The sequence below is a fragment of the Sturnira hondurensis genome, unplaced genomic scaffold (genome assembly GCF_014824575.4).
Source record: "Sturnira hondurensis isolate 20B ecotype Veracruz unplaced genomic scaffold, ASM1482457v3 Scaffold0024152, whole genome shotgun sequence".
Lineage (NCBI taxonomy): Eukaryota > Metazoa > Chordata > Mammalia > Chiroptera > Phyllostomidae > Sturnira > Sturnira hondurensis.
Genome location: NW_028096783.1, coordinates 1091103 through 1378555, shown reverse-complemented (window position 1 = coordinate 1378555; position 287453 = coordinate 1091103). Strand labels below are relative to the sequence as shown.

Sequence of the window (287453 nt, the reverse complement as noted above, 5' to 3'; positions counted from 1 at the left end):
GCACACCAGGAGGGCCAGGTGGCTCCCAGGCGCAGCACTGTGGCTTTGGTATTCTAAACCAGCCCTCTCTCAAATCTCTGGACTTCCCCAGAGGCCCTTCAGCTCAACATCCCCCTGCACTCCTACTGTGCGTGGCAGCACCCGCACCAGCCCCAGACAGAGAAGTGGGGGAAGTTCGTGCCTGTGTCTTAGGCACAAAGGACAACTTCAGGGCAGGACTAGTGTCTCTTATCCGAGCAGCTGAACCTCAACAAGGGATGAAGGCAGCACCCAGCAGTGGGAGGGAAACCAGAAGAAAGCCCCGAGCCATTTTATTAATAAAGTACCACCCACTTTTTCGAGCAAATCTGGGCCCAGAGCCCTCAGATTTCCGCTTCAGGGCTCGGCCCGTTCCTGCTCTCTCACTGCACCTGAGCAGGCACTGACGTTCTGTGGACGGCTGAGGCAGAGAGACGTCTAACTCAGACCGGCAGTGAGGGTGACCACACACCCCCAGGAGAGGGCCTTCACCCCCAGCGGGGTCTTCCCTCCTCCCTGCCCCAGGGAGCTGGGGGCCAGGAGCAGGGCTCCACTGCTCAGATCAGACCTTGTGTCAAAGAATTATAGTTTTTACTTTTAGGGCATTTTAGGCCTTTCTAAGAGCTATCATTCACACATCACTTCTCTCTTCTTTTTTTAGAAGAGTTTTATTTTTTGTCAATTTTGTTGAGATATAGTTGACACATAACATCGTGTACGTCAAATCATCATGTTGTACCCCTTGAATGTGTCACCTCTTGTCCCTCACAAACCCTGTGAGCAACCAGAGCCTGGGTCAGGGTCACACGGAGGAGCCACACTGTGGTCTGGACTCTGTTTGCTCCTCCTCCTGGGATGTTTTACTTTGCTTATAAATGCCATCAGCAAATGCGGCCTTCCAGGCTGTGAGGTGGCCAAGGCAAACCAGGGCAGTGTCACAGGCACCGATGACCTGAGATGTGGTCTGGATGTGTGACCCCCAACAGCCCCACGTTAGCCCCCCAGCCCAGCCTGAAGCCAGAGGAAGCACATCACAGGACAGACCGCACCTGCAGACCTGCGGGCAGGAGCTCGGCAGTCCCTCAACACCTGCGCTCCCTCCGACATGTACCAAAACGTAACAGGTGTCAGCTCTTTTGAAGATGTATTTTCTAGAGTTTTCCCATGTTAAAGAAACTCTCAGCAGCATTCGTCACTTCCTGGTAAATGAGAGCAGGGGAAGTCCGTACAGACATGCCCATGTTGAGAGTGGAAGAAAACATGGTGTTTCCCACAGAGTCCATCCCCCCGGACATAGCTCTAAAGGGGAGACGAATGTGAAGAATCAAGGCCCTAGTCAATTCCTGGGGCCTTCTTTGAATCATTGCGTCAGAACCATTCATTTTTTCTTCGATTACAGTTTACATTCAATATTATTTTGTGTTCCTTTCAGGTGTACAGCATAGTGGTAGACAATCACAAACTTTACAAGGTGTCCCCTGAAATTTTCAGTACCCACCCGGCACCACACAGTTATTAGAATAGTATTGACAACACCCCTTATGCTGTACTTTCCATCTCCATGACTATCTTGTGACCACCAATCAGTACTTCTCAATCCCTTCACCTCTCCACCCAGTCCCCCACACACCCTCCCCCTGCAACTGCCAGCCTGTTCTCTGCACCTATGAGTCTGTTTCTGGTTTGTTTGTTCATTTATTTTATTCTTTAGATCCCACATATCAGTGGAATCATATGGTATTTCTTGTTCTCTAACTGACTTATTTCACTTAGCATAATAGCCTCTGGTCTATCCATGCCGTGGCAAATGGTAAGAGTTCATTTTTTTAATGACCAAGCAGCTTTTCATCGTATATCTGTATCACCGCTATTTTATCTACTCGTATATTGATGGGCACTTGAGTTGCTTCCATCGCTTGGCTGCAATAAACATATGGGAGCACATGTGAGGTCTGTCTGGGAACAGTCCAGCCATTGTTAATATAACAAGAATCATCTGCGTGACATCAGTGTAATCTGGTAGCCAAGGAGAGCAGACTGGAATCACATGCGTGAACAATGACGACTTCACTTTACTAATCAGTGGGGTCAGTAGACACCATTGAGCGAGCATGTGTACCGTGTAGCTGTCCTATTCAAAATGACTAAGTGAGTAGAGCAACAAATCTGCATCAAATTTTTTATTAAGCTTGAGCATTCCTCCTCGGAAACTATTCAGATGATACAGAAGGCCACAGCTATGGGTACCTGGTGATTGGCAGTTTCATCAGGACAATGCGCCCACTCACATATCACATCTTGTGCAGAGTTTTTTGCTGAAACATCAAATCACCCAGGATACTCAACCCTGCTACAGCCCAGATTTTACACCCTGTGGCTTCTGGCTTTTCCAAAAATTAAAATAACCTTTGAAAGGAAAAAGGTATCAGACTGTCAATGAGATTCAGGAAAAAATGATGGGCCAGCTGAGGATGATTCCAATAAAGGATTTTGCAGAGTGGTTTGAACAGTGGAAGAGATGCTGGGGGAACTCTGTGAGGTCCCAAGGTGCCTACTTTGAAGGGGACTGAGGCATCATTGTTCTATGTACAATATTTCTTATATCTTGTATCTTCTTCAACAAATGTATCTATTTTTTCTATTACATGGCTGGATACTTTCTGGACAGACCTTGTATCTTTTCAAATAACTATTGTGAGTAGCTTTGGATATATTTCCAGAAGTGAAATCACTGGGTCATAAGACAGTTCCATTTTTAATTTTTTAAGAGTTTATTTATTTATCTTTAGAGGGGAAGGGAAGGAGAGAGGGAGAGAATATCAATGTATGGTTGCCTCTCGTGGGTCCCCTGCTGAGAACTGGCCTGCAGCCCAGGCATGTGCCCTGACTGGGAATCGAACTGCAGTTGTTTGGTTCACAGGCCCACGCTCAATCCACTGAGCTACACCAGCCAGGCCTCCATTTCTTTATTTTTCTCTTTTGTTTCCCTTTCCCCAAAGAGCTATACTGGGGGGGGGGGGGGGGNGGGGGGGGGGGGGGGGGGGGAGTTGTTGAGAGAAATGTCAGAGAGTTTACTGCCTATGTTTTCTTCTGGAGTTTTATGATTTTAAGCCTTACATTTATCTTAAATCCATTTTGAGTTTATTCTTCTATGTCGTGTAAGAAGGTGGTCTAGTTTTATTTTTTCATGTATTTGTCCAGTTTTTCTAACAGATTTTATTGAATAGACTGTCTTTCCCCTGTTTTACATTTTTGCCTCCTATGTCAAATATTAATTGACCACATGGGCATGGATTTACTGCTGAATTCTCTATTCTGTTCCAGTGACCTATGTATCTGTTTTTATGCCATCACCACACTGTTTTGAATACTACAGCCTTGTAGCAAAGTCTGATATCAGGTAGTGTACTTTCAACCTTGTATACTTTCTTATTTTTCAAGATTGCTGTGGCTTTTCAAGGTCTTTTGTGGTTCCATATAAGTTTTTGAAGTATTTGTTTTAATTCTGTGAAATACACCATTGGTATTTTTCAGAGGAATTGCTTGAATCTATAGATTGCTTTGGGTAGTAAGGACATGTAAAAAATGTTAATTCTTTCTATTCATGAGCACAGTATATGCTTCCACTCGCATGTATCTTCTTTGCCGTTTTTCTCCAGTGTCCTATAATCTTCTCAAGACAGGGATTTTACCTCCATAGTTAAATTTATTTCTAGGTATTTTTGATGCAATTGTAAATGGGATGTTTTCTTAGTTTCTCTTTCTGAAGGCTCATTATTGGTGTATAAAAATGCAACCAATTTCTGAAAATTAATTTTGTATTCTGCTACTTTACTAAGTACATTTATGAGTTCTAGTAGTTTTTTTGGTGGAATCTTTAGGGTTCTCTACATACAGTATCATGTCATCTGCAAGTAATGACAGTTTTACTTCTTCCTTTCCACTTGGATGCCTTATTTTTCTTCTTCTTATCTGACTGCTCTGGAGAAGACTTCCGGTACTATGTTGAATAACAATGGTGAGAGTAGATATCCCTGTCTTGTTCCTGTTCTTAAAGGAAAGCTTTTCACTTTTTCCCATTGAGTATGATGTTAGCTGTGGATTTGTCATATAGGCCTTCATTATGTTGAGATATGTTCCTCTGTTCCCACTTTGCTGAGAATTTTTGTCATAAATTAATGCTAGATTTTGTCAATGTTTTTACCTCTATAGATACAATCATAATTTGTAAGTATTTTTACTGATTATACTATTAGTTTTCCCATTTTCCCCCTTTATTCCCCCTGCCCTGCCCTCCCTACCCTCCAGCATTTATGTGTTGTACACATAAGGTCTTTGAGTTCTCTGTTTCCTATAACATTTTTGTATCTCTCCCCATCTATTTAATGCCAACCAATTATGCTTCTTCTTCCCTGTACCTTCCCCACTATTCCTTCCTTCCCCTTCTCCGTTGAAATCTCTCCATGTGATGTCTATTTCTCTGATTCTGTTCCTGTTCTAGTTGTTTGCTTAGTTTTTGTTTTCTTTGTTTTTCTTTTCTTTTAGGTTCATTTGTTGATAGTTGTGAGTTGGTTGTCATTTTATTATTCATATATTTTATTTTTTTCTTAGATAAGTCCCTTTAACATTTCATATAATAGTGGCTTGGTGATGATGAACTCCTTTAAGTTGGCCTTATCTGGGAAGCACTTTATCTGCCCTTCCATTCTAAATGAAAGCTTTTCTGGACAGTCATCTTAGATGTAGGTCCTTGCCTTTCATTACTTCAAATACTTCTTTCCAGCCCCTTCTTCCTGTAAGTTTTCTTTTGAGAAATCAGCTGATAGCCTTATGGGAACTCCTTTGTAAGTAACTTTCTCCCTTACTCTTGCTGCTTTTAGGATCTTCTCTTTATCTTTGGTCTTGGGTAACTTAATGATGATGTGCCTTGGTGTGTTCCTCTTTGGCTCAACTTCTTTGGGACTCTCTGGGCTTCCTGGACTTCTTGTAAGTCTATTTCCTTCACCAGATTGGGGAAGTTTTCCTTCACTATTTGTTCAAATAAGTTTACAATTTCTTGCTGTTATTCTTCTCCTTCTGGCACCCCTATAATTTAGATATTGGAATGTTTCAGGTTATGCCAGACGTTTGTAAGTCTCTCTTCACTTTTTTGAATTCTTGTTTCTTCATTCTGTTTCAGTTGGATGTTTATTTTATCTTTTTGTTCCAAATCATTGATTTGAGTCTTGGTTTTCTTCTAGTCACTGTTGGTTCCCTGAATATTTTGCTTTATTTCATTTTGGGTATCTTTCATTTATTTTTTTATTTTTTGGCCAAGCTCAATCAAATCTGTGAGCATTTTGATTACCAGGGCTTTAAATTCTCCATCAGATAGGTTGGCTTTCTCCTCATTGCTTAGCTCTCTTCCTGACGTTTAGCCGTTTAGCTCTATTCTTTCATTGGGCCATATTTCTTTATCTCCGAGCTCCTGTTAATTGTGAGGGGGTGGGGCCTTAGGTATTCACCAGGGAAGGGCAACCCTCCTGGCCGTGCTACCTGTGGGGGAAGGGCCAGAGAAGGAACACTGCAGCTTGCCTGCTCATCTAGGGTACTTTCCAATGGACTCTGTGTGAGACTGGGAGTTTCTCACACCGTGGCAACCACCAGAGTGCACAGTTATCTCCGAGTCTCAGTTTTGCCTTCAGCCAGCCCCGCCTGCTCTCTCTGCTACCTCACCTCGGTTTTTCTGAGCTGGCCAGGCCCATGTGGTCCACCACCTTACTGGTCTGATTGTTCTGATTGATTTTTCTCTTTAATTCCTTGGTTGTCAGAGTTTTATGCAGTTTGATTTTCTGGCACTTCTGGTTCTTTATTGATTTTAGATTGGTTGTAATCCTCCTTTTGGTTGTGCAAGGAAGTGAAGGGTTTCCACCTCTGCCTCCTTCTCAGCCAGAACTCGAAAACTGGACATCACCTGTGAGCTGGCGGACTAAGGAGTGGCAGGATGCCTCAGATACACCACACCCTGCGCGGGGGTCCCAGCACTCCCTGCCCTTCTGTCCCCAGCAGTCTATTGGTCATATAATTTTTATCCTTTATTTTGTTTATGTGTTGTATCACATTAATTGATCTGTGGGTATTGAACCAAACTTACATCCCAGGAATAAATCCCCCTTGGCATATATCTTTTTTTTTAGATTTTATTTATTTATTTTTAGAGAGAGGAAAGGGATGGAGAAAGACAGGGAGAGAAACATCAATGTGTGGTTGCCTCTCACCTGGACCTTACTGGGGACTTGGCCTGCAACCCAGGCATGTGCCTTGACTGGGAATCGAACTGGTGACCCTTTGGTTCACAGCCCACGCTCAGTCAACTGAACTACATCAGCCAGGGCCATTGCGTATATCTTTTCTATTTATTGCTGGATTTGGTTTGCTAATATTTTGTTGAGGATTTTAGCATCTATGATCATCAGGGATATTGGTATATAATTTTATTTTGCCTTGTAGTGTTTTATCTGGTTTTGGAATTAGGATAATGGCAGTCTCATTAAATAAGGTTGGGAGTCCTCCATTCTCTTAAATTTTTTGGAATAATTTGAGAAGAATAGGTGTAGGTACTTCTTTGGATGTTTGGTAATGTTCACCTGTAAAGCTATTTGGTCCAGGACTATTGTTTCTTGGAAGTTTTTTTATTACTGCTTCAATTTTATTAGTTGTAGTAGATCTGTTCTGCTTTTCTGTTTCTTCTTGATTTAGTTTTGGAAGATTGTATATTTCTAGGAATTTATCCATTTATTCCAGAGTGTTCAAATTGTTGGTATATCATTGTCCAAAATATTTTATTACAGTCCTTTTATTTCTTTAGTTTGTTGTTGCTTTTCCTCTTTTATTTCTTTTATTTTTAAATATATTTTATTCGACTTCCACCAAGATGGAGGCGTCGGTGGAAACACTGTGCCTTCTCCCACAACCAAATTTGAATACAACAAAGGTTTGGAGAACAAAAACGCAGCCAAAGAACAGAAAATTGAACTATACGGAAGTCTGACAACAATGAACTGTTCGACCAGACCCGTAAGAGGGGTGGAGCCAGCAGTGGAGCGGGGACAGGCCAGAAAGATCCCCCAACCCCAGGCACCCAGGCAGCTCTGCGTTGGGCTGACCCAGTGAGGGCTGGCTGCAGTTACACATTCGAGTGCAGATAAACTGGCAAAGGGGTAAGCAGTGAGATGGATCCCTGCTGGCCCCAGCAGGTGAACCCAGTGGTGGGCTGACTGAAGTCGCACATTCGCGTGCAGTGGGACAGACTGAGCAGCCCGTGCACAGGGGGCCCACCATTGCTTTCCTTTGGCCCCGCCCCCACATACAGTGTCACAACCCAGTGACTGAGTTGCCCCGCCCTGGTGAACACCTAAGGCTCTGCTCCTCATACATAACAGGCATGAACAGTCCAAAATATGGCTCAAGAAGAACTCAAAGTCCCAGAGCCAATAACTCTAAGCAACAGGAAATAGCGAAACTCTCAGATGCACAATTCAAGACACTGGTGATCAGGATGCTCACAGAACTGGTTGATTTTAGCCACAAATTAGAGGAACATATGAAGGCTAAACTGATTGAAATGAAGGGAAATTCACAAGAAACCAATAGTGATGGAAAGGAAACTGGGACTCAAATCAGTGGAGTGGACCAGAAGGAAGAAAAAAACAATCAAACAGAAAAGAAGGAAGAAACAAGAATCAAAAAAGTGAGGAGAGGCTTAGGAACCTCCAGGACATCTTTAAATGTTCCAACATCCGACTTACAGGGATACCAGAAGGGGAAAAGAAACAGCCACGAGTGGAAAAGGTATTTGAACAAATAATAAAGGAGAACTTCCCCAATCTGGCAAAGGAAATAGACTTCCAGGAAATCCAGGAAGCTCAGAGAGTCCCAAAGAAGTTGGACCCAAGAAGGAATACACCAAGGCACATCAGAATCANAAGGCCCCAGCGGCCAACCCAGTGAGGGTGTGGGGCAGGCTGGCTGAGGTCGCACGTTCACACCAGACCAAGCACCCCAGCGGTTGGAGGAGGCAGAGGGGACCGCCATTGATTTCCTTTGACCCCGCCCCCACATACAGCGTCACAACCCAGTGACTGAATTGCCCCGCCCTGGTATGGGAAATATAGAATCTAAAGAACTTGAGACATATGGTCATAAACTAAAGGCAGGGAATGGTGGGGGAGGGAGTGTGCAGGGTGGAGGGAAATGAAGGGGGGAATAGAACAAAAACTATAATGTTATAATCAATAAAATATATATATATTTTTAATTCAATATATTTTATTGATTATATCATTACAATTGTTCTATTCCCCCCTTCATTTCCCTCCACCCTGCACACTCCCTCCCCCACCATTCCCTGCCTTTAGTTTATGACCATATGTCTCAAGTTCTTTAGATTCTATATTTCCCATACCAGGGCGGGGCAATTCAGTCACTGGGTTGTGACGCTGTATGTGGGGGCGGGGTCAAAGGAAATCAATGGCGGTCCCCTCTGCCTCCTCCAACCGCTGGGGTGCTTGGTCTGGTGTGAACGTGCGACCTCAGCCAGCCTGCCCCACACCCTCACTGGGTTGGCCGCTGGGGCCTTCGTGGTTCACCGCTGGGGTCTGCGGAGGTCCGTCTCACTGCTCACCCCTTTGCTGGTTTATCTGCGCACGATTGTGTGACCGTGGTCAGCCTGCCCCACACCCTCACTGGTTCCGCGATGCTACCCGGGCTGCCTTCATGCCTGGGTCGTCAGGGTCTCGGGATCCTTCCTGCCTGACCCTGCTCCACTGCTGGCTCCACCCCTCTTACCGGTCCGGTTGAACAGTTTGTTGTTGTCGGACTTCCGTATAGTTCAGTTTTCTGTTCTTTGGCTGTGTCTTTGTTTACTAAACCTTTGTTGTATTCAAACTTGGTTGTGGGAGAAGGCACAGTGTTTCCACCTATGCCTCCATCTTGGCAGAAGTCTGATTTTATTTATTTGGATTCTTGCTCTTTTTCTCTTGATGAGTCTGGTTAAAATTTATTAATCTGTTTATCTTTTGAAAGAACCAATTCTTGGTTTCATTGCTCTTCTGTATATTTTTTAGACTATTTTGTTGTTTATTTTCACCCTGAGCTTTATTATTTCCTTTCTTCTACTCATTTGAGGCTTTGTTGTTCTTTTCCTGGTTCCTTTAAGGGTAAGGTTAGGTTGTTTATTTGAGATTTTTCAGTTTTTTGAGGTAGGCCTGCATTGCTATGAATTCTTTTAGGATGGCTTCACTGTGTCCCATGGATTTTTTGGTTATTGTGTTCCCATTTTTATTGGTCTCAAGGTATATTTTGATTGCTTCCTTGATTTCGTTGTTAACCCATTCATTGTTTAGCTTCTGTGGGTTTGTTTTCCAGGGGGAGGGGGGGTTCTTATAATTGATTTGTAGTTTTATGACATTTTGGTCAGAGAAAATGCTTGATATGATATCAGTCTTCTTAAATTTGAGACTTATGTTGTGTCCTAACATGAGGTCTATCTTAGAAAGTGTTTCACGTGCACTTGAAAAAAGTGTATACTCTTCTGTTTGGGGTGAAAGGGCTTCGAAGATACGAGTGAAATCCATCTGATGTAGTATTACATTTAAGACTGCTGTTTCCTTGTTGAGTTTCTGTCTAGAAAATTGATCCATTGATGTCGATCGGTGATAAAATCCCATATTATGACTGTATTACTGTCAGTTTCTCCCTTTATGTCCATCAAGAGTTGCTTTGTATATTTAGGTGCTCCTATGTTGGGTGCATAAATGTTTACAAGGGTTATATCCTCTTGTTGAATTGATCCCTTTATCATTTTATCATTTATCATCAATTAGCGACCCTCTTTGTCTCTTACTATATTTGCTTTAAAGCCCATTTTGCTTTAAAGTCCATTTTGTCTGATATAAGTATTGTTACCCCAGCTTATTTTTTCATTTTCATTTTCATAAATGAAATCTTTTTCTACCTCTTTACTTTTTTTTTAACCTCTTTACTTGGAGTCTGTGTGTGTGTTTCATTCTGAGGTGGGTCTCTTCTAGATGCCACATATATGGGTCTCATTTTCTCATCCATTCAGCTATCCTGTGTTTTTTCATTGGAGCATCTAAGCCATTTACATTTAAAGTGATTCTTTTTAGGTACTTACCTATTGTTATTTTATTGTTTACCACTATGTTCCTCTTTTATGTCTTTTTCTTAAAGAAGAAGACATAACATTTCTTTTTTTTTTTAGATTTTATTTATTTATTTATCTTTAGAGAGGGAGGGAAGGAAAGAAGGAGAGAAGTATTAATGTATGGCTGCCTCTCGTGAGTCCCCTGCTGGGAACTGGCCTGCAACCCAGGCATGTGCCCTGACTGGGAATGGAACCACGATACTCTGGTTCACAGGCCCGCGCTCAACATAACATTTCTTTTAAACATTTCTTTAAACATTTCCTATAATTCTTGTTTTGTTTGGTGGTAATGAACTCCTTTAGCTTTTTTTTTTTAATCTGGAGAGCTCTATTTCTCCTTTAATTTTAAATTATAACCTTACTGGTTAAAGTAGTCTTAATTGTAGGCCCTTGTTTTTCATTACTTCCGATATTTTGCGCCAGTCCTTTCTGGCCTGAAATGTTTCTGTTGAGTAATCAGCTGATAGTCTCATGGGGTTCCCTTGTAGGTAACTACCTGTCTTTCTCTTGCTATTTTTAAGATTCTCTTCCTGCCTTTAACTTTTGCCTTTTTAATGATTGTTTGTCTTGGTGTGGGCCTCTTTATGTTCATTTTCTTTGGAACTCTCTGCACTTTCTGGAATTGTGTGTTCTTTCTCTTCTCCAGTTTAGGAAAGTTTTTAGTCGTTATTTCTTCAAATAGATTCTCAGTCCCTTGCTCTCTTTCTTTTCATTCTCATACCCCTATGATGTGGATGCTGTTGTACTTCAGGTTGTCTCAAAGGTCCCTCAAACTATCCTCATTTAAATTTTTTTTCTTTCTGCTACTTTGATAGGATACTTCCCAATACCTTGTCTTCCAAATCACTGATTCAGTTCTGTGCTTCATCTAAACTACTATTTATTCCTTCTAGTGTAGTCTTCAATTCAGATATTGTATTCATTTCTGACTGATTTTTTTATGGTTTCTATGTCCTTTTCCATGCTGTTGAAATCCTCCCTAAGTTCCATGAGCATGCTTACAACCTATGTTTTGAACCCTCCATCTTGTAAGTCATTTGCCTCCACTTCATTTAGTTCTTTCTCTGGAGATTTCTCTGTTCTTCCATTTGGGCATGCTTCTTTGCCTCCCCATTTTAGTTGCCTCTCTCGGTTTGTTTTGGTATATTACCTTGGTCTGCTACTTCTTTCAGTTTGGGTAGGGTCATATTATGTAGGAGGTGTGCTACAGAACCCAGTGGCTCAGCATCCCTGGTCCCCTGAGCTGGATGCTCTAGGAATGTCCCTTGGGTGGGTTATGTGAGTCTTCGTGTTATATTTCAGTCCTGATTGCTATGGTCTGTTCATGCATGGGGTCTACCCTCAGGCTAGCTGATGGAGGGGATCCATCTCGACCACAGCGTACAAGCTGCTGTGCAAGTACAGACTACATAAAGCAGAATCAGCCTCAGTAGGGTCTGGTGCCTGCTGAGATCTCCTTTTTGATCTGCTGTTTGTGGAGCCAATTAGATCTTGCTCTGATGTTTTCTGAACACTGCCATTGGGTGTGTTGGTTTGGAGCCTCTTGAGAGGGACTTCTGTGTAGGTCAATGTCAGCTGCTGCCTGTGACTGGCGTTGTGCAACCTGTTTGGAGCTATAAAGTGATCCAGTTTGTGACTGCCTTTTCTGGATTTTGGTGTTCATGGGAAGAGCCAAGTTGGGCACCAAGGCCAGCTTCCACCATCACCAAACCCAGGGGCAAGTCAGAAAAAGGCACAAAACACCCTGAGTTCTGCTTCCACCTGCTGGTTACCTGTTAGGCTCAGTCACTGAAAGAGCTTCTAGGTACATGAGAGACACAAGTTACATGAGGTAGTTTCTCAGTAAGCTGGCAGTAGGGGCAAGTGGTATTCACCAGATTCACCAGATTCAGGGTCTTACATCACGCAGCAAACATCCCAAAGCACACTAAGGCCAGCTGCCCCCTGCTGGGTGCCCAAAGACCTTTCTGGTGGGGCAGGGTCTCAGGGAGTCATAAGGGAGAGGCCATCAGAGTTTATTAGGTTTAAACAGACCAAGAGTTGATTTTGTGAAGGAAGGGCTCTGCACCAGTCATGTGTTTGAGAGGAAAAATGTCCTCTATCCTAGAGCCACACAACATAGTCTGTTCCAGATTCTGCCTGGACCTCCTTGAGAGTCTGAGCTCTTCGAGGCCGTGCCTCCTGGATGGATGGTACCAGTCGGGCTCACGGGAAGGTGAGCAGAAAGGCTCTTGCCCCAGAGCCACACAACTCAATCTCTGCACCCCCTGAGTCCACGTGGACTTCTACGTTGTGGGCTCAGGCAACTGACTCCTCTTCAGTGTGTGCGCTCTGCAGGGCCATGTGACAGGAGTAGGGGGGGAGGACTATTGCCTTTCCCCAGGCTGATGCAGTTTGAAGGGGAGTGCTGGACCCCAGAAAGATGACGTCTATGGCATGTGGGGGAGAGGGACTCAGCACAGGGACTCCGGCAGCTGTCCCTTCAGCTCTCTCCTCGGAGCCACACAACCCAGTCTCTCCTCACACAACTCTTGTCTATTCCAACCTCCTCTCCCTCCACCAGAGCCCGGGGTGAGTGTCTGTGAACCAGATTGTGTGTGCTGACCCTTCAACAGGACCCCTGGGTTACTAGCAGACTCTTGCTTCTCCATGGCGGACAGAGGCCTGCTGATTTTCACAGCCAGATGTTACATGTGCACCTCTCCCCAGCTCTGGCCTCTCCCCATACTTCCTCAGGAGGAAGGTTTGCAGCTGAGTTACTATCCCTCCAGGATCTCAGCTTCCACTCTCACGAGAGTGTCAACCCTTTTTGTGCCTCCATCCTGCCTAGCAGTCCTGATGCAGCTTCTTCTACAAATTCTTGACTATAAGACTTCAGTTTGTTTTAATTTGGTTATTCTGGTTAATTGCTCTCTATTTCAGTTGTAATTCCTTCCAGTTTGGTCCAGGGAGTAGGTAAGTATAAGTTCCACCTACACCACGCCATCTTGGACCTAGACCAATTCTTATTCTAAACAGAAAGCACAATCCTTGATGGCAAACTGGAGAGTCTGGCCCATGGGCCTCAATCCCCACACACTGAGCACCATTGTTTAGAGCAAGGGGACTAATCCTTCTCTTACAAGCTGGGTTGGCTTGGACATGCAAGTCTGTGCCTCAGTTTCCCCTTCATGAATTGGGGTTCTACATAATGCCCATAGAATTGTCATGAGAATTAGATGACTGAAAACGAATTGACCTTTTGAAAGAGTGCTGGCCCAAAGAACACGTCCCATAAATCTTGGCTGTTATTATTACCATGCACAGAGGGCGTGGGCTGAGGTATTCACAAGGGCTTCACATGTATTAGTTTGTCTTATCCTTTATTAAAAAGCCTGAGACAAATGACATTGATCCCTATTTTCAGATGAGGTAATAGAGGCGTAGAGAGGTCGCAGGAAGACTGGGAATGAAGGCAGTACTAGAGAGCCAAAGACAGAGACTGTTTTTAAAACCTCTACATTCTGCTTGAAACCTCCCGTGGCTTCTCAACACCCTGAGCCTGACATGGCCTGTGGGACCCTTCACCAAGCTCACCTTTAGTGGCTTCCTCAGGGCCTCCTCGTGCCTTTCATAGTGTCTTCATATATCACTGTTCCTCTTCTGCAAGCATTTGCCACCCAGCCACACACTTGGCTGGCACCTCCTTGGGGGCCACCAACCCACAAGGTAACTGTATGAATGAGGAAAAAGTATACACTGTGTCCCTGTTTGTCATCCTCCTCTAGACCCAGTGAGAGCAGAAACTGTACCTGACTTATGACTGTCCCTGGCACATAAGAGGCACAAAATAAATATGAATTACATGAATGAATGAATGAATGATCAACAGATCCCTAAATTAACTAGGTTACCTATCAGGATTCTGACAGCATCCCTGATTAAGGTAAAAGAATATTGCTAATGAGACCTTCAAAAAGGCACGAACTAGAAGATCAGAACCTATTAATAGTGCTCCATATCATAGCCTGAATTTTCAAAATAGTTGCTGACATCACGATATAAAAACTAAAGAATTGCTTTTCTTGCTCACAATATTTCTCTAGTGATGACCACAGTCCCTGACATATGGTAGATACTTAATGTATTTTTGTTAAATGAATAAATGTTCCTAACAGGTGTGGTTTCAAAGCAGTCACATTTCTGTGTTTAAGCCAGAATCCTATTTCCTTGATCAAACTGGTGAACCATATTCTCTGCAAATTATCAGGAATCTCCCTGGAAAATCCAGGGTCTGAGCATCCGAACATCAGGATACCAAATGGGTAGATCTTGTTGCCATACTCTGTACAAACAACAACAATACAATGCACACAAGAAACACAAACCATCTCATCCACATTCAGTCTCCACCATTTTTCACGATATGTGTTTTGGAAAATACCTTCCCTGACCCTCAGTTCACTCATCTACAAATGAAAGTAATAAAAACACCTACCACCTAGGAAAGTTGAGAGGATTAAATTAGATATTAATTGGCCCATAGTAAGCGGCTATTATTATAAGTGCTTAAACAGGCACTACTTTAAAAGCTAGGTATTTAACACTCAGAGAATTTATAGTAGGAAAATGTATATACAGAAAAAGTAATGCAATCCCTTGAAATGTGCTGTCCTGAGAGTAGCTTCCCGATTCCACGCCTCCTGCAATCAACTATCCACTTCAAGTGAATTCTGACTGAAATTATAAAAAAAAATTGGCAACAAGAATGTATATTGCCAAACAAAATGTGTTGCTTTTAAAGTGATTTTGGAGCCTCGGTAATTAGTCTAGCAAGTTTCAAAGATACATTCTGTAGTCATCATTCAGTATTTGTTTCTGTTGGTTATCTGCCTTTCTAAAAAAAATAAATAACAGTAAAAATAAACTGGGGGAAACGCCTGTTAAGAAGCTACCTGGTCCTGAAGGGACCCCCAAGCCTTGCTGGGCTCCGTATTATAAGAAAACCCCCTTGGATCCCACATTCCTTCTTCCTGCCAGGCTGCTCCTGGGTCACTTCGCAGCTCCTGTGGCTGCTGAAACAAGACAGATGCTGCTATACAAAATAGCTCAAGAACATACCAGAGCCTGCTACTTGCAGCACTTGGAAAATTTGACATTCAAATATGCAAATATTTTATGGCATGAAGAGAAAAGAGAGAGAGAGAGAAGGAGCTGGAAAGTCACATTTGAAGTGAAACATAGCAGAGATGTAAGCAAACTGGAATTAACACTTTGGGATTATAATTAAACCGGTGCTATTATCCGGAAAGAGCACAGAATTTGCTATGATCCACTGCATCTCTCGGAACTGCGGAAGCCCCGGACTGACGTGGTACCCAGGCTTCAGCACCAACCCACGATGGCGTAGCTGCCTTGGGAGTCCCCGGCGTGCTCCTCCTTCTGGGCCTAAAGCACCCGTGGACACAAAAGGCAGCAGGAGAATCAGAACCCTGTCTTTACTCCATTCTCAGCAATGCAATATTTAAATTTATTTTTAAAATGGGGTGTCTTTAAATATGAAGATTAAAACTCTGTCAATCAGGAGAGTCCTCATCCACTTTGAGTTGGTGTTGCAGGAGCTGTGAGGGAATGAGCCAAGTCAGTCTTGCTGTCTCCAATGGTGAAGGGAAAAGGAAATCAAACCAGAAGTCCAAAACCAATCTGGGTCATGCCATTAATAGCTGAGCTATTTTGATCAGCCCCTTAACCTCTTCAAGTTTCTCCTTCACATTAGTAGAGTGAGTCTATCCGTTTTCAAAGTCGCCTTCCAGATCTTGGATTCTGTGAAAGACAGTAGTGGCAAGATTTGAATCAAGACAGGCCTGGGCTTCAATGATGGTTTCATTATTTACTCACCTTTTTGTTTTCAACTTTGGCAAGTTGCTTAATAGTCTGGGTCTCTGGCTGTCATCTGTAAAACAGAGAGAATAATAGCTCTTATCTCACAGGTCGCTGTAAAGTTTAGATGCAGTTATGTAAGGAAAGCATTTGACATAGAGTAAAATGTGAGTTTAGTCCCTCTTTCTTATAATTTCTTCTTCTTTGTGATGGAAGCCAGAAGATAAAACTAGATGAGAGACAGCAACTGGGATACGTGCAATGTTCACCTCATCAACACTGCATTCTTCTAGAGAGAAGGGAAGGGAGGGAGAAAGAGGGTAAGAAACCTTCATGTGCAAGAGAAACATCAATTGGTTGCCTCTTGTACATGCTCCAAATGAGGACCTAACCCACAGCCCAGGCATATGCCTTGATGGGGAATCGAACTGGTCACCTTTAACTTTGCGGGACAATGCCTAACTCACTGAAGCACTTTTGAAGATCTGGATTGAGATCCAGTCCCACACAGAACTAGTCACTTAATTGAAAGACCATCCATGCACTTTTTAACTTATAATTGGCCATCCTCTGTGCCGAGGGCATCGCTGATGCCCTACCATAGCCAGGTGGTGTGTGTTTAGTGAACAGCAGTTATTTTTTAATATTAGTCTAGCAATAAAGAGTGGACTTTACTACCTGACTTTCCCCTCCTTCCATAAGTCATACAAAGATATCCAGAAATATTTTATTTCGTTTTAACTTGATTGATAACAGGATCCCCCTTATTTGATATAGACACTGAAATTCATTGAATTAATTAATTCATCTGCCTTTATTGGCATTTGCTCCATATATTTTTAAAGATTTTATCTATTTATTTTTAAAGAGAGGGGGAAGAAGGGAGAAAGAGAGGGAGAGAAACATCAATGTGTGGTTGCCTCTCATGCACCCCCTATTGAGAACATGACCCACAACCCAGGCATGTGCCCTGACTGGGAATGAAACCCGTGACCCTTTAGTTCTCAAGCTGGCGCTCAACCCACTGAGCCACACCAGCCAGGGCTGCTCCGTATTTTTTAATACTGAGACATACTACTTACCATGCTCTATGCTAAGCAGTCAAAATAAATGAGAGGTATATTGCTCTGGTTTGGTAGAATAAAGGAACTCTGATTTGTCAGTGGGCTTGGCTACATTAAAATCCATCACTGGAAAGGACACAATGAAAGAAATCTAGTGCTAGAGGAATACCTTCTATTAGTTATCTATTGCTGTTTAACAAACTACTCCAAAACCTAGTGATTTATTTTTTAATATATTTTATTGATTATGCCATTATAGTTGTCCCATTTGCCCCCCTTCACTCCCCTCCACCCTGAATACCCCTCCCCCATTATGCCCCCCCCTTTTGTTCATGTCTATGTGTCACAAGTTCTTTAGATTCTATATTTCCCATAATATTCCTGCCTACCCCCCCCCCGTCTATTTTCTACCTACCAACTATGCTATTTATTCTCTGTACCTTCTCCCCCCTTCTCCTCCTCCCACTCCCCTGTTGCTAACCCTCCATGTGATCTCCATTTCTATGGTTCCACTCCTGATCTAGCTGTCCTCTTAGTTTGCTTTTGTTTTAGGTGTGGTTGTTAATAACTGTGAGTTTGCTGTCCTTTCACTGTTCATATTTTTCATCTTCTTTTTCTTATATAAGTCCCTTTAGCATTTCATATAATAAGGGCTTGGTGATGATGAACTCCTTGAATTTGACCTTATCTGAGAAGCACTTTATCTGTCCTTCCATTCTAAATGAAAGCTTTGCTGGATAGAGCAATCTTGGATGTAGGTCTTTGGATTTCATGACTTGGAATACTTCTTTCCAGCCCCTTCTTGCCTGTAAGGTCTCTTTTGAGAAATCCGCTGACAGTCTGATGGGTACTCCTTTGTAGGTGACTGTCCCCTTATCCCTTGCTGCTTCTAGGATTCTCTCCTTCATTTTAGTCTTGGCTAATGTAATTATGATGTGCCTTGGTGTGTTCCTTCTTGGGTCCAACTTCTTTGGGACTCTCTGAGCTTCCTGGATTTCCTGGAAGTCTATTTCCTTTGCCAGACTGGGGAAGTTCTCCTTTATTATTTGTTCAAATAAGTTTTCCACTCGTGGCTGTTTCTTTCCCCCTTCTGGTACCCCTATAATCCGGATGTTGGAACGTTTAAAGATGTCCTGGAGGTTCCTAAGCCTCTCCTCATTTTTTTGAATTCTCATTTCTTCATTCCTTTCTGGTGGGATGTTTTGTTCTTCCTTCTGGTCCATTCCATTGATTTGAGTCCCAGTTTCCTTTCCATCACTATTGGTTTCCTGTGCATTTCCCTTCATTTCAATCAGTTTAGCCTTCATATGTTCCTCTACTTTGTGGCTAAAATGAACCAGTTCTGTGAGCATCCTGATCACCAGTAGTTTGAACTGTGCATCTGAAAGGCTGGCTATTTCTTGGTCACTTAGAATTATAGGCTCTGGGACTTTGAGTTCTTCTTGAGCCATATTTTGGACTGTTCATGCCTGTTATGTGTGAGGAGCAGAGCCTTAGGTGTTCACCAGGGCGGGGCGACCCAGTGGCTGGGTTGTGAAGCTGCATGTGGGGGCGGGGTCAGAGAGGGGAAATAAATGGCACTTTGCTCTGCTTCATGCTCTCTCTCAGATTTCTGTCCCCTCTGAGGCTTCCCACAAGCAAATTGTGCCCCTCTGGTGTTGGTTCCCGGGTATGTGGGCTCGTGTACTCTCCAGGACCCTGTGGGTCTCTCCAATGAACTCTCTGTGAGCCTGGGAGCCTCTCCCGGCCCCTCGACCCCGAGAAAGTCTTTCCAGTTGGTGCTTTCCGGCTCTAATTCTTGCTGGGGCCTTAGCCTGAGTGGTCTGTCTCACTGTTCGTTCCTTCGCTTGGTTTATCTGTGCGCGAATGTGTGACCACAGTCAGCCAGCCACCCTGCGCCCTCACTGGGTCCGCCTGTCAGCACCCCACACCTGGGATCCACCAACCGCCTCCACCTCTGCCTCAGCTCCTGGGTCAATGGGACCGAAAGATCTCTCCAGCCCGACCCCACTCCGCCGCTGACTCCACCCCTCTTACTGGTCTGGCTGAGTGGTTTGTCATTGTCGGACTTCCGTACAGTTCAATTTTCACTGTTTTGGCTGAGTTTTTGTTTCTAAAACTTAGCTGTTTTTAAATTTAGTTGTGGGAGGGGGCACAGTGTTTCCACCTACGCCTCCATCTTGGCCAGAAATCCAAAACCTAGTGATTTAAAACAAAAACATTTATTATTCCCCACAGTTTGTAGACTCCAGGAGGAATCCAAGAACCACTTAGCAAGAGGGTCCTGGCTCAGAGAGTCTCACGAGACTGCAGTCAGATGTCAGCATGGGCTGCCGTCACCTGAAGGTCTGACTGGGGCTGGAGGAACCACCTGTGGCTGGCTTCCCCCAGAGGAAGTCATCTAAGAGAGCAAGGTGCCAGCCACAGTGCCTCCTGTGACCTGGTCTTGGAAGTCACACTCTGTTACTCTGCAGTTTCCTACTGGTCACACAGGTCAAACCCAGGCAGGAGGAGACTACAAAAGACACATATGCAAGTGAGGATTGTCCAGGGCTCTCTGGAAGAATGGCCACCACTACAGTTGAAAGAAAGAGAATCCTGACTTTTGGCCATGGAGCGGGACACTGGGGCCTCAAGTCTAACCGAAGACAGAGGGAGGAAGGAACAAAAGTATCCACTGGGATGCAGAACAGAAAAAAAGCCAAAACTCTCCAGTAAGTTTCACTCCTGCAAGCAGGGGCCTGACCACCAGCAGCCTAACCCTCCGCCCCCCAACACACTCACAGGGAGGACAGGTGGGAAGGAGACTGAGGTGGGTCAGAGGCCATGGTTGGAGAGGGTGGCAGCGGATAGGAGAGCGTGTAGGATGCAACTGCCTGCAGGGAAGCTCCAGGGGCAAAGAGGGGCGGCGGGAGGGTCTGCAGGTGGCAGGCACCCACCTCCCCGACTCTCGGCCCTGCCTTTAGCCCAGCCCCAGGCTGGGGTTCTGGTCTTCTATCCTTCATTCTACATCCCAAGCCCCAAAGTTTTCTCTCCACATGTGACCCTAGGACAGTCCCCAAGATGAAGCCTTTATAAAGACCTTTAATTGGGAAGTTTTGCCTGGACGTCAGCCTCCATGGGGCCCATCAACTTGGACCCTGAAACTAGGTCTGGCCAGACTTTTTTTCCCTTTAGTAATATATGCAGTGGGGATCGAAATTAAGAAATTAAAATAAAGTGTGATCCTGTAATGCACCATTCCTATGGCCCAGTTTTCCCACTAAGCAGATCAATTTGGTGTCCTCAGGCTCTGTTGCCTCACTTGGGGCATATCCTTGAGGGAATACCTCCTGGCCTAGAGGCGCCATCTGGAAGTCTGTCATGGGGCTGCCCACGCTGTTAGTCCTGGGCGGTACCCCATGGTCTCTGCCCTGCAGTGAGGCCACATGTAGGGGTCACTATCCTGTGAGTAGAGGTGATTATTTACCACTGCCCCCTTGAGAAGCTGACAAGTAATTAAGCTGACCCCCTCTCTCACTACCTGGTCCAGCCCTAAAGATCCCACATGAAAGAAAGGTAAGGAAGGAGAGGAAAAGCTTGCCAGTCAGTGCATTACCCTCCTTCAAGGCTGACAGCAGAGAGCTGGTGTGATCCCCAGGGATCCCCAGCTCTGTGAAAAGAGATCTTATCAGAGAGACTGGTGGGTTGTGCTGACGCTATTCACCCCGGTGAATAATAAAATCAGGCCGATTTGCTCAGAACCACCTGGCTTCTTTCCTCGGGGAGAACATAGGCAGAGGCAGCTGACCGAGAGATGCAAGGGCAGCTGGGACCCTGTCATTCACGAAAATAATGTCATTTGACAAAAGAAACCTGTGGAGATCTCTGACCTCAGCTCCCCTGGGGTGGGAGGTGGGGGTGGGCCTTCTCAACTGGCTTCCACACCCTTTGAGGGCCCAAGATAAGGGTCAGGACTGGCCAGGATGCTGTAAATCCATCCCAAAACACATTATGCAAACAGTCGACCTGCCAGAGGATGAGTTGAAATGCAAATTCAGAGGACAGAGGACAGCATTTCCCTAAGTCCTTGGCCCAACAGAAAGACGATTCACCTAACACAGCTGTCCTCATTCAGGGAAGGAGCATCTCAGCGGCCTGGAGAAGCGCCAGGTGCTTCCCAGCTCCCCAGCCTCTGCCCCAGTGCCCCGCAGTCATGGTAGATTCACAGTGGAACACTGCGGACTCTGCGTTTTTCCTTCTGTGCAACCTCGCCGCCTGAGATGGACCCTTTTCCAGGGAGCTCCTCTCTGGGTGCCTTGCTCTGGGTTCAAATTTTGCCCAGATTTACAGCCATCTTGTCTCCACTATTCACTCTTTGTTTCTTCTAGCACAATGCTCCCAACGACAGGAATCTGCATATTTTCCCCTTCAAGGGAGAGGAAGGATATCTGTGTCTAATCCCTTACCTAATGGTCTAGCAAAGACATCCCTACCTTGACGAAGGGGTCAAACAGAAGATAGATTGGTAGAGAGATAGATACATAGGTAGAAGGAAATAAATAGATGTAGATATATACATACATATACAAAAATTCTAAAGAAATAATATATTATAAAAATATATATTTAAAGAATATTTTTAAAGTCAGACATCCCCCCAAATGAACTGTAAACCTAAACAAGCAATTCACAGAACAGTATCCAAAGGCCATTAAACCCAGAGTAGGGCAAAAGTAGGTTCACATTTGCTCAAATGGAAAACAAGACATTAATTAATAAGTAGTAACACAAGAATAAACTGTCTTGCGCATTCAGAGCTGTAAACTTACTTATGCCCCACCCTTCGTACAAAAGCATCTCAGCTTCCAGCAGCGATCAAGAAAATGGAGATTAAAACCACAAAGAGACACCACCATACGCATATCAGAGCAGTTAAAATTAAAAGGAGTGGGAACAGAAACTTTTCACCAGGATACAGAGCAGAGGGAATCTCACAGGCTGCTGGCAGCAGTCCCCCCCACAGTATGGTCACGTCGGGAAGCTTCCTGGCAGCCTCTAGTGAAACCGCACCTTCGCGTGTTCTCCGTGACTCGCAGCCTCACCGCCGCGCAGCCTGGCAGTGGTGCGTGCGCATGTCTTCCCAGAGACACACACCAGAACCGCGGAGCAGCAACATGCTTCTGAATAAGGACTAAAACCAGCCCGCAGGTTCATCGCCAAGGACACAAACAAGTTGACATACTCACATAATGAAAGACTCTTTACCGATGAAAATTAACAAACTGTGGCTACACAAGCAGCATGAATGAATCCCAGAAACATAACTATCAATAAAGAAAAATACACGCAAAGCATACACACTGAGTGATGCCATTTTTATAAGACTTATGTACATATAAGCAAACCTACTAGTCTTTAGGGATGGGAGCTTGGGTAGGTTTTATAATAGAAATATTTATTCTTACCTCTGGGGCAGTGGAGAGGGGTGACTTGGGAGGGAGGGGAGAGATTGGCTGCTATGGAACTGACACGGTTTTCACTTCTGTTGCTGCATGTTTGGGTTGGTATATTTGGGGCAAGGGTTGTTCTTTTTTTTAATTGTTTTTATTTTTGATTACAGTTGACATACGATATATTAGTTTCAGGAGTATAACATAGTGACTAGACATTTATATAACTTATAAAATGATCACCCCAACAAATCTAGTACCTACCTGGCACCATACATAGTTACTACAATAGTATTGCCTATATTCCACATGCTATACTTTACATACCTGTGACTGTTTTTATGACTGGCAATTTATACACCTTAATCCCTTCCGCTTTTTCACCCTTCTCCCAGCCCTCCCCCACCCCAGCACTCATCAATTTGTTTTCTGTGTTAATAACTCATTGGGCTGACCGTGTTTGTTTTTCACATTGTTCTGTGTGTGTGTGTATTTAACAATAAAAACAGTGAGTTAAAGAAATCATCCCTTTCCTGGCTGGTGTGGCTCAGTGCCAGCCCCAAACCAAAAGGTTGACAGTTTGATTCCCATTCAGGTCACATGCCTACATTGCAGGCCAGGTCCCCAGGAGGGGGCGCAGGAGAGGCAGCCACACATTGATGTTTCTCTCCCTCACTTCTCCCTCCCTTCCCCTCTCTAAAAATAAAAAACAAGATATTTTTTAAAAAGAAGAAGAAATCATCCCCCCCCCCAGCCCCACATGCTCCTTGTGGGAGGGGGGTTAAGGACACGGGTGGGCCCAGGTCCACCCAGGATTAAATCGAGCCTCTTGTCTTACCACCTATGTGGTCAGGGCCAGACACTAACCTCGTAGGCTTCAGTTTCCTTTTGCATATGATGGGATGACAGTCACTAATTAATAGGATGGATACCAGGCTGGAGTGTCCTGGAACATGCTGAGCGCCCAGCACAATGCTAGAACAGGGGCAGTATCACGAATGGTGGCCGAGGGCTGGCAGAGTGGCAGCAGTTGTCACGTCTTGCTCTGCCTTAAGTTCACCCTGATCTATTCTGCTTACACTGTGAGACAGCGGAAAGTACTTTGAATTTGGGATTAACTTGAGAAAGCCATTTGTCTTCTTTGAGATTCAATTACCTTACGTTTGAAATGGGATAAATACACCCTGGCCGTGTGGCTCAGCTGGTTGGAACACTGTCCCATGCACCGAAAGGTCCCAGTCAGGGCTCATACCTAGGTTGTAGGTTCAGTCTCTGGGCTGGACACATATGGGAGGCAACCAATCTTTCTCTCTCTCTCTCTAATTAATAAACATGCTCTGACAAATGTGGCCAGTTGGTTGGAGCATTGCCCTATGAACAAGAAGGTTATGAATTTGATTCCCAGTCAGGGCGCATGCCTAAGTCTCAGGCTCCATCCCGAATCAGGGCACGTGCGGGAGGCAACAGATCCATGTTTCTCTCTCTCTCTCTTTCTTTCTCTCTCCCTTCCCCTGTAAATAAATAAACAGAAAAACAAGCATAACCTCAGGTGAGTGTTTAAAAAATAAAAATAGGCCAAGATGGAGGCATAGGTGGAAACACTGTGCCTTCTCCCACAACCAAGTTTGAATACAACAAAGGTTTGGAGAACAAAGACACAGACAAAAAAACAGAAAATTGAATTATACAGAAGTCCGATTACAACTAATCGTTCCACAGGGGCGAAGCCAGCAGCAGAGCAGGGTTGGGCAGGAAAGATCCCCAGACCTAGGTGCGCAAGTGGACCGGACCCAGGGTGTGGGGCAGACTGACCAAGGTCGCACATTCGCGCAGAGTGAGACGGACCACGCAGGCCCCAGGGGGCGAGGGCTGACAGCAGTGGCACACTTGTGTGCAGTGGGACGAAACGCGTGGGCCCGGTGACGGTGGCAGCTGCCGCACCTGTGGGGGCCACAGCAGGAGACGGCAGACGGGACCCCATTGCTCCTCTCTGACCGCCCCCACATACAGCATCACAACCCAGCGACTGAGTGGCCCCGCCCTGGGGAACACTTAGGGCTCGGATCCTGCTACATAACAGGCACGAACAGCCCAAAAGATGGCGCAAGAAGAACTCAAAGTCCCAGAGCCCATAACTCTCAGTGACCAAGAAATTGCCAGCCTCTCAGAAGCACAATTCAAGACACTGTTTATCAGGATGCTCACAGAACTGGTTGATTATAGTCACAAATTAGAGGAACATATGAAGGCTAAACTAATTGAAATGAAGGGAGATGCACAGGAAACCAATAGTGATGGAAAGGAAACTGGGACTCAAATCAATGGAATGGACCAGAAGGAAGAACAAAACATCCCACCAGAAAGGAATGAAGAAATGAGAATTCAAAAAAATGAGGAGAGGCTTAGGAACCTCCAGGACATCTTTAAACGTTCCAACATCCGGATTATAGGGGTACCAGAAGGGGGAAAGAAACAGCCACGAGTGGAAAACTTATTTGAACAAATAATAAAGGAGAACTTCCCCAGTCTGGCAAAGGAAATAGACTTCCAGGAAATCCAGGAAGCTCAGAGAGTGCCAAAGAAGTTGGACCCAAGAAGGAACACACCAAGGCACATCATAATTACATTAGCCAAGACTAAAATGAAGGAGAGAATCCTAGAAGCAGCAAGGGATAAGGGGACAGTCACCTACAAAGGAGTACCCATCAGACTGTCAGCGGATTTCTCAAAAGAGACCTTACAGGCAAGAAGGGGCTGGAAAGAAGTATTCCAAGTCATGAAATCCAAAGACCTACAGCCAAGATTGCTTTATCCAGCAAAACTTTCATTTAGAATGGAAGGACAGATAAAGTGCTTCTCAGATAAGGTCAAGTTCAAGGAGTTCATCATCACCAAGCCCTTATTATATGAAATGCTAAAGGGACTTATATAAGAAAAAGAAGATGAAAAATATGAACAGTGAAAGGACAGCAAACTCACAGTTATTAACAACCACACCTAAAACAAAAGCAAACCAAGAGGACAGCTAGATCAGGAGTGGAACCATAGAAATGAAGAACACATGGAGGGTTAGCAACAGGGGAGTGGGAGGAGGAGAAGGGGGGAGAGGTACAGAAAATCGCATAGACGGTAGGTAGAAAATAGATAGGGGGGAGGGCGAGAATAGTGGGGGAAATATAGAATCTAAAGAAGTTGAGACATGTGGTTATAAACTAAGGGGGGAGAAGGGTGGGGAAGGGAGTGTGCAGGGTGGAGGGGAATGAAGCGGGGGAATAGAACAACTGTAATGGTATAATCAATAAAATATATTTTAAAAAATAAAAATAAGTAATTAAATACATTCATAAAATGGGACAAATACTACCTAGCTCAGACAGCTCTTAAAAAAGGTAAAGTGAATTAACATGTGAACATGTCTGGCAACACAGGAATGCAGGAGAACCCCAGGTTTTTTCTCTAGTAGTTTGGGAGGTTTTGTTTCTAACTTGGGACCATCCATTAGGGAGGACCTATAGGAAAGAGGGCTGCAGGAAAAAAGTCTAGCCCAGAAGACTGAGTTGCTGTTCTAGTCACCTGCCACAAATAGCCTTCACACTGCCCACAACTCAGCAGCTGAAAACAACAATTTTCTTCGTCTTATAGTTCTGTGGGTCAGCTGGACATTTCTTCCTTGGGGCCTCTCATGCAGTTGCATTCAGATGTCAACTGAAGCTGCAGTCTTTTGGAAGCTCAACTTGGCTGCAATGTGCAAGAGGCCTACTTGCTTGCTGACAGTCAATGCTTGCTCCTGGCAGGGAGCTCAGTTGGAGCCACAGTCTCCAGTTAAGGACCTGTTTATGATTCCCTCACCTGGTCCTCAAAACACAGTGACCTTAAGGCTTCAAAAGGGAATGGCCAAGCGGATACAGCAGAAGCCACTTGCTTTTCGTGATCTGGCCTTGGAGATCATCTAGTGTCACTTCCTCCAGAGTCTGTTGGTCAAAGCAATCACAAGCCTACCCTTACTCAAGGGATAAAGGCAGAGAATTCGCAGCCATCCTTGAAAACTCTCAGAGGTCCTAGGACCACTAAGATTACATGTGAATTCTGAAAACCTTCCCTCTAGCATTATAGGCAGCCTTGCAAAATGATTAAGAGTGCTACCTGGGTTCAAATTCTGATTCTACCACTCTCATTTCCATACGTCCATTAGAAGTTACTTAACACCTCTGTCTCTTAGATTCCTTGTTTGTAACCTGGAGATAAGAGTACCATCTTTACTGGTCCAATCAGAATGAGTGTGCGGTTCATGGTAAACATGCTCAATGTCAACATGGACATTAACTTTAATATTGTTTCCACCCAGAGTTGTATCTAATTCCATGATCTTGGAGCCTCACTGTGTCATAGTTAGACCACCACATGTTTCCTGTGGACACCACCTCCTCTTTAGGATCTTTGCCATATGACTGCGCTGGAAGGGGTGGGACCAGGCACCTGCATTATAGTGAGAAAAGCACTTGAGTTGCAATCAGGTGGTCCTGAGTCCAAACCCTAACTCTGCTTCTGTTTGATGGATGTGAAATAAGTTGTTTATTCTCTGACATGCAGCTTCCTCATTTGTAAAGGAGAAAACTGGAACCTTCTTGACAAAAGGGCTGAGAAAATTAAATGAGAAAGTGTTTATGGAGCCCTTAGTACAGAGGCTAGCATTTCATGGGCATTTGGAATTCGGGCATATTTTTAATTTTCAGAAGGAAGAGAACACAAGTCTCAGAGAAGGTAGTCAAAAAAGTGTTTCTTAGTGGTCAAAATAAACAACTCAAACCACCCTCTTCAACCAAGAAGCCAAGAAGCATAAATGCCCAACCGAAGATGAGGCATGGCAGTTCCATCCCAAGGCATCGCATCACCATCTTTCCCTTCCTTGGCTCTTCCTCACTTGGTCCCCTTTTTTCCCAGAGCCCTGGAACTCACGCCTTCCCAAACCCACTACACAAACGTCCATATTAAATAGGCAAGTTCAAGTGCAGGACCTGCTGTTTCTACGGCACACCCATGATTCTCGATGCTTCTAACTCTTCTGTACTCTCTCTAATAGCTTGTTTTCTCACTATGGCTGCTTTGGCACAATCACTCATGCTGGAATTTGCGGGGGGGTGGTCTCTGCTCCTCAGTTGAATTCCTATGTAAACCACCCTGGTGCTTACAGGAGTTTCCTGAAGGACAAAACAAGAAAAGGAGTTGGGATCGTTGGTGGGAGCAGACACGTTTTTCTTCATCTGTTCGCTTCCTTCTCCACATCTGCTTGGTGTCAAGGAGCTCTTATTCTCTGCCCTCTCTCCTTTCCCTATATTCACTCCTTCACTCATTCATTCATTAATGTTCATTCATGCAACAGATACTTATGAAACATCTTCTATACACAAAACAAACAGGCACCTCTCTTCTCCTGGCCTTTACTTTCCAGTGGAGGTTTCCTCCAGTTTCTGCCTCAGACAAGAACTCCCCAAAACGAGACAGCCCACTTAAATGGCCCAGGTGGGGCATTGCCGAGTTTGTAGTTTCTGCCATGGTTGAACACAGGGTTTGCGTGGCTGTGTGAGGTGAGGTTAGGGAGTGCAGTGGCAGGAATCCAGGTAGCCTAAGGCATAGAACTCTGCCAAATCTGTGGAAAATATCAATGTCAGTGTTGGATGGGGCATAGCGGTCAGAGGGGAGCTGCACCAGGTCTAACCAGCACACCCAGTGAAGAGGCCCAAGAGAATATGGGATCCAGAGACAATCACTTGTCTCTCAGGGACCTGGGACCCACAGGTGATGTCAGAGCATTCAGATGGAGGTTGAATGTCACTCTTCTACTGGGGCTTTATAACTTCCCTGCTCAGTTGAAAGCAACCCATCTAAAGGGTCTAGCAAAGTAGGAGACATTCTGCTTTTGAAGGCAGAGATGTGATTAAACTCAGAGCCCTGTCCCACAGGCACTCCTGCCCTCTTCTCTAATACATATGGGACACGGGGGGCCACAAGGGGATCTTGGCTCTGGGGAAAGTAGACCTGCTTCAACTTCCCTGGGTTCCAGCCACTGATGGCCTTACCATTTCTCCATCCATGAAATGCAAAGCACTTCGGAGTTTCCAGGTAAGGCCAAGACCGCCTCCTCACAAAGTAAACTTGAGTGTCAACCTTTTAAGTCATGATTACGTATACTGTGCACATAGGATATTACCATGTAGCCCTCAAAATGAAAACTACACAATTCGGTCAGATGAGCAAATCAGAGAGGTATATTACATCTTTCAAAACCTGCTCAAAAGTTCAATAGCACTCAGTTGTCATGAGTCACTTGATGGCCTTTAGCTCAATCCATCTCTCACAAATTAAAAATCAACATCACATCCTACCCCTCACAAATCAGAGGCAGGATGCTACAATTGCAAGGTCACACTGATCTGTGCCTCTGTCCTTGATGGCATATAGACTTTGAAAATATTTTAGGGAGAGTCATCTGAGGGACAAGCCAGGAACAGATTAACCAAATCATGTCAGGGTGACAAACACACTTACCTTGATCTATGCGTGATATAAATGCTTGATGTATCATGTTACCTTTTAAAACTCTGTTCCTTGTGTACTGTGGAGGCTTGCCCATATCATGATGTCTGTTTAAACATTGATTCCTCAAAGACAAGTCTTTGTTGCAAATAACAGTTTTATTTTAAAATATGCATAGTACATGATTCGGAATGGCTTTCATCAACAGTGACAACATGATCCTGGGTGCGCCCTCAGGGAGAAAGCCTGACTGTCCCCTATTCACCATCCTCTCTCGTCACATCCTTTGCTTCTCCTAAAAGGAGAAGCCTTGATGGAAGCCTTATGAAATTTAGAAACGAGGTTTAAGGAAGTAGGATCCTCCTGCCTAAACAGCAAGAGGCTGAGTATTATTTAATTGCCTTTGCAAGCCCTGGAGGAAATGGAAGGAATGTACCAATGGTAAAATGTTTCCAGTAATTAGGAACAGACAGTTCATAACCGGAAAAAGGAGAGTAGGAAAAATATTTGTCATGGACATATGAGTAAGTGTTACAAAAAACGAAAATCCTGAAACTGGAGTAGACAGAGAACTAGGAAACTATTATGGGAGATGGGGAGCCATCAAAAATTCATGTAAATTTTCCCAAGTAGGGGGTGTGTTTCTATCATTTTAATTGTAGGGCACATGGCAGATGCTAGTTAGATAATTGCTAGATTATTAGACTGGACTGATTAAAAAATAAAACACTGAGTCTAGCCCTTGCCAGTCAGTGTGACTCGGTTGGTTGGAGTGCCGTTCCATAGACCAAAAGGTTGCGGGTTTGATTCCCAGTCAGGGCACATACCTAGGTTGGGGGTTCAATCTCTGGTAGGGATGCTTATGAGAAGGTAAGCAATCAATGTTTCTCTCATACAGATGTCTCTCTCTCTCTCTCTCTCTCTCCCCCTTAAAGCAATGAAAAAAATGTCCTCGGGTGAGGATATTTTAAAAATTGAGTCTAAAACCAGATACATTCATTTCTCCCCAACTCCATCAAACTAACTCGTGGTCTCAGGCCCCTGGAATGAGAGCAAGAGATGAGCACTGCAGCCTGGCTGCCCTGCCCTGGGGCTCACTCCCCTCCGTGAGGAGCTCACACCCATCTCTGCCTTTCTCCTTGATTGTGCTGTTTCATGGATATTTTTAGCTTGGCTTCTTGGCAGTTTCTCCGATGCTTTTCAGGATGCTTTTGGGCACATATTGAGAGCTACGTAGTACAATATTGGGGAGTTCTCCCAAAACTTACCCACTGCACTTGATTCTACATCCCCCACACATGAGGGTCCCCAGCTTGCTCTCTGTCCCAGTTTTGCTCTGATGTGCTTGAGTACCAGCAGCCCAGGCTGGACCTAGCCTAATAAATCAATGTAAACTTTGGCATAAAATGCAAGAGAAAGCTTTTAAAGTTATTACTTTTTTGTCATTAGGCAAAGAGTCAGTTTTTCAATGGACTGACCTTCATTTAACTTTAGGGTGTAAGGATATGGCTTATGGGCTTAGAAGTTCTGATTTGTAAACTTCAGCAAGAGAAGGCTAGACCAGAGGAAGGGAGGCCAGGACACAGAGGGGACCCATTGGCTTATTGGACACCTATGGAAAAGTACACAGGACAAGATTCCTTTCCTCTCTATTTTCTGGGAAAGTTTGCAAAATGTGGCAGCAAGACAAATGCAAATTAGATGGAAAGACTTCACTGATAGCATCTTAAGAGACTGAGAAACACTTTGGTCATCGTCTATATACCAAGCTTAAAAACACTTTCCCTTATAAAATGTTTGGGAAAAAGATCAAAGACTTAAAAAAGCAACTATACTGAAAAGTGAGGCTAGGGTGAACTAAAGGTGAGTTGGAGTAGTGGGAAGAATGTTGAGGAAGCAATGACTTTAAGTGATAAGCCCTTTGACACAGGGGTCCCCAACCTCTTTGACACCAGGGACCGGTTTCATGGAAGCCAATTTTCCAGGGCCTGGGGTTGGGATGTGGGAGATGGTTTCAGGATGATTCAAGAGCTACACTGAAGCTTACACCCCGCTGTGGAGCCTGGTTCCTGAAGGTACGGTCTGTGGCCTGGAGATTGGGGAGCTCCGCTTTAACATCTCTGGACTTCAGGTCCCTCCTCTACTAAGAAGGGAACTTAGGGGAAAATCTTTAAGACCACTTCAACTTCTAACATGGTATAATTCTGGAGTTCTCATCCAGCCTGAGAAGAATTTGATTCTGAACAGTGAGTTTGGGAGTTAAGGTCACACCACTAGAAACTGGCAAATCAGTTTTACCAGTTACTTGTGGTGGAGTCCTGGATGCCACCAGGAAGGCTTGGTCGTGGCCAGGCAGAGCGAGGCCCACAGAAAGCCCCGTTGACATGGCTACGGGACTGCCAGTCTTCCAATTAAATGGAGGCCTTTCCACTCCGTAGGGGTGAGTGGAGAGGGTGGGGCTTGGGGAGACAGAGAGTGTAAAATATGGCAGGAAAACCAAGCCCTTCTTTTGAAAATGTTCCTCCACATTGGAACTTGGAAGGGATGATGAGAAAATGCCTAAGGAGAGAGGACTGTGTGCAAAGGACGCTCGTGCCCATTTATTCACACTTGTCCACAATCACAGGGTGAGCTGGGAGACACTGACCCTGTCATACTGCTCATGCCCAGATCTGTAGTGTCCCTTTTAGAGATGAGGCAGGCGACGGGGCAGGCAGACACCCTGCTCCATGCCAGCGACAGGTGTTCCTACTGCAGAGTGTGGTCACTTGGGCAGAAAACATGGCAGGGTCTTAATATGCCTGTTCACCACTCAAATGTGTGTGTTGCGCCTGTTTGGCATTGCCCTTCTTCACCTGGAAAACCCATGGCCGTGCCCTTCAATCAAATACACAGGCACTGGATCAAGCTGTGCCTTCTGGTCGGAAAGCATCGTGATGGGGAACTAGATGTGAATATGCCCTTAGTCACGAGAGCTCACCGCTCCCTCTCGTGTGTGAAACAACAGAGGTCAAATAAGCAAATCTGCCCCCCTGTGGCCTTCTCACCCCTCCTCTGGTCTAGCCTTCTGTTGTTGAAGTTAAAGAATCAGAACTTCCAAGCTTGTAAGCCATATGCTTACTCCCTAAAGTCAGTTGGAGGTTACTCTTGGCCTTTTTTCATAGGGTAGTAATGTGATCAAATAAAAGAATATTTATTAAAAACTCCGTGTTATTACAGGCTGTTACCACTGCCCTCCTGCTGAGTGGGTTTCTGTCATCTTAGTCTTAGTTGCCACACAAAAAGCTTCTCTGCCTCTCGCCACCTGGAACAGATATCTTGCTTCTGTCTGTTTTATTGGTTGCTGTTTTATTCCCTTCCTTGCTTAAAAAACAAAACAAAAAAAAAAACAACAAACCTCTTGCCCCTTGCTTAGGTGTCTTAATTTCCCTCTTTCCTGACTTATTTCAGCAGCTCTGCTAGTTAGCTCCACGGTATCATAGTAGACAGTTGGTGGGAAAGGAACTGTGCTAAATGACAGAGCATCGAAATCAGGACTGGCTTCGTGGTGGTTAGCAAGTCCTCTTTACAGCTCCTTTCCATTTTATCGCTTTGCAGAGAGTTCCCTCTGGCAACAGAAAAGAAAGCCCCCCCTTAATCCCATGATTTCCCCACACTGTACATTCACAAAAGCCTCCCCAGGAGGTTGTTCAGTGGGCCGTCCTGCCGGCCTCCCTGGGCAGAAGCAGAAGTGGCCATGAGGGGAGCTTGGAGCGCCTGTCCCTGCTCTAGAGCCCGGACAGCCTGGCTGCCTCTTGTTAGAACATCTGCATGGTGCTTGCAGATTTGTACACATTCTTCTCAGCAACTTTGAACTTGGTGAAGCTGGAGGGTATTCGGGCTGCCCAAAGCAGATGATAGTGTCTGCCCAGCAGTCACCAGACTGGCGCTCCAGGCCAGGCTCAGCCTCTTCCTTCCTGGGTCACCCTGAGAAGTCACCTTCTTCTCGAAGCCTCGGTCTTCTGACCTATAACAGAGTTCACAGGACTCTGCTGGGAAATCACTGCCTTTGTTCATTCACCAAGAGGAGTCATGAGGTAGTGGAAAGAAAAGAAGCCTCGATTCAGACGGTGATCTAGTCCAAGCTCTGGCACTACCAAGTGCTTGACCGTGGGGTCACCAAGTGAGACCCAGACGGTGAAAGGGGTAGATCTCCCATTCATGTACACATCTTTAAGCATTTTAAAGACAAAATATTATAACATATGCCACACAGTCTGTGGGGAGGTTGGCCTGGGATGTTAAGACCCCTTATGTTCTAATAGCTCTCGATTCTATTTCTTCATAGACTCAAATCCTGGGCTAGGGTTCTAATCATCAGCAATTACTAAACCAATTATTTTCTTGAAAACCTACTATGTATCACTCTACTCTTTCTCTTGAGCTGTAGATGGGCTATATATTTTTCAGTCACTAAAATATAAGCCAGCATATGCCAAGCAGCAAATGGATGGAACTGTAGAAGCAAAACATCCTCCTGGATTCGAAGGAAGAAGTGATTACTCAGGATGCCCATTCCATCCTTCTGACTGGGGGCTCAACGTGACCTTAACCAATAGCCATTCCAGTCAGACGAAGCCAAGCAAAATGAATTATTGAAAGGATTTTTAAAAACTTAAGTTTTTAGCCCTGGCTGATGTAGCTCAGTGGATTGAGCGCGAGCCTGCGAACCACTCGATCGCAGTTCGATTTCCAGTCAGGGCACATGCCTGGGTTGCAGGCCAGTTCCCAGCAGGGGACTCACAAGAGGCAACCATACATTGATATTTCTCTCCCTCTCTCCTTCCCTTCCCTTCTAAAGATAAATAAATAAAATCTTAAAAAAAAAAAACTTAAGTTTTAGTGTTCAAAGACTTAGCAGGTGGTCCTCAGGCCATCTATGAAAGCACATGTTTTGGGGAGCAATAGCAATGGGATTCCCATGATGGCCTTGTGGGAGAAGGGGCACTGCTCACAGCTCATCTTCTTCAGTGGGGAACTCTAGCCAGCAGAGAAGCGAGGACATGGTTTCCATCTAACCAATCACCTAGCCGGAACCCAGGTCTTAGCATCTCCCTAAGTTTATGAAGGGAAGCTGTCAAGAATTTTCCTCCCCATTTTGAAGGTGAGGAAACTACAGCACAAAGTAGAGAATGACATGAACCCAGGTTTCAAATAAACTAGAGTAGAACCTTGTAGAGCGCTGCTTGGTCAGAACTGTGAAGGCCAGGCTTTCTGGGCAGTCTCAGAGATGAACCCTCCAGCCCTCTCTCCCTAACCACCCCTGTACCTCTTCCCAGAGCGCAGCCTCAGCATGGCAGAGGGCAGGCGCTCAGAGCCAGGAGCTGGCCTGGCCTGCCGGGGAGGAGGAAGAGGAAGAGCCCTGTGGAGCCAGCTACTGCTTTGCTGCTTGGTTAATGTGTTTGGAATAAATCACTTGGGATAATAATAGCAATGAAGGCGCTGGAGTGAAACATCGTGACAGGAAGTGTTCCCACTGGCATCTCAATCAACTGTGATTTTTTGGCTCAACGTCCTCTTGCTCACAGGCAGAGGGACTCTTGACCAGACAAAGGGGAATGAGCCTCTCTTCCCCTGGACCCCGGCCCACTCCATCCATCAGTAAGGGGCAGCCTCCCTCACCACGATCTTCACAACCTCAGTCTGACTTCCTAAGAGGAGGTCTCCATGCGGATGAACCTAACTTGTTTTTGTTTGGCTTTCATGAAAGTTTTAAAGGGAAAGGATAGTTTTACAGCTGAAAGGGAGTTTAGGGGTCACCTTGTCCAATTCTTTCACCTTTCTTTAGGTAAGTTTTGGTGACATGCTGAGGTCCTATAGCTAATTCACAGCTGCTGAGGCCCACAGCTGTGTCTTCTGACCTTCCTTGTGAAGGGCTTTTCCCACTACAATGTCCTCTCCCTGGTGAGAAGATCGCTCCCTGGGAGCCCAGTCATCTACTCCATGGGGAGAGTGCCGATGAACTAAGGCAACAAGACTCCTCGCCAGGGCTCCTTTCCTTCGCACTTCCCCAGGCGGGAGTGGGAGCAGTCTTCCCTGTGCTCTCTTCTCAGCCTTATTAACCCCTATTCATCCTCCAACGCCTACCCCCAAGCATCACCTCCTCTCGCAGCTTCCTGCTCCCCAGGTTGACTGGACCGCACCTCCGTTTTGGCTTTAAACCTCCTTTTGCATAGGTTCATTATGTGGTGGTAAAGTCACTGAGTGACCTCACAGCTGCCTCATTCAGCTGTGCACTCCTCCGAGAGCAGACCCTGTGTCAGGTGACACAGCCTTGCAGCATGCCTGGCAGGTAACCAGGTAAGCAAGGGTAGTTTGTTGACTGTACATAGAAGTGTTCCCATTGCCAGCAGGTATCTGGTATGGGCACCAGAGGGCCTTCCAGTGCTCTCCTCCGGTTTGGGAAAAAGAGCATTGCCAGATGGGGACAGCACAGCTTTGAGAGCTCTGCAAGGAGCAGCCTGTCGAAGGGAGGAGGCACCGTGGAGGTGGATACGCAGAGGGAGCACTCTCGAGATCGCTGTGGGAGTAGTGATAGTGACGAGACTGTGGGGAAGGGAATGCCAACAGACACCATGAAAGTCGTGAGCCACCCAGAATTCAGGAGAAATCAAGGAGGCTGAGAGGAAGAGGGCCTGGAGCCCAAGCAACAAAACCAGGAGGGCAAAAAAGCAGAAAACTTTTGTGACTTTGTATTCAGTTTTGATCAAACTTAATGCTTCACACCCTCCCATGCATTTCCCCAAGATGCTGTCAGGCTCCAGCAGACATCAGGATGTGCAACCCTTGGTTCAGGTACCAGATGTCTGAGACGAGTTCGAGGTAACTGTCTGGCAGGGTTGCTGTGCAACTACAGGCTGGGCTGTCAAAAACCAGGAGGGCCCGAGTTGGTGACCTGAGTGTTATTCTTCCTCATCTACCAAGAGCAAGATCTTTGGCAAACCCTTTCATCTCTCAAGGTCCGTTCCCTAGTCTGGAATACCAAACACATGTTCCAGATGTGTGCATCCAGGGTCACCTGCCCTTGACACTACCCAGTCCTGAGTGTGATCCTCTGCCCCAGTCCTCTGCCATGTCCACCACACCCACAGTGGCTAACACTGCATCTTCAATGCCTTACAGTGACAAGACTCAGCAGATCTGGTTGTGGCAGAAATACAAAGTAGGTGGCTTCTAGGAGGACCAAGATCCAAAACCACAAGTTGAGGCTGAACAGCAGGTATCTTTCTAGCAAAGAGGACAGGTTTTGGGTAGTGTCCTGCCGACTGACCGATGAAGGGAGGAGACAGAGAAGAAGGCCAGCAGCTTGGGTCCAGTTTAGGTCTTCCCTCCCCCTTACTTTTTGCTCCTGTGGGGGTGGGGGCGGGATTGTGACCAAACCTCCTACTGGCAGCTGATTAACCCCTCCTCTAAGAAGCTATCTTCTCCCTAGAAGAGACCACCTCAGCTCTATGACATTTTCTCCTTTTTTGCTTTGCTCTTGTTACATTAGCAGCTCAATCTATATGCTGATTGTTGTTACCCATGCATTAAATGGCAAGGGGCTGCAGCCCATGACTGGCAAGTGGGAGGAAGCTTCAGGGGAGAGTGTTTATTGCTCTCCAGCTAACAGGATGAGCTTGTGTGAGGAGCAGAACTTTGGGAGAAGGACTGGATTCCTGGGAGAAATGAAAGATGATGCATCCTATCAGACCACCCCCCCCAGGGAGGGGCAGACCTACAGGTAGGTCTGAGAATGGGGATTTATTTCTGATGATCTCTAGGGGCATGTATCTTGGTTATTTGGCCACTCAATCTGGTGTTTAAATCATTCTGGTCTTCAGAGCTCTATGGCCAACAGTCTGCATCCAGAATTCAGACAGGCCTGGAGCTCGGACCTGCCAAGGGACACCCCTGAAAAAAATAACCTCTGTTCTTTCCAAATTCAGAGTAAACACTGGGGAATGGAAAGCAAGCTCTGTGTAAATGGTTTTCACCTGCTGAACAGGCTGGCTCACGAAGAGAGTTCCAAGAACGGTCAGGCCATCGGGGTTTTGTATTAGGATGAGAGGAGCAAACCAGAGCATGGGAATGGAGAGCGGGGTCTTGGAGTTGGCCCTGGTGAAACAGGGTGCAGCCAAGAGGGGGGGCCCAAAAAGAGATTTTGAATGGGGTCCAGAACTCAAGATGTCTAGGAAATATGGGAGGGCAAGAATAGTGGGGGAAATATAGAATCTAAAGAACTTGAGACACATGGTTATAAACTAAGGGGGGAAGAATGGTGGGGGAGGGAGTGTGCGGGTGGAGGGGAATGAAGGGGGGAATAGAACAACTGTAATGGTATAATCAATAAAATATATTTAAAAAATAAAAATAAAAAAGATGTCTAGGAAATATTACAAATATATATAAGATGTCAACACGCCTCCCCCCATCAGATGTGAGTTGGGGGAAGGGACGCAGGAAGCAGGAACATGCAGGGCTGTTTTGCGCAGCCACAGCCTTGCAGCTAATCCATGGTGTGGTCATTTAACATATCCATATCTTTGGCTTGTTGCTTAGATATGTTAAATAGCTGTGGCCATGCTTGGAGGAAGGGGGATGGAAGTCACTCCCCCCCAAGATGTAACTGGGGGGCAAGTCCCCCAAGTTACAGCACCTGTGTGGGAGCTTGGAAAAGACTGGCCCCATGACATGGGCCATACGTGCCCAGACTCACAATGGCAGCCCAGTAAACTTGGAATAATACAGGAATGCTGGCAGGTGTAAATGACTGTAGGAGGAGTCAGAAATGCGGGTACAGAGGAAGATTGTCACAGAGATTTAAACCCAGACACTGCAGCCATTAAGGAGAGAGCCACGCGCTTTTGACCAGAGTGTGGACCCCTACAGCTTGGGTACAGACAATCACCCTGTGGCTTCAGCAGAGAATCACCACTCGGCTTTGCCAGAGTGGCGACCCTACCCTCTCCACAGCTTTACAGAGAGATCCACACAGTTTTGCTAGAGTGAAGACCCCTGCAGCTTTGGTAGAAGAGGACCATGCAGCTTCGGGGTTCTCCCTTAGGCCACGTGGCCTGGGAAGCAGGAGACACTTTGCCTGGAAAATGGGGACAAAGAACTCTTGCCAGTAGACAATGAGAAGGTGCCACATGGCTTTGGATTAATTAAAAATCCTGCCTGGATGGCAACACAGCTGACAGTGCCAGGAGCCTGGATCCCCGGTTGTTTGCTCCTTTTCCTGAATTACAGTACCCTGAATTAGGGCAGAGGGAGAAGGAAGAGCTGTGGGTGTCTGTGAACAGACAGAAAATATCCTAAAGGACTTTGATATTTTAATGAAGATGTTAGGTCACTACTTTAAGTCTGTATAGCACTAAATAAACATTTCCCTTCCTTTTCACAAATCTCTGGCATTGAGAGATGTCTTTCCTATCCGCAATGGACAATCGAGCCCAGTAGGAGGTCCTTTCGTTGGTAGTATACCATCCTCAGCCCCCTGTGTTCTGTAACACTGGTAGAATACTAACTCCTGTGAGTGGGCCACCCTCAGCTGCGGATCCTCACAAGAGCCCTGGGGCACCTGGGGAGCTGTGCTCTGTTGGGGAGCACACTGCAGTCTCTGGCTTGTATGTCCTTGAGGTTAAAAAAATAACATCCCTAATTCTGTCTATCTGTACTCCATGTAAATCACCCCATCTTTGCACTCTGTCAAGCACACCAAATCAAGTTGTCTTATCTTTCGGGATAAGAAAAAGTTGGAAAAGAATTAGACCTTCTCTAAGGCATATGCTTGGTATTTCTCCAGCCCTACATGGAGCATTTATTTATAAGCCCATTGGAGATCTAGTCCAGCCGCATTAGGGTCTGCTCCGTCTCCCTGAGTGGCACCTCGAGGACAGCGGACTGTTCTCACCAAGGCGCTCACCTTGATGATTCTGCACTGAGCTCTCGGAGCGCTCCTTGTTCTCTGACTGAGGAATGAATAAGACTCTGAACCCACGACAGAGAGCAGCGCCACTCAGGTCTCCTCAAAAGCCAACTGGGCATCTTCAAGACCTGTGTACTTTTGGTCCCTTTCCGAAGGTGGTTGCCAACAGTGAAACAGCCTCCTCTGCTAAATATCTACTGTATTTTTGCATCTTTGTGTCATTGTCTTGCTGTTTCACTGCGACAATACATAAACTAAACCTTGTTCTCCCGTCAGTGTTTCTTACTTCTCCTAGGGATTAGACAAGAGACACTGAAGAAAAGTTAGCACAGCCCTGGTTGGTGTGGCCCAGTGAGTCGGACGTCACCCCACAGAGCGAAAGGTTGCCGGTTCGATTTCCAGCCCCGGCACATGCCCAGGTTGCAGGTTCGGTCTGGGTTGGGGGAACAAAAGAGGCAACCCATCCATGTTTCTCTCTCACAATGATGTTTCTCTTCCTCTCTTTCTCCCTCCCTGTCCCTCTCTCTAAAAATAAAATCTTTTCAAAAGACAAGAACGGTTAACCTTTCTTCTCCAAAGCACATGCTCGGTGTTGCCTCCGCCTGGGGTAGAGAAGTCACTGCTCCCACTCCAGGTCCATCCCAGCTCTTTCGACCCCTTCACAGATACCCTCTCCTTGGGTCCCCACGACACCCCCAAACACGACTTCCATTCTCCTATACCTGAGGAAACTGAGATGAGACAGCCTGGGTTGCTTGCCGGGAGCTAGTGATACAGTCAGACCCAGGTCCCTCACCCAGCTGGAGCCTCCGCTTAGCTCTCCCAGTAGGAAGTTGCCCAACCCCCATTTCTGACATGGGCGCTGGCAGTGTCCCTCCTGGGCACTAGCTCCTGCCCCTAGTTCTCAGAGAAGAACCGCCCCCCACCTCCTCATGTTACCGTCAGAAAACTAAAAGGTTGAAGAACAAAGGTTTGAGTCAGTCTCAGACGCTCCTCAGTGTAAGAAGCCCTGCTTTTTAAACTGCCTCTGAATCACTCCCTTTTCAACCAGCGCCCCCTCAGGCTGCGAGTGGGGCCGAGAGGAGGGCGCGGTGGTGAGCCAGCCCCAGCCCTGACTCAGGGATGACGCCCAGGGCTGTCTCCTCCACACATTAATCACCTCCAGTTACGGCTTCTGACTGGACCGCCAGTCACTCACGGCGCCCCCTCCTCTGTCTGACCCGCGCCTCCCTGCCATCAGGCGCTTATTTGTCCAAGATGCTGGCTGCCTGCCCCACTTCCTGGTGCCCCAGAAAGGTGCCCAGCAGCCACTGACTCAGGAGTAAGGACCCACCTTCTTCCCCCTCACCATCTGCTCTCAGCACTGCGAGACTTCTGGGGGCAAAAACAAAAGGGGACATGAAATTGCTGCCCGCCCCAGCAGCCCAGAGACACTGTGAACCCTACATTAGCTGATTGGATAATACTTGCTGTGTTTCTCCGCAGCGGCGACTCAGAAAGCTTCTTCTTGTTTTCACTAATTACCCCTGCTCACAGAGAAGGATGCCGCGGGGCCTGCCATGGTCTGGAGGATGTTCCAGGCCCCGCCCCTCATTCCCATCAATGGCCTCAGCCAAGCACCTGCCTCCCTACCACCCTGCCAAGTGAGCCTGGGCAGCTGGCCCCAGTCCCTTCTGCTCCCTCTGTGGAATTCCTAAGCATCCTAGAGTTGGCAGCTGACCCAGGCACACACATGGGTACCCAAAGGCACCGTGCCAGTCACCCGCCTCCAGGGGTGTCACACTGGGCGCCCTTCCCCAAGTGCCAGCTGAGCGGACACGAATGAAGCAGGACTCAGCTTAGGCACTGAGGACATTGCAACAGCGTCACTCTGTTTGCACAGACTTTCCCAGAAATTGTTTCATTTGATCTGCGTGTGATCAGTAGTGACTAGGACACACACTCGCCCCTGAGAAAATGGGATATACTCTGACTCCTTCTCTTTAGAGGAAGGGACACTGAGGCTCTGAGAGCCGACCCAGCTCAGCTCCACTCACTCAACAAGTGGCAGCACCGAGTCCAGAGCTTGTGTTTCTCCCGTGTCACGACCCAGCCCTAGCATTGGGACGACGGACCACCCCACTGAAAACCTTCTCTGTATGGCACATGAGCTTGGGAATGAGGCAGACCTGTGGCTGAATCCTACTCTCTATTTAACGCCACTTGCTCTGGTGATAGGTACTGTTCTAAGCACTTTCAAATCCAGTGTTCACTCTTTGAACTTCCACACGGTCCTTCAGGGTAGGAATGATCAGTGTCCTCAATGCACAGCTACGGGAACTGAGGCGGGGGCCACATAGAACACAAGGGGCTCGGCGAGGTCAGACTCAGGCAGTCTGGTCCAAGGCTGTGCTCTGAAACCCAAGCCCCTCTGCCAGGCTGCCCCCCTCACTTCTCCAACTTCTAACTCTATAAACCTGAGCTAATAATCACTTACATTCTTTGGGGGTTTCAATATGCTCACCTTTGAAATGGCAATGGTAAAAGACTCTTCCTCCTAGGGTTGTGTGAGGGTTAAATGAGAGGATGGGCAGAATGTCCATAAAACACTAAGCACAGGGCCTGGCACACAGTACCCACTAGGGACTTGCACAGCTCACCCCGGGGGCCAAGCTGCACGACAGAGGAGAGCAAGAAAGGGAATATTTAGGATGCATTAGCAGGAATACTCCCAGTTACTACTTCTGGAGGTCCACCGGGGGGCAATGGCAGATCTGGGGGACTCTGCGGATAGGGCCAGGGTGGCATGCCAAGTGCTCCCTCCCGTGCAACACTCATTCCTTCTTCTAAGTATATCTCTGCACCTGCCTGATCAGCTGGGCCCTGACATCATTCTGATTCTGAACAGCAAAGGCTCTGTAATTAAGGTTCTTACCTAGGACGGACTTAGTCATCTTTGAGAATTTCATAAAAGCTATAAACGTTTTCTCCAGAAAACTTCACACATGCGCAGCTACTCAAACTTGTTCTTGGAAGTTCAGGGGCAACCATGAGAGCACCAAGGGGGTCCATCAGACCCCGAGCTTATGAGCTTCTTTTCTATGTAATCGGGCAGTGTCCTTATCATTATCATGGTGAAGCCTGCCAAGCCGTCTCCTTTCTAACTTCGTACCATGACTCTAGCACACACACACACCACACACACACACACACCCCAATGCTCCCTACTTCTCCCCGCCCCCCCCCCAAAGTTTCCTAGGACACTGCTCCTGGCCAGTGCAGGAGCCAAAGCTGCGATGGTGGTTGCGATGGCAGTGGTGATGGCTGTTGCTAAGGGAGCTGGGAGACCAGGGTGGGGGAAGGCAAGTGGGCAGCAGCCCAGCAGGGCAGCCTCCCCACCCATGCATGTCTGAGAGCCTCAGGCCCTGGAAACGGTGTTCCCAGCTGGCTGCCATGGCAACAGCAGGCTTGGGAAACTATTCATCATGGTCTGGACAGATTTCCCCAGCTTGCACTTACTCTTTCTTCTCCCTAAGTGGCTAATTGAGGTGTGAAAGGGTCTGCTGTGCGTGGACAAGGGCACAAAGGGCAAAGGGCTGGTTGCATCTCTGGCTGCACGGGGCAGGCTCCCTGGCGGCTGAGAGGCCAGTCCCGGGGCTGAGCCAGCCCCCAAGCAGAAGGCCCAACTGCTGAGGAGGCTGCCCCAAGACACAAAGAGGAGTTTCCCAAGGCTGCCCCTCCTCCTGCTCAGCAGCTCTCACTCCTCCCCAAGGAACCATCCCAGGAAGGAGACCTGCTGTGTGCCAGGTGAGCCAGCAACCAGGTGGGACGCAGTCACTTCCAGCAGAGTCATTCAGACGATGCAGTGACTGTGGAGAGTCAAGCTGATGAGGAAGGGTCGAGAGATTGGGAATTGACGGTCACTGGGTCTAATTTAAGTGACATTAAGGGACAGATGAGGTCAGAGGTTAATGACGCAGGTTAAAGCCTCTGCAGTGCCAAGACCACCAATCCGCTAGTCTGATTCTAGGTGCTGTTTAACATTCTCATCATCTAAAAGTGTTACCGAACAAGGGGCCCAAGGAGGGCGGCAATACTTGGCCCACCGAGGGATGCCAAAAACTGCTTCAAAAAACAGAGGCCCCTCCCAAGGACGGTATACTAATATTTATTGGGCTCTTCTGTCCGCCGCCAATTGGAAAGACATCTCTCAAAGACAGAGATCTGTGAAAAGGAAACAAAATGTTTATTTAATGCTATTCAGGCCTAATGCCTTCCTTAAAATATTAAAGTCTTTAAGGGTATACACCCCCCACCCCCCACCACACACACAGCGCTCCCTTCTCCCACTGTCCCAACTCCGGGTACCGTAAATCAGGAAAAGAGCACACGTCCGTTTTTCAGGTTGCTGGCACGTGAGCTGTGTCACCTGTCCAGGCAAGATCTCCAATTAATCCAAAGTCATGTGGCACCTTCCACTGGCAAGAGTTCTTTGTACCAAGTTCCAGTCAAAGTCTCTCCTGCTTTCCAAGCCACTTAGCCAAAGGGAGCACCTCGAAGCCGCGTGGGCCTCTTCTACCAAAGCTGCACTCCACCAAAAGCGCGTCTTTCTTCTTCACCCGGCCGCAGGGATCTCCATTCTGGCAAAGCTGCGTGGTCTTCCCTCTCACCTGGCCAAGAGGGGGTCCTCACTCAGCTAAAGCCACATGGCTCTCAAGCAGGCCCTCTCTCTGAGAAGCAGCCCCCCATTACATCCTGGGTAGCAGCCACTCACTTCTCCCTGGCCCAAAACTTGGGCACAGCTATTTAACATATCTATGAAACCAGTTAAAGGTTATAGATATGTTAAATGACCATTCCAGTGGTTAGCTGCAAAACTGTTGCTATGCAAAACAGCTCTCAATGGCCCTGCTCCATTTGTCCCTTCCCCCAACTGACACCTGGGGGGGGGGGGGGTGAGGACATCTTAATATTTCCTCCAATATTCCTATACACTTTGAGTTCTGGACACCATTCCAAATCTTTCCTGCCCCCCACCCTTGGCTGCACCCTGTATCAAAAGCACTGTCCTTGCCCTGGTCGGGATGGCCCAGCTGGAGCGTCCTCCCATTACCCAAAGGTTGTGGGTTCGATTCCTGCTCAGGGCACATACCTAGGTTGCAGGTTCCGCCCCTGGTCTAGGTACCTATGACCCCTGGTCTGGGTGTGTACAGGGGGCAACCAATTAACGCTTCTCTCACATTGATGTTTCTTTCTCCCTTTCTTTCTCTCTAAATAGCAATGAAAAAAATACCCTTGGGTAAGGAAATAAATAAATAAATGTGCTGTTCTTGTTACCAATAATGGGGTGGTGATTAAATAGTGTACCTATCTCAGTTTACTCTTTGAAGCAACATTCTGAGTGATGTATCATCTTCATTTTACAGATAAGGAAACGGAGGCTTCGAGGTCATTAGCATTCGAGGTCAAATCACTTGCTCAAATCATGCGACCAGAAAGTGGCAAGGCTGAGATCTGAACTTGTGTCTGTCTGCCTACAAATCCCACTCCTCCCTGATACGCCAGCAGGTAGCAGAGTTCAGACCTCTCTCAAGACAAGAGCAAGCTCTTCGATGTGGGGCTGTGGGTCCAGGCCCCTACGGATGAAGATTCCTCCTGCCACTCTGCATCGTGCAGAGTGGTGGTGTTAGAGCAGCAGCTGGGTTTCTTTTGAACCCCAGGACCTACTACGATGGGCACTTTGCATTATGGTCTTGAAAACATGTGTACGGAGGTGGAGAGATCCCAACTGTGACCCAGGGCTCTAGGTGCCTGGCGGTGACTCCCAGGGGCTCCCACAGGAACAGGACCCTGGACAGCAGTCCCCAGATGTTCCTCCGCCCAAATAGCAGGGGCTGCAGCTCAAGGAGCTCTCCTGGTCTTCTCTGCTCTCAGAAGCTCGGAGAGCAAAGGGAGGTGGCTGGGCCTGGCTGCAATTATGGAAGAGAAGGGAACTGCTGCTTAGAAGCACATGCTATGTTCTAGGAATTCTTGTACACTTATTGGTTTAATCTGCACAGTAACTTCTTAAGGTTGATGTTGTTCTCAACACACACTATGGAGTAAGAAACCAAGCTCACGGAGCTTAGGTAGTGTGGCCCAAGGCAAGCAGGACTGCAGCCCAAATTCAACTGGCCCCACAATCTGTCTGGTTTCTAGTCTCTTCTCTGACCCCCTCATGTTTTGTTGAAGCCAGGAATTCCCAATTCAGCCTCTTAACTGACAGGCCAAGCTGCCTTCTTCCTCAGGCCTCCCTCGCCCACACAGCAGATGGGCATCTTTCATTCTCCAGCTATTTTTATTTCTTTTTTTCTGTTTTTCTTACCCTCCTGGTTCTGTCCAAGCAAGAGACCAGGAGTCACAGTCAACAAGCCAGAAGCCTGAGCGAGGCTCTCATTCCATCTCCTCCTCCACCACCTGGAGCCTCACCAAGCCTGAGTGCAAGGAGGGGTCCTCAGGGAAGCCTGGTGATGGGGTCTCATGCCTCAGCTGGCTTCAATGCAGGCTGTGCCCTCTCCAGATACTGCCCCCGACTCTGCTTCCTGGGAAAGGCCTCCCAGCTATAGGCCCTGCAGGGATTACAGGTGGAAAAGCAAGACCCTCAGGAGACTACCCGTTCTCAGGGATGGACAGTCCCAGGCTCTGCTGTCTTCTCCTCCACACCAGTAGACCTCCAGAGCAGCCTGGTTTTGCTGTTGTGTCTCCTTTTGGAATCATTTCTTAGGAGGCAGTTTATAGTCCTGGGAAAACTCAAGATTGGGAGTCAGAAAACATTTGTTCTGTTCCTACTTCTCTGGCAACCAGCTGGGTGATGTTGAGCAAGTAACAGTGTTTGGGGGCCTCAGTGTCCTCTTCTATAATCGTTCAACCGATTGGTCCATTTTAACATTCTATATGGCTTCTCTGAGCTCTGCTGTTTTAAAATCTCTTCCATGTCTTTCTCCCAGACCCAGCAATGCCTTCCACCCCCAGCCGTCAGATGTTCCTATCCTGTCCAGATCCTGCCAAAACATAAAGACACAGGCGAGAGGTGCTGGTGTTATGATTTCTTTTCAGGCAGGAAGTCGAATTTAAATTGTGCCCCGATCAGCACAAAAACTAGGATGCTGAGGTCTCCCACACAATGGAGTCTATAAAAACAGCTCACCTCTTATTTCTCTTTGTTCCTGCTCTTTTCCAATCACTCAGTCAAGTAATAGGTAATATTAAGTGGATGTCTGCAAGGCACAGGGCAGAAATGTAATCCAAAACGACAAGGTCCTTGTCCAGGAGGAACTTGCAATTCCTTAAGGATCCAACCCAGACGGGGGCATTAGAGGCAGCCTGCTGCCCTCGTGCAGTGGGCAAGGACAAATGGTTCCTCAATGCCTTCTAATGTTTCCTTTACCCAGTGGTATTGTAATATCAAAGACAGGTGTCTGTCTCTGAGCTGCTCTGCCTCCATCTTCTTACCTACGGAGAAAGTCTAGCTGCTCTAAAACATCCATCCCCCCTCCTGCCAGGGCCTCACCTTTATACCTGGATGTGTTTCCACATCTCTGCAACCCAAAGGAAAGTGTTTGTGGGCTGTGGCATGTGGGTCGCATCTGCCCAAACCAAAGATGGGGCTGCAGCTGGAGGCTATGGGGAGCGGCCTGCCTCTCTCCTGAGGTCCCCTTGCTGTCTCCGAACTCCCTCCCTGAGCCTCTTCCAGGGTAAGCACCGCCTGCTGCCTTCCTCTCTTCCTGCGGTCCCACGCCCAACACTCCACGTCTGCTCTGTCAATAATAGCTTCTCTGGAGCTCTTTATAATTTACAAACAGCTTGCACTCGTGTTTTCTCATTTAATCTTCTCAACAATGCTGTGAGATAGGTTTATTACTGCCCCTTCTTTACAGATAAGAGCCTGAGGCCCAGAGAGACTGAGTGAGTTGTCCAAGACCCCAGAGCTCAATTGGGCTGTGCTGAGATGGGGCTTTCCTGAGCACTTTTGGCCCTAGATACACCTCTATGGCCTTCTGTCCTTAGAAGGGTTCACCACTCTCCTAAGGCACCACCACCAGGGACAACTGGCCAGGGAGGTTCCCTCCCGGTATTCTGCACAAGGGCCCACAGCTCCAGACACGAGAGACAGGGTTCAGCGAAGGAGGGAGAAGATGAGAAGAGATGACAGGGAGCCAAGGGCCAAGCTGGTGCACACCCCAGCTGAGGACTGGATCCACGGGGGCTCTTGGGTGGGAGAGTGTGTTTAAAACATAACGTGGGCTTTGAAGGGTTTGTTAGTTTAGTTTTATTCATTTTTTCTGGACAGAAAAACTTCATTTGAAGTAAGACATTGGCCCATGAGTCCCAATGTGAAAACAAGGAAATAAAAGCCAAACCAAGCTGGGGAAGCAGAAGGCAGGAGGCTCAGGGGTTGAACCATTCTCTTCGACCAACAGAAAGTGGCCCCCATGGCCAGGAAAGGGGGTGTCGGGGGTCTCCTTGGGGAAGAACCTGCTAAAAGGACCCACGGTGTGGCCTCAAGGTCAGTCTGCATGGCTGGGGAGTAAATCTGCTGCAGGTATATGTTGGGAGTAAATCTGCAGGTATATGTTGGGAGTAAATCTGCTGCAGGTATATGTTAGACAACAAGCCGACCGCCTTTGCTGTCTAAACCCTGTGGCTTTAGACCAGAGCCAGGCTGTCAGGGAGGAATGGGACAGGCCAGCTCCTGTGCCTTCCCTACCACCTTCAGGCTACCCCAACACTTTGTCTGAGAAAGACAAATGCCAGGAGTAGGGCTTATGAGGAGGTGGTCAAGGAGAGGCCAGGGAATGGGAAAGATGGAAGAGAACTGGGCAGAAGAAGGGCCAGGCCCCGAAGATGCAGGGGAAACAGGCAGCTGACGTAAGGTGGGATGGAAAAAGAAAGCAGAGAAGGAATCCCGAGGTCAGATAATAGACAGAGAAAGGAGACAAGAACAACAGAGGATGGGGGACTAACTTGTTAACATGTGAGGACAAGAGGACACTGTGTCCTGTCCCCGCCACCTGACACTGATGGTCATCATAAACCCAGCAGGCACTGAGGAGGTGACAGACAACACATGGGGCCCAGCCACCCGCTCCCTCCCTGTTCTCCCTGTCACCCTGGTTTCCCACCCCCTTATCCTTTAACCGAACACAGCACACCTTTCAGGCCCTTTCTGCTCAGACACCTGCCACGGCTCGGGGCTGGAAGGCCCAAAGCTGGGACTCTGATTCAAGCTCTGGTCCCTGAGCACCGGGTAGTGCTGGAGGAGCCACTTCCAGTCTGAACACCAGTTTGCTCATTAACGCACTTCCCATGGGAATCATAAGGGGATAATAGAGCGAATGTAAAATAGTTGTAAAGACACCGAAGGATCAGACATTACAAATCTGAAGTTATTTCCAGCACTGAACTCCTCAGATCCTTAGAGGGCCGACCCTTGGCCCAGACAGGGCACCTGAGGGAGGCCCTGCGGCCAGTCTGGCTGCTCCGAGACACCTTACAGCTGCTTTGCTCGGAATCAGAGAAGGGGGCATTACGGAGAGTGAGCCACGTTTGAGCGGAGGGATCGGCGGATTCGCCGACACTTTCTAGGCAATTAATCCAGACGGAGGTCAGAGAGGAGACCAGGAGCTGACGTCTGAAAAGCACTCCCAGCCCTGGCTGGTGTGGCTCGGTGGATTGAGCACAGCCTGCGAACCACACGACCGAGGTTCAATTCCCAGTCAGGGCATATGCCTGGGTTGCAGGCCAGTTCCCGGTGGGGGACTCACGAGAGGCAACCATACATTGATGTTTCTCTCCTTCTCTCCTTCCCTTCCCCTCTAAAGATAAATCAATAAAATCTTAAAAAAAAAAAAAAGCACGCCCAAAGCAGACCTAGGCTTTTAGCTCGGGGAATGATCTAGGTGGATTTTCAAGGAACCACAGAGTATGTATGAGGGAGAGAGAAAGAGAGAACGTGAATATGAAGGAAAACAGCAGAGAAGCAAGAAGAAGGATGGACAAAGACAGAAGGTGGAAGGAAGACCTCAGGGATGTGGTGTGAAAGTGGCCGGAGAGGGAGGGGGAGAAAGGATAGGGAGCAACGAAGAGCAGGAAGAAGGCTCTGTGAGAGAAATAAAGAGGCAGGGAGAGCTGAGCCAGGATCCGGCGGAGCAGCAGATGGAGCAACAGAGACCGAGAGCGCAGCCCGGGTGGAGCAGGCACGCGGCGAGGCCTGGCCGCCAAGCCCCGCGGGTTTCCGTGGGAAGCAGATGCTTACAGGGAGCACGTGGAGCCTTGTTGACTCCAGGCCCAGCGCAACTTCCTCGGCAGCCAGCCTGAGCCCAGAGGGGCAAATCGGCCCAGAGAGGCAGGTGAAGGGCAGCCGGCCTTGCAGGTCTCCAGTTCTCCTCCTCCTCGTCCTAGCAACTCCAGCCTTCCTTGGTCCAAGACAGCCCTAAGCTGCCACACCACACTGGGAAGGAAGGGTGCTGCTTGGAGGGGTGAGTGTGAGCCCTGGCTTGTGTGCACGAGTGTGTGCACGGACCCGCCAGCCGGTGAGAGGAGCAGGAGGGGCGGGGCCTGAAGCCGGGCGCCCAGCCTCCAGACGCACTGAGGTGGGGCTGGCCCCAGCAGCGCTCTGCTGGGGAAGGGGAGGGCCTTCCTTCTCCCCCTAGTGTGACTGCGGACATCCTGCAGCTGCTTGCTGCTGCCACCCGCTCTGTGTCCAAGCCACCAGCCTGCCACACTGGGGTTCCTAGTCAGGAGAACCTTGGGGCCTTCCTGGCCTCATTTGTTCCTGCTGCCACTCACAGGTAAATCTCCCGTCACTGTTGTGGACAGGGAGAAGCATCTACAAGAAGACTCTGGTTTCTGGCCCCCCGCCCCCACCCCAGGAATGTCCTCTGGTGGGAAGAAAGCTCAGAAGGTCCTGAAGAGGAGGTGCTGTCCAGCAGGACCTGGCCCTCTGACACACGCACAGGCCACGCCCATGCTGCCCTCCACCCCCAACTTCCACCCCCCACTGGCATCCCCAGCACACGGAAGTGACCCCGATGTCAGGCTCCCCGATGGACCTTGGCCGTCCCACAGGCTGGAGGAGTCCCCCACTGCTCCTCCACCCAAGGTCAAGGGCTCCTGCCAGTGGCCGCTGAGTGGACAAGAGCCCTGGCCCGGGAGGGAAGTGGCAGAGGGAGGGGAGCTGGGTGGGAGCCCAGAGGCGGAGAGGAAGCACAGCGCAAGAAAGGCAGGTACCACGAGCCAGATGGGCCAAGCAGAAACAGAAGTTAAGTAGGAAGAGACGGATAAACAGCAGACACCAAGGAACCAGCCAAGCATATGCTCCGCAAGCAGGCAACACAAGCACCCAGTAGGGTTTTGGGTGGGGGCGGGGCTGTGGGCCCACAGGGAGGGAACCTTGGGTTCCCTGCGGGCTGACTGCTGCTAAATCAGAGCTGGGATCTTGTCCTTGTCCGGGGAGCCTCAGAACAATGGAGTACAGCTAGTGCTGGCAAGGAAAAGACACGTGGGGGCTGGGGGGCGGGTGCGGGGAGGCAGGCAGGCTTGGCCCCGTTGCCCAGAGGATCGGTGTCTGGTGGAAGAACCAGAGTCCCAGACCTGGAATTCCAAATAGCCAGCTGCCATCTCCCAGACCCCAAAGCAGGGAGCCCCCCGAGCTGAACGGGATTCGGGAGAGGAGCAGACAACCGCTGCAGGGCAAACCCGGGAAGTCCTTGAACGCTGCAGGTGCCGGCTTTTCCTCTATTGAAGCCGATCCAGGCTGAAGCCTCAGTCTGGGTGATGTCATCCCTTTGAGCTCCTGGCAGAGAAGGGGTGGAGCCAGGCCCGAGCTTTGTGGGGTTTACAGGCTCCACCCCCAGACCAGCTCTGCTTCTCGGCCCTGTCTGCCCATCCCCCTCCTGGCTAAGGCTTCCCGCACAGCCTGCTGGAAGACCGGAGCTGCTACAGAGCGGAAGAGAGGGAAGGTCAAGAAGGATCACCTCCTGCAAAAGCAGGGCCCAGGCAGGGGCTGGGCTTACCTGGGGCCTTCATCTACCACATCCATGCTCTTTCCCAATTTCGCTTACTGGAGCCCCGAGCTTCCAAAGCCTCTGAGCCAGGTGGCAGGACCCCAGTTTTCTGGTACCCCAGCCCTCCCAACCCACAGCACATCTAGAAATGCTCTTCTCCTCTGCAAAGTGTCCCACTGAACTTTCTTCTCTGAATACTACTCCGGTCAGGGGTAACTGAGGCAGGGGCACTGCCCTGGGTTTGTTCGTGCTGAGCCAAAAAAAATAAAGCTGTGAGCTGACTCTGCGACTGTTCCAAGCCCCGAAGCCAGATAGACCTCCCACAGAACAGTCCCTTCACCTCTTGCATGCCCATGCTGGACATAAGCCAGCTTCGTGCCAGCTGCTGGCCCCCTTCCAAAGCTGGCATCGGCCCCAGCATTCTGCCTCTCTGCCTCCGGGCTACCCTAGCCTAGCCCCTATGGCTGCAAGTACTGAGGTCCCTGAGCTAGGAAAAAACCTGGCCTTCCCATTCCCACCATAGATGTCAAGGTGCTGTTGGGGGACACCACAGGCACCCACATACATTGCTGGGTCCTGGGTCCAAGGCACAGGTGCAAGAACCAGCCCCGACCTGTTCTGTGAAACTCACCATACCACAAAGCCTCCTGTTCCAGACTCAGCTGTTTGGCACAGCCTCCCGGCTGAGGAGTAGAGGGGAGCTCTCCAGGTGCACGCCTGGGAGCTAGGCCCATGAGTGCCTGTGTGCCCAGGGCAGGTGCTTGGCTCAGTGCCACGACCCTCTTGGCCGTTACTAAGCCGATGGCTCTGTGGCCACGCTGTCTGGGACAGACAGAAGTGAGGGTGAGGGTGAAACTCGCAGGAAGAAAGGAGGGATTGGGCGTGAAATTTTCGCTGCGACTCATTGACCTCTGTACCAGGGGCCTGTGGCAATACCAGCACTAGGACCCCCTTTCTTTGCCAGCTCCCAGACCTCAGAAATTACCCTAACAGCCCACGTGATCACGTGTTTGCTCTTCTCAGATGCTGTTCTTGTTTATCTGGTTTGCACAGTGCTGACAGGGCTGGAGATAAAGCGCGTGGTATTTCCATCCATTTTACAGATGAGGGAACTGAGGCTGGATATGAGCATATATTTATTGAAGGTTTCACAGGATATGTGAGATTATGAGCAAGATAACTTCTTATGAACCTGGCTGAGCTGACAGCCTGGGCTGCCAGACTCCTAGGGTCACAGTCCTTCCCCTCTATGACACTGCTTGGAACATTCACCTCCAAAGAAGAGATCCTTGGAGGGACTAGGGGAGGACATTTCTACCCACTGCAGAGTTGTTCGAGGAAGGCATAAAGTACAGAGCACGAGGCAGGGAGTACATAGTGTGTGCACCCATGTTGTGCAGTCCAGTCTCAGTATGGGCACACATAGTGTGTTTTAAAGGTTGACTTAGCCCTGACTGGTGCAGCCTAGTTAGTTGGACATCATCCCACAGAGCGAAAAGTCTGCAGTTCAATTCCCGGTCAGGGCACATTGCCTGGGTTGCAGGTTTGGTCCCCGATAGGAGCACACGTGAGAGGCAACCAATTGATGTTTATCTCACATATCAATGTTTCTCTCTCTCTCTCTCTTTCCCCTCCCTTTCCCTCTCTCTCTCCTCCCTTCCCTTCTCTCTAAGAAGAAATAATAAATAAAACCTTTTTTTTATAAAGGCTGACTTAGGAAGGAGTATATCCTAAGCTTGAGATAACTCATATTGCAATTATTACAGTAGCATGTAAACCAATGGTAAACGTGTGTGCAGAACAAGAAGAATGTGTTTATGTGGAGACATGAGCATAGTCTGTATATATTTTACTGGGTGAAGGCAAGAAAAATTATACAGACAGGTTCACAGCTGGGTTTGTTAGCACAAGCCTGGTGTGTGTGCAAGTAAGTATGCACCTATGTGTAGGTGCAGGTGAGGGGTGTGTGCCCACCTGTAGGTTCGAGTGAGGGGGTCTGTGCCCACAAGCAGGCTCGGGTGAGGCGTGTGTAAAGGAAACTAGCACCTGCTGGTGGAGGCATTTCCTGGCGCTCCATGCTAAGCCATTGAGTCTGGTGCTTCTCCACTGCCCTTTCCCAGGGGTTCCCAAAGGGTCTTTCTGGAACAAAAGATGAGCGCCTGACCCAGGGTGCTGTGAACTTCACTACCTGGCAGCACCGGGGGCTCCACTCCCCTCACACTTCCCTTGAAGAGGACCAGAGCAGACCAACACTGATCTGTTGGGCAACAGGGCCAAGCTGGTAACATTTAAATTGTGGCCTGGAGGTGCAGGGGCCAGAATTCTGAGGGAGGAAAAGGGAGTGTGGACTCTCGGGGAGGACCTGGAGTTAGCAGATTTTATCACTCGGTGCCTGACCCTGAGCCCCCAGGTGTGGGTTGAAGCCATGGCTGGCCATGAGCTTAAAGGCAGAGGGTGACATTAGGAAGGAAATGCCCAGGCTGCAGCTCCCAGTGAGCTGGGGCACACAGACTGCTCTGCTCTACCCTTCTCTACCCTTCCAAACCGGTGCCCCAGGCAGAGAAGGGCAGGGAGGGGCGCCCTCTGTGCAGGACGCCCCTTCCCAAATGTGTGCAATGAGTCCTTGGAGCAGAAAGCCCACTGCCCCTCCACCTCTGGGTGCTTGGGCCTCGCTGAGCCATCCCCCAGAAAATGGTGATTTATGAGGTGCAGCACCTGCCAGAGGAGGCAGCCTCCGCCTCACTCCAGGAACTGATGCGAAACCCCGAATCCCCAAATCCCGGAGCAGGCACCCAGCAGTCAGCTAGCTACAGGGGGAGCGAGGGGACCGATTCCCAAGGAGGAGGGTCAGGGGCCTGAGAATGGTGGTGGGCACAGCTCAGACCAGCAGCTTGGAGTTTTCTCTCCCATGTTCTAGTCCCAGCCCCTCTGAGGGCTGCAGCATCGGGGGGCTCTTTCCCCCACTTTCCCCTAAAAAGGACCCCCCTGTATGACACCATGACAGAGATGCAGGCACATCACAGCTGGACGGAACCTCAGCTCTACTTCAGTGTCCCAGTCCCCCTTCACTTCACAAAGAAGAAAGCCAAGACGAGACCCCCCAAGGAGAGGAAAGGACTTGACCAAGGTCCTAAAGCTCATGGCAATAGCACCAAGATGACAACCCAGTAGGATTTTTGCAAATGAGTTTTCTTTCTTTTCCTGTCCTTTTTTATTTTAAAGTATTTGTATTGACTATGCTATTACAGTTGTCCCACTTTTTATCCCCTTTATTCCCCTCCACCCTGCACCCCTCTCTCCCTCCAGCATTCTCCCCTTAGTTCATGCCCATGGGTTGTACATATAAGTTCTTTGGTTTCTCCATTTCCTATACTATTCTTAACCTCCCTTTGTCTGTTTTGTACCTACCAGGTATGCTTCTTATTGCCTGTACCTTTCCCCCCATTCTCCCCCCCTCCCCAGTGATAACCCTCATGTGATCTCCATTTCTGTGATTTTGTCCCTGTACTAGTTGTTTGCTTAGTTTGTTTTTGTTTTTTTAGGTTCAGTTGTTGATAGTTGTGAGTTTATTGTTATTTTACTGTTCATAGCTTTTTTATCTTCTTTTTCTTAGGTAAGTCCCTTTAGGATTTCATATAATATGGGCTTGGTGATGATGAACTCTTTTAACTTGACCTTATCTGAGAAGCACTTTATCTGCCCTTCCATTCTTAATGAAAGCTTTGCTGGAGAGAGTAACCTAGGTTGTAGGTCCTTGCTTTTCATGACTTGAGTACTTCTTTCCAGCCAGTTCTTGCCTTTAAGGTTTCTTTTTTAAAAATTTTTTTTATTTATTTACTTTTATAGAGAAGGGGAGGGAGGGAGAAAGAGAAGGAGAGAAACATCAATGTGTGGTTGCCTATCATGAGCCCCCCCCGGGGACCTGGCCTGCAACCCAGGCATGTGCCCTGACCAGGAATTGAACCTGTGACCCTTTGGTTCGCAGCCCGCTCTCAATCCACTGAGTTACACCAGCCAGGGCCTTTAAGGTTTCTTTTGAGAAATCAGCTGATAGTTTTATGGTAATTCCTTTGTAGGTAACTCTCTCTTTTCTTCTTACTGCTTTTAAGGTTCTCTCCTTATGTTCAATCCTGGGTAATTTCATTATGATTTGCCTTGGTGTGTTCTTCCTAGGGTCCAACTTCTTTTGGAATCTCTAAGCTTACTGGTCTTACATTTCTTTTCCTTCACCAGATTGGGGAAATTTTCCTTTATTATTCATTCAGATAAGTTTTCAATTTCTTGCTCTTCCTCTTGTCCTTTCGGCATCCCTATGATTCAGATATTTGCACATTTATTTTTTTTAATATATTTTATTGATTATACCATTACAGTTGTTCTATTCCCCCCTTCATTCCCTTCCACCCGCACACTCCCTCCCCCACTATTCTCCCCCCCTTAGTTTATAACCACGTGTCTCAATTTCTTTAGATTCTATATTTCCCCCACTATTCTCACCCTCCCCCTTATCTATTTTCTACCTACCATCTATACTATTTTCTGTGCCTTCTCCCCCCTTCTCCTCCTCCCACCCCCCTGTTGCTAACCCTCCATGTGTTCTTCATTTCTATGGTTCCACTCCTGATCTAGCTGTCCTCTTGGTTTGCTTTTGTTTTAGGTATGGTTGTTAATAACTGTGTGTTTGCTGTCCTTTCACTGTTCATATTTTTCATCTTCTTTTTCTTAGATAAGTCCCTTTAGCATTTCATATAATAAGGGCTTGGTGATGATGAACTCCTTGAACTTGACCTTATCTGAGAAGCACTTTATCTGTCCTTCCATTCTAAATGAAAGCTTTGCTGGATAGAGCAATCTTGGATGTAGGTCTTTGGATTTCATGACTTGGAATCCTTGTTTCCAGCCCCTTCTTGCCTGTAAGGTCTCTTTTGAGAAATCTGCTGACAGTCTGATGGGTGCTCCTTTGTAGGTGACTGTCCCCTTATCCCTTGCTGCTTCTAGGATTCTCTCCTTCATTTTAGTCTTGAATAATGTAATTATGATGTGCCTTGGTGTGTTCCTTCTTGGGTCCACCTTCTTTGGGACTCTCTGAGCTTCCTGGATTTCCTGGAAGTCTATTTCCTTTGCCAGACTGGGGAAGTTCTCCTTTATTATTTGTTCAAATAAGTTTTCCACTCGTGGCTGTTTCTTTTCCCCTTCTGGTACCCCTATAATCCGGATGTTGGAATGTTTAAAGATGTCCTGGAGGTTCCTAAGCCTCTCCTCATTGTTTTGAATTCTCATTTCTTCATTCCTTTCTGGTTGAATGTTTCATTCTTCCTTCTGGTCCATTCCATTGATTTGAGTCCCAGTTTCCTTTCCATCGCTATTGGTTTCCTGGACATCTCCCTTCATTTCAATTAGTTTAGCCTTCCTATGTTCCTCTAATTTGTGACTGTAATCTACCAATTCTGTGAGCATCCTGATAAATAGTGTCTTAAATTGAGCTTCTGAGAGGCTGGCAATCTGTTGGTCACTTAGAGTTATTGGCTCTGGGACTTTGAGTTCTTCTTGGGCCATCTTTTGGGCTGTTCGTGCCTGTTAAGTAGCAGGATCGGAGCCCTAGAGCAGGACAACTCAGTCGCTGGGTTGTGACGTTGTATGTGGGGGCGGGGTCAAAGAGGGACAATGGCTTCCCTCTGCCGCCTGCTGCCGCGACCCCCACCGGCACTGAAGCCACCACCGTCACCAGGCCCACGCGTTTCGTTCCACTGCACACGAGTGTGCCACCGCTGTCAGCCCTCCACCACTGGGTTCACCCCCTGGGGCCTGCGTGGTCCGTCTCACTGTGTGCGAATGTGCGACCTTGGTCAGTCTGCCCCGCACCCCGACTGGTTCCGGGCTGCCTGCTGCCTACGGGCCTAGGTCTGTCCTGCCCGACCCAGCTCTGCTGCTGGCTCCGCCTCTCTTACCGTCCCCATTGAACAGTTCGTAGCTGTCGGACTTCCGTATAATTCCGTTTTCTGGTCTTTGGGTGTGTCCTAGTTCTCCAAAACTTTTGTTGTATTCAGACTTGGTTGTGGGAGAAGGCACAGTGTTTCCACCTATGCCTCCATCTTGGCGGAAGTCCAGATATTTGCACATTTAAAGATGTCCCAGAGGTTCCTAAGCCTCTCCTCATTTTTCTGAATTCTTGTTTCTACATTCTGTTCTGGTCGAATGTTTATTTCTTCCTTCTTCAAATTGTTTGATTTGAGTCCTGATTTTCTTCCCTTCACTATGGGTTCCCTGTATATATTTTTTATTTCACTTTCTATAGCCTTCACTTCTTCCTTTATTATGTGACTGTATTCAATCATTTCTGTGAGCATTCTGATTACCAGTATCATGAACTTTGCATCTGAAAGGTTGGCTATCTCCTTGTCACTTAGTTCTTTTTCTGGAGTTTTGATCTGTTCTTTCATATGGGCCATATTTGTTTGCCTTGGTGCACCTGTGTGTTGTAAGGGGTAGAGCCTTAGGTATTTGCCAGAACAAGGCAACCCATGTCTTTGCGTTGTGGTGCCGTATGTGCCACCTGTGGCGGAGGGTTCTGAGAGGGAACAGTGCCACTTGCTCAGCTCTTGCCCCACTTTGTCACTTTCCCTGCTACCCACAAGCAGGCTGTGCTCTTTCAGGTGCTGTCCTGCTGCTGATTCCCAGGTGGGTGGGTTTGTGTACATTCTAGGACCCTGTGTGTCTCTCCAATGAACCCTCCTGTGAGGCTGGGAGTTTCTCCTGCCACTGCAGCCTGCACATGTTTTTACAGCCAGAAGTTTTGAGGCTTTAGTTTCCCATGCTAGAACAGAGGGTTGTGCAGTCTGTCTCGCTCCCCAGTTGTTCCTCCCTGTTTTTCTGCATGAGAATGTGGGACCTCCCGGTCTGCCAGCCACTACCTTGCCATGCATTCTCTCCATCCTGGCTTCCTGTCTCCAACCCTTCTACCAGTCTGGATGAATGTTTCTTCTTTAACTCCTTGGTCTTCAGACTTCCATATAGTTTGATATTCTGGCAGTTCTGGTTGTTTTTTGTTTTTAAATTGGTTGATATCCTTTTGGTTGTGCAAGGAAGCAAAGTGTATCTACCTAGGACTCCATCTTGGATAGAAGCCCGCAGGTGGGTTTTTCTATGGGTTGGTAGAACTTGAGTACTTTTCAAAAGGCCAGTTCATGTGGGCCAGCATTGCCTACTCTGTACCACTACAGCACTGTGGTTAATATTCAGCTGCATGCCTCTTGCTGGGAAAGGCAGTGACAGAGGCATCGATTCAGGCCAAGCAGCTGCATCCCACTGTTAAAACAGCAGCTCTGAACCCAAGGTCCATGTGTCAGCATCCTGGGCTCCTAAGCCCCTCACACTGCAGGTGGATTTTGGAGTGTCAGTGCACTGGTCGTTTTCCTGGAGAGAAGTTCACAGTGTTAACCAATTTACAAACAGATACATGACATGGAAAAGGTTGAGAATCCTTGCCTTAAAAGCATCAGGAATCCAGAGCTCATGGGAAGTCAGATTTTAGCCAACAGTTGCTAGGCATCTTAGAGAAGCATCCACAGATGTGAAAGTGTTAGACTATTGTTCCCTGGATTTATGAGTATATATTTTGTACTATGAAAGATATTCTAAGCTCTAGAATGTAAGTTCTTCAAGGGCAAGAAGGTACTTGTCTATTTGCTCATGTATCTAAGGTTTCCGTAGCACCTGGGTCAGGACCTGAGGCAAATAAAAATCTAATTAACTTACTAGTCTGTACAGTACTTCTCACCTTTGCCCACTCCTATGTGGTCTCCAAAAATTACAAGAATTACAAACTAGGGGAAACCTGATGCCAAACCTGGAAGACCTGTTTTAACATTTGATGTTGAATTTAAGGACATTTTTTGGCCTACTATTAAAAGACTAATCGTTTGGGGGAATCAAGGCAGTCCACCAAACCCTGAGCCCAGATCTCCTGACCCATTTCATGTTGCCCCACAGCCACCCAAGAACCTCTGGAGAAGCTCACTGCGTCAGACACAAGGGAAGCACTCCTGGGAGCAGGAGCCGCTTTGCGGCTGAGCTCTGGGGCCCAAGTTCTCAAGTGTAAGAAGAAATTTCCAAGTGTGACCAGATCAGGGGAGACCTCGATCTGAAGACAGGTCTCCACCCCTTGGCCCCTCCGTCTGCTGTTCATCCTCCTTCCTTCCCGCATGGTGGCCTCCACAGCTCAGCTGCCAAGCCCCTGGGGGCTAAGAAGCTGGTGGCTTCTGAGGATGGGAAGGGAAGGAGCTGGGTTCTCAGCTCTCCCCTTCCTCAGCCTCGCCCGCGGAGGCTGGGCCCTCCTGGGGAGAGATGAGCTCGGAGAGGTGGTTACACAGCTGCTGCTTCTGTCTGGGGCTAAAAATAGGCTTCTCTCCTCACATGTCCGGCTCAGGGCCAGGCAGAGCTGTGGCAGAAACTCACAGGTGGGGGTACAGGGGGACAGAAGATAAGGCAAGGCGCACATGCCCCCAAAACAGGCCCAGGCCTGGGAGACGGGAGCAAGAAGGGCCCTGTCCTGGGTCCTGCACTTTGGCCCCCCTCTTCTCTGCACCCTGGAAACTCCCTTAGGGAAGAGAGTCTTCCTTACCCCTGCCCTTCCAGAAGCAAAGTGGGGCACGGAGAGGCTGGGAAGGCTGATGGGCTCAGGAACCTGGCGATATTTATGACAGACTTAGAAGTGGCCCGTATCACTGCTTTGGGCACTAGAGGCATAAAAGGACCCTCCAGTGATGGCAGTATGGTTATTATTATTCCCACGGATGGTTGCAGAGGCGAAGGCACAGAGACAAATTCACCAAAGTCACAGAGCCAGAAAGGTGGGGCGGGGGTGGATTTCACAGCAGGCAGCCCAGGCACAGAGCCCACACCCCAGCCACAGCAGGGCCCACGTCCCAGCCTGCCCAAGGCACAGAAGGGGGGAAGGGTGCGCCCGCCTTCTGACGAGCTCATTATAATCCCAGACACGTGATGTGGTCCTCAGCCCACCATTCAGTAGCTACATCCTCAGAGTTCTTTGAATTTTTAGGTAAACACTCTCTAGCCGTCCCTATTTTTGGCTGTTCTTCGCAGGCTGCCACTTCCCATTTTATGAAAAGGCGCAGGAACATAATGTCCAAGGAGCAGGGATCCCAGACTCTCAGAGAGACGAAGCCACAGACAGTGGATGCTACTCTCTGGAACAGGCGGAGGTGCAGCTGAGGACCTTTCCATCCTGAGTTACTTAGATGCTCCGAATAAAGCAGATTTGAGTTTCACAGACAGGGATGAAAGTGGAGAGAGGAGAAGGGGGAAGCTGTAAAGGGAAACAGAGAGACGGAGAGGAGGGGGAGAGAGAAAGAGGAAGAAAGAAGAGAGGGGAGAGGAAAAGAGTGGTGGAAGCAGGGGCTTCCAGGGGCGGGCTGCAGGTCCACACTGCAGTGGCCCAGGGAGGGCAGGCTGGTGTCGTCTGGCTGTAAACAGCAGCCGTGGAGAGAGAACCCTGGAATCAGCCAAGGGTGGGACAGGGGACCATGACAGCCACTGCACCTCAGGAGGCTCTTAAACACTGCTTTAGTCCTATCTCCTCTCCGGATACCTCCATAGGACCTGCCTTGTTTAAGGCCAAAGCACACATTCTCCTCCCGCAGAGCCACTAATGCAATTAACAAAACGCATTCATAAATCTTGCATGGCATGCAATCTCCTCTCCCCACACATGGAGCCAGCCCCGCAGGTCCTGCACAGACCTTGCCGACCAGCCCAGGGTCAGGGCCTCTGGAAGAGAGTGGAGGAACCCGTAACAGGACATCAAGACCCCATCCCTGCATGGACCCCATTACAAGGGGAGGGGGCTTCTTCCAACTTCTTCAGAGAAGAAGTCAGAGAAGTGTCTTCTTAGTTCTCTGCTTCTTCCGAGAAGTCGGAAGAAGCAGAGAGAGGGAAGGTGAATGTGATACGCGTTTGCAGGGAGCTGGGAAAGAGGTTCATGCCTTCCGAGCTACAAATATGAGCAACCCCCAAAGGCCCACAGAAGCACCCCTCTGGGGGTCTTTTACTCTGCGAGACAGCATGTGAGAGGGTATGAGACAGGGCATGCGTGTGGGGACATGTGCTTGCTGCAGTGGCATGCCTAGGTGCTTGTGTGTTGTGGGGCGTGTGAGTGTGAGTGCTCTTAATCCGGAAATGGGTGACTCACTAAAGGGGAGTTTGCTTATCTGAAGAGCCTATTTTCAACTATTTTTGTTTCCTCTTGTTTCTTGGCCCTTTTCCCGCCTTGTCTCTTTCAAACATAGAGGAATTTGAGGCTCTGAAGGTTGCATGACTCTAAGCTTGGGCAGAGAGGTGGGAACCCCTGGGAGTGCAGAGACAAACACAAGCGTGGGTTCTTTGGACGCAGCAGGGCACTGACACACAGAACACCCCCGTCTGGGGCGTCTGCGCACGGCACACAAGTAAGTGTCAGTGAAGCGAGGAAGGTTCCTGGGTGTTTCCACACCATCTGCCTGGACTCTCTGATGGGGCTAGTGTAGAACTCTGTGTATTCAAACCATCACCACCCAGCCCAGCCCACGCCCCCTCACACCTGCCAGGTGGGCACAGCCCCGGCAGAGTCCTGGGCCCCTACCCCAGAATGTGGGTCTGGCCCCTGCATCTTCTTTCTTTTCTGCTTAGCCATCCTCACCCCCAAATACTGACATCTTATCAGGAGGCCTACCTCTGATCTGACTGTCCGCTGGGAACAAGAAACACCAGCTGCTCCACTGGGTTTCTTGAAACCCATGCCAGTCCAGCAGCCATCCAGCTACCGGGGCCAGCTTGTGCCTGGGATGGTGGGCCGGCCGCAGCTGAAAGAGGCTGTTCTTCCTGCAGCTCCAGGAAGCAGGTGGAGAGGGGAGGGAGGGCTCAGACGGCTCTGCCCCAGGACCTGCCCCTGCAGAGATCAGCCAGTGGCGAGTGTGGCTTCCAGGGAAGGAATTCCAGAGCGCCCTTCTCTGCCTCCACTCTCACAGGGGAAAGGCAGGAAGGCTGACTGCATCCTTTAGGATTCTAGAATGCCTGCATGCCCCTTGGCCTAGATTCTATGTCGATATGACCACACATGTGCACATGTGTGATAGCATCACAGTACAGAAATGCACATATGCTCAAAGAAGTAGGCACAGCATGTGACAAGTGCTCTCAACATCACTGCACACAGGCATGGGCCCCCTGCCTGCCTCCCCACACAGACAGGCATGTTGACACACACACTCCGGGGGTCGCACCCCTGCATGCCTACACCTAGCAGCCACAGGAGAGCCACTGTGGGAATTCCAGCATGTCAGGCTCCAGGCTTTCGCTAAGACTTCAGTTCATGTACGGCTCCCAGGCCCCCAGCCTCCCAGCCCAGGGGCCCAAAATCCAGCCAGGTGTGATTCCCCAAGCTGGGCACTCTGCTGAGGGCCTACATCATTCCAGAGGAGGGTACCTTGTCCAGTTTCTCAGCAGCTCCTAGTGTCTGGGGGGGCCCTGGGTATGAGCTCTTGGAGGAGCCGACCAGCAACCCACCCACCCACCCACATCATTTGTTCCATGTGCATTCAAGGAGCCTGTGCACTGTGCAATTCATTACCACAGGAGGGGGGTGCCAACCAGAGCCCCAGAGCCTTCAGTCTGGCAGGGAAGACAGGGCTGCCCAGCTCCGCTGAGAGGATGTACCCGAGGCTGTGTCTGCATCAACCACAGAGTAGGAGTCATTGTTTCTTCCTGCTGGGGCCTGGGGCCTCCACAAAGAAGGGCCCAGGGGGTCACCCAGGCCTTGAACCTTGAGTGATGAAAACTGAGGTAGAGAGACCAGCTAAACGAAGGTGAGGGGCTGGGGAGTGCGGACAGTCACCAGGAAAGGTACCCACCAGAGTGGCAGGGAAGGAGCGGGCGGGACAGGGCACAGGGGATGGTACCAGATCTGGCTGGCCGCTTCCATCCTGCCCCGGCTGGTCTGTGGCCTCCGGGAGGCAAGATTTTGGATCATCTCCCTCTCTTCTTACCCCACATTGAAGAAAAAGTCTTCACCTTTCTTGAAGATCTGGATACCTCCTAGCAGGTGTCTTCTCAGAATCTGTGAAATGGGGACCCAAGTAGGTGTTCGGCGAGAAAACCCAGACTGCTGTCAGCACAGAGCTCTTGGTGAAGACGCCCTCACTCGGCAGCTACAGTCTGGAGGTTCTTGGGATGGAGGGCGGGGAGCGATGCCACTGCATCCGGCTGGCAGAGGCCGCAGACACCTCCCATCATCATCCCGTAGCACACAGGGTGGCTTCAGCTCAGCGGGGCGGATGGTGCCTCTGAAATGGTGCAGAGGCGAGTGGGCCTGGCGAAGCCATCTGCCTTTGCCCTGCGCACGGCGAGGTGGTAATGATTTTTCAGCAGAGGACGTCATAATGAAATCTAAGATTTGGAAAGAAAATTCCAGCAAAGATGTGACATGACTAGAGAGCTCAATGAGGAGGCCCCTGCAGATTCGCAGATAATCAAGAGACCGTGAGAGGGACTCGCAGTGGCCGAGAGACCAGGAAGAGGGCGCAGACTCAGGGGCACGGGGAGGAGAGAACTGAGAAAACCGCCGGGCAGCGGGGCCAGGAACAGGCGTGGGGGGTAAGGGGGCTCCAAAGCTTTCAGCCTGTGGGACTGAGTGATGCCATCTTGCAACACCTTGTGAAGAAAATTTCCTGTTTGGCCTCAGGAGTGCTATCTGGGGCTGAAAGCATCTCCAATGACTGTCAGCCGTGTCCCCTCCATGCTGCCCACACCATGTGCAGAGGGCTCCCCTTTAAGACTACCCCTTACCATGCTCTCTTGGGCCCTCATATTGCCCAACCCACTCCTGCCACAGGACTCCCCAAGCCCCTCAGCAGACGAGTCGAAGAATGAAAATGACCGCCCTGGGCCCCTGATGCCCAGCACCTGTCTTCAACTTGCAAATGACCAGAGTCCCTGTGGCCTGTGGAGGGCATGGGAGGCACCTGGAAGCCAGGGCAGACTTGATCGGTGCTGAGCCTGAGCCGCCTTGCAGCCCCCCGCCCCCCCCGCCCCTTTGAACAAGCACTGGGGAACACTCAAGAGGCCCCAGGTGGTGTGAGAAGCACTGGGGAGGGATTGAACCCGTTGCACCCTGCTGCCCTGAGGCCCAAGGCGGGGCCCTGCACCTCGTCCATGTAGACTACTTCCAGTCGTCTGGATTCCAGATGGCAGCAGCCCTTCTGCCGGGAGCTCTGTGTTGAGAAGGATTCTGAGGCAGCATTTGGACTTGGCAGAAGTGCTGTAGTCAGTGACGCCCAAGGTGGATGCCGAAGGAGGCTGCGGCCGTGGTTGTTACTTGTTAACCATGCCTGATTAAGAGCAGTGACTGGGGTCGTTGGTAAGGGCTCTTCCAGCTCTCGAATTCTGTAACTCTATGATTTAAACATTAACTTTCAAGGCACTGGCTGGAAGTACACCAAGTCAGAGGAGGGAGAGATGTGTGTGGCTTTGAATCATCAGGGAAGGCTTTGGGAAGGAGGCGGCACTCTAGGTAGGCCTCGAGGGGGGGCTGGGGTTGAGCAGCTGGAGGTGGGAAGACATTTCTGTGCATGAAAATGGGGCCAAGCACGGGCTGTCCTTGGTACAGGGAGGTGGGGAGCCCGCATGCTGGAATGCACTGTCTTTGTTTGGGGCAAATGAGATTATATATGCGAGGCCGGTCACATATAAAGACAAGAGTCAGCATTTATTGAGTTTACTCTGTGGCAGGCCTCAGAACAAAGATGATTTCCCCTATTTTATCTCATCCAATCCCAACAGCACGCCCTCCGGGTAGTCCTCTTACTAGCCTTCTCTCAGAGAAGTGGACACGCAATCCAAGACGCAACGTGACGTGACTTGCTCAGGGTCACACAGCTAGTGGTAGTAGAGTGGAATCGTGCGTGCAGGCGATGTGTTTCTGACATTTGCAGGCATGACCTCTGCTCTGTTGCCTCCTCTCCTCCTAAAAGCAGGGTAGCGAGGGAACCGTGCTGTTGAGACAGCTCAGCCGATTCTCTGCAGTACCAAAGAGGGCAGGGAGGGCTGCATCCTGGGGAAGGAGGACCTAGGAGGTAGATCACACGCACAGACTCTAGCCAAGAATGAGGCAACATGGATACAGGTCACAGTAATCCCTAATGCCTGCAGTCCAGCTCCGAGAGACTTTCCCTGGAACAGACTATTTTCCAGCACTGCAGATAAGATGGGGGATGGGGGGAGTGGGGGTGACATTTCAGGGATTTGGGGCTCAGCATGTAAGGGTAGAAATAGATCCTACCCCACTTTTAGCACAAGCCCAGAAGCAGAAGGCAGCAGCCCTAAGGAGACCTCATTTCAGAGATCTTCGCTGCGCCCAGGGCTGCAGCCTGGCCAGCTCTGTCCCTGCCTGGCACCTGGTGGTGGGCTAGGGAACTTCTGTTCGTTTACCGTGTTTCTAGTGTTTCCAGCCCTCTCTGGTTCCTTCCTTCTCTGGTTCAGGAACAGCCCCAGCCTCTCCCCAGCCTGGACTCTTAGTTCCTGGGGGGACCAAGGACAGAGTAGGGGGCTACTGTCTGCTTGTTTTCCCATCACCATCATACCACTCATCCCCTCCATCCAGCAGCAGCGCCTATGCCCAGCAGGCGTGGCTCAGAAACCTGGGGAGCAGCCTGAAGCCAGCTTGGGAACTCCCCAGGTTATCTCTCACAACCCCCCTCTCTGCCACCTGACCCCCTCTTTCTCAGCTGGTTTCATTCAATCTCAGGACCCCCTTGACATCGTTCCTTCTGGTTTCTCCATCTGGCTTCCGCGAGGCCTCTGGCCCCCGAGGAACTCCCTAGCGCTGGAGAAGAGGCACAGCTGCAGTGGCAGGCTGGAGGCTCCCACCACCCGCCTGTGACTGCTACCTTACCACCCTCGGGGTGAGGCTCTCGCTCCTGCTGTCCCAGACCTGCTCATTGGCCAACAGCCTGATTTTGTGACTTTCTTCCCAGAACCTTCCTGCTTCCCAGGCCACTGAGCCAGAGTGGCCACCCTGACTGACAAGAAATTGATTCTCATTTCCCAGATTCATTTCTGAAACGTGTCCATTCCTTCTTGTCCTGGGAGTGGCAGGGCCTGCTACTGCAATGGCACTGCTCCTTAGGGCCCACCCCAAACAAAAGCAGCTCCTTTGCCCCAACCTCTCCAAAGCTGAAGGCCCCAGCTCCCTGGCCCTGAGGCACAAGAAAGAAGCCTTCTTCCCAGTAGGGAGCAAGGCAGGACAAACCCCCGCTACCCTGCAGCCCCATGAAAGGCCGGCGAGTCTCTGCAGACTGCTGAGCTTTGCTCTTTCTTCCCAGTGGACCCAATGGCCAGGCTAGTCATCAGCATCCAAACCTCTCCTTTCTTTCTTCCTCCTCTTTGAACACATCTCCCTTGGTTTGCAGGGGCACGTGCACAGTCATTTCAGGCCTTATCTGGAGCTGTCTCTGACAGAACTCTTGTTGTGATAGGCAAATTGGTTCCAGTGTCAGGGCCGGAGCCTGATGCTACACCTCTCTGCCTGTTGATAAGAGATCAGAGTTAGGGCTGCCAGCAATGGGGGGGTGGGGGGATGGGAGGGAGAGTGCAGCCAGGGAATGGTAGCCAGCACCCTGGGGGTCGCCTGCTGTTCAAGTTCACACAGAGGCAGGTGTCCTCTGGTGCTGTGGGGCCCAGATTCATTCTCACCACCCCCAGGTGTTTTTGGACTAATTGCAGGAACAGAACACCCCCAGAAGGCATTGTGGTATTCCCATGGGGCTCAGGAAGATAACCAAAACCTTTTCCCCGTGATGCTGTGGCTTTTAGCCCTCAAAGTGCTACTTCCTAAGGGCCGGGCACCTGGCCCTGGGTTAGGAGGGGCTGGAAAAGGCGAGCAGCTGCAGAAAGAGCAGCAGCCACTCTGACCCTGTCGCAGCCTTTTTGTCTCCAAACTAAAGGCACAGTTACATAAAGCTCCAGCTGACTTGGTACAAGCTATGACTAAGAAAACGTTCCAAAGACAGTTGGTGGTCCTCCACCCCGCACTGACGGGTGAGAACTGCCCCCACGGAGGGAGCTGAGCAAAGATTAAGGTTCTGAGCTCCATGGCCTGACTCATCACATACACAAACACTCCCCAACACTCTCTCCCAGAACGGCTCCCTCCCACCCGTCCAGCCTCCCACCCAGGCTGGGTGACAAAAATGAATGCCCCAGAGATCTTGCCAAGTTCTGAGCCAGCTGAGGCAGGGAACATGAAATTCCCCATAGAATGAGGGTTGCAGGGAGGCCAGAAACCCCACAGGAGCAAATAATGTCCATTCAGAGGAAAACCAGTACATGAGCCTACCGTGATCACTGTATTATTTCTCAGATAGCTTGGACTACTCTCTACCCCCCAAATCTCAAAGCTCAGTAGTCATGAAATGCTGGAGCTTAAAGGAATCTGGAAAGTCATCCTTAACCTGTGCTCTCCTTCCCTATTTTCATGCATCTATCCATTCATGGTTTTATTTTTTAATTTTATTTATTGACTGATTTTAAAGAGAGAGGAAGGGAGAAAGAGAGAGAGAGAAACATAGACGTGAGAGAGAAACACTGACCAGCTGCTTTGGATACAAGCCCCAACCAGGGATAGAACCCGAAACCTAGGCATGTGCTTTGACCAAGAATCAAACCCATGATGTTTCGGTTCGAGAACAATGCTCCAACCAACTGAGCCATGCAGCCAGGACCCCATTGGTGCATTTATCTGTCTATTCATGCATTAGAGAGTTATTGAGTTCCTGCTATTTGCCATGTACAGCCCAGGCAACAGGGGCCTAAGGGACAAGGTCTTTGCTCTCGGAGTTCACCAAAGAGGCGTGCCGTCTGACTTGGGTGGGGCTGGGGGATGTTCACAGAGACTTACTGGGAGACATGATATTGAAGTTGAGATATAAAATAAAAGGAAATTCCATTTCACTTGATAATGAGTCTCTTCAACGATTAAAATGGCCAAAGCAGTGTTGGACACACGACGTAAAGAATAACTGATACAATATCCACAAATAGAGTTTGTCGCCTGGTAAGGGACACCACATAAAAGTACAAATGACTAGCATGTACTACGAAGCAGCGTGCCCCCCCCATTGGAAAGATCAGATAAAGCTCCCTGGAAGAACTGGAATTTGAGTTTATATTGGGGATGGATAGAAATTAGAGGCACAGATGAAGTGGGGAGGGCATGTCAAGCAAAAATAACGATGTCAGCAAAGCTTAAGAACTAATGATACGCCCTGGGTGGCTCAGCTGGTTGGAGTGTCCTCCTGCACACCAGATGGCGATGGGTTGGGTCCCTGCTGGGCACCTACAAGAAGCAACCCACAGATGTTTCTCTCTCACACAACTGTTTCTCTCTTTCTCTCTCTCAGCTCAATAAACACATATTCTCAGATGAGGCTTTAACAAATATTTTTTAAGAACCAATGACATCTGTGTAAGGGAACGAGAACGTATAAGAGAAAGTAATGGTGATATAAATACAGGCCTTCCGAATTCAACTTCAGTGCCTCCTTCGCATGCGAGCCTCTCTCTCTACCACGCCTCAGCCCCACTCCCCGGTGGAGAAGCACTGTGGCCCGATTTCCTCTCCATCCGCAAGGGGGAGCTCTCACTGCAAGCAAGCCGATCCCAGACTACCAATCCAAATCTCTCTGCACCTTCTGCATTTTCCCGTGAATATGAAAATGCTCTTAAAAGAGTCTGGAAAAGTGATTCTAATAGCCTGGGTTAGAGTCTAACCTTGGCCCTGGCCCATCTCAGTTTGAAATACTTGGAATTCCGATTGCTAGCTTCTTTCTTCTTCCTCGCCCTTAGACAAATACACTGACCTGTGACCTTTAGTGCTAACCCTCAACTGCTTCGTGTGCATTCCCAAATCTGTGCTCGAGTTCTTGTGGGTGTCTCTGTTTACGACTGCAAACTCTTAAAATACTGGGACATTACGTAGGAACACCTGTAATAGTGTCAACAATAAAAACGAAGTTAAAGAGAATACTGGGACATTGTACACAGAAGTTCCTTCGAACAAGTAAGCGCACAACGACAAAAACTAAAGCATTTAAAGCCCGCATTTGGCATGAAAGGGCTGGGTGCATTGGGGATAAGGAATTGTAATAGTAAGAGTCGGCCCCAAGGTGGCGCCGAGAGGCTGGCGAAAGGGCTTTCCCAGGCGGGCAGCGGAAACTCCTCTCTCGGAGGGGTCTTGAGCTTTCTGGTAAGAAGGCCAAAGATCAGGCTTGGGCGGGATCCTGGAGCTCGGAAGAAAACTCCCAGGCGCAGTGTTTGCGCTTGCTCTTCTCTTCTACTTTTATAAGCCATCTGGCACTAGGAGCAAAATCGAAGGGCTCGGAGTTGGGGGTGGATCCCCATGGCCTGAACGCGCTCAGCGAGCCACCCCTCAGATGGGTGGGGCAGCCGCGCTGAAGAGCCCGGAGAAGGGCTGGAGGCTCCCTAACTACGGGAGGAAATGCGTGTGTGTGTGCGCGTGTGTGTGCGTGTTTGTGTGTGCCCGCGCCCTTGAGGTTTGACTTGTGGGCAGGGTCAAAGATGCTTTTTTTTCTTGGTCTGATGAGCTTCTTGGAAACAAAGTCATTTCTTGGAAGGAAGCTGTGCCCTGGGTATGTGCTGGCGCTCTAGACTTGGAAGTTTTAAGGGAGAGGATTTGGATGCTTCTGAGAAGTACAGGAGAGATTCCTCTCTATTTTTCCTCCAGAATTCGTCCTACAGAGAGACCACACAAATCAAAAATGTCTCCCACCTCAGTTCATGTCTGCTCTCAAATATATGTTTCTACCAATGTCATTTCCCAGCCACCCCTTAGAAACACATCCATGCACCCACAAATGCACACGTACCATCTTCACCCCAAGTCTGCCCTCTCCGTCTTTCCTCGTGTGAGGTCCCGCTCAGAGTCGTGTGCATATTGATCTCATATGCATTTTTAAGAATAACAATTCCCTTGCACAATGAGGACAAAACTCCCTTTGGCCTCACAGTGGGAAGTATGTTTCCATCTTGCACACACTGGTTCCAAGCTCCCTGCGGACGGGACGGAGGTGCATGTGGAGGAGGAGGAGGGGGGAGAAGAGCTTGTAGGAGTCTGATTGCCACCTGTCTCAGCCTTGAGGGCAAAAAATACAGGAGAGGGAGGCTTTGATGGGCAATTTTCTGTGAGGTTAGCAAAGGCTGAGTTAGACACATCCAGCCTCATTAGGAGCCGGAAAGGATGGCCTCAGAACGTTGAACTTGGCCTTTGCAGGTCAACCAAAGGTCAGGGTGTTTGTTGATGCAAGAAAGAGAAGTTATATGTGTGTGGGTCTCTGTGTGTGAGAGTGTGTGGGGGCAGAAAAGAGAGGAAAGCAAGGCAGGGTGTAGGGAAGGACAACACCACAGGGGTAAAAGCAAACACCTGAGAAAAAGTAAATTAGGAAGCAGAAGCCAAGGAATATAAACAAGGAATGCTAATCTACACGATGGGAAAGGAATTGAGTCTGGGAAGTGAGCAGGGAAAAAGGGACCAGAGCACGAGAACTTGAAGACGGCAGGGAGAGGAAGGAAGGAGCAGGCTCAGCCCCACCTGAGAGCTTGGTGGCCTGAGCCCTCATCGCTGGGCCTCCTCTGCTACTTACAAGCACAGCTTCCCTCAATCCTGATTAACCTGCACTAAGCAGCATATGGCTAATCCTCGCAGCCACAGTCATTAATGCTCCTCAGCCCCGCACAGGGAGCCTGACCGCCTTCCTTATTCAGACAGGAGGCCACCCCAGACTCAGATCTTGGCCCCAGGGACCCTGGCAGCAGGGGCGGCTCCAGCAGATCATCCAGCCCAGAGGACAAGGGAGAGTGCATGGGCTGGAAAAGCACTCCGTGCCTCCTTGAAGAGAATGCCCATCCTCCGCATGTGAGCCATTTGCTTTTTCCTCTTCCCAAATGCGGTTGGGTCTGTTGTTTCATTTAAATCAGAAAAGCTGTGAGGGACAGGCGATTATATAATTCCCATTGCCCTGGCTGGTATGGCTCAGTGCATTGAAAACCGGCCAACCCTTTTGGCTGATGTAGCTCAGCTGACTGAGCGCGGGCTGTAAACCAAAGGGTCAACAGTTTGATTCCCAGTCAGGACACATGCCTGTGTTGCAGGCCAGGTCCCCCACTATGGGGTGTGTGAGAGGCAACCACACATTGATGTTTCCCTCCCTCTCTTTCTCCCTTCCTTCCTTTCTTTAAAAATAAGTAAATAAAATCTTTTTTAAAAAAAGAAAAGAAAAAATTGGAAAGCAAATCTGAGAGAGTTGAAAAGATTTGTGCCCTGGCCAAGTAGTTGAATTGGTTAGAATGTTGTCCCAACACACCAAGATTGAGTGTTCGATCCCCAGTCAGGGCACATACAAGAAGCAACAAATGAATGCTTCCATCAATAAGTGGAAGACCAAATCAATGTTTTTTGCTCTTTTTCTTTGATACTCTCTCTCCCCCTGCCTCTCACTCAAATCAATAAATTTAAAACCACTATCTTATTTTATTGATTACACTATTACACTTGCTCCATTTTTCTTCCCTTTATCCCTCCACCCTGTACCCCCTCTCCCACCAGCATTCCCCTCCCCTTAGTTCATGCCCATGGGTCGTACATATAGGTTTTTTGGCTTCTCCATTTCCTATACTATTCTTAACCTCCCCCTGTCTATTTTCTACCTACCAATTATGCTTCTTATTCCCTGTACTTTTCCCCCCATTCCCCCCCTTTCCCCTCTCTGCTTATAACCCTCCATGTGATCTCCATTTCTGTGACTCTGTTCCTGTTCTAGTTGTTTGCTTAGTTTGTTTTTGTTTTGTTTTGCTTTTTTAGGATTGGTTGTTGATAGTTGAGTTTGTTGTCATTTGTTGTTCATAGATTTGATATTCTTCTATTTCTTAGGTAAGTCCCTTTAACATTTTATATAATAAGGACTTGGTGATGATGAACTCCTCGAACTTGACCTTATCTGGAAAGCACATTATCTGCCCTTCCATTCTAAAGGATAGCTTTGCTGGATAGAGCAATCTGGGATGTATATCTTTGCCTTTCATACTTGGAATACTTCTTTCCAGCCCCTTCTTGCCTGCAAGGTTTCTTTTGAGAAATCAACTGATAGTCTTAGAGGAACTCCTTTATAGATAACTCTCCTTTCCCCTTGCTGCTTTTAAGATTCTCTCCTAGCACCAGATGGTGTGTCTCAGTGGATTGAATGCCAGACTGAGAAACAAAGGGTGACCAGTTCAATGACCAGTTGGGGCACATGCCTACATTGTGGGCTGGGTCCCCAGTGGCAAGGGGTGTGTGAGAGGTAACCACACATTGGTGTTTCCCTTCCTCTTTCTCTCCCTTCCCCTCTCTCTGGAAATAAATAAATGAAATCTTAAAACGACAACAAGATTCTCTCCTTTTCTTTAATCTTGGGTAATGTAATTATGATGTGTCCTTGGGTCCAACTTCTTTGGGACTCTCTGGGCCTCCTCAGCTTCCTGGAAGTCTATTTCCTTTGCCAGATTGGGGAAGTTCTCTTTCATTATTTTTTCAAATAAGTTTTCAATCTCTTGCTCTTCCTCCTCTCCTCTGGCACCCCCATGATTCGGATATTGGAACATTTAAAGTTGTTCCAGAGGCTCCTATGCCTCCCCTCATTTTTTTTGAATTCTTGTTTCTTCATTCTATTCTAGGTGAATGTTTCTTTCTTCCTTCTGGTCCAAATCATTGATTTGAGTCCAAGTTTCCTTTCCGTCACTATTGGTTCCCTGTGTATCTTCCTTTATTTCACTTTGCACAGCCTTCACTTTTCCTTCTATTTTACAACCATACTCAGCCATCTCTATGAGCATCTTGATTACCAGTGTTTTGAACTCTGCACCCAATACGTTGGCTATCTCTTCATTGTTTATTTCTATTTTCGAGCTTTGATCTGCTCTTTCATCTGGGCCATATTTGTTTGTTTGGGGGGCCTGTTACATTGTAAGGGGTGGGGCCGTAGGTATTCACCAGGGCAGGGCAAAGCATGTGGGTACATTGTGGCACTGTACATGAGGGAGGGGTCCAAGAGGGAATACTGCAGCTTGCTTGGCTCTTGTCTGACTTTCAGTCACTTCCCCCCCTACCCACAAGCAAATTGGGCTCTTCTGGTGCTGATTCTGGGGTGAATGGGTTTGTGTACCTTCCAGGACACTGTGGGTCCCTCCAACAAACTCTTCTGTGAGGCTGGGAGTTTCTCCCACTGCCGCAACCCCCACAGGTCTTTTTCAGTCAGAAGTTTTGAGGCTTCATTTCCCTGCACTATAACTCTTGATTGAGCAGTTTGTTTCACTCCCCAGTTGTTCCTCCAAATTTATCTGCCTGCAAATGTGGGACTGCCCAGTCTGCCAGGCATCTGCCTTGCCCTGAGTCCTCTCTACCCCTCCCATCAGTCTAGGTGAATGTTTCTTCTTTAACTCCTTAGTTGTCAGACTTCCATACAGTTCAATTTTCTGGCAGTTCTGGTTATTTTTTGTTTTTAAATTTATTGTTATCTTTCTTTTGATTGTGTGAGGAGGCACAGTGTATCTGAGTATGCCTCCATCTTGTCCAGAAGTCTCAAAAAAAATTTTTAAAGAAAAGATTTTTACCCACAGAACCACAAAATGGTCCTATCCTTTTTGACGAGGTGCTGAGTTGTTTTTTAGAGACATCAGACCAAAACCTCAAGTCATGTAGCCAAGCATGCACAAAGCAGAGAACTTTGACTTTCAGCTGCACCTGGAACTGAATCTAATCTCCACCCATGAAAGTAAAGGACCAGGACAAAACCTGAACTTGAACATCAGAACCCTTCAGGAGCCTAGGGTCCATTGTACAGGAAGATCTGATGTTGATAATTTTTTAGTATAAAGAGCCAAGTTCCAAGTTCCTTCAATTAAAACTGGTCCCACCAGCCCTTTGCACACCTGTTCCTCCTAATCTCTGAGAAAAACCATTAACCTAGTCCAGTGAGCCAGATGGATTTGAGGTACCACCAAGTCTCCCATTTTTCTCACCTGGTGCCTTCTTGATCAGTAAAACTTTCCTTATTCCAAACTCTGACATTTTTAGTTTTGGCCCATGGACTTTGGTCCAGCGATAGAGTTAACTTCATAGCTGAAGTAGGATGTTCTCTCTCACAGCCCAGCCTTGTACGTGCAAGAGAGTGGCTGATTTGCTCCATGGCTAGGGTAGAAAAGAAAGAACAAAGAAAAGCAGAAAGAGAAGGAAGAGAAGAGGTTGGAAGCAGAAGAGGGAGAGAAGTGATGAGAGCAGGAGAAGAGAGAAAAGAAAAGAGAAAAAAGAACAGGAAAGAGATACATTTCTGACAGTCACCAGGACAGAGCCAGGTGTACTACGAGCCCTGAAGGTACTTTGTAATTGAGGAATTGCTTGGCTCTCTCTTAGGTGAGGCAGGAAGTGGACCCGAGATGAAGAATTGGAAGAAAGTGCTCTCAGGGGACACTGGCAGAGGTGTGTGGGGAGCAGTGCAGAGAAGAGAGAGAAGCCATATAAGGGTGTGTTTTCAGGGAAAGTCCAAGTCCCAAACTTAGCCCATTCTTAGGGGGTTCAAGACCCTTACCCCTTCACTAAAGGTCGTCAGCTCATATTTCTAAAATGTTTCTTCACTTTAGAAGTTTGTAGTCCAGAAGAAAGACAGTTTCATTCTATACACATACATACATAAAGAATGATATGATTAGCCTGGCCTGGTGGCTCCATTGGTTTGAGCACCATCCAATACACCAATAGGTGGCAGGTTCGATTCCCAGTCAGGGTGATACAGGGTGCAGCCAAGGGGGGGCCCAGAAAAGATTTAGAATGGTGTCCAGAACTCAAAGTGTACAGGAATATTGGAGGAAATATTAGGATGTCCTCACCCCCCCGCCCCCAGGTGTCAGTTGAGGGAAGGAATGAATGGAGCAGGGCCATTGAGAGCTGTTTTGCATAGCAACAGTTTTGCAGCTAACCTCTGGAATGGTCATTTAGCATATCTATAACCTTTAACTGGTTTCATAGATATGTTAAATAGCTGTGGCCAAGTTTTGGGCGAGGGAGAAGTGAAGTGGCTACCCAGGCTAGAATTGGGAGCTGCTTCTCTGAGAGAGGGTCTGCTTGAGAGCCATGTGGCTTTAGCAGAGTGGGGGCTAACCAGGCTGGAACTGGGGCTGCTTCTCGGAGAGAGTGCCTGCGAGAGAGCCATGTGGCTTTAGCAGAGTGAGGACCCCCTCTTGGCCAGATGAGGGGGAGAGCCACGCTATTTAGAAAGATGTAGACCCCTGTAGCCATTAGGAGGGAGAGCCATGCAGTTTCAGCAGAGTGCAGACCCCCTCTTGGCCAGGTGGAAGAGAAAACCACGCAACTTTGCCAGAATGGAGATCCCTGCGGCCAGGTGAAGAAGAAAGACGCGGCTTTGGTAGAAGAGGCCCACACGGCTTTGGCGTGCTCCCTTTGGCTGAGTAGCCTGGAAAGCAGGAGAGACTTTGACTAGAACTTGGTACAAAGAACTCTTGCCAGTGGAAGGTGCCGCATGACTTTGGATTAATTGGAGATCCTGCCTGGACAGGCAGACGACGCAGCTCACGTGCCAGCGGCCTGAAAACGGACGTGTGCTCTTTTCCTGATTTACGGTACCCGGAGTTGGGACAGTGGGAGAAGGGAGCGCTGTGTGTGTGTGTGTAGGTGTATACCCTTAAAGACTTTAATATTTTAAGGAAGGCATTAGGCCTGAATAGCATTAAATAAACATTTTGTTTCCTTTTCACAAATCTCTGGCATTGAGAGATGTGTTTCCAATTGGCGGCGGACAGAAGAGCCCTATAGATATTAGTGTATCGTCCTTGGGAGGGGCCCCTGTTTTCTGTAGCAGTTTTTGGCACCCCTCGGTGGGCCAAGTATTGCCCCCCCCTTGGACCCTTTGTTCGGTAACAAGGGCACATGCCTGGGTTGGTAGCTTGATCCCTGGTCAGGACCCATACAAGAGGGAACTGATCAACATTTCTCTCTCTCTCTCTCAAATCAATAAAAGCATCTCCTCAGGTAAGAATTTAAAAAAATAATGATATGATAGATTCTATTTCAGAGATACCTGTGTGGACAAAAAAGGGGCCACACACTAAACCTGACAGACTCAGGGGAGGCTGGCGTGGCAGCCTTACAAACTCAGAGACTGACAGGAACCACAAAGGATGGTCTGAACACAAAAATTCCTACTAAAAGTCAGTCATGGCAGGCAGTCACATCCTAGGCCTATAGCTTCCTTAACAAAGGTAGGTCAGTCTTTACTCAAAAAGAGCTTGTCCATTGTTTTTTTGCATCTAAGATAACAGACCTTTGAAATGTCGGAGAAATTGCCTTTGCCAGACCCCTCAGGGCACACCCATTTCACCAGAGCAGGAGACGTCAGGGCCCGTCATTGTTATCTCACTGTCCACAAATCCTACTGCTGGAAACGTCAATCAGGAGCTGTCCTGTACCCACCAGTGTCAAAGCGGTCTCACCGTTTTACTTCTTATCAACCCCAGAGACTTCCCCGCTTTGCTTTCTCCCACCTTCCTAATCTACATCAATGCATTTCATGCAACCCCTTAAGCCTCCTCCTTTGACTGTGATGTATAAAATAAGCTGTAAAACTGCCATTCTTTGGAGCACTTTTACAATTCATCGACATTTTGCTTCCCAGCCATTGTTGTCAGTTTGGCTCAAATAAACTGATAAAAATCCTCTACAGGTTTGGACATTCCTTACATTGACACCTCCAAAATATTTTGGAAGACAGTAAGTGATTGCTGAAGATGCCTAGGTGGATCAGGGGAGTGTAAGGTAGAGGAGTCAGCAGTTAGAATGCCTACAATGGCTCTCACACTCTACAGAATAAAGTACAAATCACTTATCCTAAGGCTCAAAGCCCTTTCCTAGATACCCATTCACCTACTCCACTAATCTGCAAGTCTTAGCTTTCAATTGTATCCTTTTAAGAGTTACACTTAAATGTTTAAATTAATACTAAAACTAGATGCCTTAAAAGTCTAAATTTAATTTAAACCTTTACCATCTTCCCCATGCTCTAAATTTTTTTCCAGCTCTGTTTTTTAAAATATAGTATTATTGTCTATAGTGTTTGCTAAACCTCACAGATTGGGTTATTATCATCATCAGCTGTTAGAGCCAATGCTTACTTAAATTGGCCCACCTGCTTACTATATTGTTTGCTCGTCATTGCTTCCTTTTATTTCATTGCTGTCTTCTGGATTCTGTTTTTTCCTTTTCTTTTTGTGTTTTCCTTTTAAGTCATCCATTGATATTTCTTTCAACAAATAAACAGGAGATATACTTAAATGTTTTGGCCTAGCATTTCTTTAAGGTTCACTTTATCCTCATTCGAGAGAGAGGGGAAGGAAGAGAGATCGAGAGAAACATCGATGTGTGAGAGGTAGGGATGGTTGCCTCCCATATGCGCCCCAACCAGGGATCAAACCTGCAACCTTTGGGTTACGGATGACACTCCAACCAACTGAGCCACACCAGCCAGGGCTATTTTTTGATGAGTTTTGTTTCATATGTTTTGCCCTTATCTAGAGCCATAATTTAGCTGGCTACAGAATCCCAGATCAACTTATTTTACCTCAGCACTTTGAAGTAATTATTCCATTTTTTCCAGCTTTTGCCATTATTATTGTTCTTTTGTAAATAGTCTATCTTTTCAACCCAACTAACTTTGAGGTCTTTCTTTTAGTTTTCAGTTCTAATATTTTACTTTGTTATGTCTGAGAATGACCCTCATGCCTAGGAGTGACTAAACAAAATGAAATAGTTCTTTATCCTGGGATATTCTGTTCGGGGTAGCTTCTGGAAGCTAAGCATGCATGTGTTTGTGTTAAAGAACACACACTTGCCCTGACTAGTTCAGTGGTTGGGTGTAATCCTGCAAAGCAGAAGGTTATCGGTTCAATTCCTGGTCAGGGCACATGCCTAGGTTGTGAGTTCATTCCCTTGGTGGAGGTGTATATAAGAGGCAACCGATCAGTGTTTCTCTCCCCCTCTTTCTCCCTTCCTTTCCCTCTCTAAAAATAAATAAATAAGTTCTCAAAACCTGCAAATCTAATCAAGTGAATTTGAATATGCAATTGACTTTATTAAATGGTTCATGAATGAAGCAGCATCCCCTCTGGCAACCAGAAGGGTATTCTGGGGGGCTGGACAAAAATGGGTGGTTTTTATAGAAAGACAGGCAAGGCAAGGAGGTTATTTAGCAAAAGAAGAGAAAGGATGTTTCAGTCCAGATGTCTTGGCTGGTTAAAGGTCACATTCTGTGGAGAGGTTGAATACCGCATCTACGTTCCAGTTTGCTGGCATGGACGCCAATGACTACATTTGGGGCCCGTTCTTTCTTTCATTCTTTCAAACACATGTTGTTCATCAATTCTGAAAATTCCGAGCTGTCACCTCTTCAGTCACTGCCTTTGCCTTGCTCTTATTTTGTTCCTCTACAGCTCCTACTTTGCATAGCTGTGCACCTCCCACCTCCTTCTTTCACATTTTAGAGCGCTCGTTCTCTTCCTGGTTGTATAAACCATCTCCGCCTTGTGGCCGGGTGCTAGCTGGTTCTCTTCAGGGATTGTTGTATCCTGTGGGGCCCTGCAGTTTCCCAGGACAGGCTAGGAAGAGCTATGTGCTTGCTTCTACTGGTTGCTAAGTGTCCCCAGTGTGATAACAAGTTTTACCTTCATACCAGGGGCTTGGGGAGATAGTGTGAGTTCACACCCCACAGGAGAATGTGACCCAGGCCTGAAAGCTTAAGTTTATTAGAGGAAACTTTTGTCCCCAGAGACAGGGGCAGAAGCAGATGGGTGGAGATATTTCCTACCCACCCTCCCCTGAGGGAACGAGGAACTCCGGTTCTGAAGTCCAGCTGCAGACAGGTCCTGAGGCCAGCTCCCTCTCCCGCTTGGGCTTTAAACGGGACCCACAGTCCTGGGACTCTCTCCTCCTCCTGTTCACATTGCCATGGCCCCAGTTTGCAAGCCTCCTGTTTTGGCTTTAAATTTCTTCCTTGTTTCTGTTGCTTGGGGATTTCTTCCTCATTTCAAGCTCAGTCTGTAACAGGATGCAGCCAAGAGTGGGGCCCCAAATAGGGATTTGTAATGGGGTCCAGAACTCAAGGTGTCCAGGAAATATTAGAAAAATGTACGTAGGATGTGCTCACCCCACCAGTCTGAGCCAGGGGATGGGACACATGGAACAGGGCCATTCAGAGCTGTTTTGTACAGCAACAGCTTTGCAGCTAACCTCTGGCATGGTTATTTAACACATCTATAACCTTTAACTGGTTTTATAGATATGTTAAATAGCTGTGGCCATGCTTTGAACCAGGGGGGAATGGGAGTGACTTCCACCCAAGATGTGACTGGGAGGCAACTCCCCCCCCCCCGTTTACAGTGCCTGAGTGAGAACTTGGAGAAGATTGGCCCCATGATATGGGACCACACTTGCCCAGACTCACTATGTCAGCCCAGTAAAGCTGGAAGAATACGGGGATGCTGGCAGGTGTAACTGATTGTGGGAGGAGTTGGAAATGGGGGTACAGAGGAAGATTGGTGCTGGGATTTAAACTCAGGCACAGCAGCCATAGGAGAGAGAACCCTGCAGCTTTAAGGTGCTCCCTTTTGCCACGTGGTTTAGGAAGCAGGAGAGACTTTGCCTGGAAGAAAAGGGGTGAAAGGATTCTTGCTGGTGGGCCATGAGGAGGTGCCATATGGCTTTGGATTAACTGGAGATCGTGGGGGTAACATAGCTGTTGGCACCGGGAGTCCGAATCACAGACTTCTACTCCTTTTCCTGAGATGCGGTACCCAGACTGGGTAGAGGGAGAAGGAAGGACTGTGTGCGTCTGTGGGAATTCTAAAGGACTTTAATATTTAAAGGAAGACACTAAGTCACTACTCTAAGTCTATATAGCTTTTAAATAATTCCTTTCCTTTTCACAGATCTCTGGCATTGAGAGACATCTTTCCTCTGGCGGCGGGTATAGTGAACCTACTGGGAAGTGGGGACCCCTAGAGAAAAAAAGGGGGTCCTAGCATATCATTCACCCACCTCTAGTCTGTTCTGTAACAAATCTGTATTTGATTTTTCTGTTCTGCTTTATTCAGAATCTCCCTGTGTGGTGCTGTAGACTAGTGGTTATCCGCATGAGCTCGTTCTGTGAGTTACTTGACCCCAAAGGTGTAACTAATTTTATTCCCTGTCTCCTCCACTGGACTTCGGACTCCTTTCAGATTGAAACCATGCCCATGTTATTTCTGGTCCCTTGCTCAGTACCAGACACAAACACAATATAATGTTTGCTAGGTGGGTACTTAAGTGATGATGATTATCAAGGCTTATACAGTATTTGTCCACCTCTAGGAAGAAGACCTCCTCAGTCATTCTAGACACAAAGATATTCTTTTATTCTGAGGATTTGTTATAGGAGATTCTGTAACATACGTCATTATGACACCTGTGCGAGTGTGTTTTTCTGAACATTCTAACACATCCATTGAGCAACCACTATGTAGTTGGGGAGTGCGGGACAACTTTTCCCCCAAGTCCCCCCGTCTGCCACAGATGAAAGTTAACAAGACATGACATGATTTGCTTGGGGAGAAGAGGTGGCCAGTTTCTCAGGGGAAAAAGGCCTTGAGCCCCCTCCTCCAGGACCTTTTATTGGATTGTAATACACAGGAATACAGGGCAGCAAGAATCAAACAGTAGATAACATTTCAAAGAAATCTGAGGGCTTAGTCTGAGTCAGTGTCTGTCAGGAAGGGGGTTTTACAGAAACTTTGGGAGGCATATTCATTTCCTCTTGAACCCTTAACATATGAATGAAAGCACTCTGAGCAGAGCAGATTTCCCAGGTTTATCAGGGAGTCTTTGTGATGCCAGGTGTTTTCCCAGGACACACTCTAGCAAGGCAAGGAGCTGCACCTCTCCCAATCAGGTTTTCAGGCTTAAGGGGATTAGAGCCAGGAAGCACTTCTCCCAGAGGACATGGGGACTCGGGTTATGTCACATAGCCAGAGGACACGGGTCCATTGCTCACTCTTTGTTGCAGCCCCCCGAGTCCTTCCATGAAGGCCTCCCAAGTGGTCGAGTCTGGCTTAGGTTGCTCCTCGCTGTGAGGAGACTTACCCATCATGGACTTCTGATCATGCTTTGGGGGCAGGGAGGAAACTAAGGCAGTGTTGCTACCAGAGACAAGCTTTGTCTCCTGTGGCTTACATTCCTGAGGTCACTCACTCATCCTTAGCCACCGGGGGTAGAGTTACAATTCCTGAAACCAGGCAAAGCGGTCCACAACAGTGGAGCCCAAGAAAAAAGATTCATTTGATGGGAACCCTGAGGGGAACTTTCTGCTGAGATGGACTCCCCATGGTCAACCCACAGCCCAGACTTTATGAATAGTCTGAGAAGAACCTCAGATTGAACATTTGGCTTCCCCCACTACTGCCCGGTTCTTTTTATGTTGCCTGAGTCAACCATTGTAGGTAAGCCCTGGTTTCACCTTTCTATCAATGGACTGAGACCTCCTGTGTCCAATCAAAACTATGCCAATTGACTTTGGCTGGATAGCTCAGTTGGTTTAGAGCTTTGTCTCAATAGGCCAAGGTTGTGGGTTCAATCCCTGGTCAGAGCACATACAAGAATCAACCAATGAATGCACCAATAAGTGGAGCAAGAAATAGATGTTGCCCTGGCTGGTGTAGCTCAGTGGATTGAGTGTCGGCCTGCGAACCACACGATCACAGTTCGATTCCCAGTCCGGGCACGTGCCTGGGTTGCAGGCCAGTTCCCGGTTCCCAGCAGGGGACACATGAGAGGCAACCATACATTGATATTTCTCTCTCTCTCTCCTTCCCTTCCCCTCTAGGATAAATACATAAAATCTTTAAAAAAAAAAGAAATAGATGTTTTTTTCTATATATATATCTCAAATAAATAAAATTAACTTTTAAAAAAGAACTACACCAATTGTATCCTTGTTTGCCCCTATACAAACCAATAGGAACTGCACAATTTGAAAACCTCATCTGCATAAAATTGGGAAATTGGCAGAAACTTTCTCCATGAGTGATGGCCTCCCTTTTGACTTGAGCACCACTGAGGTTGCCCCTGAACTTGTTTCTCCTGGGCTGCAGCTCCTTTTGCTCAGATAAATGCTTTTTATTCTTTATTGCAGTTGCCTACATAGAAGGACAAACATAGAAGAACGTTTGTCGAGGTACACAGCTGCATGTGCAAGGCTGCACTCAGGGCCCTTCCACTGGAGGAGATGACAGACAGGGCCTCGCCATCACTCGATGTGGCAGAGACTGTTGTGTTTGCCATGGTTTCATGTGTGGAGAAGACTGTGTGTGTTCAGGAGAAAACCTCCAACAGACCTGTGTAGGAGGGCAGCTATGTCTCCAGGGAGCTTGAGAACGGAAGAAGCTGCTCTGAGTCAGGCAAGGGCAGCGTTTTTGTAGTTGAGCCAGAGGGGGAGAGAGGGAGAGGAGTGGAGACAGTGAGAGGGTAAGAGGCCCATGCGTGCTTTACAGTGTCACCAGAGTGGTACAGCTCTCCTGCACCTGTATGCCATGTAGTTAAAAAAGGAAAAGGATTTTGACAGAATTATAATGAAATAATGAGACATCCATAACCATAATGTGGTATTTTGTGGGGTGGCTCCACCCACAGGACTCCCCCCACCCCCCAGTGAGAGTAAGTCTACCAAGATGTGATCTGCTTGGGGAGGAAAGGTGGTGGGCCAAGAGCTGTTCTTCAGTGGGCTTTTATTGGGTTTAATTTGAGTAGGAATACAGGTAAAGCTCATCAATCATTGTCAGGGAGTAAGGATCAAACAACAGGTAACATTCAAAGAACTATGAAGACTTATTCTGAGTCGGGGTCAGTTAGCTAAAGGGCCATAAAACTTTGGAAAAACAAACTCATTATGCTTGGATCCTTCTCATTTAAATTGAGGGTATTCTAAACAAATCAGGTTTAACAGGATTTTATACATTCCTTCCTAGGCCTGATTGCCCCAGGGAAACTACCTCTTCCAGAACAGGGCCCCACCCACCTCTGGCATTGTTTTAGGCTTCAATTGAACAGGGGAAGTAAAAGAGCCAAGAGATTAGGAGACTTCTTTCAGACAGAATGAGGACTCAGACTGTGTCAAAGCCAAGGGCCCATCACCCCCTTTTTCTATAGTCCCCCAGGTCCTTCCCTGAGAGCTCCTTCATGGCCATGCCTGTCTTAGGTCGCCCCTCCTTTGAGGAATCTAACCTCTCATTGGCTAATTGGTCAGGTCAAGCAGGGTGAAGTAAAGGGGGTAGATGTGGTGCCCCTGCCAGGGAGATGAGCTTTGTCTCCTTAGTGGCTTAGGGTCCCAAGGTCTTTTTACTCAGCCTTAGCCATGGTGGGTTACAGCTTCTGAAAACAGGCAGGGTGGTTCCCAACAATATTTTACAAAATGTTTTCCAGAAACAGATAAAGTTAATAGGAAAGAAGTACAACATATATACTTAACTAATGGATGTATATTTAGAGCCTTTTATCCAATTATCAGAGAATAAACTTCTGTATTATGAATGGTCAGACAGAAATCATAAAAGAAACTAGGAAGTCCTTGGAAGCAAGTGCCGATGAAGACAATATGTGTTACACTGCGGATGTGAGATGCAGCCAGTGGAGTGCTTAGAAAGGAATTACGGTCTTGAGGGCATATACTAGAAAAGAAGGAAGGTTGGAAACAGTATTAAACTCTAGAAGTCCGGAAAACCTTCAGAGAAAATGGGGCATTACAATACAATGGGATAAGGTGCCAAGTGGGTACGTTTACAATACAGTGTATTATGGAGGGACAGAGGAGGGCCACTGAGTCATCTTGGGACACTGGGGCCTGAAAATCCTTCCATGAGGAGGCCATGGTTCCTAGAGGACATGTTGGAGTTGGAAAACTGACTGGGCTCAAGGAGGGGCAGTACAGGTAAAAGGGACCACCCAGGGAACTTTGGAGGCTTAGAAGAACTTGGCAAGTTTTAGGAAGTTCAAATAACTCATGCAACTTGACTCACCAGCATAGAGGAAGATGTAATCACGAGATGATGGGTTGTGATGCTTATGACCAAAAGGCTTGTTTTTTCAGCTATGACTTTTTCATTCATACAAGGGAATTGAACTGCCCTCTGAAGGTAATACGGAGCCACTTAAGAATGTTAAGCAGAACAGCGTGAGCTAGTGTTAGTTCCCCAGGACACAGGAGTCTGACACTCGTTCATTCTACAGATATCTACTGAGCACCTGCTATTGTTCTCTGCCCTGTGCTGCTCACAGTTTGGAAAATAATGGTCTAGAGACAGAAGATACATGCAGGTCCCTGGAAACCAAGTTAACAATCCAGGTGAAAAAATGACAAAGCTTGCACTAAGCTGGTGGTGGTGAGGCAGCCACCCCGTGGGGGTGCACAGGAGGGTTTATTGCTCAGTGGAGCTTCGTGTCCCTTCCGTGGTGTCTCCTGGGCATGAGCAAGTGGCAGGACTGGGGTACACTGGACAGTGTAGACTCTAGAGGACAATAATTGGCAGATAACAAAATGTGGCCTGGGGAAAGTGACTGGAATGCAGCGAGACATCAGAGTGCAAAGGGGGGAGAGTAGTGAAAGTGTTCAGGGGACGGATGATTCAAGACCCCTGTCCTCTGCGGGCCTGAGAGTGGGCATCCCCATCGGGTACAGCTGTGGTGTGCCTACATGCTCTGAGGATCAGACGTCACCCTGGAGGACCAAGCACAGCCACTCCTCCCCATTCTGAATCTGGTGGTAATACATTCCATGGGATTAAAGAGAACCTCGAGAGTTTTGCCTAGGGCATTACCTGGTTGCTTCAGAGGCATGATAATAAATAATCTCATGGGGGAAAAAAAGCTTCTCATAGTATAATCCTCATTGTGTTAGACATGGGGGCGTGGTGGGGAATGGAATCAAATGCCCCTATTTCTAGCCCTGGAACAGGATATCTAGAATCTCTTCAGTGGCAGCCAGAAACAACAGCCTGACACCCCTGTGAAGGAGTGAACAGAGTACGTTGCCACACCAGCCCCCCACCCACCCCCCACCCCGGCCTCCCCCACCCAGGCCCAGAGCCCTCAGGGAGAACTTCCTCCCGAACCCTGAAGTGGAGGCCTGACCCAGGCAGGGACTCAGAGCGGGGCAAGGCTTCATGGAAGTACACACTGGATGGCGAAATTAGTGCGAAGAGAAAATCACCTTTGATTGGAGGGTTGGGATAAAAATCTCTCCAATATGTAAACGAAGTAGTTGTGTCGCCAGTGGAAGTGGATCTCTTTCATGGGCTCTAGAAAAAATCAGCTCATGGATGCACACTCCACGATGGTGGTCTGGCAAGATTTGTTGGGGTAGAAGGCAGCCCCTGTGTCTGTGGCTGTGCTGGGCATCCAGGCTCCTGCCTGGGGGCTGCATGTGGAGTTTTCAAGGCCATTGGACACGTGGCTGCTGGGAGCACATGGTTACGGAGAAAGAACATGGGAGTGCGTGGGGTGATTGTGGGTCACCAAGAAAGAGAGCTCTTCTTTGTTCCCTGGGGCTTGGGGAGGCCCAGGAGCTTCTTCAAAACAACCAATCAACTTCCCAAGCTTTCTAGGCTGGGTCCAACCCTTAACCAGTCGATCCCTTTCCCAGGTTAGACTAACGGGCCTCTATGGTCAGCACCTCTCCCTGTACCATTTTGACTTCTGTTGAGCATAAACCCACCTCCCTCAGCTCCCTCCAAAATCCTGTATTGGAGGAGGGAACAGAGGGGAGTTCATCTTTGGCGGGGCAGTGCTGTGACTCCCTGGAGAGTGAGAAGCTATAGCTTTCTGGTGAAGCCAACAGGCTTATGCTTCCTGGTTGATTATGCTGAACAAATGTCCAGTTCCCTTTGCTCCCTTCCTTGTTAACGATCAGCCATCTACAGTAACAGTTGGAGTGTCTGGAAGGCACATGCCTGGGGCACCCCAGCACTGCAGGAACCTCTATGCAGGTGATTAGGGTCCCTCACCCCCAAGCGTGTCACCCTCGGCCTCACAGTGCAGCGGTTGCCACTGGGCTTGGCTCTAAGACAGGTCAGACAGCGCATGTGTCTTGATGCTCATCTGTGCCCTCAGCCTGGAAGCACAGATTAGGAAAAGTTTCTCCTGATCCGGAAATATTCACCAGGACAAGCAGAGGGGAAAAAAACCCCTGGTTTGTTTGATCTCACCACAGGATTCCTTGCTGCAAGCGTCTGTGGAGTGTTGTTTACCCTGGTTGTTCCTGACCCCTGTTCCCTGGTATCTGTCAGGAGCCCTGGGCCAAGCCCTGCTTCTCCAACCCCCCAGAGAGAGAACTGCAGCTGCCACCCTGATAGAGGAATCTGGCATTCAGGGTCCTAGGATCTCAGCCTCGAGGAAGAAAACCCCGTGTCAGACTTCTACTGCGGGCATGTCATTGTCCATCCCTAGGGTTAGGGTTAGGGTTAGGGTTAGGGTTAGAGGGTTAGGGTTAGAGGGTTAGGGTTAGGGTTAGAGGGTTAGGGTTGGGGTTGGGGTTAGGGTTAGGGGTTAGGGGTTAGGGTTAGGGTTAGGGTTGGGGTTAGGGTTAGGGGTTAGGGGTTAGGGTTAGGGCTAGGGTTAGGGCTAGGGTTAGGGTTAGGGCTAGGGTTAGGGTTAGGGCTAGGGCTAGGGTTAGGGTTAGGGTTAGGGTTAGAGTGGCTGTGGCTGTGTGGTGCTGTGTTTCCCCGTGCACTGGTGAGCAGACAGACCCTGCTGACAGTGAAGCAAAGGGGACACTTTAACTTCTCCCCCAGCAGAGGTGAGTGATTCTTTCTTTCACCGATGGCCTGCACGTCGCATTTACTACAAACACACACACACACACACACACACACACACACACACACGATCTAGGACATGAACACCCACCCTCCTTTGGCTGAAATATGAAAGGTCTGCTAAGTTGCTTGTTAAAAAGACCTTTCTCTAGGACAGTGGTCCCTCCCACGAAGGACTGATTTTGTGGAAGACAATTTTTCCGTGGATGGGGTTGGAAGGAGGATGGTTTTGGGATGATTCAAGTGCATTACAGTTACTGTGGACATTATTTCTATCATTATTACATTGTGACATATAATGAAGTAGTTATACAACTCACCATAATGCAGAGTCAGGAGGAAGCCCTGAGTCGGTGCCCTGAGCTTGTTTCCTGCAACTAGACGGTCCCATCTGGGGGTGACAGGGACAGCGGCACCGGAGTGTGTTGCTTATGTCCAGTCTAGTCCATAGCCTCGTTTGGGCTGCTGTTGCTGCAGAAAACCTGCTTCCCACAGACAGGACGTGGGAAACGGAAGCAGACTTTTCGGTGCTTTGGTGGCAGTCTCAGGATATTCCACCTTGACTTTATTTATTTATTTTTTCTCTGCCTGCAACAATCTTTTATTTTCTTTGCTTTAAGGCTACTTAAAATCTGCACGAAGACAAGGCCATTAATTCCCCTACTAAGCATGCCCCTGTCCACAAGGCCAAGGTCTCCATCAGATTCGCAGTGAGCGTGTGCTATGTCACATTCTATCCTGCAGAAGCATTTTCTTGTGAATCTGTGGGAAATTCTTTTTTTTTAAATAATTTTTTAAGATTTTATTTATTTATTTATTTTTAGAGGGGAAGGAGAGAGGGAAACATTAATGTATGGTTGCCTTTTGTGCATCCCCTGCTGGTAGTTAGCCTGCAAGGAACCGGTTTGCAACCTAGGCATGTGCCCTGACTGGGAATCGAACCGCAATCGTCTGGTTCGCAGGCCCGCACTCAATCCACTGAGCTACGCCAGCCAGGGCCTTGTGGGAAATTCTTTCTGGAAATATCAGCTCCTCACAAACTGCCTTCCTGACCATTAATTTCTGTGCTACTTCGCTGGGGTCCGTGAAGAAGGGAGGCGGAGCACGCATTAAATTAGCAATTTTGCTCTCTCTTGATGCATATCTCACAACATGCAGGGCTTGTCAGCCTCTGGTAAAGTCTCGTGTCATTCATTCTGATAAGCACCCCGTCAATTCTCAAAATGAAAAAGAAAAACCTGCAACCGTAGGAAAAAGCTGGAAGACGTTACTCTGATCTTCGCCCTTAGACCTGAAACTCTGTGATTGTGGAGTCCATCTCAGACAGGAGAGCTCCTTCAAAAAGTCGAATCTGTTCTCTGGCTGCCAGTTTCTCTGTATTTATATGATGTGTTGTAGGCACCACCTTTAACTTGAGTGATGCTCCAAGTGACGCTCCCTTATAACCTGTTGTATAGGTTCCATCTGTGGTTTAATAACCTCCTTAGAGTGTTCACCCTCCATCCTGCTCTCCTGCCGCTCTTCTGCACAGGCTGCTTCGAGCATTCCTCAGTAGTTGTTTACACATTTTACAGCATCTGTAGCATTGAACTCAATCCCAAAGCAAGAACAGTTCCGGGTTCTTAAAACATTTCCAGCCCTGGCTGGTGTGGCTCAGTGGACTGAGCACTGGCCTGTGAACTGAAGGGTCACTGGTTCAATTCCCAGTCAGGGCACATGCCTGGGTTGTGGGCCAGGTCTCTCCTTGGGGCGTGCAAGAGGCAACCAAGTGATGTCTCTCATGTACATTGATCTTTCTCTCTCTTTCTCCTTCCCTTTCCCTCTCTCTGAAAATAAATAAATAAAATCTTAAAAAAATATTTGTCTCCAAACATCATTTCAGAGAGGGATCGCATATGCAATTCATCAGCTAACTTCTCCACATCCTCTGACTCCATGATGTGTGTCCTGGTAGATGTGCGTCTTGGTAGCCCACAGCTTCCAGAGCCCAAAGGAGAAGTCCCTTGGTGGCTGCTCTGGAAGTCGTTCATCATCATGGCTGAGGTGGGACCGGTGTAGGCCGCGTGGAACAGGCTAAAGTGGCGTTGGTAGAGGACACTGGTTCCCCTACCTTGCTGTGGCCCGTCCCCTCTCCCACTCCCTGCCTTGACTTTAATCTGCTAACCTCCTGCTATGAGGCCCAGTTGGGGACCTCTGATCTAGGAAGCCACTTAAAGCCGAAACTCTGGCATTAATATTGATAGGGGAAACCAAGAGTTAATGATTTTAGCTGTAGTTATAGTTGATAGGCTTAAGTGATTCATGCATGTGGAAAGTTGTTTATCCAAGAACCATAATACAGGACCTGTGTGACTCCAGGACATCCACAAGCAATTAAACCTTCATGCCCCAAGGGGTCTGCAAGTGATGAGTGGGTATCTTAGCCATTGTGTTCCAGGGAGGGGATGTCCATGCTGTAGATAAAGAATTGTCGATCAGCAGATAGAGAAGTACTAGGAAATTGCCACCAGACTGCAACTCTGATTAACCTTTTTTCCAAACCCCTTACCTACCCTTCCTTCTGCTTATAAAAAGGTTGGCTCGAGATGAGATGTTAAGATGGTTTTGGGGGGTACATAACCCATCGTCTTCTCAGTTCTCCGGCCATCTGAATAAAGCACCCATAAAGATTTTTAAAAAGATTTTATTTATTTATTTATTTTTGCAGAGAGGGGAAAGGATCAAAAGAGGGAGAGAAACATCATGTGTGGTGTGGTTGTCTCTCACATACCCCTCACCAGAGACTTGACCTGCAACCCAGGCATGTGCCCTGACGGGGAATCAAACCTGTGACCTTTTGTTTCGCAGGCCGGCACTCAATCCACTGAGCCACATGAGGCAGGGCTGCCCATAGAGATTTAATCCCTGTTTGTACTTACTGGCTCTGGTAGAGACGGGCAGCATAAATGCCAACTTTTCTGGTTTCAGTATGACCACGTTCAATGGAACCACTATGGAGTAGAGAAATACGCAAATACGTGGAACTGCCAACCTTCCCTTCCTTCTATAGCACAAGCCACACATCCTGCTGGAGTGGATGGAGGTGTAGTCAGCCACTGTTTTCTTAGATTGGGGGGTGGGCCCTCTTATTTAAATAAAGTGAAAGAAATAGTTTTAAGAGAAAGAGCAGAGGATGATGGTTGGGAGGACGTGTGAGAGAATGGAGTTGGAAATACTTCCGGGAAAGCCGGACTCCAGGGAGAGGACAGGGAGCAGCAGGACCCTTGAGGAGCCCCGAGGCGGGGCGGGACTGTGGCAGGTCAGAGAGTCTCCCGAGAACTCCCTGCTCTCAGCGGCGAGGGCCGACTTCCAGCGTGTGAGACGGCAGTGAAAGACCAGAAGCCACAGCCCCGTCACTTTTAAAGAATATAGTCACACCAAGAAAATAAACACACCCTGATGTGAAACTCCTCTGTGTTTCTCATTCCCTCTGACACATTTGCAGGCTGAAGGTCCTGCTTTTTTTAATCAGGACTCTCCAGGAATATTGTAACGGTTTTGTCTGAACTGAACTAAAAGACTAGGAAAGGGAAGGGGCACAGGCAATTGTCAATGTGAGAAACATCCAAACCTGCAAAAGTTTTTTAAGAGTTTGTTTGAGCCAAAATGATGACAATTGCTGGAAAGCACAATCTCAAGAGATTGAGAAAGTGCTCCAGAAAGCGGCAATTTTCTTTCTTATTTTATATATCAGAATCAAAGAAAAAGGCGTGAGAGGCTTACATAGAATCCATCGGTGATAGACTGGGGAGGTGGGAGAAAGCAGAGCGGGAAATCTCTGATTGGGTAGAAAGTAAAACGATAGGCATACTTCTTGTACACAGCGGGTACGGGATAGCTAACAGTTAACCATGAACATGATAACGGTAACAGTGAGGGGACTTGGGTCCCTGCTCGGGTGCAGTGGTTGGGTGACTGTGCTTTGAGGGGTGGTGGTGGGGAAATTACTCCGATATTACATAGGCGTTTCTTCAGGTGTGTTTTCCTATATACAAAAAGACAATAGACAGGCTCAGATTAGGTGCAGATTGACCTATGATAGGGAAAAGCACCACACTAGGACAAGACTACCCACCAGAACAGTTTTTACTTAGGAAGTTTTCACTTCAGACCATCCTGTGTGGTTACATTGGTTGCTGAGTTTGTGAAGCCACCACACAGGCCTCCCTGAGCTTGTCAGGTTTACTGTGTGGGTTCCGTTTTGTCCACACAACAAACACATACTGTTCCAGCCATTTATCAGGTGTGATTTTCACATGACCATGTTGGGTGGGTGTTGTTATCCCTGTTCCACAGGCAAGGAATTGAAGGCTTAGAGAGGTTAAGTAACTTCCCCACATTTATAAAAACTGAGAGTTTGGATCATGGTCCGTCAGACTTCAGAGCCCACATTCCCCTTCTGGGACTGCTGCATCCGGGCCTTCTCCAGTCTGCTCTGAGGGGGGACTCACGGGGAGAACCTCACTCTTCCTTTGCCATTTGATTTGCTCTTTATGCTGGTATTGAAAAAGACTGCAAATGTTTGTGTTCAAGTTTAGCACAAGCATGTTTAGTTCCTTGAGTTCTTCTAAGAAACGTGTCCCTCCTTAGTAAGCCGCAAGTTAGAAATGAGCATACTGGGCCGTGGCTGGGTAGCTCAGTTGGTTCCAGCATCGTCCCCTTTGCCAAGGTTGTGGGCTCAATCTCCACTCAGGGCACATACAGGAAGCAACTAATGAATGCATAAATGAGTGGCAAACAAGTTGATATTTCTCTCTTCTGCTAGCTCTCTAAAAATCAATACTTTTTAAAAGCAGTTTGAAAAAGAAATAAGCAGATTCAGGGGGATGGAATGATGATGGAAGCATGGACTCCACAGCCCACTCACAGAGTGCTCACAGAGCTCTGATTCCCTTCTGAACAGGCTCTCCCAGAGGCTTGCCAGGAACAGCAAAGTCATAAGGAGGAGCAGACCACTGGAACACCCAGCATCCTATCCTGTCCTGCTGCGTTAGTGGTGGGGCTCCATTCCAGAGTCGTGTCTCTCAGATACAGGTCATGGCTTGCAGACTCCCTACGTGGAGGATTATCAATGTCTCACAATGAAGTACCTGCCTCCACTCTTAGAGAAACCTCTACTCCTTATAGGATATGCATGGAGTCGCTTTGTGATCTTGTTTGGACTTTTGAAAGATTTCCTAGTGGAGAAGACATTTTAATAGGCAGAACTGTTCCACAGTACAAGCACAAGAAATCCAGCAGAAGAAAAGAGGCACAATTTCTTAAGACTGTACTGTGTCTGCAGTCAGAAACCGTCTTATATTCCTCAGGTAACCAAAATGGTTCCTTCAGTTAGGCAAATAACCCCTGGCTGTATAACCAGGCGCTGAAGAAAATAGCAGAGGAAAGAGAGAGCAGAAGGAAAAATAGCCAGTGGGCCTAAAAAGAATTTTTCTCTTTTAATTTCTTTATTATGTGTTTGATGAAGGGAGACTACCACCATAAAATAATTTTCATATACTGTTACTTGTGACTTTGAATTATGATAAACCAGAATAGAAAGAAGCTTTAGAAAGTGAAAAACAAGCCCTGGGTGGTGTGACTCAGTGGACTGAGTGCTGGCTTGTGAACCAAAGGGTCACTGGTTCCATTCCCAGACTGGGGCACATGCCTGGATTGCTGGACAGGTCTCCAGTAGGGGGCGCATGAGAGACAACCACACATTGATGTTTCTCTCCCTCTCTTTCTTCCTTGCTTCCCCTCTCCCTAAAAACAAATAAATCAAATCTTTAAAAAAAAGCAGGAATGGAAAAGCAGTAATTACCTACAAGGGAACTCCTGTAAGACTATCAGATGATTTCTCAAAAGAATCTTTGCATCCTATAATGGGTTTGCAAGAAATATTCAAAGTCATGAAAAGCAAGGATCTACAAACAAAATTACTCTATTCAGCAATCTAGAATTGAGCTATCATTTAGATAGAATTCAGCTATCATTTAGAATCAAAGGACAGATAAAGAGCTTCCCAGACAAGAAAAAGATAAAGGAGTTCACCATCACCAAACCATTATTATATGAAATATTAAAGGGTTCTTTAGAAGAACACAAAAAATATGAACCATAAAATGGCAATAAATACATATCTATCAACAATTTAATCTAAAAAACAAATAAATAGGGGGCTTCTGGCCAAGATGGAGGCGTAGGTGGAAACACTGTGCCCCCTCCCACAACTAAATTTAAAGACAGCGAAGTTTTAGAAACAAAGATGCAGCCAAAATAGTGAAAATTGAACTGTACGGAAGTCCAACACGAACCACTCAGCCAGACCGGTAAGAGGGGCGGAGTCAGTGGCGGGGTCAGTGGCGGGGTCAGTGGCCGAGTGGAGTCGGGCAGGAAAGACTGTTCAGTCCGACCAACCCAGGAGTGGAGGCGGAGGTGGTTGGTGGATCTCAAGTTTGGGGTGGCAACAGGTGGACCCAGTGAAGGTGCAGGGTGGCTGGCTGACTGCGGTTGCACACTCACGTGCAGATAAACCAAGCAAAGGAATGAACAGTGAGACAGACTGCTCAGGCTAGGGCCCCAGCGATGGGAATTAGAGCCTGAAAGCACCAACTGGAAAGACTTTCTCAGGGTCGAGGGGCCAGGAGAGGCTCCAGGGCTCAGAGAGTTCGTTGGAGAGACCCACAGGGTCCTGGAGAGTACACGGGCCCACACACCCGGGAACCAGCACCAGAGGGGCCCAATTTGCTTGTGGGAAGCCGCAGAGGGGACAGAAATCTGAGAGAGAGCAGAGCAGAGCAAAATGCCATTTTTTTCCCTCTCTGACCCCACCCCCACATACAGTGTCACAACCCAGCATCTGGGTTGCCCGGCCCTGTTGAACACCTAAGTCTCTGCCCCTCAAACATAACAGGTGCGAATAGACCAAACATTATGACTCAAGAACAGCTCAAAGCTCCAGAGCCAATAACTCTAAGTGACCAAGAAACAGCCAGCCTTTCAGATGCACAGTTCAAAATACTGGTGATCAGGATGCTCACAGAACTGGTTGATTTTAGCCACAAATTAGAGGAACATAAGAAAGCTAAACTGATTGAAATGAAGAGAAATGCAGAGGAAACCAATAGTGATGGAAAGGAAACTGGGACTCACATCAAGGGAGTGGACCAGAAGGAAGAAAGAAACAACCAAACAGAAAAGAAGGAAGAAACAAGAATTCAGAAAAATGAGGAGAGGCTTAGGAACCTCCAGGACATCTTTAAATGTTCCAACATCCAAATTATAGAGGTACCAGAAGGGGAAGAGGAATAGGCACAAGTGGAAAATTTATTTGAACAAATAATAAAGGAGAACTTCCCCAGTCTGGCAAAGGAAATAGACTTCCAGGAAGTCCAGGAAGCTCAGAGAGTCCCAAAGAAGGTGGACCCAAGAAGGAACACACCAAGGCACATCATAATTACATTAGCCAAGATTAAAATGAAGGAGAGAATCCTAGAAGCAGCAAGAGATAAGGGGATAGCCACCTACAAAGGAATTCCCATCAGACTGTCAGCAGATTTCTCAAAAGAGACTTTACAGGCAAGAAGGGGCTGAAAAGGAGTATTCCAAGTCATGAAATCCAAAGACCTACAGCCAAGATTGCTCTATCCAGCTAAGTGTTCATTGAGAATGGAAGGGCAGATAAAGCGCTTCTCAGATAAGGTCAAGTTCAAGGAGTTCATCATCACCAAGCCCTTATTATAAGAAATGTTAAAGGGACTAATCTAAGAAAAAGAAGATAAAAATATGAACAGTGAAAAGACATCAAACTCACAGTTACTAACAACCACACCTAAAACAAAAGCAAACCAAGAGGACAGCTAGATCAGGAGCAGAACCATAGAAATGGAAATCACATGGAGGGTTAGCAACAGGGGAGTGGGAGGAGGAGAAGGGGGGAGAAGGTACAGAGAATAAGTAGCATAGACGGTAGGTAGAAAATAGACAGTGGGCAGGGCAGGAATACTACGGGAAATACAGAATCTAAAGAACTTGTGACACATGGACATGAACAAAAGGGGGGGAATGGTAGGGGAGGGGTATGCAGGATTGAGGGGAGTGAAGGGGGGGAATGGGACAACTGTAATGGCATAATCAATAAAATATATTTAAAAAACAAATAAATAAACAGGACAGAAACAGAATAATAAATACAGAGAACAGTTTGGACGGGGGTTGGGTGGATACATGAAAAAGGTGTAGGGATTAAGAAGTACAAATTGGTAGTTACAGGATGGTTATGGGGCTGTAAGTACAGCATAGGTCATAGAGTAGCCAAAGAACATACATGCATGACCCATGGACATGGACAACAGTGTGGGGATCGCCTGAGGGAGTGGTGGGTGCTGGGTGGAGAGGGACAAAGGGGGAGAATTTGGGACAACTGTAATGGCATAAAAAGTCAAATATAATTAAAATAAGTAAAAGCAATCCTTAGCGACCAAATAAAAAGACTTATAAAGAAAATTATGTAATTATTGAATTTGAAACATGAATTTGGCAACAACCTCGATTTATTTCATGTTTCTTGATATTTGTATATTTATAAATTTAAATATAATATATATGATTTATTATATATGTACATTATACACACACTGTTCTACTTTCTAAAAAACAAAAACACCAAAATAAATTTAGGGTGGCTGTATGAAAAATTAAAGTTCTTTAGTTATATATTAAAACATAATTGTTGGAAATTAACACACTTTACTAATCGCTATCTTCGAATCCTGTTTTTACTATTATTTCCTGGAACATTAGAGGTGTACTTTCTCTATTAGATATAATACGAGCTATTTCAAAATTTTCCATAGTATCGAACAATGCTAAAAACCACCTACATCCACCTGTAACTAAATGGTTCCTTCAGTTAGGCAAATGCTTCTGCTGGTTTTCTGCAGAAGAAACTATAGCTGTATCATCAGTTTTGATGTACCATGGAAACAAATTTTGCTTGTTTTAGGAAGATGTCACTTCTATGTACTGTAAAAGGTATGTGTGGACTATGTTTTATATTGAGTTTGGAGCTTTTTTCTTTTATCAGATTTGGAATTCTTGCACCCAAGAAAGGTGCAAGCAATAATGCTTCCAAGATAACTGGGTTGCTTCCTTATTGGTAGAACGAGAAACCCTTTATTTTACAGTTTTTAATTGAGTGTTCCTTCTCTGATCTGTAGTGATGCATTCATTCTATAGCTATGGAAACATCCCACCTCACTCTTGAACACCCTCCTCCCACTCAATACATTGAAACAGACGCTATGGGCCCAGGTCCAGGGCATCCCTGCATCCAGTATAACTAGATTTCAGCTTCCTTTGTTACCATGGTGACTGCTCGGCCGGCCTGGTGGTCGCTATGGTAACTAGGGGCGGGTAGCAGGGTCTCCGCAAGCTGGGCGCATGCGCGCGGGAAAGCCTAGCTGCGCCGCAAACCCGCTGCTTCTGAGCTTTCCGAGACATGGCGCTGAGGCTGCAGCGGCGGGGATTCCAGCTCTGCGCCCGGCTGCCCGACTTCTTCCTGATGCTGCTTTTCAAGGGTGAGTGTGAGTGTCCACCTCTGGGAGACAGGAGTCGGTGCGACGGGAGCGGAGCGGCCAGCAGCGGCTGGATCCCGTCCAGGTGGGAGTAGCGGTCCCAGCGTCCAGGGCTCCGGGGACTCCTGGGCTCCGGTGCTCCGGGTTCTCGGCCGCCAGAGCGCTCGTGACCGGGGAGAGGATTCGGATCCGGGCCTGGAGGTGGGGTCCGGGCGGATAGGCACGGGGTGCGGGGGCCCGTGGGAGGCCCGTGGGGTCCCGGGCAGCCCGTTGCGGGTGGTGGACTAGACCCGGGCAGTTGGCATGGCTTCTGGAAAGACAGTGGCCGCTTGGGCGTGGGCGCGGGAAATTGCTGGAAGACACTGGAGCGAGCGGCGTGCGTGGAAGTGGATAGTGAGCGGCTTTCTGAAGGGTCAGCGGATGCACAACTCCGTCGCCTGTCTGGATTCTTAGTCACGCTCTCTGGGGATCATTTGTCCCTTGCTGTAAACAAAGGGACTCAATTTGGCAAGCCTAACTTTCCTTTCATGTAAATAAAATGCCACCAATCTCACTCAAGTACTTTTTGCTGGTCTCCAGTTTGATCAGGAGACCCCGCAGGCCCTTACCCTGGGCTTTAGCATCTGGGCGGTTTTGGTCGGGACACACCGATCAAGTTGGGAGTTTTGGTTTGTCTTTTCCACTGTCTGAAATTGCCATTACCTTCGTGTGTCCCGGGATGATTGGACAGAAGGACTGCAATAGCCTCTGATTACTGAGCGCATACTGTATACTGGGCACTTTGAACAATATCTTACTTAGTGTTTACAGCAACTTTGTGTCCATTTTCACGAAAGAGGACTAAGACCTAAGCCAAGGCTCTTTTCAAAGGCTACATTCCAAGCGAGGAGACAAGATGCCAGCCCACCTCCATCTAAAGCAGGATACCACACTTCTTCTTTCCCTAGCCGCTCAGTTCCTAGGTCATTTTGTTGTTTGGCTTGTTCGCCATTGCCATCGCATGATGTTTTCCAGAATATACAAATTAAAACACGAAGTGCCTGTTGGGGAGTGGGGGTGGAAGGACACGGAGAACAAAGCACTGCCTGTGTTTGATGGCCGCTCCCGTGGGTGTTGGTAATGATGGCAGTCAGAAGTGCGACTGTGGGGCAGAAGCGTAAAAACAGGGCTCTGGGATGAAGCATGCATTTCAGGGTGTAAATATTGACCCTGTACTTTGCCTGAAAGTGATTTCCAGAAACATATGTGGTTGAGTGACATAAGTGGCCCAAGGCTAGCCAGGGGACAAGGGTGTCAGGAATGTCCAGCCCCCGGCTTTGCTGGTCACACTGACACTGTCCTATTCACAGACTGGAACAACTCCCTATTGTTGTGGAGGTCTATTCACATGAAAGTTTGCAGTTTTTATTTCAGGGACATTTGGCGATTTATTTCAGGAATGAGGTTCTGTTGTGTTTGGTGGTTTGTTAACAAAATGAGAAGATGCTGAGGACTTCACACCCCCTTTTATTCAGCTCTCCTGAGGAGCTCCCTGCGTGGCTTTCTGGACATTACGGGCCGAGGTTCACCTGGAGTGCACAGGAGAAAGAATCAGACTTTGTAAAGAGGACCAATGACAAAGAATCAAGGTGGTCAGAAGTGTCAACTCGCTCCGAAAGGACATAGATATTTTTTTAGCAGGGAGCTCTGTTCTCATTATTTCGTTTAGACTCTAAATATACTTGGAATAGCTTGAAACTTTATTTTTCCACAGGTCATGGCAGCCGGGTCTTTTTTATTTTTATAATTACTCTTTTTTTTGAAAGATTTTAAATTTGTTTATTTAAAAAATTTTAAAATTTATTTTAGAGAGAGGAAAAGGGAGGGAGAAAGAGAGGGAGAGAAACATCAGTGTGAGAGAGAAATATCAATCGGTTGCCTCTAGTATGCGCCCCAACTGGGGACCGAAGTCACACCTGGGGCGTGTGCCCTGACCCGGAATCCGACTGGTGACCTTTCACCTTGTAGGACAATGCCCAACCAACTGAGCCACACGGGTCAGGGCATGATTACTCTAATTGCTTTTGCTTTTCAGTATTTTCATGTAGCAAATGTTGGTTCCCAGTATAATACAAACATTCTTTGTTAGTTACCCTTTGCCAGGCTCTATTATAAGAATTTAGCTGTATTTGTTTAATGTTGGTAATCACTAAGAGGTAGTTACTATTATTTTTCCTATTTTGTCAATGAAGAAACAAGTACAGAGTCAGTAACTTTCTAAGAGTAATTTTATCTGGAAATCTTCAACCATTTGTGTTAATCCAACTTTGGGGTATTTGTATTATTCCACTTGACAGAGGAGTTCTTACTATGGATCAGTTTACCAAATAATCATATGTTCAAAGCTGTGTGGTTTGTATCTAAAATACTCTTTTATTGACTTGGTGACAGGTGCAGTTCACGTTTACAAATGTTATGCCCCTGTTATGTCCCCTGTCATTTTTAAATGATTATTACCGTGGAGCTTTCGAATCTTTTGATGTCCTAGAGAGAAGTGCTTCATTTAGAATTAAAACAGTAAGTAACAGTTTGTATTCTTGGGATAAGACAATGTGCTAAAACCTAACGAAGTTTGAAAATCAAAATTTCTGGGACATTTTCTTGAAAACTAAATTCTCAGTTTTCTATTTACATTTGTTTGGACTTTTGAAACATTTGAAAAAATAACCTATTCTTTTGTGTTGTTTTAATTCCTTTAAATGATCTGATAGATAACAGCCATGATTGGAATGCTTGTGTGTTTTCAGAAGAGCAAGGGACACCTGCCTGAAGCATGCAGTGCCTGAAGTCAGCTGTTCGCTCCCAGGCAACTTGTGGATTGGCATTTGTTCTTCAGTGCTTCAGGCTGAGAGACCGAATGGATAGCTGTTAGAAACACTTAGTCATAAGAAATTGTAGGGTTACATCCTGGTAGAATTACCATACGCCCAACTTGTAAGCTCTCTGCAACTTGCTCTGAAGACAGCCCAGTGGGTTTGGCTTAAATCGATACTTTTGAAGGAAACTAGATTTATGTTAAACACACTTTCTGAAATGGCCAAATGATGTTACTGAAGAAGCTATGAATTTAGTATATCCAACTAGCAGCTGTTAGAGATGTGATATTAGCAAATTCCTTCTCTATAAATTATTTGGATTTTTTCAAAGCACAAGTGGGGTAAAAAAAAAAAAAGAAAGTACCGTATGTGTGTGAATGAAGTCAGGATATATGGAGTCTGCTGAATAATAATACCCAAGTCAAGAAGTTGGATTCTCTCTATCTTGTTTTAAAAGACTTTATTTATTTTCTTTTAGAGAGAGGGGGAGGGAGAAGGAGAGGGAGAGAAACATCAGTGTGTGAGAGAGCCATCGATCGGTTGCCTCTCGCATGCTCCCATCCAGGGACCTGGCCTGCAACCTGGGCACGTGCCAGGACTGTGAATCCAACGATAACCTTCTGCTTTGCAGGCCGGCAGCCAGGGCAGATTCTCGTACCTTAAAAACATAAGATATGTTTGTAATCAGGTGGTGTGGATATAGTGCTGATAGGGCTGAATGCAAATTCCAAATCTTCTGTAACACGCCCCGCCCCCCGCCCCGAACGCCAATGTTCTGTGCACATAGCTTCCCCGGAGTATAGAGATGGGAGAGAAGGCTTCAGCCAGCACATGCTGCTGCCCTGTGTTTAGCAAGGGCAGACAGCGTCCACTGTGCAACTCTGCATTGATGGCTCAACCTTAATTTACTGCTTTTGCCGCTGGTCATTTTTTCACTCAGCTTCCTGAGAATTAGAAAATTAGTGTTTGTTTGTGATCTGTAGTATTCTGTGTTGGTGTGTTTTCTTTGTTTTTAAGTTGTGTTATATATTTCTCATGAGTAGTTAATACGTACAGCAGGAGTTTCGATGCCATTTGTGTAGAGAAACAGCAAAGTTTTTAATAAATTAGGACTATGCAAACAATTTTTTCTTATATCGCCTTTCATTTTTAGAGTATCCCACGGCTTCTGTGGTTTAGCCTTCTTTCTGCAAATTGTTGCCCAAATCAAACTCTGCCATCTCCCTGCTCTCTGCTTTGCCTAACATAACCCCAACTCACAGTGACTTCCTGTCTGTAAATAAGCGTGGCTCTCAGTCTGTAGTTCCGTCCAGTGCAGCGGATACTTACTGAGTACCTCTCAGGAATGTGCCAGGCACCATTGTTTATGCTCAGGGTGCAAAGTGAATTAAGTGCCTTTCAGCCCTTGAAGAGCCAGGATGAGCACATTCTGAATTGTGTTGGGCTTCCGTTGTTGGGTGTGAGTGCGTTTTATCTTCTCAGTGATATTAAACATTTGTTGAGAACAGAGGCTGAATTTAATTTCCTTTGTATCGTGTCAGAGGTGATTATGGTAAATATTCTCTTTGTCACTTGAAACTCAGTTAACATTTCTTAAACACTGCCTGTGTGTGTAGGCATTTTTAATGTATCTTATCTTAGTTCCTGTGGCCCAGAAACTTTTGTAAATGCTTAGTTTTTAACTACATTAGTGTTGGTGGAAGAAAAATAATGGGACAATTTCTTGACTTGGCTTAATTTAAAAATCTTTCTACCATCTACTCTATGCAGTTGTACAAGGTTAAACAGAAGAAGAACATGGGGAAATGCTGATGATATAATTTAAGTGGCACAGGCTGCAAGTATGATTCGTGTATACCAGATAGCTACACTTAAACAAAACATGTAATGCCTAGGGGTGAAAACCTGGAAAAAATGAATCAAAATGTTATAGGAGCTATTTTTGAATGGTCCATCTGATGGCTGATGTTTTTTTGCTTCTGTTTTTCTGACTGATTCTTTTGTCTTTTTAAGTTTTCTTTCATAAGGATTTAACAAATTTTTAAGGATTTTATTTATTTTTAGAGAGCCGGGGGGAGAAAGAGAGGGAGAGAAACATCAGTGTGCGGTTGCCTCTCGAGCACCCCTTACTGGGGCCCTGGCCCACAACCCAGGCATGTGCCCTGACTGGGAATCGAACCTGGGATCCTTTGGTTCCCAGGCCTGCATTCAGTCCACTCAGTGAGCCACTCCAGATAGTGGACTTTTAAATTTGATGCTAGTAAGGATTTTCTTTTAAAATGGGAGAACTTTGTTTAATTTAGTGTGAGAGCGTGTGGTTGTGCCTTTTTCTAGCTCCTTAATGTCTGTCACAGTGGATGAAGGAGGGGCTGACTCAAAGTTCAGTTGTTTGATTATGCAGTCTTAGTGACTCATTTGAGAGATTTGCGGTCATTGGTTTTGAGTGGGGAGCCAGCTGTGGTGTTCTCGGCAAGTGGCTAACTGGAGAACTAAAGGGCTGATGAGAGAGCATCTACTTCCCCCTACCCTGCCCCCCTCAACACACACACTATTTTTGAAAAAACAAATAATCTGAGCAGTGGCTTTGGCCTGGCTGTATAGAGTCCTCCAGTGTGTATCGGACGCCTGCTTTGTGCTAGCCGGGCAGCTCCGGGAGGGCCAGCTCTTCGTTTCCCACGAGAGGAATACGGATCAAACTGGCCTCCCTGGAGAGCAGATGCCGAAAGATGTTTCCTGAAGTGCGCTGTCAGCTGATGCACCCTTATCACTTCTTCCTGCCCTCCACAGGCTTCCTTGTTGGATATCTTTGTAAGGAAAGTATTCAGTGTCTTCAGAGTGAGGTACAGCCAGCTGTCTGGAGGATCCTAAAGCACAGAATGCAGCAAATCCTAAGACAGCTGCCTTTCCTTTCTTTCCTTTTCCTTCCTTGCCATGTTTTTCCCTCTAAAGTATGTCTGTCGTGGTGCTGAAACTTAATCAGTGAATCCCTGTGTATTTGGCGATCTCTGTGTTCATGGCAGTAAAGCTTTCTGTGGGCAAAATAGGGAGATACAGGGTGAGGTCTTTTCCCTACCAGAAGGAACATACAGTTTAGAATGCTAACCAACAGTAGCATTTAGGGTAGATGTTTTCTGTGTTTAGGAGAGAGTGCACTTGCTCCTGGCTGGCCTGGGGGAAGAGAATTCAAGAAGGAGTAGGGTTTTAGGGGTAATTTTGATTTCCATAGTGTACATTTGGGAGAATGGTGGTGTTGAGGGCCAATTAAGTGAGAAAATAATATGAGCAAAGGTGTGGAGTTGGGAATACATACATATGTTGTATTTTGGGACCAATGAATACTTATAATGATAAAAATATTTACAGCTGCCATTTATTGAAAACCATGTGTCAGGCACTGTGCTGATAGGTTTACCTGGGCTCTCTTCATTGATATCATTGGTACCGAAGGACAGTCTGTCCTGACTGCTGGGACCTGGCTGAGGGCAGAGAACTGGAGGGGCCGCTGGGAAAGAGAGAGGCAGGCCATGGGAATGGGACCTGGGGCCACTTCTACACGAAGACACGTTCCTCGGGGGCAAGGTTGGAGGTTCGAGTATGGTGGAGGTGGCATGCCACCCATTAAAGAATGCCTTTGCAAACCACCCGGGGCCGTGGTGAGGACATTGAGCTTCCCAGTGCAGTGCCAGGTCCTGTGAGCATGAAGCCAAGTTGCTGTGTAACCACCTTTTCGCCTTGTGGACAGTTTGCCCTAGTGTGGACAGGTCCCGCTTCTGGCTGCAGATGCCGTACCCCTTCTACTGAGGCCGCCCTCTGCACTGCATGAGAGGCCCTGCAGGTTCCAGGGTCCCTTTACACAGGACTTTGGTTCTGCTGTTGCTTGTGGACAACTTGCTGCATGCAGGGACTAGGGTGGGGTGGGACATGAAGCTGATGGAGCGCCAGGGATGGCCCCTCCAGCAGGAGGAGGTTCTTATTCTGATCATACAAGGTTAGCAAAGTAATTGGACAGAAGAACAAGCCCGCCTACCCTCTTTCAATACCAGCTTCAGGGTGGGACCAGGAAAGGCAGGCACATGTGCCTTCCGAGTCAAAATTGTGCTGGGGGAGGTGCTAGACCAGAGAGGCCTGTCCGTCTAGCCTGGGGAAAGACGGGATTGGTGTGGGAGGTGGACCCACCCAAAGCAGCAAAAGTGTGGGAAGTTAAATGGTCATTCTGAGAAAGCCCTGCCCCACAACCCAAACAAATATAGCCCCAGGGGAACAAAGAAACACCCCACTTGCTTGGCTCCTTCTGCTCATTGCTTGCTGCCGGGGACCTGCACTCAGCACCAGCACATGATGGTGCTCTGGTGCATCCTCTGGCCTCCACTAGGGCATCTCTCTCTCTCTCTCTCTCTCTCTCTCTCTCNAGTGTGGGAAGTTAAATGGTCATTCTGAGAAAGCCCTGCCCCACAACCCAAACAAATATAGCCCCAGGGGAACAAAGAAACACCCCACTTGCTTGGCTCCTTCTGCTCATTGCTTGCTGCAGGGGACCTGCACTCAGCACCAGCACATGATGGTGCTCTGGTGCATCCTCTGGCCTCCACTAGGGCATCTCTCTCTCTCTCCCCGCCCCCCACCCTCACCTAGTGAATGCCCTGGCTGGTGCATTTGCATGGCCTTGTATCCTTAGCGGCCACAAGGCCTAAGATACTCCACACTCCACACTCAGCCTCCAGGAGGGAGCCTGAAGCTAGACAGCAGCTGGGAACAAGCTAAGCTACCTGGATGCCTGCTCAGCAGCTGCCTCAGGCTCCAAAGAATGGAACTTTAAAATGGGGCAGGAACTCCACTGCCTCTTGTTTTGTTCTTGCTGAGGACCGTGGGGTTTTGTGGAGGAGATGAACTTTGAGGCAGGGAGCCCCCCATTCTCCCAGAGTGTTCAGCAACAGAATAAGAACCTCTTTTCTTCCTCTCCAGAGTTTGCCTTGTGTGGCAGCAGGCAGTTGAACCCTGTTTTGTTTGATAACATCAACGGTCAGTTTTTGTTTTGCAGCTGATGAGTCAGGCTCAGGCAGGTTAACCACCTAGCCCAGGGCCATAGCTAATAAACTGAGGAGTCAACTCGTGCATTGAAAAGAACATTAGGGAGAAACTAGATTGTAAAGCACTTTCAGTGCCAGGCTAAGAAATTGGGATCTTATTATGGAGGTTCTAGAAATTTATCTGGCAGTTTGAAGCAGGTAACTGTTCTGATCAAAATGACTTTAGAAGTATTAATCTCATATTCAGGAAGATTGGAGAGGGAAGGTCAGTTAGAAAACTTCTAGAATAGTTCAAGGTCACTTCCTTTAGGATAGGTCTTTTGATGTTAATTCATTTTTATTTATGTTTGAAAATGTTTGATTTTATCTTGTTTTTGATATATGATTTTAGGTAGGCAGTTATTTTGTGTTATAGCCTGGGCCACGTAACACACTGATGCTTCTTAGTGTCCGTCATTCTTGTTGCAAAGTCTCGCGGTCTCGCATCGGTCACAGCCTCATCCTTCCCTGGGTTGCCTGTCTTCTCCCCAGAGGTCTTTTCTTTGTCTTTGGCATTCTGAATGTTACTCCAGTACAACTAGGATGGACTTCTTTTTAGTGATCTGCTTGTTAATGTGCCGTGCTTGTGTGTTCTCACGTGTTACAGTTCAGGTACTGCCTAGCTTCTGTTTTCTTAATTCTTTTCTTCTGGCAGTCCTTGAATTTCTACCCAGTCACTCTGTTGTTCCAAGACTGTTAAACTTTCTGTCATAATTTCGTATTCTCTGTTTGTGTTGTTCTGGGTTATTCATCCAGTATTTAGCTTTGCTTTATAGTTATTTCTTTTCTCAGTATTTAATCTGTCATTTAGCCAATGCATAGAGCTTTTAACCAATTATAGTGTTCATTTCTAAAAAATTTTGCTTGGTTTGTCTTATAATTGTCTTATAATTTTACTTGGTTTGGTCTCTTTTGCGTGCTTATTTTTTTTACTCCTTTATTTTTTAAACATTTCATGCACAAATGTTTTATATTATGCATCTGATTCTTCAAATATTTGAAGTTCTTGAGGATCTAATGTTTGATCTAATTTGAAACATCAAATCTAATGTTTGTTGTTTCTTATGACTCTTACTTATGGTGGTTTGTTTTTTTTTCCACTTGTAAACTGATATTTGGTTGATTCCAATCTGTGCAAATCTGAGCCTGAACCCAGGAAGCTTTGTGGGAGAGCATGCTTCTACTGGGCAGCAGCCGCCTGGGATGGCTTTCCCCCTTTCAGGGACCCTGGCATTATTTGAAAGTCTCAGGCTCAGCTTCTCTAACTGCTGGCCAAGGGCGCAGTCTCCTGTGAGTCCAGAGACACATGAAAAGCTATGACGTACGAAGAATCTTGTTGTTGGAGTATAAGGGCCTTCCAGAGAATCAAATCCACTCCACTGCTGGAAACAGGAAACTCAGCTTTACTTAACCTTTTCACCCTTTCGATTAACATAAGAGTCACATACTTTTCTTTGCCCTTTTTCTTTTCAAATTACACTTGGCATACAGTATTACTTTATATTAGTTTCAGGTGTACAGCGTGATGGTTAGACATATAATTCACAAAGTGATCCCTGTGATAAGTCCACTATGCCCCGCCCCCCCAGCACCATCCACATTTGTTACAGTCCTATTGGCTGCGTTCTCTGTGCTTACATTCCATGATTGTTTTGTAACTGCTGATTTGATCCGGTCTTCCCGATCCCGTCACCTCTTTTCACCCCCAAGTTTCCCTTCCATCTGGTAACTGTCGATTTGTCTCATATCTGTGAATGTGTTTCTGTTTTGTTTGTTCATTTATTTTGTTCTTTAGATCCTACATATAAGTGAAATCATATGTTATTTGTCTTTCTCTGGCTGACTTATTTCACTTAGCATAATATTCTCTAGGTCCATCATGTCTTTGCCCATGGCAAGATTTCATTCTTTTTTATGGCCAAGAAGTACTCCATTGTGTTGAATATATGAGGTCTGTCCAAAAGGTATCCAGCCATGTACCATGAAAAATATAGACATTTATTAGAAGATATAAGATACAAGAAACATCATACACAGGACAATGACACCTCAGTCCCATTGAAAGTAGGCACCTTGGGACCTCACACAGGTCTCCCAATGGCCGTCAAGCTGCACTGTGATATTTTCCTGAATCTCATTGGCAGCCTGAAGTCTTTTTCCTTTCAAAGGTGATCTTAGCTTTGGGAAAAGTGAGAAGTTGCATGGTGCCAAGTCTGGGCTGTGCGCGGGCTGAGTCACCTGGGTGATTTGATGTTTCACCAAAAAACTCTGCATGGGACGTGATGCATGAGTGGGTGCACTGTCATGATGAAGATGCTGATCACCAGTTGCCCATCGCTGGGGCCTTACGAATCATCTGAGTAGTTTCTATGGAGGAATATTCAAACTTAAGGCAAAATTTGCTGCAGAGTCGTTGATCTACTGGGTCAGTCATTTTGAATGCAACAGCCACACAGTACACATGCTCACTCAATGGCATTTACCACCCCCACTGACTAGCACAGTGAAGTCATCATTGTTCATGCATGCGTATTCCAGTCCACTCTCCTTGGCTGCCAGGTTACATCGATGTTGTGGAAACCATTCTTGTTATATTGACAATGGGTGGACTTCTTTCAGATAGACCTTGTGCATGTACTGCATCATCTTTATCTCATCTTCTATCAATGGGTACTTAGGCTTCTTCCATATCTTGGCTATTGTAAATAATGCTCCAGTGAACACAGGGATGCACATATCTTTGAATTAGTGTTTCAGATTTCCTCAGATAAATTCCCAGAACTGGAGTTGCTGGGTCATAGGGTAGTTCTGTTTTTGATATTTTTAGCTAATTTGTATTTCTCTGATGATGCATGACATTTAATATCTTTTTATATGTCTGTCGGCCACTTGTATGTCCTCTTTGGTCCTCTGCCCATATTTTAAAAAATTGATTTTAGAGGGGGAGGAAGGGCAGGTGGTGGTGAGTGAGAGAGATGTGTTTTTTATTCATTGGTGTATTCTTGCATATGCCCTGACTGGGGATCAAACCTGCGACCTTGACACATGAGGATGATACTCTGACCTACTGAGTTAATTGGCCAGGGCTGCACATTTGTGTGTGTATGTGTGTGTGTGTGTTTTGTTAAGTTGTATAAGTGCTTTGTGAGTTTTTTATATTATTCCCCTGTCATGTATGTATCACTAGTTATTAATGGTGAATATCCTCTCTCATTTGGTAGGCTGTCTTTTCATTTTGTTGATGGTTTCCTTTTGCTGTGCAAAACTGTTTAGTTTGATTTAGACCCAGCTTTTAATTTTTTGGTTTTGTTTCCCTTGTCTTAGAAGATACATCAGAAAAAAATAGTACTAACAGTAATGTCAGAGAGCTTATTACCTACATTTTCTTCTAGGACGTTTATGGTTTTGGGTCTGACATTTAGGTCTTTAATCTGTTATTAGTTTACTATGTATATGGTGTAAGAAGGTGGTTTAGTTTAGTTTTTTTTTATATGTATCTGTCCGATTTTCCCAGCACCATATCTAAACAGACTGTCTTTATCACATTGCATATTCTTGCCTCTTTTGTCCTAAATTAATTGACCATGTAGACATGGGTTTATTTTGGGGCTCTGTATTCTGTTCCATTGATCTATGTGTCTTTTTTAAACAAAATTTACTCCTTTGCCGTTCTGTTTTGACTACTACAGCCTGTGGCACAGCTCGGAATTAGGTAGTGTGATACCTCCCACTTCGTTTTTTCTTAAGATCGCTGTGGCTGTTTGGGGTCTTTTGTGTTTCCATATAAATTTTTGGATTATTTGTTCTACTTCTGTTGAAAATGCCATTGGTATTTTGATAAGGATTGCACTGAATCTATATATTTTTGGGATAGAGACATTTTAATTAACGTTAATTTTTCCTCTCCATGAGCAAGGTATATGCTTCCATGCATATGTATTTTCTTCAACTTCTTTCTTCAGTGTCTTACATTTATTTTAGTATAATTCTTTTTTTCCCAAATTTTTAAAAGATTTTATTTATTTATCTTAGAGGGGAAGGGAAGGAGAGAGAGAGAGAGAGAAATATCAATGTATGGTTGCCTCTTGTGTGTTCCCTGCCGGGAACCAGGAACTGGCCTACAACCCAGGCATGTGCCCTGACTGGGAATCGAACCACGATCGTGTGGTTTGCCGGCCCGCACTCAATCCAGTATAATTCTTTACCACTTGGCTAAATATACTTTTTTTGGATGCAATTGTAAATGGGATTTTTTTAGTTTTCTCCCTGATAGTTTATTATTAGTCTATCAAAAAGCAGTTTCTGAATGTTTATTTTGTGTCTTGCTACATTATTGAATTTACTTATCAGTTCTAATAGTTTTTTTGGTGGAATCTTTAGGGTTTTATATATAGTATTATGTCACCTGCAAATAATGGCACTTTTACTATACTTCCTTTCCAGTTTGAATGCCTTTTATTTCTTTTTCATGCATGTTTGCTGTGGCCAGGATTTCCGATACTATGTTGAATGAAAGTGGTAAAGTGGACATCCTTGTCTTGTTCCTGATTAAGGGAAATATTTTAGGTTTTCTCCGCTGAGAATGATATTAGCTGTGAGTTTCTCATAAAAGGCCCTTATTATGTTGAGGTATGTTTCCTTTACTTCCACTTTGCTAACAGTTTTAATCATAAATGGATATGGGATTTTGTCACATGCATTCTTCTGCATTTATTGATATGATATAATTTTTGATTTTCATCTTGTTTATGTGGTGTATCACATTAATTGATTTGAGGATATTAAACCAACCTTGCATCCCAGGAAAAAAATCACACTTGATCATGGTGTATACTCTTTTAAAAGATTGTATTTATTTATTTATTTTTAGAGAGAGGAGAGGGAAGGAGACAGGGAGAGAAACATCAGTGTATGAGAGAGACATCAATTGGTTGCCTCTTGCTTACCCCCAGCTGGGGACCTGGGCAGCAACCCAGGCGTGTGTCCTGACTGGGAACTGAACTGGTGACCTTTCAGTTTGCAGGATGACACCCAGCCCATTGAGCCGCACCAGTCAGGGCCGTGGTATATGCTCTTTTGAGGCATTGCCGAATTCGGTCGGCTAGTATTTTGTTGATGATTTTTGCATTTGTGTTCATCGAGGATTTGGGGCTATAATTTTGTTTTTTAACAATGTCTTTGTATGGTTTTAGAATCTCGGTGATGCCGACCTAGTAAACTGAGCTTGGGGGACTTTTCTCCTCTTAAATTTTCTGGAATATTCTGATACGGATAGGTTAATTCTTCTCTGAATATTTCGTAAAGTTCACCTGTGAAACTCTCTGGTCTAGGACTTCTGTTTGATGGGAACCTTTTGATTCCTGAGTCAGTTTTCTTTACGTGGTGACCCTTTAAGAGAACGCCTGGGTTTCCAGTAGCCTCCTCTCATGCAGATGGTCAGAACCCTTGCTGATTTTCACAGCCTGATGTCACGTGGCTCCTCTTTCTGGCGCTGGTGCTGGGGGGCTGAGACCCCTGACTCCCAGTGCGGGCCTCTGCAGGTGGGAAATCCCTCCAGACTCTCACTCACGAGTGGGGCCGGCCCATTCTGCTTCCACCCTTCCTACCAGTATGGGTGTGGCTTCCTCTTTGTATCCTTACTTTTCGGACTTTGCTCAGCTGGTCTTCAGAGGGTGATCCTGGCTGCTCGTTCCCTATTTTAGTTGTGATTTCGCTGTGGTCATGGGAGGAGGTGCATGAAGCGTCCACCTGCTTCAGCATCTTGACTGGAACCTCCCAAGATGTTGCCTTTTTTCACACTGAAGGCAAGATGCTCAACCAGCAAAAGTTTTACGATGTGACTCACTTTCTTGCAATGCTCGCTTTATTACAGTGTCTGTCATTGAAACCACAGGATCTCGGCGGTGCGCCTGTGGCCCCCAAGTCACACCCAGCTTAGACTTACCTGTACGACTTACAGTGCAGATTGAGGCTTTCCAACACGTCCACTTCCCTGGTACTTACAGAGTGTTGCTCGAGCATTTTTTAACCGTTTAAGGGCCCAGGTAAACAAGGGTTTTTTAGGCTTATGGTAAGAGCTTTGGGGGGGGTGGGGTGGAAGAGAGTGGCCAATGTGTCATTGGTAAGTGTAGAGGACTGATCGATTTTTATTTTGGTGTCAATTTTAAACATACACCACTGCTTTTGATATGGAATGAAACTCGGAATGAATCCGGATTGGGTGGGGAGTGTATCAACAAAGTCGAGTTCTAGTTTCAGCTCTACGACCTAATATTTCTATGATTTAAATGGTTCCTGAACTTCTCGGGGCCTCAGCTTTTTGCTCGGGAGTCGTGTCTCAGCAGTGGTGCTCAGCTCAGGGAGAGACTGCCACATGGGACATTTGGAAAGGTCTGGAGTTGTCTTTGGTTTTCATAACTCAGGGTGCTGCTGCGGGCATTTTGAGGCTAGGGATGCTGCAAAACATCCTACAGAGCAGAGCCCCCCTCAACAAAGGCTTATATAGCCCGGAATGTCAAGGCCGAGAAACCCCACCATGCAGCATCCGGCAGCCTAAGGTGTGATACCTCTGTATGAGTTGAGAGGAGTAAATATTACCTTTACAGGTAGAAAAAAACTTAACACAAAAGGATTCAAAGACTTGCCAAGATTGTACTGTAAATCGGTGGTAAACCCTTTTCTTCTGATGAGCAGTCCAGTGGTTGAGAAGTTGGATTTGGCTGGTGAGAGAGTGCCTTCCTCCAGAGGGGTCCAGCATGGACAGCCTGTAAGGGAGAAGAAAACATCTTAACCAGCCTGGTGTGTGGCAAGAGAGATTCCAAGTTTTTGTTCACCAGTGGGTGTGTCTTCACTTTGGAACAATGATGAATTCTTCCAGACTCTCAAGATTTCAACTAACACTTTGAGATGAATATGAAAATAGTCTGTGAGAGAGAAAGCTGGGAGGCCAGCGTTAGATGCCCCTAAATGCTGTACTTTACAGTCCAACATTTGGTTTATTTCTGCGTTTTTTGAAAAACACTCTTTGTGCTTACACAGAGGTATTTTACTTGTTGAGTTATAGAGTGTTTTCCCTTTCTTTCACACTCTCCCCTACTTTCTCCTCATGTGCAAAAGAAAACATGCCCCTCATCTGAGCAGCTCCTAGCAGCATCACATGACCGACAGCATCACGTGCCCGACTGACCCCAGCGTGTGAAACGCCTGTCGCTTCATTTCACTAAGTGTTTGGAAAAAGGTGACACTGAACTCCCAGGCGGAAACGCCCTGTGGAACTCCGAGACCTCTTTATTCGTGTGGCACTTTCTTGTCCTGGCCTCGTCCATTCTTCATAGCTATTTATCTACCAAGACGTTTATTTTTAGTGTAAACTCTCTGATTTTTATTGGCAGCTCCTTCACTTAACGATATGCTGGAATTTCTACTTTTTATTTTTCGAAGTTTGCTAGTGCAGTAACAAAAATTTCCCTCAGGCTTGAGATGTTTAATCTCTTCTACAAATATCGCTGAACCACTGTTTAGTCCAAGAATGTCAAAGAGAAAGTTTTCTTTAGTCTTGAAACTTAAAACTGGATTTTTGTTTTTTTGGAAGAATTCTGGACACTAGTACTTTGGATGAAATATCTTTCCTACCTATTAAAAAAATAAAAAACTTGCCATCATCAAAATAAACCATGAGGGAAGCTTGACTATGAGAAAGTTCCGCTCTGGTTCAAAGAAGGAAGACTGTGATTGGAGTGAATCTTAGTTTTGTGGAGCCTGAAGCGGATACAGTATTCAGGACTGATTCAGAAAACAAATACAAAATTAGGTACAAAGTGAGTATTTATTAAGAAGGAGAACAGAAACACCAAAATATAATGGATTTAAAAAGCTGGCAACACAAATACAACAAAATCTAGAAAAATAACGATATTTTTATTAACCCCTTAGCACTCTATAATCTTTCTTATGTGTTTTAGTATTTTTGATCACCTCATCATATGCCTGTGGTTTTGAAATACTGTCTGGAAATAACAATCATTAAAACTTTCCTTTGGCATGGTTAATAACAAATTTTAATATTAATAGTTTAGGAAAGTTTCTCTTCATTTTATATTTTACTATTCATTATTGGTAATATAGGAAAATGAAATATTCATTATTGGCATATTATGCAAACAAAGTGTTAAGGATTGTTGCTAAATTTGGCCAAAGCTCTGTCTAAAATTTTCTTCACATTTAAGCTGTAGGATTTCAGGCCATTTCAGGTTTTGTTGTAGTGACTAATCTTATACTTTATAGCACAAAAACCCCCTCATTACCCACTCTTTAACCCCCATCTTCATGTTAATAGCATCATAGGGGCTTCAAAGTGACGTTCATAGTGGGTCCTGCCACATCCCGTCACAGTCCTCATGTTCTTGGAAGCCTTTGCTGCTCCAGGATGGCTGGCAGTGACAACTGCTGTACATGGTAGTTTCCATGGGCCACACAAGCAGTCCCACTGAGCCAGACCTGAATGCAGGTCAGCTCTCCGGGGCCAGGAACAAGTGCCCTTGGCCATTGTCGTGCCCCCTAACGTGGGAAGTATGACAGGGGAAGGCAGAGTAGGAGAGCAGTTGTGACTGATTGCAGTGAAGGCATCTACTCACTGAGAGATTTGAAGACACTGAAGAGACTGAAGCCCCAGGACGTTTGGAACGGAGTCCCTTTGTGAATGAGGAGTCCGAAAGCTTAAGCTCGATAAGTTTCACTGTAAATTTGCCTCTGAATTATAGACCAAATGAACTGTAGTCAAGGGGTCATGGAAGGAGCAGCAGCAGCGACAGTTAGTAGTAACAGTGAATCTTGACACTTGCTAATGAAAAATGAAGCCAACACTGAGACCCTATGATGATGCCAGGTCCTCTGTTATGCACTTCACACGAATTATGTAATTAATTTGAGTTTTATTAGTGTTATTTTTGTTATCATTTGCTTAAATACTTTTAGGAGCTTTATATATAGTCACTAGTTTACAAAACAACCCACAAAGTTATACATTGTTACTACTCTGCAGATAAGGAAATTGGCTTTGACTAGAGACAGAGCAGAGTTTAGGTTCAAACCTTAGTCTAGTTTATGCTTCTCTGATAAGGAGGAATTTAGTTGAGGAAGAGTTCATTCCAGGCTGGAGATTTTAAAAAGGCTTCACAGAGAAGTACAGCAGGTTGATATTAGGGGATGAGTAGGGATGAGTAGGAAGAGGATGCTCTTTATTTGGGGTTCATGGGCCATGGCAATAAAAAAGGAAGTGATAATAAACAAGGATTATTCAGAAGACAGTGATGAAACAGTTATTTGGAGCCAAAATCATGCTCCAAATCTTGATTTCTTTTTCTTTCCTCTTATTTTAGGTTTTATTTATTTATTTTTAGAGAGGGGAAGGGAGGGAGAAATAGAAAGAAACATCAGTGTGTGGTTGCCTCTTGTTCGCCCCCTACTGGGGACCTGACCTGCAACCCAGGCATGTGCCCTGACTGGGAGTCGAACCAATGACCCTTTAGTTTGCAGGCCGGTGCTCAGTCCACTGAATTACACCAGCCAGGGCTTGATTTCTTGATAAAAAATGAATGAATTAAAGTCTTATGATTATTTTTCTCCTTAGTGCATAGCTCTAATCTTATAAAGGAAAAGGATAAAGCAGCATTTGTCTAAAATCCAACTCCCCTGAGGTGCATGTGGACAGGCAAAGAAGTGCCTCATTTCTGCAATCCAGCAACCCAGCACAGTGGTTTTCTCCCTTGAAGGCAAGATGGTGGTTTCCACTGGAAACGAGGGCTTTACAGCAAGCACATCATGTTATCCCACTACAGAGGAGGTACAGAGAGGGGAGAGTCATGAGGCGCATGTTGAAGCCTCTAAACCCGGCTCAGTCCTCTTACTCAAGGTTTCATTGGAAGCAGCTTTTAGAGATGTGGGCTGAAAGGTGCTGCCCACATGTAAGGACAGAAGCAACCGAAGTTTCAACAGGTTTTATTTCCTCTCCACGTGGACAATGTACTTGACTAGAAGAGCACAGGAAGTAAAACCCATGAGCTTATGAGAACCAAACACAAACATACACTACTTGAAAAAGTTACCCAGAGTTCACAAGATTACGTGCTCTCTGGAGGGTGGTTATTTCAAAGGTGTGTTAACATAGATGCCCTGAAACAGTAGACAGGGCTTGCTTAAGGCAAAGGTAAGTCCTTTACTAAAAGTCATATGACATCAAAATTACTACTAAACAATAGAACAGCCGTCAGTCAGAACTGTCAGAAATTGAGCTGAGTGGAAGTCCTACGACTACAGAATTAAAGAAGAAAACATCGTGACTGGTATCAACAAATCTATGAACAATTGAATCATAAAAAAAGTAAACAAGTAGAACAGCAACAGAATCATAGACACAGAGAACATTTTGATGGTTGCCAGATGGGAGGGGTTCGGGAGTGGTGGGTGAAAAGGTGAAGGGATTAAGAAGTACAAATATGTAGTTACAGAATAGTCATGGGGATGTAGGTACAGCACAGGGAATAGAGTAGCCAAGGAAAATACATATAGGCCCCACGGGCGTGGACAACTGTGGGGATCGCCTGAGGGAGTGGGCAGGAGGCCCTGGGTAAAGGGGGACCAAGGGGGAGAATTTGGGACAGCTGTAACAACATCAACAATAAAATACAATTTTAAATAGAGTTACCCAGCTGAACTCACACTGAGGAATAGTTAGTTGTAATTTGCAAACAGTGTGTGGGGTATTAGCCACACAATAATAGAACAAAGAATTTGTTCTGGCTCCAGTGAAATCCAAATCTCACATCCAATGTCAAGAAACCATTTTTAGGCCTGTTGTTCATCACTGTTACTTAAATTAAACAAAAGGAGCGAGCGCAATCTAGAGAGAAAAACACAGAGAAGAGGCCTGCTATCCATGGATACCAGAGGTAGATGGAAGAGGAATTTCTGCAATAATCGTGTCTCAGTGTTTCGTTCTGTTTTTCATGTAGTTTTAGTTGTACACCTCCTGGAGCTCTACTAACATGACGACATAGTGTGAAAATGATAGAATTCAGCATTTCTAAAATTGCATACGTTGTTCACCATTTAAATTGAGGTCTTTACTCTCTATCTGACAGGTAATTTAAAGTAGAAGTGTGTATCAAATATGACCGGTATTTGACTAACAGTTATCATCTAAAAAATAGTGTGACAGAAAAGTCAGGATTATTACTGATGGAATCAATGAAAACTCCAGAGAATACTACTTTTCTTTACTTCTCCTGAACTCTGTTTGCAGTCAGTGTCCATCTGAGCAAACATTCATTCTAAGGATGTTCTCCCCATAGGGACCCCGTGCTCCAGAGCAGGTTTCTCCGTCTGAGGTGCATAGACAGTCTTCTGGGTGTTTGTAAACCCCAAACAAAAGTATATAAAATGTATTCCCAGTCAGGGCACATGCCTGGGTTGCAGGCCAGTTCCCAACAGGGGACCCATGAAAAGCAACCATACATTGATATTTCTCTCCTTCTCTCCTTCCCTTCCCCTCTAAAGATAAATAAATAAAATCTTTTTAAAAAGTATATAAAATGTTTCCTATGTGTCCATGAAAGTACACTTTTGGAGAAAAGTGTTCATACTTTCATCACTTCCTGTACCTGGTGCATTAAAAAGACTTAAATATTTGTTCTTACTGAATGCCTGCTGTAGAGATTGACAGCAAGGCTCTAAATCCATTCCATGTTGCCAGTAGACTTCAAAGCCAGACCCAGTAAGGTTAGAGTGAAAACTTCCTGCCTGCTACTAAGAAGTCAGATCAAATTAAGAATACCAGCCAAACCAAATAGCTATTTATTTTTCTTCGTAGTAAACAAACACAGAAACTCTTAAACACTAGAGCTAGTCAGTACCTGAGGCACAGTAGTTGGTGCCTCCTCACAGCACGTGTGCTGAGCTTGTAAGTGGGGCTCTCAGATCGGATTTCATCCGAAAAGCTCAAGATTACCATTGTACTTTGCCTCTGAATGTCTTCATCTACATTAATTAGTAGGAGAGTGACCGGCTGCTGTTTTAGGTGCCCGTCTAGTGTAGAAAAGTTGTTAATTCTCAAACTTTCAGGTGCTGTATCTTGAAGGATAGATGATTGCTTCTCAGATAGCTGTTCCTAGAACAGACGTTATGTTTGTACAATTGGGATAGATGTTAAAATCATGTTACCCAGCCCCGGCTAGTGTGGCTCAGTGGATTGAGTGGGCCTGCAGACCAAAGGGCTGCCAGTTCGATTCCCAGTCGGGGCACATTCCTGGTTGCAGGCCAGGTTCCCTTAGGGGGAAACTACACATTGATGTTTCTCTCCCTCTTTCTCCCTCCTTTCCCCTCTCTCTAAGAATGAATGAATAAATAAATAAATAATGTAACCCATCCTGAAAGCAGTGCTGTTTACCAAGAGTTATACAACCTTTCCCCCGAAGCCTGTCAGGACCTTGTTGGGGGTGAGTGTGCTCTATGAAAATGTAGCCAGTATTTTACTTTGATTTTGTATTTGTAAAATGCAAACAAAAGCATGACCTTCATAAAATGAACATACAAAGAAAGATGTATGATGTGAAGGTTAAAGAGACTATTAAAAGAGATGAGAGAAAGCAGGTCCTCTCAGCAGAAAGGACTGGCACAACGTTTCCGAGGTGACGAAAAGCTGTTCCAACAGCCAAGACTACTCTGTGCAGCAAAGGCTGCCATTTAAAACGGAAGGAGAAGTGAAGAGCTTCCCAGACAAGAGAAGGAGGTGAAGAAGTTCATCACCACAAAACCAGTGTTACAAAAAATGTCGACGAGAGTTTTTAAGAAAGAACATAATATGAATAGTGAAATGGCAATAACTCTACACCTGTTAATAATCACTTTAAATGTAAATGGATCAAATGCTCCTATCAAAAGACAAAGGGTGACTGATTCCAAAATAAGACCCTTCGATAAGCTGTCTACAAGAGACCAACTTCAGATAGAAAGACACACACAGACTGAAAGTAAAGGGGTGGAAAAAGATATTTCATGCCAATGTCCACAACAATAAAAAAGATGGGTAGCGATACTTATATCAGACAAAATAGACTTTAAAAGAAAGGCTATGATAAGAGACAAGGATGTTTCAGAATGACAAAGAGATCAGTCCAACAAGGAGATACAACTCTTGATAACATTTGTGCACCCAACATAGGAGCTCCTAAACATAGAGAGTAAAGACTGATGGACATCAAGGGAGAGATCAACAGTAATAGTCCTAGTAGGGGATTTTAACACCGCACTGACACCAATGGGTAGATCTTCCCGACAGAAGATCCCCAGGGAAACAGCAGCTTTAAAGGGCACATTAAACCACGTGGATTTAATGGACGTTTTTACAGCCCCCACCCCAAAGCAGCAGAGTATACGTTCCGTTCAAGTGCACAAGGAACATGGCCACACGTTAGGAAATAGAATGGTCTCAATAAACTGAATATTGAAGTCATTTCGAGCATCTTCTCCAACGACAATGGTGTGAAACTAGAAATCAGTTATAAGGAAATAAGCCCTGAAAACCCAGAAACACATGGAGGCTAAATGGTAGGTAATGGATTAACAATGAGATCAAGGAAGACATCAAAAGTACCTTGAGACAAATGGAAATGAAACACAACAACACAAAATTGATGGGACGTAAAGAAAGTGGATCTAAGAGGGAAGTTCATAGCGTTGCAGACCTACTTCAAGAAAACAGAAAAAGTTGAAATGAACAGTCTAACCCAGGGGTGTCAAACTCATTCTCACTGGGGGCCACATCAGCCTTGCGGTTGCCTTCAATGGGTCGCATGTAATTTCAGCTCCTTAACAGTTAAGGAGTAGTTACATTTATACAGTCCTAAAATTACTTAGGTATAAGGTAACCTTACACCTAAAGGGCTGAAAAATGAACAACAAACAAACCCCCAAGTGACTGGAAGGAAAAAAAATAATAAAGATCAGAGCAGAAATAAATGAAATAGAGTCTGAGAAAACAATACAAAAGATCAAGGAAGCCAAGAGCTGGTTCTTTGAAAAGATAAACAAGATTGATAAAGTTTAACCAGACTCATCAAGAAAAAAGTAGAGAAGACTCAAATAAAGAAAATCAGAAATTGAAGAAAAGTAACAACTGACACCACAGAAACACAGTGGATTATAAGACATAGCGTGAAAAACTTTATGCTAAACAGTTGGACAATCTGGAAGAAATGGATAAATTCCTAGAACCATACAATCTTCCAATACTGAATCAAGATAATTCAAACTCTGAACAGATGCATTATAACCAAAGAAATGGAAGCAATTTAAAAAAACTAACAAAGAAATGTTTGGACCGGAAGTCTTCAAAGGTGAATTTTACTAAACATTCAAAGAGAAATTAACACCTATTATTCTCAAACTTTTCCAAAAAATTCAAAAGGGAAAGAGGTCCCCAAGCTCATTTTGCAAGACAAGCATTAACCTGATTCTAAAACCAGACAAAGACATTAAAAAATATACATATACGCCAGTGTCCCTGAGGAATGTAGATGTAAAAACCCTCAACAACGTTAGCAACCAAATTCAGCAGTACATTGAAAGGATCCTACACCGTGGTCAAGTGGGATTTACTCCTGGGACACAAATTTGGCTCATTATGTTCAAATCAGTTAATGTGGCACATCACATAAACAAAATGAAAAATAAAAATTATGTGGTCATATTAATAGATGAGGAAAAAGGATTTGACAAAATCCAGCACCCATTTATGATGAAAACTCTCAGCAAAGTGGGAGGGAACATAACAACATAATAAGGGCCATACATGAGAAACCTATAGCTACATCATACTGAAAGAAACCCCAAACATTAATTTAAAAAGATACATATATGTCTGTGTTCATTGCAGCATTATTTACACTAGTCAGTATGCAACCCAAGTTGCAATGAAGCAACCCAAGTGTCTGTTGATAGACAGGTGGCTAAAGAAAATGTGGTACCTGTATACAATGGGATATTACTGGTCTGTCAAAAAGAATGAAATTTTACCATTGTGATAGCGTATAAAAGAACCAAGCAGGTCTTGTGCTAAGTGAAATTAGTCAGACAGAGAAGGACAGATACCAAGTCATTTTACTTACATGTGGAATCTGAAGCACAAACTCAACGAACAAAGCAGACTCGCAGATGCCTAGTACAGATGGAGGGCTACTAGATGCAGGTGTTGGGGGGGGTTGGTAGAATGGTGACAGGATGAAGAAACACAAATCAGCAGTTACAGAATAGTCATGGGGATGTGAAGTAGCGCATAGGGTGGATTGGTACAGGATTGTAATAACTATGTACGGTACCAGGGGGGCACCTGAGTTATTGGGGGCATCACTTACTAAATTACATAACTGTCTAATCACCATACCGTATAATGTTAGTATGAAATAACATTGAATGCCAGCTGTAATAGAAAAACAAAATAAAAGAATAAAATAAATAAATCTGTGAAGTGTAATAAAGGAAACACAATAAAACCAGGTGTTTGAAACTAGTCAGTTTTGTGGCAGTGAAGAATAGTAGCAGACCCAGCACTGGAGTACAATGTCCATTTATTAAATAAAGTCAATGTTTTACCTTGGGGTTACTCTGAACCTTCTTGTATTGGCTTGTATATACTTCTCTTTCCCAGTTAATGGTGTTTAATAAACCAAAATCTGAACACGTGGTAGCACTTAGTTCATTTTGTTGGGTTGTTATATATCTAATATTTCAGTTTATCATCACATCCTGGGTTTTCAATATTTAGAAATTCATGTTTGGCTGCTGAATAGGAAGGGGAAGGTATAAAAAAGGAAAACCAGATAAGGAAGCAAATTGGGTAGTAATTGCGTAAAATTAGCCTTCAGAAAAAAAGCTCATTGTCAGGCAAGAAATCTTTGAATCAGTAATAAATATTTTACTTTAAATCAGGGTAGGTTTTTGTATGACCAGTGTCACCCCAATAAATTCAATTTAAATAGTATGAAAAAAAGAAAAATCACATTTTTGTGCAACTGAATTTATGATTTGTGGAAATTTGTACCTTAACCTACGAATAAAAAGTGGTTTCTTCTTAAAAATCCCCCGCTTCCCCACATCAGGGTGGTTCATTTGAACATCTGCATTGCTCTCGGCTCTTCTGAGGACATCCCTGGGTTGCACTGTGGTCTCATGAGCAGAGTCTTTGCCCTGACAGCTGCGAAACAAAGCCTCATATCTTCTGAAGTCTCTAAATCACTGCATTGTTGAAAACCTCAAATGCTGAGCTTTGAAGGTGCTCTTTTGAAAAAAAATCTATTGAAGTCTTTGTACCTAGATATAATTGAATTGTTACATAATATTATTCTGAACATGTACAAATTAAAAATATGAAAGAGCTTGAAGACCTAAAGTCAGGGGTTTTGTCTTCAGCAAAGGTACTGCTCAGCTAAGATTCATATAGGTTTCGTTTCTTTTTTCACTGTGCATCGGTATTCCAAGTGGTATTTTCTTCTAGAAAGGTGGTGGTGCTAACAGCTAGAGACTGTGAGTTGGCCTAGCACTGAAGGGAAGTTAACAGTAGTCCTTTGAGTTTTAGCTTTGGTGGTAGAGTAGAGGGGCAAAAAGCAGTTTTCACTTAGGGTTTTTGGCCAACTAAGTCTGGGGCTAGGGTATACCCTGTACATAAAGGTGTGGATTGAGCTGCCGATTAAGATGGCAGAGTAGACACATGCTTGTTCAGCTCCTCTTACAATCACATCAAAATTACAAGGAAACTACAGGACAACCATTGAGAACCTCAAGTCTAGCTGTTGTGTGATTAAGGATATTCAGAAGCCACGCTGAAATAAGTAGGAGGGGCAGAAACTAAATTGGTGGTCCCCATGTCCACATGTGGCAGTTAAAAATCAGGCGGGATATCGCAGCTGTGGAGGTCCCCCCTTAGGAGGTAAGTGTCCAAACCCTACACCGGGCTCCCTCCACCGGGTTTGCAGTGTTGGGAAGAGACGTTCCGGTAACTTCTGGCTGTGAAAACTAGTGGGGATGGTGGCTGAGTGAGACTCAGGGCTTCTGGAGTCCCAGGCATTTCTTCTAATGAGCCCAAGCATGGACTTACTGGCTGGTGGACTCACTCAGTCTGAGCTGCAGCACTGGGGCAGCAGCTCCAAAAGCACCAGGGACGTGTGTGGGACATGAGGGGGGACTGAATAGTCTGTCTCTGGGGTGAGAACCTGAAGGGAAGCTTTCTGCAGACAGAAGTGTAGGCAAAAGCCATTATTACTTTGTTGAGCCCCCCACACCAACCTATAGGTGCAGACAGGTGTCCTATGTGACTGTCCATCGACCTAACACCATTTGCTCCAGCCTGGTGATTCCTTGAGACTCTGCCCCTCTCAACTTTGGGACCACACAAACCACTTCCAGTGACTTTTCCATATAAATGGCCTGTGTTGGTACATGCTTTGGAATTTCCTAAAATTTTTTAGAAGTTCACAAACCTCAAACAAGCAGCATCTGGCATTGGGGCACCATATACTTTTTGCAGAGCAGCCCCATACCAGGCGCTAGCTGCAGTATAGCCTCTCCCAGGCACCTCCAAGCCCAACACAAGTGGTAGCCACTTGCAGATCATTTTATAGCTCATTCCCAGTGGACTCAGGCAGGGCAAAGGCAGCAGCAGGGTCTGCACCAGAGCCCTTCCCAAGAGGCCTCAGAACAAACACACTAGCTTGTCAGCTTCAGACCACATCAGGGCATCACTGCCACCTCCACCAACGACACACCCACGTGGCATACTTGCTGGTGCCAGGGTCTCACTTAAGCACATCCAGCTCCCTAGGGTCAGCCCCTGCACAGCAACTCCTCCGTGTAGCCATGGCCAGTCCTTATAACCAGTCAGCTTAAAGGTCAGTCCATCTCATTGATATGCCAACAGCCATCAAGGCTCAACTACAACAGGAGGGGACACACAGCCTACATAAGAGGCGCACCTAGAACACCTGGCTCAGGTGACCAGGGAGATTGCCACTGGGCTCCATAGAACCGCTCGTTCATAAGACCACTCTACCAAGACTGAGAGTAGTTGAAAATCTACCTAACATATAAACAAACACAGGGAGGCAGCCAAAAGGAGGAGACAAAGAAACATGTTACAAATGAAAGAACAGTACAAAACTCCAGTAAAATGGAGATAAGCAATCTACCAGATGCAGAGTTCAAAACACTGATTATAAGGATGCTCAGTGAACTTAGAGGGAAAATAGACAACCTCAGTGAGAACTCAGAAAGACAGTAAGCATAAAAAAGGACATGGAAAACATAAGAAGAACCTATCAGAAATTAAGAATACAATATCTGAAATGAAGAATACGCTAGAAGAAATCAGCAGCAGATTAGGTGAAGCAGAGGATTGAAGCAGTGATTTGGAAGACAAGGTAACAGAAAACATCCAATCAGAAGAGCAAAAAGGGAAAAATAATTAGAAAAAGGATAGTTTAAGGGACCTTTGGGACACTAAGTGTACCAGCATCTGTATCATAAGGATACCAGAAAGAGAAGAGAGCAGGGAATCGAGAACCTATTTGAACAACTAATGATGAGAAAGTTCCCTAACCCGGAGAGGGAAGTAGACACAGAAGTCCAGGAAGTGCAGAGTCCTAAACAAGATGAACCCAGAGGCCAACAAGACACACTGTAACTAAAATGTCAAAGGTTGAAGACAAAGAGGATCCTAGGAGCATCAAGATAAAAGCAGTTAGTGACCTACAAGGAAGCTCCCATAAGACTGTCATCTGATTTCTCAACAGAAACTTTGCAGGCTATAAAGGATTGACATGAAATATCCAGAATTTTGAAAAGCAAAGACCTAAACTCAAGACTACTCTCCCCAGCAAGGCTGTCGTTTAATATTGATGGAGAGGTAAAGAACCTTCCAGACAAGAAAAAGCTAAAGGAATTCATCGCCACCAATCCAGTATTGTAAGACACATTAAAGGGATTTCTTTAAGAAGAAAGTAAAAGATTAAAAAAATCAAATAAAATGGCAGTAACTACATAACTACCAACAATTACTTTAAATGTAAATGGATTAAGTGCTACAATCCAAAGACATAGGGTAGCTGAATGGTAAGAAAACCAGACCCATATATAGACTGCCCACAAGAGACAGACCCACAACAGATCAAATGATACACACTGAGAGTAAAGGGATAGAATAAGATATTCCATGAAAATGGAAATGTAAGGGGAAAAAGCAAGGCTAGCAATACTTTACTACAAAAAATAGACTGTAAGACAAAGAAGGACCCAGCAATTCCACTTTTCGCTATTTTTCTGAAGAAACCCAGCACACTAGCTTGAAAATATGTAGGCATCCCTATGCTTGTTGCAACATTATTTACAATGGCCAAGATTGGGAAGCAGCCCAAGTGTCCATCAATAGACGAGTGGATAAAACAGCTGTGGTACCTTTACACAATGGAATACTGCTTGGTCATAAAAGGGAAGAAAACTTTACCCTTTGCAACAGCGGGGATGGACCTAAAGAACAAACATTATGCTAAGTGAAATCAACAGAACATTTTGATGGTTGTCAGAGGGGAGGGTTTTGGGGAGATGGATGAAAAGGGGCAAGGGATTGAGAAGTACAAAACGATAGTTATAAAAAATCACGAGGGTGTAAAGTACAGCACAGGGAATATGGTCAGTAACACTGTGCAGTTGAAGAAGGGCACTAGGCTTACCTGACTGACTGCTTTGTAAGTTATTACATTTCTTATCACTGTTTTACATCTGAAAAGAATATAATATTGTATGTCAACTGTAATTGAAAATTTAAAGTTATTTTAAAAACGTGTTTAATAATACCAAGGTTGCATGAGGCAAGGGGAAAGGAGTTGCCGCCTTGGTGTGTTCGCAGACATGGCTGTTTTAACAGTAAGAATAATTTACTGACAGTGTAAACATGGTAAGTTTAAAAAGTATACAAGAGAAAAGAATTATTCATAATTATATTAGAAGAAGGTTACATTTGAAAAGTTTAGCATTGCAAACAAAGCTTAACATTTTCATATATTTACTCGCCATTTTTCTTTTCATTTTCAGAAATAATTGAGTTCATAGCCTCACTATACTTTTGTATTGTCTGTTTTCATTGTTGCTTACAGTGTTTTAGGGGCTTCCCCTTGCCCTTAGTATTAAACCGAAAGTTTTGATCTTTTTCTGTCTCTGCCGTGTGTCTCATCTGTCGCCTGTTTGTTCGCTGTGGTCCGGTGTCAGTGGCGTCCGTTCCTGTTTCTGCACATGCTCAGAGAGGTTACATGTTCTTCTTGGCGCAAGTCATGTGCTCTTTGGCCACCGTTTCATCAGGTTCAATCTTAAATGTCTGTTCTTTAGAAAAGCTTCTTCTAATCTCTTAGATTCGTACCTCCTGTTATAAGCTTTCATAGCCTCTATTGTTTTCTTTGTGCTGTTTATTACAATCGCATTAACTGTAGGTGTGGACTTAGGGTGCTGTTTGGAATGCTTTTCCAGTGTGAGGTCCTTGAGAGGAGTTATTGTTCACTGTAGCTCTGGCACCCAGTACAGTGCCTGGCAGGTGCTCATTAACATGCAGTATATGTTGAAAAAATGAGTGAATACATGAATGAGTGAGCAGGCATTGTAGGCAGCAGTCTCTTTCCTTTATACGCAATTCGTTTGTTAAAATACAGGCTTGGTATTGAGCGTCTGAATGCCTAATGGATTTTTTCCTAAGGAGCTAATACATTTATTAAAATCCCTAAGTATTCTTCCTGAAGGCACTGCTGTTCTTGATCAAGGCCATGGGTTCAGGGTCCACCTTATCAGACATGGGGGGCGGGGAAGGCACCGCCAAGGCTGATGCTCACTGGTTGCTCCATATGGCTTTGCTTATAGGTAAACAGAGCCAGGAACCTCCTCCACAGGCTCACTGCTCCTTCCCCTGATCCTTACAGTCTGTGTTCCAAGGTCAGGCAACCCTTCATGTTGGAACTTCTTCCCCAGGATGCCCTTGGTAGGAGCATCCTAAGGGGCAGGAGTGGGGAACGCCATAGCAGCAGGACCTGAGTGGAACTTCAACGAGCTGTACCTACCCCCAAATTATGATCATCCAGGTGGAGTTCTTGACCTGGGATTCCCTGCAACCAAATGCCTGAGATAATAGGACATGGAAGGATTGACTTCACTGAATCACTGAACTGGTGGAGGAAGAAGAAGGGGCATCATCGCTGCTGAAATATTTTCCAGCAGACACCGCCCCAGGCAGCGGCAGCACCTGGTGGCACTGCCGTGTTTTAGCCCTAATTAGTCATTAGGAAATGTGGCGGAGGGCCTTGCTGCCGAAGGTGTGGTTTCAGGACTGGCAGCTCATGAAGACGGGTGGTCTCTGGCTCAGCTCCAGAGACGTGACTCGGAATCTTCACCAGGTGCCGGTGGCTAGCGCACACGTGAGCATCTGAGGCACGCTGGTTAAGTTGCTGTAGAGTGTGTGGACTGAGTGGTCGCAAGTTTTATTTAATTCTAACACAAAACTAGAACAGTCTTATACCAGAGGAAGAAAACAGCAGTTTTCCTTATTTTGTGTATGCAGAGGTATTTAGACGATACTCTAGATAGGCACATTTCCTCATTAGATTTGGGTTATTTTGTTACAAAACCAAATTTTAGCAAGTGGGAAGACAAGGTTGGTTTATTTTCTCTTTCCCTTGAACTTCTTGCCTGTCACATTTGTTCAACATAAATCTGTAATTTAACATGTAGCAAATGAGTCATCTTTCCTTTGCTGGACTTAATAAGACCATTAACATTGTCTGGCCTTTAGAAGCCATTTATGTGTGGGCTACTGTCTCTGGACTGAGCTCTGAATCGAGTATAACTAGGGAAGGGCCTTGTATTCTGACGCTGGTGCGTTCAGTTCCGATTAGAACTTCTGTGTCTGCAGAATGAATAGTACAGTGGCTTTGCATGTGGAGACAAACACTAAGGCAAGCCCTTTTACCCTGTTTAGGGCACACTTAGTCAGATACTGCATTGTTTGGGAATTTCCTCGATTCTAAGGTTCTTCTCAAATCCAGGGACAAGTTGTTGGGTAGACCTTTACTTGTACTAACCACCTGCTCTTCCTGTCCAGGGCCGGCAGTCTCTTCGAAGCCTCAGTTCTGTTTTCCAGAAGCTGGCTCTGCATTTCCCCGCCCCTAGTCTCCCAGCAAAGGCTGGGCATTTTCGCTTTTCCTGCCACCCTCTGCTTTGACCTGCTGTCCTCGGGTGCTGGGTGCTGGGTTATCAGTGGCGAACACATCTGCATTCTTTCCTCTGGGAGATGCCGTGGCCAGAGTTCTCTGCCTGTGCTGCCAGAGGCTGCACTCCTCAGTTTGAGGTTTCTCAGCGCTCACTGGAGGTAGTCTGTTTCGTCTGGTTTATTGTCACTAAACTTTTGCTGTGTGCTCACACTCGACACTGTCGGGACTCTCTGGGGATGACTGGGAAAGCGGTCTATGAGTCTTGGGGCTGCGGGAGAGGGCTGGACCAGAGCATTGCCCTTGACCCGTCCCTATGTAGTGTGTGGTGTGGAAGAGCCTTCCTCACAGTCCGGTGTAGAGGAGAGTTGATGCTCCGCATTTCACAACACTTTTGCGTAGTGGGTGGAGTCTCAGCTGGTCCTTTTGCTCTGTACGTCATGCACACACTGCGGCAGGTGCATCAGGGACACCTGCGTTTTGTCCTAGCAAAAGAACCTCTGGGGTCTTCGGATGAACCTCTTTGGAACATTACTGACAAACTGAATGTTTTTTGCAGAGACGTCTCTTTTTACATCTAATTAGTTTGGCTTTGAGGGGAGGGCTGAATTCTGGCTGTTGTCAACTCTTTTCTTCCTACTAGTGGAGAAAGAAGGCATTATAGGGAATGGGAAAATTCAAATTGCAAAGAATTAAAAAAAGGTTAAAACTTTATTTTACTTTAAATAACATTTGCTCTATTTCTGACCAGATCATGTTTACCTCTGGTTAATTTCTCTTGACTTTTTTTACATGATGCTACTTACAAGATGCTACTTTATAAATCCTCCAAATCATAGAAAGTAGTTTGAAGGAATCATCTTCAGTGTTTTTTTTTAATTAAAAAAAAATCAGTTCCTAATTTTCCTTTTTTAAAGATTTTATTTATTTATTTTTAGAGATGGGGGAAGCGAAGGAGAGAGGGGAAGAAACATCAGCGTGTGGTTGCCTCTTGTGCACCCCCAGCTGGGGGCCTGGCCTACCACCCAGGCATGTACCCTGACTGGGAATCGAACCAGTGAGCATTTGGTTCACAGGCCCATGTTCAGTCCACTGAGCCACACTAGCCAGGGTTGTTATTAATTTTTTCTTCCATTTGTCTACTTCTCTCAGTCCTTAGAAGGGGGTTTGGGGGATACACGTCAGAATCTGTCGGATCCCTCTGTCTCTCTCTCTCTCTCTCTGGTGGGGGTGGTGGAGGATGAGACAATATAGTCGTTTGGGGTATAATGTAATCAATTAGATAACTTATCAAACCTATTCATCTGGTTAGAAGTGTACTTTGAGCCCTGGCTGGTGTGGCTCAGTGGATTGAGCGCGGGCCTGTGAAGCAGGGGGTCGCTGGTTCGGTTCCCAGTCGGGGCGCGTGCCTGGGTTGCAGGCCAAGTCCCCGGTGGGGGATGCCTGGGAGGCACCCACACATTGATGTTTCTCTCCCACTTTCTCCTTCCCTTCCCCTCTCTCTAAAAATAAATAGATTAAATATTAAAAAAAAAGAAGTGTACTTTGAGGTAAATCCCCTTTGATGGTACTTTTTAGTTTTTTTCCTCTGGCTCTTCAATGAAATGATCCCATTTTTTTCCTGATTCAGACAAATTTCTGTGACTCCATTCGTAGGGTGCTCCTGTCTTCTGCAGAAGGCTCACTTTCTGCAGAAGGTCCCGTGTTCCTTGCTGCCCCCCCACCCCGCCCCCCAAACACCTGTCTGCCTGTCTTGCCCAGGAGGAGGCGTCATGTGGGAGAATCGGGAGGGCTTTTCTAACCATCTGACTGAGGAAGCGATGGTGGGTAGAATCCCTCCAGGAACTAAAAATCCAGTGAGTGGGAGCAGAACTACTTCAGGGCCCCTTTAGAGTTCCCACTCTCATACTGAGGTACAGATGATGGTGATAATACTAATATAGTAATAATGGCTAACGCTGAGTGCTTTCTGTGTGTCAGGCACCGCACGAAGCACTTTCAATACGCTGTCGTACTTAATGCGTATAACCTTAAGAGGGAAGTACTGTAATTACCTCATTTTATGGATGAGAAATCAGGTTGAATAAAGACTCCAGTTGTGAAAACCTGGTGTGCAGGGGAGATGGAGTTCAAGCATAGGCACTCTGGAGTAGGAACTCTTAACCCACGATATTGTACTACTTCTTTACTAAACACTCAGTTTCTAAAGAATATTTGAGTAAAAGAATGAGTGTCCGAACTAAAAGTAATTTTCTGAAACCCCACAGTGACGTTTTATGTCCTCAGAATAATATCTTTATTCTTCATGTCAGCGGTCATCCAGGATGCATGGTGCGGGCTTGGTCTGACTGATAACTCCAGGCGAGGCGTTGCCCCGGTAACGAATACCTGACATGGGGGTACCATTGCGCACAACATAACCGTTTCTCCTCTTTCTGTAGCCTTTTCCAGACAAAACAGTCAGGAGCAGTTTAGCAGGGAGACTTGACTTATGAACTTAACATATATTGCTTACTGTCATGACAAGTTAATGCAGCGTTATTTATGCAGTGGTGCAGTCATTCAAGTACAAAGTAAATGTAGATTTTCATCCGGGCTCGGTATAGTAAGTGGTATGTGCTGGGGACCACACAGTGTTTTCCAGGGGGCAGCACTTCACTGTAAGCACAAAACATTTGATTTACTGAAAATAATACCAGAGTGTTTGTTCAAAGGAGGGCAGCGAGGAATTGATTCGGGGAAGGATCTCTCTCTGGGGGAGGAACTTTGGCCTGTGAGCCAGGAAATCTACACTTTCATCTGTTCTTCATTTAAACTTTCTGTGGAGTTAGCAAAGGCGTTCCTGCAGTTGGCGCTTCAGTGTGTATCCCAAACTGCACAAGCAAACAGCAGCCTCCTTTGTGCCTTCATAATGACACTCTGCTGCTTGGGCGGAATTTTCAGTCTTCCACCTTGTGTCTTCTTAAAAAGCTAAGCTAATCACAGTACTCTTCGTTTTTTTCTTTTCGCCCAATTTGTGTTGAGTGCTCACTATGGAATTGTTGCAAGTCCTTCATATGCAGTAACTCTTTAATTACCTGAATTACGTTATGAGGTGAGCAGTGGCACCCACATGTCACAGATGAGAAAACTGAGACACAGGGGGACTTGAAGTGACATAGGAAGTGATGGAACTGTCATCAAACCCAGACCGTCTGGGCTGGAACCCACACTGTCGATTAGTACTTGACTGCCTGGCAGTGAAACATTTTTTTTTTCTTGGAAATCGTTGAACAAGACATTTTCCAGCCATTACTATGCATCAGTCACTGTGCTAGGACTTTGGGTTCAGATAGCCTCTGTCCCAGAGTGTGTCTGACCGGAGCGCCCTGATAACCCTCCTGGGTTTACCCAGGAGCACGGGCCACTCCATTGCCACCCCTCATACAGCAGGCGGCCTGGTAAACACTAAGTAAGCCTAGTCTGGGGCTTTAGGCCTCAGACGTGACAAGATTTTTGGCCTTCACCTTTCCCCTTACATGTGGGAAGATGTTCACGATGTAGGCATCCTCTTACACACACGGTGTTGGGCACGGCAGCGCAGCAGGGTGGGAGGAGCCCCGTCTGGAGTCGCAGCTGGCCCACCACCCCTGTGCTCAGCAGCCAGGTGACGCTCTGTGAGCCTTCCTCCTCCTCTGTCATGGGGGCGATCGTCCCCACCTCACAGCACTGCTGGGCTAATAGGAGAGGCCAGAACTTGTAAGGACCGTGGGGCTCGGCACATGGGAAATACTCCTGGAGGTGTGTGTGTGTGTGACATAGTCAGGTATATCTGTGTGAATATGTGTAATTATGTAAGGTACATACACACACATGTATTATGATTATAGTTCAACTGGAAACCTGCACTTCCATTTCTGATCCTGCGTTTACAGCTCATTCATTGTAGATTGTTTTTCTGCGATGTAAATGTTGCCACAGGAGCCCTGGCTGCATGGCTCAGTTGGTTGGGCGTTGCTTTGCAAACCGAAAGGTCGTCAGTTCGATTCCCCATCAGGGGATGTGCCTGGGTTGTGGGCTCTGTGCTCTGCCACATCAGGGCACTTGCTTCTGCCAATCAATTGAAGTTTCTCTCCCTTTTCCCCTCCCTTCTACTCTCTCAAAAATACGTTGCTATATGAGGTAGATAGTTTTCAGATACAAGCTATTTTTCTAGTTTTAGACAGCCTCTGTCTCCCTTGGTTCCAAAAATGCAATTACTGTGATTGTGGAGGTTGTGGTAGGAGGGAGCGGTTAGATTTCAGCCCTTAAGTTGTTTGGATGCTGCGAAAATGCTGGGTTTCCATTGGAACAGCGAGAACTTCGGTTTGTGGCTTCTTACTCATTTGTGGGTCCATAGAACTTGCAAATGAACTCTGTCTGCCACGAGATGATTTATCTGAGGAGACTATGGTGGTCCCTGTCTTTTTATCTGGAATGAGACCAATACTTCTCCCCTAAGCTTCACTTTTCTTTTAGCGTGTGATTTCGACCATTTCCTCACTTTCCCATTTTCTTCCTTCTTCCTTGGTACATTGTAGGATCTCATTTTAAAGTTGAAAAACAGGGCCAAGGCTTAACTCTGGGGTGTTTAGGGAAGACCATTTGTGGTATGGGAAAAACTGAGTTCCTTCCTTTGTGACACTGTGATTTTTCCCGACACCTTCTCCTCCCCCTTGGGATCATGTATAAGACAGGAAAGAAATCGCTTACATTTCCATTGGTGTCTCTCTGTGCTTCAGTGAAACAGGGGATGTGTTTCGGGGTGGAGTACAGCATGTAGCACAGGCAGAGGAGGGATATAATAAGAACAAAATCGTTGTCAGGAAACGTGTGTGTTTTATATTTTTATGCCCTACGCTTCTCAGAGAAGGAAAAGGTCAGACACCTGCATTTCTGTGCTGTTTGGGAGTGAGGAGTTCTGGTTCAGAGGGACTGCGTTCTTATTTGACAGATCACGTTGTCAAAGGGCCACACACCAGAGACCCGTTTTTCAATTTTGACATTTTAGAGAACAAGTTATAATTGGCATGTGATAAACTGCACATATTTAAAGTACATAGTTTGGTAACTTTGGCATATACATAAGCTCTTTGAATTGCCACCACAGTCGAAATACTGAACCCGCCCCCGACTACCAAGAGTGTCTCGGTGCCTCCTTGCGGTCCTTCCCCTTGGCCCCTCTGCCCCTCCGGCCACCTCCCACCCTGTCATCCCTGGCTCCTGGCAGCCACTTCCCGGTTTCTGCCGTTGTGCACCAGTTTGGGTTTCGTAGAGTTTGATATAAATAGAGTCACACCATGCGCACCCTTTCTTTTGATACTCATCCATGTTGCAGCATGGATCAACATTTTTTTTACCGTTTCTTTAAAAAATTTTACTTATTTTTAGAGGAGAGGGGACAGAGAAAGAGAGGGAGAGAAACATCCATGTGTGGTTGCGTCTCGTGCACCCCCTACTGGGGACCTGGCCTGCAACCCAGGTGTGTTCCTTGACCCAGTCTAACCGATGACCCTTTGGTTCGCAGGCCGGTACTCAGTCAGCTGAGCTGCACCAGGCAGGGCCCGTCAGTGATCTTTTTCCTTTGATTGGGAATAGTAGCATTCCATTGTCCAGAAACACCAGTTTGTTTATCTAGTCACTGTTCACAGGTATTTGGGCTGTTTCCAGTTTTGAGTTGTTACAATAAAGTTGCTATGAATCTTGGGGAATAGAAAGATTGAATCAAATGATTGGTATGTTTAAATTTTTAAGAAATTGCCAAACTGTTTCCAAAGTGGTCGTACCATTTTACATTCCCACTTACAGTGGATGAGAAATCCAGTTTTTGACCAACTCATCCACACTTGACCTGGTCAGTCTTTTTAATTTTAGTCATTTTAATAGGTGTGTGGTGTTATCTTATTTTTTCACATTTCAGTAATGGTTAGTGCTGTTCAGCATCTTTTCTTGTGTTTATTTGCCTCTTATAAGGTCTCTGTTGCAGTTATTCAACTTCCATTTTAGGGTGAAAGCACCCCTACACAATATGTGAACGAATGGGCGTGGGTGTACATTTAATCGAAACCTTATTTACCAAAACAAACAAACAAACAAACAAACAGCAGCAGCAGCAACAAGAACAACAAGAATGAAACGGGAGTAGGATGTGCACGACCTCTGGACTGTAGTTTGCGGACCCCTGACGTAGTTGATCCCATTGTCTGCTCATGAAAGATGGATTTACTTCTTTTCCAACCTGGATACTTAAAAAAAATTTCCTGCCTGATTGCACTGGCTAAAACCTCTAATATAATGTTGACTAGAAATGGTGAGAGTGGACATCATCGTCTTATTTCTTATCTCAGGGGGAAAGCATTTAGTTTTTCATCATTAATTATAATCTTAGCTGTAGGTTTGTGATAGATACTGTTTATCAGGGTTAAGAAATTTCCTCAAATCCTAATTTTGACTTTAATTGAACCACCTTTTAGTTTACTAATTTTCTTCAATTTTTTTTCTGAAACTTCTCTCAGGAAGTTTCCTTCTGTTCCCCAGTTTTTCGATTTGATCAAATGATTTTTATGCCTTTATTGAGAATGTCATATAGTTTTTCTTTTTAGTTTGTTAGTGTGATGAATTATGCTGATTGGTTTTTAAATGTTAAGCCAACCTTGCATTCCTGGGATGAACCTCAGCTGGTATTTTTTAAATATATTTTTGGATTTGATTTGGTAAGATTTTATTGGGAATTTTTACATCTATGTGTATGAGATATATTGGTCTTTAGTTTTCTCATAATACTCTTTTTGCTGGCTGCATAAAATGAAGGAGGTGGGAAATATTTTCTTATCTTTTCTAAAAGAGTTTGTTCAGAATTTGTATTATTATTATTATTATTTTTATTTTAATTGTTGTTCCAGTACAGTTTTCTGCCTTTTACTCCCAGCCCAACCCACCCCCCCAGCCCTCCCCTCCTCCCTCCGGTTTCTACCTCCCCCTTAGTTTTTGCCCATGTGTCTTTTATAGTTGTTCTTGCAAACCCTTCCCCTTTTTCCCTGAAATTCCCTCCCCTCTCCCCTCTGGTCACTGTCAGCCTGTTCTCTATTTCAGTGTCTTTGGTTATATTTTGCTTGTTTGTTTGTTTTGTTGATTAGGTTCCTATTATTGTTATTTTAAATGTTTGGTAGAATCTACCAGTGAAGGTGTCTGGACTGGGAGTTTTTTTTTTGTGGGGAAGATTTTATCTTCAATTTAAAAAATAAACATACTCAGGTTACTTCTTCCTGAGTGAGCTTCAGTAGTTTGTGTCTTTCGAGGAATGTACTCCTTCTGAGTCTCAAGTTCACACACAAAACCTTAGGCGTAGTGACTGTGCACACAGTCGCAGGGGTGTCACCTCTCTCATGGTTGTGTTAACGTGAGTCTTCTCTCCGTTCCCTCATCAGTCCAGGTGGAGGTTGTTAGTTTCACTGATCCTTTCACAGAATCAGCTTTTGGTTTTATTGGTTGTTCTCTATTTTTCTATATTTGGTCTCATGATTTCTGCTTTGATCTCTGTTAATTTCCTGTATTCTGCTTATTTTGGATATAACTTTCCCCTGTCTTTTCAATTTCATAATGTAGAAGCTGAGACCTTTTTCCTTTTCCAATGTAGGCCTTTAGGGCTATACATTCTTTTCTTAATCACCGCGTCAGCAGCTTCTGACCTGCCATGTTTTCATTTTAATTCCGTTCAAAGTACTTTTTCCCTTCCCTCTTGACTTCTTTGCTCTGTGGGTTGTTGAAAAGCATGTTATTCAGAGTCCAAATTTTAGGGGTTTTTCAGATACTTCTGTTACTGATTTCTGTCATTGTGGTTAGAAAACAGTCTTTGTACAATTTGAGTCTTTTAAAACTTAATGTGATCTGTTTTATGGCCCAGAATATGGTCTATTTTTTATGTGCACTTGAAGAGAATGAGTCTACTTTGTCTCTGGGTGAAGCGTCTGTACTTATGATCTAAGTCACATTGCCAATGCTTTTTAAAATCTAGATCCTTACTGATTTTCTGTGTACTTGTTCTATTAAGTATTGAGAGAAGCATATTGAAATCTGCAACAATAACTGGATTTCTGCAGCTTTATTATTAGGTGCATCAGTGTTTAGATTTGTTATGGATGATTTGTTTTTAATCCTCACTTGAGGATATGTTTATTGACTTTAGAGAGAGGAAGAGGGTGAAGAGAGAGAGAGAGAGAGAGAGAGGAACATCGATATGAGACAGAAACATGTCGGTTGCCTCCTGTACCTGCCCAAATGAGGGATTAAACCTGCAACCTAGTTATTGGCCCTGACCTGGGATCGGACCTGGAGCCTTTTTATGTTTGGGACAGTGCTCCAACCAACTGAGCCACGTGGCCAGGGCTAGGTGACCTTTTTTATTCCTGGTAATATTTGCTTTTAAGTGTACTCTGATGTTCATATAGCCAACATGCTTTTTTGGCTAGTGTTAGCATAGTATATCCTTTTATTCCTAACCTATCTGTACCTTTACATTTAAACATGCTGTGCTTTAAAAAAAATAATGATTTGACAATTTCTGCCTTTTACTTGGAATATCCAGATCATTTACATTTAATGTGATTATTTATATAATTAGGTTTAAGGTTATTCTGTTGCTGTTTGTCATCTATTTGTCTCATCTATTTGGTTCCCCTTTTCCTGTTTTCTTTGTCCTCTTTCAGATGAGCACTTCTTCTGTTTTATCTTCTCTGTTACTTTATTAGCCGCAAGTTGTTACCTTGAAACATTTAAAGGGTGGTTGTTAGGTATTTTTTGCAGAATGCTCCTTAATTGGGGTTTGTCAGAGGTTTGCTCACGATTAGCCTTGGGTTATGGATGTGGGTGTGGGGTGGTAACAAAATACCACAGAGGGATACTGCCCTGCGTGTTGTGTACATCAAAGGGCCCTTAAACCATCATGTCTGTTATTGATAATGTTTCCTTGATCTCTAGTCTTAGGTGGTGTCTTCCAGGTTTCTCTGCTATCACGTTACTATTTTTCCCCTTTTGAACTTTATTTGTTAGAATTCTAGCTTACCACGAGAGAGGCATTAGACTTCACTTTCTGGAGGAGCAGAATCAAATAATTTGTAGACATGCGATAAAACTACCACAATAACTAATAAATATTTTGGAGGATCAGAAATTCTGAAGCTATCCAAATATTCTGTTTCTCCCCAGGGGCATCCAACGTTTTGGTGTCTCTGGGCCACACTGGAAGAAGAGTTGTCGTGGGCCACATATTAAATACACAAACACTAACAAAAACTGATGAGCAAAAAAAAAAAAAAAACGGTTTTAAATAAATACATGCTTTTGTGTTGGGCTGCATTCATCGCAGCCCGCGGGCCATGGCTTGGGCGCCCGGCAAGCTCCACAGGTGCTTTTGTGCTCATTAGTGGGTCCTGCCCGCAGCACTCATTGCTCTGGTGTCGGCAGGTGGCTTCCTGCCTCCCTCCTTTTTCTGCGTTTACTCAGTGGAGTTCTTCCATGAAGAAAATTTTCCTGTCATTCCCATGTATTTGCTTATTCATTCACTTACTCATGTTATGGACTCATGAACATTTACTCTTTGTGTAACAATTCGGGGCTATCCTAACTTCTGTCCTGCTCAGATCTTCCAGCTTTCGCTTCCGGAAGGTCTCGGCTTGGCTCCTGGTCTTGTCGTCATTGTGTATCTTAGCACTTCGTCACTTTCTGGTGCTCCAGCTTGCTCCAGGCTGCTCTCCTGTTTTCCCGGCACTGGCTCTAGGATGGCCATTCTCCCAGGAGCTCTGCTCCATGTAGCAGAGAGGGCACTCAGAAGCCAAGACCTGGGCATGACCGTGCTCTTGTCGTAGAGGTGTCAGTGCGTCTCAGTCTCTTCGTGGACAGGGCGAGGGGACATACGTATTTATGGTGACCCATGTACAGACATGGGTCTATATTTATTCCTCTGCTAGTTTATATATTAAAATAAACCTTTCTTCATTCTGATATCTCTGATTAACCCAGCACTACAGAATTAATTCTAGCCTTTCCGCTTGCATATTTATAACTTCTTTTCTTGTCAGTGGGAAACTTGTCTCTCATCATCTGTGGCAAATTTGTAATTCTTATGTGTTCGGTCCTGTTATACACATAAAGTGTTTTCAGAGTTGCTAACCCAAACTGCTGTGAGAAACAAATTTATCACCTAGAATACAGCGTTTACGTAAAACCCTTCAGTTGGTAGCCTTATACTATCGAGTTAAAACACTGTTTTCCAAAGTTGTGTCAACTCCTTTCTGCCCCATCCCCTAAAGTGAGGCTATGTTACTTGGGATACAGTGAATTTCATTTGTCAGAGCCTGCATTCCGTCCCGATGGCCCGGACATCCTGGGTGATAAATATGTATTTTTTCATTTGTCTGCAGTGAAGTTCTGCCTTCGTGTGGCACAGTTTTAAGGGGTTGCTGTGTGCTTAGCCGCGCATCCCCCGTGGCAGCAGCGCGCCCTGAGAACCCCATGTGCAGCCCCGCTGTAGTCCACCCCACCCTGAAAAAACCTCTCTGAAAAAACCCTTACTTATTGATATAATTTTTTCATAGATCTGTGTAGTGTGTTTTGTTACTAAAATAAACCGTAGAATGCTAAAATATTTTTTCTGTGTGAATTTTGACATGGAAAATTGTGAAGGTTCCCAGGCCGGCCGGAGCCACTGAGGAGCGAGCAGCTGAGCAGTGGAGGCCCCCGGCGGAGGAGGCCCTCGCTTTGTTTTCTTTTCGTCCAGAACAGCGACGAATCCTAGGTGTGGCTTCCCAGGGAATGCTTTCCTCTCCAAAGGAAAGAAAACGTGTCTATCCATAGGAAAACAGTTGAAGATCGATGGATGTCAGTCAACCACTTCAAAAACAAAGTCACTTGTTAGTGACAACTGTCCAAAGCCTACTGCTGTTAGCATTTCGAAAATCACAGCGTGACGACACCGCCCAGCTGACTGTGTGTGTCTGTGTCCCATTTGCTTTCTGTCTCCCTCACTCCACTTTGCCCTCCTTCCTGTCCCCTGTGCTCCTTGGAGTGTGCATTTGCTTGGTGACCTCCACATGTCTAGTCTTGAACTTGTGTCACTGTACTGGCCTGTATTTATTCTGTGTCCTTACAGTGGGCTTTCCTGTATGACTAAAGTATTTGTTTCTAGCCTTAGTTATATTTATGGAATATGTATTCTGGTCTGACTTTAAATATATAAGCAGATTTGAGTATTTTATTTTTTGTCGAGATAAGAAAAAGCAAGTTAAACTGTTTTCTATGTGATTTGTTTTGTCTGCATGTGAACCAGGGGTCTTCTGCACACGGAGGGCTTTCCTCCCTCTGTGTTGAAGAGGAAATGCTTGGTCGTTTGTGACCTGCGTTCCCACCTCAGGTGGGACTGCGCAGGGACCAGCATGAGAGCACAGGAGGATTCCACGCCTGGCAGAGGCCACGCCCTGCACTTTCTGGGCTTTCCAGCAGTCAGTCCACATTGGAGCATTTCATGGTACTTTAGAAAAACGTGTTAAAGCTAAAGCTCATGTGTTGTAGTTCAAATATTTTTCCCCTTGTGGGTGTCAGTTGGAATAAAACAAAACAGAAAACCAATAGCAAGCCCCTATCTTCTATATGGTGGTCCTTGGCAGGTGAAATTTCCGTCCCTGTTCAAGCTGAGAGCCCTGTGGCGGCTTACCGGTTCAGGTCCTCCAGTAGGTGACCCGCATGCCATGCCCTCCCCCTGAGGCCAGCAAGGCTGTCCCCCTGCGCCTCTGACGGGTGTCAAGACAGAGGGACTCCAGAGAGCACCTGCCGGAGGGGATCTGCAGTGTCTGCAGCTGGGAAGCAGGTGTAGTTTTGAATTATTTCTGTGTTGTAGCAGAGCACACCCCCTCAGAAGTTTGTGACCCCAGAATCTGTAGTCACACATGAGATCATGTTGCAGGCCTGGGCTCACAGGGAACAGCTCTATGCCAGGGTCTCATGCTCAGGGCAATTGTTGGGGACGATTTATTTCCAGATGAGGAATTCACAGAAGAAGAGAATGCCCTGACGTGTTCTTTGTGTAGTCAAACGTGTTTGTCATGCCTCAGTACCTCTGAGATGGGTCTCTTGCAATGACAGAGAATTCCATGTGCTCATTGGTGCTGCGGCGCTGAGAGTGCCTCACGGTCAGTCCGATTGGGCTGCAGTTAGAAAAAATGCTGGTGCCAGGCCCACGTGGGGATGGGGAGCCCTCTCCACCCAGCCTCTGCGCTGCTCTGTCAGCTCCTTTGCTCCGGGAGAGCGCTCCAATTTCCACTGCCCAGATGCGCATTGTGAGCCATTGGCAGAAGTGAGGAATCACTGCACTATCGTCACAGTAGCAGTGGTGCCACTGTTCCGGGTGATTCCTTCCCTCGCTGTCCCTTTCCCTGCTCCTCTACTTCACTCCTCTCCCCCCACCCCCCGCCTTTGTTTCCCTCCTTCTCCCTCTTCCTTTTCCCAGGGCCTAGTGTAGGCTATTTCACTCATATTTTTACTTGGTGGTTTGATGCTGAAAGGACGTATGAGGCCTAGCCCTTCTTTTCTTTTGGTATCCTGCTGTGCCTTCCATTCCTGTGACAGTAGTTTCTTCCCCATGATAATTCTGGACTTTCTACTTAAACTCCATGAATCTGTGTATTAGAGATGGACGGGGCTGAGGAGATGTCTAGTGAAGGTGGCTACTCAATGGGCTCTTTTACTCTAGAGCTGTTATCTGACTGACTTGGTCCGGCTCGGGGTCAGGAAGTCCTTGATGGCTTTGGTTTGGAGATAGAATTAAATAGAAACAAGTTAGTTTCAAATCAGTGGCATCCACGTGGTGTCTTCCTGGGAGCGTAGCATTGGACCGAGACGTGGTGTTGCTCCAGCTCTGCATTTAGGGTTGCCACGGAGAGGTTTTTGTGGAGCAAAAAACGCAGTGAGCTTACACAGACTTTTCTTCTAAGCCTGAGATTCAAAACAAGATGTGCCGTAACTATTGCATTAGGGTTCTCCAGTGAAACAGAACCGTAGGATGAATGAAACAGGACAGAATTTGTTTCCTTTAGGTTCACATGGTTGATATGTGTAAAGAGATTTAGGACAACGAACTGGTTCCTGTGCTGAGGAGACCGGCGAGGTAAACCTGCAGGATGGACCAGTAGCCTGGATGCCTGGAGAGTGGAAGGTGCAGGTGCAAGTGCAGGCGAGGTGTGCCCGCAGCCGTCTGCTGGCGCGGGACCGCTTGCACAGGGATGCTGCCTTGAACCGATTGGATGAGGCCTGTCCACTGATGGAGGGCAGTGTGTTTCCTCAGAAGTCCACCGATTTCAATGTCAATCTCATCCAGAAACACCTTCTAAGCTGACACATAAAGCGAACCATCACAGCCAGATTTATTTGGAATTCCATGATATTTTCTTGGGTCTTTTTATACATTATCTTTAAGGGTCTCCTTGTACAACCATTTAGTTTATGCTCTTGTCAAAACTTATATGTAATTGATTTACTCTGTATTCTTTGCTGTGGAGGTGGATGACTGGGCCTGGAAAATACTATCGACTCATAGTTTCTCTCCTTGCACTTGAATTCCTTAAAGAATTAGTTACAGAACTGAGACATTGTTGAAAAGATGCTGCCTTAATGGGATATTTCCTTCTCTAAGCTGGACTCTGCTAAGCGAGCAGGCAGGAGAGTAAGGATGTTAAGTATTCTCCACGGGGAGGCCTGCAGGGCCGGTTTATATTTAGACCTGAGCCCCAGGAGGCCAGCGAGGTCCCCAGCCAGCCCTGTTGACGTGCGTTCCAGCCCTGGTCAGAAAGTTTCTTTTGAGCAGGGGACGGACTGGACAGAATGCCAGAGGCTAAAAATAGCTCGTTAGCAAGTTAGACATACATAAACGATTTCTTAGTGGGCAGTACATCTGACTTAGAGTGAAAACATTTTCTAAAACTTCTTTCCCTCTTGGTTTTACAGTAATGAGTATTAACCCAAATTAATTTAATTTTTCATAGAGAGGAGACAGCCATTGACTTTGCTCTTTTAGCTCTCTCTGCAGTTAAATGATAATAGCCATTGTTAAAGACAGAAGGGAGCCCCTTCATCTCCCAGCACCCCTTTTCTGAGCCAGCAGGCAAGGTGGGCTTTGTTTTCACAAGAGGCAAAGACAGGTAGTTTTCAGGGTGAGACTTTGACCTGTCTGGATGTGGGCTAAGTGGTCAGCTTTGGAAGTTAGTTTTCCAGGGGCTCTCATCCTGCCTCAGGGTGCGTGTACCAGTGCGTTCAGGCTAAGGCTTGGGGAGACTACTTCAAAGTCAGCCAGCCTCTACTGAATGGGACTTCGTGGGTGGAGGCCAGCATTACCTCAACATCTGCTGTGGCTGACAAGTATTGTCTGTTGTGGTAGTTTGTGTTGTCGCTAGGTCCTTGAGTTCTTCAGAGCAGGAAGGACAGCAGATGTCATCCTCATGCCCCGAGAAAGGGCTGTGATTCTGTGGACACAGGTTGAGGCTGTGGGTTGGGCCCTGACACCTGGATGACTCAGTAGGTTTCCCAGGTGGGGCCGCACACGAAAACCACCTGGGACAGGTGGGAAAAAAATACAGATCCTGGCCTTTTCCAACACACTGAGTTAGAACTCCAGGGGTGTGCGTGCGGGGGTGCTGACGAGGTGGGTCAGGAAGTGCCGTTCGAGAGACTGGTTTGGCGTCAGAGCCCTAGGCACTGGCAGAATTGCTGGAAGGTCTCTCATCACTGGAATAGGAAACCACACTTGTTGACCACAGCTGCTAGGCTGTTCCAGACCACCGAAGGGAAGGGCAAACAAAGACACTGCAGTTCCTCCGGAGAACAATCGGAGAAGCCACGGGAACGAGGAAGGCCACTGGGAAAGTTAGCGTTTCCTGTCCCGCCTTATCACTCTCATCTCCTCGGCTCGTCCGCTCTGGCTTAACTGTTTCCCCAGCTTCCTGGGAAGGAAGGGATGGCTTCGTGGAAGATGCCCCGCCATCTGGTTATCATCCCCAGGGGCTTTTAAAAGAGGGAACTTCCTTTGCAAACTTATCTAAGAAAGGGTTTCAAGAGAACAATGGGATACAAGTTTAGGTTTAAGATTCTGAGTCATGTTTCTCTTTTAGTTCCAGATCCTCTGTCTCTTTCAGTTCTGGGTAGATTTTAATGATACATTTCTTCCTGTAACAAAAACCATGAAATAGAGCAGGAAAGCGGGGAGCGGGCCTCAGAACTGCTGGTTCTCTGGTTGTGCTTTGAGCTTCCAGACATTCATTTCCAGGCCCCGACCCCCTACCCTGGAAAGGAGGGCACCCTTCTTACCTCCCCGGTGGGAGGCTGGCAGGCTTAATAATCTCTGTTCAGAGTGTGCTGGGAGACAGCCCCAAAGGTATTTGGGAGAATGCACACTTCTTTAAATTCCCAGCATCCCTATGTGCTCACCCTTTAGTTTCCTCCTGCTTTGTTAATCGTGAAAATGTTGGTTTTTTTTTTCTCTGCATTAGGCATCAGTCCTCGAGGCTGGGTTGACCGTTTGTGTTCAGAGAAAGGTGCCTTAATGGTTCAGCTCTCCTTTTAGCAGAACTGTGAACTGACCTACAAGAGGCAGCTTACCCGTCCAGTGTGCCACATGTCAAAATAATGCTCTTTGTGGGCTGCAGGTCTCAACTTCCCTGTGTCTGTCCCCTCTCCCTGCCCGAGTGCTGCCAAGGGACTCCCTGTCTCCACACCCCACGTGACCCTTCTCCAGCCCACCCTTATCTTCTCAGGAAAAGCATGTTTTAGTCATAGACCACTGTCTAGAAGAAGTGAGGTACTCGTAATTCTTGAGGCCAGCTGCTTAACCAGTTGATGCTGGAACTTATAAATTGTAATCGCCCCATGACCGAACGAAGCAAAGGCTGACGTCAGAGGTGGAGACGTGGGTGCAAGGGGGGTGGCCACAGTGGGCTCCGCTCCTGTGCCACCTCTCTCTCCTTTGGAGCACGTGGTGCAGTGCGCTGCAGGTGCCTTTACGTGCACCACTCTGTCACGTTCCTGAGAGCAGAGCAGGAACCTCCTGGCCGGGAAGGGGTCACTGCAGGGCAGCCCCTATGCCGCACCCTCCAGGCGGGACTCCCAGCAGGGCAGCTTCTCTCCGCAGGAGCGCCTCACTCCTCAGCGCTGTCCTCCCTAGCATAGGCAGAGGCACACATGTCCCGTGTGGGCACCTGCCTGGACTGGCCCGGGGACTGTGCAGATGGAGATGGTTCAGGAGGTCAGTGACAGAGCCCCGACAGCAGAACCGCAGTTTCTTCGTTAGGTCTTCCTCCATGGAAGGCACCTGCCATGCTCCGTTGTTTACGGCACAGCACATGTGTTTGGGAGTAAATCTGTCCCATGTGTAACCTTCTTGAATCCTGGTCTCTTCCTTCCCCAGCCCTGCTGATTATCCTTGGCTGTTGAGCCTTAAGGATATCAGAAACTTCTTTCTCTCTAATCACATGATATGGTTAGCAGCAATATATTGGAGATAACTTGGTCCTGATGCCTTGTGGAATGATCTCGCCTTTGGACCGTTAGTGTCATGTGGCATTTGGGAGATCAGTGGTTAGATTGTAGAGGAAGGAAGAATTCTCAAACTTTTAAAAAAGTCACCTCTTGCCACCTTTCTTGTCAAGCATGCACACATATAAAACCAAACAAATGTTAGTTAGTTTTCTCCATAGTGTCACAGGGAGAAAGGGAATCATAGACAACACAGTGTGATAGGAAGAGTGTTGGACTTGCCCCGGCTGGTGTGGCTCTGTGGGTTGGACACCGTCTTGGAAACGGAAAGGTCGCTGATTTGATCTGAGTCAAGGGCCACGCCTGAACTTTGCACCAGGTTCCTGGCTGGGGCACGTGCGACAGGCAACCAGTCAAGTTTCCCTCGCGTATCGATATTTCTCTTTCTCCCTTTCCCTCTCTTCCCCTCTCTCAAAAAGTAAAGAAATAAAATCTTTAAAAATAAAGGTGTTGGGCTTGTGATAGCTTGCATATTAGCTTCATCACTTAGCTGAGCGCCAGAGGCGGCCACTCGGCCCGTTCACTTCTCAGTTGAATTTGGCACTGCTCGCCCTTACCTGAAGGCCGTTTGGAGGACTGAGTTGGAATTCACTGCACTTCCTTCCCCACCCCTGGAACCATGGTATCTCTGAACAGTGCCATGTTAAAGCGTGATGCTTCTGGGGTGGGCGGGGGGTGGGGCTGGGTTCACTGTAGTCGAATAATCAATAAAATAGAATTTTTTAAAAGCTTGGTGCCTCTGGAAATACAGAATTAGTGTAATATTTTTCAAACAAGCAGACCCAATGAAAAATGGAGTGACTACTGATGCTTCTAGAATAACATTAAGAAAGGCACAGAGGAGAAGAAACAGTCAGAGAGCAGCGTGAGGCTGGCCCGTGTTCAGCCAGCTTTCCCGTCAAGGCCTGGCCCCTCGGAGCTCCCTCTCGGCCCTTTGGGCGACAGGGCTGCGTGTTGGGTGGGAAGCACCTCCAGGCAGAAAGCACACACTGACTTAAACAGTGAACCAAGCAGTGGTATTTTTTGCTTGTTAAAATAAAACCAGAGAGGCTTTGGGGTATTGTTTACAGAAAAAAAGAGGAAAAAAGAAGGAAGGAAGGAAGGGAGAGAACAGGTTTTTCTTCTGGGTTTCATCCTTGAACTTGACACTGAACTGGTTCCATAATTGTTATCAGCTCCAGAGCATGCCAGCCTGAGGTCGCGCCTTTCCCTTAAAATGGTTAGAAGTGTCATCCTGTGTGGTTTTACAAATTCTTTGTCATCTCTGCTAGCCTGCAAAGACGGCCTCTCCAGGAGTGAACCCCACTGCCTAATTCCTCAGAACTTATCTACTTCCTAACTGGGATTAAATACCATTGAACCAGAAGACCATGAACCTTTGCTCCTTATGAATTCTAGCATATTTTGATGCTGAAAAACTTAGAATTTCTGGATTTCTTGTACAGTCAGAAATCCTCATTTTTAGGAGGATTTTTCATTTTATTTTTATGCCTTTTCTTTTTAAAAAAGATTTTATTTATTTATTTTTAGAGAGAGGGGCAAGGAGGGAGAAAAAGAGGGAGAGAAACATCAGTGTGTGGTTGCCTCTCACACGCCCCTACCAGGGACCCGGCCCACAGCCCAGGCATGTGCTCTGACTGGGAATCGAACCAGCCACTCTGGTTCGCAAGTCAGCACACCAGCCAGGGTAATTTTTATGCTTTTTCCTGATGCCTTTCAGTTTTCTTCTTTTCAATTCTTCTTGCCTCCTGTATTTGCTCTTTTTTTCCTTCCTTCCCTTTTCTCTTTTAACCTACCTGTTCTTTACCTGCCTGAGAACTCATATTGAATTTTCTTGGGATGCTAGTTTGTGTTCTTTCACTCATGGTATTCAGCCTTAGTCTATTTTCTGGTCTCAGGCATAAAGTCATTAAGTTAGAAACTTACTGCCACTATTATCTTGATTCCAAAACCAGATAAAGACAATACAAAGAAAATTATAGGCCAGTATCCCTGAAGAACACAGATGCAAAAATCCTCAACAAAATATTGGCAAACCAAATTTAGCAATACATTAAAAAGATCATATACCATGATCAAGAGGAATTTATTTCTGGGATGCAAGATTGATTCAATAATTGTAAATCAATTAGTGTGATACACCACATAAACAAAATGAAGAATAAAATCATATGATTATATTAAGAGATGCAGAAAAGGCATTTGACAAAGTCAAGCACCCATTTATGATGAAAACTCTCGGCAAAATGGGAACAGAGGGAACATATCTCAACATAATAAAGAACGTATCTGAGAAATCCACAGCTAAAATTATACTCATGCCAGAAAGCTAGAAGCATTTTCCTTAAGATCAGGAAAAAGAAAAGGTTGGTTATTTTCACCACTTTTACTCACCGTAGTATTAGATGTCCCAGCCACAGCAATCAGAAAAGAAAAAGAAATAAAAGGCATCCGAATTGGAAAGAAAGTAGTGAAACTGCCATTATTTGCAGATGAGATAGCGCTACATATGGAGAGTCCCCTAAAGATTCCACCAAAAAACTTCTGGAACTGATAAATACATTCAGTAAAGTAGCAGGATACAAAATAAACATTCAGAAATTGGTTGCATCTTTATATACCAATAATGAACTATGAGAGAAATTAAGAGAATAACTCCATTTATAATTACATAAAAAATAAAATACTGAGGGATAAATTAAACCCAGGAGGTAGAAGAACTGTACTTGGAAATTTATAAGACACTGAAGAAAGAAATTGATGAAGATACAAGTGAAAATAAAGATACGGTATTTGGGTGTATGTACTGTGCTCCTGCATAAGAAGAATTATCATTGTTAAAATGTTCACAGTGCCCAGAGCAATGTGTAGATTCTGTGCAGTTCCCGTCAAAATACCAGTGGTTTTTCTCACAGAACTAGAGGAAACAATCCACTACTTTATATGGAACCACAAGGTGTCATAGCCACAGCAATGTTGAGAAAGAAAGCAAAGTGGGAGGTATCATGCTCCCTGATGTCAAAAATGCACTGCAAGGCTGTAGTAATCAACACAGCACGTTACTGTCATAAAAACAGATATATAAATCAGTAGTGCAGAGAGAGTCCAGAAATAAGCCCATGCCTATATGGTTAATGAGTCTGTGATGAAGGAAGCAAGAACATACAATGGGGTAAAGACAGTCTTTTCAATAAATAGTGTTGGGAAAATTGGACAGATACATGTAAAAAAAGTGAAACTAGACCATTTTCTTATCCCGTGTACAGACATAAATTTGAGACTTGAAACCATAAAACTCCCAGAAGAAAACATAGGCAGCAAACTTGCTGACATTTCTCTTGGAATTTATTTTCTGGTATATCTCTTCAAGCAAGGGAAACAAAATTAAAAAAGTAAACAGATTAGACTACATCAAACTAAAAACTTTTTGCACAGCAAAGGAAAGCGTCGACAAAATGAAAATACAACATACTAAATGGAAGGAGATTTTTGACAACAATACATCCCATAAGGGGTTAATATCCAAAATTCTTAAAGAACTCATACAGCTTAACACCAAAAAAGACAACCCAGTTAAAAAATGGACAGAGTATCTGGATAGATACCTCTCCAAAGAGGACATACAGGTGGCAATAAAGATTAGAAAAGATTTCAACATTGGTAATCATTAGAGAAATGCAAATTAAAAACACAATGAGATATCACCTCACCCCTGTCAAAATGGCTATCATTAAATCCACAGACACCAAGTGTTGGCAAAGATGTGGAGAAAAGAGAACCCTAGTGCACTGTTGGCGGGAATGCACTTTGGTGGAGCCACTGTGGAAAACAGTAGGAAAGGTCATCAAAATATTAAAAAATGGAACTGCCTTATGACCCAGCAACTTTACTTCTGGGTGTATATCTGAAGAAATGGAAAACACTGATTTGAAAAGATATATGAACCCTATGTTCACTGTAGCATTATTTACAAAAACCAAAATAAGGAAATATTCCAAGTGCCCATAAATACACGAGTGGATAACAAAGCACTGATACAATGTATACGATGGAATATTAATCATAAAAAAGAACAAGATCTTACCATTTGCAACAGCATACTTGGACCTAGGGGGTATTATGCTAAGTGAATTAAGTCAGAGGAAGACAAATATTACATTTCACTTACATGTGTAATCTAAAGAACTAAGTAAATGATCCAATGAGGTAGAAACTTGTATTTTGCTTGTTTGTTTGTTTTATTGATTAGGTTCTACTTATAGAAGAGATCACATGGTATTTGTCTTTAACTGCCTGGCTTATTTTACTTAGCAAATAAAGGATAGATGGGCAAAGCCAAAGAGGGTTGGATTGAGGGTGCAAGGCGGGATGGGTGGGGCAGGGGGAAGTGGTGAGGGGAGAGAATGGAGACTACTGTACTTGAACAACAATAAAAACAAAAAGAAACAGACTCATAAATACAGAGAACAGACATGGTTTCCAGAGGGGAGGGGGTTTTCAAAGAGGAGGGACATAGGAGCTGTGTGGAACAGAAGGGATTAAGAAGTACAAATTGGTGTTTGCAAAATAATCATGGGGATGTAAAATATAGTGTAGAGGAATAGTCAGTAATATTTTAATAACTAAGTATCGTGCCATTTGGGTGTGTCCAATATCAGGGGGTCACTTTAAATTATACGATTCTCTAACCACTATGCTATATACCTGAAACTAATATAAAATAATATTGAATGCCAGTTGTAATTGAAAAAATAAAATTAAAAAATTCGGAAACCTACTCTTCCTTAGGCCACTAGACGGATTCTGGTTCCTATATAGGAAATATAAAAAAATAAAAGGCTCAAAAACGTTTATTTATTTTCAAGTGTTGGTGAAAGAAGGATAAAGGGTTTCTAATAACTTATGTTTGGGAAAATTAAGGGCTACAAAATCACTCTGCAAGCCAGGATGAAAATTAAAAGGAGGACTCAGATTTCTTGACAGCAGTACATGGTTTTGGCATGAAGAAGAGCTTTGAAAATGGAATCACAAGCACAACATTGAACTGTTACTTCTGGTTTGGAGTGGGCCACCTACTTCTGTTGTGTTGAAAACACATTTTTCAGTTCTGCCTGAAGCAGTTTAGTCCTGGGAAATCATGGAAGAAGCCAAAAATGTCACCTTCCCAATTTACAGTGAGAGCTACGTTTTCAGAAGAAACTGCAAGAAGAAAGACAGTGAGTCAGGCAGTCCTGGGTTCGAACTGTGACTCGCTGGCCAAGTGTGTCACATACGCTATAGATTTTTGACATGCCTCTATCATACTGGATTGAACTTGTGTTACTCTTTTCCTCTTACAGTCAATACCACTTCCAGAAACTTCTTGCATCTCATGGATGATGTTTGGGAATTGGAGATGCAAAGATGATTAAGAGCAGCTAAAATAAAAAATGAACAAAATAGTAGGAGCAACAATTCTGGCTTGGGATGATATCATCAAGATGTAGAATAGGAATCTCCAGGCTCTTGTTCCCCCATAGAAACTTTGTAAAAACAAACCGAAGCTGAGCTAGCTTTGTAGGGGCTCCAAAAACAGTCAAAGGTTCATTGCAACTATGCAAATGCCTAATCCAGAGGAAACAATCTTCAAAATGCTAGGAAAGTTGAATGCCAGTTATGTTCACCAGGCCCTGCCTTCTGCTGAGCACAGTGTTTCCCCACAGCCCTCCAAATTGGAGGGAGCAGAGCAAACCTTATTTGCGAATAATTCTGTACACTGTATGGGGACACCAGAAGGACATAGGTGAGGCACTTACCTTTGTCTCACCTAATTTTGAACACAGGTGGGAAAAGCAACAGCCAAGGTGACTAGAAATTCTCCTTTTCCTGAAGAAATCCCAGCAAGAGGTATGCAATAAACAATAGGTCATCTAAGACCCAAAACTAAGTTGCGGTGAGACTGGGAAATTCAGACTTTTGAAAACATCCACACAGCATCTCAGGGTGATCCCTACACTCAGAGCCCACCTAGCGGAAGGGTGCAGGAGCGCCCCTGCACACAGCTGATCTGCAAAGACTTGGGAGAGGCGGCTGCTCTCTCTTTTGTTTTATTCATTTATTTTTATTGTTTTGTGTGTTTGTTTTAGCTTTCGGCATTCAAAGAAATCTTTATCAAAACATGAAATTTCTGTCAGAACATTAGCAGAAGACAAGGTCAAGGAACCTCAGTGATCATACTTAAAAGGGAATAGTGTCTGAGAAAAAAAGAAGTCTCAAAACAGACTTCTACACCCTTCAACAGTAGTTATTTTAAACATGCATACACACAGCGAGAGCATTCCCCTGGGGAAGGAGAATTTGTTTTCTAGAGTAACTAGAAATGCCCAAGAGTGCAAATGGTCAGATGCCCAGGTTTCAACAACAGCAACAAAATCACAAAAATAAAAATAACCAGTAAGACTTGGCTTACTCAGAAGAACACAATGAGTGAACAGAAACTGTCCCCGAGGAAGCCCAGACGCCATACTTACTAGAAGGGAGACTTTAAGTTATTTTTCTTGCCCTGGTTGGTGTGGCTCAGTGGTTGAGTGCCGGACTGTGAAGCAGAAGGGTTACGGATTTGATTCCCAGTCAGGGCACATGCCTGGGTTGCGGGCCAGGTCCCCAGTGGGGGGCACATGGGAGGTGACCACACACTGATGTTTCTCTCCCTCTCTGTCTCTCTCCCTTCCCCTTTATAAAGAATAATATAAATAAAATCTTAAAAAAATTATTTCTCTTAACTGTACTCAAAGAGCTAAGAGAAAACATTGAAGGGGAGCCAGGGAAACATTATTTGAGCAACAGAGTATCAACAAAGTGGCAGAAATTATAAAAAGAAATTTTGGAGCTCAAAAGTACAAAATTGAAATGAAAAATGTGCTGGAAGGGATAAATAGAATATGTGAGCAGGCAAAAGAAAGAACCAATGAACTAGAAGATAAGGACAATTTAAATGACCATCTCTGAGAAGCAGAAAAAAGAATGAAGCATGAACAGATCCTTCATTAGTTTGTTAGGCTTCCATAACAAAGTACTCCTGACCGAGCAGCTTCAACATCAAAGATTTATTTTCTCTCAGTCCTGAAGAGTGGAAGTCCAAATCAGGGTGTTGTCAGGTTTGGTTCCTTCTGTGCCTACCTCTTGGCCTGCAGATGGCTGCCCTCTTGCTGTGCCCTCTCATGGTCTTTCCTCTGTGCACACACATTATTTCTGTGTCCTAATCTGGATTTAAGACAACATTAGTAAGACTGGATTAGTGCCCCTGATGGCCTCATTTTAATTCATCACATCTTTTAGGGCCTTGTCTCCACATACAGTCACATTCTGAGTATCAGGGGTTAAGGTTCAACATTAGTTTCTTTTGTGTCTTGTGGTGGGGGGCAGAGGGCAGAACTGAGCCCATGACAAAGCCTAAGGGAATTGTGAGACACTATCAAGGTGTCCAACATATGCTTTATTGGAGTCCCAGGAGGAGACTAGACAATGAAAGAGGCAGAGAGATTATTTGAAGTAACTTCCCCAATTTTGTTTATGTCATGGATCTACAAGTCCAAGAAATTCAGTGAACTCCCAAGTAGAATAAACCTAATGGAGCCCACCTTAAGACATATAATCAAATTGTCAAATGCCAGAGACGAAGAAAGAATCTGGAAAGCAGCGAAAGAGAAATGAATCATCACATACAAGAAATCCTTGATAAGATAATCACCTAATTTCTCATCAGAAACATTGGAGGTCAAAAGACAATTGATGGTGTATTTAATGTATTGAAAGAAAAAAGACTATAAATGGAAAATTTTATATCTGAAAAAACTGACCTTAAACAATAAGGGAGAAATTAAGACATTCTCAGATAAATGAAAGTTTGGGAAGTTAATTTCCACTAGACCTACTCTCCCCCAAAAAACCAAAAACATGCTACAGGAGCTCATTCAGGTTGTCATGAAAGAATACTAGACAGTAACTCAAAGCTGTGAAGATATAAAGATCTTCAGTAGAGGTAATTACACAGACAAATGTAAAAGCTAGTCTTACTATAATTTTGGTTTGTAACTGCAGTTTTTATTTCCTACAGAATTTAAAAGACAAATGCATAAAAGTAGTTATGAATTTATGTTACTGACAAGGCATCTGGTGTGTAAAGATGCACAAACTACAGTTTGTGTCACCAGTAGCATAACGGGGAAAACAGAGTAGAATTTTTTTTTTGTCTGCAACTGAAGTTAAAGTGGTATCAACTCAAATTTGTTATAACTTTAGGATGTTATAGTAATTTTCATGATAACCCCAAAGAAAATAGCTAAAGGCAAAAAAAAAGAAAAAGGCATTTGCACTCTTGGGCATTTATCCCAGAGAAAAGGAAACTTATTTTCATACAGAAACCTGTCTAACAAATGTTCACAACAATTTTATTGATAATAGCCCCAAACTAGAACAGCCCAGGTGTTTTTAGTAGATGAATTGTGAAACAAACTATGGTATGTGTATACCTTGAAGTACTTACACAGCAACAGAAAGGGATGAAGTGTTGTTATACCTGAGTTGGTTGAATCTAAAGGGTATTATGCTGAATGAAAAAAAGTCATCTCAACTTCTGGTCAAAATGGAGGCATAGGCAGACATGACTCACCTCTTCACACAACCCCATCAAAATTACAACTGAAATATAGAACAACCATCACTATGGAATGTCAGAAATCAAGCTGAATGGATGTCTGACAACTATGAAATCTGAGTTGAGTGGAAGTCTGACAACTATGGAATTAAAGAAATTACATCCATCCAGACCTGTAGGAGGGGCACAGGTGTGGAATGGGCTGGTCCCACACCCACATGGATAAAAATTTAGGATGGATCTCTTGGGAGCAAGGAGTTCCAGATGCAAACCAGGTCCCCCAGCCCAGGATTTCAGTGCAAGGAAGATAACTTCTGGCTGCAAAAATTAGCAGGGATTGAGTCAGTGGGTGAAACTGCTGGAGACCCAGTGATTCTTCTTTTTTTCTTTCCCAAGTGGTTCTTGAAGAACTCACACACAAACTCACCTACTCAGACTTACTTCCTCTGAACTCCAGTGCCGGTGTAGCAGGTTATAAGGCACCAGTAATGTAAGGGAGGAAATGAAGTGTCTGGCATCAGGTGAGCAGAAGCCATTTTCCCTTTGCCAACCCCCCCCTCCACAGAGCTGGTAAGCTGGAGCCATATCTGAGACTCTATCAACCTGGCTAACACTGTTTGACCCACCTTGGAGATCCCCAGAGGCTCTGCCCCACCCAATTTCTGGGCCCACCCAAGCTGCTTTTCCTTAAGAATGGCTTGTCTTGATAAGCCATTCGTTAAGAATGGCCTCATAGGCTCCTAAATCCTATCAAGCAACAGCTGACTTCAGTGAGCCCTAGCTACAGCCGGATTACTGTCACAACTTGGCTTCACCTGGGAATCTCCAAGCCGGGCTTACCTTGGCCTGCATCACCTGGGAAACCCCAAGGCCAGCACACCTAGTGGACAGCTACAGACCACGTCAGAGGACCTCCACCCTGTCCTGTGCACAGCTGATCCTCCACAGAGGGTGGAGGTTGGTGGTCAGTGGTTACAGCCAGTCCTTATGGCTGACTGGCCTGGGTAAATCCCTCCCATTGATCTGCCTACAGCAATCAAGGCTCAACTACAAGAGGAAGGTGTACTCAGCCCACGTGAAGGACACACCTCGAGTACCCACCTTGGGTGATAGGGGAGGTTGTGCCACTGTTCCCTACAGGACACCTACTACATTAGGTCACACAACCAAGACATGGAGTCATAGCAGCTCTACCTAATACGTAGAAGCAAACACAGGGATGTGGCCAAAAGGAGGAGACAAAGAAACATGCCCTGAATGAAAGAACAGATCAAAACTCCAGAAGTAAAACTAAACAAAATGGAGACAAGCAATCTATCAGATGCAGAGTTCAAAACACTGGCTATAAGCGTGCTCAAGGAACCTTGTGAGGACTTGGGCAGCATGAAAAAGACCGAATCAGAAATGAAGGATACACTAACTGAAACAAAGAACAATTTGCAGGGAAACAACAGTAGAGTGGATGAAGTCAAGAATCAAATCAATGACTTGGAACATAAGGAAGCTAAAAACAACCACACAGAACAAGAAGAAAAAAAATCCAAAGAAATGAAGATAGTATAAACAGCGTCTGGGACAACCTTAAGAGGTCCAACATTTGTATCAGGGATGCCAAAAGAGAAGAGAAAGAGCAAGAAATTGGAAATCAATCTGGAAAAATAGTGAAAGAAACTTACCTACTTTGACAAAGGAAATAGACATGCAAGTCCAGGAAGCACAGAGAGTCCCCATTAAGATGGATGCAAAGAGGCCCACTCCAAGGAATATCATAATTAAAAGGCCAAAGGTTAAAGATGAAGACTCTTAAAACAGCAAGAGAAAAGAAGTTAGTTGCCAGATGGTTGCCAGATTGAGGGGTGGGGAAGGATGGATGGGTAAAGAGGTGAGGGGATTAAGAAGTACTAACAGGTAGTTATAGAGTAAACATAGGGATGTAAAGTACAGTGTGTAGGAAATGGAGTAGCCAAAGAGCTTATTTATACTCGTGACCCATGGACGTGAAAAATGGTGGGGGATTGCCTGAGGGAGTGGGGAGTGCTGGGTAGAGGGGGGCAAAGGAGGTATATCAGGACAACTATAATAGCATAATCAATAAAATGTAATTAAAGTCAGCTCTGGTTGGTGTGGCTCGGTGGACTTCTGAGTGCGAGTCTGTGAACCAAAGGGTCACCAGTTTGATTCCCAGTCTAGGGCACATGCCTGGGTTGCAGGCCAGGTCCCCAGTTGGGGGCATGTGAGAGGCCACCACACATTGATGTTTCTCTCCCTTTCTTTCTCCCTCCTTTCCCCTCTCTCTACAGATAAATGAATAAAATCTTTTTAAAAAAGTCAATCTTAAAGTCACCTGCTATATATTTGTATTTAAGTAATATTCTGAAATGGTAAAAATTATTTTAAAGTGGAAACCTGGTTTATTTGGGATGGGCAAAATTAGGCATTTCTGTCATACCTTGTTTTATTGTTTTACAGATACTGTGTTTTTTAAAAAAATAAAAATGGAAGGTTTGCGCACCTAAAACAAAAGCAAACCAAGAGGACAGCTAGATCAGGAGTGGAACCATAGAAATGAAGAACACATGGAGGGTTAGCAACAGGGGAGTGGGAGGAGGAGAAGGGGGGAGAAAGTACAGAAAATAAGTAGCATAGACGGTAGGTAAAAAATAGATAGGGGGGAGGGCAAGAATAGTAGGGGAAATATAGAATCTAAAGAACTTGAGACACATGGTCGGTCGTAAACTAAAGGTGGGGGAAGGGTGGGGGAGGGAGTGTGCAGGGTGGAGGGGAATGAAGGGGGGAAATAGAACAACTGTAATGGTATAATCAATAAAATATATTTTTAAGGCCCTGGCTAGTGTAGCTCAGTGGATTGAGCGCGGACCTGCGAACCAGATGATTGCGGTTCGATTCCCAGTCAGGGCACATGCCTGGGTTGCAGGCAGGTTCCTTGCAGGCCAACTCCCAGCAGGGGATGCACGAAAGGCAACCATACATTGATGTTTCTCTCCCTCTCTCCTTCCCTTCCCCTCTAAAGATAAATAAATAAAATATTTAAAATATATATATTTTTTAAAAAATTGAAGGTTTATGGCAGCCCTTTGCCCAGAAAGTCTGTTGGTGTTTTTTCCAACAGCATTTGCTCACATTGTGTCTCTGTCTAGCAAACTTTGCTAACTCGCATATTATTGCACACGTTTTCATTATTATTACATATGTTATGGTGGTCAGTGATCTTTGGTGTTACTATTGGAATTTGGGGGCAGGGCGCCTTGCACCGCACCCGTGTAAGATGATGGACTTAATCAGTAAATGTGTGTGTTCCAACTGCTACACCAGCTGGACCTTCCCACTCTCTGTCTCCTCGGGGCTCCCCGTTCCCTGAATTATGATGACATTAACATTAAGCCGACTCTAAGTGTTCGAGTGAAAGGAAGGGTCATGTGTCTCTCAGGTTAAATCAAAAGCTAGAAGTGATTAAGCTTAGTGAGGAAGCCACATCAAAAACTGAGGAAGGTCGGAATCTCATACCAGACAGCAGGGTTAGAACAAGTTCTTGAAGGAAATGGAAAGGCTAATTCCACAAAGACAGGAGAAGGTTTGAAGCTAGCAGAGGTTGGTTTGTGAGGTTTGAGGAAGGAAGCCATGTCCACAACGTGGAGTGCAGGGTGAAGCGGCGCGTGCTCCAGAAGACTGGGCTAAGGTGGTTCATGGAGGTGGCTGCCCTGAACAGCTGGCTTTCAGTGCAGATGAAATGCTCTTAGACTGCAGAAGACGCCATCCCGGACTTTCAGAGCTCAGAAGCTGCGCCTGGCTTCAAAGCTTCCAAGGACAGGCTGACTCTGTTGCTGGCTTATGCAGCTGAGGACTCTATGGAAGCCAGTGGTCAAATTGCCAGTCTAAATGTTCTGGGGTCCTGAGGAGTGAGGCCAGACCTGCTCCACCTGTGCTCCACAAATGGAACAACAAAGCCCACATGACAGCATGTCTACTTACAGTGTGGCTTACAGAATATTGTAAGCCTGCCGTTGAGACCTACCGCTCAGTAAGATTCCTTTCAAAGTTGTTCCTGCTCATTGACAGTGCACCTGGTCACGCCAGAGCTCTGGTAGAGATATGCAGTGAATCTGAAGTTTTCTTGCCTGCTGAAACATGCAGTCCATGGCCCATGGGTCAAGGAGTACTTAATTTTGACTTTGAAGTCTTACTGTGTTTGAGAACTACACTGTGCAAGGCCACAGCTGTGGTAGACAGTGATCCCTCTGATGGCTCTGGGGAAAGCAAGTCACAAACCTTCTGGGAAGGATTCACGATTCGAGATGCTGCTGAGGACGTGGATGACTTGGAGGGGTTCGAGACTTCAGTGGAGGGACTGACTGCAGGTGTGGTGGGGCTGACACAAGAACTAGTTAGAAGCCCAAAGAGGGGACGGAATGGCTGCCACTTCGTGATTGAACTTCACCTGTGAGGACTTGCTTCTTATGAATGAGGACAGGTCATGGTTTCTCGAGATGGAATCTGCTCCTGGTAAAGATTCCGTGAAGAGTATTGAACTGATAAAGGATTTATATAAAATATTACATAAACATAGTTGATGAAGCAGCCACGAGGTTGTAGAGGGTCGACTCCCATTTTGACAGTTCTCTGGATGAAGACTGTCCCACAGTGCCACAGGCTGCAGACACACTTTTCCTGAAAGGAGGAGTCAGTGCGGCAAACTTCACTGCTGTCTGCTTCTAAGGAATAGCCCCAGCCGCCCCAGCCTTCAACAACCACCTCCCTGATCGGTCAGCAGTAGTCAGCGCTGAGGCCCTCTGGCAGCAAAAAGGTGACCACTCCCTGAAGGCTCAGATGATGGTAGCATTCTTTAGCGATAAAGGATTTGTTAGTTGAGGTACATATCTATTTTAGACATAATGCTATTGCACACCTAGTACACTACAGTACAGTATAAACATGACTTTCATATGCACCGGAAGACCACAGAGCTCACGTGATTCGTATTATTGCAATGTTGGCCTCGTTGCAGTTGTCGGGAACTGAACCCACAGTATCTCTGAGGTTCGCCTGTGTAGGATATTTATAAAGTTAGGAATTGTTTAGGGGAAGAATGGGAATTCCAAGGAGGGACTCTCAGCTTGGGGCCCATCAGACCAAGGGCCCAGCAGCTGTGAATAATCGCTTAAGTTAGAACTTCACTTGCTTGTTGTGGTCCTCTGTTCTTGAATCCTTTTGGGACACACTGTGTTCCAGGACTGGCCTGAGCAGGTGCCTGTGACACTCATCTTGCGGAGCTGGGCAGGAAGGAGGTTAGGGCAAACGTTCTTTAAGAAGTATGGAGCATTCCCCACAGCTGCAGTTAGGGGGGTAAGAGGGACAACTATTTCCATTATCTGGGGCTGTGTTAGCTGAGCTGCTTTTTGGTTATAAGAAGCAAAATCGCTCAGTTTGCCTGAGAGATTTATTGTAAAGAATCCATCTCAGTTGGCTTGGTGGAGATTTGGCGTTGTTGCAAACACTGTATTCACTTTGCTGCTATCTTTTTTGTCTTCGGGTTCATGTTACCAGCTCGTGTGTGTGTACCATTTGGATGAGTCAGCCTATCTCTTTTTCCTCCTACTCTGTTTCTCTGGTGACTATATAAACTCTCTAATCCATTCACTCATTTCTTTTAGCTTCATACTTTTTTAAAAAAAGATTTTATTTCTTTTTAGGGGGAGTGGGGAGGAAGAGAAGGAAAGAAACAGCAATGTGTGGTTGCCTCTTGTGCATCTCCTTCTGGGAACCTGGCCAGAAACCCAGGCATGTGCCCTGACTGGGAATTGAACCAGTAACCTGTAGTTTGCGGGCCAGCACTCAGTTGAGCCACACCAGCCAGGGATACACCTCCTAAAAGAAAGGATCAGCCTCACAGCCACACCTCCTAAAAGAAAGGATCAGCCCTGGCTGGTGTAGCTCAGTGGATTGAGCGCGGGCCTGCAAACCACACGATTGCGGTTCAATTCCCAGTCAGGGCACATGCCTGGGTTGCAGGCCAGTTCCCAGCAGGGGACACACGAGAGGCAACCATACATTGATATTTCTCTCCTTCTCTCCTTCCCTTCCCCTCTAAAGTTAAATTTAAAAAAGAAAAGAAAAGAAAGGATCAGAGATAGGGTTGTCCAGTTGGGTAAAATTCTCATGTGTTACTCTAAGTCCATTTTGATAGCCTTTGGGTCATAAGATGATCCCTGGTCATGGTCATTTGTAGCCAGAGCTTTGGTATCTCACCATCTAAATGACAGTGGTCTTACTATAAATGTCTGTGGTCACTTTCCTCAGAAGGAACTTGTGTGGCCTTGGTAGACACACAGGACATCACAGATTAGTCTCTACTCATGGGTCAGTGGGAGCTTTCAGACTGAGTGGGAAGTATAAAGTGCTGTACATGCTCATGGTGAGCAAAACAAAATAACATAACTTACATGATTCTACAGCCTTTTGGAGAATGGAGGGTTTTATTTATTTATTTTTAGAGAGCTGGGAAGAGAGGGAGAAAGAGAGGAATAGAAACACTGACATGTGAGAGAAACATGAATCGGTTGCCTCTCACAGGCCCCAGACTGAGGACTGACCCCACAACCCAGGCATGGGCCATGACAAAGAATCGAACCAGCGACTTTTCAGTTTGCGGGATGATGCCCAACCCACTGAGCCACACCAGTCAGGGCTGGAAGGGAATGTTTTACAAACTTACAGCAACTCAGGTATATTATACTTCTGATTTTTTTTTATTCTTTACAGTTTTTGTTATAAATATTGAATACTTACTAAATAAGAAAGAAGGATCAAAATGTATGCTGGGATGTATACATTTAGCTGAACCATTAAATATGATTGGAAAAAAGAAAAGAATGTATTGTTGTGACCTATAGTTCATTTAATGTAAAAGGAATTAGAAAGCCCCCTACAGTAGTGATTTTCAATTGGTGGCCTGTGAGAATTTTTACAACGTGCAGTGCCTGTTTTGTCAGGGGCACTGACCTCTTTTCTCTTGGATCGTCCAATAAAAAATGACAGCAGACAACACACCAAGAGCCATCCAGTGTGCATGATCAAAATTATATCCATTTTTTTGTCAGCTCAGTAAAAAATATATTTTGGGGGTGCTGCAGAATGTTAGTAATTAGTTTATGTGTGCCATGAGATGAAAAAGGTTGAAAACATTGCCTTAGAGTATAGGTCTTTCTGCACACTTACTTTCTCTGCTACCATCCGTGAAGACCCGCAGACCTTGTTAAGAGTTTTGTGTATGAAGATCTTTGGGGGTGGCATGTACCAAGTGTCTGAGGAATGACATTTTGTGGGTGACCGATGTGCCTACTTGATGTTCTTTCTCCGAGAAAATCGGCTGGGGTGCGTTGAGACCATGAAGAGTGGTGTCTAAACGTTTGTTGAAGCACAGAGAGGGCCAAACGCGAGCTCCTAAAGGGGTTACCTTGGCATAGTGCGTCTTGATTTTGTCAGTAGTGTCATTCAGCTTAGCATTATGATACTGCCCCTCTGTTATTATATTGCCCCTTTGCTCAAGGCTGGTGCAAACGGCTTAGTGGACAGGACTCCAGGTTGGATGAGAGTCTCATCTCACACAGGAAGGCGTGGTCTCTGAGGTGGCCGAGGACCGAAGGCAGAGGGTTGGTGCCCAGCACCAGGCCATGGTTTGGGGCCATGTCGAGTCCGCCAAGAGTGCCTTTGCCAGATTCGAGGCCTAGAGGAGGAGGAGAGAAGCAGGGGGGTGGGGATGACAAGAAGGCTGCTGGTGGGGTCTGGACGGGTAGATCGAAAGGATTAGTGCTGATTGTAAGCAAGAAGGAAGCTCTCACAGGAAAGGTCTTTAAAGCCCTGGGGGCTGCATCTGGGATGGAGAAGGAATGTGAATTCTCCGAATTCTTCTCTTTCTCTTCATTTTTTCCAGTGAAAGTCAGACTGAGAGACAAAGCAGTCCACTTGCTGTATGTATCCAGGGGTCTTTGTTTTAGAATATAATATTTTTCTGTCCTTTGTGCTTAGTGGTTAAAGCTACATAGAAGAGGAAAATCTGACCTTAGTCCGAGGGTTCTTTGCTGTTTCAGAGTCACACTGTCTCTGATTTTACCTATTTTTCCCCCTTCAGGCTGCTTGATAGGAGCTGTGAATCTCAAATCCAGCAACCGAAACCCAGTGGTACCAGAATTTGAAAGTAAGTACCAGGGAGACTGTGTATGAGGAGAATGGGCACCATCTAGTGGACATTCTGCAGTCTTGCAGCCAACTCAGAACAAGCATGCACATATGTATAGTGCCAGAGAGATGTTCTGGTGGGTGGCAGCTCACTGGTGTGTTTGCTGTGCCAGCACCCCAGTGAAGCACCCTGCTTCGGCAGTCCCAGGGACCTCTGCAAGGGTTGGAGTGGCCCAGGTTTGGCTCCTGTCCTGGCTTTGGCACTCACACAAGAGAGGAATTTCCTACATGCAGGCGGATTATGAGGGGGAGTGTCTGCTCTGTTTAGTAGGGGTTCTTGCTGATCATCTTTATGCCTTTTCTGGCTAAAATCAGTCTTTCCTTAAAGTCTCTTGGAGCCTGGAGACAGCCGGGTTTTCAATCTGCATGAAAGGACTCTTGAAAGCTGCGGACAACTTGCCTGGTCTGCGTGTACAAGAAACCTGAAGTCGTTCCACATGCCCTGAGAAGTCTCTTTTCCTTGCTCCTTAGGTGTGGAGCTGTCCTGTATCATTACAGATTCACAGACACATAACCCCAGGATCGAATGGAAGAAAATTCAAGATGCCCAAACCACATACGTGTTTTTTGACAACAAAATTCAGGGTAAGCTCCTGTGGTCCCTCCTTTGTCCACAAGGCCCAGACACACCCTCGGGGCTGGAGTTTCTCTTTCCTCCCGCTAGTCCTGCCTCCGTAGCTGGAACTGGTTTTTTTGTTTTGTTTTGCTTTACTTACAGAAAATTTGAACCTGTAAAGGTATTGAGAATAGCATATTGAACCTGCCTGACCCTGTCACCCAGCTTCAACAAATACCAGCTCCTTAGGACTTTGATCTCTCTGCAGAATATCTCTGTGAAGTATTAGAGTGAACATTTTCCTAGGCCGTCTTTTTTCATGACCCATGACGTTAGTGATGTGAATTATTTGAAAGATTGTGTGGAACAGCAAGGAGACAAGCATTCGTATTTGATGAGCATTTACTGGGTGCAAGCGTACCGCACTGAGAAAGCACTTGTGGACCACTTGGCAGGAAATTATCCTCGGTTAGGCCAGAGGTGGGCAGAGGGTGCTCTTGGTTACAGGAAGTAGGCACAGGTGGCCATGAAAGGCTTCCCAGAAGTGACCTTCAGGCAGGCATGGGGGGAAAAATGGGTTGGGCAAGGGAAGAATATTGTGTGTAAAGATACAGCAGCAAACGGCACCTTGGCTTATTAGAGACGCAGCATGGGCTCCCCCACAGCTGGGACTAGACAAGGGTGTGGGGAGCGGGGCTCCATTCAGAGGGGCGCCAGGGCCAAGCAGTGCACCCTGGCGAGGAGGGACAGTCTCCTGAGGGCCCATGGACAGATTCGAAGGGGAGAGTGGCTTGATTACAATTATGCCCTAGAACGACCGAATTGGCCACTTTGAAGAGAAGAGATTGGAGAAGGGCAATCCTTGGGGCAGGGCGACAATTCGGCACCTTTTGTGGGGTCCAGGAGGGAGCGGCTTGTGGCCTGAACCGAGGTGGAGGTGGAGGCTCTGGATATCAAGATGGAAAGAGGACAGCGGAGGCGTTGCTGGGGAGTAGCTGTCACGAGGGAGGGAGACGAGGAGCCACAGGAGACTGGAGGTGGGACGGGACTGCCAGTCGGGCAGGAGGGAGGGAGCGAGTGTGAGGCACACATGCAGGCGAGTTGTGAGTGGGCTCACTCAGAGTTCTCAGAAAAGTGGACGGTTGAGGTTTGGGAGATGGGAAAGGGATTTCGTGGAAACAGCCTGCATTCATGGTCTTTCTGCTTCGGGTCCTCAATATGATCCAAGTTTATAGGCTCTTAAAATGGCTTTGCTTTCCCACCAACATCAGCCTTCACCCCTTATTTTTGAAGAGAGAATGTTATTCTCAGAAAACAGATCTCTTTTCTCTGGCAAATTAGGCTGCTCCTGATAAGCCCTGTTCATGCAGTTTCTGTCATTTGAGAAACCAAATGGGAATTTCCCCCAAATGCTTCCTGTTTCTGGGAATTAGACGCCTCAGCCTGAGCCCGCAGGATGGGCAGACTGTTCGTCACACAGAGTGTGAGGGCTGGAGGGACACCGCAGTCTGCTTGGCCTTTTCCTCAGCACAGGGCCACTCGCACGCCTCCTGCTGGCTCTCATCCACCGTGTTCTGGTGTGTGAGTTCCAGTCCTCCACCGATGGCTGCTGGACAGCAGGCCCTCCTATTGGGAAATGCCTCTGGAAGTGTGTGTCCTCTGTCATGAGAGTTCGCTGTTTGTACCACATTATCGTGAATTCTTCTTTTCACTAAACAGCGGGTTTAGCAATAATTAGTTTCTACTTTTTTGTGTCATTTTCCCCTTTTTTTGTGCCATAACTCCTTCCCTTAGTTGTCATTCTTAAGCTTCTTTATGCTTCTTTAAAAACTGAGATGTTCAACTTCCGGCAGAGATGGAGGCCTAGGTAGACACACTGTGCCTCCTTGCACAGCCAAAAGAAGGACAACAATTTAGAAACAAAACAACAACCAGAACTGACAGAAAATTGAACTGTATGGAAGTCAGGCAACCAAGGAGTTAAAACAGACACATTCATCCAGACTGGTATGAAGGGCAGAGTTGGGCAGCCGGGTGGAGAGGGATTGCGGCACAAAAAGCAGTCGTGCTGAGCGTGCAAGGCACCCTGGGTGCGCAGGCAGCGGCTGGCAGACCCCAGGTGCAGGGTGGCAATGGGCAGACCCAGCGAGGTGGCATTTGTGAAGCAAGACACTGTGAACAAGGCAGCTGGCTGACCAGGCCATCTCATATTCATGTGCAGATAAACCAGGCAAAACTAGGGAGCGAGACAGACTGTGCAACCCAGGGTCCTAGTACCGGGAAATAAAGCCTCAAAACATCGATTGAAAACACCTGTGGGAGTTGAGGAACAGGCAGAGACTCCCGGCCTCGCAGGAGAGTTCGTTGGAGAGACCCACAGGGTCCTAGAACGTACACAAGCCCACCCACCTGGGAATCAGCACCAGAAAGGCCCAGTTTGCTTGGGGGAAGCAGTGGAGGGGACTCAGATCCAACGGAGAGCAGAGCAAGCACCATTGCTCCCTCTTGGACCCCGCCCCCACATACAGCATCACAACCCAGCCACTGGGTGGCCCTGCCCTGGTGGACACCTAAGGCTCCTCCCATTATACATAACAGGCACAACAAGACAAAAAATATGGGCCAAATGGAAAAACAAATCAAAGCTCCAGAAAAAATACAGCTAAGCGACCAAGAGATAGCTAGCCTATCAGATGCACAGTTCAAAGCACTGATGATCAGGATGCTCACAGAATTGGTTGAATTTCGTCTCAAATTAGATGAAAAAATGAAGGCTACATTAAGTGAAATAAAGGAAAATGTACAGGGGACCAGTAGTGATGGGAAGAAAACTGAGACTCAAATCAGTGGAGTGGACCAGAAGGAACAAAGAAACATGGAAAAGGCCCTGGCTGGCGTAGCTCAGTGGATTGAGCGCGGGCCGGCGAACCAGGCGATCGCAGTTCGATTCCCAGTCAGGGCACATGCCTGGGTTGCAGGCCGGTTCCTTGCAGGCTAACTACCAGCAGGGGACGCACAAAAGGCAACCATACATTGATGTTTCTCTCCCTCTCTCCTTCCCCTCTAAAAATAAATAAATAAATAAAATCTTTAAAAAAAAAAAAAGAAACACGGAAAAGAAAAGAATGAAGGAACAAGAATTCAAAAAAAATGAGAGGCTTAGGAACCTCCAGGACATCTTTAAATGTTCCAATATCCAAATTTAGGGGTACCAGAAGAGGAAGAGGAAGAGCAACAAGTGGGAAACTTATTTGAACAAATAATGAAGGAGAACTTTCCCAATCTGGCAAAGGAAATAGACTTCCAGGAAGTTCAGAGAATCCCAAAGAAGTTGGACCCAAGGAAGAACACACCCGGGCACATCATAATTACGTTGCCCAAGATAAAAAATGAAGGAGAGAATCCTAGAAGCAGCAAGAGATAAGGAGACAGTAACCTACAAAAGAGTACCCATCAGACTGTTAGCTGATTTCTCAAAAGAAACCTTGCAGGCAAGTAGGGACCGGAAAGAAGTATTCCAAGTCATGAAAGCTAAGGACCTACATCCAAGATTGCTCTATCCAGCAAAGCTTTCATTTAGAATGGAAGAGCAGATACAGTGCTTCCCAGATAAGGTCAAGTTAAGGAGTTCATCATCACCAAACCCTTATTATATGAAATGTTAAAGAGACTTATCTAAGAAAAAGAAGATAAAACATGTACAGTAAAATGACAGCAAACTCACAGTTATTAACAACCACATCTAAAACAAAAGCAAACTAAGCAAACAACTAGAACAGGAACAGAACCACAGAAATGGAGATCACATGGAGGGTTAGCAACAGGGGAGTGGGAGGAGGAGAGAGGGGGGAAAATACAGAGAATAAGTAGCATAGATGGTAGGTAGAAAATAGGGGGAGGGCAAGAATAGTATTGGAAATGTAGAAGCTGAATAACTTATGGCACATGGACATGAACTAAAGAGGGGGAATGTGGGTGGGAGGGGGTGTGCAACGTGGAGGGGAATGGGGGGAAATGGGACAACTGTAATAGCATAATCAATAAAATATGTTAAAAAAAACAGACATTCAAACAGCACAAAACTCACTTTTTGAAAGTGTATATTCAGCAAAGACATGAACCATTGTTACTGTCAAATTCTGGAACACTTCCGTTTTGCCCCCCACAAAAAACCCTATACCCGCCAGTAGTCAGTCGCGCCCCATCTCTACTACTCTGCCCCCCACCCCTGCCATTTCCGTGGCAACCACTAATCTGCTTTTTCCTGAAGGGGTTGCCTGCTCTGGACGCCTCATGGAGATGGACTCCCATACCATGTGGCCCTTTGTGAATGGCTTCTTCCACTGAGCATGCTGTTTCTAAGGCTCATCCGTGTTGTAGCATGCGTCGGTACTTCCTTTTATAAAATAGGGATCAATAATATTTTACTGTGTCATCAGTTCATGGACATTTGGGTTATTTTCACCTTTTGGCTGTTATCAACAATGAATGCATTTATGTACAGATTTTTGTGTGGACATCATTTCTTGGGGATAAATGACCATGAGTACAATTGCTAGGTCATATAGTAGTTGCCTGTGTCAGTTTGTGTGTGTGTGTGTGTTTTAAGAAACTGCAGAACTGTTTTCCAGGTTGCTGTACCATTTTGTATTCCTTCAGCAGTTTATTTCCCTGCATCCCACAAACACCTGTAATTGCCCATCGTGTTGATTCTGTCTGTCCTAGTGGGTGTGAAGCAGTAGCTCATTGTGGTTTTGGTTTGCATTTCCCTGATGACTGAAGGTGTTGAGTGTCTTTTCATGAACTTATTGGCCATTTGCAGATCTTCTGAAACATGTCTATTCAAATTCTTTGTCCATTTTAATTAGGTTGTTTGCCTATATATTGTTGACTTGCAAGTTCTTTATTACTGGTGCTTCATTTTATTGCTCTTCACCTTATGGTGCTTTACAGATGGTTGTGTCTTCTAACGAGTTGAAGGCAAGACCCTCCCCCAGCAAAAAGATTAAAGCTCGCTTTTTGTGTTACTTGCTTCACTGTGGTGTCTGCAGGGGTAGACCTGTGTTCAGGATACTACTCCTTTGTCAGATACATCATCTGTACGTGTTTCCTCCCATTCAGTAGATTGTGTCTTTCACTCGCTGTATCCTTTGAAGCACAGAAGTCTTTATTTTTACGGGAGTCCAGTGAAGGTGACTGTAACTGTGTGTGGGGGGGAGAGTTGTGTGTTCCTCTGGTGTCAGATCTAACAAATCATTGCCGATCCAAGGTCATGACAATTTACATCTGCGTTTTTCCTACAAGTTTCACAGACTTGACGTTTCAGTAAGGTCTTTGGTGTCGATGGTATGAGGTAGGATCCCGGCTTCATTCTTTCGCCGCATGTGGAGACCCACTTGTCGCAGCGCTGTCTGTGGCATGCTGGGGGGTTATTTAACGGCGTTTGTTTGATTTCTTTCCTTGTAGTGGGGATTCCCCCACTGAGGATCATGAGGAGGAAATGAGGTCCCTGCCTTAAAAACAGACACATGCCACGGGTCTTCGTACACACCAGGCACTGTTTTGGTGCTCGGGTCTTCAGCGAGTCCACCTCCGTTACAGAGGGACAGAGAGGGAAGCCGGTCTGCAGCCTTCCTACTGCAGCACCGAGTGCCGGCCCAGAAACTGCCTTCTTCGAGAGACATCTTTACAGAGTCTCGGAGTGCCCTGTGTCTTCTTTTCTGTAGGTGACTTGGCAGGTCGTGCAGAGCTAGTTGGGCAAACCTCTCTGAAGATCTGGAATGTGACCCGAACAGACTCAGCTCTTTATCGCTGTGAGGTGGTGGCTCGAAATGACCGCAAAGAGATGGACGAGATTGTCATTGAATTAACTGTGCAAGGTAGGGACTCATGTGAAGTTAAAGTAGGTTCCCCCTTGCAGGCTTCATGAATCTATATAGAAGAAAAAAAAAAGATCAGCTCTTACCTTCTTTCCCCCTATAGCCCATCCCTAAGGGCATCACATGACTTAAGGAGGCAGAGCTTGGGGACCTGAGAATGCTGGAATTGGGTGGAGGATGAGATGGAGGCAAAGCTTCTGCCACTTGCCTCCACCAACTGTAGGAGGCGCTGCTCGGGAGGTGGAGGCCTTGGGAACAGCTGTGGGTTGCACTGGGCGTGGGGGTGAGCTACAGGAGTACATTGCAGGCGGCAGATCTCATGCAGTATGGAGGCTCACGTGACCATGGGGATGGCAGTGGTGCAGATCCCCTGGCTGGCTCTCTTGTTGCAGGAGCGGATTTATTTTGGGCTCCATTGAGAATACAGCTGTGTCACTGAGTTTGAACACCACCCTGTGTTTCTCCTGCAGTGAAGCCAGTACCTCCGGTGTGCAGAGTACCAAAGGCTGTGCCTGTAGGCAAGGCAGCCACGCTGTACTGCCAGGAGCGGGAGGGCCACCCCCCACCACATTACAGCTGGTACCGCAATGACTTGCCCCTGCCGAAAGATTCCAGGACCAACCCCAGATTTAAAAACTCCTCTTTTCTCATGAACTCTGAAACAGGCACTCTGGTAAGACCTCTTCTGAGAGGCAAGGACGGAAACGTCTTTGCTGGGGCAAGGGCAGCCTCTTGTGGAAAGAGCAGCTATTAGGAGAGAGAACGAAACCTTTTAACGTGGGAGCTGGGAACGCATGTTGGAAATTCCCCGGAAAAGGTCCTGATGTGAATATCCAACTGTAAAACAATGAGACAACCAGAGACATCTGGTAACGGGCTGGATGGTTGAGAGTAAGGAATCGTATGTTGCCTTAGGCGTGATCATGGTATTGTAGTCATGATTAAAAAATTCTTATCTTCTAGGGATGCTTATTGAAGTGTTTGTGCATAAAATGTGTCTAAAATTTGCTTCAAAAGAATTGAAGCACCTTGGTGGGAAAGGGTGGTCTGGGGAAGAGGTAGAAGCAGGTTGGCTGTGCACAGGGGACAGACGCCCTGGGGACGCCTGGCACCAGGCTCTGGGACCCCCAGGACTGCAGACCTGCAGAGAGGAGCCGGCCGGGTCATAGGATAGGACCCTCCGTGTTTGTGTTGCCAACATGTTGCTTGAGGAACACTCATTATCAGAGTCCCTTCTCCTGAATCAAAGTCAGGCCCCGCCTCTCCTTCCGGATGGTGCTAGGCTTTGCTGTCTCCGTATGCCAAGGGGTATCTGTTGTTCAGAGCTCTCAGGCAAGTGTCAGGAGAGAATATGGGGAGGGACCCCAGACAGTGACCCAGAAGCCAAAGGGGACCCAGGAGCTGAGGAGAAGACGCTTTACCGTGTTCTGGGCTAAGCAGGTCAGCGGGAGGGGGTTGGGGGAGGGCAGGGCTTTCTTCCCCAGCCCTTGGGGGTCTGCCCTGCTGGGTGGTCTCACTGTTCCCTTGCTGTTTCCTGGAGCAGGATTTCAGCGCTGTTCACAAGGAGGACTCCGGCCGGTATTACTGCATCGCCTCCAATGACGCCGGCTCAGCCAAGTGTGAGGAGCAGGAGATGGAAGTCTGTGAGTTGCTTTTTGAAAAGGTTTCCTCTGAAGACTGGCAAGTGGCTAGAACATGTTAAATTTAGTCTCAGCCCATCAGCTGAGACAGCTCTCCTGCTTTCTTCCGTAGTGACTGGGTCCAGCCAGATCCTCTCGGGCACATTGAAAGATGAGAAAGCTCTGAGTAATAGCTAAATGACTAATAAGTGGTCCTCGCAATATGTTTATCTCCTCAAAATAGACTTTTTAGAGCCTTGTGGTATTGGAAACATGGCTAATTATGTAGCTTTTAACTGAGTGTAATCGACTCCATTACTTTGTAATTGATAAAAACACAAGGTTGTGTGAAGTCCTCAGAAACCGACCCAGTTGTAACCATTTTGCAGTGAGCGGAGCAGAGCGTTAGCCCCTGTTCTGTGACGATGCCCTCTCTGCGGCATCGGTCCTGGAGCATGAGGTGTCGAGGCCAGAATGGGGGCAGGTGGGGCAGTCAGAAACACCTGGGACTCGCCGCATTGCTCCCTCCCCACCTGCACACACCCCTGAGCAGTGTTTGCCAGACTTGCCCCATCATGAGACTCATTTGGGATCACTGTTTCGAATTCAGCTTCCAGCACCACCCCCCAACTCAACAGACCCCTCTCCAGGGAGGTCAGGAAGCGTGTGTGTGCACGGCAGCGTTCGGTGACCCTCCTGCTCTCTCAGGGGAGGACCTGGGGAATCTCTAGGGGTGGAGCTTGGGAGTTGAGATTTTACAATCGGAAGTTCCAGCTGATTTTTAAACGTGCCCTCACACTGAGAGCCGCTCCACCCGGGTAGGGGGAGTTTTAACAACCCCCTTGCTGATGCATCCCCTGCACATCTTTCACTGCACTTTTGTTTGCACCAAGAAGACGGCCCTAAGTGCTCTCACGCTGAACGGGACCGAGTCCCTTTGCCCGTGATCCAGAGATGAGAAAACAGCGTCAGGGTTGAACCGGGGTGAGGCCTGTGGATGAGAGGCCCAGCACCCAGTGAGGGTCTTACCTCGAGTTTGTCACTGCTGGGAACTAGCTCTCTTCCCCCAACTAATCACAGCCAAGGGAAGCCCTGAAAATTAGGAATTTTTGTCCCGTAAGACTCCTGGGTCCTAATTCTGTCTTTACAGTGTATCCATTTCTTCCAGTAGTGGTATTTGCAGAGATTTAGCCAGAGGCTCTCTGAGCCCATTGTACATGCAGTGCCAGGCCCCGTTCATCACGGCAGTAACGGTAATAGCATTTGAACTGCTGACGCCTCAGTACTTCTCACAACTGAGATCAGGGGTTGTGGCGTCCTGTGTGTCTAGGAAAGAAAGAGTTTAATGTGTTCTCACTTTGTTCTTCTGGCTGGAGGAGCCCGGGGGGCAGAGGGGGCGGGGAGGATAGAGGCGGAGAGTGGGGCGGTGTAGCAGGTCAACAGGCATCCTCCCTCCCATTGATCTTCCTTTAACCCAGACGACCTGAACATTGCTGGGATTATTGGCGGGGTTCTGGTCGTCCTTGCCGTCCTGACCCTGATAACCGTGGGCATCTGCTGTGCGTACAGACGTGGGTACTTCATCAACAGCAAACAGAGTGAGGAAAGGTGAGCCTGTCTTTTGTGGAAAAACAAAGTTCAATTTGGCATTAATGTGGTAAGCAGTGATCACTGAATTACCCTCTTATCTTATTTCACAGTTACAAGAATCCGGGGAAGCCAGATGGAGTTAACTATATCAGGACAGATGAGGAGGTACGGAGGAGGGGACCGAGCAGGTATCACGTGGGAGACCTACAAGTCGCAGTGTCCCAGCAGGGACAGTGACACTCCTCCTTGGAAACCAAGTTGGGCCCCTAGGAAAGAAGTCTCCCAGTGATAGTCCTGACCCTGAGCCCCTCGGCATTCACAGTAACACGTCCGTGCCGAGGGCTCTTAGAGTTGTAGGCTTTCAATGCCACTTGTTTGGGACGATTCATTTGATTTGCTTTGCCAGTTTTGTCCTCCAGGGATGACCATGCACTGCACTTGACCACCACTTTAGTCCCCCCATGCCCCTGTCCCCTGACCTGTAGAGGACGGCTGTGCTGTAACTTGGTGTTGGCTTTGCAGGGCGACTTCAGGCACAAGTCCTCATTCGTGATCTGAAAGCCGGCAGCGTGGCTGGGCGCACACGCCGCCTCCCCTGGCAAGGCCTGCACGGAGCAGCTCGGAGTGCAGTGCCCTTGGACAGCGCTGGACACTCTAGCAAAAAGCTTTTCGTTTTGGCCAAAGTTGACCGCTACTCCTTTCTTACTTTTTAACAAGCCACACAAATAAAGAATTTTCCTCAAGACGGGCACTGTGGCCCATGGAGAGTCCCGCTCCATTTCTCGTTAAAGGCCTTGTCGGTCAGTGTTGTGGTGTCCATTTTGGAGAATCTTCCTGGGTCAGCATTTTACAGACCACCCCAAACCAGAAAAGCGGATCGCTTGCTGGGAGCAGGGCCTGCCAGCTTGGAGGAGCCCTGCCCGTCCGTGGAGGCGTCGGCGCTGGGGGAGAGCCCCTGCCTCTGCCAGCCTCAGTGTGAAGTGGTACGCAAGTAACATTCTGCTTTTCTGTGGGTGTTTCTTTTATAGAATTTCATATTCTAAATTTTTGCTAAACATGTATTTTGGTTATTGAAATTTCTATTTGAACTGTAAATATGTTGTCAGTGTTAGATAACCTATTTTTTTTAAGAAAACACACCACCTATGGTGGTAGTGCCAAGCTACTCGAGTTAAATTGGAAAACGTTGATGTTAAGAGTATCTTTGCCCAAGGACCCCTCTCAAGGAGGCTTACCGGAACATTCCTTTTCCCACACATGCTTTAGCAGTTTTCAGAAGAGAACTTGTGCTATCCATTCATTAGACTGTTGTTGCTTAGGCAACCTTTAAAAACTCTGATTAAGTAATGTCAGAATCTGTTTGCCATCTCTCTCAAAAAACACACAGAGCCTTTAGCCACAACCCATGCAAACCATTAGCTCCCGGGTTGAGGCATCTGCCGCTTGCATGGGCCTCGGCTACTGACGCCTGAGGCCAGCCCGCCAGCCTGCCCTCCACCTCTGACACGCTGGTTGGCTTTGATATCCTGTTCGTGTCCCACAGGCAGTCGGCTCAGCCCAGGACGGCGGATCCTCTCCCTGTGGCAGCCCAGCCTTGGGGTTCCCTGGGCTGAGCCCTTTTTGGTTGTGGGTGGCTCATGAAACAGATGCTACTGCTATTTGGCTTTTTAAATTCACTTATTTGTATAGTTCTTAAGACTGTCCGGGGCCAAAGGCAGTTTTGAATCAAATCTGTCCACTGTAATAATATTTTTTAAAGAAAGTGAATTCCTCTTGACTACTAGGAAGAAAGCCCAAGGCACCAGGCACCATCTCACTTCGCAGTGGGCTGGCGTGTGGCCACCAGCACCCGCGGGCCTGGTAGGCTGTCAGGTAGAGGGCCAGGGCCAGAGGCCGAGGGCGAGGAGGGTGAAGTGCCCGAGTCAAAGGCAGCTTTCTAGCTCTGCCCACAACCCTGCACGCTTTGTGGGGCATGTCAGAGACACGCCTTTGTTCTTCGAGAGCAGACGTTCTTGGCCTCAGATATGATGCTGTTAACTCATAATGTGATTTGAAGCAAGGAGCTTGTCAGGGGAATGCCTTGGGTTCCACTGTGTGCTTAGGGGGTAGTTTTTATGTAAGAACATAGCTATCTTGGGATTAAACTTGCATTGTCTTAATTTTTTGTACTTTGAGGTTTTTACAATTTGAGACTTGAGAGCCACGCTGACTTCGAGTCTAAGCCGTGTGAAGTATTTGCCCCGGGATGGTGGGCAGCAGCCGGGGCAGGTCTTCGCACCCTCGGCGGTGCCCACCCACCTTTGCATCTGTGTCTTGAATGCTTCCCTTCGGGCTCTCCCTTCGGCTTCACCTCTTCTCGGTGGAAAGGGATAGCCTCCCCTTTTCCGAACTGGTGGGGATCTCGGTTGTCACAGTGACAGGGTGGCCTTTTTAACCCCTTCTTATGCCCTAAAACCTCAGGCCCTGGTGCCCTGTGGACTGGGTCTGATGGGAGACTCGTGGAATGTGGAGTCTGGGGAGCGGCTGCCTTTACTATGAAAATCAGGACAGCAAAGGTGTGTTTGTGTGTTTTCAAACGTGACGTGGCTCAAGAATTGAGGCCTGTGCGAGGCTGTGGCGGCCTTGGGTGTGGCTCCTGTGTACGTAGATGTGGTGGCCTTGTACTAACACACCTGTAAGTTGATGTTTGTTAAACCTCACTTATAAAAGCTTTTTAAAAAAATCAATGTTGCCTTATTATGTCTATTTCTCTCGTGCTGGGTTTACGCCTTCTTCCTGGTGTTTTGTTTAGGTAAGTGCCCACAGACAGGCTGCCACCCCCATTGACAGGAGTGGGAAACGAGTGTGTCCCCTGAAGGCAGCTCTGCAAGTCCCTCTACCGATGGCATGGCCACAAGGGCCACAGCTCACACATGGGAGGGCTGTGGGGTGGGTCACAGGGATAGACCCCCCCCAAGCCAACCCCACGTTTACACTGAAAACACAGTAACCCTTTCTTTTGCTTTGGTAGTCCTGGGAATAAAAACTGAACCCACCAAATCTCTTCCTGGTCTTCCTTAGAGAAAACACACCATCCGTTGCTTGAGGTCACCTGGTGGTGCCAACAGCAGGCTAAAGCCATGCCGCTCGTGGGAGCAGTGCTCGGCAGCCCATCAGCACGGATTAGCGCTGGTGCTGCTCAGGGCGAGGGGCAGGCGGCAGTGTCTCCAGAAGCAGGACCGTGTTTACTCACTTGGAGGGACGTGTGCTGTCAGGAGGTGGCAGTGTCTGTCGGGGGCCAAAGGCAGGTGACAGATGAACTGAATCTTACAGATAGTCGTTTTTCCCAAACAGGGAAGATTTTGTTTTATTAACTTTAAGTCCTCACCTAAGGATATGTTTATTGACTTTAGGGATAGAGAAGGGAGAGAGGGAGGGATGGAGGAGGTGTGTGTGGGGCAGGGGGAGGGGGACTGGAGAGTGAGACATCAATCAGTTGCCTCCGTACATGCCCCGACCAGGAATCGAACCTGCAACCTTTTCGTGCACTCCAGTCAGGGCTGGTTTTATTATTCTTAAATAGTTTATGTAAATTAAAATACTTATAAAAGTTGCGTTCAAAAAACAGAAAAATTCTATTGCTAAAAAATACTAGAAGACTGTATTTATGCTTAACCTTTTTTATTGTTTAAAAAGCTGTACACTTTTTAAAGGAATGTGCAGTTCATAAATAATAGAAAAATATTACAACCAAAATCTTGTCATTAGACACGAGGAGCTACTGTAAAGCATTTAGTTAAAGAAAGCAAATGTGTGGTGTTCCTTAGGGACCAGAATGGGTCCTTAAAGATCACCAAAATGGACGGGATAGTGTCACGTGGAGTAAAGTTAAAATATTGAATAGCTAAGGCATTTCTCTTTTACCTTGCACATTTTTTTTTACCATATATTTCATAAGGCATTGCAGAGGTTGGCAGCTCACAGGCCAACAGCTGGAGGGTGCCGGAATCACAGGGACGAGCTCAGGTAGGACGCTGGAAAGCGCCCCCAGAGCCCGCGGGAGGCAACGCGCTGCCGCTCCACGTGCAGAACACCTCTGTCCTGCCTCCCACCGCTGGACACTCCCCGGCACGCCCTGTTTCAGTTGGCTGTTTTCAGGGGGCTCTTCCGGAGTGACCTCCTACTGGGGACTGGGCTGTCTTTGCTTCTGGCCGGAGACTTCACATTCCACTGCTGAGGCTGTGGAGGCCTTAGGGAAGGAAGAGACAAGAGTCACTCTGGAACTAAGAAAAAGCCGACAAAACCTACCACAAAAGGAACTCTTGGTAGCTTACGGTTTATCAGGCAATGATAAACATAAAATGTCGTTTCCTTGATCTTGGGCTCCAGTTTTCTCTGAAAGGTAGTCAAACACACAAAATCAGACTTCCCAGGACTCCAGAGTGGCTAACAGGGGTTTGCCGGGAAGGGAACTTGCCTTTGACTGGAAAAGGCGTGCGAGGCGTGCCGATGTAGCTGACTCCTGCTTCAAACGTGACCTCGGCGATGGGCTCTGGGCAGGGGAAGATGGCAGGGTTAGCGGAGGGCTGGGAAAGGACCTGTGTCCAGCGAATTCCCGAGGGAGGTGAGTCAGAGTTTCCTCTGTGCTCTCACTGGGTCTTACACAGAGACAGCCTCCGGTCAGCCAGGCCTCGCTTGACCTTTTTGTAGGATGACGTGACAGTGCTGAAGAGGCCGCCTTCCTGACCTCCCTTCTCTGACACTCCCCTGCTTACACTGCGTGAGGGGTGCCTGCGCACCGCTGCGCCCCATCTCTGGTTTCTCCCCACCCCGCAGCTGCAGTCACTGCCCACAGGCCAGGAGCCCAGCTCCACATCAGACCCCCCTCAGTCCTGCAGTGCCTGTCACCCCTGCCCTGAATGCCTGAGGGTGTGACACTGTCACCCCTGCCCTGAATGCCCAGGTGTGCTGGCACAGGCCACTGGCCTCTGGTTCTCAGCTCTCTCTAAGCAGGCGCCGGTGGGCACGCCTGGTCCATACGGGCTATTCTGCCTTAAGGGCTCTCCTGAGCCTGCTACATCATGCCTCGCCGCCTTTGAGACCGGGTGGTGACACTTCTCCCGGTGCCGCCTCCTCTGTGCTCCAGTCCGCTTTGCAGGAGCTGCTATCACACCAGCCAGCACTGAGCCTGTGCAGGCGGCTGACTGTCCTGGCAGAGTCTGCTGTGCCCCTGCAAGAACTCTGCAGTGAGCCGCACAGTCCTGATGTCCCCCTCACACTGTGCCCTTCCTAAGAGCACCAGCGAGGCCTTTCTGGTCTGTCCTCAGTGCAGTGGCACGCCCGCAGGGCTGCGTGCCCGCAGGGCCGAGTGCCTGAGCTACAAGAGCGTGCCAGCAGACACTGCAGAACTGTGCACTCAGCACCGCCATTCAGACAGCTCCACTTGGCTTACTCCTCTTTCTGGGAGGCACTACATGCACTACATGCACTACAATTGAGGTTCCCCTTTCTCTTCCAGCTTGACATCCTGTGGATGTCCAGGCAGTGAGTCTCTGACCTTCACAAAAGCACCGATGCAGTAGCTCAGAAGAGTCATTGCCCCGTGCGCTTGTAGACCCTTAGAATCACAAGCAGAAGCATCTTTGCCACCTAAGTTACAGCAGGAAGAAGGACTCGCCAAATCACCCCTCAGATTTTGTTAACATTCAGCTCTGAAAAGTACTTATTTCCACTTAGAAAAACTCTTTATTCCTGCCGAGTGCCACTGGTGGGCCAGAGTGGGGGAGCTGGGCAGCATTTTGCCTACTGGTTTTGTAGAGATGAACCACCTCCGGACAGTTACCCTGCCTAGGCTGTCAACAGAACACACCGGTACAAACTACAGAGGAAACACAACTGAGTGCTTTCAAATCAGTAATCCTCCCAGGCACCTCTCGCAGCCACCGAGACCACAGCGGAGTGAGGGGAAGCCAGCTCCCCCCCACCGCCCGGCCACTTACTGTCGGGGGTGCTGATGGCTCGTCTGGTCACAGGGTCGACCCCTCCGCTGGACTCCTGCTCCAAGCTACATGAAGAGGCTGCAACAAGACGAGAAAGTTTTATCTGCTAAAAAAAACAAAACAATATCAAAGAGCAAAACAACTAAATGAGAAATGACGTTTGGAAGATACACAATGAGGTTGATATCCCATATAAAGTGTTCTTATAAAGAGGAGATTCAGAAAGATACAAAAAATGGTAAAAATGAGAGGCAATGACCAATCTCACTAGAATGCAAAGAAATGGAAGTTAAAATCATAACCATTTTTGGCCTATAACAGAGCTCAACAGAGAACGTGGGAACTAGTGTTTTGAAGTAGGACAGCGACACTCCTGGGCCATGCGGGAGGGCAACGTGGAGTGAGTTCTCGGACATTCGCGGCCGCTGCACATGGAGTGCGGGGCTAATGCGGAAGATCACACACGCTGAGGGCATGTGTGCGAGACGGTTTACTGTGACCTTACTTCAAAAAGTGGAGGAACACCCACACTTCCCAGAACAGGGCAGCCACACACAAGTGGGCGCTTCTGCAGGGCACAGTGCCACATGACCACTAGAAGTCGAGTTTCGAAAGGAAGGCCTGTGGGAACTTCACTTGACTATTAGAAGTATGTGTAGGAGAGCAAGTTACGAAGCAGAATGCACACCAAGACCACAGTTTTATAAATAAAACCAAACGTGTGAAGAGTAGAAGGAAAAAAGTAACACACTACTATGGGTCAGTTTTCTATTTCACAATCTTTTCTAAATCTTTTATCGCAAACATGCATTGTTTTATACCTATAATGCTAAGCCCCCAAAGTTTTTTGTTTTGAAGATAGTAAAACAGAAACTATTTTAAAAGGAAGGAGAAGGAGGCTTGTTCTGTGTCTACATCTGAATTCACTACGAGGGAGACGGGAAACAGAGGCGCTTGGGAAGCCGCTGGGAGCACCCGAGACTCACCCCGATGCTGCGTTCTGTCCAGGCTGTCGGGGTTCAGCGTGAAAGGCAGCATGCCTACACTCCGATGGCCGCGCCGGCGGTTCGACTCCACGGCTTTCTTGACCGAGTTCAGAATTGCAATGGTGCTCAGAGACATGGACCTGTGGGGAACACGCCCCAGGCATGCAGAAAGCACGTCAGTGAAAACACGGAACCCACTACTCGCTTTCCTTCCAGTGCACCCCCAGTCACACTCATTTCAAACATGAAAGGGCTGGGAGTGAAGCACCAGTGCAAACACAAGGGCCACACGCACAGCGGGGATGGCACACTCGCTGATTCCGCGGCTGCATACCTGGCTCTGGGCATCAACCTCTTCACCTGCCCGGTCTCAGGTGAAACAGGCAGGAGTGGGGCTTGGCCAGGGCCGGACTTGTGTGCTGAAGCCTGGCTCGCACCATGGGGCCCAGGGGCATTTTGCTGGCCATCGGGAGCTGGCATTATTTCTAAACTTGGCGCAACCTGCTAGAGAAGATAAGGAGCGTTCACCCTCCGACAACTGACATGCTAGGAGCAAGTCTGCAGGTCACTACTTCACGGCCCGCCGGCCAGGGTGAGCAGGGCCTTCTCTTCAGAAACGGCACTGCTGGCAGACACCACATGCAGGTGTTGTCATGGCAGACAAAAAGGAGAACATCGGTCTGTCTTTACCATGTTAAAAAACATTTAAAAAGCTTTAATTTATTTTTTAGCAAGGGGAAGGGAGGGAGAAAAAGAAGGAGAGAGACATCACTGTGTGGTTGCCTCTCACTCACCCCCAAATGGGGACCTGGCCTGCATCCCAGGCATGAGCCCCGACTGGGAATCGAACCGGCAACCTTTCAGTTCAGCCAGGGTGAGTCTTCAACAGTTTTAAGGCAGCAGATCTGTCTGGACTTCTCAGGGAAGAAGCCATTCGCTGGAAACACCCCCGGCTACAGACTATTCTCAACAGGGGATGAGGGGAGGACAGGCCAGCAGAGCAAGCAGCCTCAGAAGATCCAGGTACCCTCGGCTCACTCTGATTAAAGGTCAGACAAGACTGCTGCCAGCCTGCTTCCTGGGCAGTCACACGTCTCCCCAACTCTTACCACAATAGCTTTGCACACAGGCTCCAGTGACAGGGCCTTGGGAAGGGGCGCCTCCTTGACTCAGCTTCCTGCCCACCCCATGTAACAAGCACTGCAGGCCACAAGCAGCACTCCTGAAGCCTAGCTCAGACTGACCCCTGCACCTGTGCACAGCAGAGAAGGGGAGGAGGGTCGGACCTACGGGCTGCCCACGTACCTGTACGCCTGGGGTCCCCGCAGCACCTTCCGCCGCCCTGTTCCCTTCTGCCTGCCTTGCCAGCTCTTGCTCCTGGGCCAGCTGTTCGCTGTACTTCTTCATGTCGTACTCGAGTTCTGACGCTAGCTGCTTGTCGACCGCAAAGAAATCGTTGATCTCATCTCGATAATCCTGCATCACCTCCTGAAACAGACACAGAGGCATCCTTTAATGCTTTCTTAAATAAATGTGCTCTCCAACACGACCTAATAAATCATAATAGAAAAAATAAGACTTATTTTTGCTGAGAGTGGACTATGTCTAGCATATCAACATGTTAATTAACACAACGGTATTTTCCCAGGAAACATCACCTGCGCTTGACCACACAAGCGAGAGTATGACGTGAGAAAATAATTGAGAGTTCCAATCTCTTAGGAAGCTTACTGCCTAGGTGCCAGTCACCAGGTAATTTCCCAGGTTCCGGATGGCAGGAAGGGTATGGAATCACACAAACTTGGCCTAAAGCAGAAATTACCAGCTTTCTGGTAATTTGGGGAACAAGGCACAGAACCACCACCACCAGCTACCCCTTTCTGTTCCTGAAGACTGGTGGGGGACAGTGAGGTATCTGGCTTGGCTCTGGGTCACCACCCACTCAGAGGATCCTGCAGCAGCGCCGAGGAAGGCCCCTGAGGAGCTCAAGTCAGGGACAGGTGGGGAGATGATGTGTGGCCTGTCCTGGCTTGGACAGGGCCTCTGGAGCCCAGTACGGGAAGCAGCACGCTCCAAAGCCTCCTCTACCCACACCCGCTTCCTCAGGGACAGTGGCTCCGGCGCACCGCCCCCCCCCCACCAACACACACCGGGGGCTTCTTCTGCAGGTACGACGGAAAGCCTTTTTCTTCCTGTCAGGGTAAGAGCGCACTCAGGTCTTAACAGGCTGCTAGGACCAAGCCTCCTTGCCAGAAGAAAGAAACCATGTCACCTAACAGTATCAGAGGGGGAACGAGATACATCATGGCCCCAATTAGGCCCAGCAAAGGGAAGGGAGTGAGCCAACTATCCGGCTGCCACCAAGAGTGGTTCCAGAGGTCGAAGGAGAAGCGCCACAGCCCCTTCCACAGCCCCGTCCACCGCAGGCCCGAGTGCAGCTGTGCACCGCCCTCGGGGGCGTGCTCGTGAACGAGAGACAGACCTACTGCTCTTCAGTGTTCAAGTAGTTGATTTAGGATCTAAGCTCTTGTTTTTTTCTTTTCTGAGATTTAATACAGAGCGATAAAAATAAAAGAACACCTAGAAATTCTCATTTTTCCAGACAATGAGCCCATCTTTTCCACATTAACTTCCTTAGTATAAGAGGTATTTGAAAAATTATACTCAATGTAATTTTGTGGTAGCTGTTTTTGAAAAAAACTCTTGGCATTTTTTGAGGAGGGAAACAGCACAGGGCAGACAGAAAAAGGAAGAAAAGTGCTGCATTTGTTTCTGAAGAAAGACTCTGTTGGAGAGGTCCGAGGCCTCATCCACGTCGCACTGAGTGTATGCTCCTTCGAGGCTCTGGTGGCAGCTCGGCAGGGCTGGCGAAGGCAGCCTGGCCTCTGGTGGGCATTCCCTGGCGGACGCTGCAATTGGGCAGGGGAGTCCTGATTTGTAAAGCAGAGACTGTGTTGAAGGAAATAGTGCCCAGGTAGATATGAGGACCAAGGTTCCCTTTATCCCTCACCAGCGTGAACTAAGGTGATGACTTTGCCCTTGACCCTTGTTGAGAAAGTCTTCAAAACGGAATCTAAATGGTTGGTCAAGGCCACACGTGCTCAGCAAGGGGTCAGCTCTTCACACACTCAACTGCTCAAGAAAAGCAGCAGCTTCTGTGCAACCTCTGGCTGACCTCTTCACTGTCTCCCTGGCAGTCGAAGGCTCGCCTGGCTGGTTGAGGTCTAAAACGATGTGACTGGCTCAGAGGCATGTGAAGTTCCAGCCAGTCACCCAATAGCAGCTCCCTCCTAAGGAGCGGCCCCATCCCAGCCAAAGTGATGACCTGAGGGTGGGCCCCGCCCACCACAAAGCGGGAGGCAGCCCTTTACCCTGAGATACTGCATGAGCTCCCGCAGAGCCGGGATCTTCTTCTTCTCCAGCATGGTCTTCAGGGAAATGATGATTGGAATGATGTTCTCTATGAAATTCCTCTTCTGAACCTGCAGTAGCACAAAGGCATGTGTTAGATGCACCAGGTGCCGAGGACAGAGACTCTCCCGGATCCAGTTCTTTTCTCTAGCAGATCTGGTGTGCCGTATCAGTTGATTTTTGATTTTTGATTGTGGTGATTGTGGAGAACACATTACTTTTGTGCTGCAGACTTTATAAGCATTACCTCAAAACACGAGGAGCACTCTGTAAAGCAGGACACGAGTAAACACTATTCTTATTTTCTAAACGAGAACAAGGAATTCAGAACACATTGAGTAACGCGACGGGAGGCTCTGAGCGCCCACGCAAGCCCGTCACAGACCCTTGCCTCCGCACTGAGCTCCTCCCCTGAACACCCTCCCTGTGGAGTGGAAACAAGGGCAGCGGGAGCCGTCCTGAGAGACACCTTTACTCCTCTTGGTGCAACCACAACGGAAGTAGAAGGCGAAGCCAGAAGCCAGTCAGCTCTGCACCTCTCCCCGCCTCGTGTGACTTGGGGTGCACTTGGGAAAGTGCCAGGGGTCACCCAGTCCGCAACTTGACCAGGCCTTCATGCTCATTACCGTGAACGGTCACTAACCACAACACTTTGCAATAAGTCTCTTGGAATTAAAAATAATTCATTATAATAGCACACATGTGCAAGATTGGTCATTTTGAATCCAAAAAAGCATTCTTTTCCTTACTTAAAGTCATGAACATCTGTTTCTTGCTTGTAAACCATCATTTCTAAAAGTCTTACTGAAGTTTCTGAAAGAGGAGGGCACAGTAGAGAAGCAGACGACTTAGTAAATACGTGTCCGGGCACATGGTACGTATGGCGGCCTAAACCCACTCTCTGAACAAATGTCATCAAGCATCTTCTGTGTACCAGACCCAAAGCTAACCTCTGGGATACAGAGAGGAATTCCTGCCTTCCAGTTACTTCTAGACCAGACTAGAAGTCTGTGTTTTGACGTGTGCCACGCTGTGGCGAGCAGCAGGGTATTAAGGAACTTACGGAAGAGGGGTGCCTAGGAAGGAAGGGGTGAATAGGCGTATGAATCAGGGAAGGCTTCTTTGAAAAGATGGTCCTTAGGATGCGTAGGAATTAGGCTGCAGAAAAGGGAAGCCGGGTGGGAGCGGGCTCTGCAGGCAGAGGCAGCCGCTTGCCAACGTGCAGAGGCAAGACCGGTGATGCAGAGCAGAGGTCTCAGAGCGGAAAGCAGAAGAGAGGGTGTGGGCGGCACAGCAGACGGGAGTTCTGTGTGCCCTGAGGTGTCAGGGTTTCATTCAGAAGATGACAGGAAACCACCAACCTACTTATCAAAGATATCATTAGTGAGGTACATTTTATATACAATAACATCTGCCCATGTTAAGTGAACACTCCAGTGACCTAACAAAAATATGAAGGGGGAACAAAAAAGCCGCAGCATTTATTTACAAAAAATTGTGTATTTATTCTTACATGTTTAAACTTTAGTCACCTTCAAAGTACTCTCCACTGGATGCAATACACCTATTGAGAAGTTTTTTCCACTGCTCAAAACAGTTTTTGAACTCATCAATTTTGATGCTTTTTCCTGCTTCTGCTGTTTTTTGTTTCACCTCTTCCAATCAGCAAAAAGTCCCCTCTGAGCCCTTTTCTCATGCAGGGAAACAAAAGAAGTTGCTCGTGATCAGGTGACGAGGAAGGTGGTGCACGGGGGTCATGCCGTTTTTGATCAAAAAGTGCTGAACACTCAGTGCAGAGTGGGCAGATGTGCTCATAAGTCACCCGTCATGAAATGGGCAAACACATTGAAAGAGTCTCAAAAAAAATTCACTGAGGCAGAACACAGCCTCTTACAACAACACCAGCTTATACAGATACAGATGGGTTCGTAGAACACTCACCTAGCGGGGGAAGCCTGCACTGCAAGGGGACCGCACTCCAGAAGATAATTTCATTTTCTTTGGGTCCCCCCACACATACTGAGTAACCTAGTGCACAATCTAGATCATCACCCACAATCTATCACCCCAGAAGTTCCCTGTTGCCCCCTGCTGTCAGTCTGCCTTTCGCCTCTTTTAAGCTGGAGGTCAAAGTGATCAAATCTGTACTGCAGAAAGATGACTCGGGCAGCAAGGTGCGCACAGCCTGGAACAGAAGGAAACTAGAATCGCAAAGGGTGCTAAGGAAACTCCTGAGATAGCACAGGCCCACAAACTCCCACATAAAGTGGAAGATAGAGACGGACCGGTAAGCTCAAACGGACACATGGAATGGGATCAGGCTGTTTCTTTAGGTTCAAAGGTCTTCAGGGCTCAGGTGGAAAACGGGGATTAGCAATCCGGGCTGGGTATGAGAGCCTGAGGCTGGACAGCAGCATGATGACCACCAGCTGCCCTGTGCCTGGCACGCCAGACTCCGGACTGGGTGGTGCCAGGCCCCTCCCCCCGACAAGCCTGTGGGAAAAGTGGGAGGAACAGGAGGAAGAAGGGGTGAGCAGTTCAGTTCGGACGGAGCAGGCTGAGGTGTCTGCGCAGGGCCAGGCAGGCGAGCGGACACAGGTTCATTCATGCAAGGCTGTCGCTGGAAACACAGATGGAGAACGATCGCCACCTAAGACCACTGCTGAGAGTGGCGTCGGCCTCCTGGCAAGACCACTTGTATTTCGGCGTGTGACCAGGATCACTGAGAGCACGCACTCACCTGGGAGATGAGCTTCTTCTGGGCCTCCTCCATGACCACGTTCGCCAGGGCCATGTCATCTTCTTCCATCAGGAGGTCCTTATCTGGTTTTGATCTCATGGCCAAAAGCTTGATTTCCTTGGAGCTGAGGACCTCGAAGGTATCTGAGAGTAAGTCACTGGCTTCCAGGTCCAGGGGCAGGACGCCATCAGCGAAGCATGCTGTGAGAGAGAGAGAGAGAGAGAGAGAGAGAGAGAGAGAGGCAGGCTGCTGAGAGCCAGTGGGGCCCCAGAGAGTGGGCCCCTCAGAGCTAGGCACACCTGTCTGGGCTGCAGGGGTCTGCGGGGCAGGGGTGGTGTCTGAGCAGCAGGCCCCCGAGTGGGCTCCCTGCAGGACCAGAACTGTCAGACCATGAACAACACAGACATTTCGCCCCAGATGCAGCATGCCTACCCAAAATACTAAGGCAGATTTTGGAAGTGATATTGAATCGCTGTTCATCTGTGAAGTGCTCTAGAAGAAACTTGTAGATTTTCATTCGTTTCTCCTTGTTTGTCTTTCCCTTCAGTGAAAAAAGCCGCTTCTCTCTGGCAAAACAAGACCGTTTCAGCTTGTCACATGGGCAAAGATGACTGGGATTTGAACAGTGTTTCACAGCCCCCCCATCCCCCCCCGTATTTCCTAGGTGATAAGCACTTCCCCGGGACTACATGCTGCGGGGAGGAGCACAGAGCCCACCTGGAGTCCACAATCCTCGGCCAGGGCCCAGGCCCCCCACTCGCTGCTCCCTCAGCGCCCCCAGGGGCCTCACTGACCTCTCTGACTGGGGGAACTTGTTGTACTTCTCATGCTTCTCATAGTTATTGAAGTGGAAAATGCACTCGATGAAGTGTTGGAAGAACATGACAGGGTTCCTCTTCAGTAACAGGTGAGCCAGGCAAAGCTCCCCGAAACTGCAAAAGAAAGAGACCACTGGCTATTTGCAGACAGGTGCTAAGCAACAAGAATTCTGTGCAACAGCGGGGAACTGTGAGTTAGGGTGAGGGATGCTAAACCTGTTCCCACAGTCAGCTTCATTCAGGTCAAAAAGAAGACATGACACAGCTGCTTCTGTCCATTCTTGCACAACAGCGTCCCTTCTGAATCCGAGGTCAGCACAACAACGGCTTTCCTCTCGGCCAAGTTTCCTTTCCAAATCTAACACGGTGCCATCACTTGGCGACACTTCATACAGGAAAACAACTGAGCTGCCCTGAACCACTTCTCGAAGCAGAGGCTGTGGTCCTGCAGGCTGATGCAACAAGTACAACCAGCTGAAAGGGACACCTGGGCTCCCACCTGGGCTTCCACCCCTGGCCTGTAGTCGGCTGCCCACAGCAGGAAACAAAAAGCAACCTTAGTGCCAGGAACTTTTTCAAGAGCCGTGATTAATTACAAGAGCTTCATAGTTTGGGTCGAAATGGCAAGTACCCTCCTCAGCCAGCCTCGGGCTCTCCTTCCTCCCGTGTGCCTGACCCGAAAGAGGCATCTAGCACACACCTGCCACGCTACATGGGTGACCCTGATGTCGCCAGCACCGCACCAACCAGAAGGGCCAATGCCATGGTTTCCCAGCCCCCAAAAAACACGATGAAGGCCAGACTGTTCACCCTCAGGGTCCCTGACAGCTTCTGTGTTGTAAGCACAGTCGGTGAGACTGCGCCAGGGCCCTGCTTCCCGCTCAGGGCCTGGCCTGCAGGTGCAGGCTGGCCCGGGTCCATTCACACTGCCCACAGCAGTGTTTTCACTTCATTTCACAGATGCGTGCAATTTCCACCTGCACAAGCGCGCCAGACAGCCCCCACTGGGACAATCGCAGGGATAAGGATGGGCCCAGCATTCTGTCCCCGGCTGCTGAACCCGTTACGGCCTCCAGGAGGCGTGCCAAACCTAGGCTTCTCCTCAGGCTCAGTCACACCAGTACCCACGGCAGTGAAAGGTCACGGGGTGGTTCAGAAGTCACATGTAGAAATGAGCTCAGGTGAAAATCCCGCTCCGAATCGTGACACTCTGACTATGCACCAAGGAAATAAGGGAGCAGCCTGACATAATCGTGAAAACAAAACCCCAATGAATGAGGGGCGCTCCCAGTAGAAAGGCATCCCAGCCAGCGAGAAGAGCTGTTTGACCGGCGTGTCCAGTACGCTCTGAATCTGCTCTGAAACAGCTGTGTTTCCTACGAACCCGGGACAGAAAGGTAGAGGAGGTCATAGCCTCGGATGAAGTTCTTTTTAAACCAGGGTTACTTCAGTAAACCTTCTGTTACAAGAATGAAGAAAACCACTGAGTAAACAAAAGCATCCCCCAAAGAAACCCCAAGAGTTCGTTCACCTTCTCTGGTATTTTATCACAGCCAACCTACCAGGGCAGAGCAGCTACCTAAGTTTTCTTCTCCAACCTGAAGTCATTCATATGAAAGTGTAAAATCAGATAGAACCCAATAATTCTTCTGCAAGAGGGGCTGCTCTGGGCTTGAATCTGATGTCAAATGCTCACCTACTTAGATTTTGGGTCAAGAACACATACAGGGAGAACTAACCACTGAACAAGATACTTCAGTCTATTCCCTAGTGAATAACAGGCTCACCAGCCACACAAATAAATTCAGTGTCACATAAATTACGCAGAGAAGGTCAGCTGCTCGAGGCTGAGAGTAAGCTCAGAGCTTCTGCACCAGGCCGTGGTCCAGGGCGGTGCACAGCATGGCTAGCCCGCAGCACCCTCTGCTGGGACTCACAGCCACGCTTCAGCTCTGATGGGGTGGGTGCAGGCTCGCAGACCCTCCTAGCTCAGTAAGTGGGAAGAGGAACTACTTCGTTTGTCAGCTGAAAAGTTGGAAGAACTTAGCGCTCTCAGTAATGCCTCCTGGAGCATTCCATTGGGGTGGTGAGAAGCAGCACTTTTTAGGTGCCTGGGATAGAAAATTTCATCAGTTCTACAGAGGTCTCACTAAGTTAAGAACACCCTGCTCCTTATCCCTCAGGACAATGAACAGAAACCATACCTACTCACGCCACCAATTCAGCAACAGTCTAGAGTTCACACAGCAATCACTGCATTATGTGAAAAATAAAAGGAAAACCAGTTAAATCTGGTAATAATAATCTCTTGGAAACAAATGATCACTCCCTAACTAAGAATCTAAGCCCAGGAGTCCCACAGCCCTCTGAGGCACACAGGAAGAGCAGTCTGTTCACACCCATTTTCAGATTTAGTGGGAAACAAAGTCCCAACTGCCTTCGGAGGTCACCCCAAGCCAGATGCTGTTCGGAAGCAGATCTGCCCGATGAAGGCTGCTGTTAATGAAGGCACAGCCCTAATCCGGTCTCTCTCGGGTTAGGACTGGGGGCTCAGGCCCATTTCAACCAGAATTATATCTGAAACTTGAGGCAAGCCACTTCCTGTCTCTGTGTCATCCCAGCTGCCATCCAAACCCAGGCCCAGCCTGGCCTGTGGCCCTGACCTCCGTCCCACCCGTCTGTCACTGTGTGCTCCCTTCCTCCTGACCTCACTCCCCAGGACCTGGGGTCTGCCCCTGTGCTCGGCAGGCCCAATCCCACGAGAGGTCAGGCTTCAACCCCTCCAGGCTCCCTCCTCCTCGAGAACAGCCGTGACCACAGCCTCCCTGTGGCCACGTAAGGGAGGCCGCCCTCCCCCTAACCCCACAGCCAGGGCATGGGGACCACGCTCCCCAAGGGCATTTCTCGTTCATCAAATGGTCACTGAGTGTCTACTCCATTCCAAGCTCTCTCATGGGGCTGGGATATAGCATCCACAAAATCTCTGCCCCCATCCCAGACCCGGAAGCTCACATGCCAGTGGACAGACAGATGTACATACAGTATAAAAGATGTTGTCAAAAGTGCTCTGAGAAGAAGACAGTTGGGGGAGGATACATGGAGCAAGTAAGGGAGGCTTGGCTACTGGTTAGAAAAAAACATGACTTCTTTACCTGGTTCTTATAACAACACATAGTCTTTCTCTTGAAGCTCCTGCCATCTCTTTTGGTCTCTAACTCTTGGTAACTGCTTCCTAATTTTCCCCATCCCAAATCCTAACCTCACTGCTGTGGTCTGTCTGAATGTTTGTGTCTTCTGCCCTAAATTCCTGTGCCAAGGAAACAGGGACTTTGAGGGTGATTAGGTCACAAGGACAGAGAGCCCTTGTGAATGGGATTAGTGCCTTGTAAGCAAAGCCCTGGAGGGATCCCTTCGGCCACAAGAAGACATAAGGAGGAGTATGTGGAGAGGGCCTTCACCAGAAAACCAGCCCCGCCGGCCCCTGGATCTCCGGCTTCTGGCCTCTGAACTGTGAGAACAGATCTGTTGTTTGTAAACCACCCGGCCTGATGTTTATGACAGCCTCCCAATCTCCGAGAGCACCTTCGACGTCCACACAGAGGAGCTCGTCTCACCCTGGATTCTCCATCTTCTTAACTTCACCGACTCCAGGGACCCCCCGCATTTACACTGTTGTCACTCTGTAGACACATCCTGGCCCTTGTCCCTGCACCCGGAACACCGCACTTCTGATGCTGAAGAATCCACTTCCTGACCACACCCCCTACTCTTGGGCTCTGACCCCCCATCCCCATTCCACTTGTTCTGCAATGTCACCGGGCCCTGTAGATCCTCAGCTACTTCCTTTTCTCCCAAATCACACAATCCCTGTCTTTACTTCCTTTTCTATCTCAACGGTCAATTATTTTCACGAGTTTGGGGGTTTTTATTTTGCCTTGAACCTCTCCGGCTCCTGCCTCCTTACACTTCTGCAGCATTTATCCAGTTAAATGGAAACAACCACTGATTGTCTGGCTGTCACCCTGTGACTACTACAAAGTACTGTACTGCAAAGCCACCACCTACCTATTGCGCAGAGGAGAAAATATATCACACGATTTTGTAGCCCCCCCAATTTTGGGTTCACTGCCATATGACCAACTAAAAACAGCATACAAATTTTCTCATGCCAGAATCTTTGGGAAATTCAACTGGACCAAAAATAAATTCAACAGCTCTGCCACTATGGTCTCTTTGGAAGACAGGTATCAGCAGGCACATGTGGAAAGAGTAATGTGTCTAACCTAAGCAGACAGGCCTGACCCTTGGCCTAAACACAGGGAAACAGACTAATTTAAATGACAGTTAGCCAAGATGAAAATCGTGGTCCACATTTGACCAGTTTAAGAAAACACAGAATCAGATAACTGAGAAGATTTAAGGGGGAAATATTAAAACACTGTAAGAGGCACTGACAATCCTACTGTATATAGTAAACACACGTGTCCCTCCAATTCCATTTGGATTCATGCTCTGATCACCTGAACCACTGTGTATGTTTTACATGCCAACCAGCGCTCTTTCTAACACGTATGACCAGAGGCTGACAAAAGTGGGAGAAACAGAAGTGCGAGATAAATAACCAATTCACTCGCCAGGCTCATCATCTGAAGGCTCCCAGGCACTTCTGGCCACTCCCTGCTCCTGGGCAACACGTTGTGTGAGGAGCCAGAGGAGCCAGAGGAGCCAGGGGGGCCAGTCTCACGCCACAGGGCAAAGGTGAGAGGGCAGGTGCAGCTGTCTCAGCCCCTTTCCCAATTGCAGAAACAAAGCAAAAGTGACAGGCTTAGCTTTTTGCTTCTGACTCTAGAGACTATTAATTAAAATGTTAACCTCTATGAGTTTATTATGTAAAATGTTCCTCCTTGGAAAATTATACCCAATGGAAACCGAACTCATAAATTCTTTCAGTGACTCAGAGTAAATCACTGGTAACCACATTTAGAACCCAAAGGACCCATTATTATAAGCTATTTTATGGTTAATGAACTTTATGAAGAACTTTTCCCAATTGTGGTATTTTTTGCCATGGCATTCAATATTCTATTTTCCAACTGCAGATTTTATTTAATTATTATATTTATTTACTTTTAGAGAGAGTGGCAGGGAGGGAAAAAGAGAGAGAGAGAAAATCAATGTGTGAGAGCTACAGTGATTGGGTGCCTCTCGAGTGCCTCCAATGGGGACCTGGCCCACACCCCAGGCATGTACCCTGACTGGGAATCAAACCGGTGACCTTTTGGTTCACAGGCCAGCACTCAGTCCACTGAGCCACACCTGCCAGAGCACAGATTTACTTTAAAAGGAATAATTCATATAAGATAGTAATCTAGGTTAGCAAATCCTGTGAGATCATTTTCCAAGCTTTGAAAATAAATCTTTAAAAAAAATTATTGCATGACAGGAATTAAGTGACTAATCAATTCCCTTCCCTACCAATTCTTAAGAAACAGCCACTTCCAAGGAGCCCTGTATTTTGAACAGTCTATTTCATACTGTGCAATTGTGTCTTAATTCCTAGAATTTCTTCTTAAAATTACTGCACTTAAAAGAAATTCTCAACTCTATCAAAACTCCCATCCTGCTGGCCTAGAAACCAGAGGCCAACAGTTGATGGCGGCTACTCTACAGTTTACCGTGACAAAGGCACTTCTTTAAGGAAGAGCAAACAAAGCCAGCAAATGTGGTCAATGCTGAAATTATTCAATGGTCAAGCTGAATGAGGTTTTTTAACACTTGTATGCAAAATAAAGCTTCGTTAAAAGCTTAGTATTTTAAATATATGCTAATTTTCTGGCAACTGCCAAAAACTCGCTGAATGCTCAATAACTCAACTGGAAGCCCATTTTAAAGACAAAATATCTACTGCAGACCAGAAGTTTGGCAGATCATTCAGTGGCAGGACATGCGAGGGAGAAAATTTACCTGGCAACGTCTGGGTGTGGGTCTATCAGAGTGCTGACGAATCGAAAGAACAGAGAGCCCTTCCATTTCACAAATTCTTCCTGTACCAAGAGAAATGACACGAATGAGGAGGGTTTCTGATACAGAAACCGTAGAAGTATTCAGTCATAAAACCAACTGGGAGCATCCTTTTGCTTAACCTCTCACCTGTCAGCCAGCTGAGTTGTCGGTGGCGCATTAGCAGTTTGTTAGCCCTCAATTCCCAACCACCCCGAAGGCGCCTACCAGCCCTTGGTCATGACGGAAGTGGGGGATGTGGGGGCAGAACAATGCTGGCTCTTCTGCTGTTTTAGGACTGTGACTCACAGCACACGCCTTTAGAAGGGCGTGCCCCTGGTTTCTGCAGTAGGCACGTCGTGTGTGAAGAGATGAGTACATAGAACATCCAAGAATAGACACACAGCTTCATCACATGTCCTCTTTTTAAAGAGCAAATATCGTTTCCCCTCCTTGTAGACCTAACATGTGTTCTCAACGAGGGTAAAAGTGTCTGATGCTCTGCAGGGCTTTGCAGCTCGGAGTTCTCCTGCACGGAGAGGTCTCGCTGGGTCCGCAGAGCACCGCTTTGCCTCTGTGAGACAGCCAGGGAGACGCTGGGACCCTCGCTTTACAAATGAGGACATCACATCTGAAACACCGCCCTCCGCGAAAGTCGAGAACAGCAGTTCCAGAACTGGGACGAGAACTACTCGTTCACTGAGTGTGATTTTCTCTACAAGGCATTCATTTGCAAAAGTGAAAATTTATGCCACTTGACAGGATATCTGAACGAATGCCCAAAACAAATTTCAGGAAATAACAATCTGCTTAGAAGGCTGTACAAGGCATTAGAAGAGTGATTATTTTAAACCAAAGATGAGGCTAACTGTTCTACTAGCAAGCAGCACATTTCCTTTGCCACTCAAATGTTCCCTTAAACCAGAAGCAAAGCTGGAGGGAATCAAAGGACAGACAGACAGGCCTCATTCCCATACGAACCTGCAAGAGATTGGTGAGCAAGATGAGCGTCTGCTTTCGGATGAACGGGTCTGGATCCTTCAGACACATAGAGATATTGGGGATGTACTTGTCCACCATGACAGTGTACCGGATGCAGAGGTCACACAGGACAATGACCACGTTGTTGCGAACGGCCATGTCTTCGCACACCTCCAGCTCCCTCACCAGGGCCGGGACGCTCTTCTTTGCCAGATCCTCGTGCTGTAAGCACAGCTTACCTGCCCCAGAAAAGAGGAAGCCACGGCTCTACTCTGTCCCAGCAGGCACAGGTGCCTGCACCTTCTTCACAGATGTGCTGCTATGGATTTTATTTAATCAGGTTAAAATGCTTCAATAATCACAAAAAAAAAAACAAGGGAAGGCAGACCCATATTAAGTATTAGAAAATGCAAAATATCTTTAAAAAAAAACACCTCCCCCAACCCTCCAGGATATATATTCCTTCTCTACAGTAAAATTATTTTCCTTTTAAAGTCAGCACTTGAATTTTGGAGTTATCTACTTCCTTGGAAAATGACCAATAAAATTAACAATGAACTTGAAATTTGAGCTAGGTAATTAGAAAAGGATGATAGCTCATTTATTTTACCTCTTTTTCACAGGAGAATGAAGGCTGTTATTTTTATTTGTGTGTGTGTGTGGGGGGATTGTATATATGTGGTCTATGGAATGTTTTGCTCTTATTTATAATTCTTTGATATAAAAAAACATTATTACAAAAACATTCATGACTGTTATTCAATATAAACCAATCACAATGGAGACAAAAAGGATGAAATTATAAATGGAGGTTAGTGTTTTCAAGATTAACACCAATTTGAGTTCATGAAGAAATACACTTCTAACTCATCTACCAGTCTGGGAAGTGCCTAGTAAGCCGTCTTCTGTAAACTGAACTCAGCACAGTGCCTGGCACACAGCACTCGATGAACAGACCTCATGGTGCTACGTTAGGAGTATAAAAAGATAAATAGGACAGGAATAACTGTCCCCAATGAATGTAGAAACAAAAGCTCCCTACGGGGAGCGTCCTGAGTCTGATGTCTTGGGCAGAGCCGGGTGCTCCTTTCGGGACTGCCTCAAAACTCCCAGGAGGTGGAGTACATGTGTGCTCAGCACTATGTAATCCGTTACTGGCTTGTATAAGACAAAAAGCCGCCCAGGGAACTAGGCTGCACAAGCGATCCTCTGCCCACAAGCTACTCTTACTCACCAAGGGTAATGATGGCGTGAGCTCTAATTGTAGAAGGCATGACAGAGCCTTTGAGCTGGGAGAGTGGCTGAGAGGCCGGGGCTTCGCTGCTGCCTTGAGAGGGGGTTACTACAGGGAAAGGAAGAAGGACTTAGTAACAGGACTTCGGGGCTCCCCAAGACTTCAGACCACACCTGCAAAGGACGACGCTAAGTGCCTTACAATGATCCGCGTCAGCAGAAGAAGCCAGAATGGACTGGATCAGAAGGAAGGCTCGCTTCTCCACTCTGGCAGGACAGAGCTGGGCTATATCCCCTAAGGTAAAAATATACTTCACCTGCAAAGAAAATTGGTTTGCAGGATAAATTAAGCAAAAGAAAAATTAAGTCAAGCAAGACTAAGGACACATCAATGGAGTGCTTTTTTTTGTCCTGAGTTTAAAATAACTATTTTTTCCATAAAAATAGCCATTTTAAAAATTCAGTCACTACTTAACAAAATTCACCAAATACTAGGGTGACCAGATGATTATGTTGCCTACATCTAGACTCTTCTGCAAGTAAAATGGGGTGCTGCTCCCACTGACGCTGCGCTAGTGGGCGTCACCCCGGAAGCTGTGGGCAGCCAGGAGCACGGGAATCAGACTCACAGTTTCCCCACCTGAAGGCTGAATCTTTATTATTTTTGTACACAACTTCCTTTTCAAGGCATGGCTTCCAAAGTCACATGGCTTTATGTTTGCTTTTTAAATATACTTACCAATCATGCTATTCTAAAGTTTGCAATTACTACTTTCAATATTAGGCCCCCTGCGTGGGCCTGCGAACCACACAATCGCAGTTCAATTCCCAGTCAGGGCACATGCCTGGGTTGCAGGCCAGTTCCCATCAGAGGACACACCAGAGGCAACCATACATTGATATTTCTCTCCTCCTCTCCTTCCCTTCCCCTCTAAGGATAAATAAATAAAATCTTTAAAAAAAAAATTAGGCACCCTTTAGGGTCAACGCGGACTACAACCACGTCTAGTGACCACAGCAGTGCGTTACAAACTACGCATGGCCTCGCAATTTGTGGCGTCACTACACTGTCAGTAAACACGTGCGTCGTGTCCAATCCCTTGCTGTTGCCTGCGTCAGCGCTGACGAACACCTCTGGACTTTGTGAGGTCTACTCCCTTCAAAGTGACGTCCAGAGTCAAAGGGCACACGACCTGCTGTGCGCTGTAACGCTCATTTCCAAACCGTGTCCTCAGACTGGTTTACTATCCGAACTCCCGCCCAGACTCAGAACTACTGCTCCCTCACAATCGCCACAGCTGGGTGTCCATCAGGGGTATTCCGCTTAACAGTCAAGTCATGCTGCTTTTAGTAGTCCCCGAAAAGGCGGGTGCTAAAGAGTAAAATGTTACATAAAGGCTTATTTTAGATTAAGAAAGCCAATAAATAGTCTGTGTTTAAAAAAATCCCAAACAGCCCTCACCGGTGTAGCTCAGTGGATTGAACGTGAGCCTGCGAACCACACGATCGTGGTTCGATTCCCAGTCAGGGCATCTGTCTGGGTTGCAGGCCAGGTCTCCAGTTGGGGGCAAGTGAGAAGTAACAAATCGATGTGTATCTCTCACATATTCATGTTTCTCTCCCTCTCCCTTCCCCCCCCTCTTTAAAAAAGTCCAGACATACGGACATACACAAGCATTTTCCGGAGTTTGGGCAGTGACTGCCAGACAAATTAGGAGGGCAAACCCTCTAGAAACCCTGAGTCAGGACCATTCTACACATGGTCCTCCAACCTAAAATGTCCAAATTCTAACTGATAGAAGTATTTTTATCACAAAACTGTGCATGCTGATGCCTCAGACACAGAAGGCCTCCCCGTGTAACAAGTGTGAACACGGTCTTCCATCACGAGGTGCAGGTGCCAGGTGGCAGCGCAGGAACTGGACCCAAAAGAGGTGCTCTGCTCTGCTAATGTTCAAACAGATGACGGAAGTAGCGAGTTTGGGTTAAAGAATGGCCTCCACTCTCCTGTGGTATGTATGGCTCAGTGGACTGAGCACCGGCCTATGAACCAAAGTGTCACTGGTTCAATTCCCAGTCAGGGCACATGCCTGGGTTGTGGGCCGGGTCCCCAGGTGGGGCATGGGAGAGGCAACCAATCGATGGTTCACTCCTTTTCTCCCTCCTTCCCCTCTCTAAAAATGAATAAAATATTTTTAAAAAAGAATGGCCTCTACTGACGGACATAGCAACAACAAAAAGCTCATTATTTTCCTCACTGAACAAGTGTTGGATGGTGGAATTGGAATCCCACAACGTATCATTACTGACAGACAGCCCCCCACAGCAGAACGCAGGCTCCGCACTCACTGGCTCTTGGGGGGTCCCTGGTGCTGACCCGGTTCCTGAAGCAGGGACGCGTGTCGGACAACCCCGCTGCTCCAAAGTCGTCTGTGTTTTCGATTTCCAAATGCCTTGTTTTACCTTAGACATGACTTTAGAAACACTCAGCACTATTCTCTGGTTCCATAGTCTAATGTTCAAAAAGCTCAGCAGACACATTATAATTTTAAAATCAAACCAATGAAAAGAACAAAAATTATATGTTGTATTATTTTCTCACCTTCCTATTTCTAAGCCTGACTCTGCCATGGGGACGTGACACTTACTGTTTTCTCTGTTGGATCAGGTAGTGAATGGGATTTAACTGCAGGAAGTGTGTACTGTCAATTTTTCCCGCAGATAACAAGTATGAAAGAAAAAAATGGATAGGTCATCAAAAAAAACTCTCCTAAGAAAGGAGTAAGCTCTTGGCCAAGAAAACCCTTTTTTGCTAATAGTATTAGAAATATACGCTATGAAGTCATCTTTAAAAACACCCCAACTTATATAAAGAGAAAATAATGGCTAAGAAAAGTAGTTAACTTACCAACAGGTCTTCCTCCACATTAGCAGCACCATCTTCCTTCAGTACAATGTTGGAGAGGCAGTGCACACAGGTGGAGAGGACATCCCCGCACACCTGGTTCAGTAGCTCCTGTGGCAAGTCAAAGGTCAGCTCTGAAGGACCTCACACATGTAATAGGTCCAGGTCTACTAGACTACTCTGGAAGCACAACTTTCTCATGAAACTCTCTGATTTTCAAATGGATAAACCATGAGCCAGGATGAAAACCCAGCCATCATTCTTCTGTGTCTTTACTCTTTCAGCAACCTGGCAATTGGCAAAGTAAAATGTACAAAGAAACATATATATGTATATATATTTTCTTTCAACATTTGCCCTATAAGAGCAAAGGGCAGATAGCCGGGAAGATCAAGGGTCTTAATTTATGAGAGATCTGTAATTGCAGTACTCCTCTAAAAATAAAAATATTGCAATTTTTCTAAAACATGTAGATGGTGCCTTAACTATCGTAATAAATGGGCATAAAAAGGAAGCTGTTATTCTTCTGAAATTTATTCATCAGAGACATTTTTCAGTGTATCTTATTAGTCAAAATGACTTCCAAGGGTCAGCACCTCTAGCCCACAGTATCTAACTACATAAGATGGAAGGGAGCTTGATCACATTCTAGGACATTCGACAGCTCTTTGGCTTCACTTTCTCCAAGAGGCCGTTCCGAAACACGCAGCCTGCGTTTAGTGGCTCCATCCCAGCACTTCCATGTTAACCAACACACACTTCTATTTTAGGAATAATTATGTCACATCAAAATTAAGCATTCACTTATTAAACTCAGTCTTAATGATCATCCCAGGGCCTAGCAGTACAACCACAAATGCTACTCGGTTTTTACCAAACTGCTGGCCAACCATAATTATGGTCCAAATATGTTTTATTCCAATTACAGTTTACATTTAATATTATTTTGCATTAGTTTCAGGTGTACCGCATAGTGGTTAGATAATTCTATACTTAAACAAAATGTTTCTCCCCAATATTTCCAATATCCACTACATAGCTATTACAACATTACTAACTATATTCCCTAAGCTGCCTTTTAAATCTCCGTGACTATTTTATAACCCTTCTTAATCCTTTCACCTTTTCGCCTAGTCCCCAATCTCCCTCCCCTACAGCAATGATCAGTACCTATGAATCTTTGTTCGTTTTGTTCTTTAGATTCCACATATAAGTGAAATCATACGGTATCTGTTGTTCTCTAACTTATTTCACTTAGCATAATACCCTCTGGACTCATTCACCCCGTCACAAATGGTAAGATTTCATTCTTTTCTTATGGCCAAGCAATACTCCACTGTGTAAATGTACCACTGCTTTTCTATCTGCTTGCCCATTGACTTGGGTTGCTTCCCTCGTTTGGCTACTGTAAATAATGTTGCAATGAACATATGGGTGCAACTATCATTTTGAATTAATTTTTGGTTTCTTTGGATATATACCAAAAATCGGAATAAATTCAAATTAAAAATTGGAGTTCCATTTTTAATTTTTTGAGGAACCTCCACACTGTTTTCCATAATGGCTGCACCTGTCTGCATTCCCACCAAAATGCACAAGGATTCCCCTTTATCCACATCCTCATCGACACTTGTTCATTGATTTACTAATGATGGCCATTCTGACAGGTGTCAAGTGATATTACAGTTTTAATTTGCATTTCTCTGGTGATTGGTGGCACTGAACATCCTTTCATATGTCTATTGGCCACCTGTTATGTCCTCTTTGGAGAAGTATCCATTCAAGTCCTTTGCCCTTTTTAAATTGAATATTTTTTAATGTTGAGTTGTATGAGTTCTTCATAAATTTTGGACAGTAACACCTTATCAGGGGGTGGGATGGGATGGTAGTAATAGACAGAAAACTGTACTTGAAAAATAATTAAATAAAATTATTGGGAAAAAAAACACCTTATCAGGTGTATTATTAGCAAATATCTCCTCTCATTTGGTAGGCTGTCTTTTGGTTTTGCTGATTTCCTTTGCTGTGCAAACCTTTTTAGTTTGACGTAGCCCCATTTGTTTATTTTTTCATTTCCCTTGCCTGAGGAGATACATTAGGGAAAAAATTGCTAAGGGAGATTTTACTGTCTGTTTTCTTCTAGGAGTTCGATGGTTTTGAATCTTACTTTAAGTCTTTAATCCCTTTTCAGTTTATTCTTATATATGGTGTAAGAAGGTGATCTTATTTAATTTTTTTTTTGCATGTTTGGTCCAGTTTCCCCAACAGCATTTATTGAATAGGCTCTTGCCTCCTTTGTCCTATATTGACCATATATGCGTGAGTCTATTTTATGGGCTCTCTGTTTTGTTCCAATGATGTATGTGTCGGTTTTTGTGCCAGTACCAGGCTGTTTTGATCACAATGAATTTGTAGTATAGTTTGATACCAGGTAGCATGATACCTATCTCCAATTTTATTCTGCTTTCTCAAGACTGCTGTGGCTATTTGGGGTCTTTTGTGTTTTCCTGCAAATTCCTGGTGTATTTGTTCTAGTTTTGTGAAAATCGCCATTGGTAATTTGATACCAATGACACTGAATCTGTAGATTGCTTTGGGTAGTATGGACATTCTAACAATGTTAATTCTTCCTATTCATGAGCACGGTATGTGCTCCACTTCCGTTCTGAGTACAGGTCTTTTACCTCCTTGGTTAAGTTTATTCCTCGGTATTTATTTTTAATGCAATTGTAAATGGGATTGTTTTCTTAGTTTCCTTTTCTGGAGCTTCCTTGTAGCTAACTCTCTTTCTCTTGCTGCTTTTAAGATTCTTTGTTTGTCTTTAACCCTTGCCATTTTAATTATGGTGTGTCTTGGTGTGGGCCTCTTTTGATTCATCTTGTTTGGGACTCTCTGTGCTTCCTGGACTGTGCCTTCACCAGGTTAGGAAAGTTTTCAGCCATTTTTTCTTCAAATCGTTTAGTAATTCTTCGCTCTCTCTCTTCTTCTGGTCTCCATCACCCCTCATGATGTGAATGTTGTTACGCTTTATTCTGTTCTGAAACCATCATCAATTTTTAAAATTCTTTCTTTATGCTGCTCTTATTGAGCGTTTTCTGCTATTTTGTTTGCCAAACGGCTTATCGGATCCTCTCCTTCTAATCTGCTACTGATTCTTTCTAGTGTATTCTTTATTTCAGATATGTATTCTTCATTTTGGACTGGCTCTTTTCATGTTTTGTATGTCCTTTTTCTATGCTTCTTATCCCTAGGGGGAATATCATCCAAAATGCATTCTTAAAATGAGGGTAGGTGTGAAGAGGGAGGCACTCAAAGCTGGCACAAGTGCCTGGCCCACAGCTTATTGAAAGACACCCTTGCAGAGCTCCCCACCCGGGGGGTGACTTTCGAAGGGTATGTCTTTAGTGCCAAATTCTTGGAAAATCCCAACTGCCTGTCATATTAAGTGCTTCCTATTGTTGTAGTAATAGCTGCTGGGGACCACCCATCCTCACAAGTTCTTTCTAGAGAACCCTTCTCAAAATTCAAACCAGAGCACTATGTCTACTAAGTACAAATGATGACAAACATCCAGCAGAGTTTGTAGTGTACCTGTTCCTCCGCGGGTGTCTCTGCACGCGCTCTACAGAGTCTTTGCAAAGTATCAACAGCTGAGCTGATCAACTCTAGAGACCACTGGAATCCATTCAGCTTACACTTGACAACATCTAAAAGGGAAGTCAAAACCCTTCAAATTTAACTGCTTCAAACAAATATATGTAAAGTAAGAGGCAATGCCTTTTCAAGATCCTCCAATAGACACTCACCAATCACCTTGTCCCGGGTGTTCTTTGGGAGATGCTTTGCGACATGCCCGATAACACACAGAATATGTCCTACTGTGTCCGAATTGGGATTCTGTTGACTAAGAAAGGGGCAGAAGAAATATCACGTAGAACCAAAGTACACATTACTGCCAACAAACTACTTTTCTTCTGGATCATTAACACCAGGCTAGCGTGTTTGGGATTCACACTGTAAGAACATTAAGGCACTTAAAAAACTTGGACAAAGAGTAAACTGGAAACTTGAAAGTGATTTTTACTTTTCATGTTTGTGTTTAAGTCTGAAGTTAAAGAAAAGATCTGTGTATACAAATACTTATAAAATAGCCCATTTCTTTAAGACGTGAGGTTTTTTTAGAACATTTTTTATGGTTATTCAAGTACTGTTTTCTGCCTCTCCCCCACCCCAACCCTCCCCATCTCCCTCCCGTTTCCACACGCCCCACCCCCCCCAAGACATGAACTTTATTTCCAAGAATCTTTCCTTGGAAAGAATCTGTGCCCAGCGGGAGCTCAAGCATGCAGACCTGCAGATTCTCTCCCAGGACTCCATGACTTTGGTGTAGTCCAGCTTGGGGGACGTGCAGGCAATCCTGGAGAGCAGCATCCAGGCTGGTGCAGAGTGTTCCGTGCCAGTGTGGGATATCACATTATTTATAAAAGTAGATGAGAATTTATCTTTCTTGGACCAGATATAAAAAGCCTTATTTAAATAGCGGCTGGAAAAGAGATGAGAAAGCAGAATTGTAACTATAAATGCACAAAACTGTTGACAGTGGCCCCACTGGAGGAAAAGGGTGTTAAGTTCTGCTGCTCCGGGCTCCTCTGGCACATGACTCACCCAAGGGGGTTCCTAGTTAGCAGCACATTTGATACCAGACTAGGTATTGTTTCAACTTTTATTACACAGAACAAGGTATATTTACATATACCTTAAGTAAATGTACTTTACATAAAGTACATTTACTTTATTTACATAAAGTACTTACTTTAAAGCAAAGAATAAAATTTTATAATTCATTTGAGAACCTTCTCATCCTCATCCCCTCCAAAAACATATACAAACATATGGGTCATGTTATCAAAACAAATATATCCAGAGTTTATAAAGTTTTAGTGACAAGAAGTGTATGTAGACACTGTTTTTTCAATGAAGGATTGGAGAGAAATGACATCCTAACATTTTAAACACAGCGATATTAATGAGCTGAAATTTGTTATGACCTGCCAATACCACTCAGAAATATCTATTTCCCAAAACCACTTAACATTAAAACAAAAAATGCTTGTAATATAGTAAAGTTTGTGTATGTCATTGTTGTTTTAAATCAAGTATTTTCCTTCTTTCCACAGCACTGTATGAGATCTTAGGACTCATGAAAGAAATGCAATATTACATATTAAAGTGAAGAGGAAAAAACACTCCTTCCCACAATTAATTTTTCTTAGGCTGCTAGGAAAACACACAAACACACACACAGTAGTAAGACTTTCTCATTAAATGAAAAAACAAAAATTTCTCTAAGTTTGCAAAAGGCAACTATAACAAAATAAGCACATCTACTCATAATAAGTATATGCATATTAATACATGGCTTTATTAATATATTAGCTATTCATTAAAAATCTATCCATACAGATCTAGAGTTTTACTGAAGATACCGTACAACATGTAACTTTTATCTGATGGCTGTCCAAAAACAAGATATGTGCAATCAACAATATTTTAAAGTTTATTAATAAGAATGACACACAAAATATGTGATGTTTGCTATAGGAAGCCAATGAAATGGGAAAACGGCTTCTCTGAACTTCAAATTTGGCTCCTCTCTAAGGACTCACTTCCCCGCATCAGCCGAGCAGCCCCCAGAAGCCTTCCCAATTGGCCCTCAGTCAGCTCCACAGTTGATTACAAGCCATTCCCAAAGGAGTCAGAAAATGGTTCAACAAACAGTGACCTAGTGCTCTTGAAACACGTTGCTGACCTCTGTCTTGTTTCCAAACCAAAGGGCACGCTGCAGTCCCCGTTTTACGTGACCTCTACTGGACAGGACTGGCACTCTTTTTGCCTCTTCTTTTCCCTTCACAAATTCTTTTTCTTCTAATCACTTTAATTGCAGATTTTGAAAAGCTCTATTCTAATCCTCTTATCTATAGTCTAACTCCTTCATTACCAAGAGGGCTCCACTCAGACCTGCGACAAAGCATTGCAAACACCCATTTATAACCGCGTTTGTAACAGGACTTCCAACTCCCACCCTCCCTAACCTCCCTTCTCCAATGCACCCTGCCTCCACTTCCCATATTTCTGTCAATGGCAACCCCACTGAGCAGTCATTTCGGTGAGAATTCTCGGAGCCTTCAGGCCTCTAAGCCTTTGCTCTGCTACTTTCTGCCTGGAAAACCTCACTATGGGGGCTGCCTGGTTAACTTCCATTTATTCCACCTCTGGAATTTGTACTTACTCACCTCACGCCACCATCTCTAGGTTGCCACCCTATGCTAAAAAATAAAATGAAACAAAAAATCTGTTCCTATAACTCATTGTCTACTAAAATTGTGACTTTATTTTGTTTCTTTCTACTAGACTGAGCGACTTGAGCAGAGCACGTGCACTGATTTCCTTCAGCCTTCACTCCAAATCACCAACTCCACACTCTCGCCTGTTACACAGCTCTGCGTGTAGCCTGTTCTCTCCATATCCACCATCGTCACCTTGAGCCAGGCCCTCGTCACCTAACTTAAATCAGTTTAATGGCAGCCTAGTTTCTCAGATGATGACCTCGCATCTTGGTCATTAAATACTAGTCCATGTACTAGACTTCCTCAGATAAAATCCTGTATTACTCCCCCACTTAAATTCATCAGTGCCCTCTGAATCCCCTGCCCCCGTTTCCTGTCTAAGGTCAAACTCCTTAGCATGCTGTACTACATCGGCTAATATGTGGGCCCTGCTTGCCACTCCCGTTCATTCTACCCACTGCCCGGCGAGCGCCACCGCCTGGCCACACTGAAACCCTGGGGGTCCTCCTCAGTAGACACTACGTATGGCTTTGCACTGGCTCTTTCTTACCTTTGCCCCTTTATTAACCTCCAACATTCAATGTGAGGGTTGTCTCATCTGTGAAATCTCTTTTCCTGAACATTTCTTGATAGTCTAGTAATTCTGTTTATTAAAGAACTTATCACGAGACTTTGTTTATAAATATTAACAGAACTCTATTGCACTAATCCTTACTATTCTCAATAATTCTATTTTTTTACTGATTTCCTAGCTCAGTAGCACTCATACTTTTTCATCACAGTGACCTTTAAATTCTTAAAAATTACCATCTACCTTGAAATCCTTTTGTGTTAGAAATTAAATTGCCATGCTACAAATTAAAACTCAGAAAATTTAAAATGTTTATCAATGTCTAAAAATAACAGTAAGCCAATTACATGTTAACATAAATAATGCATTATTTTACACAAAAAAACAACTTTCTCAAAAGAAAATAACTTGGTCAGAAGAATGGTATCATTTTACACCTTCGTAAATCTCTCTGTGATCTGTGTGAACAGAACACAGATAGATTCTCACTTCTGCCTCTGCATTTAGTCTGTTCCAATACCATTAGATGGCTTTTGGAAAACCACTGTGCTACTCTGAAAGAATAAAAGTGAGAAATGCACATAATATCTTCACATTATGATAAAAACCATGTGAGCTCAGGAATTCAGCGGTTTGAGAACTGAAGACCTGGCTCACTTCCTACAGCGGCTATTCCAAAACTTCTTTATACTTGAGCCCCTCATTCCACCCCTTCCCTCCAAAATTTGGGCAAAAATATTTTTTTCTCAATCATGGCCAAATGTATGTAACAGAATCTTCCACTTTAACCATCTTTAAGTGTAGTTCAGTGATGTTAAGTACACTCGCACTGATGTGCAAGCCTCCATTGCTGGAACATTTTTATCATCCCACACTGGAACTTTGCATCCACCAATGCTGATTCCCTGTGACCCTTCCACATCCCTGGTAAACCCCACTGTACTTTCTGTTTCTATGAATTGTGACTCTTCTAAGTATCTCATGTAAGTGGAATCATACACTATTTGACCTTCTGTGTCTGGCTTTATCACTTCGGATGTTTTCAAGGTTCATTTGTGTTGTAGCACACATCAGAATTACTTTCGAAGACTGAATAACATCTGATCGTCACACTTTACTTATTGCATTCATCAGTCAATGGGCATTTGCTGGTTTCCACCTTCCGGCTACTGCGAGTACTCCTGCAACAACACTGCTGTGCTGGGCACTCTGACGACCACCTCACCGAGAGACGGCCTGAAAGCTCTAGCGCTCATACTACGTCCTCTGCGAATTTCTCTCTCCCCATTCTCCTTGTTTCCTTTCATTTCTGAAGTTCTTTCCTCCTGCTTTATCAAGTGCATTCTTTTTCAGAAACTTTAGCAAGTATCTCTTTCATTCATCCTCAGTATTTCCTACCTACTGGTTCTCTTTCCTTCTCATTTCCAAATATAAAAAGGTGTTTTCCCCCATCTAAAAATGAAAAAAGAAAAGCCTGTGAAGGAAGCGCTAATATACAACTTAACTGCAGGCAAGTTAAAGACCTAACTGTAAAAGGGGGAAAAATACTGTCAAATTTCTAGGAGATTATATGGGAGAATATCTATAAGACCAAGAGGTAGGAGACAGTTTCTTTAAAAATACATTAACCATAGAGACAACCACCGACAAACTGAACTCACCAAAAGACACCATTAAGAGAGTAAAAAAGGCAAATCATAAAGTGGGAGAAGGTATCTGCAATATGCATAAAAATGATTTGTACATAGAATATATATTGAACACTTTCAGATGAACAAACACAAGAATGACAGCCAAATTAAAAAAAAAAAGGCAAGAGACCTGAGCAGGCAGTTCATAAAGATGAATATCTAAATACCAACCCATCTACAAAGAGGCTCAATCTCATTAGTTAGCATGGCTCTGTAAATTAAAACCACAATGAAACACTAGTATTCATCCACCAAAATAGCTAAATAGGAAAAACGATAACGTAGTGCTGGCCAAGATATGCAGCAACTGGAATTCTCCTAACTACTGGAGCAGAATGTAAACTGGTACAACCACTCTGCAAAACTGTCTGGCAGCCTGTTAAAGACAAAGGAAAGCATTCTCAACAACTGTTCCTAGCTGTAATACCCAACAGATGTGCACGTGCAGCAAAAATTACGTAGAGGAGCATTCACAGTGGCATCATATACAATAATCGAAAACTTGATACAACCCAAGTAAGTACCAACAGTAGGATGGATAAATAAATTGTGGTTTATTCATAAATGTCATATAGAAGCAGCAAGAAAAATGAATGAGCTATAGATACACACAATAACTTCAATGAATCTGCATTACATTGAGTGGAAGGAGTCAGACATACAAAGAATATGTACCATATAATGCCGCTTATAATTAGTTAAAGACACAGAAAACTAACATATGGTATGAAAATCACACAAGTGATTACCTTTGAGGAGGGAAAAACAGTGATCAGAAGGGAGTGTGAAGGTGCTTCCTGGGCCCAGCAATGTTCTCCTTAACCTGGATAGTGGTTGCATGGGTTTATTTTCTTTTTGATATTTATTGACATCACAGTTTATATGCTTTTCTCTGCATGTTATGTTTCAATACAAAAGCTTTTTTCAAAGAAAAATAAACGAATAAACCTCCCAACGATTTCTCATGAGCTATACTGTGGGCTTCTCCCGCTTTTTTTCACGTGTGTGAAGAATGGCCCTGCCTCTTCTTACCCCAAAGCTTTACTATGTTGGGCATGTGTAGTGAAACAACCCTAAGAAAAGCAAAAAAGTAGTTGATTTTATCGCTGGCTAACTTTCCCTCCCAGCTAGGGAGGGAAAAGCTTATGCTTTCAGCAAAGCATACAGCTGGTAATGAGAAAGTAACGAGAGAACACATTTTCAGTTATAGTTTTGACACCAAACTTACACAACTTTAAGAGATCATGCAATCCAACTGGCTGTTCTTACAGATCAGGACACTAAGATCCAGAGCATTAAGGTAACTTGCCAGGGGCCCAGGACAGTATTTTATGGCACTAAATCCCATTATTCTTTCTTTTGCACAATTCCTTCGTAACTGCATGAAAACAAATAGGCAGCCATGGTAGTGCAAACGCAGACTAACTCCAGGATTGCTGGGGCACAGAGTACAACTTATCACCTGAGTGCTCACTCCTCCCGACCGCGCTCACTGGGCCCTGGGTGCTTGCCACACGCCAGCCAGTGGGGAAAGCCCTGCGGTGCTGAGTCGTCCAGCACAACAGTGTGTTAGGAAAAGCTGGCCTTGTGAGAAGCAGGGAGTTATCCTTCAAAATCACAGAATTGAGGAAAGCTCGTATCAATATACCAGAGCCGTCGGTGCTTTCTATTACGTGTGTATAAAGATGAAGATTTAAAACTGGACAACACTCAGAGAAAAGCAAAGGAAGTGATCAAAGGCTTCATTAAAAAGTTACCACAAAAATGCTAAGAGATTTGAATTAGGTCAAGAAAAAGAGACCAAAACCAAGTTGTCAAATACACTAAGTAATTTAGAAAGCTACTTTTCCAAGATCAATACAGAACTTTAGTAATCAAAACCTTAAGAGCCTTCTATAAGGAAAAAAGGTCAGAAGTAACATACCTCAATTCCTGGCTTTCTGTGCTAAGGAGACCGAGCAGTGCCCAAGCCAACACTTGGCCGTCATCTCCACTATGGAACTTACTGAAGTGCTTAACATTCTGCAACAGGAGCTGGTCGAGGCACTCCAGGGCCTTCTCCTGCACGGTGCTCTCACAGTCCATGACCACTGGCACAGCCCCCCGCAGCCAGGCTTTCTGCATGGGGACGCATCCCGGGTGGGCCTTCAGGAGTTAAAATGATGGAGTCATAAAGAAGTCCAATGCTATTAACAGTGTGACTACAAACCAGTGAAGATGTGACCAATGTTTTGAGACATGTTGAAAGTAGTTGCATACACAATTATTAAGTAGACCATAAAAGTTTTAAAAAAACCCAACCCAGAATACTTGAACAATATGTGAAAATAAAGCTCAATCTCCAGTAATTGCAAATAAGTGTGTATTGAAATTTTAAACTTACAAAGACATTATTTTAATAGTAATAAATCAGCACTTTTGGTAATTCAAGATCAAGAACAAATATTTATCCCAAACAGTAATTAGAATAAATGCTACCAGAGAAAGTAAAAATATGCATTGCTTAATGCCTTCCATCACAAAACAAAGAGAAAAACATGCTCTTAAAATTCTTCAAGAGCTAACTACTCTGGCAGAAGTAAATTATATGTAGGATTACTGGTTCTGCTCTTCTGGCAATGTCAGCTACACAGGCCTCAATGAACAAAAATTAATCTAGGCCTCTGGCCTAACCAAATTAATTTTAAAATTCACATTTTTATGTGAGACTTGGGCTGAAGTCAAGAAAGGCTAAACATTAGCATTCTCTAGCATAGTTCATAATTATAGTATATGAAATGCAATCTATCATATGTAATCAAAAGATACTTCTTCCTTTCTCTTATACTGTATAATAGACTTGATAGAATTTCTACCAGTCAACAATATTTAGTAACAAGCAATTACTATGCTGACTTATTTTCTAATGCAAAATCCCATGCACTGGATCTGTAAGGCTCATCCCTCACCGTAAGGAGTTCAGTGAGAGACTGTAAGGCCTGCTTCCGGACAGACACCGCGGGGTCCCGACACTGCTCCTGAAGAACGGACAGCTCTTCTTTCATAGCTGAGATGTTGCAGTGTTTCAAAACGCTCACCAGCACCTAGAAGGTGCATGTAGAAAATGAAGTGATGACTTATGCATAGTCTAAATGCAAAAAGACGAACTACAGGCGTAAACACTTCCTTCGAGTTTGCACTTCTTAGTATTTTTAAGGTTACGGATCCATTGCTCCTCCCAGGAGCATTCCACCTTTTACAATCTAATGGAAGCTAAGGCTTCTCTTTTGAGGAAATTTGACATGCATTTTATGTAAACAAGTATTTACAAACATTTTCAGTTTCACAAACTGTATCAAAATCTGCCCACCGTCCCCAAACTAACGATCCCTATTACAAAAAAATGAAATTAAGGATATAAATTTATGATTCTTAAAAAGCCAGCAAGCCAGTAGGAAAGCTTAAAACCAGATAATCCTTCAGTTCATCTATGTAATTTAGGTAAAACAGGATCAAGATGACTGAATGTTAAATGAAGAGCAAAATAAGTAGCAAATGTGGCAGGAGGATTTTTAAAATATTCTCATGCATTTCCAAGTTTTCAGTGCTTAGAAAGAGCACACATTAAAGACCGCCTAGAAAAAGCTCACACCTGGAGGGCAGACTTCCGAACGTTGGTCTTCTCATCCCTGATTCTCTTTCTCAGCATTGCCATGACACATCTTTCTGCCGGAAAACGCCAGAGTCATTAGAGTCTGAGAAAGACTACATAGCACCTGATGTCTCATCACACAAAACCGGGGACCCTCTGAAAAATGAACTAATTAGCCTGTTTTACTTTTATTCATTTACTTATTTATTTTTAGAGAGGAGGGAGGGGAAAGAGAAAGAGAGGGAGGGAAACATCAATGTGTGGTTGCCTCATGTGCCCCCTACTGGGGGACCTGGTCTGCAACCTGGGCCTGTGCCCTGACTGGGGCTCGACCTGGTGACCCTTTGGTTCACAGGCCCAAGCTCAATCCACTGAACTAAACCAGCCAGAGCTAATTAGCCTATTTTAAATCAAAGTATAAAATGAAGTGAAATAGAAAAAATTCAAATAATTAGATATTTCCAATAATGAAAAAGGCAAAATTAGTGAAAAAAGGGCAAACAATTTGAAAGATTGAAAATTCAATTTTAAATCCTGGCTCCTATGTCTAAAATTTTGAATAAATTATTTAGATCTCCTATTTTATTTAATTACAAGTAGAAATATTTCAACCATAGGGTTTTAAAAGACTAAGTAAAATAATATAAATATATAAGAGCAGCTTTAAAACTTTCAAGTTGAAGGCCTTTTTGCACTATTAAAAATTACTGAATTACTGAAGACCCCTAAGGGCTTTTTCAAAATGTGAACTACATATTTTAATCTGAATTAGAAATTTAAACTGAGAACTATAAAAACAATAATTCATTTGAAAAAAGCATGCCACTATAAAGAGTATATTTTAAATAAAAAATAACTGTACTTTAAAAAAATTAGTGAAACAAATGGCATTGTTTTATATTTTTGCAAATTCTTTATTGTCTGGCTTAATAAAAGACGGCTGGATTCTCATTTCTCCTTCTGCCTGCCATATGTCACACTGTCATGTCATGGGCTCTCTGGAAAACCTCAGTTTATACTTGTGGGAAAATCGGAGTGCAGAAGGTACACTGTTTAATGTCTTGATATTATTATAAAAATAGTATTAGCTCCAAGGAGATGTGTTGAAGGAGATGTAGGATTCCAAAGCACATCTCGAGAACTGCAGATCTCTAAGAAAGCAGATAAAAAAATGAACTACAGAGAAAATAAATAAAATTAAAACTAAGTATCTTGAAAAAGATAACAAAATTAACAATTTTTTGTTCTTTTTAAATTTCTGTTATTACTATTTCCAGTTAAAATCTACTTCCTCCTTTTTAATTTAATCTTTATTATATTTTGTCCATGACCATTTAGTCCTCTCACACACCCCTCCGCCCCTCAGCATTCATGACATTGTTATCTATGCCCGCACAAAATTAACAAACTTTTAGACAGACTAAAACTAAGAGAGAAGATTCAACTGCTGAAATCAGGAATGAAAAGAGGGAAACATTATTACTGACTTATATTACAGAAATAAAAAGAATTGCAAAAGAATACTATAACAATTTTACATTAATAAATTAAGTAACCTAGATGAAATAGACAAACTTCTACAACCATATAAATTATGGAAACTGACTCAAGAAGAAATAGAAAGTCTGAATGCACCTACATCAAGTAAAGATATTGGGTTAATCAAAAAACTTCCCACACTTGCACAAAAGACCATGCATTACTAAAGAAATCTAGCAAATGTGAAAGCAAAAATTAACACCAATTTATATATGCAGATATCTGCCTCTCCCACTGCTCTTTAAGGAATGAACTACATTTTATTAAAGTCTGGATCTACAACTCCAGCCAAGATGGAGGCATAAGTAGATACACTGTACCTCCTCACACAACCAAAAGAAAAACAACAACAAATTAAAAACAAATAAACAAACAAAATAAAAAAACAGAACTTCCATAAAATCAAACTCTATGGAAGTCTGACAACCGAGGAGTTAAAGAAACATTCATCCAAATTGATAGAAGGGGCAGAGACGGGCAGCATGGACTCCAGGGAAGGCAACGGCTGGAGGGTGGGGACGGGCAAAGGGGCGCTGGCAGTCCCACATTTGTGAGCAGAAAAACTGGGAGGAACAACCTGGGAGGGAGACAGACCAGGCAACCCAGGGTTCTAGTGCAGGGAAATAAAGCCTCAAACTCTCTCACTGGAAAAACCTATGGGGTTTGATGCATCAGGAGAAACAGGAGAGTTCCAGCCTCACAGGAGAGTTCATTGGAGAGAATGGGGGGAAAGGTACAGGGAATAAGAAGCATAAGTGGTAGGTACAAAATAGATAGGGGGAGGTTAAGAATAGTATAGGAAATGGAGAAGCCAAAGAATTTGTATGTACAACCCATGGACACAAACTAAGGGGGGGGGTGGGAATGCTGGTGGGAGGTGGGGTACAGGGTGGAGGGGAATAAAGGGGAGAAAAAATGGGACAACAGTAATAGCATAATCAATAAAATATATTTTTTAAAAAGACAAAAAAACTTATCAAAAAAAAGTCTGTATTTACAATGTCTACCACAGATTAGGAGGGACCATATGAAAGTTTATAAAATAAACTAATAATCTAGTTATATAATTGATCCTCCATTCACGTATTCTGTTTCTTTCTCTCTCTTATCTATCTATCTATCCATCTTTCGAACCACTTCTCTACACGGTATTTCCACGGACTTCGACAGCAGCCCTCTGCGAACGAGATGGAAGGCGTCAGGACCAGAGTGGGACATTCAGGGAGTTTTGTTAATTTTCACGTCTAAGGTCATCATGTATTTAGGAACAGAACTGTACAAGAATTCAGACTGCTTCTCATTTCTAATCGAGTGGTTTAGTGTCTTCTCCACTATTCTGTGACACATCACATCTCAGATGAAAAAGGAGCTCAAAACCTCACGGCGAGACAGAAACAGAACCTGCGAGTGGGCTCTGGGCCCATCCGCTACCTACTGCAGGTTTGCTGTTTCCCTCCTGAATCACTTAAACTGTCCCGGATTCAAAAAGCCAGTGAAAATGAGCAGGCAGCGCTTCTGTTCAGAACCCTGGGCTGGAGTCCATGTAAGAGAGGGCCCCATAATCACTCCATACAATGTATGTGACCCATTACAAAGTGGTTCATTCTGTTGGTGAAGGGAAATCACAATCTAAATTCTAAACTGTCTTTGTCAGTGGAAGCCCGGACTCACAGTTTCCAACCCGGTATTGGAAGTGGACTCTGGGGTGGCTGAATCAGACCCACAATGACAGGGAAGACAAGGTAGTGAGGGACGGGAACAGGAACGAGGTGGGGCTGCAGCATTGTGCATCACTGCCCCGGCCTGCTTTCTCCCAACACAAATTTAACCTCTGCTATACTTTCCCTGGTAGCCAGTTCTTTTTTTGTTGAATAATCCCAAGAAATCACAACAATAAACTTCAATAATGAAACAAAATGTTTGTTAATATTCTCTTAAATGTTACAGAAATAATGGGTTTCAGTACGTAAGTAAAATGATAAAGCTTATTCTTTATCTAAAAAATGATATACAGTACAGTGTGAGGACATCAATTAAACACATAAAATAGAAATGACTCCATTTTTCAGAAAAAAAAAAAAGATGTTCTGGTTCTTAAGGGTGAGTTAATTGGAAAAAGAAGTCCACGGTTTTTAGACTCTACTTATAACACCTCTGACTGTGATAAAATATGACACACCTCTAGATCCAATGGTTTCATCACTGGCCTCTGTATTGATCATCCCCGAGTCTCCAGAAGGGTTAAGTGTTTGCTTCTGACAGGAAAAAGCTTAAAAATAATAAATTAAAAAAAACAGCCTCAGTCATTAACGTAAAAATTTATTTCACCTTTTAATAATATAAACATGGCATTTAAACATTTACCACATACATCACTATTAAAATAAATGTCAACTTCTTTGATGAAGAAAAACGTGCCATATTAAAACAGATACAGAAATAGAAAAAACTCAGATTATCAACTAGTCCTTTAAATAAAAAGGCAATTACTCAATACTCAAAAATATATTGACCCATTACCTGATGAGTTTTTCAGTAAAGTACCAGGGTGGCTCTCTGTTTGTAAAATTGTAGGACCTAAAAATAAGAAGATAGATAAGAGGGGGAAAAGTCAGAATCACAAGTCCTAAATAAATACAGAGGAATCAAAATGAGAATAATTGGATCAGAAGAGAAGACAGAGTCTATGCTGCGGACAGCGACTATGTCTCCTTGGGTTTGTGTGTGCAATGGGTATCAGGCCCCAGACAGCCAACACCCAGCAGTGAGCACCTGCTCCAGACAGCCCACACTCTCGCCTCTAACACGTGCACATGCAATGTACTCAAAAAGGCCTTTCAAATGCATCGGGCTTGTCTAAAATGTTATTCAACAATACCATATTGGTTATTTCTGCTACAGCAAAGAACGAGTCCCTTGCAGTCTAATTTCCGGACAAGCACAAGATCAATTTCATTTCACGACAGTCACCACACTTACTGTTAATCAGGAATTCCAGGATGCTTTCCGACGCACTGTTCACAGACAGCTCCAGGCAATGTGCAAAACTGGATAATGCCTTGCTGCGGACAGTTGGTGCCTTGTCCAAACAACGGTCGAACATAATGTCCTGCACCAAGAACTTATGCTTTAGGAGCCTCTGCTGCTCCGTGGAGAGTGTGCCGTCTGCCTCTCTTTCTGGAAGTTCCAGCAGAGCTAAGGCAACGTCAAGAGTGAAGACCCTGTGTGGGATCTGGTGAGGCAACAATCATCAGAATCTCCATCACATAGGAACGAAAATCAAAGGATCCCCAGTGCATTCAGATCTGGTTGGCAGGAGAAGGCTGCAGGACCAGGAACCAAGAGTTTATGCAGATGCACGTCTTACCTTGGAGCTTCGTGAATATCTGTACAGCCAGGCAATGAACGCGGCATACTCCCCACAAGGAAGCTTGCTGAGCAGCTGTACCAGGGCCTGAGCTGCATAGGTCCGGTACTCTGATTTATCCACCACCTGAGACAGACAGTGACAGGCTGTTCGCTTGGACAACCGGAACATGTTGCAACACACATGGAAAGCCAGGGGGTACAACTATAACTAGTTCGGTGATCTTCAAGGCTTACGGAAATGACTGACAAGTTTGAGGTTTCCAACCTCTGAAAACTAACCTATAAGAAATCTCTAGGTCCTCTTCTCAGCAGTACAAACTTAACACATGACTGAAGAGAGTTCATGAACCCCACAACCCATGGAGTTCAAAGTAAGAGTCATTCATCTGAACAGTTATAAAAACTTAAGAGATAATCCTAGAAATTTGAACATTAGGTGGATATTTGGTGATATTAAAGAATTACTGTGTATTCTGTGATTTGTTAAGAGCTCTTATCCTTTAGAAACACATATACATATTTACATATGAAAGAATATAATGGAATTGGTTTCCAAAAAACACAATGTGCATACATTTTGGGGGAGCATCACTTTTAGGGGTAGAAGGGACACAAAATTCTTGAAGATGGGTGCCCATCACCCTACTCTCTTTATTTCTTCACGTATTTGACAACTTCCAACGTGGAAAGGTTTTTCACTCCCAAGAGAACGCTGTTGCAGGGACCATCTAGTGCACGTACTAAACAAAGCTGCCTTTAGTAAGGACAGAGGCTCATTCCCAAGAACAAACGCACACACACACGTAGCTTCACATATTACATATTTTTTTAAGTTATTATTACTGTTATTATTATTAAAGCCACTGGTACCTTGGCACAGATGTGCTGGAGTAAGATACGAAGAACTGGAAATATACTTTCCTTTAGTTCATCCACAAGTGAACTATTAAAAAAACACACACATCCCGTTTACATATACCTATAATCACAAGTCAGTTTCTTTGACTCTTCTCTAAACCCACTACACGTGTGTCTTAGAAACCCTAAATATTAAACACGATCCATCCCCACATGCAAGCACTGTTTCAGCGAACACAGAGTGACGACCTAAGTGTCACAGCAGAAAACCACTCCCGACGCCTCATGCAGGTTCTAGAGCTGCGGCCAAGCAGACCACCACACCTGCCCGGAGCAGATGTGCAATCCTCCTATGATTCTCTGGCCTACGTTAGTAAATTTCATATGAAGACTCTAAAATACATCATTTTGGGGTAAATAATAGACTAAGACATAGTACCACCTCATGGTAACTCAATGAAATGCAACTTACTTCAATGCATTTGTAACAGTACCTCTTCAAACTTGAACTCAAGGAGAGATTGTTATAATGGCCAGATCTGACCAATTTTCAGTGTTAAGTTTATTTGCACCATGGTGTGAACAGACTACTGCATCATGAAATCTCATGGAAAAACCAAAGTGAGGGTGTCCACTTAAAATATTTTGGTTATTTAATGACAGTCTCTACCTGGATTCCATTTTCAAATCTTTAGCTGCATTATATACTGTATATGGACACACTCTCATGGACTTACTGACCACTATTTTCCCACCACCAAATATTCAATAAAGAAGGAAAAGAAGCCAATAACAGCAAATACGTCTTCCCCAACAATGCTGAAACATGAAACTTCTTAGGTGAAGCTAAGTGACTCTTGAGGGAAAAATCAGCCTATCAATTATTGCTAAAGAAGTAAAAATTGACTTAATTCTTTTTGCAAAAGAAGTATTTTCTACAGAAGGAAAGGAATAGAAAAGTGAAAAGAAACAAGGAAGAAGGGGCAAAGAACCAGAGGAAGGAGCCTTGGAGAGAGAAACAGAAGACCAGGAGGAGGTGGACTGTGAGCGGCAGGGACTGAAGCGGGTGACGCTACAACAGAGGGGAGGAGCTGGCGCTACTCAGAGGCGGACCTCACAGGCTGGTGCGGCCCGTGAACTACAGTTCCCACCTCTTCCACAAGACCCCAGGGCAGAGGTTACCAACACTGACCTAGACCACACGAACTGGGTGGACTCTAAAGTGCTTTATTCTGACCCCCAACCACAAATGTGTGACTCTCCAGAGGAGTCAGACACCCTGGTTAGTTCAGGGCCTGGAACACTTAGGCAAACTGACAAAGAGTAAAAACCCAAGCTGTGTGCGATTCACCTGATGAACTGGACGGCCTGGTTCCTGCTGCTGATGACTGGTGAAGTGATGGTGAGGGGGGCATGGTGGGATCCTTCGCCTACTTCTAACATCAGTATCACATTTAGCATTTGATGGAAAACAGAACCGATAACCTAGGAGAAAAAAAACCCTCAACTGAAGGCATAACAGAAGATCCTCGAAGACTACAGTAAACAGTTTCCAGCTGTCTAAAGGTAAGTCAGGTTGACAGTTTTGGGCTAAATTCCAGGGGTGTGTTTCTTAGACAATTATCAGGTAATCAATAAGTGTACAAAGTAAACAGTGTGAAAACACAGCTTACAGATAATGACAGGAATATCATCTAGTTTCTCTCCGTACCCTCTTGTACCGTAACCCAGAAATTAAGGAAAAAAGTATTAGTTGTCACTTACAGATAGCACAGAATGCTAATGATAATCCCTTATAGCAAAGGGGGGAAAGAATGATATTTCACACTTGTATTTTATCTGAAGTTCGCGAAGCACCTTCCAATGTATCATCTCATGTAACTTACTCGGGTGATGCACTCACTCATCCAGCCAGGCAGCAGGTGCTGCACCCAGCACGCTCACACACAGTGCTAGACTCTGCTGCATTTCCTCTTGAACCTCACTACTCCACGAGGGAAGCAAGGCATTTCCATTCTACACATAATATTATTATTTGCAGCCTATACATGATAAAACAGACTCCAAAGATGAGTTCTCCAAAGTCAAATAATTGAAGGCCTGGCTGAAACTAAAGCTGTCTAACATCAAGTCAGCACGTCCATAGTTAAAAAGCACTACATCTTCAGAGACACAGTGGACCTAAAAGAATGCACTGTCCATCCATCCTATTTTTAACAATGTTAAAAAGGGCATAAAAATTAAAAACATCCTGTGAAATCTATCACATCGTATTTCAAGCACACAGAAATAATAGTAATGTAATAAGTTATAAAATATGAATGTTTTTAACCAGCAGGCATTGTGTTCATCATCTGACAGGCCACCTTTTGTTTAATCTTCCTGACAAGCCTGTGAGGAAGGTTAGCCTTTTGTTCCTCTCTGTCCGGATGAGAGAAGGGAGGCTCTCACAAGGCTGAGTAAGTAACTCGCACAGACACGTAGAGAGGAAGGGGTGGAACCAGAATCTGCACACAGATGCACCTTCCCCCAGGTGCCCCAAACCTTCTCTCCAACCACCACGGCACTTATACTGCCCCTGGAAACTAAGTGTATCACAGCCACCCAAAGCCACACGACCAGGGTCTACCCCATTTTTACAAAGTCTCATTTTGTTCACGACATCTAGGTCAGTGACAGCAGAATGCTTGACTGACCCCACTCTAGTGTTTGGAGCAGTGATACTGGCGCAGCAGGTTGAGGAACCTGCAGGGGCAAAATCCACGCAGGAAAGCTAATTACAGGATGAGACCCGGTAATATTTATGCAGAATTACCCGCTCAGGTAATGTGAACGCTAATAAAAGCATTAAAGTGTGCATGGACTGCCAAGGGAAACTAGAAAATTCTAACTGTTTATTCTCCTTTTTAGAAAAAATTGGTGAATATTTCTCTCAAAGTAATGTTCGGTTCAGTAGCTGTTTATTCTTCCTAATTTACACTGAAACCACATTTTATGTATGGAACCAAATAATAATTTGCTGTGGCCACCAAGAACTCGGGTATAATTTTTGTTATGAAGATTAGGCAACAAACACAAAGGGTCATACTTTCTATTATACAAATGATGTATAAGGTCATGAAAATAACCTGGTAAATTAAAACGGCATTACAGCAAATAAACGCTTCCACTATATGATTTGCATGCTTTCAATTTAACTAGTAACTAAATTAGATTCTTGTCCCCTTTACCTTGTCTCCTTCTCCATGAATCGGGGAGCATAGCAAATACAATCCATGATAGGCCAGTTCTGGTATGTACTTTGCTTGGTTAATGTCCCTAAAGAAAAAAGACCAAAGGTTAGTTAATGGACATGATTTTACTTTGAATATTCCCTTAACACTATAAGCCATATTTAAATGAAGAAATTCTGCCTGCGTGTCACTGAGGATAACATGGCATTTACACTTCTGCTGAAGCAAAGTTCATTTCACTATATTTATATTTTAGCATTAGAAGGTTTGATGGCTCACCTGGCTTGTATAACGTTAAATTCATGAAGCACTGGCTCAAAGTTAGTTAATGCCACCAAGACCTAGAAAACAGATACCAAGAAGAGGCCTGATTTTTCTTACTCATTAAAGATTAGCCACGTCCGTGCCCTTTGAGATTGCCCCAAGCTTCTCGGAATTCTTACTTACCTCTATACAGGTCTGTACACACTGGGGCTTTTCTTTCAGGGAAAACTTGGACAGAAGCCTTAAAAAGTTCTTCAAAAGGTGAGAGATGGCTTTTCGAATTTGACAAAGGTCCCATGCGGAAAAACACATGTCCTCTTCGTCTTCTTGTTCTTCTATAATCTCGTCCATCTAGATTGTGAAGAAATGTACAGGTGACGGTAAAATACTGCCTGACACTCTGTCCTGTGGTTCTCGACGCACACATTTCAGACCCAGTGAGATGCTGGGGGTTGCTGAGCTGCGAGGTGACCAGGCCACTCGACCGCTCCGGTCTCCGTGGTAACAATGGTGCGCCACTGGACTAGATGACGGCTACAGTGGTGTCTAGTTCTGCTGCTCTGTATCAGTGAGTTCTCCCATCAGTGAACCCCTACCGTCCTACCCAGCCATACAAAAATGTGGAATTAACGTTATTCTGAGTCCTCAGGATACTTCAACCGCTCTCTTGAATGGCAATGAGATAATGCAGCAAATAATCCTGTTAGCAAATTGCTAAGCACACCTGGGTACCAGGCTAGGCGAGATGGTGGGGAGGTTGGAAAGCTGCCAAGGTAGAGACGTAAATGTGCTCTTGGTTGTATATGAAGCCCAAGAGGCAATGCAGTCCTGCTGAAGAGCTAATGATTATAATCATTATGTCTGAAACCATATTTTAATATAAATTCTTAAATCAAAATCATGTGTTGGTACAGATATGTTTTATTATTCCTCTTACTTCTTACCTCAATATCTTCTTTCCTGGGCGGCTTTCCTCGTTTTCTATGCCCTCTTGGATTAGCCTGTGAGTTCTTAGGCTGTTCTTTTTTCCTTTTCCGACTCAAGTTAGATTCCTGAGGCCAGCTCTTCTTTAGAATCTGTATACATTTGTCAAACATCACTGGGTGGAAAATCTGATTGGCGACACTGCCTATTCACAAAGAATAAAGAGTAAGCAAGTTATCTGTAATTGTCATGAAATATGTCTATAACAACAGATAAAAATTTAAAAAGCAGACCTGGGTGGTGTGGCTCAGTATATTGAGTGCCAGCCTGCAAACCAAAGGGTCGCTGGTTCGAGTCCCAATTAGGGCACATGCCTGGGTTGCCAGCGGGTTCCCAAGCAGGGGCATGTGTGAAGCGACCCCATATTGATGTTTCTCTACCTTTTTTTCTTCCTCAGGAAGGAAAATGTGCCCCATTACAAGAAGAATCAGTCAACAAAACCAGTCTGAGAAACAAAAGAGATAATAGAACAGGAAGACAAGAACCTTAGGGTAAATATTATAAATAAGTTCAAGAATTAAAAGTAAAAGAGTAGCAAACAAAAAGAGAAATGAAATTTCTTTTAAAAGAACTAAATGCAGCCTTGGCTGGTGTGGCTCAGTGGACTGAGCATGGGCCTGTGAAGCAAAGGGTTGCCAGTTCGATTCCCAGTCAGAGCACATGACTGGGTTGCAGGCCAGGTCCCCATTAAGGGACACATGAGAGGCAACCACACATTGATGTTTCTCTCCCACTCTTTCTCCTTCCCTTCCCCTCTTTCTGAAAATAAATAAAATATTTTTAAAAAAGAACTAAATGCAATTTCTTGATCTGAAAATGAAAATTCACTGGATGGGCTTATTGGTGGGTTAGAAATTGCAAAACCAAAAACTTAATAGACTCAGTGACTTGTGGGGTAATATCAGTCTAACATGAGAAATTCAAGTCCCAGAAAAAAGGAGCGAAGACTACCTGAAGAAATAATAACTGAAAATCTTCCATATTTGTTAAAAACTATAAATCCACAGACCTAGAAGCTCAACAAACCCAACCGTGATGAACACACACACACACACACAAACACACACAAAAGCATACTTTAATCAAATTTCTGAAACAAAGTAATAGAAAGAATCTTTGAAGTATCCAGACTAAATAAAAGGACACAAAACAAAGAAACGATTTGGCAGTAGAAATTGACATAAACCAGAAGACAAAGAAATAACACCTTTTAAAAAATCTGTAACCCTCGACTTCTATATTCAGCAAAAACATTCTTAAAGGGGTAATAAAAACATTTTCATAGAATCAAAATCCGAGACAATTAATGGCCAGCAGAACTGTATCATAAGAATGTTGAAGAAAGTCTTTTAGGCTGAAGAAAAATTACACGAGATGAAATCTTTTAAATATAAGAAACTTTTTTTAAAATTTTATTTATTTACTTATCTTTAGAGGGGAAGGAGTGAGGGAGAGAAACATCAATGTATGGTTGCCCTTCGTGCGTCCCCTGGTGGGAGTTGGCCTGCAGGGAACCCGCCTGCAACCTAGGCATGTGCCCTGACTGGGAATTGAACCGCAATCCTCTCATTCGCAGACCTGTGCTCAATCCACTGAGCTACACCAGCCAGGGTTAAATATAAGAAACTTTTTATTTCAAATTCTTTAAAAGATACTTCAAAGACAATCGTGGACGACACACTGTGGGGTTTATGACGTGTAGGAATATACTGGATAACTAGAATAGCACAAAGAGGAGGAGGAAGAAGCCACACTGTTTTTTTTATTTTAAAATATTTTATTTATTTATCTTTAGAGAGGGGAGGGAAGGAGAGAAATATCAATGTATGGTTGCCTCTCATGAGTCCCCTGCTGGGAACTGGCCTGCAACCTAGGCATGTGCCCTGACTGGGAATCGAACCGCGATCGTGTGGTTCGCAGGCCCGAGCTCAATCCACTGAGCCACACCAGCCAGGGCAAAGCCACACTGTTTTAAAGGTTCATACATTATCTACAAATTGTAGAATATTATGAAAAGGTAGATTGTTAAAAGCACTATTCTATACCCAAAGGAAGCACATAAAACACACACATACATGTTAAGAAGTATACTTAATAAGCCAAAAGAAGAGATAATAAGATATTAAAAAAGACTCAATCCAAAAACAGACAGAAAGAGGGGAAAATGGAACACAGAAAAGATGGCACAAATGGAAAAGCAACATGGCAGAATCCCAATCACATTGACAGTCACACTCACTGTGATGATCTGAACTGTCTAAAATTTCTAACATAAAGGCACAGTGAATGATTGGTCATCACAGTGGATGGAAAACATGACTCAGCTTAAGCAGTCTAAAACACACAAACGGATTAAGAATAAAAGCATGGCAAAGGATGTCCAACCGAGGACAAATCATAAGATAACTAGAATGGGTATTGTAATATCAGACAAAGTAGACTTCAGGGCAAGGAATACAACTAGGCAAAGAGGGACACGACATAACCCCAAAAAGTCAATTCATCAGGAAGACATATAATTATAAATGTCTGTATCTTGCAGCCCTTACTGCTGTGGTTCATTGGGTTGGTGTCGTCCCACAAAGTGAAAGCATGTGGGTGCAAACCTCAGTCACGGCCCATGACTGTATTATGGTTCGGCCGCCATTTGGGTGTGTGCAAGAGGCAGCCAACGGACATTTCTCTCTCACACAGATATTTCTCTTTCTTTTTCTCCCTCCCTTTCCCTCTCTATAAAATTAAATAAATAAAGTCTTTTTTTTAAGTTTGCATCTTGCAGACTTCCAAAATACCTAAGTTATAACTCATAGAATAGAAAAAACCAGATAAATTGACAATTATACTTGGAGATTTCAATACTTCTCTTTCACTAACTGATAGAACAAATCAACAGAATACCAGGAAGGATATAAGATGAACAACCCTAGTGACTGATTTAACATAACTGTCATTTACAGAACACTAGACCCACCAAAGGCAGGATACACATGCTGTTCAAGTGCAAACAAAAGATTTACCACGCCAGACCCTATGCTGAGCCACTAAAAAAACAACAAAAAAACTCAGGAATTTAAAAGTATGTGCTATGATCTCAACAAAATTACAACAGAAATCAATTGTTATAAGATTTCAAGACAGCCCTCAACTATTTCAAAATTAAACACACTACTAAATAACTCGGGTATAAGTAGAAATCATAAGATTAGAAAATTGCTTTCGCCTGAATGACAATGAAACAGGTCACCAAAATTTGTGGGAAGCAGATAAAGCAGAACAGAGAGGAAAATTTATAACATTACTCATATGAGAATGAAAGAAAATTATGAGACCAAAGATCTATGCATTCACCTTAGGATGTTAGAATAAGAACAAATCAAACCTAAAGTAAGATGGAAGGCAATGGAGATAAGATCAATGACATGAAAAGTAGGTAAGTAGGGCGTAATCAATATCAAAAGTGGCTTCTTTGAAATGATCAATAAAATTAATAAACCTCTGCCTAGGCTGATGAAGAAAAAAACGAAATAGAAATGACCAACATCAGACATGAAAGAAGACATGGCCCTACAGATGCCACAACCTTCTTCGGACAGAAACTCCAAGCCCAGATGGCTCCACCAGTGAGGTCTACGGAGGATGCTAAAAAAATGAATGCTTTTCCTGCCGCCTTCTAAGTCCTAGCTGGGCTAAGAATCATATTAACAGAGAAAAATTAACAAGGTCAAATTAACAGGAGAGAATAAAGTTTTAGTGCTTGTACATGGGGAATTCAACATATGCACGAAAATTCCAAAGGCAACACTGGGCACACGTGGCATTTTGGACCAAGGAGAAAACGGGAGAAGAGAGTGAGAACGGGTACTTCAAACACAGACGAAGGGCGAGCACACAGGGCAGGAAGACCGCTGCCAGGCGACTCAGAAACAAGGGACACGGGTGGTATGGAGCCAACAGTCCCCTGCCTGAAGCTCTTCCTAGCTAGCATACTTAATTCCAATTAGGCTAAGGAGAACATTCTAAAATTTCCTTCCTAAAGCAGGTTCTACCTAAAATCTCTTGGGCAGGAAAGAAGGAAAGGTCAAAGGTTTTTCCTGAGTTTTCCTAAAAGATAGCTTCAAGGTGGCAAAACTTTGGTCCCATTTACTACCAAAAACTTAAGAGATAATCAATTCTTCCCAAACTTCCAAAACATTGAAGAGGCAACAGCATTACCCCAAACTCATTCTATGATAATAGCATTGCTCTGAAACCCAAACCAGATAGACAGCTCAAATATATGTGTGTGTGTGTGTGTGTGTGCATGCGTGTATATCCCTTGTGAATATAAATGCAAAAATCTTCAACACAATACTAGCAAACTGAACTCAGCAACACATCAAAACAATTACACACTGTAACCAAGGTTATACAAAACTGGTTTAACATATGAAAACCAATCAATGCAATATACTATATTATGAGCATAAAGAACAAAACCACATGATCACCTCACAGATACAGAAAAGCAAAAATCAAAATTTAATACCCTTTCTAACTGTTTCTAACTCAACAGTTAGAAATAATAACCTGAGAAAGGCCATCCTCAAAAGACCCACAGAGAACATCCTAAGAACGAAGGACTGAAAACTTTCCTCCTGAGGTTGGGGACAAGACAAGATGCCACTTCCCTACTTCTACTCAACACTGGGCTGGAGATCCTGACCAGGGCAATAAGGCAAGAAAAAGAAATAAAAGGCACCCAGGTTGGAAAAGATGGAGTAAAATTATGCCTGTTCATAGATGACATGATCTTACATATAGAAAATACAAGTAGAACAAATAAATGAGTTCAGCAAAGTTGCAGTGTACCAGATCAATAATCAAATATCAAATTGTACTTCTATACACTAAAAGTAAACAATCTGAAAATGAAAATAAGAAAAAATTTCATCTATAATATCATGAAAAGATGAAATACTTAGGAATAAATTTAACCAAAGAAGTGCAAGAGTTATACACTGAAAACTGTGTAATATCATTGAAACAAATTAAAGACCTAAATAAATGGAAAGACATTCTGTGTTCATGGATTGGAAGACTTAATGTTGCTAAAATGTCACTCCCTAGATTGATGTGCAGATTCCATGCAGTCCCTGTCAAAATCCCAGCACTTTTCCCCCAGCAATTGATATGTAAATCTTAAATCATATGAAAATGCAAGGGACCCAGAAAACTCAAAACAATCTTGAAAAAGAACATATTTTTGATCAAATATTAAGTATCAATGGCATCCCAATCATAATTCAGGGACATTTAGAAGCCGAAGATAACTGGGACAAGTATAATTTCCAGGAAAGCTGCAAGTGGCCCTGCAGTGAGTAGCGGCCACCTCACCTCTTCGATCTGACATGAATCTCAACCTTAACCAGAAGTGGAGATCACATGGAGGGTTATCAGTGGGAAGGGGGAGAATGAGGGAAAAGGTACAGGGAATAAGGAGCATAATAAGTAGGCATAAAATAGACAGGGGAGGTTAAGAATAGTACAGGAAATGGAGAAGCCGAGGACCTTATATGTATAGCCCACAAAAATGAACTAAGGGGAGGAATGCTGGAGGGAGGGGGGTGCAGGGCAGAGGGGGGTAAAAGGGAAAGAAAATGGGACAACTGTAATAGCATAATCAATAACTTACAGTTAAAAAAAAAAGAAGGAATGGCCTCTAGTCATAAAGCTGACTTTCCCCAAACTGTCCGTTTTCTGAGATCCTAATTACACCTAAATTAATTGATTATAATTAATTGATTTTAAAAGTCATGGGAGTAATAACAATACAAATCATGTTCAAAGCTTTATGTATCTTTTTACCGATTCCAAAATCATAGAGAATAAATCCTTACCATTCGTGGCAAGTGCATTTGTGAGAACGACAGCAGCAAAGCTGGCTAATCCTGTGATTTTCTTTCCTGTGTGATCTTTGGGTTCTCCAGCTGTACCTCCTTTTAGGTTCAGCCCTCCTTTGCCCTGAGTGACCACAGGGAGAAGCAACACATCCCTGGCTCACCAGAGGACGGCCGCCTATGAGCTCTGACAGTGCAGGGAGTGAACAGTGCTCGCAGGTTGCTCTCCCGTGCCTCCTGCCATCAAGTGTTAAAGCTAGGCTTCCCATGCTCTCTTGATTAGAATGGTCTAAATGTTGTCCCCACCATAGGAGATATATGACAAAAGGTGCCCCAGGGCAGTTCTGTGAGTCTGGACGGGCAGTCAGGGGAAGAGAGGGAAATACCAGGACATTGTACCAGGTGGGGACGGGTGGGAGTGGGGCTCTGGTGGCTAGGAAACTTTCTCCCTCCAGCCTGGTCCCCCCTGGATTATTCTACTGGGTTACCGATGCAGCGCAATATTTTAAAAAGACACACACATTGAAAGGAACATGGAAAAGGACCCTTCTGGAGAACTTACACATGTACCTCATGGATTTACCCTCACTTAAAGTCAGAGCACTCTATGAGATGGGTCTCTGCTGCTCTGTTTTATGTCAGGAAACAAGTGTAAGAGCTCGAAAAGAATGCAGGAAAAGTTTAAACGACAAAATATATGTTCTATCACATCAAATTGCATACCTGGTACTTCTAGGAGCAGGAAATAAAGACCAGCGGCATGAAGGCCATATTCTCGATGTTGCACACTGACGTTTTTCTTATGGACTGTTTGAACAAAGTGATAGAACAAAGCCACCAGCGCATGGTGAGAAATATTGTTCTCAGTGAAGAAGGTCCAAATGACCTGGGGGGAGGAGGGAATCACAAAAGCCAGTGATTACAGAAATGTCAAAGTCTTCTATTATTTGATTTTGGTAAGTATTAATACTCAGTGCCTTATAAAAGAGGGGAATTGACCAGCTTGGCTCTTAATTAGGAACATTTGCCATCTTCAAAGGGACTAAAATTAAAAATGTACTATTCAAAATGACAAAGTATATGAGAGATTTAACTGATTAAACTTAGAGAAAGTTCTGGTAAGTTTGAAGCACATATATTTCTGAAATTATTATAGCTAAAAACTGCACTAAGACACCCAAGATTACTCAGACATGTTACCCGCCACATGTGTTACGGTGCCCGAATTCATCAATCACTCCTAGCTGAGGAAATCAGATCAATTTACTCAAATGTAAATGTTCTGTGGGCAATGGGAATAAGAAAGGACCCTTCCTCAATTGATTTCAGAAGTACCCCACATGAGAAAGGAGTAAACCTTAGAATATAAACCACAATTTTATTAATTTTGTCACTGTTCCATGCTTTCTCCTATTAAACACATGAAGAAGAAATGGGTTATTTCTATAAATCAAATGTAGCAGGAGCTAAATATGGTTTACTCTGGAGTCCCTTAAAAAACAGAAGCCCACAAAAGTTCAAGAAGTCAGACCATGTACCTCCTTCTCCTCTGGACAGGGAAAGTAGTAGGTGATGTCTCGGCCTTGGCACAGTGCTTAGACTTGCCACTTTGCAGAGGGGCCATTTAGAACCATGCAGCACTCTCCCTTCCTTGACCATGGACTTGTGGAAGAAGTCACTTCATAGCAGTAACAGCCTCATTCCTAACAGCACTTCAGCTCCTGTCACTGTGACCCTGGAAGTTGCCGATGAAAATCCAAACACCTCCGCCCTCACTGCCTTGTCTCAGGACGCCACCTGCCCATCACCTCTGCAGAGTTGGTACCCGAGCCACTTTCTAGCCTCTGTGACAGAACTCCCCACACCTCCGCCTACTCCTCCTCAGTTCTCCTTCAACCAGCTTTCCTAGTTTTGCCCTGCGTCTCCTCTCCCTCACTGACCTCTGTGATTCAAACAACATCTTGAGCCAAAGGACTCTCTCATCTATTTTGTTGAATTTTAACTTCTCTCCCGGTCTTCTGACCCATGTTTCCAACTACCAATTACCCTGCCCTAAAGATCTGTTAACGAATCTCACATTCAAAGCCTAGAACTGAACTCATACTTTTTCCATTTGACCTTGCTCTCTCCCTTATTCCCCACACCCTGGCTGACAATGTCATGCTCATAGCTTTCAAATCTTGGTGATCTTCCATGTTTTTCTTTCTCTCACTCCCTACACCCAGCTGATGGAGCACTTCCCAGATTAATCTTGCAGATCTGTCTTGCAGATTTGTTACACTACTCACAATTCTCTCAGCCTTCTCCACACAGTCCCTGTTGTTCCCTTCCTAGGAATGCCCTCAGACCCTAATATCTGTTAGTCATCCCTCTGCCCACTGGCGAAGGCTCGCCCCTGGCTATGCTCTTCCTGGAACCTTTCCAGCATCACCATGCTCCCTCTTCCACATCCCTAAAGGCAGCCCACCTCTCTCAACAGCAGTGTCCACAATGTGGCTCACCAAGTACTTCCAGCCCTTCCCCTAGACAGTGGAGGCACCATGCTGCTCTACTCTCCTGCAGCCCAGCGTGGTCTCTGGCCTTGCTCTGGCCAGTGAATGGGAGCAGGAGCTGTAAGAGCTGGTGCTTTGTCCCCCACTTCCCCACACTGGGGCGGTCCCTGAGTAGGGATGGGCTCTGTCTGCACTGTGATCATCAGTTTACCTTCTAAGGCACTTAATGTAGTGCTTGACGTTAAGACTGATGTTTAACTAGATGATTGAATTTTTGAAAAGCAATGTGAAATTTGTAACTGAAATGTTCTTTCAATTTAAAATTTTCAGATGTTAATATCTAAATATTTTTTGTTCTGGTACCTAGCCCTTCAGTTTTTTGAAAAGCAGTCAATGAGCTAAATACTAATACACATACTAGGTAGAACTCAATATTTAAAGAAACTCTTTATTCCGATTGACTTTAAAATAATTACTTTTCAGTTGAACAATACCAGATTTTCTTAAAGTTGAGGCATACTGAAATTGTTATTACATTTTCCTTGGCCTTCTTTTCATATCTGGTTTAATCTGGTTTTCTCCCGTTTTGGCCTTTATTCTTTTCTTCTAATTTGCTGTTTAAAAAACGTCATGACTTGGGGAAAAAAAGACAGATTAATACCTTGAACCTTCCAGAGGAAAGCAGTTAGGATATTCTAAAAAATGATCCACATTCTTTATGCTACTCTCCTCATACTCTTTATGAATTGTTCACTAAAAAGACTAAGCTTTAGGTGATAATAATAACTTTAACATTCTACTTCCAACACCTAAAGATGGCTAACTTGAATTTCCCTTTTTTTCCCCCTTACCTCTGTGGAACCATGTTCTTCAGTGGCAAAGTGGAAAAGACTTTCATAGAGTTTTGTGAATGCATCCAATCCAGTCTCTATAATTTCTGCTTCTATGCTGGGATCCAAAGGCGCGGTCTCCGTGAAGTCCAGTCCCCAAATCGTGTCTACCCATTCTAGTGGAGGAATGCAATTAAATCAGTATGTGCTCCATAGCAAGTAAAAAACCAGTAATTTTTAGACTCTGGGCACATTCAAGAGGAGAAAAGTTTATTAGTCACAACTCACATTTAATCATCTAATACAGGTAAGGCATAATTCGAGGACAGCAGAAAAGGTTAAGAAAGGTTCTTGTTAAATTACAACTGACATCTGGTTATTAGGTTGGTTATCTTCTAAAAATATCAAAGAGGAAAAACACTTTTTGTGTACAACAGCTTTGGGGAATGACACTTCAAAACACTCAATGATCAGCCTTTCCCATACATTCAATTTGGAAAAGAAAGAAGTTAATCAAAGACTGTCCCAGGAGTCCCTTTGTAAAAACCTTGTAACAAAGTTAATAAGCCCAAATAAAATACTTTATTGGGCCCTTGGAGAATAATGTAGCATGTCAATAAAAGATACAATTTCCCCCAAGAAGTTTTAAGCAGAGGAGGCAAGCCAGATCCACACTCAGAGAAATACTCAGGGATTTAAAAACACCCTGATGGAAAGAATGTATGCTAAGAGAATGTAACATTAATGCAGCATTCTTGCTAATCTAATCTCTCTTAACTCTAAACCTTCTCACACATTTCTAACAAATATCTCCCCCAATATTTTGCTGGTATAGCCTAAAACCTAAATTCGGGAGAGGTGGAAGCATGTGGACCTTTCCAGCATTGCTAATCAGGTGCTCCTTCACGCCACCTTCTGGGATCTCTGCAGGAGAGAGATTCTTACCAGGCAGCACAGACAGGACATCGCTTCATCCCAGGGGTAAAGCCTAGAGCTAGACAGCACCCCACACCTACCCTCACCTCCACAACTGTGAAGTGTAGGCAACTGCTGGGGTAGGAGGGCTGGGAGAGGGAGAAGAAGGCAGAGGCTCAGAATCACAGCTGACCTGAGGCCAGCCCCTTTCAGGAACCCAGAGGTCAAGGTTCTAGTTCAAGAAATTTTAATAAAAACAGCTCAAATTAATGACGGTAGGTCTTATGATTCATAAGATACAGGATGGCACTGCTTAAAAGAAACCTTTCCAGAGGTGAGGTCACTGCCATCTTGATGGTTTCACCTTCACAGTGGTGGTGGGGGCATGTGTGAGATTTTGTTTTAAAAAGCAATAGTTGCTTGGGGACATGCAAGCCAAAGGACATTCTCTGGAGCACTGATACCTACACGGGTGGCTTTGCGGCCTCTCCTTACTGCCCTGTCTCCTGTGAAGAAGACATGGAGATACAGGAATTCTGGTCAAGGTGGAAGAGTAGGCAGAAACCCTTCACTTCCTCACACAACCAAAAGGAGGATAACAACCAATCTAAAATCAATAAACAACCAGAAGTGCCAGAAAATCAAACTGCATGGAGCTCTGACAACCAAGGAATTGAAGAAACAAGCAACCAGAACAACCAAACTGGCACAGCCACAGTGCAGCAAAGAGGGTTGCCCTGCCCTGGTGAATACCTAAGGCTTAACAGGGGCACTGAGACAAAAAAAATATGGCCCAAATGAAAGAACAGAGCAAAGCTTCAGAAAGAGAGCTAAACAATGAGGAGATAGCCAACCTATCTGATGGAGAATTTAAAGCCCTGGTAATCAAAATGCTCATAGAACTGATTGTACTTGGTCAAAAAATGAAAAAACAAATGAAAGATACCCAAAATGAAATAAAGCAAAATATTCAGGAAACCAACAGTGAAGGGAAGGAAACCAGGACTCAAAGCAACAATTTGGAACAAAAGGAAGAAATAAACATCCAACTGGAACAGAATGAAGAAATAAGAATCCAAAAAAATGAAGAGAGGCTGAGAAAGCTCTGGGACAACTTTAAACACTCCAACATTCGAATCGTAGGGGTGCCAAAAGAAGAAGAAGAGCAAGAAATTGAAAACTTATTTGAACAAATAATGAAGGAAAACTTCCCCAATCTGGTAAAGGAAAGAGACCTCCAGGAAGTCCAAGAAGCCCAGAGAGTCTCAAAGAAGTTGGACCCAAAAGGGAACACACCAAGGCACGTCGTCATTAAGTTACCCAAGATAAAGTTACCCTAAGATTAAAGATAAAGAGAGAACCTTAAAAGCAGCAAGACAAAAGGAGGGAGTTATCTACAAAGGAGTGCCCATAAGACTCTCAGCTGATTTCTCAAAAGAAACCTTGCAGGCAAGAAGGGGCTGGAAAGAAATATTCAAAGTCATGAAAGGCCAGGACCTACATCCAAGATCGCTCTATCTAGCAAAGCTTTCATTTAGAATGGAAAGGCAGATAAAATGCTTCTCAGATAAGGTCAAGTTAAAGGAGTTCATTATCACCAAGCCCTTATTATATGAAATGTTAAAGGGACTTATCTAAGAAAAAGAAGAGGATCAAACCCATGAACAGTAAAATGACAACCAATTCACAACTATCAACAAATGTACCTAAAAGAAAGGAAAAACAAAGAAAACAAAACTAAGCAAACAACCAGAACAGGAACAGAATCAGAGAAAATGGACATCACACAGAGGAAGTTCAGTGCGGAAGGGGGAAGGGCGGAATGGGGGGAAAGGTACAGGGAAGAAGAAGCATGATTGGTAGGCATTAAATAGATGGGGAGAGATAAAAATGGTATAGGAAATGGAGAAGTCAAAGAACTTGTATGTACAACCCATGGACATGAACTAAGGCGGGGAATGCTGAAGGGTTGGGGGGTACAGGGCAGAGGGAGGATAAAGGGGGAGAAATTGGGAAAACTGAGGTAGCATAACGAATAAAACATACTTAAAAAAAGAAACCTTTCCATGGACTTGACTGTTTTAACATGCATGCTTTAGTTAATTATTCATTTACTCTCTCCTTCCTAGTTATTCTAACTAATCATCTTCCTAAAAATGTTCTTGTATCTTTCCTCTCACACATTCTTCCATTTATTTTATGCACACATTTTAAATGCATGTTAATAAATGCACATCAGTATATCTGATCTCATTTCTGGGTGAGAACTACAAAGTCCCAACGAGAAAAGAAAAGATCTGGTGACAGGAAATCAATCAATTCAATAAACAAGAGCTAGTACTATTTTTACGGCGGATGAGTGTTAAAACAGTAATGGAGATGTAAAACACTAGCAAGCCTAATAGAAAATATTACTGAGAGAAGGGGAGAGGAAGAGCTGGGAAGGATGGTTCTTCTTTATTTGGACCTAAACGTGGACGTTGAGGAGGGAAAGAAAAGCAGAAAAGTGCATAACAAAGCACAACGGGAAAATATAACCTGATTGGGAATGAACAAAATGGTTACAGCAGAGAGATTAAATGTGAACAGTGAGAGTTATCACTAGTATTTTTCAGCAGTAGCAGGTACCGAATTAATCTTCACAAAACCCCCTGTGACGTAGATATTATATCCCTATTTGACAGATAAGTAAACCAAGGCTCAGTAAGGTTAAGCCGCCGGATGCTTAGCAAGTCTAAAACCAGTTATCTCTGACTCCAAAGATTATTCTCTTGGAAAAGACTGCAGTGAATAGTGAAGGCTCTTATATGGCAGGCCAGAGCTTTGGTCATTTATTTAGTAAATAAAGAGAGAAATAGTAAAGGTTTAAAGACCTGACAGATGCATTTGCGTTTTCAAAAGTGGTCCTAGCGTACAGATTTGCAGAATAAGAAGGGGAAGGTCGAGAAAACAGATTGCAGAAGAGCCAAAAGATATCGAACAACATAAACTCTTCTTTAACGTGACTCTTTTTAGGCTCTATTCTATTCTCGGCTCGCCAACCTCCTGGAGTGCAGACCCAGAGGGCCCAGACTTTGCAGAGAGCCAAACGCCCCACCCCCACCGCACCCCAGGCCTAGGCTGAAGAGCAGCACAGGCACAGAGCACCCCATCCCTGCCTCCCCGAGGCTCGAGGCCTCTTTCCTCACCTGGGCTGAGATCCACCGGGCACCAGGGCTGCAGGCCGCTACCAAGGTCCGGCAGCGCCACCATGGTCGCCCCGAAACCCGTACGCCTGCGCTGCGGTCAACTTTCAAAGCTCGCTCCCGCGCGCGCTCTGAGTCGTTCCTGTGGGCCAGTCACGACTTGCAGAATTTCCCACGGACCTATCGTCGCGCGCAGTCCGCTTCGTTACATTAACCAATCAGCAGGGTCTTCTACCGCATGCGCAAAGAATGGGGCGGGCCAAGGACCGTAGACTACGCCAAGGTTCCAAGACCTGGTGTTTATTTTTCCCTTTAAAGAAGGGGTTAAGAAATCAGTTAAATTCTAATAGCGCTTTTCCGGCCTCATTTTTCTTAAGTGAGAGGGCACTTTAAAGAGAATTTGAGACAAGATACTCCCTGTAATAGACAGCTTTGCGCTCCTGTCAAGTAAAATTTCTCGTATCAAAGGACTGCCATTACCCTGTCAAACGGCAATCAAACGTTGTACATATCCAAATGTGGGTGGTAGACTAACGTTTATCGAACAGGAATAATAGAGAAAAGGCAGAATAAAGTATTGTGAAAGGATATCTGCAGTTCTCTTTAATTTTACAGGATGATGTGGGCCCGAATTCTGAAAAGAGGCCGTAGCTACCATGTCAATTAAGGGAAAAGCAGGTTGCCCTCTCCCACTGCACATGCGCATGAGCACACCTCCGATGGCCGGGTGGCAACAGCTACAGGAGCAGAGGTGTGCGCACGCGCGCGGCGTCTCTGGAGCGTTCAGGCTGGAGGCCTCCTCCTCCCCGCCCCGCCAGCATCTACCTCCCCGCCCCCAGCTGGGAGCGGCGGGAGCAGCTCGGGGTGTCGCACCGCAGAAGGCTGGCAGGTTTGCTCCGCCGCTCCGCACCGCAGGGCACCGGTTGGGCGGCAGCGCCCGGGGCACCTGGCTCCGCACCGACCCGTTAGAGTTGCATTTGCAGCCCCCGCCCCTCAGCGTCTCCAGCTGTTCGCGCACGTTCGGGGTCGGGGGGCCGCGGTATATCTGTGCTCCGGACGCCCAGCCGGCCCTGCCCAGTCCTCCCGGTGGAGCGGGCAGTTGTGCCTCGCCCCCCGCCTGGCCGCGCGTCTTGTCCGCTTGTCTCGCTTTAGGGCAGCCCAGCTCCGGGGAGCCCGGCGTGCCCGGCCGCCGGCGAGATGAGCTTCTTCGGCTTCGGGCAGAGCGTGGAGGTAGAGATCGTGCTGAATGATGCGGAGAGTAGGAAGCGGGCTGAGCACAAGACGGAGGACGGGAAGAAGGAGAAGTATTTCCTCTTCTACGACGGAGAGACAGTCTCTGGGAAGGTGAGCCTCGCACTCAAGCATCCTAATAAGCGTCTGGAACATCAGGGCATCAAGATCGAGTTCATCGGGCAGATCGGTGAGTCGATGCCCAGTGCCTCCCCACCTCGCCGCGCCCGCGGGCCAGGCGTGCTCTCGGGGCGGGGACCCCGCTGCTGCGGTGAGGCCTGTGGGAGCTCCCGATCCCCTGCGGTGTGAGGCCCGCCCGCCGGAGGCCGCCCCTGCGGTACCCTTTTCCCAGAGCATAGGGACTGCGAGCCGCGAGGGGCAGCGGTACGGAGGGCACAGGGGGGCGTCCCTGCTGTGCCCCTTCAGGGTGGGTAGCTCGGCCCCTGCAGGCCCCGATTGTCCTTCTGCTTGCCACTCAGCTGGGCTTCCCGCCTCCAGGATTTCGGAGGGAGATGCTCCTGCCTTAGCCTGCAGGTGGGTTTGTTAGGGAGGGACTGTGCTGCCAGCGCTGCTTTTGCCCTCCTCTGGCCCAAGTCAGGCTGGTCTTTGGTGCCTCACTTAGTTGGCCTCTTCCAGACCTTGTTTCTTTTAGCCGGGATGTGGGAGAGTGGCTCACCAGTGTCTCCTGGCCTACCTTCCCTCTGGACTGCTACCTGGCCTGTATTTCTAAGACTTCTTTATTAGGATGCTCATTTTCAGTTGACTCATTTTCTCCTTAAAGACAAGGAAATGGTGCTCCTAAGGCTAAAATGAAATGACCCAAACTTCTCAATGCCCCAAGAGTCTTTAAACACAATTATTGATAATAGAACTAGATGGTAAAAGGCGGTAACAATACAGAAGATTTTGGAAGCTGCCAGTTAAGATGCAGCTGTCTCTAATTCTAAGACTATCTGAGGCCTGGTGTTTGTTAAAACTCCGAGGTACTTCTGAAATAAACTGTTTCTGTTATTAGGTCAGGAGTAGGGTCACAGTTAGTAACCAAGTGGATTAGAAAACCTCAGGCAGAGAGTTCCTACCGCATGCTGCACGTTTAACTCTGTTTTAGGGACTCCCTGGGAAAGCTGGTAAACGCTGTCTCATGTCCTCAGAGTTCGGCAAAGAATCTATTGTCCGCCTTGAGTAAAGTCTAGAAACATCTGTCCAGGGAGGAGAAACCCCGAGGAAGGGAGTCCCTGTAGCAAGTCTCTGCAGACTGCCCTCAGCCTGAAGGATTGGCCTTTAAGGGGATGAAACCAGGTTGAAGACCAGCTGATCCTACAGGAATCATTTTGTTGTTATTTCAAATTAAGATGTGAGTGGCCTTTTATGTACTTGAAGAAATAGTCTAAAGGGTGAGTTTCATATACTCTGTCCTCTTGCTTCTAGCTTACGTAGGGTTTCTCAGCAGCACACTGTTGACATTTTGGGCCTGATCATTCTTTGTTGGTATAGAATGTTGAGCAGTGTCTCCCGTTTCTACTCACTGGATACCAGAAGCACCACCCCCTGTTGTAACCTTAAAAGTGTCTTGAGATATTGCCTTATGCACCCTAGTAAAATCCCCGATAGTGAAGAGCCACTGAGTAGATGAATCCAGAGCATTTTATGCTGAGTGTCACGTAAGAGATAGTGGAGAAGTGCTTGCCTATGTAGCATTAGTATTTTCCAGGAACAGTTTTAACACTGTTGCATGGATTCTTTGGCTCCGTGATGCCAGTGTGGACAGGCAGATTTAGTCTGTGACTGTACCATGATTCCTGGTGGCTGTACCTTGTCAGTATGTGAAGATAACCAGAGTCCGCTGCCCCAGCAATACCAAAGGCACTTCTCAGGGAGAACGGTGTCCAGGCCTTCTTCCAGTCTAGTCTAAATGAAAGGGAGCTAAGGAGTCTGCTTGCTCTGCATGCCCTGCCTGATTTCTTGTCTAACTCCTTAGACCCCAGAGTAGCATCTCTGCTGAGTTTTCTCAGCACCTTTTCTTGCTCCCATTGATAACTTTCTGAGCTTCTGCGCTCTTCAGGCTGTGTGGCCCTTGTGACTCTGGGGAAGCTGTGCCCTTCTCTGGGCTGCTGCTTTTCCTGTGAGGCACGGATAACAAAATCGCCACACAGGAATGTTGAGATGTCAGAGGGGAGGATCTTGCGTCATGCAGAGTATGGTGTATCTGTGTGTACCTGAAACTGTGTGCGAATGACCTCTGGGCACCGGAGCGAGGCTGATTTTGTTGAGGCTGTGGTTTTGTGGTTTTTCTCCTCCATTGCGCGCTGACTGTGTATGAAGTGGGTGGAAGTTCAGATTCTGAGATCTGGCTGTATGGGTGACATACAGTATGGGACTTACACTCTGGGGGTAAGAAAGTTGATTGATATCTTGGTGATCTGTCCACCTTCCTCACTGATTTCCATTTCAACTCAAAATTTTTCTTACAAGCCGTAGTCTCTTTGATTTGGTTCTTTTCTCCCTTTTTCCCTTCCTTCTTTCCCTCCTCCCTCCCTTCCTGCCTTCCTCTCTCCCCTCCTCCCTCAGAAAAATTAGTTCCTTAGCTTGACAATGAAATGGTTTGTGTAATTAATCTTCTTATCCTTATGATTGATTTATTTTTCTTGTGATGAGTGTATTTGTCCCACCTGTGTATTCATTAGATGGACAGCCTGGCAAATGCAGGGTCAGGCAGACTGCAGTATGTAAATTAGATAAGGCTCAGTTTATACTAAAACACACTTTTCTAGGGTCAAGACTTTGTGATATACATGAAGTGCAAGGCCTGGCACTCACAGTAGGTCCTCAGTAAAAGGGAGTTGAGATAATCCCTGCCATTTCTCTTTCCCTGTTAAGGTGGACCCATGAAGAAGTTTCCAGGGCTGGGCATAAAACAGTTCACCCTGCAGTCACCCCTGATTCCTGTGCTGACTCTCCACGGGGAACATCCGCCGCAGGTTAGCCCCGCTCTCATCTGCCCGCCTGCGCACATAGCCTTCCCAGTGTCGTCTCCTGGGAAGCATGAAAACCCAAGTAAACCTCATGGAAGGACTTGCAGGGACAGCTGTTTGGACCCCTTTGCTCTCCATTGCTCATAGCGGCCTAGGCCCTGCTCAGAAAAACTCTTCTCTTGGTCATGGTTTGGAGCTAGACAAGAAGAGGGGCAACTTTTGTCCCTGGTCCCTTCTCACTCCATAATTTGCTCTGGTAATCTCATCCGCACTCATGACTTCAGTGGCTTCTTATACTCTGATGGTTCCCAAGTTTTTTCTCTGTTCTGACCTGAACTCTTTTTGAGTTCCATGCCTGTGTTTCCACTGTGCCCTTCTGTTTCCTTCTGCTAGACAGAAACAGAAACCCCCCTTCTCCTTCTGTTCTGGCCCAGCCGCTTCTGTAATTGTTTTGGTTTGGTTTGGTTTTTCTCTTTTTGACTGATGTCACCTGGGCCCATTGAGCCTCAGAAGTTTGGGAGTCATCTTAGATTCTTTATTCCTCCTCTCACAGATCTAATTGTCTTCTAAGCAACTGTTTGGCCTTCTAAGCAACTGTTTGGTCTTCTCCAGCAACTCTGATGTATCAGAAATCCACGCTTCCTCTCCATTCTTAATGCAGGTGTTGTTGCTATTTGTAGCAAACAGTCTCCTGACTGGTTTTCCTGCCTTTGTTTTCTGTTAGTTCCCCTTCTGTAAGAGTGAACTGTCTAAAAGGCAGTTCTAACATTGTCAGTCTCCTCCTTAAAATTCTCATCAATTCCCTACTGGTAAGGGAGGAAATATATCCAGCTCTTTCCTGAGCTGGCCCCTGCCTTTCTCTCCAGTGTCATCTCTCCCTAACCCTTCACCTTCACCCCTTGTAGTGTCTTCAAAGTTTCATGTTCTCTCTAGAATGTTGGCATCTTCCGTTTGTAGATGAATGTCTTTCGCAAGGCCTGACCTTCCACCCAAGCTCTTACTGTTCAAGCCCAGCCACATGACATCCATCAGAAAGCCTTCCCTGACCTCTCCATGCTGACCTCAGCACTTCTTCCGTTGTGCTTCTAGAGGCCTTATTGGTACCTCTTTTCAAGCAGGATATGACAAGCCTGCTACTTATTTACTTATTTTAATTGGTCTTCCTCACTAAATTCCGAGCCTTCAGTCCATCATCAGTCTGGTTAATCTCTGGTCTCAGTGGCTAGTACGTAGTAAGTGTTCAATAAATATTTGCTAACTGGATACATTGATAAGAGCTAAGGATTTACAGAAGCTATTCTCTGGATTTTTTTTTTCATCTCCTCCTAGATAAACCAGAGGTAATTCTAATGACAGAAAGGGAGAGTGCAGTTGGCTTTGCTGGTTACTGCTAAGAGGCTTCGCTTCCTGCTCGCACCTGTGGCAAGGCATTGAGGAGCGAGGTGCAGCCCTCACATGGCCACAGAGGACTCAGAGGACTCACCAGCAGGCCTGCACCCACTGGTGCAGCACTTTCACGGGGGAACCACGGTCAGGAAATGCTGCGGCTGGCCCCTTTGGCCCCTTTGCCTTACAGTGTTTGCAGTGTTTGCCTTACAGTAGGGTCCTGGATGTTGGTTCGCTTGCTTTTGCATCTCTTCCATCACACCTTTTTCTGCCAAGCAGAGGCGATTTGCCCCCGTATGTAAGGAAGACGGCGTTGCCGGGGGCTTTGGCCCCTGCAGTTCTGCATGGACTGCTCAGCTGTGTGGCTGTTGCTCCTCGAGAGTGTAATGAGCCTTATTTACTTACTAATGTCCTGGATGTGTTTCTGTTATCAGTGAGTTTCTGAGCTGCATTGGGGTTCTTCCTGCACCTCAGGTACTTTTCCCATCAATGCCAGCAAAGGTGTGGTGAGGGCATCACTCGTGTCACGCTGGCAGCTCATGGCCCACATTTTGAGAATGCAACGCTGTCTGTGAGGAGCATTGAGGAAGTTCTGTCATTGTTAGAAGAAAAGACCATTTTTCAGCTGGAATCCCTGGGGGAACACTGATGGCAAACTGAAGGTTGAGCTGGGCCACCGTGGTGACTAAAGGGTCAAATAAACCAAAGGCAATTAGAAGGTCGAACTGGCAAAGGAGGGCAGACAAGAACACCCTCCAAAAGCCAAATAAATAATACCTGATTTTTTTTCCAAGTTGTTAATGGTAATGGCACTGGATGTATCTGAATTCATCAGCAGCAATCAAACCTGTGCTTCTAAAAACTCCAGAGGCTTTCTGTGTTTTAATTCATTCACCATGAAATGCCAAGTAAAAGGCACATTGAGATTAAATGGATCGATTCTAGTCTGTCAATAAGCAGTTGCAGGGTTTGGAGCAGAGCTGGCCTGGCTGGGTCTGGGCCGCTGGGGTACTGCTGCCCCTGCAGATTGACTAGGGTCTTGGAGATCTGAGTGGGTGTGGCCAGCACAAGTCTTAACTGGGTTGCCAGGCAGCGAACAGTGGCTGGGAAAATCAGGGTGAAGAGGAGGCTCTTTGGACATCTTTTTGCCCTTGCTAGCTCAGTATTCTCCAAGACCACCATGGAGCCTGGCCCAAGAGGAGGGATCAGGGCACTTTTGATGGGATGGCCCTGTGCTGCACGGCTGGCTCAGTTTTCTTCCAAAGCGGCAGATGCACCCCTCAGCCGTTGGTGGCAAGTTTCATCATGAAAGCATCCTTACTACAAAATCATTTCCTCCTGTGAGACTGAGAAGGAGACGGGAAACAGGGAAGTTACCTTAACAGAAAACTTGGTCAGTTCCAACTCTTAGCTTGAAATGACTGATCCCCAAGGGCTTTGGAGGTCCAGAAGAACAAGGCGTGACTGGTGCCTGCATCTTTGGGACAGAACAGAGGCAGTTGACTGCCTCTTTAGGATCCAAACCTCTTGCTAGAACAGCCTTGGATTTTTTAATTTAATTTATGTGAGAGGAAACCAGACTTTCTGGCAAATAGTAAAATATGGCTGTTGTTTTGGCCCCTTTGCCTTACAGTGTTTGCAAAAGCATTGCAAATGGCTTGTAAATCACAAGTGAAAAGTCCAAGTGCAGCCCCACTCAGACTACACACTGATCCCTAATCCATGGCATTGGGTGTAGGATCTTGCATTAACATGCGTCCAGGAACAAAAGCCTAAAGGAGAACGTGATGCTATGTAGGAAGGACCTTCTCTGCCAGCGGTCCTGGTTCAGCCAGATTCCCCTGCTGGGGCAGGCAGACGGTTGCTAGGGTCCTGGATGCTGGCAGCCTGGCTGTTCTCTGAGTGCTCACAGATCCTCCTCTGCTTCATTTCTTTTGTTGCCTTTGGGCTGTTTAATCACATTTGTGTATTTTTCCATCCCTCTTTTCCCATCTTGCTCTTGACTCCGGGATTTCCCACTTAAAGGTCATGGACTTTGAAGCCTTGCTCTGACTGCTTTTGTCCCCTGAGACTATGGCCAGAATCCAGTGCTTGGGAATTGGGGCACCAGGTCCCTCGGTTGAGGGGGGCCCAGATAAGAGCCAGGGCCATCAGCAGGGGCTCATGTAGCAGTGGACCAGCAGGAGTAAGTGGGGGACCCCTTGACATGGGCTGGCCAGTGGCTCTGCTTCTACCCAAACACTGTTTCATGAAGGGGCACAGTTACTGAATTTTAAAACTAGCTATGGTCACTCAACTTTCCCCCTATTTAGCAACTACGTGGGTTATCACTCACTACACAGAATGCTGTCCAGTGCAGGTTCCATTTAGTGTTTGGACGAGAACATGGATTGTTTGTAACAGAAGGTGGATCAGAGTATAACTACATATACATAGGAAATCAGCAACAACTAATCACAGAATCCAGTGTAAATTCATACAGATAGAGCAGTACTACTTGGGGATTAGCCACACTACTGCCACCTTTATGAGTTGGGTGCATCTTCAGGACAGAGCCCACTCTGCTGTATAGAATGCCTCCTTGTCTGGGGGAAAGCGGCTTCCTGTGCACAGGTTTGGCAGGGCCAGTTCCTAGGGCAGCAGGGGGTTGATTTGGCATTCAGACCGAAAGCACTGCTTGAAACCATTTTCTCATTCTGGGCATGATTCTCCCTGAGGGCAAGGCTAGACACTGCGTTGGCTTTGGGGAGGCAAGAGCACTGGTTCTTTGGCCCAGAATGGCTTTGGTCCTGATTGGGGCTCAGACCTCGTGCTGTCCAGGGTGGATCCAGAGCAGATGCATCTCTGCTCCTGCTCCTGATGCTTAGGTGTCTCCGAGAGAGATGGCTGTGCCCCTGACACCTGGGACCAGGCCCACAGGTGGTTGTCCCAGACACTCCTCTCTGTGGACCTTTCTCTTTGTCCCCAAGCAGCCAACAGCAGGAGTGGCAAGTGCACCTGCCTGCTTCATTTTCCCATTTGGTCTGTCCTACTTCAGGGTGCAGCCTGGCGTAGGACTGGAGCCCAGAAATGCCCAAGGGGTGAGCCTTAGCTGTACTGCGGCTGCATATTGTCGAAGTCAGTATGTAATGTCCACTGTGCAGGCAGGGTGGGTTGGGGATGCCGGGAATGTGGGCATATAGACCCTACTTCCAGTGACCGTGCATATAGCAAACGTTAATACTTAAATAGCAGAGTACAGAAAGGTATAAAAAATATGGGATGAATGGGTAACATGAACTTATAATAAAGAAATATACCAAAACTATTTCCAGGGGAGAATGAATTTAGAGCAGGTACTTCTCAAGGTGTGGTCCCTGGACCAGCAGGATCAACGTCCCCTGGGAGCTTGTTAGAAATACAAACTCTTGGCTCTGGCTCAGTTGGTAGCTCAGGTGGTTAGAGTGTGTTGTGTCCCAATACTCCAAGTTTGCAGGTTCCATCCCTGGTTAGAGCACATACAAAAATCAACCAACGAATGCATAAATAAGTGGAACAACAGAAATTGATGTCCACCCCCAATTCTTTTCTCTCTAAAAATTAAGAAATGAAGAAATAAAGGAATATAAATTCTCAGCTCCCTTCCCCAGACCCCCTGTATCAAACACCGGGGGTGGGCCCCAGCAATGTGTTTTCATGAGCCCTCCCGGTGACTCCGGCATGCACTGAGGTTTGAGAACCACTGTTCTTGATGGGGGTAATGGCATTGGCATGTCTGTCACGTTAGCCACGGGAATTCCTTGTTGATGGGTAGTAGCAGCTAAGTCCTGTACCTTCACCGCCTCCTCTAGTTCTCACAAAACCTTACAAAGTGGGTTATGTTTGACTCCCATTTTACTAGGTCATAGAAATAGGTGCAGTCCAGTGGGAGACCGTCTCCAGTCTCCGCTCTGCAGCCAGCTCTGTATCTCTAAGCCAGTTATTTAGCCATGCTGTGCCTCAGTTTCCTTTTAAGTTAGTGAGAAGGCCTGTCTCGGCTATCCCCACAAGGTTATTGTAAGGATGATAAGACTAAACACCTAGGAATATGCTTTAAACGTTAGAAGTGTATTAAGCACTGGCCTGCAGACCAAAGGGTTGGTGGTTCGATTCCCAGTCAGGGCACATGCCTGGGTTGTGGGCTGGGTCCCCAGTAGGGGGCATGTGGGAGAGTCAGCCACACACTGATGTTTCTTTCCCTCTCTTTCTTTTTCTCTTCCCCTCTGTAAAAATAAATTTAAAAATTTAAAAGGTTAGAAATACTTTTTTAAATGTGGTATTTTTGATAGTGGGTCTTCTGTGGTGCCCCTTACTAAGGTGCTGCTGGGTGTCCTGAGCAGGATTGAACTGGGGCCTCACTGGGCCATAGGCTCTGTCTGCAAAAGGGGAGAGTGTCTGTGGAGACAGGCCAGACGGCGGCAGGAGACCCCGCGTAGGAGGGCTGTGGTGAGGGAGCTGGTCAGGAAGAGAGAGCAAGTCAGAAATGAGGTCTGTTGGAGGAGGGTCTTGTAGGAGACAGGTGACCTAGTGTGGAGCCCCTTGCCGGGCCCTGGCACACCCGGTCTGGTCAAGAAGGCTGACTGATGCTCTCTCTCCAGAACTCTACTATGACCGTGGGAATCACCATGAATTCGTGTCCCTGGTGAAAGACTTGGCCCGGCCTGGGGAAATCACCCAGTCACAGGCTTTCGACTTTGAGTTCACCCATGTGGAGAAGCCGTATGAGTCCTACACTGGGCAGAACGTGAAGCTCCGGTAAGTCATGCCCTACCTCGCCCCAGAAACTGCCAGGCATGGACTGGGACCTGGGGCTGTCCGCATTCCCGAGGCCTTTACAAGGGCATCTGGAAGGAGGGCCCCGAGAGCAGTGGGTGATTAGCAACAGGCCCTCCGGGAGCAGACCCTGCAGGGCTGTGGCCGTGTTAGGGTCTGGAGTGCGAAGACCCCTGTCCTGGCCGGTTTCATGCTGCTGGCCGGCCAGCTCGGATGCAGAGTCCGAGAGAGATGTGCAGTAACCACCTTTACGGGGTGTTTGCATCAGTCACAGGCAAAAATTTCTCTGAAAACAGAGAATAGTAAGTGAGGCAACATAATTAGGAAGCAAGGACTTATCGGTATGTGTCACCTTTGCTTTTAATTTCATTGTAAGTTTTTATAATTTAATTGTAAATAATTGCTGTGTTTAACAACTGATTCCAAAAATTCCAGAGATTCAGCTGTTGGCTTCCATCAGGACATGCTGAGCTTCGTCCCGGTTCTGCTCCCAGCAGCAGTGTGGTCCTGGGCTCTGGCCTCAGCCTTCTCACCAGGAAGGCGGGCCATGGGTCAGACTCTAATTCCAGGTCTGCTCGCTCCACCTTCGAGGGGTGAGAGAGAGTAAAATGTAACTGTGTAACAAACATCATTTAAGTACATGGAATTGCTTTTATTGTTCTAGTCTTAGAAACTCCGAGGACAGAGACTGATACTTAGGGCTTCTGGGGCAAGAAGAAAAAGAAATTCCAGAGCAGCTATAGCCTCTTGAGTGTAACCCTAGATTTTGTTTTCGTAACTGGCAATTTGACTTCTTACTCCCTTCCTCTTTTTCGGTTGTCCCCCAGTCCCCTGCCCATCTGTCAGCTATCGGTTTGTTCTCTGTGTTTGGGAGCCTGTTTCTGGTTTGCTTGTTTGTTTGCTTTTTAGATTCCACATATAAGTGAAATCATGTGGTATATGTTGTTCTCTGTCTGAATTATTTTACTTAGCATAATACCCTCTAGGTCCATCTGTGTCCCAAATACAGCAAGACTCTGCTTCACCTTCTTTCTCCTTGGTTTCCCCAGTTCTATCAGAAGAGTGAAGGGAGGCTCTCCTTTTACGATCTTTGCAGAGAGGTCTAAACACGGACATCGCCCCAACCAAAGACAGTGTTTGGTAACTGACTTCAGAGAAGGTGGCACCTAGTCTTGCTATGGGATTTATTTTTATTTAACTTTCTTTTTTGCAGTGGATTTCTCAGAAAGGGAGGTATTAAAAACAGTACAATGACTTCTTAAAATATTAAAAATAGAATTACAATATAATCCAACAGTTCCACTTTTTAGGTACATGTCCGAACGAAGTGAAAGCAGTAACTCGAACAGATAAATGTATACCCATCACATTCATAACAGCATATTCACAGTAGCCAGAGTGTGGGCGCCACCAGAGTGTCCATTGACAGATGGCTGCGTAACAAAATGTGGACAAAACAACACATACAGTGGAGTGTCATTTAGCCTTGAAAAGGCTACAACAGAGATGAGTCTTGAAAACATGCTAAGTGAAATAAGTCAGTCATAAGAAGACACATACTGGATGATTTCACGCACATGAGGCACCTAATTAGAGGCCTTAGAATAACAGAGGTGAGGGGGGTGGACCGCGGGGCAGGGAGGGGAGGAGGAGTGGTGAGTGTGTGTTTAGCAGGGACCGAGTTTCGGAACTGGATGAGAGCAGTGGTTGCTTGCACTACAGTGTGAATGTACTTACCGCCACTGAACTGTACACTTAATGCCGGTTAAGTGGTAAATTTGACGTTATGTATATTGTGGAGGAAGAAGAAGCTTTTTCTTCTACCCATCTTAGGCTCATCGGCTGGGCCCTGCAAATTACACCGACAGAAGACAGATTAGTGAGAGAAAGCCAGACAATTGTATTCCGTGTGCTTGTGTGTGCACGTGGAACTCAGTGATTAGTAGCTCAAAGGGGTGGTTGAAACTTGGGCTTCTGTGAACATTTACCCAGATAAAAAATATTGAATAACAGTGGCAAAACAAAGGAAAGCAATTTTTTGAGCTTCTAGGGGCAACAGGTAAAGTCCCCCCCTGTAGATTTCTCCCGGGCAGCCTCTGGGCTGATGAGGGTCTTGCAATGTCTCTGGTGATTGGGAATGGCCCACTGTCCTGGGAAAAGGGGCCATGGCAGAGTTCTCCTTGTGTCTGCTTCTCCCCAGTCCCTTTCAGCTCTATATAAGCCTTATGCCAGAGTGGCATATTTGGGGGTGGCATACTCTAAGCCCCTTCTTATGTTTTTACTGCAATAAAAAAAAGAAAGAAAGATGCTGCTGTAAAAATTAGATAAAGGCTTTGGGATTCACACTGAGAAATAGAAGATGTAAAGAAGGGAAAATTAGCTACGGGCGGTTTGCAGATGTAAATTCCAGATTAAGGGCTTGTATCTTATTTATGTAAGCAAGGGAAAACAGGAAAAGACTGTCTTGGGCTCTTTCTTCTTCATAGGCAGGGGCGTGGTTCTTTTGGAAGAATTTAAACTCAACATTCGGTGTTTGATGGGGAGGTAGAGTGTGGAGATAAGACTTAGAAAAAAGTGCCACTGGGTTTGGCAGCTGGGAGGCTGGGTGTTAACTTCCGGAGAGCTGCGTTTGCCCCGGTAAGCACAGACGCTGCGAGGGAGGAAGCTGCAGGCAGCCGCTGGGCCTGGATCCCTCCTCGAGGGCTGTCTTTGAAGGAAGGTCAGAGTGTAAGGCCTGGGGACTCTTTGGGGGATTAATGATTTGGAGACTTTATAAACTCCAAGGGAGAAGCCTTTAGCTAGAGAGAGATTGGGTGTGTTCAGAAAATTGGAGAAGTTGAAGGATTAAGATGCCAGAAGGCTCCCATGTTAGAATCACTTGGGTGGCTTTAAAAATGTTAATGCTTGTATCTCTTCCAGAGACAGTTAAATGGCAGTTAAATGCCTGGGCATCAGGATTTTTATAGTCCCTCCCCGAGGTGATTCTGATGTGCATCCAGATGGAGAGTCGTTGTGCCAGAGGGAGGAGGAGAAAGGTCCTGAGAGAGAGGGGTGCTGTTGGAAGGAGGAAAGGATGGGCAGAGATGCAGACCCCCGTTAAGCACAACACAGGGAAGGGAGAGAATTACAAATCTTGACTTGGAAGGCCTTCATCTTCTTAGTGTAGTAAATGCAGTGTCTTCCACTGGGAGGAGGCGAGGAAGCTGGGGAGCCTGAGCAGTTAGGAGAGAGCTGGGGACGTGGGTGTTGGGAAGTCGCTGAGGTGGATGAAGACCGCCCAGAGCAGGTAGTGCCCACAGAGGAGAGCAGCCTGCTGCAGTGGATCTGGTTAGCAACTTACCCAGGAGTGCTTGAATGACAGTGGGGATTCTCTGGGTTGTACTCAGAAGAAACAATAATTTAAGGGGTGTTTCCTCCCTCTGTGGGTATTAGCATAGAGTTAAGTGAAGGGGACAGGCATGCCGGAGAAGGCCACACTAAAGTGGCTGGCCGAAGAGGTCAGGCTTGGCATACTTTCTCCTCAACCCCCTTCCCCGAGGACCCAAGTTCAGCCAGAGATTTTCTGTGTTCAAACACACCAAGTCTCTCCTGCCTGTGTTGCTTTACTTACAAGGTTTGCACTCCCGAGTGCCCTTTTCTCTCTCCCAGTACTTGGCTACTGTATCCAAATCAGCACTTGGCAAGTGTTCCTTTCGTGCTGTTTGTGTGCCTGTCTCTCCCGGCAGTATGCGAGCTCCCGTGGCATGACATCTTTTATTCATCCCGTGCCTAGCAGTGAGCATTCACTGCTTAGTCTCCTGATTCCCCATTCCTCTCCTTTAGCTATCAGGAACTTGAAAAATACTTCTTGATTGAATACTGTTAAATGCACAGGCAAATGTCCAAGTAGGAGGCGGGTTCCTGTGCCCAGAGAGCTGGGGGTTGGCCGAAGAAGTAACACTAACTTAGATACACACCAGCACATGGTGGACAGTGGTGCGGGCCATGTAAGGCAGAGGAGTGCCATGCTGCTTAGAGAGGGACTGGGGGAAGGGTCTTGGAACTCCCCAGAACTGTGACTGCAACATGCTGTGTATATGTGCACATGTGCATTTTTTCTGGCAGGAGGGTTTGCAGACGTCAGTTCTTAAAGGCATATGAAGTCCCAAAGCCTAACTGCTACAGGGGTGCTTTCAAATAGGTCGATTTGGTGCCTTCACCTAGGTAACATCTGGAGGCAAGGGGTGTCCCTTCACGACACATCCATATTCTCCAGGTATTTCCTTCGAGCCACCATCAGCCGCCGCCTCAACGATGTAGTCAAAGAGATGGACATTGTGGTTCACACACTCAGCACCTACCCAGAGCTGAACTCGTCCATCAAGATGGAGGTGGGGATCGAGGACTGTCTGCACATCGAGTTTGAGTACAACAAATCCAAGTAAGTGCCCGGGCCCCAGCTTTAGGGAGAACCACTCGGGGAGGTTGAGGTAGGGCCTGATCCCATTGCGCAGGGAGGGAAGCCCCTGGCCTCGGCGAGTTGGTGGTGACATGCTGGGGGAGAGATCACAGAAGAGAAACACGGAATGGCTGTGCCAGACTGGCTAGATGCAGGCTGCCTAGGAGATAGAAACTCATTTGACTTAAACCAAACTGTATTAAACATCCTGTGATCTCTTTCCAAGTCATGTAAACCCAGCTTTCAGGCTGTTTGTTTTGGATTCTAGGTACAGCTGTTTCCTTCTGCTGCTGAGACTCATCTCAGATCCCGTTTTATTGTCATCTGTCCTGTGTACATACAGTATGTCTTTAGAAGGCAAAGTGAGGAAACCAAACACCAGCCACAGTTTGCTGCTTCCTCTCCAAACTAAACTGAATTGTAGCAAAGAATCCTGATAGCTTTTCAGAAAGGCCTTTAAATATTTTAACTGCCAAATTGGGGAGGCATATATGTCGTAAACTGTGCTTACTGTTAGAACATAAAAATATATGAGCTTGTAGATCACAATGTGAACAGTTCAGAAATACACCACAGCATCTTTCTCTTCAATACATTCTCAAAAATGTTTGAAAACCAAATGCGTGAAAGCGAAAGTGAATTCATGCAGAAAGACCCTTAGCACAGACCTGCTGTCACCCAGAGGCTTCGGGGAGAGGGGGCTGAGCCAGATGGCTCTCCTGCGAAGAGATTGGGAACAGGTGTTTTTACCACAAAGTACGTATGTGCTTCTTGGAACAGGGCAAGGAAAAGGTGTGTTTCTTTCCTTTGCTCTCTGGCTGGGAACCAGGTGGGGTGTCAGTAAAGTGATCACTGCGACCCAGAGTGCAGCCTGGCTCCACCTGTGGAGTGGGCAGGGCCACGTGGAAGGACTGTCACTCTGAGGCTGGCAGGTACGTGTAAGGGAACAGGTTTCTTCCCCCTTCTCAGCTTCGGGCTCTGTGGGCCTTCTTGAGCAGGAGCCACAGAAGTGCGTGCCCATCCATGTCCCAGCCATCTGACAAAGGGGGTGGCTGGCAGGCAGTACCAGCTTGTGGGAGCTCAGAATGGCCGTCAGCCAACAGTGTGTTCAGGACCAGATTTCGTACATGAAAGGCTCCGAGAGTCATTCACATGCCCTCGGGACAGGATGCTCCCACATTCTGGCCTGTGTACCTGGCGGGCCATGCTGTGTGGGTGTGCATAATCTGTATGATGTGATGGGAAGGGCCCGGCACTTGGAATCAGGCTTTATGCTGCTGCTGAGGTCTGGGGCTGGGTTAGCAGGTACTAAAAGTTGTGTGCCTTTGGTTCCTAAAAAATGAGGGGCTTGGATTAGGTTAGTGGGTTTCACACATGCACACACAGACAGTGAAGTGGAAGAGGAGCTGGGAACCAGGACTCAGGCCCTCCCCAAAGCGGCTTTCATGTTTCTTACATGTTGACGCTGCTGCATGAGGTTTTATTTAGAATAAAGGAATGTTTAATTCATGAAAGCTGGGAACCCCTTAGAATCTATTTTCAGAATGCTAAGTGGCCTACATTCACTTTTGTAAATGTTCTCGGTTCTCTACTCAAGAGTGTCTGCAGTCTTCCCAACTAGATCCTTAGCCTAAAGCTGGAATGAAATAATGGAGAGAACAGGAGCTTAGGAATGAGGAACTTGGGTTCACATCCTGTTCCTGTCCCTCATTCAGATCCTGGTTACTTACCTTCTTTGAGCTTCCTTTTCTTCACCTGTCATTTAAGGAGGTTAAATTCCAAAGTCCCTGCCAGCACTCACATCTTCTGATTTTGAACAATAGGTTAGGAGATTTTCCTCCACACCCACCACACTTGCTGTAGGGCTGTGCGCATTCCTGACCCAGGCACAGGCACTGTGCAGTATAGTTGCCTCCTGACAGCTCCCAGAGCACCATCCTTGTGAGTAGGGCCCAGAGAGAAGGTGGGGTTGGGACTACGCCTGCTTATTGCTCTGCTGCTTCCACCTGGCCTGGCTTGCCAGGCCCTTAGCACACAAACTAAGCCTGTTTGCTGTCACCATGAGGCTTAGAGAGGAAGACCAAGACTTGCCTTCTGCATTTGTGGGGTGGGCCTCTCACACCTTAGGACATCTAAAAAACACATGCGTACACAAGTACAAAGTGTATAAAAGAAGTTACAGTACTGAGCAGATAGTAAGATGAGCAAGCATGAATGGGTGATATAACATGCATGAGAATCATCCTTTGAGTTGTATGTGGAAGAATGAAAGGAACAGAAGTTACTTTGATTCAAACAAAAAACCAAAGGGCAGCCCTGGCTGGTGTAGCTCAGTGGATTTAGCACTGGCCTACGAACCAAAAAGGTTGCTGGTTTAATTCCCATTCAGGGCACATGAGGCAACCACACACTGATATTTCTCTCCTTTTCTCCTTCCCTCCCTTCCCCTCTGTCTATAAAATTAAATTAAAAAAGAATCAAAGGGCCCTGTAAACTGAATTGTGGGATTCGATCCCGGTCAAGGCACATGTGGTCACACGTGGTCAGGGTGCATGCAAGAGGCAGTTGGTTGATGTTTCTCTCTTGCATCTGTTTCTGTCCCTCTCTCCCCACTCTCCTCCTTTCCATCTCTCTAGAGGTCAGTGGGCATGTCCTCCAGTGAGGAGTTTAAAAGTACGAACAAAACCACAGGGAATTAGGCAGCAGTGGCAGTGTGGGTGGGAACACGGGCAAGGGTGCACAGTGAGGCCACTTGAGCCAACATGCAGGGCCAACCAGCAGGCCATGAATGCACACAGGGTTGGCTGCTGGCACACATCTTACTTCTTCTGCTCTCTCTTCCCCAGATACCACTTGAAAGATGTCATTGTAGGGAAGATATACTTCCTGCTGGTGAGAATCAAAATCAAGCACATGGAGATAGACATCATCAAGCGGGAGACGACGGGCACGGGCCCCAACGTGTACCACGAGAACGACACGATAGCCAAGTATGAGATCATGGATGGAGCACCGGTGAGAGGTAAGCCCCCAGCCCCCAGCCCCCACACCTGCCCTCCTAGCCCCTGCACAGGATTTTGGAGGGGCCCAAGGGATTGGCCTGCTGGATTTCTGTTGGTTAGAGTAAGATTTCTATTGACCTGTAATTCCTTAGTCTCTGATTGGACACTTAGGGTCTCAATAAGCAGGGAAAGGAGGGCCAAGTCTGTGAAACTCCAGACTCCTATCCCACCTTCACCTGGAGGAGCTCCACTTCCGCCTTGTTTATTACACAGGGGGCCGCTACTGGAGATTGCATGTCAAGAGTTATGCCTGTTAAAAAAAAAGTTTGTAAACTGGTTTGGAAATTTTGTTACTTTTGCCTGTTGACATTCTGACATTCTTTGCTGCTGGGAGCCAAGAGATTAATACAGAATAGTCATTTCAGTTACTTAGTTCTAGTTCCAGTAGAGTGATTTTCTTCATTCCTTCTCCACTATAAACACTGTGGCCAGCGCTACTCGGGCTACAGACGGCCCGGGAATGGGGCTGAAACTGGTCCTCCCCAGCCCCAGGGAGCTAACACTGCATCTGGGATGGGCAGGGTTGGGTGGTCTGCTTGGGAACCCACGTGTTATTTGGGAGTAGCCGTCACTTAGGCTCTTCACTGGCTCTGTAGTTTCTCAGTTAGAAGTGCTTCATGATGTACAGCTTTTTTCCAGTGTGTTCCCACGGGCTGTTCATGCAGAAGGAGGGTGTCATTGACTTAGCAGCCCCAAACACTGGGGACAATGACAGCATATCCTTGAGTATCACCAAGCCAGGGCCTTGCGGGGACAGGACTGAGCTCTCCAGACTCCGAGTTCCATTTTTTCACCAGCTGCACAAATCGAGCCAGTCATCTTCCCTGTGTGAATGAGATGGGGCAATGAGAAACAGTGCCAACAGCAGATAATTAAAAGGTCACTTATATTTAGCCTTAGGTTGCATTATAGGTTTGGCCTTTCCCAGTGGGATTACTGCCCCGATTTTGTTCCACTTACACTAGGAAAGGCATGATGTAGAACTGGTGGGGATCTGAAATATTTTGCAGCCTATTTCCATAGTTTTCCGCATGAGAAAACTAAGGTCCAGGGAAAGCAACAGACTTGCTAGTTAATGAAGAACTTGGACCAAAATGAGGATTCGCTGTTTCCCAGACCATTATGCTGTCTTGCCAACCCGTCGTGGAGTAGAGGTGTATTTTGGGGGCATGCACTAACTAGTTAGGATGGAAGGAGGTGGTGCCGAAATTGCTGGGCGACATGAGTTTGCTCATGTTTGACAATTGGCTCTTGAACACCCAACAACTAGACACATTACATGCGATCCAAAGATGGTGGACAGTGATGCCCCTGTGCTGGTCACCTGCATGCCACACACTGGCCTCCATGTGGGGGTGGCGATAGGATGTGCACAAGACCCAGCTGGACCTGGAGTGGGATGGCAGGGCCACATTGTTGCTTCAGCAAGTCCCTGGTTAGCGGAAGGCAACTTCTCAGTAGGCAGAAATAGCCTTGTCCTACGTTTCCCAGGACATGCTCAGATGGTATCTCCCTCCCCTGGGCAGAGTGCCTTGGTGTGAGGCAGAGCAGCCACTCTGTCCTTCGCTCTGATTCCTGCCTGGCCCTTACAGGAGAGTCCATCCCAATCCGGCTCTTCCTGGCGGGCTACGAGCTCACCCCCACCATGCGGGACATCAACAAGAAGTTCTCCGTGCGCTACTATCTCAACCTGGTGCTGATAGACGAGGAGGAACGGCGCTACTTCAAACAGCAGGTGAGGCCTGGGCACCTCCTCTAGACCCCTGGGGGCCCTAGAAACAGAGCAGGAAGGACAGCGTCCCTGCGGAGGTCAGGCTCTGCTCCTGCGGGTGAAGCAGCGCAGTGGTGGTTTCCACTCCACTCGTCTGTTTACGCAGAGGTGGAAACCACGGGTCACCTAGTGTCCCATGGCAAGAATGAGGGTTCCACCGGATACCCAGTCTGCTTTCCTGAGCTCACCCTCAGCAAGCAGTCTGCCCTTCCACGCCCCAAACACCCACAAGAGCCCTGGGATGGGGAGTGGACAGCTCCTGACTTTGCTGAGAGATACGCAGAGGAGGATTTTGCCCAAGTGTCCCCAGGAGAAAGGTGGCGCCTCTGGGAAACCCACCCCCTTGTGCCTTCCTCTCATGTGTCATGTTGCCCTACTCCCAACTTTGCAGGAAGTGGTGTTGTGGCGGAAGGGTGACATCGTACGAAAGAGCATGTCCCACCAGGCAGCCATCGCCTCGCAGCGCTTTGAGGGCACAACAGCCCTGGGTGAAGCTCGGACCCCCGGCCAGCTATCAGACAACAGCTGCAGGCAGTAGGCCCCCAGGGCCAGGGAGCTGCTGGGCTCCCACCCGGCACCCCCCGTCCATCACACACCAGCGGCCGAGGGAGGGGGAGGGCGGTGTGATGCTCAGCTGACCCGTTACTTGCAACCTGAAAACAAATCATGTTTTTGACTTAGATTCTTTTTTCTGAAGAACCTTAGGGGCTTGAGCCAGGAAGCAGTCTCCCAGGGTCCTGCAGCTGATGGGAGACAGCATCCTGGGAGCCAGTGTCTCTGGGAAAGGAGCCCCTACTGAGGCCTTGCCTGCGGTGGCCTCGCAGCGTGTGGGAGGATGGCGCCAGCACCCTTGTTCCCAGCCTGCTGGCTTCCTGATACAGGACCTGACCATGTCCCTGGGATTCTGAGCTGTCAGCGGGGCCCCAGGTAGTCACATCTTGTCCCCACCTTTGTCCCTGGGGTAGTGGCAGGGGTTGGGCCTGCCCCACCCTGCCTGACCAATGGGAGACTCAAGATTAGGAAGCTACCTCTCTGGGAGTCTTGGATGTGGTGCTTTCCACAAGCCACCTCCTTTCTGGCCTTTTTCTCCCTGCTGGGAGCCAGGCACCCCCTTCTCCATCTTGTATGGACTCGTCTCTAACATCCTAGGGCAGAAGCCCCCTCATCTGTGAGGAATCTTGGCACAGAGGTTCCTCACACAGACCCCCTGAGGTTAGTGTCATGTGTGGATGGCAGCTGAGACAGACACAGGGGCCGTGACAGCCCATGAGGCGAAAGGATGCTCAGTGCATGGTAGCCGTATGCCTCCACCATGTACCTTCCCTCATCAGCCCTAAGGGCCCTGCGGGTTAGGACATGCTGGTGCCCCAGCAAGCCTGAACAAGGGCATCTGTCTCCTTTAAAACCAGGTCCCAGGAAGGCAACTTATCTCTTTGCTGCCCTAAGAATGAATCCTCATCACTGCCTGCTCGCCATTGAGAATTGGGGCTGGGTTCCAAACAGTGGAAATTTGCTCTATTACCCCATTCCCTTCACTCCTTACCTCGACCTGAGAGGCAGAGGAGCGTGACAAGGCCCTCAGCAGAACACTGCTGCACAACCTCCGAGTAGCCCTGCGTGCCCGTTGCGTCCTCACCCTCACCAGTTGACTGACCACAGTGTAGGACTGCTGCTGTCTTTGGAAACACGTTACAGGGACTCTTGTGGCTATTCCCTTCCTCAGGAGGGGGGTCCCCTCTCCTGCGCTGCTCTGGGCCTCTTGTAGTAACAGTGTCGACATCCTCCTGCCTCACCTGGAGATGACGGGGAATGACTGTCCTAGTGGCCTGCCTTCCCTTCTGGGAAGACATGCAGGCCACGTTGGCCAGTGAGGGCTATACTGGATGGTCGGAGTTCTCTGTGGTTTGGAAAGCAGAAGGGGTGGTTCCTGTGTCACCTTTCATTTAAGTGTGGAAGACATGGATGGCTTTTCCTGAACACTCAGCACAAGTGTGGGCCTTTGATTGGGCAGGGCTCGTGGATTAGATCTGACACCGGGGGGAAAGGCATTTGGGGGTATCACTTAAAGTTGATTGTGGCAGTAGCACCAAGGAAGGTAAGGTGGCACCCCCCATTCCTGGCCCCGAGCTCAGGTGCAACAGACAGTGGCCACCGAAACAGGATCACCACCCAGCAGTCCCTGGACTTTCAAGGCTGGAGTTGAAGTGTGTGGGGAGGCAGGTTCTGTGGCCCTTACCTCTTTCAGAGCGTGAGACTGAGCTCTGGTGTGCCTCCCATAATAGACGATCTACCTATGAAGCATCTGTCAACTCCTCTGCCTCCCACCTGACAACACAAATTCATTTTTCCAAGTTTCTTAACATCGTAAACCTTTCTTCTGGGAGAACTAGAAGATAGAATTTGCTTTTCTTCTCTCAGGAACTGTGCACAAGCCAGATCTGATTTCTCCTCCTCTGCCTGATTCTCCACTTACTGGTCCAACTGTGGACGTGAGGGGAGGCTCTCATCCCCTGTTAAAGGTCCCCACACTTGGGAGTGCATAGGTACTAAACCAAGCAGTACTTGTAATTAAGCAGCTGCGGTGTTTACATGTTTCTTAATGTATCGTCTTTTCAATGGCTGTATTTTAAAAAAAGAACACTTGTTTCAGTTGTCTCTCTGATTAAAGGAAGCCCTGTGGCTTGGAGGCATCGTGCACATGGTCCACGAGGTTCCGAGTCTTTTCTGATTCACACTGTCGCACCTCGCACACAAGGCAACACAGACTCCCACCATAACCAGCAAAGCGCCTGCTCTCTGGTGAACAAGGGTGGGAGCTTTACTAATACCATGTGTTTTAGCAAGCACGTGGCTGAGAGACGAATTCCAGTCTAGCAACCTGCCCTGATGCTGCTGCACAAGTTACCAAACCAGTACCACCACTCGCCTGTCGAGTCAGCTCCATGGCCAGTCTTTAATCCCAATCCAACCTTCAGTTCCAGCCCTGCACATTCTTACCCCGCCTGCCTGGCTGCAGAGCCAGTGGGGGCTAAGGTATCTGCAATAATGCAGTGTCTAGGGCAAACAGGAAATCAACCTCATTTTGACAAAAATCATAAAAACACATCCTTGGTGCCACTGCTTTTTCACCTGTGGTTAATAATTTTATCCTGATAAAATTACTGGTTTAAGCCCCTGTGGGGTGGGCCCACATGACCCCAGGGCAGGTGAGGAAGGCCGGTGTGAAAAGACAAAGGTTTGCTTCAGTGGGTCTTAGCAGACTGCGCCCCACATGCTGACGTTTGCCACAGTGAAGGAAGCTGATGGAGGTGGCCCTGCACACCGCCAAGGGGCGCAAGAGCAGCCCAGATGTAGAAGACCCACAGTGGAGGGTCACACTACACCCAGTGCTGTTGTAAAAGAACAGCTCTCCAACTTGCGATCAGGGTTTTATTGAGAAAAGTACAAACCTCGAATGAATGTAACAAGCAAGCCTCCTACATGTGCTGTCTTACAAAAGCTTCATTTCTCTGGAGTAATGCCTTGCCCATTCCAGCAAGTGTCTCAGTCAACTCGGTTCCTTTTCTTCCAGGCTCAAAATAAAATCAAACTCCTCTACCAAAAAAAAGGAGAAAGAAGAGTTAGGTCTGTGTCTCCTCTTGAGCAGGGAAGGTGTGCTGGGCACCACTCCGGTTACAGAGGCAGGTGGTCTTCATTCAGAAACTAGTCATGGAGGGTGACTACATGCCAAGCACTGCTGGGTACTGGGTACACGGTAATGGCCGACACAGGGCATGTTTCCTTCTGCAGAGATGCTCCAGGCACCTCTTAAGATGGACTGCGCTTAAGTCCCGGGCCCAAGTATAACCCGTCAGTGAGTGTGAGCTGCCAGTGCCGTCCTGACATGCAGGTGAGGAGGCGGGGGGCCTGCGCTTACCTTGGGTCAGGGGCTGAACCGAGAGTCTCTGGAGGGTGAAGAGCGCCATGTTTTTCAAAGGCCCGCCGGTGGCTTTGTGAGCTAGGTGGTGGGTTTTGAGCTCAGCCAGGGGAAGGAAACGCTTCATCATCCGGACAAACTGTACATCCACCTACACGACGACAGTGTGTGGGGCAGAAAGGCCCAGCTGGACTCTGTCCACTGTGTTCCCGCTGCTGCGGAAGGTTCCCGTGGGCAGCACAGCCAGTGCTGTGCTCTCTCCAACATCAAGGGAACTGCATCCGAGTCGGCTGGGCTCTATGCCTTGACCTAAACAGACCCCCGACCTCCATTCCCCCTTTGTCCAGCATTCCCCTTGTGAAACAGGAAAAACAGCAGTCCTTACCATGGACCATTTGGGGTTGTCTTTTTTGCTGGATGGATCATAATAGGGACTGCTTTTCTCAAACTGTGTGTGGTCTGGGTAAGCCTCCTTCACAATCTGCAACCAAAGCCACAACCACACCTCCTACACCCGCCTGGAGAGTCAGCTCCATGGCCAACCTTCAGTCCCAGTCCAACCTTCAGTTCCGGCCCTGCACTTTCTTACCCCACCTGCCTGGCCATAGAGCCAGTGGGGGCTCGGGTATTCGGAAATAATGCAGTCTAAGGGAAACAGGAAACCAACCTCATTCTGACAAAAAATCTTTATGTTTTGGGGGCCACCGCTTTTTCACCTGTGGATAATAATTTTATCCCGATACCTGCTGGCTAAGAGGAGCTACCATGAGGCTTGTTTGGGGTGAAAGACCAAGGTATAGAAATGGAAGGAAGTCTGCCAGTGGGACCTGAAATGGAGGCCTATTCTTGAAATCCTCGTCACATAGGAAGGGGCCCGGGCAGTTTTCCCATAACACTGTGAGCAGGGACAGGGAGGGGGATACTTTTTTCCTTTTCTATTTAAGCTGTAGCACTTTGCACCTACATGTGGCCAGAGCCTTTACAACTAACCTTCACAATGCCTGCGATGCCCGGCTCTTTGCAGTTACTATGGTAGAAGAAGGCTTCTTCCTCCAGCTTCATGGCTCGAAGGAAGTTCCGGGCCTGTCCCAGGAGAGGAAATAGGAACTATCCTCTCTACCAACTGGAAAACACCAGCTGTCAGCAGAAAGCAACTCTGCTTTTATTAAATGAGTGTTTCTTTAGCAGATTCCCCCAATTCAATTCTTGCTTTTGCCAAGATATCCAGACTTGTATCAGGACACTGGCTAAAACACACACCATTTGCAAACTGCATGCCGTCAGAGTAACTAAGGTGTTTTTGAGTACATTTTTAGCTTGGGTCCTGAGAAAAATCAACCTTGGCCCAGAGAGCTTGCTACTGCAAAACCCGTAAGGAGGAGGCAGGGACTGACCCCACTCTAGCCCTTACCTTACCTGATAGTTGCGAACACCATCCCAGCACGCCGTCTGCTTGGGCTCTGCTTTGAGATCCTCAATGCTGAACTAGGCAACAGGAAATAAAGCCATTCCTTAAATAGCCCTGGGTCAGTTGGTAAGGATACATGGAAAGCCACTGCTGCCCGTACACTGGGAGTACTCCTGGCTACAGCGGAAAGATGGAGTCCACTGAGAAACAGCTCTAAAGAGGCACTTGTTTTTCCTTTTTGTTTTTCCATTCAGCAAGCTGAGTAGTTACTACGCATGACACTGCATACAATGCTACACCTGCAATAATTAGGTGACTATTATTAATATTACTAGTTAATATTACTAATATGGGGACTGTTATCCCCGTGAGGTTTACTGTCCATTGGGGGAAATTTTCTGTGAAAAACATTACAAAACAATATAAGTACAGTTTGCTATAGAAGGACACAGAAGAGGCAATGACATATGTCTCAAGTAATACATATGAATAGTCATGCTCATACACTTGTCATGAGGAAAAAGCACACCATTTTTTCTTATTTTTGTGCCTTGAAAACTAAATATTAAGTTATCAGCTCATTCAAGGCCTACCTGAACATAGAACTTAATCCAGTTCATTGTCCTTCATGTTACCAAGTGGGCAAAAGTAGGTTCACAGTTGTTCATATGGGAAATAATATAATAATTAATAAATAATAATACAAGAATAAATCTCGACAGAGGCACTTGTATTGGGTAAGTGTAGTAAGCTTTGTGTTACCTTAACCTTGCTGATTAAAAGGATTAGTTGAAAGGATAATCCAGAGCATAGAGCAATCTACTGGTTATTTTTGTTTCATTTATTAAATATCTATTCTATAACATTTCTAATTATATTTTCTCTGGGCTATTATTAAAACTGGTTTACATGAATTCCCTGGGAACATGCCAGGGGGCAAGAAAAAGGCAATCTAAGATTAAAATGTCTAGATTAGGGGCTGGCACCCTACGGCTTCCAGGACAAGTCTAGCCCCAAGCCTGATTTGGTGGGCCAGCCACCTGTTTTACAGGAATCCAGCCACCATTTGTTTATCTTTTGGATCTGACAACTTTCTTACAACAGCCAAACTGCAATGGCAACTCTAGGAGCAGGGAGCCTAAAATATTTAGCATCTAGCCTCTTAAAAGAGAAAGTTTGCCACTTGTAGCTAGAAAATTCACAAGAGAAGTTGATAGTAATAAATCCTGTTGATTTTATTCCTCATTATCTTTTCCCTACCCTTCAAAGATATGAAGCTAGTAATAGAACCCTGTGGTGTCCATATTAATTTTTTATTTAAAAAAAATAAGCTTGAAGGGATTAGAAACAGGTACATGGTCTCACCTTCACATCCACACCTTTCTCTAGTCGGCTTTCTGGCTCTGACTTCATCAGCCAGTAGCTGCTTAAATTCTTCCCACATCTTTTAAGGGCTGAAGTCTTCTGAGGGCTCGAGTTCTCCACTTTAGCTGATGCCTCATTTGCATTCTTAGTCCTGATACGCTTTCCCGCTGGTCCCTTCTTGTCTGCAATAGGAGAGGCAAAAAGAAGGGAGCTGTTATACTTGCTGAGAGGTTATGTTCCATTGTGGAAAAAGCGCATGTTTGGAGTCAGCCTGGATTCAAATCCTGGATCTGTGAGTTACCGGCAGTGGCAGCTCACTTGCTGAAGCTATTTCTATAAAAATGGGACCAGAATGCCTACCTCCCACGATATCTTCGGACTAGCCACTCAATGGGATAAGAGTGCCTTACATGGTTGCAGTTTAAAATGAAAGGTCTTAGCTGAGTACCTGGGCACACGGTAAGTAGTCGTTTTCTTTCCCTCACCCCCTCCTGTGTCTTTGCTGAGGCTATTCTTCCCAATGAAGAAGTAAGCCCCCACTCCACAGCCTTGTTTTGAAGATTAAATGATATGATGAAAACAATGGGCTTAAGACAATGCCTGGCTTTATAGTAAATAATAAATATTAGCTATTATTCTCATCATCTTTTCTTACTCTCCTTCTGGATCACTGCTTTTATGGCCTGCCCCCTTTCTGCTGATGGCACCAAGAGAAGCTGGATGAAGCACCTCGTTCAGGACTTTCTACAGACATGATAGACAGTGGATTTCATCCTAAGTGAATTAGAGAAAATGGGCCTGGAACACAGTGGGAACTCAACAGCTAACAGTTGTTAAATTCTTACTACATGACAAACTCCTCTGTTACCCTAACTGTAATTCTGTTAATCCATATAACTTATGAGACATTTTATTCTTCTGGAAAATGTATCCCAGGTGAATCAGGAACCTGTCACTCTAGTCTATCGGAATCCACACCTAATGACTACTCTACCCAGCCTCTGACTGAAGTCAAAGTTCTTATGTCAGTCATCATTAAATATCATTTCTGGATGTCTAAATCTCTGAACCTCTCTAGCCTAGTTCCTAGAGGCCCCTTTGGAATTAATAGGCACACTAAACAACACGTGTTGTTGAATAACACTGTTGTAGTCAATCTGGAACCCTTGCCATTCCCCAAAGAGGTACTTTCTCTACCTTGAATTGCATTGTTCCTGCTATTCATCCACTCACTGCTATTTATCTTTGTGAATATAAAAATGACACCTTGTTTTCTCTGCACGTGGAAAGCCTCTCATTTTTTAAGAGTGGAGTCAAACTCCATTTCCTTCTCACAGACTTCCCGGTGATTCCTGCCTGCTCTTCTACACCTAACAAACCAGTGTCTTGGATCCTTTCACTTATGTCTGTCTGCATTCTTCGTGAAAGTAGGAAATGTACGTGCCACCTTATATCACAAACGTTTGTTGTGCTTACCAAGCAGCTATTACCTGAATGAACAAACGAAGAGAAAGGGCTCTGGATATAAGCTTGGTAGGGAGTAAAGAGAAGATGGAGGGCAACTAGTGATAACACAAAAAATAATCCACAAAGGATTCTCCCCTCAGGCAGAAGTCGAAAGGGAACAGTATTAAACACCCTAGAGAAGAGTCCTCTGTGAGGCTGCCTTTTTGCAACCCAGGTGCAAGCTCACCTTGCCCAGAAACCCCAGCCAGTCTCTTCCTCGGCATGATCTACTCGCACGGGGTTGAAGAGCGGAAGACTCTGGAATCTACAGTGATACCAGAGGCAACTCTGTATCTGACCCCAGAAACCTGCGCAGAGCAAGATGGTGACAATGAAAGGAAATTCAGTGTTTCAGCCCCGAGGCTCCTTTGCGAAGCACCCAGACAACTGGGTTTCCACCCCTCATATCCTTCCTCCAATTATCTATGACCCCATTTCCATCTCGCGTGACCTGCCCATAAACTCGTCTCGGATTTTCCCTCGATCCTTGGTTCACTCGTTCACCGCTTTCTCGGGAGGCTGAACCACTCCGCAGACGCAGACTCAACCTCAGCCAACCTTCCGGAGGCGCTTTCAACACGGGTCTCTGGAGCCCCCCGGCCCCGCGGGTCTATGGGTGTTGTAGTCCCTGCTCCCGACCCAGACCCGCCTGAACTTTGAGTGCGGGTCCGCGAGGCGCACTACAACTCCCAGAGTGCACTACAGCCCCTAGAGGCGCGGTGCTGGTCGGGATGCGGGGTGGAGGGCGGATCCGCCAAGGTGGGGCTTTGACTGACCTGCCCAGCTTAGGTGCTTCGTGTCTTTGGCTGTGGTTGGAACCGCTGATATGTGGCGGAGCGGCAGCCGGCGTCTCGGGGCGGTGCTCTGCTGCCCTGGCAGTGGTCTCCGGGTCCCTGCCTACAGCGGCCGCCGGGACTTGGTCTCCTGCATCGACCGTAAGGCTCACCCCAGAGAACAGGTGTATTCGGGACCCGGGCTGGGGCAGTGTCATTTATTTAAAATGACCCGCGCCTTTGGAGCGCTGTCACCCCGAGGACGTCCGCACCGCCTTCACCGCCGGGCCTGCACCCGCTTCTACCCCCATTCCCTTTTGCACCCTCCTCCATCCCTCTGGGAGATCACTCCTCCCCACCCACCTCAGCCGCTGTTCTCTTCTGGGTAGTCTTGGCGCTTCTCACTCTTTCCGACCTCAGCCCACCTGTCGCGCCCCTGGTCCTCTTCAGCTAGTCCCCCACCTCCACACCACCTCCACCCCGCTCCGCCCAGAGGACGCGGATGCGAAGCAGGCTCCCAAAACGCGTGACCCAGGCCTTTCCCTGGGTGCGGAGTCCTTTCTCCGGCCCACTGCACCCCTCCAGGGCTACGATTTCCCAGCCGGCGCCGCCAGCGTTTTGAAACAAGCACTACCTCGCTATTTAGTTAGGGGCACTGACGACGGCTGTCTGGTGTGAATGAATCAAAACCGTACCTATTTTTTCAAAACCGTACCCATTCCTTGGTCAGATTGGCAAAAGTATATATTTTTGGTGCGCCACAGAGTATTAGTAATTAGTTTGTGTGTGCTGTGGAATGAACAAGGTTGAAAATCACTTGTCTATAGGAACTTGGAGACTCAAGTCTAGAACTGCCTTTGTACCACCTGGGGCCCCTGCAGCTAATATAGCTTAATCCTTTTTGCTAAGCTATTATTTTTATTGTTCACTGCTTTCTTAAACTTAGCTGATGTTAAGCTCTTGATATCATGTTTCATAAGTTTACTTATGAAATGAGTGCAATAACTAAGCACTTTACATTTATCCTCACAACTCGGATACATTGTTGTGATCCCCGCTTTTAGACAATGAGTGATTGCTTGGAGACTTTTGACTCTGAGTGAATGCAGAAACGCGTGACTTCGGTTTTTTTTTAATCATAACAATAGGTCATAAAGGCAGTAAGAATGTGAAAAGTGGTGCTAAGAATGTGAAAAGTGGTGCTGGTGATGATAGATGAGAAAAAGTTAGATTTTATAAATTTACACTTATAGCTATAAAACGCTTTTACAGTTGAAATTCCTAAAGAAAAAAAAATATATTGCAAGTGGGGAAATACCAGCGTTTACAGACCTGAAGGTCTTTCGGGACCAGGTAGGTGACCTAGGTGGGAGCACCAGGGAGGTGTCGGAAGGACGTCGGCTGACCTGGAGATCCCCAGCCACTTCGTGCCTCTGTCAAGCACCTAACCCCCTTTTTCTTTGGAAATGGGTTTTTAAAATTTTTAAATAAATGACACTTTTTTTTATAGTGGAATAGTATATGAATCCCTTAGACTGACCTTAAGCTCTAGAAAGTACACGGAGGTGTGGATTCGGTTCTTTCCTCAGTGCCCAGCACTTCACAAGGAGCTGCCCTGGTCTGGCCTTAGAGCTTGGTACACAACAAGGTCGCGGCTGTGCGGAGCAAAGCGAATGGGAAGTTGTTCTGTCAATCAGAAGGTTAAGTAGGAGTATTTCTAGCAGCCAGCAGCGTAGCTTCAGCCAGTGAGGTGCTTGTTCACATTTTAAAGGAAATTATCTTTTAAATAGTAAAATAAAAGGAAACTGTCCTTTCAATATACCATCCTAGTTAAAATGTCAAACTAATGGAAGTGATCAACAAGTATTTCTCATTCTTTCACTGCACATTTTAATGTGAAAAATAATTTTAAGAAAATCGTGATTTTATATTTCAACATATATTACACACTTACATATAATTTCCTCATTTTGCAAATTAGGAAATTTATTCAATGTCTAGTGGAGCCCCCTCTGTTGACAATGCAATAGCTGAGTTGACAGATATACCAGACTTACTGAAAGATGCACAATTAATAATTTGAGAACCAGAGTTCAAATGACTAATTCCTTGACCAGTGCACTGTCACTGTAATTGGCTGCAATTTCCCAAGCATTCCTTGAGCACCAAGATTCTCAAACAGAACCATTGATTCTGTACCTTGGATGCCTTTAAAGATTGTTGTATCATTTGAACTTGTTCTGTGTGTGTGTTTTCACCTCTCATGCTTCTGCTGCTGCACAGTGAAGACTTTCCCCCTCTCACTGGACCCTTTTCTGTGTAGCTTTGCCAGTTTAGTGTGTGCGTGCATGTCGGTGGTGTGCGCTGGCTCCTTGGCCTCTGCCGGTGACTCGGCAAACTTCATGAGGTTTCTGTTTTGTTTCACAGAGTATTTTTCTGGGAATTTGGGTATTTTTAATTAGTAACCATGCTATCTTGTGTAGATTTTGCTTTTTAACTTGCTTTCCCACTTTTTTCCTCCAATAATGCTTTCCTGTCATTAGCATCCCTTTAGCTAAAACTATTTGTTATCTTAAAAAGTGTACCTATGTTGTATTTACTTATACATGGCTTGCATACACTTGTTCCCCGTTATTTACTTAGGATGCCATTAAAATCTATTTTTTTCCTTGAACTACTTGCTTTACTGTCAAATACTATTAATAACAACAACAACAATAATAATAAGCATAAACATTTATTGAGCTCTTGCTGGGGCTGAAACTCTGTAGCACTTCTCTTTACACAGTAATATGTGTGCAGTGTCACTGTTTATGTCATCCTTTGTGTGGATGGGCCATGGTCATCTCTGAAATCCTGCTGCTGCTCCGCAGCAGGCGTCAGTAAGCACTCTGGTGTGAATGGTCTGTGAGCCATGGTCTGCAGGGTCTTTCTGCAAGGTTGTGCAAATGAGTGGCCCGACTCCTAGTTGGGGAATCATGAATTGTTATCCCTAACGATATTCCTGAGGATAACACATTCCTAAGGTGCCTGTCTGCTCTAGGCTTCTCAAGGCAGCCTAATAATCTCTCATCCTCACAACTATTCGTTTCTCTGAGTGTTCCCTTCTAATGGGAGCCTTGATGCAGACAGACTGCTTTCTCCTACCTCCACAGATGCCCAGATCTGCCCTGGAGAAACAGGCTCTGCCACCCAAACTCGTTCTCTGCTGGGAGGGCTCTGCAGTGTTGGCGTGAGGCACGGAAATGAACTTTTGTTGAATGTGGATCTGTGGTCTTCCTTTAATGCTCCTTAGCCTTACCCCAGAATGACCAAGTTACCACGTGTCCAACCTGTGGCCTGCGGGGCTGCCTACAGCCCAGGGTGGCTGTGAATGCGGCCCAACACAAAATCATAAATTTACTTAAAACATTGTGAGACTTCTTTTTTTAATATTTTATTTATTCATCTTTAGAGGGGAAGGGAAGGAGAGAGGAAGAGAAACATCAATGTATGGTTGCTTCTCGTGCATCCCCTGCTGGGAACTGGCCCCTGCGGGGAACTGGCCTGCAACCCAGGCAGGTGCCCTGACTGGGAATCGAACCACGATCGTCTGGTTCACAGGCTCGCGCTCAATCCACTGAGCTACACCAGCCAGGGCACGTGAGACTTCTTTGTGATTACATGTTGTAATGTATTTAATGTGTTACCCCAGACAACTCTTCTTCCAGTGTGGCCCTGATACAGCACAAGGCAAAGGCCCTGACACACACCCCCTGCAAAGTACTAGGAGCCCTGCATTTTCTCTTCCCCTTCACTTTTACAGCTACCATTGTGACTCCTGGCGTCCCCGTGACCCCTGGCGTGGCCGTGCCTCCGAGTCTGGGCACACACTGCTTCATTTCTCTTAGCACAGCTGAGGCGGGCAGTCCTTTCGAAGCATCAGTACTAAGAAGCAATGGAAGAGAAATAAGAGTGTGAATGTTGTAAGTCTGATTCACCTTGTGCAGGTTGCTGATCCTGCTGTGGTGTGCTGGCTCCCAGAATCTCTGGTCCTCTTTTTTCTAAATTCTCTACACAATACCCACAAGGTTGTCATTGTTCATGGGAGTTTTGCCTAGGTCTTCACTTTTAGCTTCTGGCCTCTAGCTAAAAGTCTGAATCACCCTGCAAAACAGGAGACATATTTTAGACCTTACTTTACTACCCAGTTGACTTACAGCTCTGCTGTCCAATTCAATCCTACCTTACTCTGTGCAGTTTTTGAAAAATGGGAAAAACTAAATAGAGTTCATGTCATTAGGAGAACTGACTCATTAAAGAAAATTTGTGAAGTAATAATGTCGTGAATTGAATAGTCACTCTGTTTCACGTAGGCAGGTATGGATGTTTTCCTCCTGAAAAGGACCATCTCTGATGAAACACTCATAGTGTAGTCTTTGACAAGATGTTTAACGCTGTAGAAAAACCTCTTCCCATGAAGCTGTACTGCCTGCCTGTTGGTATTGCTCAGTTATTCATTGTCCTTAGCTCTTAAGTACCTTAGACCTACAAGTGAAGGAATCACCAAGAGTCACCACACTGATAGGATAGAAAATGTTCTAAGAATTCCGAGACCATGGGGTGAAAACAGATTGGTGAGGCCTTCACCATGTTTCAACACCGAAACACTTTCATCAACACTGTCCTCCACGAATGTCCAAGACTTGCTAAATGCGGGGCCGCATTCTTTCCTTTAACTGGGAGAGTAAGCCAAAGTACATGTATCTTCCTTTCCCGGTTGAGCCTTCAAACTGAGTTTTGGTGCAGACAGATGTACGTGGATGGGACACAGCTTCCCCAGGATACTGACACAACCCAGGTAGCACAGCCCAATGGGAGAAAAGCATTTACCGTAATGTGCCCGTTACTGCTTTAATGGGGACTTGTGAGGAGGGTGAGTGAAGAAGGGTATTGAAAGAATAACTAGGGGGTGAACAAAGTTGGTCAATCCACTTGGGAGTAAAGGAACAAGGGAAAAGGACGCAATAGTGTATTTGCCAAAACTTTGTTTAGTTTTTTCTGTACGATGGCTCTAATAGCCCTTGGTTGTTTTTAACTTCATTGGAAACAATTTTGTTAGGTCGTACTGAAATGACAGCTGTCATTTCAGCATGCATTTAAAAAAAACTTATCAAGCCCTGGCTGGTGTAGCTCAGTGGATTGAGCGCGAGCCTGTGAACCAGACGATCGTGGTTCGATTCCCAGTCAGGGCACATGCCTGGGTTGCAGCCCAGTTCCCAGCAGGGGACTCACGAGAGGCAACCATACATTGATATTTCTCTCCTTCTCTCCTTCTCTTCCTCTCTAAAGATAAATAAAATCTTTAAAAAAAAAAGATAAAGTTTAAAAAAATAAAAAATAAATTAAAAACCTTATCAAAATTGGTGAATTTTTGTGTAACCATTTTAATATTGAAGATGAAAGAAAATATGCAATATTTTTGGTATATCTGCTTTGTTATTTCAAGAAGGTAAAAACGCAACTGAAATGCAAAACAAGATTTGTGCAGTGTATGGAGAAGGTGCTGTGACTGATTGAATGTGTCAAAAGTGATTTGCGAAGTTTCTTGGCACTACTGACATTTTGGCCAAATAATTCTTTGTTGTGGGGCTGCCTTGCGCATTCAAAAATGTTCAGCAGCACTCCTGGCCTCTAGCCACTAGAAGCCAATAGCAGAAGATAGCTAAGTACTCAAAATATCAAATCAATAAAGTTATTGGTGAGAATAAAAATTTTGTGTTTTATTTTACAAAAAACACTAAATGGATTTTGGCCAACCCAATACATCAAAGAAACGGAATAACAGTGGGTGATGTCACTGTGTGGGTGTCAAAGGTAGTGCTGTGTGTGGGAAATGCTCCGACAGGGTCACCATCCCAGCTCCGTGATGCTTGTTTGCAGCACTCTCCCTGGACCCCTGTGCTGGAACTGACTGTGTGTGATCTTGCCCGCAGCTTCCATGGGACTAAATGAAGAACAGAAAGGATTTCAGAAAGTGGCCTTTGACTTTGCAGCCCGGGAGATGGCCCCTCATATGGCCGAGTGGGACCAGAAGGTAGAAGTTTTCCTGTGGCTAGATAGTCCCACAAATGCCTGTCTTCATCTCCTTGTAATCCTAACCGTCCACTGTTCATTCTCCACTTCCAAATGAGAGTACTGGTAACCCATTACTGGTGATTCCTTTTTTAGAAGGCACTCTCATCATCTTGAAAATACCGACTTTGTTTTTATTTTTTTGTACAAGGATTTGGAGCTCTTCTATAAGCAAGGCAGTTGTTTTGATAGTGAAAAGAAAACCAGTCCTTATAGAATGCATTTCAGCTGATACCACTGTACACACGAGGGAGAAGCGTATTAAGCTAAGAGAATCCCTGTACTCCCAAATGCAAACATGCTCATCCCTCTCTGTGTCCTCTGAAGAGATGTCCATCTGTGAATCACTTACTGATGATTCTGCTCCCTTTTGTGCACAGGAAGTGTTCCCAGTGGACATGATGCGGAAGGCTGCCCAGCTAGGTTTCGGAGGGGTCTGCATACGAACAGATGTAGGTGGGTCAGGACTGTCACGGCTTGACGCCTCGGTCATCTTCGAAGCCTTGGCTACAGGCTGCACCAGCACCACAGCCTATATCAGCATCCACAAGTGAGTGCCCGAGCTCGGAAAGCACAGCGCAGTGCTCACTGGGTTGCTTGGGAAATTTCAGGTAAATAGGAAAAAAGATGTATCTTTTCAGGTCGGTTGCCTTTGAAGAACCAGACAGTTAAACGTTCATTCTAGGTCTGCTGCTACCTGTCGGACTTGAATTTGTCATTGTGTATGTGGCTCAGAGAATTAGGCCTGCCTGCCTTCCCCCAAGTCCCAGATCAAACGGCCCCAAACAGACTTCTCCTGTACAGTGGTCAGGGCCAGGTTTTCTGTTTCCTCAACCCAAAAAGGACTCCTCCAGAAATTTGGGAAAGTACATAAAACTCTTAGACTTTCAGGAGCTCAGTTAGGGAGCTAACCAGAAGCAGCATGCGTGTCCATGTGAGAAACACCTTGGCCCGGGTTATCTCCGGGTGGTACGTTTTCTGGAAATGTGTTATAATCCGGCCTTTCCTTTGAAGTTGAATCTTCTTGATTGTGACTTTTCCCTTCCCACTCTCTCTTCTGCTTCTGTCTCCTTTTCTTCCTTTGCTTTCCTCCCCCCTCCCCTTCCCTCTAAATTTTCTTTACCACCTTTTCCTCTATGAATGCCATTTGTCCTTGCTCTACTTGTTCAGCATGTGTGTCTGGATGATCGATACCTTTGGAAATGAGGAACAGAGGCACAGATTTTGCCCACCGCTCTGTACCATGGAGAAGTTTGCTTCCTACTGCCTCACTGAGCCAGGTAGGTTTGCCATACTGCAGGCGAGGTGTTACTCAAGTGAAGTCACTGAGTACTCCTTAAGCAGGTCGATACACACCACTGTTTTTGCCAGGAAGTTTCGTTATAGAGTAGCACTTTCTCATGACTTGATGTTACGGAACTCAGAGGCCTCTAGGGCAGTTTCTCCAGGCTCACTGCAGGACAGTGTAATGAAAATGGAAAGGGGTCTGACTGCTGTATGCAATTTTTACCAAGTACGGAGAGTTTGATGATCTCGATTTTGAAGTATCCAACTCTGAGCTGTTTGCCATAAGGGAGGTTTTCCTAGGAGATGGAACCATGCTGGAGCTCCCTTAACGTCGCTGACTTGCTCCCCACCCTCTCTGCTTTCTCTCTGACCCCTACCTTAGGAAGTGGGAGCGATGCCGCCTCCCTTCTGACCTCAGCTAAACAGCAAGGAGATCATTACGTCCTCAACGGCTCCAAGGTACCCGTGTGCTTTCCCAGAACAACTGGGAGAACAGTTGTCTCCATCTTTTGCTCACATGGCCTGGATCCTTGCTGTCTGCGAGTTAACATTCCCATGGGGTTTTTACATGCTAGGGAGAGAACCTGGGACCCACTTCCCTTTATCGCCTTCCCTGTTTCTCTCTCTTCTGACCTAGTTCCAGGTGATTTCATTCATTTTGGTCTATCATTTTTACAGTCTCCTCAGCTAGATCCCCGATTGCTTACTCAGTGCAGTTTCTTTTTAGCCCTCCTCAGGGGCTCTCTGCTGTTGTGCCACTTGCTGTCCTCTGTCCTGACCCCTGTGTACCACCTCCCGCCCCACAGGCCTTCATCAGTGGTGGAGGCGAGTCACACATCTACGTGGTCATGTGCCGAACAGGAGGACCAGGCCCCAAAGGCATCTCGTGCGTCGTCGTTGAGAAGGGGACCCCTGGCCTCAGCTTTGGCAAGAAGGAGAAGAAGGTAAGAGGCCAGTGACAGGAAGCAGTTCCAGTTCTGGTGCGGCCCCGCCAGACCGAGCTCTGCTCTGTTTCTGGAGATAGTTCACAGACTTTCTAACTTGCCTTGGAGGCAGTTGCTTCTAGTAGGATTTTGACAAGGACATGTGGATATAAGTGAGCCTCATTAGCAACCAGCAGGCCCCTGGCAGCAGTGGCCGTTTGCCGGTCAGGCCTGCAAGCTGCCTGCTGTTCTAGTGTGAGCGGTATTCCTCTCCTCCCTCCTCTTGCCATTTTTAGCCCGTGTCCCTTTCCCCGTTTTTGGTTTGGGGGCACTCTGTTATCTCGAGGAGAAATACTTACAGGAGATTCGGTGTTTACTAGAAGTCTCAGGAATGATGTTTGGGGGCACTTTTCTTTTAATAAAAATAAAGTGTAATTCTTTGGAGATGCCTGTGAGTATTTCAGTAATGTTCAGAGGGAGGGCACTTTCATGGGTGTTTTAAGAAGACATTTTTAGGATTGAGAAATCTTATGGCCAGGCCATGAGCAGTGGGACTGTGATTAAGTAACTGTTGCTGGTGATAAGGGTGAGACCTATTTAGATTTGTTAGGCCAGACAATCAGAACAGTCATCTACCTCTGACGTTTACTTTCGTAGTTAGGACCTTGGGGGAGAAGTCAGGTAATGAAATCACCCCTAAATGTCCTTCTTTCATAGTTCCCAGTAGGTCCAAATTTCCCTGCTTGACCCTTCCTGATCCTGCATAACTACCAAGTAGTTATTAATGCCCTTTTAACAACATAGCAGGTATTTATTTACTAGATGCATACTGTATGCAAAGCCTTAGGCTAACTCCTAGAGGGATACAAAAGTCGGACTTCCAAACAAGATGGAGGCATAGGTGGAAACACTGTACCCCCTCCCACAACTAAGTTTAAAGACAGCGAAGTTTTAATAACAAAAACACAGCCAAAACACAGAAAATTGAACTGTACGGAAGTACAACAACAACAAACCATTCAGCCAGACAGGTAAGAGGGGCCGAGTCAGAGTTGGAGTCAGAGGCGGAGCGGGGTCAGGCTGGAAAGATCTGTTGGATCAATCCAGGAGCGGAGGCGGAGGTGCAGATCCCAGGCGTGGGGTGGCGACTGGCAGACCCAGTGAGGGTGCAGGCAGACTGTCGTAATACATTCGCGTTCAGATAAACCAAGCCAAGGAGCAAACAGTGAGGCAGACCCTGCAGGCTAGGGCCCCAGCGATGGGAATTAGAGCCTGAAAGCACCAACTGGAAAGACTTTCTCAGGGTCGAGGGGCTGGGAGAGGCTCCCGGGCTCAGAGAGTTCGTTGCAGAGACCCACAGGGTCCTGAAGAGTACACGGGCCCACACACCCGGGAACCAGCACCAGAGGGGCCCAATTTGCTTGTGGGAAACAGCAGAGGGGACAGAAATCTGAGAGAGAGCAGAGCAGAGCAAAATGCCATTTTTTTCCCTCTCTGACCCCACCCCCACATACAGTGTCACAACCCAGCATCTGGGTTGCCCGGCCCTGGTGAACACCTAAGGCTCCTCCCCTCATAAGTAACATGTGCGAACAGACCAAAACATTATGGCTCAAACAGAAGAACAAATCAAAGCCCCAGAACCAATAAATCTAAGCAACCAAGATATAGCTAACCTTTCAGATGCACAGTTCAAAATACTGGTGATCAGGATGCTCACAGAACTGGTTGATTTTAGTCACAAATTAGATGAACAAATGAAGGCTAAACTAATTGAAATGAAGGGAAATGCACAGGGAACCAATAGTGATGGGAAGGAAACTGGGTCTCAAATCAATGGAGTGGACCAGAAGGAAGAAAGAAACAACCAAACAGAAAAGGATGAAGAAAAAAAAATTCAAAACAATGAGGATAGGCTTAGGAACCTCCAGGACATCTTTAAACGTTCCAACATCCGAATTATAGGGGTAGCAGAAGGGGAAGAGTAACAAGTGGAAAATTTATTTCAACAAATCATAAAGGAGAACTTCCCCAATTTGGCAAAGGAAATAGACTTCCAGGAAATCCAGGAAGCTCAGAGTCCCAAAGAAGCTGGACCCAAATAGGAATACTCCAAGGCACATCATAATTACATTAGCCAAGATAAAAATGAAGGAGAAAATCTGCAAAGCAGCAAGAGATAGGAGATAGTAACTAACCTACAAAGGAGTTCCCATAAGACTGTCAGCTGATTTCTCAAAAGAGACCTTACAGGCAAGAAGGGGTTGGAAAGAAGTATTCCAAGTCATGAAATCCAAAGACCTACAGCCAAGATTGCTTTATCCAGCAAAGCTTTCATTTAGAATGGAAGGGCAGATAAAGTGCTTCTCAGATAAGGTCAAGTTGAAGGAGTTCATCATCACCAAGCCCTTATTTTATGAAGTGTTAAAGGGACTTATCTAAGAAAAGATAAAAAACATGTATACTAAAATGACAGCAAACTCACAATTACTAACAACCACACCTAAAATAAAAACAAACTAAGGAAACAACTAGAACAGGAACAGAACCACAGAAATGGAGATCACATGGAGGGTTAGCAACAGGGGAGTGGGAGGAGAGGGGGGGAAAGGTACAGAGAATAGGTAGCATAGATGGCAGGCAGAAAATAGGGGGAGGGCAAGAATAGCATGGGAAATGTAAAAGCTAAAGAACTTAAGACACATGGACATGAACTAAAGGGGGGGAATGTGGTAGGGAGGGGGTATGCAGCATGGAGGGGGGAATGGGACAACTGTAGTAACATAATCAATAAAATATAATTGGGGAAAAAAAGCCATCTTCCAGTCAAGCCAGTGATATTTATAAGGGAGTTGGTGGGAATTCGGGAGAGGGAGAATTCCTAGGGCAGCAGTGTGTACATGAATTTTCTCTTGAGAAAGCAATTGGGGGTGAGGGGAGGGGAGGTGAAGCAGAGCTGTACAGTTCTGCTTGGGCTTGTTCCTCTTGTTCTGATGTTGTGTTGTGACGTGTGTCAGCCAGACCTCTGTGGTTTGTGTGGGGGTCAGTGCTCCTCTTTTTGGAACAGGTTATTCCGCTATGAGAAGACCCTGGCCAGAGGGGAGCATAGGGCTGATTAAAAGCACAGGGTTAATTATACACTGTGATTGTTACGGAATGTGTAACTGGGATCGCGGCTCTGGGAACATTCAATCATGATGACGACTCTCTGTCAATTCTGGCTCCACCTCCATGGTAACTTAAAGAGTAGTTTCTTGTAATTTACTACGAAATAGAAGTTTTGATCAGAAGCCAAACTTTTTAGCATTGAAGAAAGTCATTTCTGGAGATTTAGATAGTGTGTTGCCAAATTTGCTAAAACAACAAGTGGTTATTTTAAACATAAAATATATGAAAAAATAAGTATAACCAGCCTAAATTTTAGAATACTTCCCTAAAATAGACCTAATCCTGTCTGGTCTCTGTGAAAACAAAGAAAGCTAATCTGTAACTCCTTTTCCCGTCCCGTCAGGTGAAGGGGACACTATGGCAATCTAACGCTTGTTGAAACCATGCAGCCAGTTCAAGAATCTTAGCAATGCTGTTTTCTACCTGCTGGTGGATCGAGGGAGGGAACAGTTCTCCTCTGGGTTCCCCTGAACACGTTAAAAGTGTCTGGAGTTGGAGTGCATTTTCCAGTCACACCTGCAGCCGAAGATGCTGCCTTTCTGGGGAAAAGGTTACTTGTGTGTGTAACTTACAGGGCAAGTCCAGGAGCTGTCCAGAGGAGTCCTTGGGCCCCCTTATTTATTATTTGCCCATGTGTTTCTTTTTCTACTTCTTTTCCTTTTTTTTTTTTTAATGCCTCTTGCTAGTCACACGAGGCTTTACACCCTAGTGACCTTTTGTACCTGGCTTTGCTCCGGTCTTGGGTAACTGCCTGTCACATTCCTCCCTGGAGGATCTTGGCTCTGAAGCCTTTCAGAGGACAGTGCAGGATCTCTTGCGTGACTTTTCTGTGGGAGAAGGGTGACATGTTTCTTCTGGGCCAGCAGTTTCTTGCTCTCTGTCAGAGGGGAATGAGGACTGGCATGGAAGGGGATGACGATGGCTCCTAGAGGGGGCATTCCCTGAGTGCGAGGAGGGCTTGTGACCTCGTGGGGACAAACCGTGTTGTACAACTCCATATTGTATGGCAGAAGCTAGGAAATTCAGGATCCAGTTCATTTCATAAATGAGAAATAAAACTTGGAAGACAATTAACTGAACTACAACTAATGTCCATAATTGTGTAGATAGAGTCTATGGAAATACAATTTTTCTTTCCCTAAAATCATACTTGTTTTTATCAAAGGGCCAAATCAATTTATTTATTGCATTAATTCTGGTTTCAACTCAGCCTGATACTTGCATAAACACAACAGGAATACCAATTGATTATGTAAGCTTTCTTAAATCACTTTGCTGGAATCTTATAAGGAATTTTCAGATTGAGCTTCAGTTAGCCTCTCAGGACAAAGAAGCCAAGCCACACCGTTACCATCCAGCTTTGCCTGTAAGAACTACAGATTTGGGTGTGTTCCTCAAGTCCTCGAGGTTCCCCCAAATGTCTTGTGGTTCTTCTTTGCTAGGTCCCAAGAAAGCACCATCACTCCTTACCTAGAAAGCCTGCCGTGCACCAACCACATGAATGAGCAAAGTACCAGGCCATTTGTCCAAGGGCTTGCATCAGCTTTAAAGTCAGTCTTCATTCCTTAAAACTTTCTGGTAACCTCAAGAGTCTAGTCACATCTCACTGAGACATGACATTCCAGTCAAAGTCTTGGTACGTAAAACTGGCGTTATGTGTCTTCTTTTGAAAAAATGAAATTCCTACTGGGTTTATGCAAACAAGTATATTGCTATGAAAATAGTAATTCTGGAGGGATTAGGAGGGGAGAAAAAAAATAAATGTCTCAATATTGCTTATGAAGGTATAATTTACCAAATTGCTTTAAGAAAAAAACAACTTTCCTTATATCTGGAAAACAAAAGATTAAACATTAGCAATATTTTCAACAAAAAGTTACAAAAACTATAATTATTTTAGTTCATTCAGTTCCATAATCAGTTTTTGTTTATTCTGATTTGCCAGTATATCCATAGATCCAGTTATTCTACAGAGTTCTACTTATCTTCATTCAGTTCAAAGTTTGATCTGAAAATCTTTCTCAGAAATATGTAATTTAGGTAAGTCTGAGTCCTTTCCATAGATTTTTCTGAAGGTGTAACATATTTACAAATGCATCATAGCAAAACAATGACTTTCTGTAAATGACAGAAAAAACTTAAAATGACATAGTTATAGATCTGATTATAATGCCATTGACAAAGGAATTTGCTTTCCTTTAATAACCTTTTAAGATAACAGTTGGAATTACAAATGAGAGTATATCAGAACTTTGTAGACTCTTGGAGATTTTTATATAATCTCTAGAACAGTTATTTTAATGATAAAAGTACATGTATACAAATAAAACATACAATGGTTATTATTTTTTTAATTTGACAAAGCTTCCCATGTACTTTAAGTGTTTGAAAAAGGCCTAATCAGTTTAAAGTTTCTGCATAAGGAAAGAGAACAAATCCTTGAGGTATTTCAGGGGCCCATTGGGGTGACTCAAAGCTAGTTCTAGCTCAAAAGAAGTCTTAAAGTCTAAATTCTTGGAAGGATGTCAGACATATTTGGCTAAATGATTATATGTTATTATGTAACAATATTAAATTATTTATTTACTCAAAGTGACAACAAAAGGCCCTGACCAGTGTGGCTCAGTGGAGTGGGCATTTCCCCACAAACCAAAAGGTCACCAATTTGATTCCTGACCAGCACACACGCCTGGTGTGCAGGCCGGGTCCCCGGTTGGGGGCGTGCCGGGGGCAGCTGACTGAGGTTTCCTCATGTTGATGTTTCTCTCCCTGCCTGTCTTCCTCCCTTTCCCTCTCTAAAAAGATATAAATAAAAAAAAATTTTTAAAGTGACAACAAAAGTTTTCAAACACAAACACAGGTTAATAAAACTATAGTTCTTAGAATTAAAAAGATGGGTTTTTAAATGATTAAGTACCTGATTAATATAATATGACACAACTAATTTAATAATACATAGAATCTTTACTTTCTAGGCAGATACAGAAAAAACTTTTTTCCCTTTTAACAGACTGAAAAAGAACCAAACAAATTTTGTATTAGTTTACTTTTAATATTTAGATTAATTTGCCTAATTAAATTAATTATTCAGCTTACTCATTTAATTTCCTATTAAGATTTCTATTTATAAGCCTCTTACCCATTCGGAAATAACCAGCTTTAGAGCAATTTATTTTTTCCTTAACATGTATTATTATACTTTGTATCTTTTATTATGAAACCATAACAATTTCTTTCTAACTTAATTAGAATTCTTAACTGTAAGAAACCTTGATTTTTTTTTAGTGAGAACTGAAAGTAATTCACATTCTATAGATTGATACTTTTATGAACACATTTTATAACTTTTAGAAACACTTTTTTTATTTGCATACATGCTCACATTTTCAAAAGACATACTTCAAATAAAGTACAAGATATATTCATTAACAGATCTAAATATATTCTTGATTTTCTTTGCAAGAAGAAGCCAAAAGTGAGCAAATTTAGGTCAATTAATGTTTCAGTATTGTTATTTCAAAATATCCAGATATTTAATAATTTTCATCATTTAACGTAGCAAAACTCTGAAGTTTTAAGTTACCACAGACTTTGGAAAATTATGTTTAGATATATAATTATTATAGAAAAGCTTTATCAAAAATCTTTCATTTTAGTTATATCTATTTCTGTTTTTATTAGGTATTTTTAAAAAATATTTTGTTTATGCTCTTACACTTGTCTCAGTGTTTCCCCTTTTGCCCCTCTCCACCCAGCCTCCCCACTTTCTCATGCAATCCCCACACCATTGTTGTCCGTGGGTCATGCATAAATATTTTTTGGCTAATTCCTTCACCTTCTTTTCCTTCCCCCAGCAGGGCATAGCAAGCAACCAGTGCCAAGAGAAAGTGAGGGATAGTCCCTGAGTGAATTAACTCGGCAACTGTTAGGGACTCCCAAGGTCTATGTCTGGGTCAGTCAGCCACAGGCAGCCTAGGGAATCCCCTCCGAAGTATAAGGACTTACTACTGGCTCTCATTTGCTCCTGGCTGGCTTACCAAATCTGAAACTGCTGTAGACAATCTGCAGGCCCAACTGTCTGCCACCACTTAAGCCAAACTCATGAGACAGGTGCTGGTGAGGAGGAAAGTGGTTTTATTTCAGGTGCTGGCAACCTGAGAAGATGGCAGAGTTTGAGAGAGAACAAGATTGCTGCTGGCTCAAGTGCCTGGGAAGACCTCAGGAGGCTAGACTGGAAGTGAACTAGACTGACCAGGTTGGGACTAGGCCGTATTTCCAGTAGAGGGAGCAGGATAAGCAAAGTATGGATCTAAAAACCCAGTAGCTCCGTTTGTAAACCAGCTTTCCTGGGCTGGAGCATACTTACAGGTGACCTCTAGAAGAGAAGGCTGGGAAGAGAGGGTTGGGCTGCATTGTAGAAGACCTCAACTAAAGGGCTGAGGGATAAAGTTTATCATCTAACAAAAGGGAGCTATTGAGTGTTTTTCTATAAGGAAGTTGTAGCAATGTGAAGGCAGGAGTATTTTCAGAGAACTAAGGAACTGGGAGATTTTATATAGTGTTTTAAAGTCTGCATCACCGAACCTCAGAGTTCTCTGAAGCCTTGGGAAGTACCTGGAAGAGGAAGTGAAGGAGTCAAGTAGTGAGAGTCCTATTCTTTTTATATAGGAAACATCGGAATAAGATTTTATTTGATGAAGATAGTTCTGCTGGCTTTCTAGTGCAACTCCCTTACATAAGGGAAAACCAAGACCACAAAAAAGCCCAGTAATTTGGTGAATGATGAAGAATACAGCTAGTTGGTTGCATGACATGGACTATATCTTAGGTATTCAAAATTTTCTCTGGGACTTGTGACTGACATATTCAGGGATGTTCTGGTAAATCAGCTATCTGGGAAAACCAACCGCCCCACCAAATTCTCCTAGTTTGCCAGTTTTTGTGGTGTAATCCTCCCACCGTGGCTGATGTCAGGCCACCAATGTCACTGAAAGCCAAGCTAGGAAGAGACATACTTTGTCTCTTGGGAGCTGGTGCAAGCACATCACTGCATCTCTCTGCAGCTAATGCTGAACTAGGTGTGGCCAGCACAGTGCAGGCTACTTATAACATTTTAGAAGAACACTAAGCTTGTGAGAGGAGAAGTGCGGCTGTTGTGAATAATGCTAATGTCCTTACACAAGGACAAATAATTCTTATGTACACCTTGTAAGATTAGTAATTCTTATATTATCTAAGGCATTGTACATGCAGAGAGGCGCCGGAAATGATGACAGCCCGTCCTCGATTCTAAAAGAAATTATGAGAAACATCTGTGAGTCGTTTAATCTAGTAGCGTGAACATTAGAATAGATGCTTTTAATATGTTAAAGATGGTTAGCTGAAAAATACCTGTCAGATATTTAAATCTGAACTTTCATTTTTCCTCATTTTAAGTTCTCCAGGCTCTGGTCTCAGGGAAATGGAGCTGTGCTGCCCAGGCTTTCGTGCAAACCTGCCCCGGCAGCGAATGCTTGTGCAGCCACGTGCTCCCTGATCTTTGCCAGGTGGGGTGGAACTCGCAGCCAACCCGCGCCGTCATTTTCGAGGACTGTGCTGTCCCTGTGGCCAACAGAATTGGGAACGAGGGGCAGGGCTTCCTCATTGCCATGAAAGGACTGAACGGAGGGAGGATCAACGTTGGTGAGAACACGAAGGGGCGGCCGTGAGGTGGGGCGGGCAGGCCGCACGGTCCTCCCAGCTCCGTCGCAGTGCGAGCTCCCTTCCTTTCCAGCTTCTTGTTCTCTGGGGGCTGCTCATGCTACAGTCGTTCTCACCCGAAACCATCTCAACGTCCGGAAGCAGTTTGGAGAGCCTCTGGCCAGTAACCAGGTACCTGCCCAGGTGTCTCTGCTTGGCTTCCCAGTCTTTGCAGGACCTGCTCTGGGGCCCACATTCTCCAAGAGAGTGGAATTCGGCCCCATCTGAGCCAGAACTGGTGCTCTCTGTCTAGCAATAATTTTTCCCAGAGGCGGTACTGTAAGTGCAGGGCAAACAAAGTGGACCTAGAACTTGGGGGCAGTACATTTTCTCTGGAGAAGAGGCAGGAGGCTTTGAGGCTCTTCGGCGAGTCACTTCGGGAAGGTTCCTTACAGAGATGTCTTCCAGAGGGCCCCAGATCGGGGGCTGCTCTAAGCCTGTCTGTCTTGTCTGGCTTTCTTCCCCCTATTGCTGTAGTACCTGCAGTTCAGACTGGCTGACATGGCAACCAGGCTGGTGGCCTCACGGCTGATGATCCGCAGTGCCGCAGTAGCCCTGCAGGAGGAACGGGAAGATGCAGTGGCCCTGTGCTCCATGGCCAAGCTCTTTGCTACAGATGAATGTTTTGCTGTGAGTGGTGACGCATGCTCTCTGGCTCTCCTGGGTGAACAGGGAGCACTGCTAGTTTGGGTTCTTTTGAGAGGCTTAAGTCAACTCCTGGGATGCTTCAGGGATCGCCTGGGGGCTTAAGGATATAAGTTTATTCATGAGGGGCCTGCAGGGGAGCTCTCATAGCTGGCTTTTTACCTGTCCCATGCCAGTACATTATTCTATTGTTGTCACTTGGTTGTGGTCTAGATGTGATCTGCCTTGGAAGAAGGTCCAGAATAGCCCAGTGCCTCTTGTTCAGATGTGCCATGTTTACAGTGTCAGGGGCAAAGCCATTTACATGTGGAGGCTGTGTTACCACTGGATGGCACCTGAGCTTCATAGAATCCCTGCCGTGGTGGTTGCAGGCTGCTCCTCCCTACAAGCCGGAGAGACAGTGGTCTCTGCTTTGCCTGTCTGGTGGCAACCAGCAAGTTCAGTTGGTGGACTCCTCTTGTTGTCTCTGGCCACAGAGAACATGGAGCCCCTTTCCTGCTTGGCTGGTTATCTGTAGGTTGTTCTTTCTCATATTAGTCCACAGCAGGCTGCCAGATCAGGGTCGGGGGTGGAGAGACAAGCCACTTGTTCCAGTCTTCCCAACGTTCAAGAAGCCTCATCCCTGTCTCCCTGCAGATCTGCAACCAGGCTTTACAGATGCACGGAGGCTACGGCTACCTGAAGGACTGTGCTGTTCAGCAGTATGTGCGGGACTCCAGGGTCCACCAGATACTGGAAGGTAAACATTTCCAGAGGTTATTGTCTTTTTTTCGGAATGGTTGCAGCATCTCCAGCCTCATGGCTGGTCTCAGCGTTCCACCTGGCCCTGTATGGCAAGGGCATCCTTCCTTCTCCTAACCCTGCTCTGGAAGGGCCTCTTGTTGCCATGCAAAGAGCACTAGCCAGGGAGTCAGGAGGCTCTGTTTGGTCACGTGAGTAGGCCATTGATTCACTTCACTTGTCATCTTTTTCTTTGCAAATTTTAGAGAACGTGTAAACTGAGATAATACATGAAAAAAACACTGAAAACTCTGGCAGTGACTGTTCTTTACTGTTACAAAGTGACTACTTGGTCCTCTGGAATCCCCAAAACTTCTCTACAGTAATTCACAGGGTGAATGTGAGCCAACTTGATCGCCATGGCCTTCACAAGTTGATTATCAGCCAGATGGTCTAAAACACAGGTGGCAAACACAAGACCCTTGGGCTGAATCTGGCTCTCCACCTTGTTTTATCTGGCCCCTGTTTCTACCCAGCAGAGACACCAAGCTCCTTGCCCCTCGTTAAGGAGTAGGTATATTTATACAGTCCTAAAATTACATTTGGCCCTCTGAAGGCAACTGTGAGGCTGATGTGGCCCCCAGTGAAAATGAACTTAACACCCCTGGTCTAAAAGATATCTTGTTAGTTTTGCTACTGGATTTCTTAGTAAATTCAATCCTAGAATGTGGGTATCTTCTTGGTAATCACAGACTTCTGGGAGGAGAAATGTACAAACTACTGGAGTCACACTCAGAGCGTGGCCTTCTCCACTCTCCACACCAGTGCATGTGTCTTGAAGTTGCACCCGTGTGTTCCAGCTAGTGCAGGCAGCTGGCGCTGGGACAGCACAGGAAAAGCAGGTGTGGTGCAGGCTCGTCTCAGCGACTCTCGGAGAAATAGTGTGGGGCTGCTTTAATGGGCCACGGTGGAAGCCTCTGAGCATTGGTGTCCCTGCCGCTTGCAAAGCACCCTTCTCCAACTTGAGCACACATGCGAGTCACCGAGTCACTAAGAGGGCTTGTGAAGACAGATTGCTGGGTCCCCCCACCCCCAGTTTCTGACTCAGTGGTCCTTGGGTGGCCTGAGAATTTGCACCTGTAGGAAGTTTTCAAGTGAGACTGCTGCTGCTTGTCTGAGAGCCACACTCTGAGACCCACAGCTCTGGTGGGGTGTCCAAATCACAGGCTTCTCGAGGTTATCTGCTGCCTCCCTGCCTCGCGCCTCATCCCTGAAGTATGGTCATGAGCTCGGTTGCTAGCGCCAGTTACCATATTTTGCTGTGTATAACATGCACTTTTTTGCCCAAATTTTTGAGGGAAAAATGATGTGCATTAGACATGGGTAGTAGTAATTCCATAGCTATATAAATGTTTTTAATCCTTTATTTGTGCTTATGCATTAAAAGTGTAACTCAAGAAAGCAGTAACGATATCCATGTGTAAAATAATACCCTGGAATACAAACATGTAAATATAAATAATTTAAAAATTGAAATAAAAATTACAACAAAAGATTTTTTTCCTGAAAGTTTGAGCCAAAAATGCAGGTGTGCATTATACACAGCAAAATATGGTAAATTAGCCTTTCTCCTCTACTACTGCTACAGTTACTTTTTCATCCAGCATTATGAGTGCAAGAGGCTTTACCTTTGTCATAACCCTGTCTTTTCATCCTGGTAGAATAAATGGGAAAAGGCAGATACATTCATCTCAGGCCACACCGTTGTCCACTCCTAGAAAAATGTGGGCACTGACCTTTATCACTTTGTTGTATCATGGACTTTGTTATTGGATAGATCTGAATTTTGGATTTGATTTTTTGGAAATGTGGTTATTAATCCCTTCTGCAGGTTCATATTTCTGTTTGTAAAGGACACTGTAAAAATGAAGCAAGTGTTTGATCCCCTTTCAAGGGAATGTTTTAAAATTGAGTGTTCTGATTACCAAAGAAATTGGTGTATTTATTGTTGAAAACTTATAAAATATAGGGAAAGTTAAAAAATCACTTATGTTTTCACATCCAGAATCAGTACTTTAGACTTCTTTTATATTTAAGTCCAAAAATATCTCCTTTGGTTTTTTCTATGCTTTTATAGTTCATTTTTTTAAAAAAATGGAATTACATTATATATACACCATTTCTTCTCTTCCTCCTCCTCCCTCCCTCCACACCCCCCTTCCTCCCCTTCCTTCATATAAACGTTTTTACCATCAGGGGAGATGTTTTAAAAGTAACTCAATTCACTTTCTGATACTTTTCTGCAGTTCAGCGAGAAGTCTGTGGTAATTTGGCCCCATGCAGGGGTAAAGGCAACAGCTGTCATTCACATCCACACTACCCTGAGCTAGGCTCTGAACACCCTGGTCAGAGCCTTGCCGAGGTGGCGGACTCTGCTGCTACTGACTCCTTCCCTCTTGCCCTGCCTTACAGGCAGCAATGAGGTGATGAGGATGCTGATCTCTCGAAGCCTGCTTCAGGAGTAGCGCCCAGGCTCGGTCTTCTGGCACGATGCTTAACTGGGAGCTTGGCTCAGCCTCTAGCAGCTCCTTGTGGATGGCTCTATTGCAGACGAATCATGGATTAGAAGGAAGGCCTCCCTAGAAGGCAGACCCTTCACTGTGTATTGGCAGTGGTGCAGCATCTTCAGAGAGCTGGAGGAGTCGCCTTGATGGGGGACGTCACAGAAGGACACACTACCTTGCACACTACCTTGTGCACAGGTGACCAATGTAGACATATCACCAAACCATAGGCCTCTCTTGGATCCGCATCACCTCGATTTGCCTGCATTTGGCTGGATCACTGGGCCCCCTCCAGGGATCTGGGTACTTCCATGGAGGGTTTTTCCTATTTGTAAAGCAAAGGCCTGGGAAAGGAAAAGGGAGAGAAAACGTCCTCCTTTCCTGTCCTCTGCGCCTCAGCTACAGGTGCGGAAGGGCTCTGTGGGTGCACGTCCTGAAGAGCACACCTTGGAAAGCCGATCGAGATAAAACGAGGGTCAGGAAGACTTTGCTCCTGTGACTTAGTGGGTATCTGGGGTCTGGACTACCTGGCTGTCACGGACTGAGGTCACTTGGGAGTTCAAATTTTTGTCATTGCTTTCTTTTTTAAGAATCATGTCGTTTGGAATGACATTCAAAATTTCTATAACCTTTTCTAATAAATACTTTGAGTATATCTTTTCCTGTGTTTCTGTTTTCTTTTTTGAAGTTGCTCCTCTTTTTAAGTATTTTTAATTACTGCCTTGATAAACAAACCTGCCCCTTTCTGTACTGTCTTGAGTTCTGCTGAACTTGGTTTTAATTTTATTACTGTAACTAAACCTTTGCCACTATTTTAAAGTTTTTATCATACTTAATTAAATATTTAACTAGATTTTAGAATAATAATAAAAAATCTCTCCATGACCTAATTGGCTTGAAAAAAAATAAGCCTCTTAAATTACTGATAGCTTTGTAAACCAAGCATTGTTTATGATTTATGAAAATAGATTTAAAGTCATACTAAAAAATGGAGACTTGTCAGAGAACCCTGTTATAAATGGTCATTACGTCACTCTATGCCCCCATGCCTATAAAAAAAATAAACGTCCAAGGCACTTGTTCATTACAGGTCAGTCTTTGGAGAACCCGAAATACACATCTTTAGCTGTGACAAGTATTTTCTGTTTTGAATGCATAGTTTCTGAAAGGAGCCATGGCTGACACTGCCTAATTTCCTGCCTCTAAAGGCCCTATTTAGTAGTTGAGTGCAAAGAAATGATTGCCCTGCACAAGAAACAGTGAACCGGAAACAGTGATAACATAGGAAGGGATTCATGGAGATGGTCGGAATTCAAATTAAACGTTTGTGAAAAGGGAACCAAGGAAGTTGGTTTCGGGCGGGAAAGAACCAGGATCGGAAAAAGTGAAGAATTTGTGTGGGAGCTGTTGACGCTTTGGTTTTCGTTTGGCCCTTTGGAGTTGGCGTGGGAAAGAAAATGGAAGTAGAAGCTGGGAGGGAGGGCTGTGAAAACCAAGATTTGAGTTTTATTTGTCAGCAGTGGGAGCCACAGGAAGTTTTTGGTGAGGGGGGATATGATGAGATTAATCCATGCGTAAGAACGTTCTGGAATGTCTGTGTGGGATGAATATGAGTAGAGGAAGGCATACGCAGTCCATAGGTTCTTCAAGTAGTCAAGGTCTGAGGCAATTTGAATCTGAACTTGGGACATAAAAGGAAAGAGTAGATATGAGCAAAACTAGACCCGTGCTTAGGACACCCACTGTGAACTTTGAAGGCCTTCCTAGTAAGCGGGCTGCTTTCTGGCATTTCAGTTCTGACCTGAAGCAAAAACAGGTGTTACAGTGTTTTATTATGTATGCTTCTTGTAAGAGGATGATAAAATGCTAGTTATTACAAATACATTCTGCACTACTATTATTCAGAGTACAGGTTCCCAACAGCCTGGCAAGGGATTTGACCCCAGGATGAAGAATATAGTGAACTTTAAGCTGAACCATCATTGTTTGTTGGCTGTTCCAAAAATGTAACCAAAGAAGCAGAACAGACATGTGCTAAGGAAAACATCTGTGCCAGGCTCTGTATTAGGTATGCACTGCGTGCAGGTGACTGACTAACTTAACTTGGCTAGACCTTATGGACTGAGATGGCGGCTGGTAACTAGGAAACAATTTTCAGCATTTCGTAGTGAGAACGAAGACATGCAGGAGTGCTCTGGGGTACAAGTAGTCTCAATGGTCATAACAGGACAACTTCCGTCGAAACTGCATTTCCAAGTTGTATGAACTCTTCAGTATCTCTTCACACTACCCCCACCACGATACTACCATAGCTGGAGGGGAGAGCTCATTGCTTCAATTGTATGTACATTTCAACAGAAGAATGTTTAGTTACCCATTACAATTTCTTCTTCATTCTCTACAGACTTGATAAATTAAGAGCACTTATTTACTTATTGCTTTAGTGCTTATCTGGTTGTTCTTTTTAAAAATATTTTATTTATTTATCTTTAGAGGGGAAGGGAAGGAGAGAGGGAGAGAAATATCAATGTATGGTTGCCTCTGCCAAGGACACACAATGTATCGTGTGTCCCCTGCCGGGAACTGGCCTGCAACCCAGGCATGTGCCCTACCAGGAATCAAACCGGTAGCCTTTCGCTTTGCAGGACAACATTCAACCAAATGAACTACACCAGCCAGGGCCAGAAGGTTCTTTCGTTGCTCAGAATGAAGCTAAATTCCTCACAACTAACAGGGCCCTAAGAGTTTCTTCCAGTGGCTCCAGGCTGAATTTTCTCTCATTTATTTGTAAATGAGGGTAATGCTATCTATGCACCTAGTTCCCTTTATTTTTCTCTCTGGCTACTTTCCTCCTTCCACCCAGTTTTCTGATCCATGGCCCAGAGCAGCTGGGTCTGGTGGGAGGCCTGGAATACCCGCTTCCTATCAGCACACACGGAAAGCAGTGGCAGCTCTGGGAGCCATCCATGAGCCCCCAGCACACAATGGGACACTGTCAGTTGTCTGCAGCCCACAGAGGGCCGGGGGATTGGAGCCATCATGCTTTGGAAAGGTGGGGCTGGCACTTTATTTCCAGTGCAGTTCCATTCAGCTTTGGTTTGGTTCGCCCACTCCCCAAGTTGTAACGTGGGCATTACAGCAGGAAACGACAGTTTCCTCCCGTGTTGTAAAGAGCTGTATAAACAACATACCAAGACAGTCCACTGGTTTACTTCCTTAACCCTTACCCATCATGAAGACCCTGAGCAGATCACACTGTTCGGGCCTTTCTACAGAAAATCTGGAAGCATCACTGTTTTCCATTTTGTCTATGAACCAATTTGTAGGCTTACTGAGCTGGGAGACTTTTCCCCCAGACTTTAAGCTGATCAGAGTCAGAAATCTATCTAACTCATCTCTCTATCCTTGGTGCCTTTTCGCATATAGTAGGAACTCGCTGTTCGTTGAACGCATAGAAAAAGATGGGGAAAATAAGCCACCATTGCAGATGCAGCACTAATTGTAGCTGCTGGCAAATTCCATGCAGGATCAGACAAGACAGATGGTTAGACATGCAAGAACATGGAAAACCCTCTAGAGAAGTATGGCGAGTGTACAGATGGACTCAGGAGGTCACGAACTGTGTGATCCCACTTATACAGCATTCTTGACAGTAGAGGAAAAACAGGTTAGTCATCTCCAGGGACTAGATTGCGGGGAAAGGAAGAAGAATGCCTATAACAGGTCAGCACAGAGTTCTGCAGCGAGGGGGCAGTTCAGCATTGTGACTGGGGCGATGGCCACCGAAGCCACACCTGTGGTCAGTTGCCTGGAAGTGCGCACACGGCCACATGACAATGACACTGTGACGATGCACACGTGGCCACATGACAACGACTGTGTGTGTGATGGGATGCACACACAGCCACATGACAATGACACTGTGTGTGGCAGGATGCACACGTGGCCACAGAACAATGACTATGTGTGTGACAGGATGCATACATGGCCACATGGCAATGTGTTTGTGACGGTGCACAAGTGGCCACATGACAATGACACTGTGTGTGACAGGATGCACACATGGCCACATGACAGTGACACTGTGTGTGGCAGGATGCACACACAACCACAGGACAATGACCATGTGTGACGGGATGCACATGCAGCCACAGGACAATGGCTGTGTGTGACAGGATGCACACTCAGCCACAGAACAATGACTGCATGTGTGACAGGATGCACATGTGGCCACATGACAACTGCATGTGTGGTGGGATGCACATGCAGCCACATGGCAATGACTGTGTGTGTGGTGGAGTGCACATGTGGCCACATGAATGTGTGATGGGATGCACATGTGGCCACATGACAATGACTGTGCATGATGTGATACACACGGCCACGGGACAATGACACTGTGTGTGACAGGATGCACACATGGCCACAGGACAATGACTGTGTGTGTGGTAGGGTGCACACATGGCCACAGGACAATGACACTTTGTGTGATGGGATGAACCACTGCCAGTTTTGTGGTGTTGAGTCTGCACACTGTGCAGGATGCTGGTGATGTTAGGGACGGAGAGGTGAGGTGTGCAAGGGAACTCTGTGTATATTCTCTCTAAGCACTTCCTGTGAATGTATAATTACTTCAGAATAAAAAATCTCGAAGTCAGCCTGCTGGTGAGACTATGCCTCCCTGACCTAGCGTGTACTTTGCAGTTCGTGTCTTCCATGTCCCTGGCTGCCAGCGGGGGTGGTGACCCCAGTGAGGCCTTCCCTGCAGGCCGCTGCACTTGCTCCGGAGAGAGCACAGCGGGTGGGGAGCTGTAGCCGAGGGAAGGCAGGAAGACTGGGAAAACGGGGCAGAGGTGGGCCAGGTGACTGGGGCTGGGCTTTACTTTCCAAGCCAGTAGGTCTGTGCCTGAAACTCATGCCCCTGAGAGCAGGGTTCAGGAACCCCCTGCGGCTCCATAGCATCCCTCGTGTGGAAACCAAGACTCTCAGGGACCCCAAACCCTCAGGAGTTTGTTGTCCTCCCTCCCCCACGCCTTCCCTCCACAAGCAATAAAATAAACTGTAAGGGGTCTTGCATGCCAAGGAGTTGCATTTTATTCTGTGGCAATGAAGAGCACAGGGTAGTAGGACAGAGAGGAACCAAAAAGATTTGCTTTGTCTAGTAGAGGTGTAAAGACTGTATTAGAGATAGAAAAGCAGGTCATTGTTGCAGTCAGCTGGGAGAGAGAGGGTGGAGGCCTGCACTATGGCAGTGGAAACAGGAAATTGCAAACATCTGCTCAGAAGGAGCACTGAGCCCTGCTCAGGTGGCTCCGTTGGTTGGAGCATCATCCCACACACCAAAAGGTTGTGGGTTTGATCCTCAGTCGGGGCACATACCTAGGTTGTGGGTTTGGACCCTCCTCACAACACATATATGGGAGGCAACCAATCAATGTTTCTCTCTCTCCCCTCTTCCTCATTCTCTGAAATCAATAAAAACAATGCAAGTACAGGGAGCACAGAAAGTCCCAAACAAGACAGATTCAAAGAGGCCCACTTCAAGACACATCATGATGAAAATAATAAACGTTAAAGATATAGAGAGAATCTTAAAAGCAGCAAGAGAAAAGCAGTTCATTACCTACAGGGGAGTTCTCATAAGACTTTCAGCTGATTTCTCAAAAGAAACTCTGTGGCTTAGATGGGATTGGCAAGGAACATTCTAAGTCATGTTAAGCAGGGACCTACAGCCAGCATTGCTCTACCCAGCAAAGCTATCATTTAGAACCAAAGGTCAGATAAAGAGCTTTCCAGACAAGAAAAAACTGAAGGAGCTTATCATCACCAGACCATTACTATATGAAATGTGGGAAGGACTTATTTAAGAAAAAGAAGAAGATTAAAACTATAAACAATAAAGTGGCAAAAAATACAACTCTGTCAGCAATCTAAAAAACAATCTAAGCAAACAGAAGAGCAGAGACAGAATCATGGATAAGGAGAGTGTTTGGATGGTTGCCAGATGGGAGGGAGTTGTAAGAAAATGGGTGGGGAGGGGATTAAGAAGTACAAATACATAGTTACAGAATAGCCTTGGGGATGTAAAGTGCAGTATAGGACATGGAGTAGCCAAAGAACTTGTATGCGTGACCCATGGACATGAACCGTGCTGGGGGGATTGCCTGAGGGGTTGGGGGTGCTGGGTGGAGGGGGCCAAAGGGGGAAAATCACAACTCTAATAGCATAATCAATAAATATAATTTTTTAAAGTAAAAAAATAAAACCAGTCAAAACATATCCTCAGATGAGGACTAAAATAGAAAGGAGGAGAATGAAGAGACTCAGTCGCAGATGGGATGAGGAGGGGTGCTGGTGAGGCGGCTCAGGACAGCTCCCAGGCTGGGGGAACGGGGAACTCTGAGAAATGAGAAAGCAGCAGAAGAAAGTTTGGGGATAGGAATAACAAGCTAAATTTTCACCGGAGTCAGACGGTGTAATCCTTTCCTTTCACTAGAGCTAACGTGCTATTACTTCCCAATCAGTTGTCATCACACATGGATGTATTTACTGTCTTCTAAGACTTAAAAGTCTACATTCTCTTTGCCCTCTGCTCATAGACGTTCCGCTATTTCCACAGTTCATTGACATTTTGCCAAGCTGGTTCACCCAGGAATGAAAGAATTTTCTGTATACATAAGCCTTTATATATTTTTTCAACGGTGCATTTAACATGATGCTACAACCAGAACTGAAAGACAGGGAAGTGCTGAAGGGTTATTACACTCCAAACCAGCGTTTGTTACAAGGCAGACCAAAGCAATGTGTGGGCTGAAGGAGCTCATACGATGGCT

The 287453-nt window shown here is 45.8% G+C and overlaps 5 protein-coding genes and 1 pseudogene across 8 annotated transcripts; 3 read left to right on the top strand and 3 right to left on the bottom strand.

Annotated features, from left to right (window-relative positions):
- Positions 1-87520: 87520 nt before the first annotated feature.
- On the bottom strand, positions 87521-89032 carry LOC118981451 (TIP41-like protein; annotated as a pseudogene).
- A 7519-nt stretch (positions 89033-96551) lies between these two features.
- On the top strand, positions 96552-172731 carry JAM3 (junctional adhesion molecule 3). Its single transcript, XM_037038323.1, has 9 exons — positions 96552-96679; positions 160255-160320; positions 160833-160946; positions 166644-166796; positions 167267-167469; positions 168340-168439; positions 169894-170023; positions 170116-170170; positions 170528-172731. Exons 1-9 carry the CDS (start codon positions 96601-96603, stop codon positions 170561-170563), a joined length of 936 nt encoding a protein of 311 aa, XP_036894218.1. The 5' UTR covers positions 96552-96600; the 3' UTR covers positions 170564-172731.
- A 1185-nt stretch (positions 172732-173916) lies between these two features.
- On the bottom strand, positions 173917-230909 carry NCAPD3 (non-SMC condensin II complex subunit D3). The gene is made up of 35 exons (XM_037038322.1): positions 230846-230909; positions 226764-226918; positions 224144-224306; positions 217505-217689; positions 216744-216911; positions 216576-216637; positions 216294-216381; positions 214415-214548; positions 213076-213148; positions 212204-212329; positions 211816-212068; positions 211357-211413; positions 211016-211105; positions 207298-207371; positions 206615-206749; positions 205591-205811; positions 199409-199600; positions 198864-198961; positions 198649-198764; positions 195061-195168; positions 192355-192469; positions 192154-192261; positions 190920-191158; positions 189903-189982; positions 183915-184052; positions 183553-183686; positions 183121-183320; positions 180341-180451; positions 178275-178457; positions 177304-177470; positions 176970-177109; positions 175984-176061; positions 174462-174536; positions 174319-174379; positions 173917-174233 (listed from the first exon to the last, which is right to left on the bottom strand). Exons 1-35 carry the CDS (start codon positions 230907-230909, stop codon positions 174125-174127), a joined length of 4500 nt encoding a protein of 1499 aa, XP_036894217.1. The 3' UTR covers positions 173917-174124.
- A 743-nt stretch (positions 230910-231652) lies between these two features.
- VPS26B (VPS26 retromer complex component B) lies at positions 231653-253196 on the top strand. The gene is made up of 6 exons (XM_037038290.1): positions 231653-232262; positions 241047-241203; positions 245477-245641; positions 248506-248681; positions 250314-250456; positions 250884-253196. Exons 1-6 carry the CDS (start codon positions 232040-232042, stop codon positions 251028-251030), a joined length of 1011 nt encoding a protein of 336 aa, XP_036894185.1. The 5' UTR covers positions 231653-232039; the 3' UTR covers positions 251031-253196.
- A 715-nt stretch (positions 253197-253911) lies between these two features.
- On the bottom strand, positions 253912-259307 carry THYN1 (thymocyte nuclear protein 1). 3 transcript variants are annotated; one of them, XM_037038293.1, is made up of 8 exons: positions 259246-259307; positions 258875-258995; positions 257182-257363; positions 255825-255893; positions 255399-255491; positions 254794-254889; positions 254409-254559; positions 253912-254086 (listed from the first exon to the last, which is right to left on the bottom strand). In XM_037038293.1, exons 2-8 carry the CDS (start codon positions 258909-258911, stop codon positions 254040-254042), a joined length of 675 nt encoding a protein of 224 aa, XP_036894188.1. In that variant the 5' UTR covers positions 258912-258995; positions 259246-259307; the 3' UTR covers positions 253912-254039. The 3 variants fall into 3 exon arrangements, with proteins under 3 accessions (XP_036894188.1, XP_036894187.1, XP_036894186.1); XM_037038292.1 differs by lacking the exon at positions 259246-259307 and adding an exon at positions 259139-259239; XM_037038291.1 differs by lacking the exon at positions 259246-259307 and having other exon boundaries at positions 258875-259239.
- A 136-nt stretch (positions 259308-259443) lies between these two features.
- ACAD8 (acyl-CoA dehydrogenase family member 8) lies at positions 259444-281284 on the top strand. 2 transcript variants are annotated; one of them, XM_037038289.1, is made up of 11 exons: positions 259444-259622; positions 265436-265536; positions 265955-266124; positions 266745-266854; positions 267244-267320; positions 267668-267805; positions 276499-276634; positions 276726-276823; positions 277169-277321; positions 277973-278075; positions 280819-281284. In XM_037038289.1, exons 1-11 carry the CDS (start codon positions 259514-259516, stop codon positions 280848-280850), a joined length of 1227 nt encoding a protein of 408 aa, XP_036894184.1. In that variant the 5' UTR covers positions 259444-259513; the 3' UTR covers positions 280851-281284. The 2 variants fall into 2 exon arrangements, with proteins under 2 accessions (XP_036894184.1, XP_036894183.1); XM_037038288.1 differs by having other exon boundaries at positions 280529-281284.
- The last annotated feature ends 6169 nt before the right edge of the window (positions 281285-287453 follow it).

Coding starts and splice junctions, on each gene's coding strand:
- JAM3 (XM_037038323.1), top strand. CDS start 96,601: ATGGCGCTGAGGCTGCAGCGGCGGGGATTCCAGCTCTGCGCCCGGCTG. Junction 96,680..160,254: donor CCTGATGCTGCTTTTCAAGG/GTGAGTGTGAGT, acceptor TTCCCCCTTCAG/GCTGCTTGATAGGAGCTGTG. Junction 167,470..168,339: donor ACTCTGAAACAGGCACTCTG/GTAAGACCTCTT, acceptor TTCCTGGAGCAG/GATTTCAGCGCTGTTCACAA.
- NCAPD3 (XM_037038322.1), bottom strand. CDS start 230,909: ATGGTGGCGCTGCCGGACCTTGGTAGCGGCCTGCAGCCCTGGTGCCCG. Junction 217,690..224,143: donor CCTGCTCCTAGAAGTACCAG/GTATGCAATTTG, acceptor CTTTGTGAATAG/GCAGTGTCGCCAATCAGATT. Junction 216,638..216,743: donor GTGTACAGACCTGTATAGAG/GTAAGTAAGAAT, acceptor TCTGTTTTCTAG/GTCTTGGTGGCATTAACTAA.
- VPS26B (XM_037038290.1), top strand. CDS start 232,040: ATGAGCTTCTTCGGCTTCGGGCAGAGCGTGGAGGTAGAGATCGTGCTG. Junction 248,682..250,313: donor GGATGGAGCACCGGTGAGAG/GTAAGCCCCCAG, acceptor TGGCCCTTACAG/GAGAGTCCATCCCAATCCGG. Junction 250,457..250,883: donor GGCGCTACTTCAAACAGCAG/GTGAGGCCTGGG, acceptor CCAACTTTGCAG/GAAGTGGTGTTGTGGCGGAA.
- THYN1 (XM_037038293.1), bottom strand. CDS start 258,911: ATGCCGAGGAAGAGACTGGCTGGGGTTTCTGGGCAAG. Junction 255,492..255,824: donor ATGGTGTTCGCAACTATCAG/GTAAGGTAAGGG, acceptor CTCCTGGGACAG/GCCCGGAACTTCCTTCGAGC. Junction 254,560..254,793: donor ACAACCCCAAATGGTCCATG/GTAAGGACTGCT, acceptor GTCGTCGTGTAG/GTGGATGTACAGTTTGTCCG.
- ACAD8 (XM_037038288.1), top strand. CDS start 259,514: ATGTGGCGGAGCGGCAGCCGGCGTCTCGGGGCGGTGCTCTGCTGCCCT. Junction 266,855..267,243: donor CTACTGCCTCACTGAGCCAG/GTAGGTTTGCCA, acceptor CCCCTACCTTAG/GAAGTGGGAGCGATGCCGCC. Junction 276,824..277,168: donor AGCCTCTGGCCAGTAACCAG/GTACCTGCCCAG, acceptor CTATTGCTGTAG/TACCTGCAGTTCAGACTGGC.